This window comes from Drosophila takahashii, chromosome 3R (genome assembly GCF_030179915.1).
Source record: "Drosophila takahashii strain IR98-3 E-12201 chromosome 3R, DtakHiC1v2, whole genome shotgun sequence".
NCBI lineage: Eukaryota > Metazoa > Arthropoda > Insecta > Diptera > Drosophilidae > Drosophila > Drosophila takahashii.
The window spans coordinates 34,387,266-34,617,374 of record NC_091681.1 but is presented as its reverse complement, the minus strand read 5'-3'; the positions used below and the strand labels follow the sequence as shown (position 1 = coordinate 34,617,374).

The window sequence follows — 230,109 nt, the reverse complement described above, 5'->3', positions numbered from 1 at the left end:
ATAAAGGATGCGTTGGGGAAATTTTTAATGGGATTGCAGGTGGGCGGAGTCAACGACTGACACAATTTGCACAGAAAGTGATTTTAATTATGTTGAAAATAAAATCAAGCTGTTTTTAAAAATTGTTATGATGATGACAGACATTCGCAGTTTGTGTATTTCAACTCTGGTTTTCATTAAGTTAAGGATTTTGTTTAAAGGAAAATTCCTTACTTGCAACTCATTCGAATTTATAGCAAAACTCACAGGAGAGTTAAGTTAATATAAAAGGAATGTATGGCCAAAAAGATAGAAAAAGTTGGCCTTAAATCAGTAGCAAACTGTTTTGCCTTGAAATTCCCCTAGTGCATAATCCATGAGTCTTTCAGCCAACCTAACATCCCTTTCCCACCCAACCCACTTCATTCCATTTCCACTTTACCATTTTCGACACATAAATAAAGCTAAACATCTTTTGTGGCCTTATGGGGTTAAGCTAAGAGGATAACCCCTCGACGAAAGCCAATGAGCGGAGGTCCCTGCTCAGTCCCCGTCGTCCTGTGAATGGTGCCCAAAATCCTGCAACCCATTTAAAGCACTTTGCCGCTCCTCTAGTTCAACTTGGTGTCCTGGCTTCCGTCCTTTTTTTGTGTTTTGCCCCGCTTTTAAGCACTGCCAGAGATGTCAAGCTTCCCGGCCGTTTAAGCTTTCAATTTCGTTGCTTTCGGGCAAAGTGTGTAAAACAATGGAGATCAACAGAGTAGCAGTGAAATTCAATAAATTCTTTTGGTAGAAATGTAAAAAACGCATTAACTCCTATTTAAATATGTATTGGGCTTTTTTTATGAATATTAAGGTCGATATATTTTTTACTATGGACTTTCAGCCGTTTAAAAGACATGGCATACCGTCAAATCGCTATGCATATGGTAAATTTTTGGTGTTGCATACGCATATCCTGTTTACCGAAATCTCCCTCACCGAGATTCTCTGACTTTAAAAATGGGAGAAGGAAGCAATGTGGCGACTTAACCTACATGAGTGGAAGGGAGAAAAACAAATTCAAAATTCTAATTCATTGGTCATCTTTAAAAAGGACTTTAAAACTTTTAAGTTTTAAATTCCTGAGCTATTATTGTGTCCGCTGCTGTAGTTGGGTTAGTGAGTCACCGGGTGGCGCTGAATTATTTAAAACGCGAGTGTCACGAGGCCGGAAGAGAAAAGGCAAGGGAAGGGGGCACCTAACTCGGCTGTTTCGAGCATTTCACATTTCGCATTGTTCAAGTGCGTGTGCCAGCGAGCTTTTGGGCCTGTGTGTGTGTTTTAGCCAGTATTTATTTTTCGTCTACACGTTGTCTGCCGCCTCGACGACGCTTTCATGAATAAACATGCAAACAAATTACTATACTCGACAAACCCAAACAAAGGCAAAGCTCGCGCTTGCTAAAATTTAGCACCTGCGAACACAGCAATTTTTTTCATTTTTTTTTCTTTTGAGAGCAAACAATGAAATGTAGGCTAAGATTTTAATAGCAATTTTTGTGGTGATTTTATTTTCCCTAACTTGTCCCTGGGCTTTCATATTTTCAGGGGGAGATTGGGGGTTATTGGACAGCTCGTGACGGGGGGTAATCTCTTTCAGCACCCAAGCTGCACATGCTCCATTGCATTTCTAAGCATGTCCTAATGCTCGCTTGAATGGCTGGCTCAGTAGCTACTTCCATGGACTCAGCTTGCGTCAATGGGAAAACTCACTCAAGCATTTTCCACCAGACAAGTTACAGTGGTGATTGGGAACAAACAACTGGAATACTTGAAAAAAAAATGTGTTTGATAAATTGAAAAGAAATACGAGTTTAAACTAGGCCTGAAAAATATAGATAGTTTGCTATTTCTCGACATTTAAAAGGGTATTCCCTTGAAAACATCCATATCATAGTTTCAATATTTTGAAAATATCGAAAATATCGATGCTTTCAAGCTCTAGTTTAAACCTTTATAATTCAGATTTAATTTTTAAATTGGAATGTTAGATTGTTCGATTATATTCTTATAGAAAACCTATACCTTCTCTGTGATTTTATCTCTCACACCACTGTACTCGATGGCATCGTTAGAAAGGAGACGAAATTTCAAATTCGGAGCTGTCAAAAATATTTGAAATGTTCTTAATGCATAACTCCCGCCCACTCGAAAACTCAAAAACTCTTCGCCCCTTCCAGCGGCTAGACATCAATCAACACCTTCGACAATTTGATTGGCAGCAGCAGAACGACAGCATGAAAAATAAATCTGTCATTTGCATTTCAAGTTTCGTTTGAAATCAATATGAATATAGTACTTGAAAATCGGTTCTTGTTGCTGTTGCTGTTATTATTGTTATTATTATTGCTGCCAAAGTCAATTTGTCAAAAACATGCCACGCCCCCAACCCCGAGAGCCGCCTACAGCAGATGCTTGTCAAAGCATTTCATTTCGTTATATTTCGTTACGTTTCATTGCATTTTCTGTTTTCACTGTGGTCGCCGAATAAAGAAAAACCCTCAATGTTTTCTTTGCAGCTTAAAAACCGATTTCGCCCCTCGTCTCCCTCTGTCCACAAATGATATATGTAAATATAAATATGCTAGTGTGTGTATGATTTAAATGTATATATTAAAACCGCATATTTAATTAATATAAAATAAATGATCGGGAAATAAATTACGTTTTTCGGGGGACAAGGGCATGGGCTATGAATCGAATGCACCAGACCTGAAATGCTGGGCTGAAAAATATTTGTTCACGCTTTTTGGCTTTAATGTTAACGCATTTCCCCTGCTCCTTTTTACGGCCAGACTATTTGTTTAAATCATACGCGAGTATTGAGGCATATTTGCCGTGTCGGTTAAACGCTTTTGCAATTCTTTTATCTCTCCGCGGAGTCGGATGGTCGGAGTCTCGCCGGTTAATTATTTTAAGCTTCTTCATTACAACGAGTTGAATGGGCAGAGGTCCGCAGTAAGTTGTACATATGCTCTTGCATATTATCCGGCGGTATAATGTTGCCTCATACCTTGTGCTTTTTGTACTTTTTATCTGTAGGTGCTTGGATTCAATTATGTCCGCTGTGTCAAGTCTCGCTGGTACCGAAAATATTTCCGCTTAATTAATAAAAAAATGCAATAAAGGGAATTTCATTGAATTTTTTATAAATGCAGAAATATTTTTGTTTATTATTTGCTAAATAGAAAGATATTGGATCAAAAACTAATGCCGTATTCTTGTTTATTTGTTAATTGGATGCAATAGAAATTTAATACATATTTTCTAGTAACATCATTGATGATATTGCAGAAATAATCTAATACCCGATTTAAAGTTCTTAAAGATATTTTCAAGTGAAGATAGATTAAATAATTATTAAGGGAATTTATAATAGTTGTACTAAATATGTCTAGAAATTTCTTGAAAGTCTGCTCGAATTGATTGATTTAAATACAATTTAATTGCGGAATCGGTAGAACAAAACCCGCTTAATATTTAACATGTGGGCGTGCCAGTTTTCCTCTCTTTCATATCACAAGTAGCTGGGAAAATTGCTGTATACACGCGTACTTGCGAATACAGCAAACTCAGACTCACTGAGGTTGTAATTTTCGTTGGCGAGAATCTGTGCGAAAAATATCCTGCAGCTGATTTTTAATTACGAAAACACAAAAAGGATGTTGTTGCGACTTCGTGTGTGTAAACACCAAGCACACACACACACTGCAGGATACCCAAGCACACACACATATGCACACTCACCAACATCTGCAGACATTCCTAGGACCTCAATGAAGCCATCGTCTCCTGCCAGCAGATTTCAATTTTTGTGTGTTAATTACATTGCCTGCATAAGTTTGGGCGGCCCCTTTCAGTGGGCGTGGCTAGGAGGCGGAGGGGGCGTGGCCCAGGCCCAGTTGACTCCGCTTGTGCTTGTGTTAAGCATTTTCGGCGCTTGTGAATGTTTAATTATCAAAAATTTGCACTTGATCCTTGTTTTTCGGCTCTCTTTTCTTTTTCGCTTTATAGTCCCAGTGTGTGTGTGTGAGTGCGGCTTATGGTAATTGCATATGTGTGTGCTTAATGTTTTCGCAAAGTGTGTGCTCTATATCTATTACTGCGATTATGCGAGTGATATTTGTAGGATAACATTGTTTCGGAAAAATCTGATGCGTGAATACCACATTTTCAATAAAAAGCCCCTGCTCGGGCGCCACTTGATAACAAATAACGCAGATCTATAGCAAAAAGTTTTAATTTTTACAGGTTCCTTATTCACTACCTACAAAGTATATTGTTTATAAAGTTTAATGTGTAACAGTTAAACGTTTTATTATACTTTTTATAAAAAATCCCTGCTCGGGCGCCACCTAATAAAAGTAGTCTCTAAAATTATGGTTTTTGGTGTAAATTCTAAAAGTTTCTAAGACATATTTAACTAAGATACGTATAAACCCAACATATGCTTGATTATTTTGTGTAAGCTGCAATTTGATTTGCCCTTGTTTTGTTACCAGCTTGCATAATTCAGGCCAACGAGTGCCCTATAGTTGCTCTCTCGCCTATTTACTTATTAATGCACTTTAACAGCAAACTCTGGCAAACAAAAACCAACAACAGGCCAAATTATTTATAATTACAAGCGGAAGAACACCAAAGAGACGGGGATATACCGAAAACAAGGCTAAGTCGCCGCACATTTTTCATTTTTATTTCCTGTAGAGAATATAAATCCAAAAAAAGCAAAAAACGCAGCAATACCAAGATAATTTAATGCCTTTAAAACAGCGAAATGCCGTTAAGACCAAACAAAGGAAATCGTTTTCTGTAGGACTCTCTTCCCCTCGGTGTTGTCTGTTATTATCCCGTTGTCGCCTGACAAATAAACACATACAGCCGGTCGGTCCTCTAAAAGCGACTGCAATAACAACAACAAGAACATTAAATTAAATACATAAATCATATTTTTTTTGTGCATGCCGACAGGGCGGCGATAAGGTGAGGGAGTTTTACTTTTGGTGGATCTGCGGTTGGGGGAGGCAAAAAATAAAACTTTAAGGCGCCCCCCAAAAACGGGGAACAGGAAATAATGTATAATAGTCGTTTTTTCGTGTCATTTTGTTGTAATTAAAATTGTCTACCAGTAGCAGACACTGTTTATCATTTCCTTTTTTCGGGGACATTGGCCGTCTGGATTAACGGAGGACTTGAAGTATTTAAAATGGGGATTAATTTGGTGTGTTTTGTATACACAACAGAAAAAAAGTCGTCGCGATCAAATTGATATGCGCATGTAAATTTCTTGTGTTTCTCTCCTTTGGATATTGAAAATAGAGCGAGATAGCGCTTAAAGTCAAGTCAAAATTGATACCACATAACGTAAAATCGATCATCGTTTCATATCAAGTCTTTTTTGGGTGAATGTATAAATAAATTTAATACATATTAATTATTTCACTATTAAGACTTCACTAATGGTTAATCTGCTAACCCATTTTAATACACTGCTCCATTAATACCCACCAAATAATTAATAGGCACTAGATCATGCCACGCCCCCACTTTGAGCATTAACACTCTGCCAGACACACAATCACAGGCGCACTCTTTATCGCACAATGTATCTGCATAATTAATTGTTAATGATGATAAGATGGAATTAACCAGCTTTCATGTAGGCCTCGATAATAATTTATGTATGCGAGTAGCACAGATTTAAAATTAATTTCATATTATTTGCCAAATCAACTGTAAAAGCGATAAATTAATAGTTCAAATAAATCAGCGGGGGAAAAATCAATTGAGGTCTATATTTATCCATTTTTTTTGAAGTCTCTTTAAAATCTTTCCATGAGTTTTTTTCTTCTCCAACCAAATCTCCATGGGATCCAATATGAAAGGCCCACCCTGAGCCTATTTTGCTGGCCCTTTTCAGCCAAGGATTTATAGGTTATCCTGGGAAATCGAAGCTGTTGAGGGGCTAAGGCCAAAAGTGGTTGCCTAAATAAATTCACAAATCGGTTTAGTCCCGAAGTTTCTGCTTGGGTTTTTCATGGGCTGTTTGTCTTTTTTACGAGCTTGCTTGGTTAATGCAAAAGTTACTCCGTCAAAGGGGATGGGGGTGTTAAAAGTGCTTACCCCGCTCTAAACTCCCCTTTTCAGGTTAACTAAGCAGCTTGGCATAAATTTGTACTTGGCTTTCAAATATTTGCCTTGCATTTCATTTTGATGAACAAATTTTTTGTACTGTCACTTTTAATTGTTGCATATTTAATGTGTGGCCGCCGTAGCTCATTACTCGGCTCACTCGGTTTTACGGCCTTTTCACGACACTGGCGCCCATCAAATTTCCCTACCGACCTACCGCTTCCGTTGCATATTTTAGTTTACTGTTTGCTTGCTTAATTCCCGGGATTTCTGTACCCCTTCTGGGGTTTACCTTCTTTTTTTTAGTATTACAAACACTGCCCATTATGAACCCCCATGGCTCGCCAGGCCGGTACATAATAATTTCTATGTGCAGCGCTGTAAAAGTTGCATAAAATAAATGTGCACCGAAAACCTGCAATAATAATAAAAATAATAATTTGCGTTGCCAACGCAATGACCAAAGCTCAAGGGTCGCCAGTTGGCAGTCGCAGCTTGGAATTTTCCAGGGTCTTTCGTTCGTTTGCGCTTTTCTGCTTCATTTTAAACGATGATACTTAAATTTCCATTAAAGCACTTGCCGCGGCCATCAATAAACGTGGCCAGGAGGGAAAAAGAGGTGGGTTCGTGGACTGCGTAGTTTTTTACCCACCAAAGTCAAGCGTTCTCTGCGGTTGCCACCCAACAAAACCACCCATTTTATACGGCGAAAGTGCGGGTGGTCGGTACAAATATTTACAGTGCACAACTTTTGCAAGTATATAATAAGTTTGTATTGGCCAGAGATGCACAAATTATACTGGTCAGGGTGGGGGAGCCCTGGTTATTCTTGAATTTAAATACAAATTGCTCTTATTGTCATTTACAAAGGGCGAAACTTTAATATTTTCTTCCCCTCTGTGTTTTCTATTTATTTACTGCGTTTCTGTTATCCACAATTTTATAATCTCGGATAGTTCCATCTCTTGTCTTGAGCTTTTAATAAAAATCTACACAAGAAATATAAATATTAAAAACGATGGAAGGAGAAAAATGATTGATATTTTCGATATTTTTCACAGTATGAATTCGATAATATCGATATTTTAAAGGAAAAACACAAACAAAATATTTGGAAAATCAAAAGGGATAAACTTTAGAAATACTACTGGAATAAAAAGGGTGGTCTGTATTATTTTAATATAAAATATTATTTCATTTTTTTTATATACATTTTTTAAGAATTTATTTCCCATCCCTTTTCCTTTGTAGGCCTGCCAATGCCGAACAAATGTGTATATATTTATACAATTTATATGTAAAGCGAATGCCGCAATGACGAGTGCCACACAATTTCATTACTGGTTTCTGTGTGGGCATTCCTTTTTTCTCGCCCAGTTTTTCTCATTTAAGCAACTGGCCAGGCCGCAAATATTTGCACTTTAAAATGAAATTCACGCAAAGGCAGCAGCGCATGGATTCAGAATTTCTGGACTCTGGATTCTGGCCTAAAAACGAGAAGCAGCCAGATGAAGAGTTGCAAATGCCCGCCGGCAAAGAACTATGTATAAACTGCGAACTGCAAACGAGAAGCGAAGAGTTCAATGCAATCCATGGCAAAATAATTATATAATGTTGCCAGCTGGGAATATATTTATGAGCTTAGAGGAGCTGCTGCTGCATTGTTGACTCTCTAATTTCTAGGTTCATGGCCTCCGGGGGAAACTGGAAGATAATGATTGCTCTTGCCGACCCGTGGCAGGCTTAATAATAATGATAATGTGTCATAAGGCAATTATTCAGTTGCAAAAGGTTGCTGAAGGGAAGCGCAGCGCCATAAATAAATATCCTGCAGTTATTTGGAGTGTGTGTTGACAGCGAAATTGATTGCAATTAATGGGGCCTCTGAGGTGGGTTATATGTTGTATGTGCCTATATATACACATATCCTCCTGCTGTTCCAGTCGAAACTGCTCTCAAGACGGGTCTGAAGTGCAACAGTTTGCGCCTGAGTGGCTCGGTTCAAAAGATGTTGATGGACAAAGCAAACAGCTACAGAAACCGAAACAGAAACCCAACCATTCAGGCCAAAGTGAAGTCGAGTCAAGACATCTCGAGATGCCTTTGCATGGCTTATCAATTAGGCAAATTAGTTGTTTATGCTTGAAATGCATAACTGCAGCTAAGTAAGCCAAGGCTCTACTTACTAAGTTGTTTAGATAAAGACGACTCTGGACTTAAAGATGCTGGGAAAACATTTGAAAATCAATTAGGGACTGATTCGGTTGACCCGGAAGGCACACAGAGAAAAAGAGCAATGGAAATACCGGTTAAAAATTAAATAGCAAGTCAAGTGGCGATAGAAATATCTAATCTTTTCAAATCGATTATTTAGGTGTCGAAAAGTATGCAACATTAAATTGTAGATCATTTTCATTGCCTACTTTTAAACACCTTTAAAATGCGCATAGTGCATTGCAAGTACCTAGAAAAGTTACAGTAAAGGAAACTAATGGTGCTGTAAAATATCGTATTAAGGTGCTTAAAAGTATGCAACAAAAATTTTAAATTTTTTACTGCATACTTTTAGGTACAATTATAACACTAGTAATGACAATTATTTCTTCCCCATTTTCTAGTATCTATAAGGTTATTTAAAAATCAAGTAACCTGTTTATGTCTCTAGGATATTACATATATTTTCTTGCCGTGCAGCCAAGCCAATTTGGCTATGTCAATAAAACGAAAGGACATGAAAGAATGGCAGCCCGAGGGACTCTGCGGAACTGGGACTACGACCAGCAAGCATGTAAATATTCAAATCAAAAGCGCAATTGAATGTGCGAGTAAATGTCATCGTATCTCGCATTCAGATCTTTGATTGCCAGCCATTCAGGACGGCAAGTTTATTGCACTACACTTGGCACTCAGCCAGAGTCGGGGAATCCCATTCACCTGCTTTTTCTGCTTTTTGGATTCCCAGTTCCAGAGTTCTCCAGTTCTCCATTTCTCTCCGGTTCACCAGTTCGAATGACACTCGCCGGGAATTGACACAGAATAGCTGCCAAATGCCAGGGCACAAAGCGAAATGAGGAAGTGTTTAAATAAAAAAGAAGGAGCAAGAGAAGAACTAGGACTGTGGACTGCCCAGATATATATATATATATAAGTAGAGTGTCCATATAGGGTAGTAGTGGTTGTTGCAACAGGAAGTTGGCACTGCCAACCTGGAGTGGCATTGATCTTAGCATTGGACACGGCTGAATGCTAAATGCTAAACGCTAAAGCTGAATGCCGATGTTGAGGTTGAGTCGCCTGCAGGTCAGTCATACTTAATTCCAAGTGGGTTTCGAGTTGCCAACTTGATATTGAATCATGGAAGGGCTTTAGTTTCGAGTGCCTGGTTAGTTCGTTGAACCGTTCGAGTGGATGTGGATAGCGTTGGAGGGTCCGCGCTTAAGTATTTAATGGGCCACTGGGATTAAGCTCGAGGGTTGCGTTGCTTTGAGAACTGCATGTATGAGGAAGTTTTACTGGTTAAAAGTAAAACTTTCCAATAATTTATTTAATTTAATAGTTTAATATATAAGAATTTATAGCCGATATGAACAATTTAGACAAAACCATTAAAGTTAAAAATATTTGTTTTTACTTTGATATTTTTTTGTACCCGTAACAGTCGATTTACTGCTTTCATAACTAGTAACGGGTATCTGATAGCGTTATCTCTTGTTAAATCTCTAAGCAATATGTTTAAACCACTCTTCCGTTTGCTTTAAAGCCAACCTTCATCTCTTGATCAAGGCAATTGCATCTTACCAATGTTTGCTCAATCAATTAGCCCCACATTGCGTATGATTGATTTAGTGTTGAGTAGTATTTATGGCTGCTAAAGGTTCGTTTATCGATGATGGTCGCACATTTAGTGCGTTCGTTTGCATTTCACCATTTCACGCTGCTATTTGCGCCGCAGTGACTTGCAATAGCTAATAAATATTTGTGCAACGTTGCGTATGACTAATGCGTTTCTGCCCATGTGTGTGTGTTGTGTGTTTGTGCATAAATTAAATGCCAACCAATGCAAATAACCCAATACGAATACCGGCGGCCGACGGTTGTTTGAATTGCGTTTAAATTCATTAAAATTTAATACATTTGGAAAATTAATTAAAAAGCCACTCAAAGTGTCGGCTTGCTTTGCCCGCGGGCCGTTGATTTGTCCATTCGATTATGGCCAGTTAGGCAAAAAGGGCAATTAAAACTCGAACAATTGCCGCTGGCAATTAAAAGTGCATAATAATTTTCATTTTTTTGCTAGCTTTCAAGTGTTTTTAGTCGGGTTTTTTAGGTTGACTTTTAATCTTTTTTTTCAGATGCATAAATTCAAATATGAAACGTGAGCCACAAAAGGTTGCCAGGGCACTTTTCATTTCAATTGTCATCTAGGAGTTGCCATGGGGAAATTAAAAGGCAACTCCAGTGGCTGTGGGCTTTTTGTCTAAATGTGTGTTTTTCCAGGGAGTATTTTCTATAGTCAAACACGTGCACGTGGAGATGACTTCACCGGCATTGGCATTAAGTTGTGCCGAGATATCTGTGTGTGTTTGCCCGCCGTTCCACTTGAGGTGTCTTTAAATGCGACGAAATCTTTATGGAGTTGCCTATGCGCCGGCTTACAGAGGAGCATTTTCTTTTGGCTGAGCCATAAGTACAGGCATCTGTGCGAGGAGCATCCTATCTGCGATGCGTAACGTTGCTGGGATGCTTTTAAGGCCTCGCAAACAGAGTTTTTAGACTTTGTAAGCCTGTGTGTACCAAATGCTGGCCATAAAATGGGTTTTGTACACAGAAAAAAAATATCAGTTGAACTTCCCTAACTCGAGGTCTTTTTATGTAGAAATATATGTAAATATATTTATGTCAATATGCGCATGGTAAATTTCATATGGTTTTTATCGTGCAATACCGATTTCTCTCTCTCGGAGGTTCGAAATAGACAAGATAGCGCTTAAAACTACATGTTTGGGTGGGAGAAAGACATTTCGTTTACATTCCGATAATACCAAGTCGAAACTTTTACCACTTAACGCTAAATCGATCATCGTTTCAAAAAAATTTTTGTTCTGGGTGTATATTTCTGGGGTAGAGTATCTTAAGTTCCTCTGTCTTGACTCCATCAGCTCAGGAGTATTCCCAATTCTGTAGCCCCAAGCCTTTTCCTTTTTCCCCGCTGATGTTCTGTATGCATTTATACATTTATGCTAATCGCGTTGGTGCGTCGTAATGCCGCTACTTTAAGTCGTTTGGCTTTTAAAGCCCCAGAAAGCGGCAGAAAGGCAGCTGCCAATCCGAAACCCAATCCCGTTCTCAATTCCTCAGCCAGTTACATTTGGGACTGACTGAGTTTGGGTCTGGAGTCCCGGGATCCCCGACTTGGGGAGCTTGGGTAGCCCACCTATGTATGACTGCTGTGTTGGGGATATTGTGGTGCATTTTCTCAACATCCTTTCATAACACCAACTCACACAGACATACAGCTTCCTTGTCGGCGGATACTCACAATGCGCTTTGTGTTCGTTCGACTTGTTTGAAAAACTATTTTACATTTAAGCGCGAAATTCCACACTATGAATGAATTTTTCATGAGCCCCGTGGACAGGGGCACTTGACTTGCTTTATCCCTACATCATTATCATCATCATGGTGCTTTCGGGCGGTTCGTTCGGTCTGCTGGGATCGGGATCTGTTGCGAGAGACCGAACCCTTTGGTCAGCTCCATGGCATTTTAATTGAATTGATTATTTCAGTGGTCGGGTGTGATGTTGATGTTTGTACACCGAAGTTCGCTTGGGTTTTGGTTCTCTTTTTTCTTTACTAGACTGGCCTGGCACGTAGAAATAATAATGATTTGCTCCTAGACTCTCCAAACTCTAGACTCCCAACTCCTTTGCATGCGAATCGCTTTGGGAGCCCCCGGCTGAATTGTATTTTATCTGCTGCAATTTAACCCAAATTCCAGCGCTTGGAAATTGCATTTGGAGCAACGCTTTTAGGTTGCAAAAGTGCAGCAACAAACAATGCGGGCGTGTCCAGGTAAAGAAAGGCTAAGACTAAGGCTAAAACGAGAAAACAGGGCCCAGAACAGGAACAAGAGACCACCACAAGTCGAGAACAACCCAGTCCAAATAAGCTCCAGGCGCAGCAATGTAAATTGTTTGTAATTTGGCTCTGCTCTGCTTCGTTCTGTTCTGGTTTCTATTCTATTTTTGCTTTCTTTGGCTGGTAAGTGCTTTTGGCATTCTAACAAAATGATTATTGATCACTTAATAAGAATTTTTCATACAATGGCGCCACGGAAGAAGCAGCCAAAGAGGCCGAACCCCCTGCAAATCTGGTCTTTGTCTGCATCTTTTGCCGCCAAGGTCCTTGGTCACAAAGGCAATTTTAATGAGCTACCCACGCAACGGTGCACTTTAATGCAAAATAAATACGCCTGACAAATTGACGGGGAAATGTGAGGGGGGTCCTGAGTTTGGGTTTCGGTTTGGAGACATGTCAAAGGGAAAGTATCCATTACTTGCTGGAAAGTTGCGCACTGCCCGAAATGAAAGGCACCTACAGTTCCTTTAGTTCCTCCACCACTTCCACCTCCACGAAGTCAATTCAATTCATTCAGCGCAATTTCAGCAATTCCTCCTGCGATAAGAAAACAAGAAATCGGGAATTCGGTACACACAAAGAAAACATGTGTAGGAATTTTATCTAAGAAGGTATCTTTGTGTGTGTATAAATGTATTCTTTTGTGACTCTTTGTTTTTTAAAGTAGATATATTAATACATACTTTTAATATAAGAAGATAAGGTATAGGGAATATTCTTCTTCTTCTTTGTGTCTCTCTCCACATAAAATTCCATTGATTGGCTGTATTATAAAACAGATCAATTCCAGATCATAGAATTTCTCTCCGTGCTCTTTCGTAGTTGTTCAATCGAGAACACCGCCTCGAATGTCGAATGTATCTTGTCCTGATTTTTTCTACGTGCCCGTAATGATGCCGATGAAATGCCATGGCAATTGAAGTCAGCCTTCAGCCCGATAAAATATATATTCAAAGGCGGATAGCTAGCTAGATAGATGGATAGAGTGCATGGTATAGTTCCGCCCAGACAAAAGATGTGCTGCTGCTGACAACTTGAGACGAGATAATTTGCTACTTGAATGCAAACGATACGTAGTCGATTCCGCATCGAAATCAAAGTAAATTTGAGTAGTCTATAGATACATATATATAGCTGAAAGTGAATCATGGGCAATATTTGGCATCGATAGCTGGGCAAATTAATTAACGAGTTGGCAATTCGTTTATAATTGAAAACACTTTTGGCAGCAGCTTAGCCTCAATTTTCAATTTGCAAATCGTGACTTTGCCCGAATTGGCTTAATTTATTTGAAGATTTATCTGGCAAAAAGCATTTATGACATGGATTTACGATTTTAATTTTGTCAAAAGGCTGACAAATCAAAGCCAAAGAAGCCAATCCAAATCGAACTCGGCATGTGACGAGAGAAGGAAAGTGATTTCTCAGCTGGAGTTTTCGCTTTATGCGAAAAGTTAATTGCTTTCGCAGCGAGAGACGAGATTCGAGAGACTTTCATGAACTTAAAGACTTTTCCGCCCCCCGAGAGGAGTGACCCATTTATGGTCCGTTTCCACTTCCACTACCATTTCCACTGCACTCCAATCAAAAGTGAAAGAACTTACCTTCAAATGCACAGATAGCCATCTCGATGCAGTCGTCGTATTTGCTCGAACTGGAAAAAGTATCTCATGGCTTCGTTCTGGCTCTTTCTCCCCGCTCTTTCGTTCTGTAGATTGTAGATTGTCATTTGGCGATAAGGCGGAACCCGCAAGGCTTAATCTAAATGAAATCCAGATACATTTGTAGCCGCTGCGACCCAGTTTCATTCATGTAATTGTAATGAAAGCAAAACTATAGTGACTCATAGGCAAATTTTACTTTTTACTTTTCCCCGTGCTCTCCTTTTTTTCTCTATTTTTTATCTTTAGCTCGTGTTTTGGTTTTTATCGTTTGCCATTGAAATGGCCAATGCTTCAATTGAGGCTCATAAATTTTTACAGCCTGACAATTTGTTTATTTATCTAGGCATTCGGGCGTGTCTATTTTTAAATGGACTGACTAACTGGCTTTCGCACCTAAGAGAACCCAGAACCCATAGCCCAGAACCAAATCAGGGAACTTGCTGGCAATTAAACGACATTTGCCAGACGACAAGACAAACAATGACAATTACATTTACAATTGCTAAAATGTAATAAATTTACCCGGGAGTATTTGCAATTGTTCCGTGAACTTTGGGGGTGGGAAATTCATCGGGCCAACGCCCTTTGGTGCTCCATTAATTCCTTGGTACATTTTTATTATCCAAACAAAAGTTTATTACACACTTAGCATAACTCAAATTGAAGTTCTGCCAAATGGAAACGCCCATTCGCTCGAAATTAACATTTGATTACAAGTCAATTTCACTGGGAGTTTATTGTTGGCCATTAATCAATATAGTAAACGATATACACACTTAAATGGAATTTGTTTATCAATATTTTAATTAGGCTTTGTCGACGGCGAGTGCTCATCAAGATAATTCATTCATATATATTCAATAAATTCGAATTTATCCAAACGCCTTTTTAATGTGACAGGCATTTTGATAAATTAACCCGAATCGAATTTTAATTATTCTTGGTTTTCAAGTTGAATACCGTTTTAGTTTAATTAGATTGATATTCATTTAGATAAAAGGTTGTATATTATTTGATTTTGATAAATTAGAATATTTTCAAGTGCAACATTTAAGTTGTGCCAGACTTTAATTTATGACAGCAGTAAATAATTGTGCAATGCCAGCTTTCGAGTAATATTTTAGGCTCCTATCAATCACCTTGAAGACAACGCAACCAATTAATTAATGCTCTGATATCAGCTATCTTTCAGATAGCCCGCAAAATATTGTTGAACATTGCAGGCCATCCAACAATGCCTACTAATTGGTAGCATATTCATACCATGTTGCAGCCCAAATCAAATACATTTCGAGCACAGCAATTTATATTGAAAATTCCACATCAAAATTTATGCTCCAAAAAGTGCGCACAGCAGCAAGAAAATAAAAATGAAAAGAAAAATCACTTGCCAGGCAAGAGAGCAAAGAGCAAACAAGCTGTATATGGGAAAAATCTAAATGTTTTCCTCGCCCGGTTATTATGTACATATATCCATCTGGATATCTCGAGGAGCACAGAGCACATGCCCTCGGCTCCTTTGGGAGCAACTGGGTTGAAAATGACACACCATGAAATTACATTTATGCCTGCAGTGCAAATACTTTACAGTTATGAACATGTCGCTTTCTGCCACACAGAAAAACCAGTTTTACTAAATAAATTATATTTTCAAACAAATCGTAAATATAAAATCATATAATAATCTTTAATAATATACTAGAGTTCCTATTTTTATTTGAAGGATACATTCTTAGATATATTTTGTATTTATACCCTGACTATAATAGTAATATTTTTATATAAGAAATTTTAAAATCAATAAATGATCATAAAATAATATAAAAGAGTTGTTACTTTTATTTGGAGGTTTATATTTGAGCTAAAACTGTTAGATATAAAAATCTAAACTGAAAAACCAAAATTCGGGAATATTTTTTAGAACCAAACTATGAAGTGTTTTTATAGTACTCTCACTTTTTCTCAGTGTAGTGAATGTGATGAGGGGCCTTCTCCACGAGACTGTGTCTAATACACTTGAAACTCTCTCGCCGGGCGTCTCAATGGGTCGTCGGCGCTGTACGAGTCCATGGATTGAGGTTTCCAATGGGCGACGGCCCCAGTCAAATGTCACATTTGCCACTTGCAACTTGCAGAATGTGTTGCAAATATTTATACACTCGCACATCGCACATTGCTCATACGCAGCGCGCAGGACTATTTGATTAAATTAGTGCGAAAGTGCTGGGCATGTCAGTTACTTGCCATGTTAATAATTAAGCTGAAAAATTGCTTCCTGCGGGATTTCCATTTCCATTCCCTTCACCCTTTTCCCTGCAAAAGTTATGCAAATATTTTGCTGGCCCGGCAAATAACTGTGTCAACTTCTTGTTCTCCTCCGAATGAATATGCTGGCATTTCTGTATTTCTGGGCAGGACTTGAGTTGTCAGTGGCTTAATTAAAAGCGGACTGCAGCGTGAAATTCTATCAAATTGCAAATTGTTTCCGCCTGTAATTCGAGAGCCCAAACAGCCAGCCAGCCAGCTAAGTAAACAAGAAGACCAAAAAAAGGGGATGGGCTGGTGCAAATTGTGGCAGCCATAAGCTTGCAACACCTCATTTAAGCGCTTTGTGTTGCAAATTTTTTGCGTATTAAATTACAATTTGCCACGGCTTGTTTGTTTGTTTTTGTTGTATCCAGTAGCCAGTAGCCGTGGCAGCAGGAACAACACCCGCAAACCAAAGCAAACAGTCCGGCGTCAAAGCGCAGGAAAACAGACAGACAGACAGACAGAAGCCGATCCCTGAAACTGAAACACAATGCCAGCTAAATAAACAAACAGATGCAATAAACGAGTGCGATTCGGTGTGGCAAGGGTTCGGGGATCGGGGCTCAGATACCAGACAGCAGATTGAAATGCATCCATAAGCCATAAGAGGAACGGTAAGCCCAACCCAATGTCAATGGCGCTGCAAAGTAAGTTTTAATCTCCCGCAACCAACAAAAGAAACTGATGTAATCAATTAACTTGCTGCGAAGTCACAGACTTTATTTCCTTTGATTTAAAAATATTGCAGAAATCCCCCACTTCGTAAATAAAACTCTTTGCACTTTAAGAAATATTTGAAGCTTCCAAAAAAAATGGTAGCTTTAATAAATAGTAGTAAGAAAATTCATAGAAAAAATTCCACCGTTTTCACTAAAAAAATCCTAGTTCCTTATTTTCATCAAAAATATCAGTTTATTTATTCAAAACGAATACAAAATTGTCAAAATTTGGAGTGTGTTTTGGGTCACTTTTTTGTCTTAGGAAACTTTAATGAAATTAAATAAAAGATATATTTTCTTTACCTTTACCTTACAAATATTAATATTTCATTTCTTTAGGTGCACGTAATCAAGACAAAGGCAATTAAAAGTAATTGCATATCAATATCAATAATCTGTTCAATGAACTTGCACTTTGTGTCCGCTGATTTTTCGCGATGAATTTAAGAAAATCCCAAGGAAACCTTTAATACAGTCCCGCAGACTTAAGAGTGGGAGTGGGAAATCCACATCTATAACTATCCAACGGTTATTCTGTCCCCGCCAAAACTACTCGTTTAAAGCGGTAAGCCCGCATCATGACCAGAAAAACAAAATGCAAATTTTTAACGGCAGTGAATTTTTCTTTTGTTTTTGCGCTGCTCTGCAACTTCCGCATTGTTGACCATGAATAAAAATTTAACTTCTTATTGTTGGGGACACAAGGCACGTGGGTAGGAGGACTTCTCCATCCAGGCAAACCAACAAACAAACAAACCAGCACAATCTGGCCATGTTTCGCCATTCAACGCCCACGACAAAAAACGAAAGAACTTGCGGTTCATTGATTTTGCCATTTTCTGGGATCCCTGGGTTTTGGGTTCTGGAATCTCTGAGGTCAAGTGAAGCGCTCCTCGGGGAAGCTCTCTTCTGGCCAGTCCAGACTTTCTAAATCCAGGACGCCATTAATCTAGCAAGTGTCCAGCAGTATGACTAAATTAATTTTTGTTCTGGTAGCCGACGAACAAGGCAGCAGAACTTGTACTCCGGTCGTGATTTATAGAGCACTCATTTAGAAAGTTGCTCAACAAGGCGAGTTGCCTACACAGAAAAAAAATTGACAAAAGATCAGAATGATATGTGCTGGTCAATTTTATATTTTGTAAAGATCATTGCATATCTTTTAGATATAAATTAAGATTATGTTTATCTTATTTGTTTTATTTTTTCAAAAATACTAAAATTGGTAGTTAATATGATATGATAAAATATCAAGGTGATATGTTTGATTCATATATTTGTTATGAAATAAGGTAGAATTAACCCTATTTCATATAAACTATTTTTTTCTGTGTATGCCTGCTGCCTGTTGCACATTGTTCTTGGTCTTCTGGCCAAGTTCCTTCTTGTTACAGTTTTGTCGTGCCTTTGGTGTTGCTTTTTCTGGCGTTTTCCTGCTTTTCCATCGGTGCCCGTACCCGTCCCAGAGGCCACTTTTCGTTGCCGGCTTGTTCTGTTTGAGTTTAATGAATGACATTTGCTCGGCCAGCCGAGTTTGATTGAGTTGTTTTTGACCAGCCACGATGGGCAATTGGTTGACTTGGCGGTGGATCCACGATGGCCGATTGCAACTGTCAACTGGTTAATTGGAATCGCATTCATCGATCGGTCAGCCTCTGCAAGACCAATTAACTGGGCAGCCAGTTAGCCAGCTGGTGAATTCATTCATAAATTTCTGTTCCGTGGGCAAATCTTGATTTATAACTGGCCTCCAAAGACTTTGTGCCCCTTTATCAGCAGCCCTCATAAATAATGTGATGCGCTTAAGCGTTTTATCGCAGTTTAAAGGGAGCGCCAGTGTTTATGACAATATTTTGGCAGGGACAATATTTTTATACTTTTCATATAGACAACATATATTGGCATTGGCAAGTGGCCAAAGTGAACGGCGCTGCTGGTTTTTATTTTTTTCTCGTATTTTACGAGGCTCTTTGGCTAAAAGCGGGTTTTTATGGCTTTGTTGACGCTTCCGAGCGCCGCAACAATTTAAGGGTCAGTTTGGGGAGCATGTGACAAGCTCCATCAGCATTACAACAAGTCGCAGAAGTCGTCGTAAATGTTGTCACTTTATGTGGGATCATATTCGGTGCATCACGAAAGCTGCACTGGCTATTACATGTCTCTTATATTGGCTTACTGTAGTCATATTCATTGTCATATTCGCTTAGAGAACAATTCATATCTTTAGGGTCACGTCCGGTGCTCAAGTGCAATATACGGGCTTGTCTTACTGCAGATATGGCGTGTGACGTTGTTGCACAAAGAGTTCTTGGGAAAACGTAGAGTTTTCAGCATGTTGGATGCTCTTTGCACGCTAATTGAATCAAATAGGTAGTCATCATGGGCCTAACTCGTAGGTAAAGCTCTGACTCTGCCGCCATTCTGCCGACATACACATTGTGTAATAAATAAAACCTGACTTGATTTGCCTGAAACAACATGTTAAATATGCAAGTTCGAATTTCGAATGTGTCTTTCTCCCTCTCATTTATGTAACTTTAAGCGCTATCATGCTCTATTTCGAATTAAACAAGGCATAGTAAAAACGATATGCGTATAAATACCAGAAATTTACTATGCGCATATCGATTTAAATCCAGCTTTTTAATTCTTGGGTGTATGAATAGCTAATTTCTATCTTTTCAGCTTCAAAGTGCCATACTTTTACCATTTAATATTTTCCAGCTACCCTGCCCCAATTGTTAACAATAAGAAAAGTGCCCTCAGCCTTCTGTGATATCCTTTCATCACCTGCATTCCACTCTAAAGCAAAATTAATTGTTTTTAGCAACAGCTACCTCTTTTAAGCCCACAAAGTGCGCCTGAATGTCCTCTGAGTCCTTGGGTAAAGCAAATAAATTGAGTTTTGAGCCATGGCCAGTCGACCAATGCGGAGAGACAAAGGCTGTGTTGCAGGGGCATTGATGTGGCTTTAAGTGTCAGCAATCATAATGAAATATTGGCAGTGCTGGCAGGCTTTGTTCCCGGGCACAAAGGACGTGGGGGCGAGTCAACAGGATACGCCTGGAATATGGCCAGGATATGGCGAAAGCCCCACTCAAAGGCTCAAAGCAAACAGCAGTGGCAAGAATTCGTTTCATCAACCCGATGCAGTCAGTTTGCAGTGGCAAAAACTGTGTACGCAATTCGTGATGGTGTCTGTGGAAATTGAAATGCTCTGGAGGATGCAATAGTCCTGTGGATCCATACCCCATAGCATTTGATATGCCTTTTGTGTGACCCAGTGTGACAATAACCATATTGGCCATACACTAAACAGAAAAACAGCCAAAGGCCTCTGCGACTCTCTTGTCATTTGTGGCACGTTTGCACGCTGATTTGTTGTTACTTTCAAATTGGATAATTGCTAAATTCTTGCTTATTTTATTGTAATGGCCGGGACGATAAATGTAATAGCAGTCATTAGGAGTTTCTTGGCTTCCGTGCTACGTACGAACTGCAAACTGCAAACGGCAAACGAGTTGGCCATGGAACTCTGGGATACTTGGATACTGGTTACTACTTACCTGGCCCAAGATCTCAGCTCTGAGGTCTCTCAGCTTTGCTTTGCATGCTGCCACTCATTAATATTGCGCCCCTGGGGCGAGCAACCAAATTGCAGTTACGTGTGGATGTTGCCGATGCAGCAGCAACAGCAGCAACTTCTGTTGTCGTCGTCATCGCCATCGTCATCAAGTACATGAACACTTTTATGGCTGCGATTGCGATCTACAGCGAAATTGAAATCGAATTCAATTGGCTTGGAAGAAGGGAAGGGGTAGTGTGATTGATAAACTCCAGGGGCCATTGACACTCTTTCCACAAACGATTTGCCATCGAATTCTAATGATTGATGGCCTTCATGATTGGTCGGCCTCCTGTAAGGCAAAATTTCCGGGAAATGCCCTTATTAACTTAAAAGGTTCTTCGCATTTCCACCGGCCAGGCAAACAAACTTTGCAGCCGCAAACAAACACGAACGAGATAAAAGTGCTGGCTTATTGAAAAAGTTTTGCGACAACTTGCACTGAATGGCAGACAAGTGTAAGACAAACTCTTCGCCTCAGAAAAGCGACAGTTTCGCGTTTGCCTTTGCAAGTCATGTGCCTAAGACTCGGGAATTTTCCATTGGGGTAGGGCATTTCGTCATAAAAGACTCTTGAATTATATAAATTCCTAAGAAATTCTAGTTTAACTGAGCAATAAATTATTTGGGATTCGCAAGAATTTTACGTTTTAGTGATAGTTATATGTTTATGGCCATGCCATATTTTTATGTTCTTTAAAAGAACGTAGTATTTATTTAATAACAATAAAAAAAGCCCATTTAAAGTTTCTTAAATTTCACTTCACACAAAAAAGACACGATGCGGTCAAATGGATATGCGCATGGTAAATTTCGAGCGAGATTGCGCTTAAAGTTACATGCGTGGGAGAAAGTAAGACATATTTGAAATTTGAACGTATTAAGTGAAAATTGATACCATATCAATATTAATATCAAGTTTTTTTGGGTGTTCTTATATTCGTTTTATATCCATATTAGAGCATTCCAGTTTCGGACATCTCCCGTAGATCTCACGTTTCTGCGACTCCCTTTGAAGTTCATCACTTGAGCTGAACTTCGGAGACAAGTGGCACGCCTGGCAGCAAAGTCTGGCATTTCAATTTCCCTTCCAGTTCGCCGAAATAAATGTCCCCTCAACTTGGGCTCCATTAAACAAATGTTGGAGGCCTCAGCCGCAGCCTTACCATTCAAAAAGAAGAGAAAAAAGAGACAGCGGGTCGCATGATTAATTTTAAAGCTTTGTGTAGTGATTACAAGGCGTCGTTCCACTTAATTCGCAGCGAGTATATCACTAATGACTCGGGGCTGCTCCAGTTTCGCTTGACTTTTGTGCTCGCTCTAACGAAATTATTTAGCACGGAATTGGAATCCCCAGAATGTGGCACACTCACACAGGCGGCGCCTCATTACTTAGTTCTCGGCTCTTTCGGCTCAATTGAAACTCAGTTGCCACCAGTTTTCAGAGCCCAGAATACCGGATCCCAGAATCACCACCCACTTGGCGGCACTTGACTTCCGCTCGAATTGAAATGCAGCCTGCGAATGCAGCCAAAGAAATGCCAGGTCACACATGAACACTCGAAAAAAAAAATCTTAAATTAAATTACCTAGAAATATCTCTAACAAAATGTATTAATAAGAAGTACTAGCTAAGTATCAAAGTTAAAACCAGAAACCATCCAAGCAACGTTAAAAATTGCCTTAAACGTACGAATTTAGCTTAAAGGTTCCGAGTTCAATACCACCCATTATAATATTCAAAGTCATATTTTCTATAATTTCAGTCTATGCTTAACTAATAAATCCTCTAAACAAAAAAAGACTTTTATTGCAAACGAAGTTAGTGATAATTCATCACAAAATTATATCCAATTCTAAAAACTAAATTTTTTTGAGTGTGCCCAACCTCTTCACCCTACACACATCCACATGAGCACCACTTAATTCGCTTGATTTGCCTGAAATGCTCCCAGAGATGTCTTACATTCGGAGGAAGCTGGAGAAAAGAGCTGGAGGAGATAAGGTGCCAAATCCCCCGCCAGCGCTTCTTCATTTGATAAATTCATTATTTTTTTCGCTCTGGTTTTATTTATGCCCACATATGTCTTGCCGAATCTTGCTGCTTGTATTTTTTCGTCTCCGAAAACCCTGACAACTGTTGCCATTAACAACTCGCAACCAAAGTCGAGAACGTACCGCATTTTACACGTGCCACATGCCACGTGCTCCACGCTCCTAATGCGTCTCCATGGCCTCGTTGTGCGTGTGTTTTGTGTTTTCTGTGTTTTCCTCCGGTTTGACAAAGTTTTTCGGCCATTTACGAGTGTATATATATTCATGGGATGCGGGAAACCCCGGGTAAATCAAATGAGATCTGGCTGAGATACATTTAAATGGCTCAGCGCAGCGCAGCCGAAGGGCAAACAGGGAAAGCCACGGCAGCTACTAGTCGAAATTCAAACAGAAACCGAAAAGTGTGAGCTGGCAGACAAAAAAGTTTCGATTCGGCCCAAGTGCAAACAAACAATGCTCTCGACAGACTAATTATTTTAGCCAGGAGGAGTCCGTCTGTGTCGGAGTCTCAGTCTGAATCGCGGGATGAAGACACAAACTAATCAAAATATTTTCGCAACTTTCCATTATGAAGTGAAAAGTTGAAGGCGAACGACAGACAGACATTGCTCTTGTCTGGGGCTCCATTCGTTTGCATTTGCATTTGCCTTAGCATTTGCATGAACAATGAAAGGCAAATATTTTGCTGCTATTGACATTCATCTGGAGGGTCCGCATTCAATTAAGACAAATTATGAGCGCGTCCTCTCGCATTTCAAGATTCAAGAGTTTCCGCCGGCGGAGGCGACATCTGGCAGGAATATCAGACCAAAGCCAAGACCCTGAAAAAAACTTTAAGTCGATGGCAGATGGATGATGACGAAGCTGACGATGATGGCTGGTTGACAATTCGCAAAGTGGTCCTTGGACAATTCGGATTATATTTTTATGCTCAACTTCCCGGACACACTCGCGTATAGTTATTTTTGAAAATACACTGGGAGAAAAAATTGGATACAATAACTCGACTATTGGATCCCCGTTGCTCAGATAAAGGAAGTGCGAGGGAGATGGAGATATGCATTGATCATAGCGACTGCTTGCACTGCTTGAATTATTATTATTATTATTATTTGTTCATAACTTTTTAACAAATGGACCGATTTGAAAAATTTCTTCTGCATTTCGATAGATACAAACAGGCACAACAAAATCGTATTTATACTTTTCGGGACCTTTTACTCTACGAGTAAATCTAAAAAAAAAAATTTTTTGTAACGAACTTATATTTACCAATAATATTTACAAGTTACAATTTCACAACCAAAATGGATCTCGCTTTTTGCGAGTGCGTGAGTATTTTCCGAGGAACTCGCCCCCCATTTCTCCATGTTCGAGCTGATTTATGAATTTAATTAAAAACGCAAGACGACACAGAGCAATTTTAGTGTGTTCCGCGACCTGCGGACAAAGCTGCGTCTTTGTGCGAAACGAAGAAGGTGCTCCCTTTGGCCCGCCAAAAATGTTTCTTTATGAGTCCGCGCTTCTCGGTTTGAGTTATGTGGGCACGTGTTTGTATTTAATTAGCTACGGCCATGCATCTTTCTCGTTATTTGGCCATATTTAAAATGCGCCTTTTAAGCAATTATTTTGGCCCAGCTTCTGGCCATTGTGAGGCCTCTTGTTTGGCTAACAAGATGCGGCAACAAAGTTGCCCCGAGTCTAGAATGTGTATGCAAGTATCTTATTTTGGCTGCAGCTTCTGCTGATGCTGATACCTCGCCTGCTGTTGAACCCACATAATCAAGACAAAGCCGAAAGCAGCACGACAGAAGGCAGACTGCAGTACAGTCCCCGCCCCCTACGAGTGCCCTTGCCCATGGCCCTGCTCTTTGGCTCTGCCATGTTTATCTTTTAACTAATTTTTTTCCATGTTGCCTTTTGGCCCGCGTACTTTTGGTACTCTTGGCTTTGTAGAAGCGTGTGTGCCGTTGCACTAAGCTGATGTTGAATATCTTCTGGTGGAAGTAATGGCCAAGTCGCCGCGCCGCGCTGCAAGTTGCCAAAGTTTGTTGCCGCAAACGAAGCTGAAACGAACTGAAAGGAGCCCCAAAACTCACTGCCACAGAATGGAGGAGCTTTATCTGCGACCAGACTTGCCGGGGAGTCTGAATCATTCACAAATGAGTCACAAATTAAATAGAAATCTTATTGCGAGCAGCATTCGTATTTAATAAGAGCTTTTTAAAATCATTTGGCAGGAATATACGAAATTATTATTACGATTGCATTGAAATAATATGCTTATGAAATATGGGATAAAATATTAAATAAATAAATATATTCGTTGAAATATTATTAAATTGGTTCAGGCATATCTAAGACCTACAGAAAATATATAGGAATACATATAGGCCTGTTATAAAAGCCTAATTCAAATGGTATTCTTATTTTTTGTATAATTTATAAGCATTAAAACGCATTGCGTATATTCTAAGCAGATTTAGAGCAAATGTCACAGGAGAACACAATTTATTAGGTTATTTTCCAAAGGGATTTATAGGGTTTCTTCAGAGATATATTGTTCTAAAATTCTTAGTCATCATAGGCGTGACTGCCAAAGAAGCTGTACATGATCTGCGCCCAGACAGTCCCAGTCATGCTTGTTTGTCTCTGCGCCAACTGCTGTTTGCTGGCTGTTTAGCGCACTTGGTGCGATAACCGCGACAGGTTGATGCCTTTCTTGATTACCATTTGACAATGTGGCCAAAAGAGAACTGCGACTTTGGTGGCGCCAGGCTGAAAGGCTAAGAGGCTGCTGCTGCACTTACACCATCGATATCGTGTTTAATTAAAGCCAACCTCGAATTAGAATGCCCAGGGTCTGGGCCAATGGGCCATAAATTCAGCGGATGAGCTCAGGCCAAAGTTGGCTAACCCGCAACTCGGCCGACAACTCGCCTCCATTTAAGATAGTGTCACACGGCGAGCGAAACATTACTCGATAAGATCGGGCGACTCCGTTTACTCGCTTTATATTCGTGGGGCACTCCCGCGCCATAAAAACCCAGATACCTTTGTTTGGTACACATATCTATGACAAATGTTCGACGCGACTCGAGTGCGCCGGCGATAAGCAGATACTAATTAATAACCGCCGCCCTAGGGGAGTTTACAAAACTGGGGTCGTCACATGGCTACCTGCTGCCTGCCTGCAAAAGGTATTTGCCAAAAGAAATGGCCAGTCAAGCGATCGATCGTAATGGCTATAGGGTGTGGTAATATAGGAAAATCCAAAAACCAGTTGCATTTACAGGGAGAGAAATTTCTGAAGGATTAGGTTCTTAAAAAGGGTTTAATGGGATGGGATCTTAAAAATGGGATATAGAGATGAAGAATATTGAGATGTGAAAAAATTATGACAAAAATATTATTGGGAACATAAACGAAGCATTTTAAAATTTAATTTTATTTACTCTTAGCATACATTTTTCCTGATTTTCCATACTTTCAGTTCGTAGTTTTCCCAAGTGTCCTTGCAATTTTCATTAATTATGACCGCAGGAGGGGCGCTCCGTTTTGCGGCTTCATTGGAAAAACGTGCAAAACGTTTGCTGCCTTTGGGCGATTCAAGGCTCAAGCCAAGTGAATGATTCAAATCTGTGCTGTGTGGTGTGGTGCAGCTATGCTTTGCTTTATAGGCGCCACCGGTGGTGCAGCATTTAGTTGCAGCTGCCGTGGTTGCATGCCACCTAATCGCCCGGCGCCATCGTCATAGTCCGCCAAAAGATCATCGTGGGTCAAGGCAGCCTCGGCTTCGGCAGCTGGTAACTTCAGGAGCTTCGGGGCAAAATGATGCACTAACGCAGTGCGTTTGCATTCCATTAAATTAGCCGCAGAGGCAGCTCCTTATTAGCACCATAATTTAGAATGCACGCCCACTTCTCGGGGGGATTGGGAATGGGAATGCAGATCCTCCCGAATGGGCGGCTACTGTGCGGTCGCCAGTTTTGTTTGCAATTTGTTAATAGGTTGTGGCATGCAGCATGTAAATACTTAAGAACCTGAACCTGAGACGGAGCCTCTGGTCCAGAGAAGCACGAAGTCCCGAGCTGCATTCTCATTAGCCATGCGGTTTGTCCAGACTGGCAACTTAATCCGCTGGGCAAAGGCTTATGCTAATGCCCTGGCCATGATGTGCATTAAATTTGCACACGGCTTTGGCCAAATTAGCCGGTATTGGCCAGTTATTTAAGGCATCTATTAGTCATAAAATCGATTGGCAAGACCCCAGACTCTTGGGCTCATTCGCACGCTTTGGCTGGACGGCAATGGCTCGTACTTGACTTCTGAACCAGCGCCCACCGAGCGTGACTGGACTGGAAATGGAACTCCCTCCAAACTCCGAAAACCTGAAGTCCAAACCCCCGACATCTAGACGAAAGACAGGCTTCAAACACTACACAGAAATTGGCTAAGCTAACCAAAAACCAAAACTAACATAACAACAATGAGACTGCTCCCCTTGTTTCTGATTCTGGTGTTCAGATAGGCGAGATCTGAGTTGGGCGCTCCAAATGCGGCTCGAAATAGAATTTTTCCCACCATCTAAAAATAAACCGACTAATGCAATGAGTATTTACATGGGGGTGGTATCGCGACCACGACTACATAATGCTCTCCGAAAATGAGAAGTATTCTCGAAGACAGTTCAAGATAAATGGGATATTTGTCGTTTATTTGTAAGCAAGTTGGGAGGATATTTGTCTTCGCTTGAAGTGCCTGTAATCCATTTGGGGTAAATCTATTAAAAATAAACAAGATGCCAGAAAAGAGCAAGGAAATTTATTGAATTAAATGGACATCTTAGAAAAATAGCAGTTTAAGAAATTTATTTATTTATTAGAAAAGTTTTTTTGTTGCTTAATACTCATACAATTTTGCTTAGTATATAATAATAAATTTGTTTCTAATACTTCCATTAAAATAAAAAATATTCATTTATATTTATCTATACTATTATAACTCATAAATGTAACAACTTACAATTGCTTAATAACCATTTGTATTCTTGTCTTCAAGTCATCCCATCACTTCCCTATCCCTTTTAAAAACCCCATTGTGCGATGGAAAACCCCATCTCAAAGTCCGCATAACGCATTACAATAATTGTGTCTTTCGTGTTGGTTCTTTTGTTCGTTTGTTTATTAATTTATCCATTTATATAGGGAGTTCTCCCCGCGATTCTCTGCGGTTGAATCTAGAGTCTGGAGAGTCGGTGGCATTTACATTACAACTTCATGGTTGAGAAACGCGGGGACGACGTGTGGGAGCCTCGAGCGGTCGCAAGTGACTGCAAATTATACGGCCGGACCACATAATAATAAATGAAAATGTCTGTAATTCTCATGTGCAAAAAGGAGGGGCCTTTAGGAAAGGCAGAAGGAAAAAAAAGTAAGGAAAACAAACGGACTGAAGCACCCGCTTATTATGCAGATCATTTGCCAGTAGTTCCCGTGGATTCACTTTGGTTTTTCTCGGTCTGGGGAATCGGCAACCGGGAATCGGGAATCGGAAGTTAAGCTAAACAAATAGGCGGCGTGTAAATGAACTCCAGGCTGACCTATTATGCGCCCAATCGATAAAGAAAAGTGCTGTTGAGGGAGTTGAGCCCTGTTTCGGGTTCTTGTTTTCCTATTTTTTAGGGAGCCGATTGATAAGTACAGCTGTTCGGGGCATCTATCATATGGCGGGCTTACCGCCTGACATGGGAACATCCGGTGATCGGAACCCAGAGAACTGCCCTCGCTGTTTGAGTTCAATAAACTTGTTGAGCCTCAAAAGTTTCAGGCTGCAAACGAAAATGTTCAACTGGCCAGTGGCCACCTCCTCTACTTTAAAAATCGGAAAAAAAGGGAAAAGGCAGGAGGCATGAGGCAGGAGGCCCAGTGGTCCAGCGATACACTTAATTTTGACAGATTACATCTCATTATGTACACCTCGCGGCGTTGTGTTGGCCAAAAACGAGTTCGAGAACGGAAAAGGCCGAGATTGATGGGCAGATAGTGGGTTTGCATAGTAATGCGCTCTCTGTACCTCGGATCGATCTAAGTTATGGACACTGCAAATTAATTCCCACTCACACTGAGGAGGCGAAATTATTTGGCATCATCTAGCCGAGCTGAGTTGAGGAGATCGCAATAACACATTGTTTATTGCCCGGCGAATTGGAGTTCATTTATAAGGCAATTTAAAATCAATTTACGTGTTGCATGAGCCGTTCATTTATCACTGGAAATTCTGTGGATTCTGCGGATTCACAGACTGATTCCGGAGGAGCTACGCTTTTCAACAGTCCCATCATCATGGCCAATTAATTAAGAATCGAGCCGAACTGCAATGGGGCGTGCTGGCATTATGATTTTTTCATTGATACAAATGCAGAGGGGCTGCCGCGAGTTTTATGGGCCCCTTCCACGCAGCGCTAATAGGAACATATTTATCAGATCTGTACGTGCTCAAGTCGGGGGAGGTGTTTGTTGTTGTATCAAAACATATAATTTATTAGAAACAAATACAAACTACATAACACGTAGGACGCCCGAGAAAAGGGGGAAGCTCCATCACCTGTCGGGGTTTTTTTGTGGACCAAGGGCTTACAACACTTGCTTAAAATTCGGCTGAAAATATTATTTATTTATTGCAGTAAACGGGGATTTTACAAGACATAAATGGCTGAATTTAGTTAGTTGGCCGAATTTTAAGCAAGTTTTGTGGTACCTTCAGGATAGAACTTGAAAACATTGATATTATCGAATCAATATTGTCAAAATATCGAAAATATCGATCATTTTCAAGCTCTACTGCAAGAACTAAGGCTAATGAGGCGGGGGTGAGGATGCTCCAGGATCACAGAATGGCTCTTTAAAGTGGGATCCTCAAAGGCAGTAGACCAGGGTCCAGAACAGGGCATTGAAGACGACGAAGGCCAGCGGAAAGACGAACCGCATCTTTCGGTCGATCCACAGGGAGACCTCTTTGGGTGTCATGGTGGCAAAGGTCTGAGGGGGTTTCTCCTTCGCCGAATCACTCGATGAGGATGTGGAGGTCTCATCCTGCTCATCTAGACTTATGGCCGAATCCTCGCGACTGAGACTGCCTCCTATGATGATGGGAGTCTCTATGGTGATCACCGTGTTATTGGGACCACACGACTTGTCCATGCTGGTGGTGCTCATCGTACTCATGGTGCTATCGGTCCTCCGATAGCCATGTCGACGATGTCTCTTCAGATTGGGTACAAATGTTGACTTGACAATATACTTGGTGGTTCGCTTCTTGAGCTGCAGATCGTTGTTCCTCCGCCAAATGGTGTTGACAAAGGCAAACTCCACCAGGCTGCCGAAAATGAAGATGGTGCAGACCAGGAACCACACCTCCGACATGGTCACATAGCTCACCTTCATCAGGTCGTTCTCCTGCGATAAGGAAAGCGTTATAAAGGAGAGCAGGGTGGTGCAACCTAGGGTAGTCCTGGCAGGAGTTTGATCCGCCTGCAGCCAGAAGGACACCCACGAAATGGTCACAATCATGATAGAGGGCAGAAAGTAGTCAATCACATAGTAGCCCACTTCACGGGTCAGCAGAACAGTGAAGCTAATTATGCTGTAGTTGCCCTCCAAGGAACCATGGGTCATATAAGAACTATTCGACACTCTTATCGATTCATTGTACAAGGAGCCAATGAGGTTGTATTCCGTCAGCTGAAGTTGTTTGTCAAAGGACACCGGGAGGTTCGTCTCCCAATGAAGTTGCACTAGGGAGGTATTATACATCCAACTTTCCAGGATCGTAGTGCACTTTTGCTCATCGAAGGGGAACTTCTGGAAGTTCATCCAGCAATAGAGAGTCGCCTGCAATCTCGTGGAAGTCAAAACGGTGCCATTGGGATATATAGAGGTCAATTCATCCTTGGCACTGGTGCCCAGAACAGTGGAGTCCTCTTCGTTCCTCAGAAATATATGTGGCACCCAGAGCATTTTCTTCAGCTCCGATTCACCCATTATTGGCTGCCTTCTGTTCGGCAGATAACTGGAGAAAGCCAGTCGCGGATCCAAGTATCTCAGCTGGAGCAGACCCTGCACCATGAACTGCAGATCACTCGAGTCCAGGTTCTTCATCACGTAAATGTAGAAACGGGCATAGATGTCCATGGGCACCTGCTCTCCATCCTTGTAAACGGCGGGCGGAACCATCCTGTCATAGCGACAGCCTGCAGTTAAACGGGTGAGCAATTCCATTTGCGACATGGATTCCGCATTTTTCAGCGAAGGACAATTGTTGACCGTCGATTGGGACAAGTTGATAGACACATCAAAGGCATCCGTACTGTTTAAAGGGGTCAGAACCACCGATCCATTGGCAGCTAAAGGAACAACGAGATAAAAATTAAATTATATAAAATTGTGAAATCAACTTATTCTAATCTTATGGGGAGAATTACATTGGAGAATACTGAATTGTTATTTTTTACAGCCCTAAAGGACACAAAATTCTTAAATTTTAATATTTTCTATAGACGACACGTGTATTTCAAATGGTTATTGCAATTTGATTGATACGTTTTTTAAGTGCAGATAATTTTTCCTAGTATTCACAATAATCTAGACGAACTAATAATAAAAACTGTCTAATTGTGATAAGAAAAATTAAAGTACCAAAGAATAATTATAATTGGTTTAAAAAATATATATACATCCTGACAACATAATTATTTTTCAGAAAAAATTCTTTCTATAAAACTAAAAACTGAATCCAAATTTTTAAAGTTCAAAGTTAAAAAATGGCATCGGTGCACATAAAAATTGTGAAATCAATTTAATGCCCCATGGTGACAAAATAAAAATTTGTCACATGATTGTAAAATGGGTAATAAATGATAATGTCAACGATATTGTGATAAAATGGTTAACATTTTGATTATATTCCAGCGGTTAAAAAACTATCCTTTTTAGAGGGACAATACATATTAAGTACTTATATTTAATTTTTGTTTTGTACCTATACTTTTATAAGTTAAATATTCTTAAATTAAACATTGACCATTTTTCCATTTTCGTTGCTAAACAATCTAAAACTTAAGAAAACCTAAAATAAATGAATATTTCGTTCTATATCCTTTAAAAGAATATTCAAATATTTTTATCCAACCAAAAAAAAAACATTTTTCTTAACTACAAAAAATTAGGGAAGGTCCTTTTAACGTACCCAGGTCCTGCTGAAGATCGCTCAGATGGACTCCGAGCGCACTTGATAATCCCAAGCAGCTAATGATGAGTACGAAAATTCCCAGTATATCCATTCTCCACTTAGTCATAGTTTGCAACTCGTTCTTTCTGAATCACGGGACTCAATTAGTAACTTTCCAGGAGGGCGACGATTTCGCGACGATTTTCTATATTTTCTTTTTCGCGCGCTGCGGTTTCACGGCCATCCGCTTGGCCCTTTCTCGATCAACTATTTAACTTTTTGGCACCCAGTTGGTGCAAAACGCCTGTCCAGTTCGCCAGTAGCGGAATATCGGATGTCGGACTGTTTTTGGGTTCGTTTGGGGTTCGGGGCTTCGCGTTCTTCGTGGAGCAACGCTTCGTTCTACGTAATATCTATTACTAACTTATTTATTTTAATTGCGAGCGGCTTTTAATTCTTTGCCACTCATGACAGCTTGTTCGGGCCAATTATTGTGGGGTGGCTCCCGGTTCCCCACCTTATCGCAGCTGGCCAAAATCGCCTGTAAGTGGCCGGCTTTCGCCCCACCTGCCGTGTAATGCCGTTAATTGCGGTTATCATTCCGCCGGAGAGAGAGTGAGCACAAAAAAATGTTTGCTCATGTCTGCGGACTTTTGATTAAGTGGTCGGGCCAAAACGCCAGCGACTTGTCGGCAAACGGTCTTTATTTTTATACACCCCCGAGAGATATAGAGATAGACGCTGTCGCACTTCAGTTAACCGAACCGATCGCATAATTGATGATGACCCATTGTCAGAAGCGATTTGCTGGCCGTTTATTTTTGGCCCAAGTATTTCTGCAATTTGGCTAGATCTGATTTGATTAGCCGCGGTTATCCAACGGATGTTGACGAGTGCTTTCGGGTTCAGAGTCACCTTAAGAATTCTGGTTGGCAACGGGTATTTCATGGCATTCGACTACCTCACTAACTTAAAGCCATTAAAAAGGGTAGCTCGAAGTTATAAAAATAAAATTATAATATTAATGTTAGAGCTGCTTAAATAGGAGAATTTAAAATAACTATTTATGATATCCTAAGAAATGTTCATAATATCATTTAATTTTAAAGAAATGTTAGTCTTGAAGAATATCTATTTGTACGTTTCTCCGGGATATAATACAAAATAATCTGAAGCACTGTACAGTGCATCTTGGGCCATTTGAATCCATTCCAAGGCGTAGTTTTCCAGCCCCTCATCAGCTCTTCACTTTAATCAACCGTTCGCCTCTTTTACCCAGAACAAGACCAAAGATTCGAAGACCTAAGACATCGCCTCCCGCTGTTTGCTTCATGAGGCCCATAAAAATTTATGACTACGAAACAGAGACGCAGAAACAAAACTACGCCGGAGTGCATTACGCATGGCTGCGACTCTCGAGGCATCCACACCTCACTCGAGGCCCCCCGAACCCAACCACAACTCCATTTCCAGATCCATTCGGTCGTTAATGCAGTCGGATAATTCCTGAATCACGAGGAGGCACGTGGCACGTGCAGCAGGCCCACAACATCGTAGATAGTTGGAAAATCGCAGCAGATTGGACTGTTTAGCTGGTAAATGGATGGCTATATCAAGTGTTTACCCCTCCATTTAACGGGCGAAAATTTAATTTATAACATTTGCTATTCAATCAAGGGGCACTCCAATGCACTCCTACTGCTTGCAAATGATATATATTATCGTGTATAAATTTTACTATTATATTTCTTAGTTTTAGATTACTTTTACAATCCAAAACTTCACCCATTGAACCGCATAATAATGTAAACAATATGTATAACCTATGATTGAGCAATAAAGATTGGTTTTTATGGCAGTTGATGTCTTTTCTAATCAGAACATATTTTTCAAGAATTTATTTCGAGGATTGCAGATAGCCTAGTAAACTGTAACGACACCCATAAACCATATAACCTACTGCATGGCTGATAGTGAGGGTATTCCAGCAATCGCTTTAACAACAATCTCGGCACTAACAAGGCAAATTAAAAATGTTTACAATCTAATTTTCACAACACTTGGCTGTGATTTTGACCGAAAGTGGGCGTGAAAGTGGCGCTGATTAGATAGAGCCCGAGAACTCAATGGATGTCCAGTGTTTTATGACTCTATGGGGACTGGGTAGCAGTAGCCGACAACTTGAAATCAATTAAAATCACTCACTCAGGCCATATAAATGCAGAAAATCTATTCAACTATTTAATCACCTTTCCCCGTGTATTCTCAAACCCTCGATATTGCAGTTCCCTCATTCATATTTCATTTTAGTGTGAGCCATGCTTTTTGTTTTGTTTGAACAAAGTCCCTGCTGGCGCATTAATTTAAGCCGCCTGGAACATAAAAGCTGCTCGCAAAACTAAGCCGATTTAAGAGCACATTTGAATTCAAATGCCGCACTGCCAAATAAAAACTAAACGGATCCCTTTTCTCGCCGCCCACCTTGCTCTGAAAAAACCGAACCAAAAGGGAGTTTAAATGGCACAAAAACTGTCTGCAAAGTTTGCGTCTGAAGTTTTTAGTTTCGGCGATGCAAAAATTATAATCCTTTAAATGGCAATCGAGCGTTTCTGAACAGCCGGAAGATTAAGCCCGAGGAGTGCTCTCTAATTATGTTTGTATACCTGAAATCAAGGACAGATAAACGTTTATAAAAGGTTGGATAGGATTTTCTTATAAGCTATTAATATTTGTTTATTTGTTTAATACTTTGATTTTTTTTTATATTTTTTTAGAGTTTTAAAATTCTATACTTTATATTTTTGAAAATCGTTTAATATTTTTCTTGAATATTCTTAAAAATATACTTTTAAATTATTTTTTAGCTATCGTTTTTTAAAGATAACCCATAACTATTTTTAATATTATTATTTGAAAATTCTTTAGATCCTTAGATTTAAATATATTAAAAAACATTTTTCTGATGAATGAGTTTTAATCATCACTTTTTTGACATATTATATTTAATTTCGTGTTCATTTAATTAAGAAATCACAATTAATAGAATCGATTCCAGGTATTTAATACCTTTCCCAGAACAATATAATCGGAATTGCATTCGTGTTTCCAGGTATCACACCTTATCGCGCCCTTTGTTTTATTGCATCCAATCTTCCTCGAGAAGCCCCATATAAAGAGGTGAGTAATAGTCGTCGCCTCTGTAATTGTGGGATATGTCAGAAGGGGCGGGATTTCGGGGGCTGTGGCGTCGGAGGGGCGTGGCTGACCGCCAGAGCAATTAAGGCTGGCCAGACTTTCCGCAGACGCTTGGCCAGGTTGACATCACTGGACAATGGGACATAAATCACACGAGTCGCCGACTCACAAGGACATTTGGTCGGGATCTCGAGAGGGGGGCTTGAGTTTCAGTTTGAGTTTGAGTTTGTGTCATGCTTTTTACTACTGTTTCAGCTGGTGATTTCCCCTTTTATTTTATTTTACTTTATTATTCCTGCAGATTCTCGCTGCTTTTATCGCTTTTTGTATGTTTTGTACTGGCGGCGGATGCTGGCAGCGCTATTTTCCGCTTTTCCTTTTCGATTTTGGCTTTGCCCCTTTGTTTCTGCTGGTGCTCCATTATTGTTTCCTTTGATTTATTTTCGGTTTCAAGTGATTTCCGCCAGCACTCAACACTTTATGGTTGTTTTCGCCAGCTTGTTTTTTTTTGGTTAGCTGTTTTTCACATTTTTTTGGGCGCTTTTCTTGTTGCATTTCAAGCAAAACGCTCAGTGCAAACATTTGTCATTTGCGGGTTTGCCTTGGTTTTCCATTGGATCTCCGGCTGGGGTCTCTGGGGTTTTCCTCGTGGTTTCCTTTTGCACTTTTGCCCGGCTTTTGATTTTGATTTGCGGTGCTTAATCGTTGGCAAGCGTCTGCGGACTTTGTGTTTTTAAATTCAGATCTTGAACGGCTCTGTTCTGGCCATAAATTTGTTTGGCTCTTTTGGTAGCTTTTTTTGGTAGCCAGCACACGTAATTGAAAGCAGCAGGGCGGCATTTTGGCCATTTCAGTGAGCCAGTTTGCATTTTTTGGGCCAATTCTCAATTCGCAACTCCCGATGGTTCAATGGCATCGCCTCGCCTGCACTGAGGCCATTGATTAGGGTTCTCTCCTTCGAAAACCAAACCTCTCGGCTGGTGGCTTACCAAAGGCTAAAAATCCAAAAAGATGCCTTCGGGCCGTTTCGCTGCCTTGTAATCTGTCAAAATTGGTTGCGTTCCTGCTAAGCGGAAGTTCGTACAAAAAATGTGCCACACTAAACTGGTTATTTAATGTTGCACAGAAAAAAAAGGAATTTTAACTCAGGATGAAGTATTTCAGTTAAGATTTTTCTAATAGAAAATGAAATATATTCATCTGAAGTGTACGATATAATTTGTTATTTTAGAAAATAAAAATCTTGAAAAAATTAAAACTTAATAATTAACAGTAAATTTAAGATTTATATTAAAATTCCCTTTTTAATTGTAAGATATTTTTATAGTGCTAACAAATAACCAAATTTATTAATATTAATTTTTTTCAGTGCTCACTTTGTTACCCAGTTCAATGTCCTCAGTGGGCGTGTCGATTGACTTTGAAAACTGCCAGCTTCTTCTTCGCCTTGTATTTTTTCGCCCTGAGAATATGCATTTAATGCCTGCAATGATCGAATAACTGGCACTTGAATGAAGATAGTCAGTCAGTCACACAGTCACTCACTCGTCGTCATGAAACTGAAAGTTTTAAGCCCGGCCTGGCATACAATTATGACTGTAATTCCCATTCCCAAGCCAACTTTCACGCTGAGTCAACGACACTGTATCTGCGAGTCTGTCAACTCAGTTCAGCCAGCTGTAATTGATCACGATGTGACAAATATTTATGCATTATAACGAAAATAGAGCCCCAGTATCTGTATCTGCTAAGCTGCACAAATAAACACGAAGAGCAGAAAATTCGTATTAAGCGATCAATAATCATGGTAAATACCATGATGGCAATGTGACGCCAGAGGGGCGATAAGGCCAAGGAAATGTACAGACGCACTGGGAAAGGAAACCTAAACTAAAGCCAAAAGACTGGTTTTTGGGCCTGGCTCGCTGCAGATATAAACAATAGAAGAGCTTAGACTGGGAGGAAGGGTCAAATGCCGGGGGCTCGGGCTCGGGCTCCAGCTCCATGGAGCCCAGAAAACCGCAGAGCAGGAGGATGTGCCTTTGCCATCTGCCTTTGCCCAATGATGATGATGATGAGCATAGCAAATACAAATTATGGCTGAAAAGCGCTACGTAAATACTGCAATCATTTTAATAGACCAAAAACGGCGGCGCATAAACCATAAACCAAACGCCACAAAGCCACAAAGAGGAGGCATCTACGTATCGCTGGACCTCGCGATTCCGAACCTTTGGACAGCCGAAACTTTTTGTCTATGGGAAGTAGTTGGAGTTTCAGGGCGTTCTGCGATGCTGCAATGTTGCATTGCTGCAATGTTGCAACAAACTGGCACGCGAGCGGCTCAAATGATGCGGTTTCGTGGCCACTTGCCCAAGTTTAGCAGGGAAATTAGCGTAGATAAATATTTCCGAGGAAATTCCACAGCCGATGACCACTGATCGATAGGCAGGGGGTGTGTATTTTCGAATTCTGCTGGATTTGTTTGGGATTTCTTTGGGATTCTTCTGGAAGAATGCGAATTCCAATGTGTCTCGGTCACTTGCGGTTTGCAAATTACAAGAGAAGTCGAAGGAGGAGGAGGAGTACTCTTTTTTTTCCTGGATCGCCTGGGCTTCTTTACCCAGATCATTGGCGTTCTATGGGGTGATTTGTGCCTGATAGACAGCTACAAGCGCACTTAATGCCCGCGAGTTGAGAGGCGGAATGGGAATGTATCTTTAGCTATCACTCGGCGTGCAAGATACAAAGCAGATGCTGACTAACCCCAGTCGTAGTCTCGAAACCCCCTCCCTCTAGAGTATCTCCCCCCCGAAAGAACTCATCCAAATCCAACTGCAGCCCCTGTCAATTCCATAGCATTTATTTTCGTAGTCTTTGCCGGCGGAACTGCTCTCTGTCTCTCTCTTGTTGGCACTCCAATAATCTCTTTCTCTGGAGTGGTTTTCCCCTCTCAGTGTGCGCATGCGCTCTCCAACTCTACACACCTCTTGCCGTTTGTTTTGCTCCACTCGTTCGTAACATGTCCAATGCTAAAGGAAATTAAAGGGGGAAATGGGGAAAATAAGAAATAAATGAAAGCATTTAATTATATTTTCAGATCTTCTTATTTATTATACATCTAATAAATTATAAAATTGCCTAAAATAATATGGTTATGCTAGCGCAGATAGAAAGTATGCTAATACTATTACTAAAAGGAAATAATCAACCCTGGAACCATTAGACTATCATTCGTCATAAACTTTATCGGAAACTAAAAATTCGGATTATTTTACTTAGTTACTATCTCTAATACAAGTTTTAAGCCATTCTTAATGCCCAACTTTGAACCCACGTGCTGCTTTTCGCTCTCTCTCTCGTCTGCCGGCATTCTAAACTCTCCAAAGTTGGCGCCAAAAGCGCCGACTACTCCACTCCAAAGTGTGGCAACACCATCCACACTCGCGGTCCACCCCAAAGCGAACAGGTTCCACCCAGTAACAGGGGGCTCAGCCAGGCGGCTCCAAGTCGATTTTCGAGCAGTTGCTGTTGGACCGTCGCACGAAACGCACGCTGCAGCGGAAATACTGGATTTTGGTTCGGATCGGGATTCGCTATACGCTATAGTCTTAGTAGTCGGCTGTCGTCGGTTTTAACGGTCGGTTTTGTCGGCTCTATCGGTCGGTTTGGTCCGCTTGATCGGTTGGCCAACTGCAAACTCAGCGCTTTTTCGGTTTTGCATTCGGCAGTTGTGATTGATGATTGATGGACTGCAGTTGCTCCGCCAGCTCTGACCTCTGACCCTAAAAGACAATCAAATTCAGTGATTTCGAACTCTTTTTATGAGGGTCCGAAATAGAACATCAACTCGAGAATATATCAAATAAAAAACGTTCAATTTCGCCTTTATTTTTGTTGGCCGGTTTTTCGGTTTTCGCATTTCTCGAGCTTGTCGACAGCGTCTCGTGTGCGCGGTCTTCATAAATTATACAAGAGCGCATTTTGCGAACGACTTGCAAATAAATAAGCATTTACGCTTTTATTATTGCCCGGCGTGTGTGTTGTTTTGGTGAGAGTGTGTGTTCTTTGGAGCAGAAGCAGGAGCAGGAGTTCTGCGGAAATCGCTCCCATGTGGCGCAAGCCGGAGGAATAAAATATAATAAAACCGAGCCGAACCGTGGGTTCCCAATTCCCCACTTAAAATATCATTTTTGCATACAATCAACATCTAGCCATAAAAGTGTGTTCCAACCTATAAATATTTCGGTATCCGCTTTGATTTGTGTGTGCTGATAAGCCAGTGATTGCCAGGCATAAAACTTCAGAACCGCGAACCCCTATATACTCGTAAAAAAAGATATCTCAAGCAGGTAAGCGAAAGGGTAACGCCTATAACTCATCACATCACATTATATCACGCACATTGAACTCGAAACAGAGCCGAGCCCAAAGTGCATTGACATCCCGTCGTCGTCGTCATTATTATGCAAATGTGTAAATAGCGAAATGAGCAGCGTGTGCCCCTGCATCCTGATGCATCCTCTTCATAATGACGATTATCATTATTAGCAGCAGCTGTCAGCTTTTCCAGCCCCAACGATCTGCATAATTAGACCATGGCGAGCTGGGTGTCTCTAACTGGCTCTAATGAATAAATAAGTGCCACTAATAGTTTTCGCACTTCCTGTTCTCGGCCATCAAATTGCACGCGTTCCCAGCTGCAGGAATTGAATCATCTGCAACATCTGCGGCAGCAACATGGCAGCAGCGACAACTGCAACACAGCCTCCATGTTGACAATATTTAATTATGAAGCTGCAATGCCGATAACCTAACTGTCTACTCTTTTTCCTACTTTTTCCACCACTTGCAAGAGTTCTGTGGGCAGCGTGCACTGAAAGAATTTATACTATCGTGGAAATTTGAATATTTAGAATTAGGATTCTAGAAAAAAATATTCAAATACTAGCAACGATAATTCCCAAACACCAAAAAGTAAATCTGAATTTAAATAGTAAAGTGTAACGAACTCATTCTTTCTTAATTTATGAAAATCGTTTTATTTTTTTAAAATTAAATATAATAAAATCCTATATTAAAACAGATCGACAATATATTCCTAAATTTCTTTTTTAGACTTAAACTTATCCTAATATCAAACAGTTATAACTGTCAATCTAAAAATATGATTAACCAACATAAATATCCTACTTAAATAAAAACCTTGGATTTTAGATAGAAATTAAATAAAAACCATAGACAAACTGATTTTTCTTAGTGCGGATAAGTCAATTCCCGCAATTGTGGTTCTTGCAACAGCAACTTTAACTGCTGATGTTGCTGCTGTGTTGCCGTTGTGTTGCTGTTGGCTGTGTTGTCATTGTCAACGTCATCATCGTTGTCATAATCATTTTCGCTGCTCTTTCCCACACAAATCGGCATAAAAATGTTTTCATTTTGCGCACTTACTTTTCTCTTTTTTCCATCTTTCGAGCAGAGCAAAGCGAAATTCTTTCTATGGAAATCTTAGCAGTTGCCATAGCAAAAATGTTTGCGCAATTATTTCTGGCAATATTTTTATTGCCAACTTTTTCCGAAGCTTTAAAATTGCTTTTTTATTTCGGGGGAAATTTCTTTTATTAGTTTAGGATATGGCTGGAAATTTGATTCGATATCGGGGACTATGTCGAGTGACAACATATTACGCGAATATTTTTATTTGCACCTCTCTGGCAAAAAAACATTTCCTGTGCAGCAACAACAACTATGTTGTTGTGCAGCGGATGCCCCATCATAGTTCCCCCAGATAAACATCGGCCAGACAACCAGAACACTCGAATGACTTGCGCAAATAGCCAAAGTGGGGAAAAAAGTGAACACAAAAATAAATAGAATTTTTCAAAGAATTTCCCTCTGACTTCCTCATTTGCTTATCAGTGCCGGGGGAATTTGAAATCAGCAAGGAGATGCCTCCGCTTGATTTCACTCACGCAGACTCATCAACTTTTAATTAGTTGTAATTTGTAAATTCAACGTCAAACGCCGACCACGCAGTCAGTCAGAAGATGTCGCCGCCTTTGAAGCTGCCGCAAATGCGGATGATGATGATGATGTTTGTGCTCCGACAGACAGATTGCTGATAAAAGCCTCCCCAAAATCCCCTGGTTAACCCTTTCAGCTCCTCTAATCGCGGTCTTCTGCCAACCAAAAAGCTGCAAAACGCCCATCCATCAGCGATGAGCGGCAGCTGTCAGCAGGTTTTCGGTTTCCCCGGTTAAAAAGGATTGGCCATCGAAATTTGACAAAACTGTTTCGGTTATAAATGACTCTTTGATGGTCATAAACGGTGGCTAAAACGAGTAATTGATTGGGGCATTGAAAACAAAGGGGGTGTCACATTAGCCGAGAAGACAAGACACTTTAAAGCTCAGTTGCCCACTCCTCATATCACTAGTCGTAAATCCACTCGACTGATTCCCATCTTCAGCAATAAAATAATGCTCCACCAAATTACTTCAGGTTTTCGGTATCCGCTCTTTTAATTAGTGGCATTATAAATGTGGGCATACAACATACATATAAATATAGGGGCCGTACTAAAAACAAAACTTTACGAGCTAATTTTATGGCTCTTGCAAATTTATAGACTTTTGGCTCATGTGACACAAAACTAACAACTAACAACGGAGCAAAAGCAGCAACTTTCCTAACAACCTCTATAAATCCCCTAGTTCCCTGGCTTCCAGTCGAGGCACTTAATTAATTTCTGTAAAAACTTTAAGAACAAAGGGCTGTTCACGTTGCCGTTGCAGTTGTTGCTCAGTTTCAGTTCAGTTCGGATCCTATAGCCTAGTTGTAGCACGTTAATTTCCAATTTCAGGCGCAAAAGAAAATAGAAAAATAGGAAAAAAGTGAACAAGTAATGTCATACATAGCAGTAGCTCTATAGCAAAATCAAAGCCCAAAGAAACAACGACGACGACAACTTCGACGGCGGACAACACAACAGTAGAACTAACTGCAAATTTGCAGCCAGCGCAGAAGAACCAACAGCGAAGCTCTGAAACGCAGCAGAAAAGCTTGCACCAGTTTCCCAACTGCAACTCGAGGTTGCCGTTGTTGTTGTAGTTGGGAACAGTTACCTGGGCGCTAAACAAAAAAGACAAAAAAAACGGGGATACGGGGAAAAACAAAAAGGAAACCGGGGGGAAAAACTGCGCACAGTAACCAAGTGAACCAGGCTGAGAAGAGATGAGAAGTTGAGGCTGTACACTTGAGGAAAAAACTGGGAAACTAGATCGGGGAACTAGAATAAAAGGTTTTATAGAAGAAAGTTTTGCATAGGTTGGTTAGGAGGTTCAATCTTACAATGATGCCAAGTGCACGAAAGTAGCAAGTTTTGGCAATGCTGCCCATTGCATAACGCACTTTCAATGATGCCAATTATTCAAAAATCTGCAAAAATATACGAAAGTCTCTACAGTTATTTTTGAGGCTTGGTAAATCTTTACCAGAAAATCTTTTTCGAAAACTTTTCTCCCTGTTCATTTTTAGCTTGATGCTGGCGCGGCGAGGAAAGGCTTTAGAAAGTAGCTAAAGGAGGTGGAAGAGATAGATGGCAGCGAACGCAAACCCAAACCCGTTGGCAGCTCGGCTCACTTCTTAGCCTCGCGTGATGCAATTGCCAGCGCCGGAGCGCCAAAAGATTGAAAGCAAACGACAGCCACGTAACTAGAACACTTGACTGCTTGGTGCTTGGTGCTGCCGCGGATGACGACGGCGATGCCTCTGCTGCAACAATTTCCAATTAAAGCTGGAGTCGGAGTTGCTTTGGGATCTGGGATCTCAACTGGGATCTTCAACTGGGGAGTTGCAGTTCGCTTATGTGTCGCTTGCGCAATCATCATACACGACGGCTGCACTTCTGACAGCTCCAACTGCTCCGGCTTCTATTTGATTTTCTATTGCCGTGGCCGTGGCGAGTTTCTTGCGACAGGAAGCCATCCGTAATGGGCCTTAAAATACACATTTTATGCCCAGCTAACCATCCCCAATTAGAGCTTTGGGTTAATTGCAGTGACGCATAGTTGCGCATTACCTCGGCTGCTCCCCGAACTCGCAATCCATCCATCGTCCAGAAATTGGACGCTCCCAGTGGACAAGTTTGAAGTCGGAAGCTAACGGCAGCGCGTTTCAGAGCTAATTGATCATTAGGTCTATTTCCGCCGTGAGATGGCAGAGACTTCAAAGTTGTGAGTTTCTTACCCTTGGCCAGTTTGTTATTTTTTCCTATATTCAGTATACAGTAACACACATAAGTAAGTCATAAAGTGGCAACTTTTATGACAAGCGAGCGCATGTTGCACGCAATCCACCTGGACAGGCCGAAATTCCAGCTTGGATTTCAGTTGGGTTGGGCCCTCTCTATAAGGTAGATTTCCTTGCATCGACATCTACATCCACATTCACATCCACGGAGGCAATAGTTTTTTATGGCTAGAACCCAACAAAAACGGATGGCCATAAAAGAAAATATGTGCTGCATGTAAGAGAGTCTGAAGAAAAAAGAGCAGAGAACTGGGTGAAATCGATTTGTATACGGTATGTAGTTCTTTATTACAGTTGCGGCCGATGAAGACTTTTGTAGAACTCAGTGGAGAAGAAAAGAAGTCGATGTGGGTGGGGAAAATGCGATTTGTTTTTCCAGGCGGTAGGGGGATAATGCGAGGTGACTAGACAAAAGCCATAACTATCCAAGGAGAACGCACTAACTGCCCACCAAGGCATCAGAATCTCGGTTGACTGAAAGATAGATTTCCCGCCAGTCACTGACCCACTGCCCACATGCAAATGAGTTTGGTATGGATGGTGCGTTCGGAGATGGAAAACTGGGTCGGGGGATCTGGATCTGGGATCTGCAGCCATATATACACACAGTACGTAGTACACACATGATGCGTTGGCGTTGAGTGAAGTCTGAAGTCTAAAGTCTTCGCCTGGCCTTTCCGTTTTTGGGAGAAAAACGAGCAAAACGAGAGGAGCACATTCCCCTCCCCATTCCATGTTTTTTCTTCTCCGGCTGAATCTTTTGTTTACTTTTGGGTTATTTTTTGCCGCCGAACACATTTGGTTTTTGTTCCACGAAAGATGCTGCCTGGAAGACCGAGAAAAGCCCGAGAAGAACAGAACAAGCGATCTTAATTTACGTTAGCTCGTTAGCTGGAACTACCGTTAGAGGCTCAAGTGCAGAAAAGTGCAGCAAAGTCTGTTTTCTGTTTTTCTGTGGCCAAAAAAAATGCCGATACCTTTTTTGGGCATTCTACCAACGCCTCCAAATGCTCCATTGTGTCTACTTTTTTTCTTACACAGAGAAAAAATTGATTAATATGTGCAGGTTAATTTAATATTTTGTAAAGAACAAGTTTTTATATCATTTTGATATTAATAAAGATTATGCTTAAAATATTGTTAAAAAAATACTACATTTGGTATTTTAAAGCAGTATTTTTATACATTTTATGAAATGATAAACTATCAAGTTTATATATATAGTTCATATATCGGATTGAATTGACTCTATGTCACATCGAATTTTGTTTTCTGTGCAGTTTTGTTTGCGGTTGGAGGGCGCGTGAAAAGGCCAGTATCTCGGCCTGGTAATCAACAGTTTGTGGTCAACAAATACGAAAAAAGTAATGCTAGAGAGAAGTAATGCTATTGGTTTCGCATGCTTTATTGCCAATTGGAAAGTTGGTCGGGAGTGCTGGAGTGCCAGAAAGCCATTGAAGCCGCTCGGAGATTGGTGTTAGAATGTTTTACGGGCCATTGTCTGGAGAGCTGGCCGTAATTGGAGGAGACCGTTGTCTCTATGCAGTTCGCCGCTCTATGCAAAGTCATAAATACGGCTGAAGAAGCGGTTAAGTAATAAATTGTAAACGAAAGGCAGGTTAAAAAACAGAAAAGAAAATTGATTTAATAACTGCGCATCATTAAAGTGTCTTAATTGCATTCTTCCGCGAACTTGAGAGCTGGCAATCGTACGTCGAACGTCTTTGGGAATCCATCGAATGCCGCCTGAATGCCACTGCCATAATTTTCCCAGCCATCAGCCAGTTTTTCCCCTTGACTTCTCTGTTTTTTCTTCGTTTCTAACCAGTCAGGTGCCGCTGAGTCAAGTCAATCAATTAGGCATTTCAACACATGTTGTTTACAGTTCTAATTCTGGCAGAGGTTTCATTTAAATGCCATCGTGTCTGCGGCAGAAATGCATCCACTGATGATCAGCGGAGGTGGAGCAAAACTATTTTAAACACGCCGCTCGCTAACGATTTCCTGTTAAATTATGCTGCTGCTGGCTCGGCATTAAAGGGAAAACTTCTTCTAGTTACGAGTAAATTTCGACCACAGAGTCGTAAAGCAGAATGGCCGAAAATCAAGTCTTAAATAGCCCCAAGTCACGCTTCATCTTCGGGTAATATACTAATGATTGTTTTTAGAACAAAGGCTAATACACGAGATGAGAGATGTTTTCCGCTGCTAAATCGACCCCTTAACCCATAAATATCCCACTCTCGCCAAAAAGAAGATGAGGGCTAATCAATAAATTCTCAGCTACTCAAGAGCTCGTTATGTGGTGGGATTTTTAAGTTAGTTTGGAGTAGAAAATTCCCACTTTCGCTGGAGGCGAAATTAAAAGTGTAAAGCTCCTCTAATTTGGGCAGGAAAACCGGCAGAACGTGTCTCGCATGCAGTTGAAAAATCAATTAGTATCCAGTGATTAACGATGGGCCTCCTCGTCCCAGGGGTTTTGGCCATCGCAAACAGACATTGACAGCTCGCATCAAATGGAGTCTCGGTTCTCGGCTCCCCGTTCTGACCATTTCAGTTTGCTTAGACCAACAAGCAAGTTTCCAGTTATCTGCTAGACAGATTTGATTTATTCAAACGCCCACCCACGAACAGCAGTTCCACGGCAGCCACAGCAGCAGTTCGAACTCCAAAGTTTATAAATGTTTTACGAGCGGTATAAATTTAAATTAGCAAGCGCAAGTCTTTAAAATAAACAAGGGAGTAAGTCTGGGTGGAAGTTGAAAGTACAATACTCTTTGATGCTGGGTCAGAAATTACTGGAATTTTGTTGTGGAATTTTAACGTTTAATTTAGATTTTATGGTCTATAAAATCATAATAAAATGATTTCGAAATTATAAAGAATATAATCGACCTTTATAGGTAGGTACATACATTTCCGATTTAAGTAAAGAACTCTAAGATTTATAAGGGTACAAAGAGTTAAATAATATTCTATCTAAAAGTAGTTTTTGATAAATATCTTAGGCCTTTGAATAAATTACTAGTTAATTCCTAAATAAATTCGTGTTTCATTAATTATAATTAACTAGCGATATTCAAGCCGATATCTCTAGGTACTCAACCCACAAATGTTGAGCATGCCGAGGCATTTAAATTCTAGCTTTATGGCCCAAAGGCAGCGATTATTCAATAATTGTTATTGGTATTTTATATTTTATATTTGCAATTTCCATTTGGCCAATAAAAGTCCAAGAGGCAAACGGTTTTTCAGTCTGTCAGTCATGGCTCAAAGTATGGATAGTAAAGATTCTCTCTGATCGGCCGATCAGTTACTAATGAATATAAATTGCGCCATCATTTGCAGCAAACACGAAAATTTCATTTGTGCCTAAGATTTACGAAGACGCATTAAAGCAAATGCTTTTGACGGAGACTGTGAGGAATTCGGAGGAGAAAGAGGTTTTTTGGATATCAGTGACTGACCCGCATTTCTGGTTACAGAAGGTTAACCTTGACCCCTTGAAAAATCTGGGGTCAAAGGTCAGCCGTTAGATTTGGCGCAATAAAAAGTTTCTTCTCTCATTTTTCGCCCGTCTTCTGCTTTCAGGCCTTTTTGCGCAACTTAGCTTCACTTATTTCTTTGCTCAAACGCTGAAACGATTGCCGGGCATGACTCAAAAATACAAAAATAATCCCAACGAAATAAATTGCAAAATCTTTCGCGAAGCCAAAGGAAAAGTGCGGCATTTTTTTATGATTCTGTTTGTTTGCCTTTTGCCTCAGATATCTTGGTGTAATTTTATAGTTAGCTGTGTCTTGTGGAACGTGATGCTATTTTCTTTCGCCGCGCCTATTCTCGTTTTTATTGTCCAGTGGAGAAGGAGCGGAGGAACTAAAAGAAATCATAAATTTGCAGAAGCCAAGAGTCTGAATATTTAATAAAGTCGATGGGAATCGAGGCAGGAGGTCGAAATGAAATGGAAAAAATAAAAATTGTTTCCAATGAACGGCAATTACTTTCCTGTGCAGGCCTCTTTAAAAATGTATGTCAATTGGTCAATTTCCGCCCCTTTCGCCGTGGAGTGTGGGCCAATTAAATGTCATTTACCTTATGTGGTGGCCATATAAAATCACCCCATCCCCCTTCTATATATATCTCGGCTCCACTTCCATTAGCCATTCGCAAAGCAAAGCCTATTTAAATATTTATAACACAAGCTGTCCCAGTCTCTGTGGTCCCCTCTTAACCCATCGCTCATTTGGCCAAATTGCACTGTGGGGCATTTTAATTAGGCAAATGGCCTAATCGTTTGCCTTCATAAATGCAGACATGCACAAAATTAGCGAAACTATATCGCAATGTCCGTCGGCGATTGACAGTTCAATCAACTCCGGGCGCGCAAATTGCCAATGCATTTGCAATAGAAAATCAAATATTACGTATACGCCCCGCCAGTCGCCTCGGCAGTCGCCCCTCACCAAAAACAGCTACGACCCATTGTTGTGTCAGCGATAACCAAAAAAAGGCAAACAAACATGATGACGACGGCGGCGACAGCGACTCCAACACCTTTGGAGTGGCAATTTGTTGGCGCTGTTTGTCGGGGGATTGCAATGGGTATCGGTGGTATTGGGATTCAGATGGAAGTGGAAAAACTGCTCCGGTTTGGCGACAAGCATACTGGAACGAGTGTTTTTCGCTTGCCCAACAAATCCGAGGTATCGATACCCTCACCAAAGGGTTTCAATTCGATTTCGGGGACCGCGACTTCAAAGAAAACCGAACCGCATGGGAGTCTTTATTGCATTACAATGTGATTGATTGTCATTTATTTTCGATTTAGCACAAATTAAACAAATGCTCGCTAGACCTACTGGCGGGTTCTTGTGACACTTTCTGATTCATCGCCTTCCAAAAAAAAATACATATTTTATCAGGAAACTTACAACTCAAGGAGACAATTATTGGTCATTGACATCCATGTTACATAACCTTGCTAGCATTTTAATTTTATCATTTTGTTATTCATAAGCAAACTCACTGGAATTTTCGAAAGTATCTGGAAATGGAAAACAATCAAAAAAGACTTGAGTTTTCAAGAAAATACTGCATTTTTTTTGGTAGGAACATATGTTTTTTTCTTAGTGTTTTCTAGCTATAATTTGGTAAAAAAATCGTCCCAAATCAAAACTGTTTTAAACTAAATAATTTTTTTGCCATCATGATTTTTTACAAAAAATGGACGAAAACTACAATTTCCAGGTTTGAGTGCAAATCGATAGGGAAATTATTTACAAGCTCAACGATGTTTAACTCTCTTTACTTGGATCATTATTTCCATTGTTTCGGACAAAAAAAAACGGAATTTTGGTAATAAAATAAAATTTTTGTTAAAAAGAGTATTTCGATTGCGAACTACCTTCAATACTATTGCTACTGCTTTGGTCGGGACTTAAACCCGTTGTGGCCTAAAGTCTATGACTCAAGCAATCAATTGCCAGCGGCAACAACAATGCGGTCCATACTTGAGTGGAAAATCAGGCATCGAGTGCCGAGTATCTCAAGAATGACTTAACGGCAGGGAAAACTCTTGCAGTAGCTAGGAAAAAGAGCGAGGAAAGGCCACAATGAAAAGCTGCTAATAGCTGGCAACTTTTGAATTGAGATTGCGATTGCGTGAATGCTTTTTAGACTTTCAGACGTGTTGCACTGCAGTTCCGGCCAACTTGAGCTCGAGTCGAGGATACGATTACAAGTCGTGCTTCAAATGTGTCAAATGCATCGATGGAAATATCAGTAATTTGAATCGCTTGCAAAATTTCCATTTTTCCATTCGCATTGCGCAAAAATGGCAGCGGCGAAAAGTTGCGCACACAAACAATTATTTGGAAATTGCAGTTGTTGCATTTGCTTTTGCTCTGGCTGTTGCCAAGTTGGCCATAAATTGTAACAACTGTCGTTTGCATATAAGTATCGAAATATCAAAATATCGAGCCATGAGGCACTTGGATGGAAATGCAAATGAGCGGAGAACTAGAGCACAGGATTTTATGGGACATAAATGCCAATTTTCTCAGCATTTACTGAGTGCTCGAGTGATGATGAAATGAACAGCCTTCAGAAGAAGTGGAATAAATTGGATCTAAATTATTCTGAAACCTATCACATCTCGGTTTCTTTGTCTGTACCTTACACATTCAATTTGCCACAGTTAATAGTAAGCAAATCTTGTTCTGTTCTTGGGCAGCCGGCGGGTGAATATACTCAATTAATTATTCATTAAACACATCCTGTCACGGTCTCAACTCTTTTCGGACCCACATTCCCCCAGTCACAAATCAAACATATCCATCGACCAGTCGCCCCTTTAATTAGACACAGAAAATAAATTGAATTAACAGCGTGAGCGTGGAAAGAAGCGAGCTACATAATTGCTACCATGGCCAGAAAATGTTTAATTTGTTTATTTTCTGCCTTCTCGGCAAATGCCGCTGTGTTCGTACCGCAATTTATTAGCAAACCGAAGGGAAACAAAGAAAAAATTGATTGATCTACCAACTGGGCAGGGTTCAATCAAAATGTGTAATGAACAAGCCGGAAAAAATTGTGGCAGTGGAGAAAAAAAGTTAAACACACAAAATTCTCGGTTTTAGGGAGGGGATTTTTGGTTCAGTTTGGTTTCGGTTTTGGTTTGGTTTTCATTACGCCGCCGCCGTTCGTAGCGGGTTCTCGTTTTAATGATACAATTTAAAATCAACGCAGACTCATGATTTTGCATATTTCGAGCATTAAACTCGCCTCGTCTGCTGGGGAGAGCATAATTCAGGCATGGTTACCGCAGTTTCCCCAGATTCCCCAGCTTCCCTCCCAGTAACAACAATCAATGCCCGACGCCCGCTGTGATTTGACCAAAAAAAAAATAGTAGAAATAAAAAAATACTGACGGACCGGGTCTCTAGCTGCCAAAGCCATCAAATAAATAACCGCGGGACCCGCAGTGAAAGAATGGCAGGCCAGAATGGGTGTGTCCCACTAGCCGCCCCTTTTCCTTGTTCTTCTGGGTGAAAAAAAAATAGCAAAAGGAAAAGAAAAGCGGAGGAAAAACATTTTGCCTAAATGGCAAGGCATTACTTTTAATTAAAAGCAACGCCGAGCAGTCCACAAAAATCCACAAATTGAACTTGAACTCCGCCAGCATGTCTAATTCCCCAAGTTGGGGTCCATGGACACATGATTACCCATAAGCTGACGTCGCCTCAGAACGCTTCACAGTTTTCCGACTTTAATCAGTTGGCCACGGCAACTCGAAGCTCGAAACTCGAAACTCGGCTGACATTTGATGTTAATTTTCACTGAGCGGGGAGACATCGAGCATACGCAGCGTTGTCCGTCCGTTTGTCCGTATGTCTGTCCGCCAGTCAGTCAGTCGGTTAATTACCTCCGAGCGAACTTTACAAGCCATAAAGCACACACACGACATCTCAACATCCCGACATCTCGTAATGTATACATTTTAATCGTGAACGCATTAATTAAACTACATGTAAAACCACCTTCGGAAGGTGTAAATAAAAAACAGCTAAAGCGATAATGAAATAAACAAGTTTTGAGAGTTATTCCAAATGCGTTTTAATATTGTCTGGTTCGATATTCCCGACTACGAACAACCCACGCCCGATTTCCCAGCAAGTAATTAGCATAAAGCACGTGCGCCTGCCTCATTGGCATGCCAATGGGCTCACCTGGAGGTGGTTACTCGTGGCTACCTGTTGGTGGCTAATAGCCATGCCCACCTCCCTCGAATCGCAGGTGCGTACATGTCACGCCCCTTGAAGCCCGGCTCTCTGGGTCCCTGAACATGGCCCGAAGCATGTGGCTAGCTGGCTAAGCCCCGCTCAGCTCGGCAGACATTTGCACAATCCATTTCATTCCGTTCTGCTGCATTTCATTCCAGACTTCTCTGCCGTCTGATTTATGCCCAGCGGCCGGAGCTCGTGAATCACAGCCAAAAAGAAAACGAATGAAATTCGGTGGTCAGCGGAGTTTCGAGCGGTTTATATCCTTTACCAAGAAGTGCAAACAGCAAAGATAAATTGTGGGATGTTTTTTACGGAATCTAGATGAAATGATATGGGTGATAATATAATATTTGATTTGTTTTCATTTAGTGGTTCACTATAGCTAGCATTAAAATCTAAAAATAAAATATAAGACTATTTCTTACAATGGTTATATTGTTTTCCTACTGCCATCAGTAACATGGTTACTGCTCTAATTAGGCAGATTAATCATCTCCCGCCTCGCCAACCCAATTACAGGGTACGAATGCCGTGCCAGGCTGACATTTCTAGTGCAAAGTCTCGACACAAATAGAGTCAGCTGGAAAGAGGGGTATTATGGGTATTACGGGACTGCGGGGAGAGAGGCGGAGATCATTGCATTTATTGTCTACCTGCAGATTTATGATCATGCAACCAGCGTGCCGCTTCCACGGCACCTACATACAGTATACCTCCAAACCATTGTGGTGGGGCTTATTTTTCGTACTGAGTTTCGGCTATTGTTGCCACAGATATACAGCAGTTTTTTGCGGTCCGAGTCTGTCCATTTCACGCTTTGCCAAATTGCCAACTTGACCGGCTCGAGATGAAAAACAGATAAAGTAATGAAAATGCGGGCAGGCGTTTGCCGTCCAGCGAGTTGCGAATATCTCGGTATCTCGGCCAGTGCGCGAACATAAAATGTTATTTAAAGCGAATTTCGGGCACAATTTGTTGTTAATGAATGCACCACTACTGCCGGCTCACTCAGCTTGCCACAGATTTTTTACAGATTTTCCTAGCAAATTGCGCCCACAAATGAGGTCAGGCAGCCGCACAATGTGCGCCCGTTAGCTGCAGCCAAGCTCACGTGCTGACTTGTGAAAGTAAGTGCCCCAACTGGATCGGCTCTCTATAGCTGAAGCTATAGCCGTAGCTACGAACACCTCCCATTCAGTGGGGCAACCTGCATCGTGTGAGCCCGCCACTAACCTTCACATAAATTATTCCCATCAACAGCTGCAGATACGAAAAGTCGGCAACGGCAACGGCATCGGCGGAGGTGGATGCAAGTCGGCCATCCAGGCGGCAGTTTAATGTTTAAGACATCGTGATAAGCTGCAGATATTTATCTGGCCAGCAAATTACATGAGGCAACGCCTCGGAAAACCGAGAAGAGCATGCAACATGTGGCAGTAACTGTGGCAGTGGTAGGATGCAGTGAAATGAGGTGTCGAAACGGTTGTTAGCCGGTGCTCATACGCCTCGTGGTACGTGAGAAATGGCAATATTAACTGTGACCTTGAGGTGCCAAAATGGGCTTTCTCCAGGGCTCGTGAATATCTCCATCCATCAGTCGTGATCGATAATAAAAATGTTGGTCACGGTTTTGCCCCATAAAATGTTAAATCACTTAATGCTAAAGAATTCGCGTTTAGGTTAAATGAATGGAAATACTGCATTTCGAAAGGCAAGCTGATTTGATTTAATCTCAAATGATTTTAATGTTTCTCCCTATAAAACTTTAAATAAAAAATGCTAAAGAACTCGCGTTGTAAGTAGGCTGAAAATTGCATGAGTTATTCTGTTCTTTATTTTATCTTTATATTTTATTCGTTACAAGCCAGCAGTCACAATATTTACTTCTGATTCCGCTATCATTGATGTATGGCACTCAGAAATACTTTTAATGAGGCCCTCAAAAGCTGCTCTTTAATTGGCTGCCAAGAAACCCATATTTCCATGTACTCAAATATTTGCGTATTTATTGTTGGCAGTCCATAGGACTACAAGCCAAACCCATATTTTTTTCGTCCATAGGCCTGTGTGTCTACGTGTACTGGCAATCATTTCGATAACACTTGAATACAAAATGAGGGTCATTAATTTTATAACAAACTATGTTGGCCTGCCGTGGCAGCCAAAGGCACACTTGAAAATCCCCATTTCCAGTCGGGTACTGCGGCTTATCCGCCTGCCAATGTCGCCTGTCCGACAGTCAGTCAATCATAACCCGTTTCGGCTGCCTTGGCGAACAAATCAAAACTTGTTATCGTTCCGAAAAGATCTCTAGGACCAATAAAACATATATATATGCGGCCAGTCCACCGACGGCCTGGCATTCTGCCATTCAGTCCGTGGAGCTCGGAATTGTCAGGCCTTACGTGTTCGCCCATCAAAATGCTGCACGCCTCATCAGGCGGACAAAAAGCGGCAAGAAATCGGTGACACTGTCCGCTGGCCGGGCAGCAGTTTAATTGCAGCCACTGTAGTGCCATTTCCATTTGAACTTGGAGTCGTGGAGCCGCTGCCATTCGGCTTTTTTGGGTCATGTCAGGCTAATCAAAGACTAGCTGGGTCACGCCCACGGCCATTTATCAGCATCAGAAGACTTCAGAGTCTTAGGAGTAGCCGTCGCAGGCTCAGTAGGAGTCATCGGTGTCTTAGGCTCAGATGTTGCCTTTATTAAAAGTTACTTTTCTCCTGCACAGGGGAAAATACATACCAACCTAGAGAAGAGGTTGCATTTTAAATGAATATTTTAATATTCAAGGAAGATAAAAATTAATGATTTATATAAATTTTCCAACGATAAAAATATTGCAAATTTAATAACAAATGTACGTTGCTTTAATTTCAAGTAATTGTACATGCTTAAATGTATTATTTCTAGATTATTGAATATTTAAAACTTAAAATGTATAAATAAAATACATAAAATTGATTAAAAAGCAACCATTTTATTCTATAAACTGGTGGAAGTTATTTTGGTATTTATTTAGTTATTTCTGGTACTTTCTCCTAGTGTACCTATACACATTTTCGTATTTCGCTGCGGCCGTGGCAAACGTGAGCTTATGGTTTATGGCGACTTAATAAGGCTGTGACCGGCTATCAGCCTGTTGCCCCGGCTAGCCACGATTGCAGCCCTGTCGGCATCTCGGGCTAATGGTTAATGGTCGAATGGGGCTGATGAGGTGGAGAGGTATAGAGGCTACCCAGCACATTAGGCACAGCAGCCGCGGCCAGGAAAAATCCGGGGAAAGAAGCTATAGAAGCTCAGGGATGCCGCACGATGATAAACAACCGAAGCGTTTTAAACGGCTTCATTAATCTTATTCAGCTCTGCGCTGCGCTTGTCTATTAAAGCCTTGTAATGCCTGCAAGAGCCCAACATCCAACTCCTAGAATCCCAGTTGCAAGTTGAGAGAACTGATGATGAGCAGCTGTGGCAACCGCAATCAGCGGGCTGCGGCTGAAAATCTACTACCTGTCAGCTTTATGTCATTCCGGCATTTTATGAGCTGTTGCTGAAGAGATGAAGCTGGAAGTTGGGAGCTTGGATCTGGGATCTGGTACCTTGGCCGGGAGTAAAAGGGGGGCTCCACTTCGAATGGGAATGGCATTGACATTGGTGTAACTGTTTACCAGTTACTGTCACCGCCAGCAGTTTTCAGCTGGATTCTCCGACTGACTGGGCTTCTTGAGGATGTGCCAGCATGATGTGTTGGGTAATAACTCGCCTTTCTAACAGAAGCTGCAAATTAGCAGGGTTCTCTCGTAGCCGGGGCCATACTCTGAATTAGTTGAAAAGTGTCTGGAAATATAGTGTCCATAAATCCTAGTTAAAGTCCATAAATCATATTGTGTTTAATAACCATATATTTTTTACAATTTTCCGACTACTTGTAAAGTTAATTGGAAAAATTCACAAGATAACAAGAGTATGAGTTACCCGTTACTCAACTAAAGGGTGTGTGAGGGAGATAGAGCTATGCAGTCGTCAAAGCTACTAGCGTCATCTAGCGGCTGTTTATATTTTTGCTCAGAACTTTTTAATGGATTGCCAAATTTAAAAATTTTCTTCCACATTTCAAAAGGTTTTAGCAAACACAAAAAAATGGTATTAACACTTTTTTTAAATCTGTAAAAATGCGAGCGCCAGGCTTTTTTAAAAATCGATTTAAAGCTTCTTTATATTTTTAAGTTTTTAATTTCAAACTCCCTTTTCTTGTCCAACGTCTTGTCAAGTTGCCATAGTGGTGAATATTCTCTTTGCCAAGCTGCCGCCTCATCATCATCATTATCATCATGATCATCGTGCTAAACATGACAATTTTCATGGGCTTATCATTTCATAATGAATTTGTTTTGTCAGCCAATAAATTATTGGCAACACGCCGCTGGTCTACCTACAAGATACACGTCCTATAGGGATAGGAAAGCCCTAGCAACATCCGCAATAAGCCGAAGAACAACTATGCTACATCATAATCATCTGGGCAACATCATTGGCAGCGGCATAAAAAAAGGCCATGTCTTGTGCTTTATCGTGAGACCCGTTGATTTACTGGCCCGCAGTTTGTTTAGTTATTAGCTTTTGCCCTTTTTGGCCCAGAACAAATTGCATTTTGATTTATACGGCCGGAATGAGTTTATCTACACGCGACACAGGGAATCGGAATCTGCGGACTGGGGAATGGGCAGGAAACGAGTGTCAGGCGGTCGCCCACATCAAAAGGATGGAAAATGACTGGAAAATCGAAGGGAAAATGCCAGTCAGCAGACATTCACATCCACATCCACATCCCAAGCCACATCAAAGGGCATTAAAATTTCAAATAGGTAATTAAGTAAAACGCATAAACCGCACAACACGAAGCCAGTCGATTATTTACACTCTGGAAGAAGCGTCGTGTGGCATCGGTTGAGGTATTCCCACTCAGGTTTCGGATTTCTGTGTGTCAATCAATTTTCCTTCATCTGGCTTCACTGTACTTTGAATTTCCGTGTTCAAGTGCAGCACACGGCAAAGTGTATTAAACAAACCGCAAAACGAACGCTTAACTCAAACACATGGTGGGTGAAATACGGAAGGGCCAAACAACTTGAGTGCCGCAAACAACCGGCATGCAAATTGTAATTGAGTCGTAGCCGAAGGGAGGGAGGGGTCTGGAAACCAGGAACCGAAATCCCAATCCCCGGCTCATTATGGCCTACGAAAGCCAGAGACCATCGACCAGAAACCGAAATCCGTTACCAAAACGAAACGAAACCCAGCCGTCTGTAAATATTTGGCCATCCTTCGGCACTTGCTCTACTTTTCCCATTTGCCGCAATTAAATACATTAACGAGGGACATTTTTTACTGGTCTGTCCTGGCCTAAACTGAACTGTCTGCTGACCCGTTTTTTTCCCCAAAGGCATTTTCAACTTTGCGTGGCGTTGACCACGTTTCCCAGCCGTTTCACCATTTACAATTTTCCTGTAGGAAATCCAACTGTGTTTGCCACTGTTTGCCATCGTCCAATTTGTTGATTAAATTTATATCGCATAATGCCATAAAGGGATCTGTTTTTATGATGGCTTCACTCGAACTGTCTGCGGTTCTTCTCGACTGTCATCAATCTGAGGTTGCCCACTGGCCCCTAAAAAGCTAAACACCCCCTGCAAATGCACTTCTTCTTCCTTATTTATGGTTCTTGGACAACTGACATGTGCCCAATTAAAACGAAGACTAAGCCTTGGGGATTCCTTATCACTAGGGTTCTAAATGACTCACGAGGGGTAACTTTCTGAAAAGCATTCTAACGCAGTTTTTACTATATTTAAGTCTTGGGATTATAATATTATCTAATGGTACAACTTCTTATAGTCTAGTATCAATTTCCGAATTAAATGAAGAATCTGATTATATAGATTTTTTCTGACTACCTAATAAATGTTAATTTCCGAATTAAATAAAGAACCCCATCAATGATCATCATATCATATGAACATTTCTTCTGGCCACCTTATAAAGAATTTCGTCTCCATTTCTCGAGAGTGTAATCTAATCGGATTGCCTAATTGCGGTGATTATGTGAATGAAAGTTAGCCAACTCGTTTTTCACCTTATAAATTATGCAAATTGATTCACCATTTCTGACCCGCATTCAAGCTTTGTGTGAGTGGTGCTTCACCTTTCTCCGATTCTCTTTCTCTATTTCGACTGAGATTGGAGATTCTTCTGAGAATCCGAGAAATGGGTCAATCGAATGAAACGAAACCTGTTGTGCTATCATATTGTACGTAGTACATCGAACCGTTTTCCGCTGAGGGAGAATTTAAATAAAATTCTTATTAATGTGCAAATGAGCTTTGCCATTTGACACTTTTGATTTGGCCAAGAACGAGAGGTTTTATGGCTTGGCATAAATGTGTGCTAATGGCTGTGGGACCTTCTCCCCCCCTTTTCCCCCTGGCATAAAATTTATGACTCGACTTGACCGCCTGAAAAGACGCTGATATGACAGCAAAGCCCTTTTGCTTTGGCCCATAAATGAAGGGCAAATTCAATGCAAGATGAAGTGTCATAAAAACAAGATTTTTGGGTGCGTTTTCGTGGTTAAACATCAATTAAAGCGTGGCGGCTAATTGGAGCCATAACTTATGTACCATAGTTCCCAGGAATTTGAATTTAAGGAAGGCGAAAGGCAGCAGGTGGAAGAAAACAGTCACTCAAATAAGTAAATTGGATTTACCCCGGCCACAAGGCAACTTTGCCTGATTGCCTGGTGGATTGTGGATTGGGGCACCGCCAGTGGCACCTTCCTCCACTTTGGATCCATCTCATCCTCATCCTGGTCTCCTCGAGCTGTTCTATTACTGCTATTCCTGCTACTTTTACAGCTCAGCTGACAATGTTGCCAATGTTGTACGGTAATTTTACATAAAAGCACATAAAGTGCAATGTTTGATCGTAAAACTTTTTTACGACATTTTTCCTGTGCGCATATATAAAAATGCCTTTCAGGCGACAGCAGAAGCAGCAGCAGCTGACTCCTCAGTGGGTATTTTCCTTTATCTGTTGCGGCGCTTATATTATATTCCCTCCGCCCACTTCCGGTGCTTCTTCTGCTCCCAGAAATTGTTTGCTCATATAAAATTTGTAACACGTGTGCCGGAAGGTGGCAGTATTTGTGGATCTGGGAGGTATAAAAGTAGGACCCATGCCCACTCTTATTTTTGCATTTCTATTTCGGTGCGTAGGAAAATTTATGGTGGCCTGGTTTATTGTTTGGCAGCAAGTGAAACACTTTGGAGAATTGCCGCTACCAGTAAATCGAAAAGGAGGGGTGGAGAATAATCTTGGTAATTTACCCGGGAGCTTGGCCTCATAACTGCAATTGCGGTTTCCGTTACCTTGAGCTGCAGTCTGCAGTCTGCCGTCTGCAATCTGCAACATTTAAGCACTCATAAAGTTAATGACATGCAGCGAAACCCAAGTGAAGTCAGGGAAACTCCCCCAATTCGCCCACCTGAACTGCAGTGCCTGGGATTCCATTGTATCTCGGAGGAATGCGAGCTATGCAAATGCAACTGTCCCATTTAGTTGCCCCTCGGTGGACGGGGAGTCATTAAAAATAAAGCAATTTTCACGCATCTGCCAGACCGAATAGAAAATAAAATGCATTTTCCGCCACATGACGAATGGGTTGATTCTATTTTACAGTTTCGCCGGCAAGCCATCCTTCATTAAAGAAAAAGAAAAAGCTGGAAAAAAGTATTTTTCTTCTTTATTTATAATATTTTTTTCCGCACAAAAGAAAATACACAAGTGCTGGGGGAGAATTCTGTTGCAAGAATGATGACGTTACCTTCGGCCACAACCGCACGAAGCATACCCCTTAAATACAAATACCAAGGGTATGCCGGCTATAAATCGGTCCATGTAATCAAGTATTTACTTAACCGCATACTTCTCGAGTGCAAACACTGCTGGGTATGCAGGAACATGCCTCAACTTTTGCTTGAGGCACGCCCCCTCACAGACAGCCAGTCAAGTTGTCCCACAGAACAGACGCGGCTCGAACTAAGGCTATAAATGCACTTGAAGAAAAATATGTAAACTAAAAAACTCAGAAATATTTTTATAAATAAAGTAGATAAAAGGCAACTTAACTATTGAAGAATTCAATTCGAAATAGAAGAGATAAATTAAATATATTAATCTGGTAACTCTATAAAAAATACATTATTAACTAGTTCGAAGTATTTAATAATTCTTATATTTTTAATATATTTACAAAGTAAATAATTTGAGTTTTTTAGTAGGTAATCCTTACACTCAAAAAAACATGATTTGTTTAAGTGTACAGCTTTACCTCCAGTCTGAACCCTGTGCAGCATATCCAAGTGCAACTGCAACTGTGACTGCGACTGCGGCTGTGGCGCACTTTAAGCGAATTTCATTTGTCTGCAGCGTCAAGCACTTGACAATCACTCACGTAGCCGTGCAGCTTCCTTCCCCCGTTTTCTGGCCCCCTTTTCTACCACCATTTTAGCCACCTTCCTCTTCCTCTGAGCCCTTTTGGGTGCCACCCCCTTGGAATCCCTCGATAAGCCCGCTCCCTTGTCGCCCGTCTGGGCTTTGGCTTTGGTTTTCGTATCGTCTGGACTGGGACTGGGATTCTGGGCCTGGATATTCTGGGTCTGGGTTGCTGGCTAGATGGCTGGCTGCCTGGTGTTAACAAGTTCCCATGCAACCGCTTAAATATTAACGCACACACGGCGACACACGCTGATTCATTGGAGGCAGCTGTCGCTGTCGTTGTTGCAACTGTAAATAAATACTCATGCAGCACACGGTGCAAAAATCTTGTGTGTCATTGCACTCGACAGTCGGAAGGACTCTGAATACGAAAAAAACCGGAGACCAGGGATACGTGACTTTAAAGGGGGCAGGAATATGGCAAAATATTTGCCAGCAAACCGCTACAAATCATTAAAATCATCGAAATGCCAGCGAGGCATAATTAACTGCAACTCAATCAGCGGAGCAAGGGGCATGTGGCATATGGCACAAGCGTCAATGCAATTAGAGCCTGTCTGGATGTCTTGGACAGTCACAGTTCCAATCCCAATTGCCGTCTCCGGCTCCACAGGCTCATTACGTGCCAAATATGTAAGTGAGAAAGAAACTCAAGACTCGCAGGAGGCAGTGAATCAGGGAATCAGGGAATCTGGCCTGAAAGTGGGCGCCAAGACACGCCGTCGACCGTGTTAATTGCTGCAAATGCCTCAAGGTATTCCAAGGCCCACGCCCAGTTGCCCCACCCCCTGTACCCCTTTACCACCCCCTAGCCACCACCCTTTGGACCATATGTTATGTGGCAATTGTGTGTGAGGTGGCTGTAAAATGTATGCCCGCCTGCGGATTGCCAACTTGCCTTTGCCTTTGCTTTCGCCTTTGCCCGTTTTTTGTGGCCACGTCTGTGACTATGGCTAAGCATATGCACTGGGAAAAAATGAATCTGAAATTAAACAATTAAATGACATTAAATGAAACGATGATCAATTTTACGTCATGTGGTCTTAAATTTGACTTGATATGCTCGAAATGTAAGCAACAAACCAGGTCATGTAACTTTAATCCCTGTCTCGCTCTATTTCGAATTGAGACAGTTTGTACTTCTTGCTCCCTCTCACTTAGGTTGTCACACTGCTTGCCAGAAATTTACCATGTGCATATCGATTTGACCGCTACGTGTTTTTTCTATGTGAATACAAACCTTTCCAGAGAAAATTAAAAAATTCGCTAAATGATTTGTAAATTATATATAAGTGTTGGAGTTTTTCCTTTTCTTTAAATAGAATATTTTATATGATTTCACAGAGATGCCTTATTATTCCAGTGCACCTTTGGCCATGCATATTGCTCTGAAGAAATGAGCCGGGCTAGCAAAGTAAATTCCTGGAAATTAGCGCCAGAGTCAGAGAACTCAGAGACGCGACTAACTGGGACTAACTCGTGAACAAATATTAAGTAATTTTGCGCACGCATATCTCGAGAGGAGCATCGAGTGGTGCCCTCGAATGGGGAATGTATTTTTCCAACTAATTCTGTACGGGGGATTATGTCATTGTTGGGGAGCTAGAGTCTCGAGATGTACACATACGCATCTCCGAGAACCCTTTCTGTCAGTTTGGAATTTCCCTGAAGCCGTCGCATGCCCACCTCCCATTAACTCTCAGTCATTTGCAGACTAGCAGAGAAATAAATGCCTTTGCCCTTGGCTTCAATTTTCCAGCTCATTTGAGAGTTATTTACAACTCACTGCCCGACGCCCCCGAAACCAATAAGCCCCACTTCGTAGTCAAATCAGCCAACTAAAAAAAAGACGAGGAAATCAGTGCCCCCGAGAGGAGGCTTTTTGTGAAATACCTACGAATATTTGCCTCTAATGCCCGAAAGCCGGCGCGCATTTAATCATCATTAAAGTCAGAGAGTAGGAAAGTCTGGCACTGGTTCAGGTTCATGTTCATGTTCATGTCTGATGAGGTTGGGCAATCCTTCCGAATCCAAATCCTCAACCGAAAACCCCCCCTACATTTCTCACCTTTTTGCCATTTGCACTCTTCGATGCTTTCACGTTTTTCATCATCATTACCAGCAGCTTCTACGCACACAGCACGGCAAGTAATAAATAATTTCGTTTAGCCAGGGAATCCAGAGAACCAGAATCAGACCAAAAACCTCCACTTTTTGCCCTAACCAGATGGATGTGCTGAAAGTTTGTTTGCCTTTCGCCTTGGCTGTTTGGATGGGTGTTACTTCCGCAAACATAAAATGGCAAGAATGTCAGAAAAAGGGGGGCGAAATCGAGGGAAAATCGGGGAAAATCGGCTAAGGAAGGATAGGACCCCGTGATCCATTGAAATATGACAAAATGCTGTTTGAGACATTTTCAGTTATTGATACGCCCGTCCGTCCATCAGGCAAAGAAAAGCTGAAATGAATGAAAGTAGGGAGCCGGGTTTATGATGATGTGAGGAGTGGAAATATTATTAATATGCCAGCCAAAAAAGAAGAGGAAAAATAAAGAGCCGGCGATGGGAAAGAAAGTAGTAAAATCCCCCGGAAAATTGAAAGCAAAGTTTCGTCTGATAAATAGGGAAAAGGACGGGTGGTTTCTGCCAAATGCCACACGCACTTTATCACAAATCAAGCCAAGTTTTTTCAGGGGTGGGAAGGAGGGGGGTGTTGAAAATGGGGGTTTTGGCCAAAAGTCACGCCCACATCGCCCACCGCCCGCTGCTGCTGCTGTGATAAATTTGATGGGAAAAGAAATTATGAGGGTGTCGCTGGCTCAAGAAGGCGATGCTTCTGCCGCTGCTGATGCTGATGATGTCCTGTAAACACAGGCTCGGGCATAAAGATATGACGCTATAAATATGCCAGGCGATAAATTTCCCCAGTGTCATGAAAAAAACGCTGCGAGGGAGGAAGGGGGAAAGCAGGGAAAGCCCTGCTCAAAAATCGATCAATGGCATATTTATCATATGTGTGGTGGCGGGATTTTTCGGGGAAACCATTCGCACATGGCCTTGCGGTTGAGTTGGCCAAAGTTGTGACATTTGTTGAACATTTGTGATTTAAGTTTGGTTTTTTTAAGGGAAGAAACCTGTGCTTCTTATTAAATAAGAATTTATAAAAATGTAATATTCAAATACCAGCACAACACCAATAAGCCATTTATAGTTTCCTCTCTGTGACTCTTTAAATAGAAAATCATATTTTATAGCAGGTACAACATAAAGCTTTTAGTTATCGTTTCCCAAAGAACATGGCCTGCAGCATTTGATATTTGAGAAATTCCAAAAAGGTGTTTGCCTGGAACCTCACGAACATGGCCATGAATCAATCCTAGTTTATGGCCACGCAAATTGCTTTCCATTTAAATGTACATAATTTCTAGGCGGGAGCTTAACGAGATGAGTATTAAATTTGAAGGGAAATGTGGAAAATGCCATCGTAAAAGTGCGGCACATAAATGTAAATTGTAATTTCCGCTGTGCGTTGGGGCGCTGCCACTTGTGGGTGGTTGGGTGGGTGGTGCCGCCAAGTTGAATGAACTTGTTGTTGCATGCGTTTGGCTGCAATTAAAATTACATGCAGTGCATTCTCCATTCTGCGTTCTGCCTTCTCCATTCTCCATTCATAGTGGCTGTCATTAAGAGGAGTATGCATTTTAATTGATGTTTCTGCTGATGCTGATTCAGATTCAGATGCTCATGCTGCTGCCTCTGCTGCGTTGACAGAGTGACCAAGTTAAAGACAGATGTATGACAGATGTCAGTCAACTTGGCAGCCGACTTTCCATTAATTAGGCATAATATTTCATTAGTGTAATGAGCGCCAGGCAGTGGGAAATGTGCCAGCTACTAGCGTCTAATGAAAGCAGGGGCACAAAAAGCAGGCAGCCACTATCTGCGCTCTGCTATGCTACACAGAAAAAAAAAACCATTTACTAGGGTATTTTTTTTTGTAAAATGATTATATTATTTTAAAATCAAAATTTATTAAGCTGATTGGAGTCAATATATAGAACCATTTGATCAATTGCTAAATCGCTTAGGTGCTTTCAGCTTACACACAAAAAAAACACCTCGCGGTTAAATTGATATGCGCATGGTATCGTTTTTACCGTGTAATATTTCTTTCCTTCACGGAGATTCTCTGACTTCGAAAAATAGTGGTAGAGCGAGAAGTACAAACTCGAAATTGATACCACATAACGTGAAATCGATCATCGTTACATATCAAGTTTTTTTTTGGGGTGTACAGCGCTTTTATAACCGTGTATGCAAAACAACAGACTTGAGGTCTGGCCATGTGAAATGTGTGAAAAGTTGGCATGTTTTTCAGCTGCTCCTTTGCCTGTTTGCCGACTTGGCTGCCTTTCATTATGCGAGTGCACATTAATTATTTTGTAGTTGCAGCCGCTACAAAAGGCGTACTAGTACTCTTTTCCCTGCTTTTTTCTGTTTTTTTTTGTTTCTTTCTCCAATCCAACTGTGAGTGTCGGCGAATGTTGTGTGAAGTTGCCGAGAGATATCAGCAGCAGACTTATTTTGTTTGGGGCTCAAACTAATTTGACGGGCTCAACGATTGAAATGTTGGTCTTTAGCGTAGTCTCTTTTTTTTCGGTTACGGTTTCGATTTTGAGCAGGAACACAATCTTAACATGTTAGTCATTGCTTTACGGGGGCGTCACATGCAGTTGTCCATCATACTTAAGTGTGCTTAGAACCGGAGTGCTTTATCAGCCGCATTTCTTCTTGTGGGGGCTTCTCCGCTGTCCGCTGATTCAGGTTCCACTGTAGCGCGTATTTCGTCATGATGGCTTTAAACCGATATGATGGCAGGCTAAAGCCCGGCGCTTCCTACCTTTCTACCTCCTTTTCCCGGGGGCCCTGTTCTATGGCTCTAATGACATAATCTGCTTTTGGCCAACACACACACACACTAGAGAAACAGAAACAGAGAGCCCTTTAACTAATCCGCTTAAGTGACTTTGTTGGTGCTGTATATGTTGTGTGTGCGTTGTATGAGCTGTGTGCCGTAGGTGATTCTTCTCCGCTTCTCCAACTTCCACTTCATGCATATTAAACTTATCGCCGGCAAACAACCGCAATTATAAAATTATAATGATAATGCCCGACTAGGGAGCGGCAACCGCTGACAGTTGGACTGTCATTTCGGCTGATGATGGCGATGATGTTGCCTTTGCCGCTGATCTGTCAGCCAGATAAACGCCAGAGCCAAAAGAGTTATTAAAACAAGGCCTAGTGGCTTTAACTACGCTCAAATGCCAGAGATTTCTGCTACTTACTAAAGCGAGTAGTAAAACCAAGAAAAACCTGTTTCGCCCGTTGCAGTTGCATTCCCACTAATTGCTAGCTAATTACCTGCACGATATTAATTGCCACTTTCTATCTCTTCCATTCATTGCAGAAAATGCCAGGGGACACCGCGGCGTATACTTAATCTTGTCAACGGGCGAAGGAAGAAGCAAGGCCAAAGCAAACATGAACTGCCTTTGTCGCCCATCGCGGATTATGTCCGTGCGCATTAATTTGCTGGATGAAACCGAGTTTATACACGAGATCAAGGTGAGTTCTCCTCATATTCCTTTTACCCCTCACATAGAAAAATATCGATATGATTAAGGTCAAATTTACAATTTAAGCATATCAACTTGATATTTTATCAATTCAGAAAAGTTATACAAATACTGTTTTAAAATACCAAATGTAGCAATTTTTCATATCAAAATGATATGATTTTTTCATTCTGTGTAGGTAAACACATTCAACTCTTTTGCTTTCACCCCTGATGATGTATCATCATCATCATCATGATGAGCGTTTTGTGGCCACAAAAAGTGTTGCATACTTTGCACGTGCCTCGGATTTTTAGGGGTGCCAAAGCTACACCTCCACCATCCTCATCAATATTTAGTGCGGGGCCTTGTGACTTGGCAAACATGCAAAGTGTCATCATTCACACGTCCATCGCCACAGCTGTCTGCTGGATTTTCCATGTCTCTTGGCTTAAAACTGCTCACGTTTGCCAAATTAAATGGGTCGCTTGGGCGGCAGCGCATCCCTTTGTCTCCGTCTCGATTTTCCTCCACTCAGCTCTGCTGGGAAAAATTGTGCTGATTTTGCACGCCATCTCATAGTTGGCATCATGGTGCGGGCAAATCAAATAAATTGTTGTGATTCTTCTCCGCCACCCGGCTGACTGGCTGGCCTGGTTGTCTGCTCTTTGATTTCAGCAAACCTTTGCAAAATCTTGTCCCAATAAAATCCAAATGAAAAAGGAAACTCCCAGTCGCAGCATATTTGTATTTGTCTCTCTGGCTTTTAATTGAAAAATATTCGGATTACGATTCTGATTGCGATTCTGAGAACGAGAACGAAATCGAGGTCATAAATCAGTTATGAATGTTCGGAGGAAATTTCATTAAAATGCTATAAAATAGTTCGATGACATCAAGAACATATCGATTGTGGATAAATCACAAGCAGCAAATAGCCATAAAACTATGATCAAAAAAGTCATTTCGGGGTAATTTGGAATTGATTGAAATATTGATTGACTGACCTAAAAATATTATTGAAAATAGCAAAAATAATAAAGAAATTCCCCATGAAATTTTTAAACAATCTAGATAACACTCGTCACAAAAATAACCTCGTTGAAGGTTAAATTCAGTGTAATCGGCTGATTTTCAAGCGAGATAAGGTTCAACTACGACACGATGCCCGATCGTATTCAATGCAAATTCTTGTCATCTTTAATGCGAAGTGCATGTGAGGTCTGCGACATAATTAGCAGTGACTTGAAGGGCCGCCAGTTAATTATGCAGATATATACTATACTATATATATACCATATAGGTTGGATGTGCGTTGTGCATGTTGGGTAATTGGACCAGTTGAGCGTGAGTGGCCCACGGGCTTTTCGTGGCAGCCTGCCGCCTGATTGATCGACCGGGAATCGGGGAACCCGGGGAATCGGGAACTCAACCACGACGACAGGCGACTAGTTCAGCCTTTCCGGGAACTGACTAATGACACAAGAAACTGGTGGCGTGTGTTGCAACTGGCAACTTGTGCAGAAATTGGAGCACGTAAAACGCTAATAATCACAGCTCATCAGGGGAGATTTATAATAATTTTACAAGATCTCGGCCTAAATGGCCGGGGGCTCTGGCATTAGGGGGCGTGGCCAAGTGGCTGCAGCCATTAATGAGTTTAAAATATACAAAAAAACTGGACAGAGAGCAAGTACTTATAATAGCTGGCACAACTTATCGCTTGTCATTATTGGCGGGTCGGGGCGAGTCACCTCGAGTCACCACATGATTGATAAAAGACTCGCCGACAAATTCCGAAAACCCAGGAAAAAATCCACGACAAACAACGTCGAAAGCCCAGCCATGAATGAAAACTCAAAGAGCCGCGATGACGATGGTCTGATATGCAAAAAAGGCAGCGCAAAAAATGCGTGTGGCCGCCAGCCTCAAAACGTAATTTTATTTACACGACTAAAAAGACCAAAAGACTGGGGAGTGAGGGCAGAAAGGTAACTTGGGCCAAAGGCAGACTGTCTGTCAAATTGCCACGGCGACGTTGTCGTTTGGGCCGTGTTGATTTTGACGGCTGCCGATGGCACTAAGCGCACGCACTTAAAGCCACCAAACGGCTGCAGTCTGCCATCAAAGACAAAAGCTGGGGGAAGGTGGCTAAAGATATACACAGCGAGAAAAATATGATATCATAATGATCAGTCATAAGATTGGACATGGATTATATCAAAATAATGACACATATTCTTTATAACTAATAACATACGTATATAATTATACTATCTATCTACACGTTATCTACATAAATCAGGGGTCTCATTTTTCCGTGTACGTATAGAGATTTATATAAAGAAAAAAGGGAGATGAAGAGCAGACTATGCGGTTGACTCGTTTTGCATTTCATTTGGCGCCCAGTCAGTCAATGCTGCATCACACATCTATACATACATCATACATATGTATGTACTCACATCTCCACTCTGCAGTTGCGTAATCGATATTTCATGGCCACGACAAGAGCTGCGCCAAACGTTGCGTATGAGTGATTATTCGGAATGCGTTATCTTGCGGATTAAATTTAAGTCGACAAGCGGCAAACAAACAAATTCAAACAGATACACCCGCCAATAAAAAGCCACAAAGTTATGAATGAAATTCGTTCGGAATTAATTTAGTTGAATCATAAAGGGATTTATTAATTGCTAACTTTTTTTGCGGCTATGGAATTATTTTTATTAAGCTTAGATACATATGTAGTACATGTAAGCTAATTTAACTAACGAAAAAATTGAAAATTAATTCATAAGCAGCTTGGAAACAAAAGCCACAAAAATGACAATATAAGCTTTGTAATTAATTTAATCGGGCTTTATTATAAAAAGGAATAATCATAATGAAAAGCTAAATGTCAAAAAATTACAATTTCAAATAACAAAGACAACGTAAAGATATGTAGTTTGTGAACTCTTTCATAAAAGCAATTGTATTATATTATAGAAAGTAGGTACTACGATATGTTCGCCTATAAATAAATATATACAAAGCTCATAGTCATTACAATTAGGTAAAACACTTGCAGGTTTATAAAAATAAGATAAAATACTAAACAAAACTAAAAAAAAAACTGTATAATAAATGAAAATCTTATAATTAATATGAAGTTAATAGATTTATACAAACAGTCAGAGTTTAAAATCGAAAACCCATAAATACAAAGTTTTTGGTTTCTTAAGCATTCTTACAAAATCCCCTAGCAAAGGTCTCACACAAAAATTCCAAGAGATCTTAAAGTTCCCGAGACGTAAGTCTGAAAAATGGAGTTGAACCCGGCGAAACCGAAATCGAGACCCTGGAGACCAGTCACTTAAAGGCTGGCAAAACTGTGACAAATTATTTTGACGACTTCATGCCCAGACGACTAAAGACCGGGGGATTTGGGGAACTCTACGTGAGCATATAGACCAGGAATCTGTGAGTCTGCGGGCCATTTATCACGCTTACCATGCTAATGACATTTTGGTTAAAAAGCAAAGTCGGGGGGCTTGGACTCGGCCACTTTTCAAGTGCTCCCAAGCAGATCGGCACTCGAGGCGTTGCGGCCAAAATGGCATAAGCTTGTTATTGCTGGATAAGGTTATATAATTATTTCTTAACGGTTAAAGCCGCTCCGAAGCGGAGTGTGTGGGCATTGTTTGTCCAGCGCTTGATTCTGTCAATACAGGGTGCCATTGGAGACAGTGCTGCCATCACTCAGCTTGAAAAACAGGACAGATAAGCCAAAAAAAACAGGGAAAAAAAGGACAAAAAATTTTCAAAAAGGACAAAAAAAGGGACAAAAGTAAATGCGCCTCCATTTTTCTGTTTTACCAATGGGTTATATAATTACTTAATTTAAATGGATTTTATATTAAATTCAATTATGTAATGACCTACTGCGCCCGACTCACTTCCTTCTTTGTTTGATCATTTTACCATGGTTAATTTTTGTGCGTATACGTAATAATCTAAAATTATTAAAATAATAAAAGCATTTCAAGTAACTATATTGGTAATACAAAAAAATGCCATATCTGCGTCAAACCCGAATAAGGGCCGGTTTCTCGAGTGCCGGCTAACATTTCTCGAACAGATAAAGTCCCTGCTAAGGCATTTTGGCTTTCTCGAGCATAAATGTGAGAGCTAACTTTGACAGGGACTCGGAGTCCCTGTTAAGCGTTTTCGACTCGATAGAATGACAGCTGATTTCCCAAAGCCAACTAAGAAGAAGAAACGAAATCACAGCTGACTTTTCCTTAAAATTATACCCAAACAGCTGATAAAATAATCGAAGCATGCCATTTTTTGCGCTTCACAGCACAATTCTGTGCGTTAACAGCACTCTGTAATTGTTTCTCGTTCAGATAAATTAAAGCAGTCGAGAAAGCGGATTTGCTTTTACGAACAGTTTATCTGGTATTTAACTTTTTCGAACAGATAGCTGTCAGGGACTTTGACAGGGACTCGAGAAACCGGCCTTAAGAGTCGTTAAAATCTGAAATTTTTTTCTGACAAAAAAGCAGAGAGTAAAAATTGAGAAATTTTTAAAGTGTTTTCCCCTTTTTTTGCTACAGAAAAAATCGTACTATATAGAAAATCCATCGACTGCTTTACGTCTCATTGATAATTTGTAAAAATAATTATTTTTTTAATGCCGAACTGTTAGATTGATGGTTAAAAAGGCGTTTTAGCATATAAAAACAGGTTTACACACTTTCGACTGGCAAAAATAACACTCAAGACCTTTTTTTTGAAAAAAGGACAGATTTCCGGATAGGGGATGTTTGAAATTTTTTCCGGATAAACCCGTTAAAAAAAGGACAGATCTGTCCGGAAAGAGGACAAAATGGCAGCACTGATTGGAGAATTTATGTAAATCATTCCACGGCACTTGAGCTCAGTTCACTTCACACCGGCCACAATGACAGGCCGAAATGGAAAATGGTTAGTTCGAGTGCTTCACGAGCAAACACTTCGAAATTGCCATATACGTACGAATCTAGAGGTCTAGAGCTGAAGTTGGGGCCAGAAGTTGGCCAGGCCCCCGAGCGACATTTAATTAGAGTCCACAGCTCGCAGCTCACAGCTCGCGTCATTGCTGGCCGAAATAAACCTGCAGTTTATGGCCAACATAATTAAGTTAAAAGCTTTTTTACAGTCTCCCCCCGCAATACTGCTATTCCGCTTCATGTTCAAAAAACCGGACAGAGCTCGCTCAAATTGATAATGAAAATGAAAATAAGCAAAGCCCATGAAGCGTGTTTAATGGCTAAATAAATGCCGGCGTCTAGATTTCAGCACCCACACCTGTATCCCAATCCCCAACTGTGTATCCATGGCTATCCCAGTATCTGTGTGTGCTTAAATTTAACGTCGGCCAGGTTTAGCAGTTATAGACGGTAATTTGGGCCATTTGCCAAGGCCAGGCCATTGATTTGACCCATGAAGTTGGAATGAAAATGAAAATGGCTGCATTTCCATGGCAAATGTTTAATAACGGTAAAGATACACCGAATGGATTACACAGGCCAACAGTGTTTTTGGTGCAGCCCTATGGGCATTAAATTGTGTTAATATAGACGGATATAAGCATATCTGCATACTTAGTTTTCGAGTTTAACGGGTGGTATTTGTGCAATCGCGGTTTGAAAAAAGTAGCAACATTTTATATTTTCATTTAAGATATCTTCGAGGGTCTGTGCTCAGTTGTAATAAAACCTATGCCAAAAAATTGCTTAGATGCCCTTCTACATAATTGCATTTAAGGTTCCATCATTATTTGAGTTAATAAAAGCCTATGAGCCATTGAAGTAATTTGTTCACCTCTATTTACAACCAACTTGATGCGGTGAACAGGCTTAAAAAAATACAAGGAAAAATATGTGCCCTAAAATATTTTACATGCATCTAGAGGCGTCTTTTTCCGAATTTTTGAGATAAATCTTACTATTGTACTTCGAAAAATGGAATTTATAGAATTTTTTCCGTAAGAATGGGAAAAGTAACAAGTATTTTAGAGTCACTCTTACGTAACGAGTTTGTCGTGATTTTACACAGTAGGCTTTTTAAAGATAACAGTGGCGTCGCCTTAAAATTGTGGTGGGGATTTTTTTTAAGGCATATTAACCCCTTAAAAATATAATTTGTCTATGTTCGCCTACTGCTAACCAAATTGAAAGGCGCATTTTTACGAATGTGTCAGATATTTATGTAAAATGGGATTTAAAAATAGTTGTTACTTTTTAAGTTCTTACGGAAAAAATTCTATAAATTCCATCCTTCGACGTACAATGGTCTTATTTGTCTTAAAAATTCGGTGAAAGACGCCTCTAGATGCCTGTAAAATATTTTAGGGCATATATTTTTCCTTGTATTTTTTTAAGCGTGTTCACCGCATCAAGTTGGTTGGGAATAGAGGTGAACAAATTACTTCAATGGCTCATAGGCTGTGATTGACTCAAATTATGATGGAACCTTAAGTGCAATAATGTAGAAGGGCATCTAAGCAATTTTTTGGCAAAGGTATTATTACAACTGAGCTCAGACCCTCGAAGATATCTTAAATCAAAAAATTAAATGTTGCTATTTTTTTCAAACCGCGATTGCCCAAATACCACCCGTTAAACGCGAAAACTAAGTATGCAGAAATGCTTATATACGTCTATATTAACATGTTTTAATGCCAATAGGCCTGCACCTTTTAATAAAGTCCATTTTGTTGACCTGTGTTATGTTTGGGCAGAGAAACAAATGATTTCAGTATGATATCATCATTTACATTTTAAATGGGAACTAAATATTAATAAAATTTTCTTAGTATCTTAAAATTCAATATTTTCTACAACATTAATTATAATTTCCAATTTTAATGGGAACTAAATATTAAAATAGTTTCCTTTTAATATCTTAAAATTCAATATTTACCACAATATTAGTTACTTAGATAGGGAAATATTTTTGCTCCCTGTAGAGAAAATAGAGAAAGCCTAAGCGAAATTCAAAATTTCAAATACTCCCCTTTCAAGCGTTTTAAATGACGTAATTAATAAGAGGCAAAAGGTTAGACCCAAAAGCCCCGAATGTTTTACCTCTTTTGCCAGGCTCAGCGAAACAGTTTTCCGGCGTTGCCCTTTTTTTTGCGCCTGGCATTTTTCGGGGCAGCTGGGGTAATTACTTTATCTGTTGCTGAAGTTGCGCTTCGGTTGGATAATAGGATTAACAAAGCGCCCCTTGAAAGAAACGGAAAACAGAAATTCAGATATTCGGTAACAGAAACTCGAAAGCCAAGCCAAAACTGGCCAAGAGTTTTTTGCGTCCGCTCGTTGCCTTTCGCAGCTGTCAGAACCATAACTCAGTGTCAAGTCGACTGGCTGACTTGGCGGCTATATCTGAATATCTGAATACGAGTATCTGCGTGGCCGCAAAGCCGAAAGGCCCCCAGACAAAAAGACAAAAAGCAATTGTTCAATCGGTTGAGGCAGAGGCGGAGAATGGGGAGATAGACCGGCGAAATAGATTTGCAAACAATTTGCAACAATTCAATCAAAAAAACTTTAAACGCAAATACAGAACGGACAGACATCAGCGGGTGGCCAGCTTTCTGGTGGGTGGTTGGCAGGCGGTCCAACTTGACGGCCATCAGATAACTCACTCACCTGGTGGTCCGACGTCCAGAGACCCCCAGAAACCCCTGGAATCCCGACTTCTTTGCTGTCAGTTGGCTCCGCCGTTTGTTTGCCCAAGCGTTTGAATGGGCCAGCGAACAAAGCGCCAAAGAAATTCAAGGTGAGCGTAAACTTGTACACCTTGAATAAAAAGGGGGAATTCCCTGGAATGATTAGACAAAAAAAAAAGATTTTTATGTTTAATATTTTTATACCTTTTTTATTATTTTCCTATATTACTTGATTTATTTCTTTCCAAATTTCGGTTTTATATTTTTATGTCATTCCTTCCTTTATTGGTCCTTCTTTATACTCCTACCCCGATAGTTTTCTTGTAGTGCACAAATAGACATCCATTTCTTGGTCTCTGTACACCGTTGGATAAGCGCAGAAATATTTGCCAGCCAAACAATGATATCCAGCATTTGCACAGACGTCGTGCGATTGCGATTGCCGTGGCGGAAAACGCAAGTGATGCCTCTGCGGCGGAAGTCGTAGCTCTCGCCGGAAAAGCCGGAAAAGCGCGAGACAAGTTGAACAGTTTGAACATCTGAACAGTTGCACGTGCAATATTTCACTGGCGAGAGTAGAACGCCCAGATGCATCGATAGCAGGGCCCAGAGCTTCGAATTAGCACTGCAAAGGAAGCTATCCTCAAAGAGAATCCGAGTCCCAAAAAAAAGTTATGTGCCGGAAAGATGCGACAACCGACGACAGGCGACTGCAACCCAGAAAAAACAGCCCAAACATGCCGCAAAAAAAAGGGGAAAAAGAAAAAAAGTTGGAAAAACAGAATAAGAAGTGCCGCTATGTGACGATGACGATGATGTACCAGTGGTACTAGTGCCCACAACTCATATTGCAGCTAAGGCCAAAAGCTGATTCCGCAGCCAAAAGCGAGGCTAAAGCTGATGCTGATGCGATGCTTTGTACTGAATACTTGATGTGGATGTTGAATGCCGAATACTGAATGTTGAACCTGAGTCCAAAGTCAGAGCCAAAGTCAGAGGCTGAGTCCCAGCCATCCGCATCTAGCATTGTCAGGCTTTGTGCCGTTTGCAGTTTGCCGTTTGCTGTTTGGCGTGGCATGCGAAATAAAACTCTCGTAAACAGACAGCGACGTCTCTGAACTGCCAGCAGCTGCGGAACAAGGAGCTGAGTGAAACTAATGGGAACTTAACTAACTTCTGGATACTCTCGATGGATATCTGTCGGAAAATCTTAGAAAATAGGTGATTAGAAATCAAAAGCAGGAATGGTTTCTACGATGGAAACATTATTCTAAAAGAGATTCAATAGTAAAAAGAAGCAAAATATTTTTCCTAAAATTCTTAATTCTTCCTAACAGCATTCCTAATAAGATTGTGAAGACCTAAGAATTATAAATTAATTTTATGAAACTATGGAATTAGTATTAATATTAAAAATACATATTATTAAAATTTATCAGATCTAAAATATGCATGTATAATTCAAAAAAGGTTAATAACAGGATTAATAATTTGTAAAATGCAATGGTACTACTACATATTATTAGATGGTTTACCAGCTTATAAAGGAAATCTTTTAGAAACTTAAATTATTAAATTAACTTTAGAATACTGTTTTAGAGCACTAGTATGAATATAACATAAAAAATCCAAACACAAAGATGGTTATTATACACAATTGATGGTTATACAGTTTATAAAAGAAAAAGAAAGCACTAGAAGCAGCTGACTTCCTGAGTTATCGACCCAATCCCCACCTGGTGCAGGGTATCCAGCACACGGCACAGGAATCTCACAAGGCAGCAGCAACAACAACAACAGTCTGACAACAAACATTGCGAAGAACAAGCAACCGGCAAACAACAAAACAACAAAAACCGAAACGAGACGAGAGGAGACGAGACGAAAAACCTTCTCCTCGGCGCTGAGCTGCAGGAATTACGCAAATCTCGTTTGTTGAATGTGTTTTTCAGTTAGGTGAAGATGCGCCAATATGGGATGAGCAGGCAGGGTGGATCTGGGTCCCCGAAAAGGGGGGTTATAAATCTGCTTTAGCATTTGGAAGCGCTGCCTTCTTTTTTTTTTTTGCATAACGACGACACGATGTTGCTGGCATTGCTTTTCTTTCATTTTGTCGCCGTTTTGTCTGTGACATTGCACTCGCTCTCTGTCCTTTTCTCCATTTCCCTCTGTTTTAGCCCCGTTTGTTTGCTTTTTCTGGCTTTTATTTTTACTTCTTCCATTTTTGTGCCCTGAGCTTAAGACTCATAATGCCGTTATAAACACAAACGAATGCAGCTCTCTTCTGCATCTGTTTTTATTTTTTTATTTCAGCTTTTTCCACCGAGTGTTGTGTGTATTTTTTGTTGTCAGAGGTCAGCGCACGTTTAAGCCAAGCATCGCAATTATACGCACAATGCAATTGGAGAGGCTAAAAACACACATATATACACACACAAATCACACAACATGGAGGGCAATAAGTATACGACCCGGTGGATGGCGAAACCTTTTGGGAGCAGATGCCGAGCTTTGTTTCCAACATCTGACCTGACCCTCATTGCCGGCGACTTGAATTTGCTTTTTATTTTCCATTTCAGCCAGCTTTGTTTTTATTCCTTCTGCAAGGGCAATAAGCTGGCATTTCTTCTTAGCCGCCTTGCAGTTTAAGAGATGGCAAATGAGCTTACACAGGAAATAGGATATAATCTAGCTGGTCTGGATATTACAAGAAAAATGTTGTATTTAAAAAACTAAACCTCTATGAAAACCACAAGATTTTAAAAATCACTTAAAAGGGGGCCTAAGAGTATTGTGTGATTTTTGAAAGCCAGTTATTAATTTTCTTTGAGCTATTAAACTTTCTATTAATTTTTCTATCACAAAGTAAACTTTTTTAAAAACCACTAGATTTTAAAAATCACTTTAAAAGGTGCCCAAAAGTATGCTGTGCATTTTAAAGGTCAGCTATTTCATTTCTTTGAACTATTAAACTTGCTACTTAAAACTATTTCAAACTTTTTTGGGTCTTTGAACTCAGGTAACTCCTGTTTTAGATAAACCCAAGTTGATATCAAGTAGTTTCAGACAGGAAACCCATCCTTTGGCAACATAAAGCATGTGTGTTAATTATGTTAAAGCGGATTTCTGGGCACGCAAAAGGCCGAAATTGGGTTAGTCACGTCGTTAAAGTTTGCCAAGATTACGTTTTAGCCAAAACGCGATGCTGGGATTTTACTTTTCACCCCCAAAAAGTGTCCCCCGAGGGTGGCGAAAAAAAGGGGGAGTTATTCGGGGGTTGGCTGGTGGCCAGACATGTGTGCTATATTTTCCGGTTTACCACTTGGCGTTCTCTAATTAAGTTGCATGGCGAAAAACTTCCTCCTTATTTCTCCGGCTTTAGTGTTGCCGTCAGCTGACAAGAAAAGCAGAGGCAATTGAGGTTGAGAGGCAGGGGGTGGCGAAAAATGTAAGCTCATTAAGTGTACTTGGCCAGGATTCGATGTCCTTTGGCTACGTCGGGGGCTGGAGGTCCTTCCAGCAACATCAAAGTAAGCATAATTTGATTAAGACATTTTAGCCAAAGACCTAATCATCATTAGCATCAACATAATCATCGCAAGGCACATCCGGCGTCTCCTTAATTTTTTCCTACTCCGCTTCCATCCTGCGCTGTCAGCATCAGGATCATCGACAGCCTTCATCCTTTGATGCCCCAGACATCATCTACGTCACTGGTTTCTGGTTCTCGGGGAAAATCTAATTTATTGAACTCTGTCAGTGAGTGAGTTGTGTGGGGGAAACCTTTTGGGACCCAAAACACTTTTGTTTGCACAAGTTTTTCCGGCAAAACCCCTGTGATTAATTGCGGTCCTTACGTGTTTACGTTGATTCCTGGCCATAACTTAGGCTCTGAATGAGACTAGTTCATTAGGACGGGTGTTATTTAGGGGGCGGTCTATTAGTTGGGATTCCTAAAGAGGAAGTTCTGGAAGTGGAATCCAATATCCCTGGATCGATAGAGATGCCTCACTTTAAGGGATACTATTTCACTCGCCTCATCTGGAATTCCATTTACGTGCACATGCATTATTAGCTCCTCTTCTCGCTAAGTAAACGCTTCTTCTCACAACCAACCGACAATATGATGAACGCTCATGGTTCTTATGCATTTTTAAAATGCACTTTTCCTCGTCTCGTCTTCTCGTGTTTTGTGTTTTCTGTTTTATGGTAAAAGCATGAACAAGAGCTTTCTGGCGAAGGGAGGACAACAATAAGGACATGACTTGTCTAGGAAATTTCACAGACCATTGTTTTAATGTCCTTGCCCAAGTTCACTTCACGTATTTGTAATGCAATTTGAGCAGCAGGACTGCAGGATGTGGATGTCCTGCCCGACTGCAGCATCACGTTCACTTTGCCACTGCCGATGTCACTTCACTGTCACTGTGTCACTTCGTCCTGTTAACGACTGTCATCTAATGCAGTCACAGGCACAAATGCAATTAGTTTTTGACACACACACGCACATGAATCCCTGACTACTCGTCCTGTAGCCGAAGCTCATGCAAAAATCAACTCAACTCGACCCTTTTGATGGGAATGTGCTGTCATATGAAGATTAATACACTTATTCACCGGATTTTGGGGGAAGTTTTTAGGGGTTTAAATGAGAAATTAAAAACATTTTGAAAGGTTTTAGTTCATAAAAAAATTTATTTATTTAGAAAGGCATTTAGAGCATTTATCTTTTTAAGAAGAAAGTAAAAACGAATACAAAACAAACAAAATTCATTTAAAAAATCTGTTTCGATTACAAATTCTTCAATTCTTATTTTATGGAATCGGAAAAACATCCAAATAAATATAAGTATCTTACAAACATTTCGAAACAATGTATATCAAATACCATTTGCAATATATACATTTACACCATCCTCACTTCCACTGACTCTATCTTTTGGCATTTACAATTCCCAGACGGCGAGTTAAGCAGCTCGATTTCTGGGACTCAGTTCTCGAAACCATGAGGTCAGCAGAATGTTTAACATAAATTCAAAACGAGTTCAGCTCGAAGTTGCGAGTAAACTGGCAGTTACACCGGGTTCCCACTCCCGCCGGAATCCCAGTGTGTTCACACTTGCCAGCCATTAAGTTTATTACGCAACAACAATAAAGCAGGCCAATATGCATGCAAAGGGGGAAAGAAATGCCGTGTGCAGGATGTGGATGTGTATGATGTGTGTGTGGATATGGATGTGAATGTGCAGGCCCCAAAGGGATCCTTCGACGAGGCAGAAATACCATAAATAAAACATGGCAGCGGGTCGAACAAACAACAAAAGGCAAAAGTCAGTGTCTGCTGGTCAGTTTCCAAAATAAAACAAGAAAGGAAGCTAGCTTCGGCCAGCCGAAGCTTATATACCCTTGCAGATCATTCCTATTAATTAACAAATCGCAAAAATGTTCAATTTTCTAATATTTCTCATTATTTCATTATTTCTCATTAATTTTCCGATCGTTCCTATGGCAGCTATATGATATAGTCGTCCGATTTTGATCAAATTAAAATTGAAATTCGGAAATATTTAAAAAGAGTTATATCCTAGAGTAGAAGATAATACAATAAAAACCAAAGAAGCTAGAATTTATTTCCTATTACTTTTCCATTAATTTTCCGATCGTTCCTATGGTAGCTATATGATATAGTAGTCCGATTTTTTAAATAATTAATTCGAAATTCAGAAATATTTAAAAAATAACATCCCCAAAAGTAGAAGGTAATATTTCAAAAAACACCGAAGCTAGAATTTTTTAAAGTTTTTTTCTTCCGATCCTTCCTATGGGAGCTATAAGATATAGTTGTCCGATCCGGTCGGCTCCGACATATATACTACCTGCAATAGAAAGAAGACTTTTGCGAAAGTTTCGTCCCGATAGCTCAAAAACTGAGAGACTAGTTTGCGTAGAAACAGACAGACGGACAGACGGACAGACGGACAGACGGACAGACAGACAGACGGACAGACGGACAGACGGACAGACGGACATGGCTAGATCGACTCGTCTTGTGATGCTGATCAAGAATATATATACTTTATGGGGTCGGAGACGTCTCCTTCACTGCGTTGCAAACTTCTGACTGAAATCATAATACCCTCTGCAAGGGTATAAAAATACACAAAAAAAAAGAGGAAGACACACTGCAGACAATCGAGGAGGATTTCGGCATCATCTGCCGAAAAAAGGGGGCGGGGGTAAACAGGGGGCGTGGCAGCTGCCTTTGCGGTTAACAATAGCACGCCCCACGGCCATAGTTCGGGTGCTTTTTGCGGTTCCTGCAGCTGCGGCCACCTTTTTTGGGGGGCGATTTTGGGGGAGATTCCAGGATGCCTCGAACTCCCCGGAGAATAAACTCAATTTATTATTGCCACTACAGACAGACGGGGCGAGAAAAGAGGGAATTGGCATTTTAAAGCTTTAACAAATTAAATTAAACCAACAGCCAAATTGTTGATTGCCCGACTTTGGCCGCCTTCGATTTGCCATAAATTGTTTGCTCGGGCATTTTCTTATTTCCCTCTCCATCTCCATCGTTTTATTTTATCAGAGGAGCAGAGGCGCACAAAAAAGGCAGCAATTTTCCAATTGAATAATTGTCACTGGGAAGTTTTCACTTTTGTCGGCGGCAGAGGACTTAGCCAACCGGATGAAAAACTGGGGCCGCAGGACGAAATGGAAATGGAAGAGGAAAACGAGGACCGTGTCTGTGGCCATTCAATGGCTCAACAGTTTGCCAGTGTTTCCAGTGTTTGCCTTTGCTTTCTTCCTGCCTTTCCCCCCGTTCTTATCCCCAGGACTCTCTGTGCTCCCTCTGTTTTAACAGCAATTTTCTTGTCTATTTTCAGGATGATTTGCCCGGCCAGGCTCTGCTGGATGTCGTCTTCGCCAGGCTCAATTTAATCGAGACCTCATACTTCGGCATACGTTACATCGACGAGGAGAATCAGACGGTAAGTGTGTAGAGTGAAGCTAGAAAAAGTAGTAAAAAAATGTAGAAAAGAAAAAAAAGAGACCGCTTCCGCTGGGCAAACCTATTGGTTTTGGCAAATTCATTTTCGTTTTCATTGAAATTCATTCAGGCGCGTTGAAAAATGAAAACAAAAAGCCGAGCTGCCAGACTAAAAAGGCAACTCTTTGAGTGTCCCTTGGTTGCCGGGGGGCAAGTTATATAATTTCGCTTTCGTTGGCCCTTGCTTCATTGAAATTCACATTCACCTTTGTGCAGCCACCTGGTTGCTCATACGCCCCGTGGTGAGCCCTTGAATTTATCCCCCCTTTTCATTTATCTTCCCACAGCACTGGCTGGATCCTGCGTCGCGCATTTCGCGACAACTGAAGCCCAAGTCGGATGCCTATGACCTGTACTTCGGCGTCAAGTTCTATGCTGCGGATCCCTGCAAGCTGCTGGAAGAAATAACCAGGTGAGAAGAAACTACTACCCACAAAATAAACATACGCATGTCGTTTTTACCATGTAATACAGGTTAAAGGGATATTATATAACATCATATTAAGGTTTAAGTTACAAGAGTGGGAACGAGAAAAAACCCATTCGAAATTCGAACTGGTCTACTTAGAACTTGTTGTTTACGATTCGAGCATATCGGATTAAGATGCCGCTTATCAAGTCAAAATTGATACCACATAACATCAAATTGATCATCATTTCATATCAAGTTTTTTTTGGGTAGATAAACAGCAGTATAGAAAATTATTACATTTTTTAGTTTATGGCTAAAAACATTTTAAATAAAATTATTGAAAATTAAATCCCAAATTTGAAGAGGTAATTAAAGATCAGATTTAAACAATTTTAATTTAGATACCAATATTTCCTCCATCTGCCCATACACATTAACCATTTAAGCATTTAATTTGTGCCATCCCAACTTTTGGTCTGCCATAAATTCGGTAAATTGAATTTGGCAAATTTAATTTGTTAATTGAGGCACACACAGACGCATAATTATAATGCAATAAACAACAAATGAAGCGAATTGAGATGCACGAGTTGAAAACTGTGAACTGCGGCTGCCCACTCAACTAATGGATAATGCATCGAGCAATTAATGCATTTATGCGCGCACATCAAGCGAAATAAATTAAAACAACGCCGGTGGAAAATGGGAAATGGCCAAGGGGCCGAAGGGAAAATGCCAAATGTCGCAAATGTCAAGGGGAAAATGTGCGCGGAAAGTGTGCCGGGGAAATGGAAATGTGACCATGGCCATGGCTTTCATCGAGTGTCTGCATGTCCTGGTGTCTGGTTATCCTGGGGGCGATTGCAGCATTTATCAAGCATTTGGTGTGTGCAAATATTGGCCCTCCATACGACGACACGTTGGCCATAATCATTCGCCGGGCGATTGCGAGATGGGCGAAACCATTGGCCAAACATCATCCAAATCCTGGCCAACTGCCGCTGAATCCACTGCTAATATTAGCGCATATAAATGCATCGAAATGCACTTCTGGCCAAGTGGAAAAGGGGGCAGCTGGATAACGATGATGATGGGGGCGTGGCAATGCAATTGCCGATGCATTATTGGAAGTGCACTGGGGCCCAAAGAATATTGTGTTATTTTAGCTATACAAAGTCTGCGGCGTACAATAAACGGCAATTGACTTTGGACAGGACAAAGTTGAAAATTTCCAGGATTTTCGAACAGACAGGATAGGAAGGCTTAATCCAGCAAACTCGAAGCTCGAGCTGCTCTTGATTTTAGCAAATAATTGTGAAATATGATGCCAGCCTACCAGACTGCCCTTTATTTGTTTCGTTTCATGATTTCCATGTTACGCCCAAAGTCAACAAGTCGACAGGCTGAACTGTTTGTTCTGGACAAACATCCACATCCAAAAAAGAGGGGATCAACTAATTTTATGCCCAGATTCTGTTTGCCCACTTGTTAACTTGTTTTCGGGTTTTTGTTTCTTGTCCTTCTTGTTGGCTAATGAAATTTGTCATTTGCAGGTATCAACTTTTCCTGCAAGTCAAACAGGATGTTCTGCAGGGACGACTGCCGGTGGCCTTTGAACTGGCGGCGGAATTGGGAGCCTTTGTGGTGCAATGTAAGTATCAGAATTCCCAGTGAGTCACAGGTGTCACAAAATCCATTACGAAGAATAAACAAAAGTAATGTTTAGGTTTTTCTGTTGATTTGAGTTTCTCAAAGGATATTTGACACTTATAAGGGGGTGCTTTAGAATTATATTATATTTAACAAGGCCACAATCTTTAGTAAAGAAATTTGATTACAAAAGCTAACAACAACAAGTTTAATACAATTTTAGATTTAATACTCAAGTTTTTAGTTGATAATTTGGATTTTGGTAAAAAAATAGGTATTTTGTAGGTGTTTTTTTGCTGTAACTTGTCCGAAAAGGAACCCAAATCTTTAAGATGCAGTTTTTTGTTCATCTAAAAACCTAAAATATTGAATCCTATCACTTTCCAAATGATTTAAAAAATTTTAACTTTTTCCAATTTTTACATTTTTTATATCATGATTTTTTGCGAAAAATTATCAAAAATTTAATTGAATTACGAGCTCAACGAGATATGACATTCCATATTTGCTCCATTATATCCAATGTTTTGAGCAAAATAGTGATTATGTGATATGGATTTTAGCTTAATCTCAGTATAACTTCTATCTTATAATCCTATTTGTATCATTCTGTATCCCAGCTGAACTTGGTGACTACGATCAGCGGCGCCACTCGAAGGGCTATGTGTCCGAGTTCCGCCTGCTGCCCAACCAGAGCAACGAGCTGGAAACCCGCGTCTCCGAACTCCACCAGCAGCTGAAGGGAATGTCGCCCTCCAGTGCGGAGCTCAACTATCTGGACAAAGTCAAATGGCATGATATGTACGGCGTGGATCTGCATCCCGTTTTGGTAAGTGAAGCGATGTGCTGATGCTGCTCATGTGTCAAACTGAATCTGTTGATATGGTATATGGTATGGGGCACTCCCCCATATGACCCAAAGTTGCAAAGTTCTGAAACCGCAGATGGTTCACCAGACAGCCGGGCTTCAACGTTCAACCAGCCGGATAAAAGGGGTCAGAGGGAAATGCAAAGTTTAATTTCATTTCAAGGCAAATATTATAAATCATTTGCTCACATTTCGGTGGGGGACCCACAAATGATGGGGATGGGGAAATGAGTACCCCCAAAAAGCAAGTCTCGTGTGTCTACGCTTTTGTGCTGCGTAAGTTGGCACTTCATTTGCATTTTTTATTGCCCTTTACTTTGATATCAAACCTCAATAAATCACCAGCTGTGTTTGTATACACATATATGATGGGGGTGGGGGTTGGGGATCCCGAACCCGAACCCTTGTACTCCATGTGGTATGGTATTTGGTATGTGCCATAATAAAGCCTATATCCACCCCCTTTTCTGTTTGTTTATAGACACAAATCATTGACTATCGCGGCGCCAGAACGCCGTCTTTTATAGGCTTTGCCGGTCTCTCCTTCTTTTTAATTTAATTAACAGCTGAAATTACATTTATTTCGCCTTCCTTTTTCTGGCTGAACGAGGTATCCATAAAAATGCCGCCTGCTGCTAATGGGCGAAAACTTTCTTCTTGTTAACACATTTTTTTGCAATGGCCGAAAGGAGAACTTTTCCGCTCGCCTCCTTTGTTTGCCAAAGTTTCTCATTTTCCTCTACATTTTCCCTATATTTTCCTCATACTTTCTCTGCATTTTCCCACAGGGCGAGGACAGCGTGGAGTACTTTCTGGGCCTGACTCCTAGCGGGATTGTCGTGCTGCGCAACAAGACGACGGTGGCTCATTACTATTGGCCGCGCATTGCCAAAGTTTATTATAAAGGACGCTATTTTATGCTCAGGATAAGCGATAAAAATGTAAATTCTCAAACGCACCAAAACGCGACAATGCTGGTAACTGGTAACTGGAAACGGGAAAAGGGGAACCCGAAACGACAATGGCCACTGTGACGATGTGGATCCAGATCCCCAATCCTTGGGCCATCCCATCCCAGCCATAAATTTGTTTGCCGACAAGTGCTTTTTACAATTTGCAGTTCGTTCCGCGAGTGAATGGTCGAAAGTTAGCACTAAAGGGTAGTAGACCTATGACAAAGTTGCGAAGAAAGTATTTGGCAGCTGGGATAGTTTGGGCATAATTCTTGGAAGACTCTGAAAAATTTAGAAAAAATCAAGAATTTCATCTTTATCATTTTATTTACAAAATACATTATTTTACAGAAATTATATATATTAAAAAATAATATAATTCATTACTGCTTGGACTGCTTGAATTTCATTAATATCATTCATTACTTATAACTTTTTAATGAATGGACCGATTTGAAAAATGTCTTCTACATTTCGATATGTATTAATAACGACAAACAAATTGCAGTTATACTTTTTCGAAATTGTTGAAGATGTAGGTATAAGCTACAAAACTAGCTAGCGAATTAGTAAACTCAGTAAAATTTGGTAACCTTCCCTCAGTTAAGATCTTCTATTAATCCTTCTAGGGTATCCCATCTTCTGCACCCCCTTTCAACTGCCTTCAATTTCTTATTCCCATTTTGCAGTGTCGCCAATTTTTCTGTGTGCTCCTTATGGCGACAACTTTTGGCTGTCAGCGGCATCAAGTGGCGCCAGGAGCCGAGAGCGTAGGAGGACTCGTTAGACAACAAGTAGCTGGTAGCTTGGTAGCTTGGTAGCTTTAGTAGCAGATAGGATATAGCAGATAGAAGGCGCTGAATGACCGAAGCTGCTGAAAGTTGCACACTTTCGGGTGTTAACGCTTTGATAATCAAAAAAGTTTCCCAGCCAGTTGACGCGCACAAAAGGCGGAAACTTAAGCATTTTCGCCTTGATTTTTCCCTTTTCCTTCCTTATTTTCGGCTTCTTTTTTTTTCCTTGGCCAGCACTTTACAGTTTGTAATGGGAGGGGGCGAAACCGACAGGGGCATTCATTCAGTCAGTCAGTCCGCCTCCTTTGTCGGCATGTCCCAGTTGAGTTTCCAGTTCCCAGTTCACAGTTCTCGGTTCCCATCGTGACTCGACTCTTGTGCTTATCACACCTCTGCGATTGGATTCTGTTTTTCTCCTCCCCAGAACGAGCTGAGCACCTACGGATTCGAGACGCCTCGCAAATCGGCCTGCAAACACTTGTGGCGATGCTGCGTGGAGCATCATGCCTTCTTCAGGCAGGTGCGAGTGGCCCCCCTGCCCAGTTCGCAGTCGCATGCCGCCGATTTGTTCCAACTGGGTTCGCGCTTCAGGCACAGGTGAGTGAAACTATGGAAACTAACCAGGTGAACCAGGTACTCCTCTCCAGGAAGTTCCTGTGGGTGCAGTCGTGTGTGCCCCGCCCATCAGATGGAGTTGTAAAACCGAAACCGCAAAAAGATAAACCCCTCCGGTCTGCACTGCACTGCCTAATTTATTGGCCAAGCCCAAAAGCGCAGCCAATTAAGACGTAACAAATTCCAATGGCCCAGACACTCGAGTTCAATTCCTGGCCCCGAAAAGCACCTCATGTGATTAGCTCATTAAGGGGCAGCTCAAGTGGACGAATGGGGCTGGGCTCTAGAAACGGACGGACAAGTGAACGGACAAGCTGGTTCTGAAGAGGATAGATGGAATGTAAGGGGCATTCCAAGGGTCTATTTATCTTAAATTATGGCGGGGGATATAGGACTAGATAAAATCTTATTAAAAGGGAAAATTATTTCAATATTTTATAATTCTATTTAAAATTTTTTAAAATTTCTTAGAAATTTTTTCCTAATTGTATATAAAGAAAATTGAAAGTAAAAATGGTATAAGGACAGTTAGAGATACCTACTATTTTCTGATTTTATAAATCCTGCTCTTAAAGTCGGGACCTAATCAAGAGCCACTCCAGTTTCGTAGAAGACCTCCTGAAAACGCGAAAATGAACCCAGTTCGCATGTCAGCTCCTCGAGTTTCCCGCCGAACCAATTAGAACTCATCTCTGGCCAAAAGCGTAAGCCAAAGTCGAAGTCAAAGCCAAACAGAAGCAGGCAGCCAGATGCCAAATGCCCGATTCACCCGAAGCAGTGCAACCCAAGCAGTGTTCATAGATCAAGTTTACGCCATCGCCTGCATGGTCAACTAATTGGAAGTCCAATAAAAATGTCGGATCTGCAGAGGGAACTCGAATGGGTAGGGGGATGGGGATTAGGGGGCCTCCAGGCAGCCAGCCAAAAAGCAACTCGAGTGCAAAGCCCACTAATGACTTTCTGCGAAAAGGCGGCTCTAAGCCAACTTGGCTCACCAAATGCAGGCAATTGTGCATGACGAATGTGGCAGGGAATCGAGGGGTTTTCAGGGGGGATTCAGGGGATTCCGGGGCTCCAGGTCCTTCATGTTTATGACTGGACATTTGCGGTGACTGCGGCTGACCATTTAGTTGCTGCGGTAAACTTTCTTGCTACCCGCCATCCTATCATCCTGCCCAAAATGGAGTCCACGTGGAGTCCAACCGTAACTCAGTGAAACTATTAACTTGGCTGGCAAACCATTTCTAGTGGCCAACGAAAAAATAGAAGAAAAGTTTTTATTTTAGGGGCGTCGTCGGCTCATTTTATGACCGCCCCAAGAGCAGAACGTTTTTAATTTGAGAAACAAATGAAAGTTTGCCAGTTACTCGGGCTTTATTTTACTGTTTGTGTGTGTGTTTTACAACCTTTTTATGGTTCACTGTTCATTATTAGCGTCTTCTATGATTTTTTTTCGGCATTTCCCCCATTTGGTTGTTAATATTTTTGGACGCCTTTATGCCTACTTTTATGTTGCCCAACCAACCAAACACCGCATGTCTGCCAAACCCGAACCCGAACCCGTAACTCAACCAAAAAGTCGCCCGGACAAGCAAACGGAGAAGGATGCACTCTCCGCCGGACGATCTCCGCCAGCCTTCACCCGAACTCCCTCGAAACGCCAGCCGCGCCGCGTGATTGATGACTTTTTCAACGGCAATGGGAGTGGAAATGGGAATGGAAATGGGAATGGCCAAGGAAGTGGAGCGGGAGGATTAGGAGGCAGCCACATGGGCAACAGGCCACTGCCTCAGCCCGGCATGGGCACCATCTCCAAGTGAGTACAGCCCATCATTTGTTTTCATTCCGCGCACAAAAGTTTTGATTTACCCATGTGTAGAGTACCCCAGTCTGCACTTTGCCCATTTATATACGGCAGCTGCTTCCTTTGACGCATGTAGTTGTCCTTTTTTTGGCCCAAGTCCTTTTTGCTTTTTAGTAATCATTTTTGGTAGCCAAAGGCACACAGAAAAAAAGTTGGAAGAAGATCAAATTGATATGTGCAGGTTAATTTTATATTTCTTAAAGGTCAAAACGATATGAAAAAGTTTATTTTTATCTTATTTTATATTCTCTGTTCTAAAAATACTAAATTTGGTTTATACTTCATATCGTTTTATTATTGATATGAAATAAGATAGAATTGATCCTTTTTCATATCGAATTTTTTTTGTGTGCAGGCCATAAGAGCTCTCATGTGGCTCTTATGTGGGAGAGCAGCCGCCTTTGATCTCTTTTTAATTTTCCAAAAAATATATATATTGCTATTGCCATTCGGAATCGCCGGGTTCAATTTGAAAGGAATGCAGCCGGAGCACTTCATCAAGACCCTTCGCCCTTTTCCGCCTTTTTCCGCTTTTCCGCTTGCGTTTGACAGGACAAACAGGATGGATAGATATGCTCCTTTACTTTTGTTCCGTCTCAAGTGCCCTCGGGCACTCGATTCTCTGTTTCTGTTTCGAATTCGTGTTCAAAATCCATTTAGTTGCCATTTCGGAGGCAGTTACATTGTCTAGACGCAGCATTTATTAAATGTTTTATGGCTGCAAACATCAAATTATATGGCCAAATAAAAATCATGGATGTTTTTTGGCAGAAATTGAGTCATGCTAAAAGCAGTAGGGGAGTGCATACTTTCAGTTGTATCTAAAGAAGAAAACCACACCAAATTAGACAATTACCAGAGACCGTTTTCCCGAGACCTGTCCAGTGTAAGTGTTTGCCCACCATCCGTGCATAAATTACACGCTCAGGTGAGGCTCTAAATAAGGTAATAGAAGCCAATCGTAATCGCTGGATAGCTGGATGGCTGGATTCCTGGACAGGGACTGGCATGAGATGAGCAAATAGCCCGCGTCATTTATCATTTGCAAACAAAGAGAAGCCCAAACATCAGGCCAATCACTGCAGATCCCAGGGAGCATAAATCACCAGGCACGTTCTGGGTTTTCTGGGATCTGCTGCGATCTGTGATCTGGAATCTGGTATACCGAACTCCTGAGACTACGAAATGATTGCCCGCTGATTGCCAGTGCGGCAATTACTCAATTTTGCACACGCGCATTATTTGTCTGTGTCGATCTTGGTGGATTGCTGGATTGGTAGGAGGGAAAGGGAATCTGGGGTTCCAGCCTCCCCAGATCGAATTGGACAGCCTAAATGGCCTTCCAGGCCGCAGAGGACTTTAATCAACGTTTATGTTAAACAATTTAAATTTATGGCAAAATAATGCGAGATCGCGCTGACTGATCCCCCGCCTTTAATCTATTTCTTCGTTCGTTTTTCCCCCCTCTAAAGCAACTACGACAGTCCCTATCGCTCCACCTACAGTATACCCACTAGCTTGGGGATAAGACCTTGCCATCAGCAGCAGCAGCAGAACAACAACTCCAGCAGCTACAACAACAACAGCGGGGGCAACCTGCAGACACCGGACTCCCCGCGGAGTACAAGGAGTGCTCCTTGGCCGAGATCCCAGCAGAGGAGCCTCTTCGGCCACAATCCCTCGAGTCCGCGATCCGTGAGATCCGCCAGTACGGCGGGAGGAGGGCTGCACCACCACCACAGCCACCACAGTCACGGCCATGGAACTAGCCACCATCCGCACCACCAGTCGTCGTCGGGAGGGGCTGGGGCCACCTCCTCCTCCACGCACCACCAGCGGCAGCGGGCCAGCTCCTCATCCGCCTCCCATCAGCAGCAGCGGTACCGCTCCAGTTCCGTGGAGAGCCACTCCTCCAACGACTCGAGGTCGACTAGGAAGTAAGTAATGATGATTAAAATATTTTTAATAAATATTTTTAGAACGGGAAAACCTTAGATAAAATAATAGAAAACATTCTTAGTAATATTTTTATATCTATATTCAGATAAATCAATTACATATTTTTTAGATCTTGAAAACACACCAAACATTAGATAAAATCATAAAGAAAAGTCTTAAATTTCCTTCATAAACCTTTAAATTTAAATATAGTAGTGATATGCAAATTCCTTGCCCATCAAGAGAGATTATTTCATTTAATAGACCTTGGACCCAAGTTTGACCTTCCCAAAAGTCATCTACATATTCTAAAACTCCGATAGAAAAAAAACTAGATAAATGTGACGCGTGCATACTTTATCGTACTAGGCGAATTAAAGCCATCAACTGTTAAATAACTCTGATAGTGTCCCTGAAAAGGTTAAGATAGAGCCCAACCAGTCTAGTAAATGTGACTTTTTGAGCCCCAGTAAACCCTATCGACTTGGACATCCGTAAGCATGCGCCTAGTTTGAGTGCCGGGATTAAAGTGAATGTTTACTTATTAAATTGGATCGTTTATCTTATCGGGGAAGATCGAATTTCCCAATTTTTATACGTATCTTATCGGAAAAGATATTATTGGGTTTAAAAATGAGAAAGTCACTGTTTTCTGGCGTAAAAATATGAAATATATAATTTGCCTAATGATCTTATCGCCAGAGATCTTGGTTTTTTCTAATACTAATTCTTATTTTTTTAGGCATAAGCACCGTCATCGTCGCACCTCCGATAACGAAAGCGAGCTCTCCAGGGGATCAGGTCGCTCGGGAAGATCAGGGCGTTCGCATCATCGCAAGCACCGCAGATCGCATCGGCACCGAAGGGATTCGGCCGGAGGATCGGATCACGATAGCACAAGGGGACGCAGCTACTCTGGTCATCGCAGCTCCTCGATGAGGAGTGGCAGTGCCGAGCTGATAGATTCCACATCCCAGTGGCGGGAGGTGCAGAGGCGCCAGGCGGAGGCCAGTTTGGGCCAGAGTTCGGTGCAACAGGCGGCAGTTTCCAAGAGCAGCATGGTGGCAAGGAGTCTCCACAGCAACGATAGCCACTCGGACACCCATTCGCACCACAAGTCGAGGAGGCATCGAAAGAATAAGTGAGTAGAACAAACTAATTAATAAGATTTATCTTATAATTTTTTTTAAATTTTTTATAATTATTTCTTTAGATCACCATCGGAATCGCGCAGTCGCATGTGGAACAGTGAGCTGGCGAAGCACCTACAATTCGACTTGGTGGACACGGAGGGCATGTCGGAGCAGCAGCTGAGGGAGATCCCCTACACGGTGGTGGAGACCACTTCGAAGAGGTCCAATTCCAACCTGAAGATCCACAAGAGCAACAGCAAGAGCAGCGTGGGAGCCAAGAGCACGGGATCGGGCAACACCATCACCAATGGCAGTGGATCGGGTAATACGGGTCAGGCCAGGAATCGTGTGGATCGCATTAGGGGGTAAGTATCTTTAGATCCTTAGATTATAATTAAAAGGTGGGGGTCTCTTCTTTAGTTTTTCTTTCTCATTTATATCATCTCGTACTTAACCCATGTATATAATTGTAGACTTTACTATCAAAGCTCGCATCCACACGAAGCCAACGGAGGTCCTGGCACCGGAGGACATGCGCCCAAAAATGGTTCCATACGATCGGCCAGCACTATTTCGTCAAGGGAGTGTGAAAGGAATAATGGTTTAGTTAGGTAAGGCCTGGGAACTTTTTCTAAAAATGAGTTTATATTTATGATTCATGATGGTTTGGTCTGTAGAATGATGTCCAGCATGAGCATGGGTGACTTTATCTCACCCACTGGCTCTAATCTGAGTCCCTTGGAGAACTCAGCTCTTCGCGTTTCCCATGAGCACACTGACTCGGGACTGGGAGCTGATCAGGACTATGCATATTCATCGGAAAGGTGAGATATATGAGGTTTATTAAATTTTTTTTAATTCTAGAAATTTGGCCAATTCAAAAATAAAGCAAAGTTTTAAAAAAAAAAATGTATTACTTCGAATTTTCTAAAATATTTGATCTGAAAATATTTAATTTTAACGAACTAAAATTTTAATCCTCCTCTAACCGAAAGAAATAGATTTTTCGGATTTTCTTAACTATTTGCTCTGTGAATATTTGATTTCAACCAACTAAATACTAAATTCCCTTTTAGCCCACCTTTGAGATATTTATATAATGCCCCATTTACTTTACGTTATAAAATATTTGTTCTCTAAATATTCGATATCCACCAACTTAATACTTAATCCCCCTTTAACCCCCCTTTAACCGACAGATCCAGCGACAGCACTCGCTACGGCACCAACAAATCCTCCGGCGCCTCGAGCGGATCGCACCGGAAGTCGGGGGGCAGTGCCACGGGGGGCGGCGGCGGGACGTACAACAACCTGATGCAGCAGACCGTGAGTAACCAGCAGCAGCAGCAGCGTTCGCTGTTCGCCCAGCAGCAGCGCCAGAATCAGAAGAGCACCTACAAATACGCCACCTCCTCGCCATCATCCACTAACCCGGGCTCCCAGAGCTCCTCGGGCCTGGCTCCCGTCCACAGTTCCAGCTCGACTAACTCCAATCCGAACTCGAATTCGAATCAGAATCCAAATCCCAGTAGTGCTACTAACTCGCCGGCCAACCGGCTGCTCCACTACACGACCTTCGAGAACAACCAGTACAAGTTCAGCCTGAACAATGCGCTGGCCAGGAGCTCCAGGGGCGTGGCGGGTGGAGTGGCGGGGGGCAGCATTAGCAATCTGGTCGGGAACACGGGAATAACCTCTGGTAATGGTGGTGGTCCGGGTGGTTCCCATGGTGGTGGTGCTTTCAGCCGGCAGCGCAGCTTTGTGGAGTGGCCCAGCAATCCGGCATCGCCGTACTACTACCAGGGTCCCTCGACGCAGGTGTCGCATGTGAAGCGGCGGGATGCCAAGTCGGATATCGGGGTGCCCACCAGGAGGCTCTCGGGGCAGAGTCTCACCAAGACGCAGCTCCTCACGGGAGGTAACTCCCAGCTAACCCAGGCGGGCTGCTATCCCCTGCACTATGCCAGCAGCAGTGTTTCGGGAGCGGGCCACAATCGTCCCTTGGGTCAGAGGTCAGGTCAGGTCTCCTCCGGGGGAGGAGGAGGAGGCTTTGGCCTGCAGCCAGCCAAGTCGGATCTCTTCTTGTCCTACATACATGGCGGAGAGTACGAAAGGCCCTACATATACAACTACAAGATGCCGCAGATGCCGGGAGGAGGAGCAGCTACGGGGGGTTCCCCTTACCACATCTCTGGTTCGCAGACCGCCGATCCGCCGCCACCTCCTCCGCCGCTCTACGGAGGAACGGCGCCCGCCACCGACGTCATGTACTATCAGTTCGACAAAGGAGCCGCCGCAGGAGCTCCTTCAACTTCAGCTGCCTCCTCATCATCGCCGCCCATTGTCCAGCAGCCGCGTCAGTCGGGCGGTCCATTAGTGTATCTGCAACATGGCCAGAATGCCTCGGCATCTGTGCCCCTTCCCGTTTCCGTTCCCGTCGTCCCCGAGATTTCGCCGCCAACTGTGAGTACGAAGTGCAAACCTGTCGCATGTCGATGTTGAATGTTGAATGTTGTTGATGGGGATCCCAGCTCCTCTCTTCAGTTTGTGCAACTTGTCTTTCGTTTGCCACTCCATTGTGTTGTGTTGCATGTTTGTGTTCCGCGCCTTAATTGAATCCGTATTTCACTGGCATTATCGCATCCCCAGTTCGTAGGTTCCAAGTACTTAGTCTGTATGGCATGATACGTATACCCCATCTCCTCCCCCATTTTCGGTTTGTATTTCTAAAGAGCGCTAGAGACCCGACTCTCTAGTCTAGTATTTGCACAAGTGTAATAAGTAACCGAAGCTTTTATGTTGATTATTTCGTAAGAACGAGGGTGGGACGGGACTTGCCCGAAATGAGGAATCCTTATCGCACACATACACTCCAACTCCAACCCACCCAAAGGACTCTCCTATCGAAAACCGTAAACTTTGCTGCGGGTTACACAGAAATTTAATTAACTCAAATTTAAGGCGTGAGAAAGCCACTTTTTGAAGGAGCGAAAATAGTTCACTGAATCTTTGCCATATGTCTAGCCCATATTCCCAACTCGCAACTCAAAAGCCAGGCAAAACTTTGCCCAATTTCACGCATGCCTAATTAACAACTGAAATATTCCAACTAATTTCTGCCGGAGCACAAATAAATTACCCGAAAAATAAAAGGCCATAAAGAGCCGGGCCAAGACAATGGTTGAGTTCTGCCTTGGCCAGCAGCAATAAAAGAGAATAAATAATAAGCAACTATTTGCGCTACATTATCCAAGTTTATACAACAGACAGGACCTCCCGAGCAAATAATTTCAGCCAAAGTTGATGGCACGAGAGCAGAAATACTTACGATTCTAAAATAAATTCTGGGCCAGCTTCCAAGCGGGTCACACGCATGTGTGTGGATATCCCCCACATATATATATCCACATTTCCCAAACGGCTGGAGAAACAACAACGGGGAGTACATAGAAACATTTTCCAAATGTTTGGCATAATTTTGCTATAAAATAAATTTTGCAAAATTGTTTTTCCTAAGCTGGGAAGCTGGGTAGTAGAAGCTTAGGAGCGGGCCAAGGAACGACGACTACGCCTGAAATGGCAGCCAAAGCAACGACATCAGCAAGGACATCAAATAAAACAAGCAAATCAAAAATTATGACAGCACAGCAAGGGGCAAAGGCAAAGGCAAAAGCACAGGCAAAGGCAGCCCAAGGAATATGCCAAACACGGGGTCCTGCGGCAGGACGAATTATACTCGGAAAAATAAAGATTCCTAAATATTTGACATTTCTCTCAGATCGTTTTTTCTTTTAGTATGATCTCTTTGAAGAAATCAATTAAAATCCCTTCCTTAATTTTAATAAGAGAAAAGAAAAATTAACACGGTTTTCACTTTTAAAAGTCTTTCATAAAAGCAAAAAAAAATTTTAACAAAACGAATGGTTGTTAAAGTCTGATAATTATATTAAAAATTAAATTGTTTTTCAATTTATGGCTGTAAAGTTTTTTAGTAAGGAAAGTTAGAGATCTTCCTGTTTTAAATTATTTTTTTGCCTACTGTTAGACGCCTTTAAAAGAGTTTTAAAAAACTTAGTGATTTAAAACTTCTTTATTTCATTTGGCTAGAGTTTTCACTATTTTTTCTTTTGAGTGTACTGAGTTATAGGACTAGGGACACCATCTTGCCCAGGCCAAAGTGGCAAAGTGCGCAGCCAGCGGCCAAGAGACAAACGCCAATGCTGACAACCCCCAAAAAGGGGGCGGTCTGGGAAATCAAGAGGCGTGGCTGCTGCCGCCTCGTCCCAAAAAGCAGTTAAGTCAATAAATTTACTGATTTAATGTGGCAAAAGTTTCGATTGCTGTTGTCTCCAGTGCTGCCATCACTCAGCTTGAAAAACAGGACAGATAAGCCAAAAAAAACAGGGAAAAAAAGGACAAAAAAATTTAAAAAAGGACAAAAAAAGGGACAAAAGTAAATGCGCCTCCATTTTTCTGTTTTACCAATGGGTTATATAATTACTTAATTTAAATGGATTTTATATTAAATTCAATTATGTAATGACCTACTGCGCCCGACTCACATCCTTCTTTGTTTGAACATTTTACCATGGTAAATTTTTGTGCGTATACGTAATAATCTAAAATTATTAAAATAATAAGAGCATTTCAAGTAACTATATTGGTAATACAAAAAAATTCAATATCTGCCTCAAACCCGAATAAGAGACGTTAAAATCTGAAATTTTTTTCTGACAAAAAAGCAGAGAGTAAAAGTTGAGAAATTTTTAAAGTGTTTTCCTCTTTTTTTTGCTACAGAAAAAATCGTACTATAAAGAAAATCCATCGACTGCTTTGATAATTTGTAAAAATAATTATTTTTTAAGTGCCGAACTGTAAGATTGATGGTTAAAAAGGCGTTTTAGCATATAAAAACAGGTTTACACACTTTCGACTGGCAAAAATAACACTCAAAACCTTATTTTTGAAAAAAGGACAGATTTCCGGATAGGGGATGTTTGAAATTTTTTCCGGATAAACCCGTTAAAAAAAGGACAGATCTGTCCGGAAAAAGGACAAAATGGCAGCACTGGTTGTCTCTGCCATTTGCTGTGTTGTTTCAAGGGTTAGCAGTTTTTGCCGACGGCGAAGGACACATCGAATGATGGTTTTGTGCCTGGCAAAACGCCTGCAGTTGTTATTATATCCATTGTCCGGACTGTTTTCGTTTTAGTAGCCCCCAGGAACTCGCCACTCTCGGCCAAATCCTAACAAATGCCAGATTAACACAATTGGCAAACAATAAAGGCAGCAAACTTATAGGCCTTTAAGCGATTGCTTATTGACAGTAGCGACTTTAGTTGGACCAAATAAAACTGGGGACATATTGAGTGAGTTGTTTGGAAGTGGAAAATCAGCATTTTAATTTAAGTAAACATTATGCCTATTTGACATTTAATTTCTCCCTATTTTTTTGAAGAGCGAAGGTTAAAGGCCACATAAAGTTATGACAGCCTTGGTCAACAGCATAAAATTTTAAATTTAGAAAACAAAGACCAGCGTAAACAATGAGCGCAGCACAAAAAGCATTCAATCATAACTTTGAAAAAGTGCATATGAAAAAATGGTCGTAAAAAATATGAAATTGCCAATTGATTTATTGGCAGAAAACATTTTTCCATGTCAAATAGTGCGGAAAATGTAAAAAGCGAGAAACAAAGGGAAACTTTAAACAAATACTCTTTTATTTATGTGGCATATCCCGTGTATGATTTAATTATTCATCGTGTAGGCAATTGAAAATGTGTTTTTTCCCGCTCTAAACGCCCTTTTGTCTTTTGCCCCTCGGGCGGCATATGGCATATTTTTATGCATTTTTATTTAAAATGTTTTTTCCTGCATATTGTATGTGAGCGGAAGAGGGTGGGTAGCCCGTTCGGGGAGTAGAAAAAGAATAGATAGATCGTAGGTAGCAATTATCTTTGATGGTGACAGTTGCCAGACGAGGTGGTGACCCAACCTTGGTGACCCCGCCGTCCCTGACATTGGATGCGTCCATTTTCCATTTCCAGTTCCCTGGGAACTGGATGCCGCGTGTTAATGAACGGGGCGTTTGACACTGGGCCACATTTATGCCAGACAATTTGATGCATTAGTGTTTGTTGGCCATGGGCGTGTTTGCCCAATTAAGAGCCACATACTTATTCGCATACGAGTATGTAGTCGTGTGTATACGAATACCCACACACCCATAAACGGGGAGGAAAATTAATTAAATTCCTTGGCTTTGGCTTCGGCTTCAAGTTTGTTTATGCAATCTTGTACGTGTTTCCATTAGGCTACAATTCAAAGTTCATTATTGAATGGAAATGGTAAGTGGATGTGGAAGCAGAAGTGGGCGAGGCCTAGCAGATAAACTTCCCTGCTGGCGGCAACAAATACGATTTTCAAGTTGAATGCAATTTTAATTAATAGAAAATCAAACAAACTTTGTACATGTTTATATACAAAACAAACTTGTGTAGTTTGGCTACAAAAAGCATAAGCCGCCGGTACACAAAGGCCGTAAGCTTAAGTGAGTGAAGGATACTCAGATACTCAGAACTCAAAGCTCAAACCCCCCTAAAACCATTCAAGCATTCGAGTGTGTTTGTGCACCTTTCTGATTTCATTTACAAATGAATCTCACTGGCCGGCAGCCATTTCCCCAGCATTTCCCCCGCTTTTCCTCGGCCTGTGTGCTCCTTCCCATATGTTGACTTTTGGCAAAGAACTCGCATCATAAAGGCATCAAATGGGCTACAAGCGAACGTGTCTTGGCCAAATTGAATGAGCTTTTAAGTGTATTGAGACAGAGAAACGGAAACATAGAGGAAGTTAAGTCGCATTCAATGCGATTAGTTACCGCACATGTCTGCCACCTGAATGGCTTAATATCTGGCTTAAATGTAAATCGAAAAATGGTCGTTAATTTACTCGCTTTTTTAACTGGTCGAGCTCGAAGTTTTGCCCTTGAAAAGTTAAGTAAAACTGCTCAAAAATATTTTATTTGTTTATTTATTTTATTATTAAAAATAAACAGAGTATTTATATAACATAGTGTTGTGATATTTTTATTTATAAACTATTTTTGTATTATAATTTATTTTAAAAACCTTTTAAAAGTTCTTAGTTAGTTGTGAAACGCACTCAGCATCCCATTAAACTTTCCAATTATAAATCGAAAAAGTAAAGGGTTTAAGAACAACTTTAGTTGGTTATTTGAGGAGACCTCTTTAAAGGAAACCCCCTCAAAACACAGCTAACTAACCCCCTGGTACAGCAAGGACTCGGGGAAGGAATCGCTATCCGCTGTGCAATCAACAGAAAACCGCAGGGCGTGTGGCGCATTTCGAATGGGAATGGGTTAGGGATCGCCAGTCCTGCCCCCGAGTTTCAGGTGAAACCAATTCCCAACCGAAACCCCCATTTACCTGCCTTTTGCCGGCCACCTGTGCACGCGGTTTGAATCGAATGGTCAGCTGTTTGGCCGCCAGGGCTTTTGTTACTATACCATTACCATCACCATCGGCTTTGCACTCTGCTATTTGGCATTGTTGATTGGGGCCCTTGTTATTCGAGTATTTTGCGTGTAATTAAAATTGTGCAGGGCCCGGGGCCCTAATGATAAATTCATAAACCGCGGGGCAGGGGTGTTTTTGTTACCCTGTTTTGTAAATTAATTAAAATACTATCGTATCGCATAGATTCGGTTGATTTTGTCAATATTTTCCTAATTGAAATACTATTTACCCAGTCGAAATTGTCGATAAACAGCATGTGTTTGTGTTTTGCCTGTTTTGCCTGTTCCCTGTTATTATTATTATGTTAAATTAGTAGACCCAATATTGTGATAAACAACTAGCTGTGTAAGTTGCATGCCCCTACTATCGAACAATAGAGCGTGATTAGAGAGCCCTGCAAGAAAGCTAAACCTTGTTTGTATTTTCAAACCACCAAACCCCCCTGTATCACCCCGAAAACCCGAAACCGAAAACCAACCCCAAATTGGATTCGATTTGCGATCAAACCAGATGACTTCGAACTCCTCGTCGCACTCCTGCAGCGAGGACGAGGCCATGATGGTCCTGGAGGCGCTGCGAATGGAGAATGCCCAGACCACCAACGACGACGAGACGGAGGATACCGAAGATGACGAGGCCGCCGAGGCGGAGGACATGTTTGATGCGGATGCTCCTTTGATGTCCCCCACGGGCAGTCACAATAGTTCCAGCAACAACAACAATAGCAGCAGCAACTGCCTGGCCAATAACAACATGGGATCCCGATCCAGTACATCGACCAATATTAATTTCGATAATTGCAATGCGAATGTCTACAATGGTCAGCAGCAGCAGGCGAAACAACTAGGGCCAATTACCGGCGGCAGCCAAACGTTAAATAGTCCCACATTGAATGCAAATACAAATACGAATCTGAATCTGAATCCGAATCTGAACCCGAGTAGCCACACCTCCAATAGCCTCACGAATGCGAGTCCCCCACCCAACACAACAACTGCAACTGCAACAACAGCAACTGGCACGGCAACATCAACATCGAATGCCAACCTGCAACAAAATCAAAACCAAAATCAAAATCAAAACATTTCCTCCAGCTTAGAGATAATCCTTTCGCCAATTATCCAAAGTAGTCGACGGTAAGTTTTTATTTTCAGTTTGCTTTTCGGTTCGTCCTGTTTGATTTCTGTTTCTACTTCGAGTAGGTACAACCTATTTTCTGTTCTGTTCCGTAGCTAACAAGAAATAATACCAATACCGTTACTCTTACCGACCTTTGACCTGCATGTTTAGACAAAGAAGAAGAAACAACAGAAGTGACTCTTTACCTTTAGATGAAAATTGCAGTTTTTTTGCTACCCAGTTGGTTGAAAGTCGAGTTATTGTGTGCGTATCTGCTATTGTTAAGAATTGCATTGAAGTTCTAGCTTTGAGATGTTGGCAGACATAATAATGAGTTGAATGCCCCTTGTTCTGAAGCCCTTATCCCCGTTTTTCCAGAAATTTAAAGAAAAACCCCCAACAAATACACGAAACATCTCCTTTAAGTGTGCGAAAACAAAACGAAACGAAAACATTATAAATTATGTATTAATGTGCCCGTTAGGCCTACGCAACGCGGAAATGCGGAAAATGTCGGGACTTCGACTTCGACTCGACCTCCCAGCTGCCAATTTTCAATTGCCTCTGGGCCAAGATAACAATCGACTTGGGGGCCAAAACAATGGTGGAAAAGCCTCTCAGGCAAACATTCATTTTCATTTCAATTTCACTTGCTTCTTTCTGCTGCTCGCTTTCGTTCTGGATTTACATTTGATTTGACTGCCTTGTCTCCTTTCTCCCTTCGATTATTTTTCCTCGACATTTTTCCGCTCGGAAGGGCAACACAAATATTTATGTAAGCTAGGAAATTCGACAGCCTATTTACAAATGAATAGGTTAATGTCATCGGGGTGGAATCTGTATTTTGTTTACGAGCCAAACTTGGGGCAAATTGACTTTAAACATGTCAATTTAAATTTCGGGGGGAGGCCCACCCACCCAACAACAACCCTCATTAACCCGGGAAAGTATGCTATGGCCAGGGCACAGAAATATTACTCATACGCCGCATTGCACGCAGCCATTGAAGCAACAAAATGACAATTTCACAACAAATTAACTACCCAGCCAACCAAACAGAGAACATTCATATATCCGAATGGATGTGAAGGCCCAGGACGTTTATTGCGAGCTGGGAATTGCAAGTAAATGACCTTCAAACTCGATAAGCGAAAACAAAACAAGCGAAAGTGCTAAAAATATACATAATTTTCAGGGATACAAAGACAAAAGTCCCCCACACATGCACATGAACAGGAAAATATGATAGGACACCGAAAACACAGCCACAGTCACACATTAAAATATATGTAGGAGCCGGGTAAATGATATTTCTGCCGGCTCGATGGCAGTGTTTCTGTTTTCTGTGCCTCCGACCCGCACATAAATACAAATTTCAACAAAACAACAGGCCACAAAACAAAAATAAACCCACAAAAAAATAAGCGATGAAAGCAAAAAGGCGCAATGTTGGCAGCCAGTGAAAAGGCAAAAAAAAACCGAAAAAAGTGAAACAACAACCAGGCTAGGCAAACATTTCATATCGTAGAAATACTTTGGAGCCAAATAAACAACATTTTGTAGAAGCACAAAAAAAGGCATAACAAACAATTGAAAGGGAAAATGGTTGGCCTGCGGGGCTTTGTGGACCTCGGGCTACTCTTTATTTGATAACGATAAATATTTGAGGTCATCTAATATTTACCAGAGTTCTTTGCTCCAAGTGGTCTGATATCAAGAATTAATAGAATGGTTTACAATAATAAGGGAAATTTTGTAGAATGGCTTATAAATATTTTAATATTTGTGGGATTAATCAAACTTAAAAAATCTTAGGAAAATCCTGGAAGTAATTTTAGCATTTATAGATTTAAAAAATGTTAAGAATATTCTGGAAATATTTTTGCATTGATAGTTTTATCCATTTTATCATCTTTAATTCTAAGGATTTCAATCGTGATCCTTACATAAAACATAGACCCACTTTGAAAGGGTATTTCCACAAAGGGTCTGCGTGTTCGACCTTGGTACAACGACAGTTCTTGTTTTAGATTAGACCCCCTCGACCCTCGACCAACCCCTTGGCCCCTGGAATTCGGCCATTTCGAGCCCATCGCGACTTGTAGCTAGGCCACACGCCACCAACAACAACAACGGGAGAAACTTTACGCATTTTTGTCACAGAAAAGAAAATAGAAAACGAAAACGAGAAGGCAAGGGCAAAGGCAAAAGAAAAGTGCTGAAAATGTGGAAAGTGCCCGAGTGGCAATCGTAAATTTGACGCACATTTCTTTGCCGAGGGCGGAGAGATAAGCTTATGAATGGCTATATAAAAACTCACCCCATTGCCACACACACATTTCTGTTTCTCTACTGTTTGCAGGATTTCTTTTTGGTTTATGATTAAATTAAGTAATTATTTGTGGTGCGGCGCCAACTGAAATGATAAAAAGTATTCAATTTGTGGCAGTTGCGGCGATAAAACTGGATTTACTGCGGCCATAAACTGCGTGGCGGCACTTGAACTATATTTTTTGTAAATTTATTTCGAAATGAAGAGCACCATAACGCATACGCACTGTAGTCGCTAGAGCAAACTAACCAGCTGAACTCACACACTTGTACTTACACTCACACTACACCAACATTACCGAGCACTAGAAAACTTAAATGAGAAAATCGAATCAACAAGAAAACTTTTTCTAACATGTGCAAATATTTTCTCTCTCTTTCTCCAACCCCCCAAAATCCCTCTTTTCTCCTCTACTTTTATTTTCATGGAATGCAAATGCAACTACTACAAAACTACAATGCAAACGGCAGAGCGCAATTGTAAGCGAAATGAGCACAGAGTTGTGAGAATTAGCTAAATTTAATTTGCAATAGCCAAAGCACGCCGACCACGCCCCTTCAGTGGGAGTAGGAGTGAGCTGCGCCTCCAATCCGCCGCCCACTGCATTCTGCAAACTTTGGTTGCAGCAACAGCAGCAGCAACAGCAGCAACAGCAACAGCAGCAACATCAGCAATCCCAGCAGCAACATCAGCTCGCCCAGCAGCAACAACTCTACGAACAGCAGCAGGCTTGGCTCTAGAAAGGAATCGGAGTAAACACGCACCACGTGTAAGTGGAAAGTTAAATGGAAACTACATGTGCGGGCTCAACATCAACAATAAACAACATTTAAAAGCCGCCGGGGCAAAAGTTGGTCGGAAAGTTTTCACCAGCACAAATTAAATGCACATTATGCCAACATGTAAATAGATAATGCTGTATATAGCCAAGTTGGGGTTTGGGGGTACCGAAATCTTAGTAATCTTAAGACGCGAATAATCAAAAAGCCAAAAAAGCAAATGTATCTCACAGATAAACAACGGCAATTCGGGGGTCTGAAGTATATTCTGCAGAGAAAAACGAGGAGAAGCATAAAAGCAAAAATAAATTGTGCGTTAATGATAAGCGGGGCACATTTCAGCGGCATAAAATTTATTAAAATATGCGCACAAGCCAGACAACGCGGAAAACTTAGAAGAGGAAAAGCCAGGCCCCCAAAAAAGTAGGCAGCACAAACGGGCGCACACACACACACACACAGATACACAAAAAGGACTCTGGCCGGAAATCGTAAGCGATAAATATAAAATTTTATTGTTGTGTGTGTGTGCGCCTGGAAGTAAATTAAATATACGTTTTTATTAACTACTAAGAACCAATTTGATACGCATTTAAATAATGCCTCTTACACAAGAGCACACACAAGATTATGTAAAATTTAATTTTACTGCAGCAGCAGCAGCGCAGCAACGAGAAAAGCCAAATAAATGTAGTAGCCTATATGTGTATTTAAATTTAAATAAAATATATACTCTAGTTGTAGCCCCAACTACTTACTTACTTATGCCAACAACGTCCAACAATTTCAATAATATTTACGTAAGCGAGCCACTTTCGACCATATACGTTAAGCCCCCTTTTAGCTTAGTTTAATCATTTGCAACTAATTTAAGTCTGTCCGTCCGTTGACCTTTCGTGACTCCTGAATTGTGTAAATACCCCTTCTTCTAATAATATTACTCAACGATTTGTGTGTGGTCAGACTAGCAAACTAGAGTAGAAACGATAACGAATACGAATACGGAATGCATATGAATATTATCGATTAAACACTTTTACAATCTACTGAATATTGGTGTAAACTGTAAACGAAACGAAACGGAAACTTAAATATATACGATTAAATGTCTCTAACAAGATTTTACCATGAGTGTGTCACTTTTATATATATATATCTAATATATACAATAAAATTACCAGTAAAAAATAAACTGCAAGCGACATTTTATACAAAAACATTCAGAGAGCACATTTTTATTCGTTTTGGGGGGGATGCTATCTCGGGATATATAAAAAAATGCCACCCTGCGGGGCACTTCAACTGGAAGGAAACAGTAAAAGCAAGGTCTTTTGATAAGCCAGCGGACAGGATGGCCGAGACAAGTAGGGCCAAGTCAAGTTAGCCAGGGCGATAAGATGCCAGAAGACAAAGGCGCCAGCGAAACTTTCAAGTCGAAAGTCGAGTCCTGGACAACAATGCAAAAGGGTCCTGCGAAATTAGCCAACTTACGGAGCACAAAGGAAGGCCCTCACGAATTATGAATGGCCTTGCTTAAGTTCGGCTCAAGTGGCCAAAAACAGAGCACAGAGGGACAAAAGCTGAGAAATCTGTTTCCACTACAACCTTGAGTGACAACTACAGTTGGATCCTGTGAATTATGAGTGGGCGAGTGGCGAGCTATTAAATACTTAGTTTCTTATCCTGACAGAATGAATATCGCACTCAAAATGAAAACTGATGAAGTCGTTAAAGCCAATCTGAGAAGCTCAAGCTTAATCACTGTCATTTTTACAGATTTTGTAAAAGTGTTTCTTAAAACGTATCGAAATGTAGAAGGAAATTTTAAAATCCGAGGCACTGCAAGCAGTCGATTTAGCTTAACCTTCAGCTTTGTAACGGGAATCCAATATAGCTTTCTGTCTTGCAAAATATATAATTCAAATAGATCTCAGCCAGCCTGAATTTTGATCTGCAAAAGCTGTCAGTTTCTCAGAAGCAAACTAAAACGCCCTACTCAAAACACAAGTATTTTGTTTTTATCACGTTATTTCAGTTACAAACGCCATTTAAACACATGATCTCCTCGCTGTTGCTGTTTTTTTGACTAGAACTCGTGGATAGCTTAAGAGAAGACACTCTAGGATCGCCGATCTCCAATCAGATGGCTTCCCAGGGCAAGAGCAATGGACTGAGCAACAAGGTGACCACCGTGGTGGCCACAAATGCCTACGGGGCGGATGTGATGAGCGAGATCAGCTACACGGACGCCAAGGTGGTGGGCAACGGCAGCTTCGGCGTGGTCTTCCAGGCCAAAATGGTGCCCAGCAACGAGGCGGTGGCGATCAAGAAGGTTCTCCAGGATCGTCGCTTCAAGAACAGGGAGCTTCAGATCATGCGAAAGTTGCGCCACGACAATATCATCACTCTCAAGTGGTTCTTCTACTCGAGTGGCGAGAAACGGGATGAGGTTTACCTGAATCTGGTGATGGAATTCCTGCCGGAGACGCTCTATAAGGTGGAACGTCAGTATGCGAGGGCCAAGCAGACTCTGCCCGTCAACTTTGTGCGGCTTTACATGTACCAACTGTTGCGGAGCATGGCCTATCTTCATAGTCTAGGCTTCTGCCATCGGGATATTAAGCCACAAAATATGCTTTTGGATTCAGAGACGGGCATACTGAAGCTCTGCGACTTTGGCAGTGCCAAGCAGCTGGTCTCCGGGGAGCCGAATGTCTCGTATATCTGCTCTAGATATTATCGTGCTCCTGAATTAATTTTTGGGGCCACTGATTACTCCACCAAGATCGATATTTGGAGCGCCGGCTGTGTGATGGCCGAGCTACTCCTCGGGCAGCTCATCTTCCCCGGCGACTCGGGTGTGGATCAGATTGTGGAGATCGTGAAGGTAATGGGTACTCCCACCTCCGAGCAGCTGCACGACATGAATCCCCACTACAAGCAGTTCAAGTTGCCGCAACTGAAGCCGCATCCGTGGCCCAAGGTCTTCAGGATTCGCACCCCGGCGGAGGCCATAGATCTGGTATCCAAAATGCTCGTTTACTCACCCAATCAACGGGTCTCGCCGATGATGGGTTGTGCCCATCCGTTCTTCGACGAGCTGCGTCACGATCCCCACCAGCAGTTGCCCAATGGCCGGAGTCTCCCGCCGCTTTTCAATTTTACGGAGTATGAGAAGACCATCGAACCGGATACTATGCCACTGCTGCAACCACGGGGTCAGGGTTCCTCTGGAGCCAGGGACTCTACCACCACCGGCCACCGTAATCGCAATACAGCCGGTGAGGAGAGTCCTCGGCGGGTGGTGGAGTCCATCCAAAAACAGGGAGCTACATCTGTACCAAAGTCACCGGAAACCTCCGGCAAAACACTCGGATCTCCTCCTGCTTTTTTGCGACACGATCTGGGAAACGGCGACCACGTGGAGGTGGGCGCTGTGCCCATGGATACCCAGGATAACCTGGGCGAAAGCGATAATGAAGCCGACGCCGATGCCGAGGATAACATGGACGAGGATGCTGGGGATGAGAATGATTATGATGACGACGACAACGATGGACAGTTTAATAGCGCCGATAGCAACAACACCAGCGACGAGATGGAAGATGCATCCGATGATGAGGAACTCGAGGAACTGGAGGAGGAGGACTAGATTATATTTAAGGGCGGGTGATAAATTAAAATGTTCTATAGAACCTGCCTGTCATAAACCATAAAAACCGAAAATACAATGTAATGTAATAATGTAATAATCCCTCAGAAGATGTTAGCACACAAAATTTTAACTTAAAAAATACAACTGTAAAATTATTCGTCCTATTAAGAAATATCTTAATGACCTTTTTTTATTTAAATATTTAAAGGTATCGTTTTTAAAAGGTTATAGTTATTAAGTTCATAGCTTAAGGCGAATTTATAAAATTTAAAAAATATACTAGAAATAAATAAAAAGTTATTGCATACTTGTAAACACTTTTTTAAGTAATCCCTTCCCTATTTTAGCCCGCAAAACTCAGTTCATAGCCTAAAGCTAATTTATAAAGTAGAAAACCTATAGGATAAATAAATATAAAGTCATTGCATACTTTTAGACACCTTTATGAGTGATTTTAAAACTCTTTTAGCCCTCAAAACTCTTCAAATTCTAGGAGAACCCGGTACAACTTAACTCACACATGGCTGCTACCAAAGAAGGACTCGCAAACGGGCATTCGAATGGCTGTCTAAAAATATACTTAATTATTTAAATGCCAACGCACTAGGGTGGCGCCTCGACGCGGCTGTCCTCGTCGAGTTTCCACTTGAATATAAATTTCCGCGCTTTATGGCTGTTCAAATGGTGGCGGAGAAACCAAAAACAGGAGTCCAGCACGCACACATGTTTTTTTTCCGGAGGCGAGTCACATTTCCTGGCCTCGTCCTTTGGTGTCCTGTGTTTCCCCTCCCCTTTCCTTCTGTCTGTGTGTGTGTTTGTTAATGTGGTAAAATGAATTTTCAGTTTCATTAGTTAAATTGAATAATGGAAAACTTTGTTCGCCGCATTCGTTTCTGCCGTTGTTGTTGTTGTTGGTTTTGGCCATGTCTGGCCTGGAAGCGAAAGTTACACTTCCGTTGGCAACACAAATACACAGCCACTAACTCACCCACACACACACTAGTTCCAACACACTCCCACACACAACGACAGGGAGCCGGGCAATAAAGCAAATTTATGCAAACGATAAATTTCGTGCGAGAGAAATTGTTTGTTTTGTTTTCTGTTCTGTTCTGTTCGCCAGTTGTTGTGACGTCAAGAGGAAAATGCTGGTCGGAATTAAACGGAGGACGGGTGTAGTTAGTGCCTCTAAGTAGCAGTTACCAATTACTCACCGTTTTGGCCGTGTGCAGCAATGATATCAGAGTTTTTAAAGCGCACTTAAAGTTTTTTAATAAATTCGTAAATGTAGTTAAATATTTTGGAATGTAAAACTCAAATGTTTGTAGTTTAATTTTTTGGTTTAGAAACAGTTGGATTAGATAATTGAAATTTCAAAGCGAATTTTGAGTATTTCAAAAAGCCAATTAAATGAAAGAAAATATACCGAAGCAATTTTAATATCATAATAGAATGTAAAGGTAAAAGTACCCCACTTAAATCTCAATTTAATACCAATCGAATATATTAAGGTAATCACCCGAATAGCCAAGATGTTTACCCTTAAATTCTCAGTTGAAAACCTAGTTTCGGTTATCCTTTTCGGGATATGCAAAGTTTAAACTGTACTTTCATTAAGCGAAAAGTCAAGCACACGAACACACACACTTTGGGTGAAAATCTTTCGCAAAAGCGATTACACGGCAACACTAACAACTAACCGCAGGACCACACGGCACCAGGACTTTCGGAGGAGAGAAAGGACCATGGAGGAGAGGACCTCGACGGAAGGGACAGACACTCTGGCACGACTGAGTAATAAACACGCCGATGACTATTTACAAAGTGTTAGCTGCGGGTTGTTGTTGCTACGGTGTTCTTCGGGGTGTTGCGGGTGTTTTGGGTGTTTTTCGGGTGTCTGCAGCTAAACCTTTGACTCAAGTGAGATTACGATATGCTACATAATAGAAACTCAGGCAGCCGCGAAGAGGTGGGTGCGATGGTGGTCCAGGAGGAGGTGTCTGGAACAGCCGGGGATCTGTAGCAGAATGCAGATAAAGAAAATAAAATATACTTGATATTAAAAATTGAATTTAATGTAAAATAGATTTTGGAAATAGTTTTTTTCCATTTTATCTCTCTTTGAAAATACTAGAGCTTGAGAATTATCGATACTTTCGATATTTTGACAAAATCGATTCGATAATACCGATGGGTATGCTGAGTATCGAGAAATAGAAAACTGCCTATATTTTTTTTTAGAAAATACTTTAGTATGGAAAAGATTAATCGTATAGATAGAATATCGTTTCATTAAGGATTTTTTCCAGTGCACCTCCAATAGCAATGAAACATTTTTCGGGAACAGCAGCCAAGGGGCACATGGCCGTAACTTGCAGGCATTTTACGGCCTTTTGGGCAGCTGAATGGAGTTGAGCACAGTTCAAAGTGTTGGGGGAGCTGTTTCGGTCTGTTCTGCTCTCAATGGCTACTAACAAGCAGCCTTCTGCCCAAGGTGAATGCGGTTAAAGTGTTTTCGGTTAAAGCATTTCGTGGGCCAGAGCATTTGCATAAACAGTAAAACCTTCGCACCAACGCCAAACAGGCAAGCAAACAAACAAACAAACAGACACACAGGCAAACAGACAAACAAATACAGATGCAAACACAAATAGACAGAAGGCCAAAAACTGGCAGACACAAGTCCCTGGGATGCGAAGGATAAAAGTGGCAGCAGCACAGACTTCCTGTTGCTATTGCAACCAGAATTATTTTATTTCCGTTTCCGGACACGCACACTTGTAGCTATGAAGCTTTCGAGTCGAAAATGCGAAAATGCGCCTGCGGTTGCTACCTTTCTGCGCCCAGATAAATTTTCACTAAATGCACTTTTAATGGGCTCCACACGGCACTCTCCGGGAAACTAACCCGAATCCGAGACCCCAAACGAAACGAAACCGGAACAAGCCAAATGAGCCGACAGAGATGCGTCATTCGGAGTGATAATGGGTATTAAATTGATGAAAGGCATTCCGGAAAATCTTCTATGGGTTATAAACACACCTTAAGTTGTCTAATATAAATTGATTATAGGTTTTTATATAGTTTTTATACCCTTGCAGAGGGTATTATGATTTCAGTCAGAAGTTTGCAACGCAGTGAAGGAGACATTTCCGACCCCATAAAGTATATATATTCTTGATCAGCATCACAAGACGAGTCGATCTAGCCATGTCCGTCTGTCCGTCCGTCTGTCCGTCTGTCCGTCCGTCTGTCCGTCCGTTTCTACGCAAACTAGTCTCTCAGTTTTAAAGCTATCGGGATGAAACTTTCGTAGAAGTCGTATTTCTATTGCAGGTAGTATATATGTCGGAACCAACCGGATCGGACAACTATATCTTATAGCTCCCATAGGAAGGATCAGTGTTTTTTTAAATTTTACCTTCTACTCTTGGGAATATTTTTTTCTATATACTTCTGAATTTCGGTTTTTTTGTTTTTTAAATCGGATCACTATATCATATAGCTGCCATAGGAACGGTCGAAAAATTAAATGGAAATTAATGGGAAAAAATTATATCTTTGTTGGTTTTTATTACATTCCCTTCTTCTCTGGGATATGACTATTTTGAAATATTTCCGAATTTCGATTTTAATTTTTAAAAGATCGAACTACTATATCATATAGCTGTGATAGAAACGATCGAAAAATTAATGTGAAATAATAAGAAATTTAACATTTTTGCGATTTGTAAATTAATAGAATGATCTGCAAGGGTATATAAGCTTCGGTTTGCCGAAGCTAGCTTCCTTTCTTGTTTAAAAATACTTTTAGAACATTAACTAAAGATTTCAAAGAAAAGAATTTAATTCATTATTATTGCATACTTTTAGACACCTTAAAAGTGATTTAAATTTTATGTGATTTTAGGGTCTTTTTTAACTGCTGTGATATTTTCTAAGTCCTAATAATTCTCTCTTAATCTTCTAATAAATTAAAAATAAATGTATTAAGTGTTTGTATATTATATTTTAATTAATTCAAGATATTTTAAATTTGTTTTCTAATCTGTAATATCTTCCGATATAAAATCTCCTGATATTCCTGACCATCAAAACTGAACCTGCTCATCTCCGCGCTGCATTCGAAATTGTATATGTTGCTATTTTTCGACAGCAGGCCCATCCAGGGTGTCCTGGTGTCCTGGGATGGAAATATTTGGCAGAGGCAGAGGGAAGCTGCGGCTGCGGTTTGTCCAAATAAAGCAGTTGAGTTAGTTATGCGCAGCTTGCGGTTTCGCTTTGACTATTTTTGCGTGCAGAAATGCGAAATGCCAGCGGGAGGGAAACAAGACGAGTTTTGGCCAGCGAGCCTGTGTAAACGGCAGACGGACTAATTAGGAAATTGTACGCTTTAATGCAGTTTCAACTAAAATTGACGCATAAATTTGTTATTGAATTTACACGCAACAGCAGGAACGTCGAATTTTTGCGACTGCGAGGACGACAAGCTGTGAAAAGTTTTTCGGACACAAAAGCGGAATGTCCTGGCCACACAGCACACACATGCTGGCCATTTATGCACTTGAACTTTTGCCGCCCAAAGTTCCGGGGGATAGAAAATCGAAGTTTTAATTGGATTTGCGATTCAATTAACAGATTTGTCAGCATGTAAACAGTTTTATGATGTCCTCGCAATAGCGACAGGACCTTCTGAGCTAAACTGAGCTGAGCTGGCCATGCAATTGCGTTTCCACCTTTGAATGAAATTTATTGAAATTGATTTGCCATTTTAATGGAATCACTGTGGCAGGGGAGAGTAATGCATTCCCAGCTCGGCGTTTAATTGAAATCTTTTAATTAGTTTGATTTTCCAATCAAGTGGCATAGAAGACAAACAGGAGTGGCCATTTCCCTGCGGTTGAGGAGCTGAGCAGAGGACCAGACCTCCTCACTCAAGGAAAGCCAATTAGTTGCAATGCCTTGAAGTATGCTTTCGGGGCCTGTGGGCTACTGAGTTTGAGTTCGATATCCATTATGTTGTTCTCGTCGATTGTCTGTCGATTACGAAATCCCTCGACCCCTCTGTACTCTGTATTCCATCCCCTCAACCTCCAGAAAAGCTATGCAAAGCTTTCCCTTCTGCGAATCCACAGTCGTTGCGCAACATAATCATTATCCTTGGCTTAACTCGAGTGGCAGCAGATATACACGGAGTTCTGAGCAGAGTGGCCCTGTGCCAGGCTCTGCCAAAAGGATTTCGCCTATTGATTCCACAAAGTGAAAGCCAAATCCACATGATATCAATTTGCTTTCAACGTTATGCCGCTGGCGTAAATAACCGAGACAGTTGGAGGAGGAGGAGAAGCGAAACATTTTCCGGGTAGCCGGGGTTTTCCGGGCTTTTCGGCACTGGAAAAGCCGGCGGAACTAAGCGACTTCTAGCGCCTGACAGCGGGTGTTGAGCAGTAAGTACGTATGGGTATGTATGTACAGCCAAGTTTCATAGCCATGGGTTCAATGGATCCACATGAAAGGCATGCTAATGATGCGGCAGATGGAGATATCGAAACTGCAGCCATATCCGATTCAATTAACTAATTAAGCTGCCAACTAAAACTATTCTCGATTCAACCCAATGAGTTAGTCCTGAAATCTGTCTTTTATAAACGCAAGTAAGATGAAAATGGGCTAACCACTCAGTTACTAATAATAGCTTACATTAAATAAGATCTTCAAACTACAAATCTACTAGATAGATTTTGAGATGGTGTTGTAGATTTAAAGTTGAAGTTGTACTTTGAAAATGGAGATTTGGAGATACAGTTATAGATTTGAATTCTAGACTTGGAGTTCTAGATTTTGTAATGAAGTTGTAGATTTGAAATTGAAGTAGTTAAAAGTTTGAAGATTTGAAGTTGAAGTTTTAGACCAAGGCAGCTTTGACCATTTTTACTAATGTTTCGACCAAAATAATGTTGCTTAAGGTCTAAAAAATATCCTGTTTTGCGGTTTTTCGACTATAATTTGGTTTATTAGAGGCAGACAGAAAAAATTCAGACTGTTATAATCAGCTAATAACCTAAACTAAAAATCCCCATCACTTTCAAAAAATTTTTTTTTTACCAATTTTCACAATTTTTTTGAAAATTGGCGAGAAATTATGAAAATCGATTGCTAATTTAACTACGAGCTCAACGAGGTACACCACTCCATATTCTGACAATTTTTTGTATTGTTTCGACCAAAAGTTCCTCCAGCGACACCCACTTAAAACTATCCATAACTTACATTAGCTCATCGCAGGCACACCCAATTACGGTTGACTCTTTATCCCCGCCGCCATTAATTTCTTGCCGCAAGCCGCAAGTTCGCAAGCCAAAACTCTGCGGCGAGTGCAAAAAAAAGAAGGAAAAGAAAACGCAACAAACCCGCCAACAAATCCATTATGAGCTTATGCCGCGAGCGCAGTGTAAACTTTTCACACGAATGGCGAAAGCTTCACTTTTTCCACGCCGAGCAATTATTTTAAATGCGCCGTCAACGCCGCCAAACACAAACTAACCAGACAAACAGGGGAAGTCCCCGGTCCTGGAGAACTGGAGTCCCGAGGAGTTGGAAATCCTCCGACTCCGTGCGTGCATAATTAATTCAGCGCATAAATTCAAGACGCCGCCTCCAGAAAGGCGAAAGGGGGCGTGTCAGTCGCCAAGGAGCTGGCAAGTCTATGAAATTATAAACTTTATCCTTTCGCCAAGCGAGTGTCAAATGGCGACTGGCTTTTTGATGTCGCCAGACAGCCAGCCATCCACAATTCCCGCGCACACGACTTTAAATAAATTAAAAAACCTGAACGATTGTGCCAAATGGAAAATGCTCCCTGGTGAGTGGCGGGGAAACCCCTTTTCCAGCTCCCAGCAGATGGGAAAACTAATCCAAATGTGGCAAAAGTATTCGATACAGATCAAACAACTTTCAGATAATTAAAACTGAAAGAGAAGAGAATAAATTGTTCGACGAAGTGAGAGATATGCAAATCCCGTAAAGGACTCAGAAATGGATATGCAAATTGCTGGTGGAAAAGCAAAGGCAAGAGAATATGAAGAGCAAGTTAAGGTGAGTGCTGGAAAAAAAGTCCTGATCAAATATGGAAAAAGGATTGCAAAAGGCTGCCATTCAAGCATTTTAGGAGCCTAAATAATAACAGTTCAAGCGGAATTCAGTGTTCTAACAACTTTTGCACTTCTCCGTTCGCATAAAAAACACAACCAGAAGCTGTCGCCAGTCGGCAGCTCTCTCCCGTTTCCCATTTTCCATTTTCCCCGCACTTTTCCTCCAATATTGTACGCTTCAAGTGCTCTTGCTCTTTGCATTTTCGCATTGTCAGCAGACGGCGACTGCTCCACATCCTTTGATTTCCAGCTCCTTAGACTCTTTGGTAATTGAAAACGCAAGTTAATTTCTCACTTGCCTGTTTCTTTGTTTGTTGGCTGGCTTCGAGGATTCGGGCATTCCGGGACTCAAGATTCTGCAAGGAGAAAACCGGGCATTGTCGCACTTATTGTATTAAGAAGATTTTTCGGCAAGTTTTCGTAATTAGTAAAGTTTTGATTGTGCACGCCAGCCAATGTTCATTTGCGAAATGCCTTCGCATTCGCCTTCGCCTGCCCCGAAATTGATTTCAGTCCATGAAAATCAGCATAATCCGACAGCTGGCAGCACTTTGCATAACTACCCATCATCTGGAGTCCAGGATGCCTCTTCAAAGCTGCTTTGCACTTCATTTTCAGAGACTTCGGAGGTCTCTAAAGTCTGGGGCTCTCATGGTCAGAAAGTGCATAAATTTGCAGGTGGAAAAACGCTTGTCAAAGAACATTCATCGCCATTCGAGACAGGACTTCGGGCAGTAAGTAGCTTAGAACTTGTTCTGCCCACCGAGGCGGCAAAAAGTGCGCACTTCATTGATCAGCATTCCCATTGCCGTTGGCTGGGAAAATATTCAAAATTTGCTCAGGCACGAGGCGATAAGCAAATGCATATGGGGTTTTTGCCAACTGTAATCGAGCGTTTGAATTTGCATTTGCAAATGTGCAAATGTGCCGGGAAAACTTTGCCGCCGACGCAAGGATGACAAAAAGCGGTGGCGGCGTCCAGATAGTGGCAGGTGCACTGAAAAAAATTAACAGTCAAGTATTACATTATGACCACTTGCAGTGCCTAAAAGTATACTACAAAATACCTGTAGCCCAAATTTCCAAAGCATTTATATAAAAACAGCATGCATTGCATACTTTTTGACACCCTTTTTGGAAATCTCTCTTAGCATTTTCTAGTATTTCTAGTACTTAATTTAAATATTTACTTATTCCAATTTATTAATGTACCTTTTGTAATATTTAATTTTCTTAAGACGAAATTCCAATTTAATTTTCTTTCAATATTTTTAATGATATTTATTCGAGTGCATCTAAGTTTTCCCAGGACTCTGATGATACAGGTGCCAGCGACAATTGTCGCAGTCACGTAAGGATCAAAAGCGTTGCAAAAAAACGCAGACACTGCCATGACATAGATGCGAAAGCAAACTGTCATGTGGCAAAATATGCGCTGCTGTCCCCGATGGACAGTCCATGGTCCGGAGTCCGGAGTCCGAAGTCCGAAGTCCGATGTCCTTTCATATCCTGCCTGCTCGGCATCCTGTCCGTGGGCTAGGCACACAAATGAAGCTTTGATGCCATCAAATCGTGTTTGATGGCGGGTGATAGGCGGCCATGGCCGGGCAGAGGCAGGTGAGGCCATTGATTGATTTTACCCTCCTGCAAAACAAACTAATAAGCGAGCACACGCAGCTGGGGAGAGACAAGCCTTTATGGCGGTGCAACAGTGCGTATGCGTGTTGCACACTACTGGGTACACGATACGTATACGCAACGTGGGACGCGGTGGTAGAAGGTGGAAAGTGCATTTATATGGCAGCAGCAATCGCTTTTAAGCACCGAACAATGCAGCTTCCACGCATGAACAGTTCGCAGCTGGATCAAAGTTGCTGGCGCACACCGCACACACATGGCATCGGTTCGCACACACTCGAAACAGAAACAGAAACCTCCTCTTCCTTTTGGCCTTGTCAACACACTTTCGCAGGTGGGCGGATTGCGGGGCCGCGCCCCCTGGGGATGCATTGTGCAACTGCACACAACACACAACACATGTGCCAAATTCCAACGGATTTATTCGATATGTTACTTACAAATTGTTAAAAACCCCAAAGGGGGAAAGCATGCGAATTAAGCTGCGTGCGAAATGTGATGGCCAAACAAAAGCAAGAAAATATTTCAAAAATCCTTTGAATAATTCCCACATAGTATTTTTACAGGCGTTTAAAGGTCACTGAAACTTACGTTGTAGTAAGCTTTCGATTTTATCCTAAAAGCCTCGACTATTGAATACCCAGGGAGTCCAGGATGAGGAAGATGGCGCTGCAACCGGATCAGGAGCAGGAGGATTTAATGCTACCAGATGACAAAGACGGCCTAACCAAAGGACGACCTGCATAAGCATAAGGGGGCGATTTTGGGTTAGTTGTTTGGATGTGGGGATCACATGGTTTAAATAAATATCGTTATTTATTGATTTTCAGATTTTATCTCCGGTTTCCGGCGAAAATGGGCGTTTTGTGGAGCTGAAAATTGAAAACACTGTGTGATTTGGGCGGCTCAAAATTCAAAACGCAGGGTGATTCGATTAAATGGCCATGTAGCGAGTACTCGAACCAATGTATCTACTTGTAAAATGTATATTTCGTGTAATTTTACTATTTTTTACGTAAATTTTAAGTCAGATTTAGAACCAGACTAGTTCTTCAAAATTTGAAACCTGACCTTTTCTTCTGCACTATGGGCCAAAAATATTTGGAAGACTGGCGGCTTAAAGTAAAAAATATATTTAAAAGCTTATAAAATTAATAATATAATTTGCACACTAAAATTCCTCTTGTAAGGATAAAAGGATATTGCTCTTATATTGAAACTTGCGACACAATCTCTAGTTAAATCTTTTAGGAAAACTTAAATCATAATTAATTCCCTGGCTGTAGTATTTGAAGAATGGGGTGCTGGTGTGGAAAGTGATATATCCTCTTCCAAAGACTTTGGTTTAAATGGGCCTCCAATCATCTCCAGTGATGCCCTCAAAATAATCCCGTTCCACTTACTGATAGATGGTAACTAATGTGAAGAGGCTATTCCTATCTAAAAATCACAGTTCCTATCTCAAGGAGGCAAAAGCTTTCTTAACTTACTTTTCAAAAATCCCACGACCTCTAATGTAATCACTCGAAAGCTCATTTCAGGACATGCGCAGCAGGACGCCACTGACCTTGAGTACAACAAAAAAGCATGAGAATCCCAGAGAGCAGCAACCCAAAGAAGGTTGTGCCAAGCCGAAAATTTATGCGCAGGCAACAAAAGGCATTTGAATCGGCAATCGCCGTGAACGTGAGCAGACGTCTCGCAAAAAAATAAAAACCCAAAAAGGGCAGAGAAAAATCCCAGAACATGAGTGCCTGGCATAATTTGAAAGACCAAGCCCACGATGACCAACCTCTGAGAACCCAAAACCCTTGACGAAAGTCGGGGGTAATTTGCAGTTCGCGAAAGGTTTTCAAGAAACGTGGTCTGTCGAGGGCCACGGCCACTGCTCCTGCTCTCAAGACCCTCTTATCGGAGTGTTTTATCGGTATACCGGGGGGTAGGGCACTCTATACTCTGATGATTGCTCTCTCGCTTTCTGGCGATGCTGTAACCACGAACTGCCCGTCAGTTCGCGTTCTACTGTGGCCACGAAAACAAAACGGGTCTTGTACTTTAATATTTTCTCACATCGCACAACGTAAATTAAAGGATTACTATTATTTCCCCAGGGTTTTTAAATAAAACTTCAGCTGAAAGTGTGATTAAAATGCTAAGAACACCCCTGTTTTAACTCAAAGTGTTACAAGTTGTGCTTGAGGTCCAGGAAAAAATCAATTAAAATTTGTGTGTAAGTATGCCCACAGAATCCGTGACATTTTGTCTTTGGCTCTGCCATTTGTGCGCTATTTTTGGCCAGCACGTCACAAATGGCAATCCCTGACGTCACAAACCACCCACGCGAACAGCTTCCGAAAGCTTCGCCAGACACTTTGGCGCCGCTTTTCATGGTTAATCAACTATATTACCTATATATCGACAAGAGTCTGATGCAATGTCAACCTGCGATTTGGTCAGAAACGTCACGAAACTCGAGATAGTACTTGAAATGCCAGCCGCGTCGATAAGTAATAAGTACTTGGGCTTAGAGTCGATCTCTAAATTAATGAGCCTCAGTTTGGCTGGGGAAACATAATACCCACGGCCCACCTATTCTCGAAAGGTGTGTTTTCCTCGACTTATTGGCTATTGGCACGCCGGTAGTGTGGGTATCAAATACCCATTTTTTTTTTTGCCAGTTCTTTTTACCAGTTCAATGCCTCAAAAAGGTGGGATAAACCCTTGGCCTTGACAGAGAGCCGCGAATTTATTGGCATTGGCGAGATGCATCACGAAAATTTAATTTAATGAAAGCGCTTAAATTGTTTGCTGAGCTCCAAAACCGCAATTTGTCAAGGCAAACAGATGTCAGAGATTAACAATTAAGTACACAATTTTGTTAGGATGAAAAGCTAAAAAAAATATAAATTAATGATCGTGATTTTACAGTCTATTAATTCCTAAAATTCTTTTAAAGAATTGTATATTGATATTTTAAGGGGAAGTATAATTTTTTTGTTAGTTAAAAATGATATGAAAAACATGAAGTTTTTCTTATTTTACAATATTTGTAAATTTGACATTTTGAAATATTTTTTTTAACATTTATGAAATAATAAAATATCAAGTTGATTTGTTTGAATCATAAATTTGACATTAATCATTTCTGCTTTTTATTGGTATAAGATTTTGCCTTTTAACTTTATTATTAAACAGAAACTGGAACTCTAATTATTGTTTACCTGTAGAATGACTGTAAATAAAATATTCAAGCAGCAAGCCGATCAGCTGATCGAACTCGGAATTATAATGCCTTTGCATTCCAAGCCAGTTCCCAAAGAGCCGACTTTTTAAAAAGCGACTTTGAGGCTTAGTAAATCAATTGACTAACGAGTCGGGGAGCTCTTAAAGTGCCGCACTTCATGGCGAGATTTAATTTAATAAGATGATCGCACTGAGAAATACCTTCTAACCGGCCACCTATGACGTCGCTGGACGCAACGCCAATTGTCGTTAATTCGGGATTATACACACAAATTGCTAATAAAGGGGAGATTAAGCAATGCGATGATGGGCAGTTAGCAGTTTGGGAACCAAAAACCGGCCGCGGAACCGAATCAAATAAATATCGACAGTCGAAAGTCAGTCATCAAAAGCTGGATATCATCAGCCTTTGTGCTCGTTGGTCAATAAACTCGGATGGCCCGAAGCGAGATTTAGGTTGAAGTAACGCTGAAAGGCGGCAAACATTCTCGGTAATACAAGTTATTTAAATAAATTCTACTAGGAAATTGCAGACGCGTCGCCATTGTGCTTCAGTTGGCGACAAAATGCTTTGAATTAAGTCATTTGTGAGTTTGTGCGGGGCTGTGGATGCAGCAAAGTCGCCGGCATATTGCGGATATATTCAATTATAGATCGGGGCAAGTGGGCAGGCAGGAATAGATTTGAATATTCGCGCGAAAATCAGAGCGTCTCAGGTCCAATTTACATTTCCACGCGACGCCAGCAGCCTACGTGTGAACGCAGACAGATACACGGCGAAAGATACTTTTGTATCTCGAAAAGGGTACATGGAACTCAAGTGCCGAAAAGACTGTTACCACATGGGTAAACAAACCGTAGGCCTTCAGTTAAATTACTTTTGTTCTTGTTCTTCGACTTGTTTCTGTGTATCTGTTAGATAAAAGCCAGCGTGTACCATTTTCCGCCTGCCAAACGCGAGGCAAACACAAGAAATGAGAACCATTTTTCGGCAACCACCGAGCGTTGCTGTCGAAAGCCCAAAAAACAAAAGGTACGAGATTTTAACAGCCACGATCACGGGAACAAACAAAGCGCGGCGTCGAAAACTTGTTTCGGTGAAATTACGGATTAAAAAACACAGATTGCCGGTTAGAAACAATCAAAAAAAGCGAGCCTCTCAAACGAACATCGAACAGGTTCGAAGTAGCGCAAAGTCAGGCTTTTATGTTTAAATATATTAGTTTAGTAAGGCGTAAAATAAACTTATTATTATAGATTAAATTATTAATTTTTTTGTTATTATTATAAATTATTTAATACTATAATCTATGGGTTTAAGGCTTTAAAACAAAAATAAAAATTTCAAACTACTTGAGAGAACTCAAATACTAAATTTTTAACAAAACTGCAAGTCGATAAATATTAAAATATATATTATTTTTAAATTAAAAATATTTAAATAAATTTGAATACACTTTAAAACATTTCTCTAATCAAACTTGCTTTGAAATGGACTAAAACACTCGTAGAAAAATAATAAAAATAAATACAATTAGTTAAAAAATAATCTTCAGGAACCCAATATTTCTCTCTGTGCATAGCAGTGTAGGGGATACAGCTCTGCCGACCAGTCCCGAACACGATTAACCTCTGGCTGAGATTTCCGTAGCGAAGATGCCTCGGAGCGAATTGGAATCGCCGGTGGTTGTCAGTCTGCTTTATCCGCTGACTGCGTGCGGTTCTCGTTCTCCGGCGGAACTTGTTGGCAACTGGAAATATCAGTTAGTTAGCAAAGCCCTCTTTGCTCACGGGAAAAGTGCTCGACCCTCTTAGGCAGGTAGCAAATGCCTAATCGCCTCTTAAGTACTCAGTTCTCGGCGTTAGTCAAATAGCATACAATTTAAGTAGATAAAAGTTGTTGGCTTTGCATAAGCAACACTTGTGTTTGTGATTAAAAACGCGAAGGAAAAAACAACAAAAATATTCCATTAGAATTAAAAAAGGTGTTAATAAAATGGAAAAACAACAGCGGTGAAACACAAATTTCAATTAAAACGCATGAGGCGATTTTGGCAACTCATAAAAGCGCCATTAAAAACTGCCCGCAAGAATTTATGTGTGCAGATTTATTTATTATACTATATACTGAATACCCGAAATGTTCAATTCTTGTTTAAGGTATATTTTTAGAATTTCGGCTTTAAGTGAACGACTAACTCGGACCTGTTGATAATCCAGCCGGTTTCCTCTTATTTTGATTTTTGTGAATCAAACGGAATTCTTCGTAGACCCTGATAAGAACTACTTGGTTGAGATGTTTTTAGCGATAGGCTATATCAGCACAAGGAAAACAAAATAAATCCAGAATTAGGTATTCCAATTCAATTAATTCAGACTGGAATAATCTGGATTTGTGATCGTTCTAAAAAAAACATTAATTCACTAATGCGTTTTTTCTGTTTCACATTTAAAATAACTCCCTTTTATACTCATTATCCAATTGGGAAACAGATGGCCTGTTTATGATACTTTGTCAGGCAAAAAAATCAAATTTTTCCACAATTAGCTTCAATTAGTTGATAGCCTGGGCTAACTATGCTATAAAGCACTTGCCTCGAAACTGATAGCCCACCAGTACAGTGATTTATATGGACTACACAATAGTGAGTTCTGTTTACTATACCAAAATTAATGGATTTTGTTAGTTCTTTTGTGTTTTTCTGTTTATGCCTCAGGTGCGCACACAAATAGCACGCTTTCGATGAATCGATAGTGTGTTTTATGTCTTGATTTATGCATAAATTGGGTCAAGTAAATGGCGGCTGCGGAGTGAAAGAGCTAATTGCCCTGAGGTGAACTAAAGACAATGCCTTTCACACGAAACATAACAAAAACAGGAGACCCCCTGCTGGCAAAGTGACTAAGTCATGATGCAAACCCAGTTGCATTGTGAATTCCAAAGATGTAATTTCGTATTTTTCCCCGCTCGGATTTCACTGGAATTCCGCACTAAATAATTGCAATACCCCGAATACCGAATCCATAATCTATTCGCGGCGATATCGGGAGTAATTGTATCTTTTTTGACCGTTTTCACTCCGTTCAGCTTGGCCGGCCAAGTGTTAAGCCAAGAATATCTAAAACATCAGATGGCCAATCGGCTAATTAGCTGTCGAGGGTTATAGATCCGAGTTATAGATCTGGTGTCCATTAGTTTTTTCACCTGTTTGTTTTGCTTGTGCCATTCCACCAGTTATTCCATAACTGAATCACACATCGAATAGCTTTTTTGTTTGTTATTCTCGCCTCTGATGCTATGCTAATTTATGCAGAGCGTGGGTCCAGTACCGGCCTTTGCTTTCGCTTTGAGGAAGTCGCCTCCCCTCCCCCTATATGTGTATGATATACTAAGGTAAACAATTGGCGTGACCTAATACCATAAGTGGGCGTGTCGGGCGTCTCGGGGGAACCACTTCCTTGGCTTTGTGTCGAGTTCATAGGCCCACACGTGCCTCTTTCGGGGGCTTATCAATCAATCTTCAGGCTCCGTCAAACTTTTACACCGAAAGGAATGGCAATAATATTATTTTTGTGGGTTCAACAAACTCCAGTTTATTGCTTCCTCATCTTGTAAGAAAGTCACGACCGATTGTAGGAAAATTTCAGGCGTTGTTTATTTTATACTTATATTTAAGATTAAAAATTTAATTTTGTAAATAATAAAAACAATAGATCTTTTTCTCTCCGTGCAAATAATACATTAAAAGCTTGTGTCCAAAAAATGCGAATATAAAAGTCAAGGTAAAAGTAGAGCAAGCTTTTTACTTCTGCCAATGACCTTTAATTACCTTTCACTCTAAAAAAAAGGAGGGAAGGGAATCGTGAAGGGGAGAACTAAAAGTGCCTTCTCTTGGAATTTTTCAAGTCGGGATTACAATATTCCATTTAATGAAACATCTGATAACCTAGAATTTAATATTTAAATTAAGATTTCCTCTTTTCGCAATTAGCACGCCATTTCTCAAAGCAAATTCTCCTCCAGAGAGACAATGAATAATTAGCAGCATTAGGAAAGCAAGTTCATTAGCCAAGAGATACGTGAATTAAGGGGAAAATATTTTTTCTTGTAAGCACTGCCCTCGAATAATATACTAAGCTAAAAAGATTGACTATAAATAGACTTAAAAGCAACTAAACACGTGTAATTTATGGATCTATAAAGCCATATTGTAAACAAACTCATGTAATTAATCGATTCACAAAAGGTCAAAGATATTGAGAGATATAGGTAGTTTACTTACTATGACTGGCAAAACCAAAAAACAATGATTAATTAATATAATATTAAAATTATACTTAGTTGGTTTGTTTATTTTTTTGGGTATCCCTTGTATAATTACCAATTAAAGAACATTTTCTAACAGATTTATTAATTTTTCTGTTTGGCTCCCCATGGAGAAGAATTTGTTAAACTCTGTCCATGCCATGTTAAAGATTATTGACCTTAAACTTATGTAGCTTAGTAAAATATTTACTTTTTGTATTTTTTAAAAGAAGAATATGTTTGAATATTAGAATAAGGAGTTTTTCGGCCTTTATTAACCTTAATATTTATTGTAAAATTTATATTTATTATTTTCCTTCCAGAAAACGTATAATAACCGCAACGCAGTGCTGACAGCATGGAAACGGAGTCTCTGAATCGCAAGAACTCCTCGCGGAAGAGTTCGATTGTCAACGGGAATGGGAATGATGCCTCCGCCAAGTTGACCAACGGAGATGCGGACGGCGGCGATGGAGGCGACGCGGGTGGCGGTGGAGAGGTCACCCTGAAGGCCAAGATGAGCCTGCTCAATGGATGCACAGTGATAGTGGGCTCCATCATCGGATCGGGCATCTTTGTGTCGCCCACGGGAGTGCTGATGTACACGGGCAGCGTGAACCTGGCCCTCATCGTTTGGGTCATTTCCGGACTTTTCTCAATGGTAAGAATGTGTGTGTATAAGCTCATAAATACCAGTAACCTGATATGCAAATGGGAGTAGGGCATTCGGTAACCCCGAGACACCTGTTGGCGTATAAACTACCATCTGGATCTGGTAAATAACAGCTGGGTGGGAAAAGTGGGCAGAATGAGTGGGTGGAACTGGGGGAGGACTTTCTCATTCAATTACGAATGCTGGCAGAGTGCCACTGCGTCGCTTAATGAAATTATTGAAATTCCTGCACCCAATTCAAACGCCCTGCCACCCACACACCCTACTAACACACACCCACACCCACTGACACGCACACAAACATGACAAGTTCGTGTCAAACGCAGGAAATGCGGCTTCAGTTCAATAAAATTACGTATACGCAGCGGTGCTGCTGACAGATGACAACGATTGCGCACTCCTAAAACACTTCGAAATGGGAAAAGAAATCGGGAATAAAACCGCCCATTATTTTAAAGCCTTGAGATAGGAAATGGATAATTTCTAATTTATTTTTTTTTTTAACCCTGGGAACTACTTCCATAAATTTTATGTTTTGTTATAAGCAATATTAATTTCTTTAATAAATCTCATTATTATTTTACCTCCTAGGTGGGCGCCTATTGCTATGCGGAGTTGGGAACAATGATCACCAAATCGGGAGCTGATTACGCTTACATCATGGAGACCTTCGGACCCTTCATGGCCTTCATCCGTCTCTGGATCGAGTGCATGATCGTGCGACCCTGTTCCCAGGCCATCGTGGCCCTTACCTTTAGTACTTACGTCCTGAAGCCCTTTTTCCCGGAATGCTCTCCTCCCGAGGATTCGGCCCGCCTGCTCGCCGTCTGTTGCATACGTGAGTTTATATACATTTTATTTTGTTTATGGGCGGAAGAACCTCCCCTGGACCGCAATCTCTGCACTCGCGTACTTGACCCATAGATTAGAAACAATTTAAATGCATAACCCGAGTAGCGAGCAAATAAACACGCTGAAAGAGTTTGCCATATGCAGCGGGCTTATCAGTGTGCCAGAATGGGAGTGTTTTGTTTTGATTTCAGCTTGGAAACAAATTCAGATCGGACTAAATATAAATAGGTTTTTTTTATGAGGAAAAAGGGCGAGAAAACATAAATTATCGTGTTTATATTATTTATTTATAGCCATAAATCAAGGGGGAAAATAATAAAAATAATAATCAATTTATTTTATTTAACGAAATATATATAATTCATTATTTTATTGCTATAAAAATCTAAAGTAATTACTGAGGAATTGTAACCATTTTATTTATTCTGGAGAATCCAATAAATATCACATTTACATTTTAATTAAATTTTTAAACGATTTAATCGATTTTAGTAAAACAACTAAAAATCAATAAATCTGAAAATAAATGTATGCATTATCCTGAAGTTATCACAACATAATATTAAATTTTAATAAGCCATGGTAATCACTTCCCCACACAGTTTGCAATTTATAGTTTTCCCTGCCCAAACCCACTTGTTGATAGTCGCCGCTTCCCCCCATTGCCTATTTAATAGTATTATTACTGATTTAATTGTGCGGAATCAAGTGCGTTTGCATGAGACAATAGCGGGGGCAATAAATAACTCGTTGTCACATTGTCACATGAAAGTCCTCGCGTTATTACATCACCCACATGGGTCGTTCGCATTTGGAGTCGGAATCGGAATCTCGGGACTTATATCTTCGGCGTGACTCCAAAGTCGTGATGGTTGCTGGGGGCTCGAAAGTGGGTTAAGCGGCCTTCTCAATATATTTACTTACTTATATATTTTTCCATTTTCCCCCGTTTACTTTGCAGTTGTGCTAACCCTAATCAACTGCTGGGACGTCAAATGGGCGACTGCTGTGCAGGATATCTTTACATATGCGAAAGTAAGTCGGCTTGGATTGGATTTCCCGGGGCTAAAAGGCTAACTATTTATTTCCCAGCTGCTGGCCCTGTTTATCATCATTGCCACTGGCATATACCAACTATCCCTGGGCAATGTGCAATACTTTACATTTGAGAACACGGACACAAAAGTCACCTCCATCGCCTTGTCCTTCTACTCCGGACTCTTCGCCTACAATGGATGGTAAGCGGCTTACTATGCGACATCGAAGGACACTTGCTAATTGGATTTGTTTGCTTTTGCGGGTTGACAGGAATTACTTGAACTTCATCATTGAGGAGCTGAAGGATCCGGTGAAGAATCTGCCCCGCGCCATTGCCATCAGCTGCACCCTGGTGACCGTTGTCTATGTGATGGCGAATGTCTCGTTCTACACCATCCTGTCGCCCGACGAGGTCATGGGTTCCTCGGCCGTGGCGGTGACCTATGCGGAGCGGGCCTTTGGCATGCTGGCCTGGACCATTCCAGGTGGGTTTTATTTTAGAAACTGGAAAAAAAAAAATTTTATATGAAATACGGTCATTTCTACCTTATTGCATATCAATAAAGAAGCTATAATGTCAAATTTATGATTCAAACATATCAAATTGATGTTTTTACAGTTCATAAAAGTTATAAAAATACTTTTTTGAAATACCAAACTTTGTATTAAAAAAAAAATTGTAAAATAAGATAAACATATCAAAATGATATGAAATTAACCTGCACATGTCAATCTGATCTTTCGTTAATTTTTTTTATTATATACGAGTTATTTAAATATGTTTTTCCAGTTTTTGTGGCCCTCTCCACCTTCGGAGCTGTGAACGGCATTCTGCTAACCTCCTCGCGACTCTTTTATGCCGGAGCCAATAATGGCCAGATGCCGGAGATTCTAACCATGATCCAGATACAGAGATTCACGCCCACTCCCGCTGTTTTGGCCATGGCCCTGCTATCCATGTTGTACCTCACCGTCTCGGACATTTTTGCTTTAATAAACTATGTGGGCTTTGCCACTTGGGTAAGAGTATTGGGTTACTCTTTGGTATATCTCCAATTAACTGATATTTTCTCTCCCCCAGTTGAGTATTGGCGTGGCTGTCTTGTGCCTGCCCTGGTTGAGGTGGGCCCAACCCAACCTGCCCCGTCCCATCCGAGTGCCCCTGGTCTTCCCCATTGTTTACCTGATCGCCACAATGTTCGTGACCGTGGTGCCCATGTACGCCAGTCCCGTGGAGACTGGCTATGGTATCCTGATGATCCTGTCCAGCATTCCTGTCTATCTGGTCTTCATCGCCTGGAAGAACAAGCCCATTTGGTTCCAGAAGACCATGGGTAAGTGGTTACATCTTATCGCGGCCAATAAAATCTGCTTCCCACCTGTTGATTTTCACTTAATCACGCTGTGATCCCCACCCATTTTCGATATTCTAGGCGGACTGACACAAGTTCTACAGAAACTGATGATGGTTGTGCGTCCCAAAGCGGCGTCAAAGGTTTTTAAGTTTGCTATTTTATCCTAGTTTTACCTTGGTTATTATCATTCGACTCACCTGCCTGCCTTTTAACTCAGCACTAATTTCTAGAGAATTACTAACTCCACTAACGAACCACAAGTTTTGCAACCCCAAACTTTACTTTGCACTCCTAACTCTAGATGATATGGTAGATTAATCATATCTTCATAAATTACCAGTCTAATATGTATTCTATTTTCTTTATAATCCATTCCAGTAAGCCTCACACGATTCCTACAGAAAATGCTCATGGTACTCGGAAAGCAGACGAAACCAGCTCAGGTGTAAAAAGTAAGGGACGTTCTTCTTCGGGGAAAACAGCAAACAGAGATTAGATTTCAAGTTAGCCAAGAGCAGAGAAAAGCATTTAAAAGCACACATTTGATTGCCTGGATGCATTATATAGACAACGTAAACGCTTTTGTGTAGCCAACCAATGATATACATACAAAAAGAAACACACGAAATTTCTGCCAGCTTCTGGGCGACAATACGATATATACTATATATATTTTTATATACACATGTAAGTCTTAAGTTGAAATCGAAGCAAGGCCCAGTGTCCAGTAGGTTTACGAAGGAGGCCAAATTAGAGTTCAGCCCTGGATCCGAACATAGGACTTAGAAAGACTGTGGAACAAAAAGGAAAAATACAAGGAATTACTAGGCGTCCAGAGCTGAACTCAAACAAGGTTCTCCGATTTTGGCATTTTTAAGAGAGCAGAACGAGTCTTTTACTATCTTTGGAGTATTCTCAAAAATGTGAAGCGCCCATGAAAAGCTATTGTTTAACTCATTTAGGAACCACATGCTCTAGGCTTAGCTTTGAAGTAGAAAGGCTAGAAGAACGCTTGAACATACTCAACAGAAGGATCTACAGAGCTAATTTATAAATACCTATGAATCACAGACATTTTAGAGCACCTTTGATTATTTTTCCCCCCTTTGATTTAAGTGAATCTAGCTTAAGTGGCACTGCAATTCTATTTCATTTACTTAAGATACGAAAAACTACCTTTAGGTTGCTCAGTTTAGGTTTCATTCGTGCATCGTAGAGAGTGTTACCTGTACAAATCCCGGTCGAATCTACAAAATACAAAACCATCGCCCAATGCACATATCCAACAAGAGAAAAACGATTCAAAGTTGTTGAACGAATAACAGGAACATTGCCAACATACATATTAAATATATCGAGAATATCGAGAATAACACTATATATGCGAGTTGTTGTCTAATTACGAAGTCCAATTGATCTAGCATTGATTTAAACATTCATTAGTTGTTGTTGCTTTGGGTGTTCGGCATTAAGTGTTATTCATATAGAAATATTATTGCCTATTTAGCATTCAACTATTTAACTGTTACACACATACGACAAAAATATGGAGCCGCAGCTGGGGAATCTGTTTAACTACTATGAAACATATTGTTGACAATAATAATGTATTTATATATAAATGTATATTATATTAAATGTATACCCTAAACAACTTTATTATATATTTATTTTTCAAGGTTTTCACTTGGGAGCAGGAGTTTCACTAGACATCACAAGTGACATCACGGTGACATTTAGTTAAACTTCTAGTCCCCGGAAATGCTGGAATCCGGCGTATTGATGTACTTAATCAGACCTAGTCTTAGATTCTCAATTTCCCTTTGCTTGAGGTTTTTTTCGGCCTCTTGAAGTTCATAGTTTTTGGTGCTAATATAGACTTTTAGGGTCGAGGCGAATGGGGTTTTCTCTGCCTCAGTTTCTAGTTGCTTGAATTCTTTTTTTAAGATGGAATATATCTTCCTGGTGGAATCTGGATCTCTAATGGGCCAAGGTAACCTGGCACCATCGCCACCACTTTCGTCAATCTCCTCACTCAGATCTTGGTTGATGGACCTAATTTCACTACGCAGGTCTAGACTTTTCTTTCTATATAGATCCACAAAATGCTGCTCCATGGCCAGTTTAAGTTCCGAAAACTTGGAATCTATGCGACCATACCAGTAGGCCAGCCCATTATAGTCCTTAGCTGAGAACTTGGCAGTGCGACGCCAATGGGCTAGGGATACATCAGGCACGGATCTCACAGAACTACGGGTTCCGGAACCTCTACAAACTTTGCTTAAGTGCAGAGAACTCTGAGAGATAGATTTCGTTTCCGATTTAACTATTAATTTTCTGGCTTTCTCCAGGGATCCATAAGCTATATCCGCTAGTTTCAAGATCTTTCTCCTTGCGTCACTTTGATCGGCTGCTATGGGTAGTTCGAAAATGACCACCGCAGGACTGGGACTCCTAAAGTCAAAGGACTCTTTCAAACAATCATTTAATAGAGTGCTACCATTTTGCCTGCCCTGTGGCAAATTCTGGAAGAACTCCACCAAATCGGGTCGGTTTTCGCTGCCAAAGATGTGAAACACTGAAAGATGAATCCTGTGCTGAAGGGCCAAACTATCCCGGTACACAAACTCAAAGTCCAGATAGTCATCGCCAATTCCACGAGTCCTTAAAGAGGTGAGATCATTGATGAGCCACTGAAATAGATCTCTGGTGTTTGAGATATTTTTTCCGCATGGTGTAACCCTTCGACGATTGGGAACTGCAGTGGGTTCCACCAACATGTTGACCATGTCAAACTTTCGCACGTCAAAGTAATCTATGTTAACTGATTTCAAACGACAGCGCATTTCGACCATCTGTTTGTCCACTTCGTTGATCAAAAGGCGGGTTAAGAAGTTAGGATTATGGTTTCTTTGGGTGGCAAAACGCAGCAGACTTCCATGACGTCGGTGACGAAACATTTGACTTATAAAATCTCCTAGCTCCGTTCTAATGTGATTCTCAAAATCCTGTCCTATTGAATCGAATTCCAGGTGACGATAGTACCGAGGGGGATTTACTAGATTACCAGCTTTGGCTGAGCTATTCTGCATCCTCAACAACATTGACTTGCTGTCCAAGAGCCTGATATCATTTTCCAGATTTTGATCATCTATTTGACCACGTCGCTTGGGATCTGTGAGAACCACCATCACAAGATGATTTTTTTTGGTTGCCGGAGGGCTGTTCATTATATTTTTGATAAAACTTAAATTTTGAAAACAAGAATTTAATTTTGATAGCCTAAAAGTGGGTTGACAGCTGGCTCATTACATTCATAGTTATTTTTTTCCACCAGGCTATTGATATGATAGAAATTGGCCAAATTCTGTATGGGCAGTCTGCTTTAGTAGTTCCTCGTACTCAGCCAATTGCTCATCGAAACGCTTGCGATAGCTCTTGAGTTGCTCCGCCTTCTGGATGCACCGCATCAGACTGGCGTGGACCAGTCTAAAGCGATCCTCGATCTCCTTCTGTTGCGTCTCCAGGTGATTCAAGTGGTTAAAGCACTAAAAGTAATAATAAGTTTAAAGATTTGATAAGAAAACCCTGATGAATACTCACCAGGTTAATCGGCTGACGATTGTGACGACTGGCCAGGTGAGCCAGGCTGAGGAGCTGGGCATTCTGTTTATCCACCTGGGAATTGGTGGCCATCACATGGAAGAAAACAGGCATGTACAAGGAATTCCGGCGACCCAACTCGATCACCCTCTGCATAAAGTCAATGAGTTCGGTGGAGACCACCTCCGATTCGGTTTGCTCATCATTAAAGTAGTAACGCAATCCTAAAAGCGACTCCACACTCAGCTCCTCCGTGGCCACCAGAAGAATGGACAGGCGGACGGAGAACGGGATGCGAGTGTCCTCCGGGGAGACCATGTACTGAACCTCCAGGGCTTCGTGACCGGGTCCTGTGCTGAGTTGAGCCCGCATCCTGTACTGATTCAGGAGCCACAGCATCAGTTCGTGGAGGTCGCCGAAGGAGTGATACGTCTTCAAATGGTTTCCCACTCCGTCATCCTCCAGGAGCTTCCGGAACCACAAGGCACCCTGTTCGATGCGGAGACCCTGACTCTGCAGCTTCGATCTCACCTGGATCACCAGGGTATCGAGGAGAAACATCAGGTGGCACTCCCTTCTGACCTTCAGGTGGATCAGGAAGGCATCTCTCTTCTTGCCGAAGAGATTCTCCAGAAGAACGGGAATCTCTTGGCCGCTTTCCCGGGTGCTCAGCACATCGAAGTGGAGGTTCTGGGACATCAGCAGGTGCGGCTTGGATTTTTTATTTTGACAGCGGAGCAGTCGGAGGCTGTGGTCGTCCAGAATGCTCACCTGGCCGCCATCTTGATCCCTTCCAGGTGAACCAGCACCAGGATAGTTAGGTTTCCGATCGGTTTTACTATCACTCAACTGCACCACAGCTCGAATTTGCTCCATGATTGAGGATAATAATTGCAGCTTAGTTTAACACGAAAAACAAGGTATTTTTGGTTACAAAACGAGACAACCATTACATTGGACGAATCACCGTTACAATCGAGCTTTAATGAAGCTGCTCATTGAAGAACAAACGATCTCAAAAGATCTATCAGAGTGACAAACCCGAAATAAAAGGTATAGGGGTGTCTCAACCCTTAAAAAACAATTCTATGTATTGCACAAACAAAAAATTTACATAATTTCAGATTAATATGTTTAAGATCGAGTTATTCATATCATTTTTACATTATTTTACAATATTTTTTCGAAAAATACTACATTTGGTATTTTAATTGGTATGAAACTATCAAGTTGATATGCTTGAATCATAAGTTTGACATTATTCATATCGGATTTTTATTGATATGAACATTTCACATAGATTTTTCTTCAGTGTGGGTAGTTGAACTTTATTTGAATTAATGGTTTGAAAATACATACTTATTTCATTGAACCTTTTTCTTTAGCTTATTGTGCCTTTTCACAAATGAAAAGCTTTTACAGGCTTTAACCACACAATAACCGACAACTCCTAGGATAGCTAACAAAGCAATCAAAAAGGTGGCCAGGACATCCAGGCTGTGGTATCTGATAAAGTCCAAATCCCTTCCATCCACTCGCATGTGGGCAGCTCCCTTGTGCCGCAGGATGTAGTGGGTCCACCAGATGGCCTTTTCCATGGGCTTCATGGGTTGATCCCGATGCCTGGCTGCCGTAATCCTGGCCGTTTCCCCGAAACTCCGATCCGTCAATAGTCGTATAATGGTCGAATTGAAATCATCTCTTGTCATTTCCTTTAAATTGAGAACCAAACCCAGACCCATTCGTTGAACATGTTCCATGTTGCGGAACTGGTCAAAGAAGCAAGGCAAACCCAACATGGGCTTTCCATGATAGGTGCTCTCTACAGTGCTCAAAAGACCGCCGTGGGTTATAAAGAGTTTAACCTTGGGATGGGCTAGCAGATCCTGCTGAGGAAACCACTTGCTTATGTAAACATTTGAAGGTTTCCCCTGCAACTGATCATCCTCGAATTTCCACAGGATTCGCTGTGGTAAACCGGAGAAAGTTTCGAGCAGAACCCTTCTTCGATCCTCGGACAGAGATTTACTTTTGACATTGGTTCCCAGGGAGAAGTAGATTACTCCTGCGTCACCAGCACCCTGGATAAAGTCCTCTAGTTCGGTGGGTAACATCCTAGGATTCTGATCGACATGCAGACCACCCACCTCGATCATATTGGGAACATAGGGACGTGGCGAAGCCAATGTAAAGTGCTGATTAACGAGGATTAAAGCAAAGTTTTTGGAGGTCTCCGAGAGAGGTTTCTCCTTGGCAATGCCCGGGAAGTACTTCCTATAGAGCTCCCTTTGCTTTTCCGCATGCCGCCACTTGTAGTTGATCCAGGAAATAGATCGTTCTATAAAGTGTGACAATCTTCCTCCATAAGTATCCAAATTGTGGAGTCGAGAAGAGGGAGATTGCAGGTAGGACATTGGTGAGACATTGCCTACTAGTTCGTCAATCTTCCAGTCGGTGCCATATGGAGCCATTCCAATAATTGGGGCCCCGAAATGGGCCGCCAGACCGCAGAGAGCGTCGATCCGCCAGAGATCCATTATCACAAGATCGAAATGAGGACTTTTGGGGCCGAGAATCTCACGACGCACCCCCTCATTATTCAGCACTATGTTTGTGAGGTTGAGGGTGTATTCATTGATGAAATCACTACCGCGCCAAGTGCTCCTGGGGGAGGTGGCAGATTTAAGGATTTCTGGAAGGATATTTCATTATTTTATCGAAAAACTATAAAATACAGTACCACCTTACCATTAAAGTTGTCAAAAACCTCCAGAATAGGAACATCTTGTATATTTTTCACAGGCTCCTTGAGAGGAAACGGATTCACAGTGGTTATCTCATGACCCTCGGCGGCCAACCTCTTCAGATAGGGCAAGGCAAAAAAGTAATGCGAAGGACTCGGTATGGGAAACAGAGCCAGGATTCGAGCACCTTCCAAATAACCCGGCAGAAGAAACACCAGCAGAAAGATCCGCCACATATTTGGACTGTTCAAGATCAAATGGAAGACTAAATGGCTCAGCTCGCCAATGAAAAATCTTGTGTTCTCGAACGATAAGGCATATCAGAAATCTGGTGCGAACCAACAAAAATTTCAAAATTTGACTATAGATAAGCTAAATCAACGGAGAAAGACAATATCAGAAAAGTAGGTTATTCAAAATAGCTGCCAATCACCATTGTCATGAATCGCTCATTAAAATGTTATCTTCAAATACATTAATCCATTACACCCACTATCTTTTTATGAACGGTTTGACATCTATTTTTCAAAGATTTCGACATTTTAAATTATAGATGGGGTTTTGAAATCACTCTTATATCTCCAGAAACTCTGAAAAAGACTTTGTAAATTGCGATTTATTCAATGGTTCTTGAAAGTGGGACTCGGGTGACAATAAATAATCTGGTTATAAAATTGAAACAGATTTTCAGCAATAGAGGGGACTATTTAAACGTTGGCGCCAAAATATCGATTTTGCCGATAGAGGTAGAAACATCAACCGTTCAAAATCAGAAGGATGGCAACTCCATTGAAGGAAAAGAGTTGCCATCCTGATTTCTACGAGTAAAAGTACAAATACGCAAAAATTTTCTTATCCGGGAAAATTCACCAAAAAAGCGCAACAGGTGGACACATTTACGCAATAAAACGGAATAAACCAGCGGATAAATCGATTCGGCATTGATTCCCAGTCGAAGAACGAGGCAAAGTGATGCAGAACGCAGCTGATTGGGAAACAGCTGCCAGCGCAGAAGACCGGCTGCAAATCTTATAACCCGGTGGAAAAAGAGGAAAAGAGGGGAGAACCACCGATCCAGTATTCCAAAGCAACCCAATGTAGCCGGGATTTGACTCAAGACCCCTTCAACTGAGATTCTACGAACAAATGGCGGACGAAATGGCCACCAAGGAATCCTTCCGGGAGCGGCAAACCCAAGAACTGGAGGTCATAAAAGTGAGCAGCTGTTTTGTATTTATAAACCATCCAACTAATCTCTAATCTCTAACCAAACAGTCCATCTTTGGCGGCGATGTGGAGGACCTGCGGCCCCAGGCAAATCCCTCGCTGTGGAAGCCCACGGACATCCGGATCCAGCTGACCCCGCTGCGGGACTCCTCCAACGGACTGGAGGCCTATGTGTGCACCAAGCTGCACGTCACCTGTCCCTCCAAGTACCCGAAATTGTAGGAACCCGTTGATAAACCCCCTAAAGAACTCAACTAATCATTCTACCCCCCAGACCCCCCAAAATCTCTCTCGAGGAGTCCAAGGGCATGTCGGATCAGCTGCTGGAGGAGCTGCGCAACCAGCTGCAGGCCCAATCCCAGGAGCTGCGCGGCGAGGTTATGATTTACGAACTGGCCCAGACCGTTCAGGCCTTCCTGCTCGAGCACAACAAGCCACCGAAGGGCTCCTTCTATGACCAAATGCTCCAGGACAAGCAGAAGCGCGATCAGGAGCTGCAGGACATGCAGCGGCAGCGGGAGTCGCTGCAACGCCAGACGCTCATCGACGAGGTGGAGCGGCGCAAGGAGATGTTCAAGACGGAGGCCAAGCGGCGCGGCGAGCCCAGGCGCAGCATGAGCGAGTCCAATCCCCGGCATCCCAGCTCCTCAGAGAGTTCCGAGAACTCCTCGCCGTATTACAGGGGGCATATTTACCCCTCCAAGTGCCTGGATCACCGCAACACGGAGACGCTCTACTTCCACAAGATGGGCAGGCAAATACAGAGGGGCTGCTGCGTGGGTGAGGGTTTCCCCGCTCTCTAAAAATTTATAATTACTAAACTATATGTTATATAGGTCACTCGCAAAGGGGATGCATCGCCTACACGGGGATAGACATGCACTGCGGCCAGCTGCTGTACATCAGCGAGTGGAACATCAAGTACGGCCAGCTGGAGCAGCCCTGCGTTGGCGGGGGCAAGTGCCACTGGAGCAGCGAACCAAAGTGCTTAGGAAGCCATCGTGTGGACGACGTAATCGCCGCCATTGAGAAGCAGGTGGCCTCTCTTTCCCAACTGCAGCACAAGAACCTCGTTTCCTACGAGTGCGTGCTGTGCATCAAGCGCAAGGAAGGCCTGTTGGTCTACCTGGTCCAGGACTTCCTCCTAGGCACCAGTGTGTTTAGTATCTCCTCCTCCTTAGGCTGGTGCATGGACGGCGCCCGAATGGTGGCCCGCGGCGTCCTGGATGCCTTGGTTTTCCTGCACAACAAGGGTGTTTCGCACAGCCACCTGCTGGACAGCACCGTTTTCATGGACAACACGGGCAATGTGCGCGTCTCGGACTTTTCGCTGGTGCCTAATCTTCTGGAGCTGCTGAGTGGAACCGGGCAGAGCAGCAGTCGCGGGGATCTGCCCGCTTTGGGCGCCTTAGTAGAGAGCCTGATGCCCACGAACAGTTATGAGATGCGCGATTTTGTAGACAAGTATTATGATATAGCAAAGGAATAAATAGATTTCCTACTAATCATATAATTCCCCTATTACAGATGCAATTCAGACCGCACGCTCTCCGCCTCCGAGCTGCTGGAACATCCCTTCCTGCGCTTCTACGTGGACAACGGCCAGCAGCAGCAGGTGATGCCAGTGACACAGCAGCGCCATCCCAATCCTGTCCAGCGCACGGGACCCGCCATGCCCTACCAGATACCCACACTGGCCCTCAGTCAATCCCGCCTGCGCACCGAGTTCGAGGTGCTCATGTATTTGGGAAAGGGCGCCTTCGGGGACGTGCTAAAGGTGCGTAACATCCTGGACAACCGGGAGTATGCCATCAAGCGGATTCCACTGCCCGCGAGGAGTCGCCAGCTCTACAAGAAGATGACGCGCGAGGTGGAGCTGCTATCGCGGCTGAATCACGAGAATGTGGTGCGCTACTTCAACAGTTGGATAGAGAGTGTGGACGACGCCGATGCGGAGGAGATGGACAAGTTGCTGGGTGGCGAGTGGTCGCAGAGTCAGCAGGAGCTGAGCGTGAAGCCCGCCAAGTCGCCGCAACTGGGAGCCACTTTGGAGGAGGACGAGGAGGACAGCTCGTCCAGCATGTGGAATGGTTATATGTAAGGAAATAACTTATCTCTTCGGTTTAAATAATTATATTATGGTAAAACAGACCCACCATGGAGGATTCCGATTCAGATGGCATCGAGTTCGTAGACTCCAATGGCAAAGTGGCTGTCTACGATGACGAAGAGGAGGAGGACGACTCCACCAGGGGCAAGACCAACTCCCCAAAGCCTCTGATGCAGGTCATGTACATCCAGATGGAGTTTTGCGAGAAGTGCACACTGCGGTGAGGAAGATTTTCTCAGAGAATAACAGGGTTCGGAAATTTACACACATGTTAGAAACATGAAAAACAAACGTGTTATTAACACGACGTGTTTTTTACCACTGTGTTTTTAACATTACGTTTAATTACATTTCACTGACATTAACGGTTCGAAGGGAAAATGAAAAACCAATATGGACCATGATATCTTAAATGTTAGTTTTAACCATTTCAAAGAATGTGAATTCTTATATTCTAGAAAACCGTGAATTTTTTAGTTCAACATACAATTCAGACGCTTTAATGTCAAAAACTCATTCCTTACAGCACCGCCATCGATGATAATCTCTTTGATGATTCAGATCGCCTGTGGCGTTTGTTTAGGGAAATCGCCGAGGGTCTGGCGCACATCCATCAGCAGGGCATCATCCATCGCGACTTGAAGCCAGTGAACATCTTCTTGGACTCGCACGATCAGATCAAGATCGGCGACTTTGGCCTGGCCACCACCAGTTTTCTGGCCCTGCAGGCCCACGAATATGCGGCCCCGGCGCCTGTTAATCAAATAACCAGCACAGAGGATGGAACTGGCACGGGAAAGGTGGGAACCACGCTCTACGTGGCCCCTGAATTGACAGGGAATGCCTCGAAGTCCGTTTACAATCAAAAGGTGGACATGTATACGCTAGGGATTATTCTCTTCGAAATGTGTCAACCGCCTTTCGACACGAGCATGGAACGGGCTCAGACCATCATGTCGCTGAGGAATGTGTCCATCAACATACCAGAGGCGATGCTCAAGGATTCAAAGTACGAGAAAACTGTAAAGGTGAATATTACAATCTAGAGATTCAACGAATTATTTTGAATTTTTTGTTTTTATGAATGAAATAATTAGAATTTTGAGTTTAATAGAATTGAGTGAATTTGAATTTTGAGTTTAATAGAATTGAATGAATGAATGGCATGAATTCCGAAATAATTCCAACGACAATTTCTTTTGAAGAAAAGGGCCATAATTTTGTGAATTTTATTTTTAAGACAGTTAAAATTGATTTTTTTTAAATTTTTAATTTTTTGTTAAAAAAAAAAAAACACAACAAAAATCTGGCAAATTCATAAAAACTATTCATTTATTCATTCAATTCGAAATGAATTAGAAAAACATTTAATTAATTTCACATAGAATTGAATTAAACAAATCAAAAATTTCATGGCATACTATGATAAAACAAAAATTGAATGATTCACGCAGGGCTCTATTACAATCCTTGTTTAAGAAGTTTAGAATGACTTACTATTGTATATAACCCCCCAGATGCTTCAGTGGCTGCTCAACCACGATCCCGCCCAGCGGCCAACGGCCGAGGAGCTGCTCATCTCGGACCTGGTACCACCTGCCCAGCTGGAGGCCAACGAGCTGCAGGAGATGCTGCGCCACGCCCTCGCCAATCCGCAGAGCAAGGCCTACAAGCATCTGGTGGCCCGCTGTCTGCAGCAGGAGAGCGACGAGGTCCTGGAGCACACCTACCATTTAGGCAGCAGTCGGGCCATGAAGTCCTGGAACTCGGCCATCATAATCGACGACATAGTCTCGCTGAATCCCGTGATTGAGTTCGTCAAGGCCAAGGTGGTGAATCTCTTCCGCAAACACGGAGCCATCGAGGTGGACTCACCGCTCCTGTCGCCACTCTCCGCGAGGAACAGCGCGGCCAATGCCAGCGCCAATGCCGTCCACCTGATGACCCACTCGGGATGCGTGGTCGTCCTGCCCTGCGATCTGCGCACCCAGTTTGCCCGCCACGTGACCATGAACAGCGTGAATCTCATCCGCCGCTACTGCGTGGATCGCGTTTACCGCGAGGAGCGGGTGTTTAACTTCCATCCCAAGCAGAGCTACGACTGCTCTTTTGATATCATAGCACCTACAACTGGTAGCCATCTGGTGGATGCGGAACTCCTCTCCCTGGCGTTTGAGATCACCAGCGAGCTGCCGCGTTTGAGGGAAAAGAATCTGGCGATCCGCATGAACCACACGAATCTGCTTAGGGCCATTCTCATCTTCTGCAACGTACCAAAAGCTCAATATGGAGCTCTGTTCGAGGGCACCATGGACTTTATCGAGTCGCGCATCTCGCGCTTCCAGTTCCACTCGAGTATCACAGGGATTATGGAGAAGTCGCGCACCTCGGCGCAAACGCTGATGGACATGCTGCTGGCCAACTTTCTGCTGACCGGTTCCAGGAGCACCGTGGACGATTCGGCGCTGAAATCCCTGATGCGCGGCAAGGGCGAGGCGGCCTCGCTGGCCAGAGGAGCGCTGAGGGAGCTGGAAACGGTGGTGGGACTGGCCTACAGTCTGGGTGTAAAGGTTGGTGACTAACTTTTGAGCAGGGTTCGAAAAATAACACACACTGTAGAAAACTTGTGTTATTAACATTTAAATGTCAGAGTGTTAAGTTCAAAAAAAGTTATTTACTTGTGTGTAAACAATTGTATTCTACATATGCTAGAAACATAAATAACACACATATGTTATTTGTGTTATTTACACGACGTGTTTTTTACACAGCGTGTTTTGAACACAATGAGTTTTTGACCCATATTGATTTTTCATTTTCCCTTCGACTCGTTAATGTCAGTGAAATGTAACTTTCATTTGTGCTAAAAACACAGTGTGTAAAAAAACACGTCGTGGTAATAACACATTGTGTAAAAAACGTAAGTGAGCTGTGTGTGTTTACAATTATATTTCACATTTTAAGACTTTTGTATATGACACATATGTCAACAATTTTACTCATACTGTAAAATACAATTTTTCATGTTTTTAACATGTGTGTCAATTTCCGAACCCTGCTTTTGAGATAGTAACCTTGTGATAACCACTTCCCTTCCCTTTTTCAGTGCCCCATTCACATTTGGGCTGGTCTGCCCATCAGTTTCGATCGCGCCAGCAGCGGCGGAATCGTGTGGCAGATGACTGCCGACCTGAAACCCAATCGCTCGGGTCATCCCTCGGTTCTGGCCATTGGCGAGCGATACGATTCCATGCTGCACGAGTTCCAGAAGCAAGCGCAGAGCTTTAATCCCGCCATGACCGCTCGAGGAGTTCTCAGTGGCGCGGGATTGACCTTCTCGCTGGACAAACTGGTGGCTGCCGTGGGCGTGGAGTACGCCAAGGACTGTCGCGCCATCGATGTGGGCATCTGTGTGTGCGGCACCCGACCGCCGCTCAAGGATGTGACCTACATAATGCGGCTGCTCTGGTCGGTGGGCATCCGTTGCGGCATCGTGGAAGCGGCCAGCGAACTGGGCGACGAGGCACAGGATCTCGCCCGCCTGGGAGCTCTGCATGTCATCCTGGTGGCGGAGAATGGCTCGCTGCGGGTGAGATCCTTCGAGCGGGAGCGCTTCCAGGAGCGTCACCTGACCAGAAGCGAACTGGTGGAGTTTATCCAGAAGTTGCTGCGCACGGATGGGTTTAATGGGTCTACGGTGGAGAACTCGAGCCAGTTGAGCAGCCTGGGCGCCGGCGACAACAGGAGCAGCGGCGGAAGGGAAAGGGAGAATGGACTCAGCACCTCTGGATCGAATGCCACGATAAAGAACAGCTACAGCCAGCTGCCGAATCTCCAGGTCACGTTCCTCACCCACGACAAGCCCACGGCGAACTACAAGCGGCGCCTGGAGAACCAAGTGGCCACGCAGATGAGCTCCACTCTGTCGCAGTTCCTCAAGAAGGAGACCTTCGTGGTGCTGGTGGTGGAGCTGCCGCCTGCGGTGGTAAACGCCATTGTGGGCGCCATCAATCCCCGGGAGATACGCAAAAAAGAGACTGAACCGGAAATCAACTTTGTGATCGAGAGGTGAGCTAGTGAATCTCTCTTAGTCTAATATATCCTAATCTATAATCTATCTATTCTAGATTTCCGAAATACAAACGCTATATATCCGAGATAAACGACGAGGTTGTGGACCATCTGAGCGACGCCAAGACTCCAATCGTGGCCTTGTACAGCATTTCCGATTCCTACTACCGGGTCATCATCTAGCCAACACCAAATGCACAGATCGGGCGTTGCTACTTAGTAGTCTTACGCCATTAGTTTAAGCTTCGAATGTCACAAATTATTCTGGCCAAAAATTCTACTTCCTGCGTGCCATTTAACCTTTTTCGAATCAAAATTCGTTCATATAAGATCAGTTTAATATTGGATTGAGTGGAATTTATGAGATTCTGCCCCTTCATGTAATACTTTCTTTAATGAGAGCTCTTAGTTATAAGCAAATAGATTATATCTTACTTGGTTAGAAGTAAAAAAACGCCTAAGTCAAAGGAATAGTTGAAAACTTGCAAAAAAAAATTCCTAATGTAGAAATATATATTTTAAAGTAGAGGCTTACTATCCTGGTTTCCAATCCATAACAAAAGGACGTTAAATCTTCATCAATATTTTTTATACACGTACAAGTTTTAAACACGAAATTTTTTAGCCTACAATAAAGTTGCATGATTTGAAAGTGTGTCTTCCGGCGGGGAAGAACATAACAACCGAGAACTGTACATAGTTTATCCTGATCCTCTCACGTTCCGCTTTCCCCGGCGGATTTGTTAAGCGAACGGGGAATCGCGACGGCGGGTCCCTGGAGAACCTTTCGCGAGAGGCGCATGAAGCCGGAGACGGGATCGCGCCCGAAGTACTTGACCTGGATCTCCTGACCCACCTCCAAATTCAAAGCCGAAGGATGGGCTATCTTGCGCTGGTCCAGCTGCGAATTGTGCAGCAGGGCGGGCGGCATGCTGGGATACAGGATGACCATCACCCCGGTGTCCCGCAGCTCCGTGATTTTGGCAGTGTAGATTCCGCCGAACTCGAGGTCCGGCACTCGTTCCCTGACCATGTAGCCCTCGATCAGCTCCTTGGCCTCGTCCATGGCGGCCTGCGAAGGAGCGAACACATTGAAGTGGGTCTCGTCGGCGGCGGTGAGCGAGGTGCCCGTTTCTAAATAGATCCTTTTCATGTGCAGGCCACTGGGACCGATCAACTGCGCCCGCTGCTGTGGCTCCACCGTCAGGGTTTCGCTCACGGGCCAGCTGTCTTTGGGGTATTTCCTGTAAGATTAAAGGATGAGTAACTAAAACCAGGCTGGGAACAAGAAAGGGAGCTTATATACCCTTGCAGATCATTCCTATTAATTTACAAATTGCAAAAATGTTATATTTACTATTATTTTGACATTATTTTTTTTTGACTTTCCTATGGCAGCTATATGATATAGTAGTTCATTTTGATAAAATTAAAATCGAAATTCGTAAATATTTAAAAAGAGTCATATCCCAGAGTAGAGGAGGATACAATGAAAACCAACGAAGCAATAATTTTGTTCCTATGGCAGCTATATGATAAAGTGTTCCGATTTTTTCATAGACATTTAAAAAATAATATTCCCAAGAGTAGAGGGTAATATTTAAAAAATCATCGAAGCTATAATTTTTTAAACTTTTTTTTCCTATCTTTCCCATGGGAGCTATACTATATAGTTGTCCGATACGCCCGGTTCCGACTTATATACTACCTGCAATAGAAAGAAGACTTTTGGGAAAGTTTCATTCCGATTGCTTAAAAACTGAGAGACTAGCTTGCGTAGAAACGGACGGACAGACGGGCATGGCTAGATCGACTCGTCTAGTGATGCTGATCAAGAATATAGATACTTCCTTCACTGAAATCATAATACCCTCTGCAAGAGTATAAATATTAAGAACCCACCTTGGCTCCCTGATGGCCTCGCCCATGATGTCCAGAATCTTTGACTTTGCATCCGTGGCCTTTTGCAGCGATTCCATGACCACTTTCAGTGGGATTCCAGGAATCTTTAAGTCCGCCTGGATGGCGGTGAAGCCCTTCCTGGTGCCCGCCACCTTCATGTCCATGTCGCCCATGTAGTCCTCGATGCCCAGGATGTCGGTGAGGATGCGGTAGTCCTGCAGGTGCTTGGTGTCCTCGTTCTCGAACTTGGTGACCAGGCCGATGGCCACGCCGGCAGCAGGAGCACTCACCGGCACGCCGGCGTCCATTAAAGCAAGGGAGCCGCCACAAACGCTGGCCATGCTGCTGCTCCCGTTGGACTCCAGCACCTCGGAGGTGAGGCGCACGGTGAAGGGATAGTCGTTGGGCAGGGTGGGCAGCAGGGATCGCTCGGCCAAAGCGCCGTGGCCTAGTTCTCTCCGACCCACTGGCCCAATCCTACCCACTTCCCCGGTGGCATATGGGGGAAACTCGTAGTGCAGCATGAAGTTCTTGGCCTTCAGGCCGCCGCTTTCCAAGGCGGCCAGCGAATCCAGTTTCATCGCGCTCTCCGGCGAATCCAGGCTGACCGTGCAGAAGACCTGCGTCTGGCCGCGCTGGAACAAAGCGGATCCGTGGAGCGGCCTGTACATGTCCACCTGGCAGGAGATGTTCCTCAGCTGGTCGTAATCCCTTCCATCGCAGCGCAGTCCCCGCTCGAAGATCAGCTCCCGGAAGATGCTCCTACTGGCCTGGTTGAACAGCTCGCCGATCTGCGAGGGTTCCGTGTCCGGAAAGGAACTCCACACCTTGTCAATCACATTCGAGCGCACCTCATTCACCGCCGTGTCGCGCGAGATCTTGTCGTGCTGCGCATCCTGGAAGATCTCCCGCAGCCGCATCTCACACATGCTCCTCACAGCCTGCTCCAGTTCAGGATCGGGTTCGTCCGAGGATTCCACTTCGCGCTTTTGCCTGCCGTAGGCCTTCTGCAGCCGCTCGATCTCGTGGATGATGAACTGGGCCTCCCGGGTGCCCTGCTTGATGGCCTTGAGCAGGTCCTGCTGCAGCACCACGTTGCCCCTGCCCTCCAGCATGACCACCAGGTTCTGTTTGGTGGCCGAGACCACGAGATCGAGCTGCGAGGACTGCAGCTCGCGGCGCGTGGGGTTGATCAGCACCTCGCCGTCGCAGAGGCCAACGCTAGAGGAGATTAGGGGTTAATTAGGAGGTTTTCCCTTGGAATAAACCAGGATTCTATTCAATAAACCACTTACCGCACTGCTCCGATGGGTCCGTTCCAGGGAATATCGCTCAGGGACAGCGCCATGGAGGCGGCATTGATGGCCAGCACATCGGGGCTGTGCACCGCGTCCATGGCCAGCATGTTGCACACCAGCTGCGTCTCCGTGCGGTAGTCCTTGTGGAAGAGCGGGCGCAGCGAGCGGTCAATCAGGCGGGCCGAGAGGATCTCCTTCTCCGAGGGACCCAGTTCGCGGCGCATAAAGTTCATGGGTATCCTGCCGGAGGCGGCGTTCTTCAGCCGGTAGTCCACCACCAGCGGCATGAAGCCCTGGCCGGGGTTGGGCTTCGCCTTGGCCACCGCCGTGACCATGACGGCGGTGTCGCCCATCTGGCAGACGGCCGTTCCATTGGCGAATCTCGCCAGGCGGCCGGAACTGAAGGTCATGTTACGTCTGCGGGGGAATGAGGGGTGTTTTTACCAATGGAGCTTCCAGTGGAGGGCACATACTCACCCATTGCTGAAGTTCACCTCCACGGAGGGCGCTTCTCCATTGGAGCTGCTCTGGATACGTCTCTTTCCACCGGAACTGGCTAGAGTCAGGCATTTCAGGCGGTAATTGAGCAGCTTTAGCGTTTTCCTCGTGAAAATCATGGCCATTATCTAAAAGTGCCGGCTTTACAAGGCCAGGTCGGGAGTTTGGTACCCTACACAAATATGATATAACTCAAGTTTAGTATTTCAAAATAAAATTTAATATTTGCTTCGTACTTTCTCTTTAATTATATGATTTATTTAAAACTATTACTTTTGTTAGTTCTTATTTATTGAATCTTATAAATCGATATGCCCTTTTAAAAGAAGGTAGAGTGCGCAACATGTGTGCGATTGGAGTTGCCACCTGACGAAATTAAAAACAGCTGGCGCCATTTTTGGCGCCCATTTTCAAAAATAATCGATAAATGCCGATAAATTAGCATGGTCATACTAAAAGTGACGCAGCGACTGGTTCGTGTCTCGGCTAACGGAAATACGGTCGTACTAAAAGTGACGCAGAGAAATGGTTCGCGTCTCGGCTAAGCGGAGACACAAACCATCGCTGAATATGGTCACACTGAAAATGGCGCACGGTACGGTTCGTGTCTCGGCTAGCCCTGCGTCATTTTTAGTGAGACCATAAAAATAATCCCGAAAACTATCGACTTTATCCCATCCCACGACGAACACATTGTTGTTGTTGCGCGGACGGACGAGAAAAATTGGAAACGCGGATGAAAACAACGGTTGATTTTCGCCCGACGCTCGTGATTTTCGACCGCTTTTGAAAGTGAAGAAAAAAAACCCGCCTGTTTTTGTGGCTGCATGTGCGTGCGAGTGTGTGCGTGTGCGCGCGTGTACGTGTTCGTTTTTTAGACGCGCTTCGCGATTTCTGTGTTGTTTTGTGTGGCCCCCCTGTAACTACAGTAAATACTCGCGTGAATAACGTGTTAAAGCGTGCGAAAAACGTTGGGAAAACGCTCGCTCTCTCTGTCTCTCTTTTTCGCTGATTTTTCGCCGCCTAAGAATTTTGTTGTTGCGCATGCATGTGTATGTGTTGTCCTGCGTACGCGTATGTATGTGTGTGTGAATTCCAAAACATACGCCGCCTGCACAGTGGGCACAAAAATGTGGAGAAACCACGTAAAGTTATTCCAATTTCGATTCCCGGCTTTCGGGTTTTTCCCTTTCCCTGTGTGCGTGTGCGTCTGTTTGGGTGTGTCGCATTAATGTTAATTTTCCGCTCAAGTTTTTCACCATTCCGCCATTCCATCCAGATTCGCAGTCCAGGGGAAGCAACAAATGCGATGCGTTCTTTTTTTTTTTTTTGAAACTACGTGATGCAATGCGTTTTATGGCATTCCAACAAAGTGCCAATTAGAATTGATTATTATTCATTATTTCGCTTATTACCCACACAGGCGCGTTTTTGTGCGTCCGCCGTTTGTATGTATGTTTGTGTGTAGGCGGCTGGCTCTCTTTTCTCTCTCTTTCGCTCAAACAAAAAACTCCAGCGAGCAGCAACAACAAAATGGCAAGGCCAGGCAACAACAAAAAAAAAACTTCCTTTCTTACGTTTTCCCTTTGCCTTTTCGTAACGTAACGTAATGTGAAAATCTGGGAAAATAAATACAAATAAAATGTTTAATTTAATTGCAGTGAAAAATGTGGGCGAAACGTGTGCGATAAGTAAAAGCCCAATAGAGAAAAAAGCAAAAAAAATATAAAGTGTCCAACCAGTTAGCCAAGTTAATAGACATCCGACGATCGAAAACGAGCCAACGTTGCGATATAACATAATATAGACCACCCCCTCCAACTCCTCCTCCTTTTCCACCCCCCAATTGACCGAAAAGCCGGCAAGACGACGTCCAAAAAGCAAAAGCAGACGCAGCCGACGCGGCCGAAGACGAGCAGCATGTTCAAGTGCATTCCCATCTTCAAGGGCTGCAACCGGCAGGTGGAGTTCGTGGACAAGCGCCACTGCTCGCTGCCGCAGGTGCCCGAGGAGATCCTGCGCTACTCCCGCACCCTCGAGGAGCTCTTCCTGGACGCCAACCACATCCGGGACTTGCCCAAGGTGAGTGGATGGAGCAGAAACTCTCTAAAAGTGCAAAGGAAACAATCTTAAATAAAAAACGAAGAACAAATGTTTTGGCGACAAAATGTTTTATTGTTTTATTATTTTTTAAAATAAACTTTGGGAGAAACTTTTTACTAATTTTAAAAAAAATTAATCATATTTTTGGGTACTTTAAGGATAAATATTGTGAGATCCTTTCTTAGTTTTTTTTCTGATTTTTTATAACTAACCATATTTTACTGGCCTTTTGGAAGGAAAGACTTTTTACTAAACTATAAAATAAAAAACAAAACATATTTTGGGGAGAAATATTGTAAGATTCCTTTCTTAGTACGAATTATTCCTTATTTCATTTTTTGATTTTAAACTTTTATGTTCAAACACTCATTAACGGAATAAAATTAAAAGTAGTGTTTTTTTATAAAAATATTTATTTTGTTTGTATTGTAAATTAAATACATGGCTCCTAAAAAAACAAATATTAAAGTTTATAATTATAATATTTTTATCCATAACATTTTAGTTCCCAATGTTTTCGAAATATTTTGCATTCTTTTCCAAATAAACACTAATTTTCAAAAGATTCCTTTAAAACTACAAATAAAAAATCTAACCTCAAGCATAAAGCAATTTAAAAATGAACGCATTTGTTTGTTTCTTTACTTTTATAACAAAAAAGTTTATTGGCTTTAAAAACTTAATGATTCATAGGAGAGATAATAAAGTGTTGAATAAAAATGTGAAATTCCAAATTTTAAGGGTAATAACTCATTAAAGAAAAATTCCCCAATATGATATTCGACATAAATAAAAAAGTTAAAGAAATAATGTTTGTAAATAATGATTTAATTCTGTAAGTAACAAAGGCAACAAAACCGTATAATTATTTATTAATTTAAAAACATGCGAAAAAATGTAGTTCAGGTCAAAGAAGTTCGACTGTATACCGTGGTCCCGGGAAAATCAACCTGGGCTGACTGAATCTCAACTTTGGGCTGCTGCTGGGTGGTGCAAACCCGCAAATGTCATAGTTCAAAGTGCGTGGGATATTGAATAAATTGCGTCGAGTCAGGTTTTGTTGGAGTGAAACCTACATAAGATAGTGGGTGGTAAATGAAATTTAATATTAATAGATGCAGTGTTTGTATTAAAATATATAGAGAAAAAGCCACAGGTATTCCTTTTGTTTTTCTTTTAATTACCTGGAATATTAATGAATTTATTTATAGCTATATTTATGAAAATATATACTAAACGATCCCAGAATCATGATAAATTTCCAAGAAAAATAAAGAGCAGTTAGAAAAGATGTAGATAAATGCCAATAGACGCTTGGACATTCCGATAAGGACTGTTTGATCTGCTCGAACCCCTTGGTTTTCCCTTTTTTTTTATCTGTTTAACAACTTGGAACACAACGGCCTTGTCTGGCGGCGATTGAGGATGGCTTTGCGTTGGCAAACTTGTCCTAAGCTCAAGGGGTTGATGGCTGGGCACGTAATTCGTAATTTGCATCCCCGGGTGCGTTGACCCCGCCCAGGGCCATTCTCTGCCTTCTTTTTTCTTTATATTTTCCACCGTGGAAAAGCCCCCATTCTCCTTTGGTCAGCTATCTGCTGGGGCATCTCGCCATTTACCATTTACCAAGACAACAATTACGACAAAAGAAGAAGTTCTCCGGAAGTCTTTAATTAATGCGGGGAAATGGGGGGAAAAAATGCAAAGCCAAGTGGGCTTTTGAGTAGCCTTCTTTTTTTTCTTTGACAGTGCAGCAGCAGTCATAATGGCGAGTGGCTGCATAATTGAATCTGCAATTACGCAACCGATGATCAAAGCTCCCCGCCAAAGTGCAGCATTCTAATTAGAGTGGCCAAGTGCCCTGATAATGGCCCATAAATTGGGTGTGGTCGTGTTCGCTTTGCTTCTTTTCCAAATAATTCTCTGGTGAATAATTCTGTCGCTGTTGTTTATTTGGCTTTTGCCAGCGGTCGTCTTCCGCCACGATTGCAGCTGTTGAATAAACAAGTAAACAAGGCAGTCGGACATAAACATTAGTACTATATAGCTGTTCCCCTCGTTGACATGGCAACAAGTTGTCGGCGGGGGAGGCTAAAGATATTGGATCTCTGGTTGCAATTCATTTGCGGTCAGCTTTTTAGAGTCTTGTGCCTTAGAGTTTTCCTATTTTTCCCCCAGCTATTCTCATCGAGCTTCCTTCCCGCTTAGCCGCACTCACTAATGAACTTCTAATGCAAATTCAGACCGCTCTATAGTCACATGTTGCAACCGCAGCAGCAGCAACTACATGTTGCTGCCGGGCAGCAACAGCAGCAACATCGGAGCCACAGCAGCAACTACAATGGACAAGTCTCCCATATAATGATGATGTTCTGCTGCCGAGTTCGTTTGAATGGCGAACCAAATGACAGCGGCGGATGTGATTGTTGCTTCAGTTTAGCTTCTGCTGATGGAATCGCTCGACTCAAACTCAACCCTTTTTTTTTTGTGGATTGTTGAGAGCGGTACACAATTTCCGCGTTGTCATAGCATCGACGTGTGGGGAGGGTACACGCTAAAAAAAAGGATATTAAACTATGATTGAAAGGCTAAAAATCGATTCTAGGCAGTTCTTATAATATTCCATAGATAATTAAGTTACATTTAAAAAGGATGAACTAGTTTTAAATATTTTAAACGTTTAATTACTATTACTAATAATTTTGCTAAGTGTTTTTCCGCAATTTTTAGCTTTATATAGCAAATATTAAATAGGTCTTAAAATTTCTTCTGTAATTACCATCATATTTTTACTAATGATAAGGATCCCTTCTTCCAATAAAAATATAACCTTTATATGATGAATTTATTGTATTAATTTTTCTGTTATTCATATTTCATTATTTTCTCCATTTTAAAATCCGTGAGAATTTGTATTTTTCCAGTGTAATGGAAAACTGTCTTCCTCAATTGAATCGTTGCTAACTCGGCGACAATCTGCCTCAATCTGCGACCATTCGTTGGCTTTCATCAGATGGAGTTGGCTGGCAATTGAATGGGAAAATGCTGTTTTGAATTTAGCATTTTCCGCAATCATTTAATGGGTCTTCGTCTCCGCGTCGTTCCTTCTATGCTATTCCATATAATTGGTAATTTGCATGATGCAACTGCTCGATTTAGGGCTCTTCATCGTTCAGATACAGATACTATGTAGTATGTAGTATAACCTACCCCAAGGAAACGCTGTGGAGGCATGAAATTGGCTTCTTAAAGGTGGACGACTAACCACCCGAAAACCCATACCCATTCACAGTCACAACCGCTGCTGGCCCCATTCATTTGGGCCAATTAGTCACGCTCGGAGATAAGATACCGAGTAATCACCTTATCGCCTGGCATTGCCCCAATGGGCCTGAGGTTCAACCTGCTTAGCAGACCGACCACCTACCCACCTACACCTCCCCCTTTTGGTTATTCGCTTTTCTGGCTTTCGAAACCTGAAGCGGAGCAGGTGCCTTTTTTTTTGTTTTTTTTTAGAGGCCAGGGGACGGGGGCTCTTGTGAAAACTTAACCGGCAGTCTGGCTATTGAACACACACAAAGAAAAGAGCCAGAAGCAAGCGGCAATGACATCATTTGGTAGTAATCGCGCGTACCTGACACAGCGAACTCGACGACAACAACAGCTACGAAAACAGCCAGCAAAGAATCTAAAATGGCGGTCCGCTTTTAGTGAGTTTGGCTAAGTGAACGCTACTCACTACTCGGCGCATAACTTGGCTTTAGCACCTGCTGGTTACCCCAAAAAAATATCCAAAAAAATGATAACAAAACTCGGATTTGGCAACATGTTGAACATCAATATATCTTTAGAGCTTTTCACGGGAATTTATGTAGAACTTGAAAGATAAATAGATAAGGTATAAAATATTTCCATTTGTATACAAATATTTGTAGTAGAAGTAGTAAAAAATACATCGTAACGCCTTGGAAAGTGATAAAAGGTTAGTTTTTCCATGAAATAAATAACTATTAAAACGCATACATTTAATGTGATATATGGCTGTTCTAAAAAATACCGTAAAAAAATATGACGTTTGTGATTGCATTAAAAATTCATAATAAAATAGAAACATATCTGTCAGCCTTTAAAAAAATCCAAATAGGTAGAAAATACAAGAAATAAATCTAAAGAAACTTAAGTAGCTGTGATTTATAGTTCAATTCTTAAAAATATGAAAATAATGAATAAAGCAAACTAAAATGCCAATAAAAATCGCCAATTTGTGTTGCTCTAAACAAAACTATTATCCGTTTTATTTTTAGCACCTTTCCGTGATTAAAGCCTCATTCCGATATAACTGCACTTATCTTATAGCCTCGAGACGAACTGTACTTCACTTGTGGAATTTTTCATTCGATTTGTTTTGAGTTTTTCATTTCGTTTTCGTTACAACAACGCTCCTCTCTCGCATTCCCCATCGCTTACCACTTTTATTCTAGCCACTACTGACTGAGCTTGGAGCTTGTGCAAACCGGTTTGCTGCCTATAAATAAATAAATGTTTTCCACTTAATTGTTTGTGAAGGCTTTTGTATCAAACAATTGCGTCCAAGCGACGCGAACCACTGAGAGAGCATTTTGTTTGCAGCTGTTTAAAATGTTATTTAGCCAAAATAATGAATTTTTAGTCGAGATTCGGCCAAGATGCAACTGAGATTTATGGCGCCTGATATGGTTATTGCGTTGCAGTTTTTATTTATTTGCATCTAAAAAAGATACTAAATTTCCCAAGCAGCTGTTTGGGGAAACGAGGAGCGGTTAAGTGCTTTTCCGCTGACTAGCAGTTGGATCTTTTATTCTCTGTTTTATCCGGTGGCTGCATCGTCTGCAGGCGGCCATAAAGAAAGTCGTTGGCTGGTTTCTTGGCTTGTTGGCATTGGCATGACAAATGCATCGGGGCACAAGCACACAAACCAAACACTCACTGCACTTCGGGGGCTGCAAAATGTTGGATAGAAAAATGAAGATGTACAGATTGGAACAGGCGCCCAGATACACAAAGGCAGACACTACTGTGATTTCGATTTCGATTCCGAATCCCCGATTCCGATTCCTTCTGCGGTGCGGATGCCACTGGAGAAGCTCGCTAGCTCGTGTCTTGTTTGTTCGACGATTACACATATTTGTATATTTTTCGACTCCTATGTTGCTGTTGCCGTGGCAAAGGCACCGGCAGCCATTTGTATCCACTTACAGAGAGAGAAATTTGATAAAAATAACTATAATAATGATTTAAAAATGTCCTAACTATATTTCTTAACAATTACCTATTTTCTTAACTATATTTCTTAACAATTACCAATTTAGGTAAATTAAACATCAAAATTACTTTCAATGTAAAAAAATATATTTGTAAAAGAAAGCGGTGTGTATTGAACCCGGGACATTGGTTTTAAATCTAAGTTTTTACTCCAAACTTCACTTGAAAAAAAACTATATTTTGTATTCTTGCAGAAATGTTTTTTTACATTTTCGATACTTAAAAAATTCAAATTAATCAAAGTAATAAAAAATTAATAAAACTTAATTTTTTTTTATTTATTTTTTATTTTGTTGTTTTGATTTAATGGTTGTAGGACTGAATATTATTTATGTTTTTATATTGTTTAATAATTTTAAAATATTTAACATTTTTTTTCTCTGTGCAATTTGTATCTCCAGTGCGGCGTGAAATACTAAACGTAGTCGTAGTCTTCAGCTCCAGCTCTGCACATAATTGCCGCTGTCTGTCCGTCTCTTCCGTCCGCTTTTTTCTGTGCTGTTGGCTGTTCTAGCTCAGCTGGTTTCAGCGGCTGCTGCAGATGCGTCCGCTGAGATATATATTCGTGCCGAAAAATGTATCTAGAACCCGTTTTCATGGCGATTGTGCAGCGTTTTCTGGGCGCCTAGTCATTTGCAACATGCACACACCACTCGGCAACTGCGACTATATGGTTTTATATGGCTAGATGTCTGTACGTGCGTACACCCCGCTGTTCTGCGTTCTGTGTTCTCTGTGAGCTGTGTGAGTGGGCCAGATACATTTGGCTTTTTCAGATTACACTTGCAGATACTGGGCCACATTAAAAAATTGCTGGCGGGCAGCGAAGCGCACATTTCCATATACCAGAGGTCATGGTTCAGTGCAGTTGCACTGGATTTTTGCTGCTGGATTTCTGAAAACTGGACGATGGAATTCAGAATCCAAAATCCAGAGCCATCGGGGTCTATTAGTTTTGCTTTTAGCCAGCGCAAATTGGTTTTCCGACCAGGCTTTTAACAATGCCAAATTGAATTGTTTTTCGTTATACGTAGTCTAGTTTTCCAGTTTCGAGGCAGAAATCGAATTATGCACACGATGATGATGATGCAGCTCAAACAGCCAGCAACTTGTCGGCTGTTGTCTGTGATGCAACCTCGAACTGTGTTGGGTTTTTGGCCAGGCCAAATGCGACGACCACTGACTGCCACTTGCTGTGCGCCTGCTCCGACTAGATACAATAGTAAAAGTGTGCTGCCGAGTGAGTGAGTCTACAATATATCTATATCTGCCATATATACGAGTGCCAGACAAACTGGTAGTGCCCCTCCATAGTTACTCGTACTCATGGCTATATATGCCGGCCGGCAGACCAACCAACCAACCAACCGACCGGCCGGTAATTTATGGCCAAGATACATACAACAAGCCCGAGTTGCAGCGTGGGCTTTTGTTGCTTGGTTGGGTGGCAAAAAAAAATATGGGGAAAGAGGGTCTACCACTTGGCGAAAAGTTTACAATTCGCATTCATTTTTATTGTCGTCATGCCTTGTCCTCGTTTTTGTCTCTCGGCCATTCCATTCTGTTGCCCCTTTTTGTGGGCCATTTTCATATATGCAAGTTACGTTTTCCTGTCTTCCTGAATTTTTTCTACATTTTTTGCTGCTTTTTTTCCCGCTGACAGTTGCAACTTTTTGACGCATGATTTGTTGAAAGGCTTTTCGCTTTTAGCTTTTTCTGTGCATAAATAGCAAACGGAATCTGGCCATTGTAGGTGGCCAAAAGCAATGCAGCTGACACTGATGGAGCCTAAGCCGCTTTGTCTTTAAAATAAAAGCCCCTTTGTTCAGTGGTTTCTTTTTGTGACATTGACTTTTCTTCTGGTTTGAGGCACACACTTAAAATACCTAGCATGTTTACGCTATAATTATTATACTTTTTTAATTAGTCGAGGGTTTTACGACTTGGAAAATGATGTGTTTATCTGTATTAAAAATATAATTATTTTATATATAGATGGGGATGAAAGGGAACGCGCACAACCTTATCATTATGTTTTCAATATAGCTTATTTATCTTTCAATTAATGCGAGATTTATTTCCCCTGTCATATGCACTTTTGCAAATTAAAATATCATAGTTGTGTAAATCATTTTTTGGGGGGATATCAAAATGAATTTATGGTCTGCCCTTCCCAGAAAAAAATTCCTTTCGATTCGTATGACCGTAAATGGCCAACAGCTAGTGTTTCTTGGCCGAGGTGCGGAATTCGCTTGTTCAGAGCCCCAAAAGAACTGGGTCAACAACTCGCCAGCACTTGGCCACTTCTATTGTCATGTGGGGCAAACAAAGAACATAACAAAAAATTCAGCAGAAGAAAAAAAAACTAGAAAGAATTTAATAAACTTTACGGCCACAACTACGAATTATTTTCATTATTCTGGTGGCGACTGCTCTTTTGGGTTCCCTTGCCCCAAGTTAAGAACCCCGAACCCCAAGAGTCTCAGGCAACAATGGGCGATAAAAATCGCAGGGGCTGTTAACCTTGAGGTCTATGACTCAGCGAGTCAGTCAGTGGGGGGGCCGAAACCGAAACTTTCTTTCCAAAAAGATGAGTATTCAACTACTCCACATTGCAGGAAGGTCAGGGTATGGGTATTGGGTATTGGGTATTCCCTTCACTTTGGAAAGTCCGCGTGGAGTGCCAACATAATTTATTTCCAAGTTTCGAATCGAAGTCGTGATTTTCATAAATGAATTGTTGGCGACATGTCTATCTGTCTGGGTCGAAAGGAAAGCTCTGGAAAGCTGGCCAAAAGAAATGGCAGGATTCTAATGGTAAACTGACTGTTTGGACGACGACGGGTCACGGCACCAAACAAATGACAACCCCTCGAAGATTTATGACCACGAAAACGAACTAACTGAGTTGCAATCCCAATGGCTTTTGTCTTTTTCCCCCTTTTAAATCGTGCTGAGGTCTAAATCTTGTATCTCCTCTCTTCTCGTGCTTGCAGAATTTCTTCAGATTGCATCGCCTGAGAAAGCTGGGACTGAGTGACAATGAAATTGGCCGCCTGCCGCCGGATATACAAAACTTTGAAAATCTCGTCGAGCTAGATGTTTCACGCAATGGTAAGTTTTATGAGAAAAAAGCAAAAATAGACCCCCAATAAACATGCAACAAGTGCCCATGATGCTCTAAGTGACATTGATGGACTATGGATTTTGATATTTTTCGGTTGGCTGTTAGGATTGATTGACGGATTGAGGGAGGATTCGATATAACATCCATATCCATCGAGTGCCACACGCAATGGTAACAATTGCATATGATAATTGCATCTGTGTCATTGATTGGCCTGGGCTTTGTTCAGATACAGATATAAATACATATCTGCGGTTCGGATTGATGAGCCTGCAACTGAATCAGCATATCAAATGACGCATTCAGCTTTCTCCCATTTTGTGGCCAGATATATGAACCTAATTAGGGAAAATGCCGAGCTGTCAACCTACGTGGTTATTGAGTTTCTACTAATTGCACTTCTTGCACACAGTTTTTGGTTTACAATCAATGCTAATTAATAACCTATTGCTTATACATATTTAAATGCAATTTAAAAATAAATCATTTAAAGGAGAATCGATTCTTGAACTATTAAATTAGTCACGAACCCTAATGATAACCTATTTATTTTGAGAAACCCCTTAACTTTACTCATCTAATGCCTTGCGTTAGTCATCTTTTCACTTCCCTTCACAGCTTTGTTCTGATTTTCCATTAAAAGTGCTCTTCCTGTGCTCTTTTATCTTGGTAAATTGCTCTGTATTACAGACTTTCAACGACTTTAAACTCAATTTAAGTGCAAACAATTGCATTGTCTTATCTCTGTTGGCGCATGCAACATCCGTATTGCCGCTGCTCGCTGCTCTTTTCATGTTTTCCTACAAGTTGTCTGTTTTCCTCAGACAAAGAAGATGCAGCTGGGTTTTTAATAACTTTTACCCGGGCGAAACTTCTACATATCTACGCTACGCACAACCACCGACTCAATCAGCGGCATACCCATAACATAGCCCCCTCTCCCCACACGTATATGCATTTTCCGCTCAAGCGAGCATAAATCCGTAAACAGAAACCCGTAATTGGAGTCAAGTGCAGCAGTGTTCTTCAAGCGATGCCGCGCATACATATCATAATAAATGGAAACAAAATATATATGCTGTATATACAGAAAATAACTTGAATAAGTAAATCAACTGCAGAGGAAGTTACGGTATATACGCCCCGCTATTTAAAATCCAGAAACCCCTCCACTTGACAAAATATCCATGGCAACAAGAACGCAACTGCTTACGAATACGAATACCAAACGGCTCATTCATTCGCAGCCCCTGAAATAATATTATCGACAATGACGTCGATGTGGCGCTTCCCATTTCCGTCCAAAGGTTTCAGTTTCACTTGGTCGCAAAACGAAAATCAGCAAATTTTCGAGGCTATTGCATTAATACACTGAAAAAAAAACGATTTGATAGTTAATATGGAGTTGGAAAAAGTTATGATATTTTTAAAAATATTGTAATAACTAAAAATTAATATTTTAATATTAATAAAAAAATTAAAATTAGCACCAATAAAATTACTTGTAAACCCAAAAAAAAATTTTTTTTTAAATATTTTTTTATTTCTGTTTTACTATAAAGTGTCTAGAAATTTTAAAAGTTCCTAACTATTTTACAACTTGTACAAATCTATTTACATTTATAGTTAGTAATATTAACCAGTGTATCTGCAGTTGCATAAACATTTTGTGTAGGTTATATCTACATTTTACCTTCTGTTCATTTAAGCCAGGTTGAGTGCACTCATTACCTGCATTTTCGCTGATTTCAATATGACTTTGGCGGGTCGTGTTTGGTTTACTACTATATCGCTTGTTGTGTTGCTGATTATGCAGTTTAGTGTCGGCAGTTTGCCGTTTATACACATGACCCACAAATGACCAGAAAACTTACAGCTCATGGCTATGATGGTGGCCAAGTGAATGGGTCCGAAGTGGTTTGGCTTGGCAGCACAGTTTGCCATTTGCTGTTGAAATCTGAGCTGGATTTTCCTGGCTAGCTGGCTGGCTGGGTGAAAGGCCGCCCACGTTAGCCTCGGTCGAGATTATCCGCCTGGCAGGAATCGGTGATTAATGGTCGTTAAAGAGCGATAAGTCGATCAGCAAAATATTAAAAGATCTCCTAAGAGTGCATCATGCTTTCTATTTACCAAAGGAGGGAGTTTTATGTGTAGGTGGTTGGCTGGCTTTAACTTCTACCCTCGGGAAAAGCCTTTCACATTCAATTCCTGCAGTGCTCAAGTGCACATTTTATTGAACCCGCTGGGCAAACAACACAGGTGCTGTAAAAGTTCGCAAACCTTTCTATGTAATTTCCCATACACATTTTCTTATTGCCAACCGCAGGAAAATTGTAATTCTCCAGTGTGTGTGGGAGTTGCACTTTTTTTTATTTATTTTTTTTTCTTTCTACATTTTGTATTTTTTCTATGCTGGCTCAAATTAGCCAGCTCGATTTGGTATTCGGCTGCTTTGCCAGCTGCAGTTTGCCTTGCCACAACAATGCCACAAATTTTGCAAGTGCAACAATAACTACAACAGCTGCCACAACAACAACACTCTCGACCGACTGCACTTGACAATTGAATTTTGTACGCGACGCCAGCATCGTGCATTTGCCACCCGCGCCTGTTTTTCTTTCTGCATTTTGTATGCACTGCAAGCGGCGGCGACTATAATAACAATTCTAATAAAAACACAAATTCCCCTGGCTCTAGTGGATTGTTGTGGGTGTACGTAGTGTTTGCGCTTGTGGGTGCGTTTATATATGGACACAGGCGAGGTCGCAGCAATAGCATCTGTATATTGGAGAAAGGAAATTTAAATTAAATAAAAAATGTAAATGCTAATGTTAAATGTTTGGAGTACTTTTTAAAAATTTTAATTTCTTGGAAACCTAAATAAAAGAAATTGTTTACTTACTATCCCAAAGAAACTTTTATTTCCAAAAGGTTCCATTACAAATTTAAAACTTGTTTTGCCTTCGTTTTTCTATACGAAAATATATTTTAATATCTACTCTGAGATTATTTATTTTATTATTTCAAATATACCTATCCTTACATAAAAAATAACGTAAATTATACATAAACCTTATATTTCCTACTTTAAATACTCAATGTATGAAGCAATAAAAGTTAATCAAACTAACACGTACTACCAATCACACATTGTGAATGGAGATTTACTTTATTACTTGAATCGATTGCTATAAATTTGGCCGCCACTATGCGTTCAAGTACAGGTGTCATTGTTAGTCGTCGCTAGTTTTGCACGTAAATCATTATGACAAGTTGACCCGCTTACAAAACGTAAGCCAAAAGGGCTCTGTCGACGTCGCTGCTAGTTCATATACTGTGTTTTTTTATTTGTTGTATTTTTTCACAAACTGCTAATTGTTTGTTTATTTGCTTATTGCGTTTTCTATTTCCACACTACACTCATAAAAATAATTTTCTACATTTTAGAAAATCGCCCTAAAAAAATTTTCGCCCTTGAACTGAGAAAAATTTTCTATTTTCACGACAAATTTGCCATAAATTCAAGGCAGGTGACCATAAAAAAATATTTTTAGGGTTAATTTTTCTATTTTTCTAATATTTAGGGCGATTTTTTTCGATTTGCTTCGTTTTGACCTTTTCTAAATCCAACGGCGAATTGCCCTAATTTTTTTTCTAAAATTTGTCTAAATACAAGGGCGATTCGCCTTAAAAATCACTCCAAAAGTGTGAAATTCGGTAGCCCAGCGGTCTAATCACTTGCGCTTTCAACTTTGCTATATGAGGACTAAGGTCGTGGGGTTGTGGGTTCGAACCCTGTGTGATTCAACTTGATTTTTATGTTTTTTTTTTTTTTTTGTAAACGTTATAATACTAAGGACATTTTTTCGTCCGAATTTTAAATTAAAGTAGTCTTTAAACCTTAAAAACGTATGGGAGTTCTGAGTTAAAAGCATACTTTGTGTTTGCTGGCAAGAAAACGGGACTAATTGTCACAGTCGTCAGGAAAAAAATATTCGGTTTAGTTGCCTTTAGTCAAATTATAACGTAGACCTCAGGAAAATAAGATGTCTGCAGAGTTTGTTCGTTGTCTTGCGCGATGGGTCTGTGGTGCAGCGGTAGGACGTTAGACTCTAAACCGAGAGGTCGTGGGTTCGATTCTCGCAATGACCAAAAAAAGTAAGTTGTTTTTTCTCCTCATATTTATTTCCCTAATTCGTTTACAAACATGATTTTTCAGTTCTAACGGCTGTGTTGTATAGATCGGGCCCCCCTTCTAACGCAGCTCCCATATAAGCTACACACCAATACAATAATATGAAACGGTGTCCTCCGCCTGTGTTGTTTAATTAAAGCAGTCTCAGTTCCCAGAATATACACGATTAAAATTCATGCTTCCCAAATTCAGTTAAGCATGCTCAAACACGTTTTTTATTAATTTGCATAATTTTTTAGGGCATTTGCCTTTAAAAACAGAAAATTCGCCCTTACTTTTAGAAAAATACGCCTTAAACTTAGGGCAAATCACCCTAAAAATAGGAAAATATTTCTCAATTCAAGAAAAATCACCCTAAATTAAACCAAATTTCCATAGGGATTTTTTAGAAAATTTTTCTAAATACACGGGCGAATCGCCAGCGGATACGATTTATGGGCGATTTTCTAAATCCACGGGCGAAAAGTCAGTTTTTTAGGGCGATTTAGGGTAAAAATTTCTATGAGTATATATATATCTGCCATATATTTTCGCATTTCGCTTCCACTGCAGTTTTGCCGTTTATAGTTTTCAGGGGAGCTGTTGCTTTCATGCCTCCGTGTTTTGTTTATTAAATAACAAAAAATGTATGTTTATACCCTTGCAGAGGGTATTATGATTTCAGTCAGAAGTTTGCAACGCAGTGAAGGAGGCGTTTCCGACCCCATAAAGTATATATATTCTTGATCAGCATCACTAGACGAGTCGATCTAGCCATGTCCGTCTGTCCGTCTGTCCGTCTGTCCGTCTGTCCGTCTGTCCATCTGTCCGTCTGTCCGTCTGTCCGTCTGTCCGTCTGTCCGTCTGTCTGTTTCTACGCAAACTAGTCTCTCAGTTTTTGAGCTATCGGGATGAAACTTTCCCAAAAGTCTTCTTTCTATTGCAGGTAGTATATATGTCGGAGCCGACCGGATCGGACAACTATATCTTATAGCTCCCATAGGAACAATCGGAAAAAAAAACTTTAAAAAATTCTAGCTTCGGTTTTTTTTTGAAATATTACCTTCTACTTTTGGGGATGTTATTTTTTAAATATTTCTGAATTTCGAATTAATAATTTAAAAAATCGGACTACTATATCATATAGCTGCCATAGGAACGATCGGAAAATTAATGGAAAAGAAATAGGAAATAAATTCTAGCTTCTTTGGTTTTTATTGTATTATCTTCTACTCTAGGATATGACTCTTTTTAAATATTTCCGAATTTCAATTTTAATTTAATCAAAATCGGACGACTATATCATATAGCTGCCATAGGAACGATCGGAAAATTAATGAGAAATATTAGAAAATTGAACATTTTTGCGATTTGTTAATTAATAGGAATGATCTGCAAGGGTATATAAGCTTCGGCTGGCCGAAGCTAGCTTCCTTTCTTGTTTTTCAATGCCTTCCGCCCCCCAAAATGGGCGTTGCAGTTGCCAAGCCGAGTTTATTTTTGGTTAGCAGCAAAAGTAAACAATAGAATTGTGAGAATTTGTCGCTGGGACTCTAATTTTTGGAATGGAATGCCAACCTGATTGGATTTCAGTGTGACGAGGCGTAAAGATTGTACAATCTGAAAAAAGTAAAGGGTTGGTTGGTTGGAAAGGGGTGCTTAAATATTAGTTGTGAATTTTTCCGATTTATCCAGCTGGAATTTCACTCTAATATTTGTTTTCTACTTAGTTATTAGAGTGGAAAGACAGACTTTCTGCCCGCTTTTAATCAGCTTGTGTTGTCAACTTTGCAGCTTTTACTGGGAACTCTAGATGTAATGGCATTGCCTAAAGCTGATTGAAAACTATGGGAGAAATGTCCGAAAGCCGAGAGCCACACAAACTCAAACTCAATTAAATGCCATTTGAAAGTCATGCCCTTAGGCCCTGTATGACACTTGTTTCCCCCTTTTTTCTTTCTTTTCTGTCACAAAATGTATGTCATCTTTTCCCACTGATGTTGTTTTCTTCTCCGCTGTATGTTGCAATTGAGGCGTCAACTGGGTCAAAGTTAAAGTGCGCGAAAAAAAAGAAAACCTAACAAAAAAAAGATACAAAATAAAAAACAAATCGCGGCGCCTCCGTTCGAGTGGCGTGCTCATTTTGTTGTTCTTGGAGAATGTCGGAGCCTCGGTCCCCAGGTTCCAAGTGCAGTTCACTTTCACACACAGTATGGGCACAAGTAAGAGAAAAAATAAGCCGGAGACGACCCTCGACAAGGCATCAAAAGTACTTAGTACACTTGAAAAAAATCTAACTAATAAATAATAAAAAAGTAAAAAAAATAAACGAAAAAAAAATGTCTATTAAAAAACAATAAACTAATAAAAAAACTAAATATTTAATAAAATTTAAAATATGCAAAAAATAAATTACTTAGAAAATTAAATTAAATTAGTTACAAAACTCATCTCAAAAATTAAAAAAGTACTTTATTTTTCAATTCTAAAAGTTTTTTATATATTTTTTATATAAATATTTTTTTTTTAGATATAGAACGTTGAATTAGTGTTTTTTTTTAAATTTCAAGGGCGACTTTGTAGTAATTTTTCTTTCACTGCAGGGTGAAAGAATTAGTAACGCCGCGAGAGGAAAAGGAAGAAGAATCGGGGGCATCGGAGAACAAAGGCAAAAATCAAAGCTTTGTCGTGGTCTTTGGACCAGCAGGCCATTAGCGTCCATGACTTTGTAGGAAGTTCTCCTCCAAACGGCAATTGTTAGCCCAAAATCAAAGTCAAAGCAAACCGATGGGAACATTTCAATGTACTCTAAACAAACAAACAAATTGAAGATTGACGGACAAGAAAGAATTGTATAATTAATAGCATTAAACAAAAACTAAATCAAAATGTCAGCGGCGAAAAATCAGCGCAAATTGAAAAATCATTTATTCTCACATTGGGTAATTTTAATTCAATGCTCTCGAATACACACACATATCATTCCCATGCCGATTTTAATACATATATATATATATATATATATATTACGATCTGGAGCCGATTGACGTCACTCGAGGAGGGGATGAGCAATTAAAAACTACTCGGCCAGCAGGCAGCAAACCGACAAGCTTGTACAAACAACAAATCAAAAGTGAATCCTCTTGACTTGGCAACAGCAGCCAAAAAGAATGAAACAACAAACACAAATGCGGCAAACAAATTGGAAAAGCGTGTGCGCCTGTTAAAATTGTTTCGACTTTTGCAGAAATGCATTTTGATGTTTGCCAAACCAATAAAGCTTTTTAATGGAAGGCTTAATCTGGCCATTAGTTAAAAGTTAACTTGGCGAAAATGCATTAAAGCTTATGTATTCATGTTTAACATATGGGATTAAATTTACGCATTAATCTGACAATATTCTGTGTAATTAATATTTAAAATGCACTTAGGTAAACTACAGGGATTATCATTGCACTAATTGCACGGATTAAATCATCAATTAGTTAATTGAAATGAAATTCACCGAGTGACGCAGGTGGCCAGAGGTTATGGACTGGATTTTCGATTAAATGAGAGAAGCCGGAAAATTGATTACCAAATGACTTGTTTTTGGGAAAACGAAAACCTCTTCGGAGGAGGCTTAAAATGTCAATTGCAGATGTGTACACTGTGTTTGTGGGAGCGGAGTAAATGAATTTTCGGAGAGGACGCATCTGTGTTCGTCTTGTCGGAGGAGGAGGAGGTGGGCTTTTCCTAAACTTGTTGCCTGCCTAACGAGCGTGAAACTGTCATTAAATCTACCCAGGCAACAACGCAACACAACCATCCACCCACAGTAAAAGTGCCCGAAGCTCTTTGTTTGCCTGCTAATTGAAACTGAATTAAAAGCCTTAGTCAAATACACTTCATATGCGCTCGTTAAATCGGTTTTAATGCATTCTAAAAGCACCTGTTGCGTTTTAAAATCGCTGTCATCATCATCATTATAGTCGCATCTTTCGTTCGCCACAATTAAGAGTCATTTACTTATCACAATCTGGACGGCGGCAGCATCCCCTTACTTTTTTTTATCCCATCTCATCTGAGCTTAGCTCAGTGCAGTTCAGCTTCTGCAGCCGATGTGGCCTTCTTCCCGGGGTGCCATCAGTGCTGTACGTTAGAGAATATAAAGGTTTAGCTTAGTAGAGCCTTTAGCAGAAAATATATAGGTTGTGCTTAAAAAAAGCAGGCAATTATTTCTTTAGATATTGAGGTGATAAAGAAGTATGCATTGCATTGCAATTTTCTTATTAATTGGAATTATAAGCCTCAACAAAAAATTGTAGTAAAAGATTTGGCTAAATTTTTTTTTATCGATTTATTGGTTATCAGGTACAATTACTGGGAATAAAAAGTTAATTTTTGTGTACCGCTTTATTTTAGTAAAGATTGATAAAAATGTAATACAAGTATTATTTAATTGATACAATTGAGATCCTGAAAATTATCGATATTTTCGATATTTTCACAATATAAATTCGATAATATCGATGTTTTTAGGGAAAACACATTAGATACCGAGAAATAGCTAACTTTCGTTATTTTCTATAGCTCTAAGAAAAACGTTTATATAAAAACTTAACGATCTATAAAATGGATTCGTTATCTGATAAGTCCACCGTTTTATTGTATTTCACAAGCAATATTTTTAAAATTGACACCTTGAACTAGCCAATTGGGACTATTAAATAGCTGAAAAGGCAGCACGAGAATGGTTGTAGCTTCAACCTTGTCTGTCTCTCTGCCACTAAAGAAGACGCTTAGGTTGAACGAGCAAAATGTGGTGGCGGAAAGCCATTTTCCCTGTTGACGCTTAGGGATTTTCTCTCAACAATGGCAGCCGTAAAATTGCAGGGATGTCGTCGGGATGAAGGCAGGGATGGCAGGATGGCAGGACAACAACGACTTCGTCCTGCCAGCCTGAAACCTTTTCATCATTTTGGATGCGGCTGCAATAAGCGAAATGGCAACGTGCCATGGCAACTCATAACGGATGCCGAGTGCCGGGGATTAAAACGTAACCATTGAGCCATTGAATCGGGGATTCCACTTCCACTTTCCACTTTTTCCCAATGACGATGATGCAAGGCAAATTGAAAAGCCCTGGATGGATTTTTTCCTCCCACCTACTTCTTATTTTTTCCTTTTTGAGGCTTGTGAAATATGCATCCTCGACATCACATCTTCATTAAGTGCAGTTCGCATTGAGGAAGATGTCGTATGGCGGATGTATGACCTCGATTCTATATGCCTATATCATATATAGCTCCCCCACTTTTCTGTCTGGTTTTCTGTCCCATGTCCCCTTGATATACTGACAAATCATTTCGCATTTCACATTTAACACAGGCGTCAGAGCAGCGTGCTCTTAGCATTTTTCTTCGTTCAATGACATTGAAAAGAATTTTCATATGTGTATTTTCCATTCCCCCCTTTTCCCGCCTGCTGCCACGCCCCCTTTGCGATGTCGTCGTTGTTTGCTGACGTTTCGCTTGGCTTGTTTTATTTTTGATGGTGTATCTGTAGTCTTTTTTTTTGGCACAGTTCTTCTTCATTGATCTTGTCTGGTTGGTGAAAATTTATAAGCGCTATAAAGCGCTGAAAAGAAATGCTACCGCATTGTTCCCGATTGTGGAGCTATTTTTGGATAAAGCTAAATTATGATAAACAAATTAAATAAATTTTCTGGGGCATTTTCCGTAGCTTTGAAGGGCGCCGCGCCTTTATTGCATAATTGCACAAATTGATTACAATTCCGGGCGGTTTTTATTTTTTTTGTATTTTTTCTCTAACTGTGCACGGCACGCCCTTCATTTTCTCTAATTTCCCGTCTCCAAATGGGTTTCCAAAATATTTCGGGGGCCCAACTGCCCCAATTTTCCCTATATAGGGGAAATGTGAGTGTGTGTTAAAGGTCAACGAATTGTTTGTCACCGCCGTTCATCTAATGACCGCCAACTGTGCCGCACAGCTGAGCATCTTTTGCTGTTTTTTCTGTGTGTGGCTGCCATATGTTTCCAATTGCCGTCGTGTGGATGGATTTTTCTTTTGGGTGGGCTAGGAGGAAACGCGAAGGAAAAGCGCCTTGCTGCGTCCATTTGTCTGCAACTGGCGGGATCCAATTTTGAGTGTTTTGCTTGACGGATTGACGGATGTGCGGGGCTGCTGCTGTTCTTGGTGCTCTGCTGCAAAAGCTTTTAGGCCCTCTAAAGTTCAAAGAGCACGATGAGCAGATAGCCAAGGATCGTGATGAACAGTTCAGCTTCACTATTTTATATTTTGATTAAGTGGAATATGAAGTATTTGGTTATAATTTGGTTAAATTGTTAATTGTTGTAAATTGTTTAATGAAAATATTTTTAATTTTAAAAGGACAATTTTGGTATCTAAGTTTGGAGATGCTTTTCCTATTTAAATTACCAAGAAAATGAAAAGAAGTCTAAGACCTATCGTTAATATTGTATTTTCAATATTTAAATCTAAGAACTAAATATTATATTTCATTAAAAGCCTAGCTCACCTTTATTCTTTTAGACCCAGTTGGTGTTTCAAGTTGTTCAATTTCAACTGTACTATCTATAATTGGCCAGCACACTCAAGGCCATGAACAAGGCCTGCCTGCCACTGCACACAATGCAGCGCAATGCCGACAGGCAGCAGAAACATAAAAATAAATGTCAGCTTATATTTTTATATAATTTTTAATTAAAGGCTGCTGCAGTAGCAGTAGCAGCACTCGTTCTGTGGCAATGTGGAAATGTGAAAATGTGGCAATGTAGCAATGCAGTTGCAAATAAATAGCTTATCGGCAAGCTGCCACAACTGCTGACATTCCCAGCGAAAGGCGGGGGGTCTATGACTGGCCACATCCGGCGATTGCCACGAGGCCACAGCCTCGTTTATTGTTGTCCCGTTGTCCCGCACACACAACTCGAGCATGTCCTGTGCCTGCAGGATACATTTCCCCCCTGGCTTTCCTCCTGATGGCCATCATGTTGGCCTGTCGCGGCGGGTTCGCTCCGGTCCCACGTGTCGTATTAGTTGGATTGAATGCGGACACATGGGTCAAGTCACCCCGCGTTGACCGATGACGATGTTTCGGTTTTTCCAAGGGGTGTGGAGCAGGGGCGTACAAGTGTTTTTCCACCCCTCTCATGTATCTGGGTCAATTTAAACAGTGTGTGGAAAAGGCTTGAGGCCATTTCGGCCCCCATACTCCTTCTGCCACCTGTCGTCGTCGTTCGCTGCCAGTTTTGTGGTTTTTTATACGAGGCTCTCGTGGAAAAGCTTTTGTGGGCGTGCTGGTAAACAGCGCGCAAACACAAACACACACATTTCTCCGTTTTTCCCATTTTTCGGGGTCCTTTGCGTGCGCATTTCCGCTTTGGCAGCTCGAAATTTATTCGATCAACAAGTTTCGTTTGTCATTTTACGCTTCGTCTCGCTCTATCAGACCAAACAATAATAATAAAAATACCCTGCAAAAGTGGATAGTTTTTCCCAGCCATTTTATCGAAAATTAAAATTTAAAACTTTTAATTTCCGACTAAACTGAAATGATAGACAATGACAAGGCCATATGCCATCTAAAAATACCCTGCAAAGTATGATAGTTTTTCCGGCCATTTTATGGAATTTTAAAACTTAAAACTTTAAATCTCCGACAAAACTGAATTGATAGACAATGACAAGGCCATATGCGGAAATCTCTCGCTTAGCTGCTCCTCGTGGAATATTTATAGCAGATTTATTAATATATTAACGCGGCCCTTTGGAGCAATTCATGCGTGAGCAAGTCAATCAGCCGAGCAGATAGAAATGTGTAACCCGATAACTTTAAGAGCCCGGGGCTTTGGCTTTGGCTCATTGAAAAGCCATAGCACACAGAGAGCAATCAGTAAACAATGTGCCTTTTTTTCTCGTATTTTACAGATATACCCGACATTCCCGACGATATCAAGCATCTGCAGAGCCTGCAGGTGGCCGATTTCAGTTCGAATCCGATACCCAAGCTGCCCTCGGGCTTCTCCCAGCTGAAGAACCTGACCGTCCTGGGCCTCAACGATATGTCGCTCACCACATTGCCAGCGGATTTTGGCAGCCTCACGCAATTGGAGTCACTGGAGCTGCGCGAGAATCTGCTCAAGTACCTGCCGGAGACAATAAGCCAGCTGACGAAGCTGAAGCGTCTGGATTTGGGCGACAACGAGATCGAGGATCTGCCGCCCTATCTGGGCTATCTGCCCGGTTTGCATGAGCTCTGGCTGGATCACAACCAACTGCAGCGACTTCCGCCTGAGCTGGGTCTGCTGACCAAACTGACCTACCTCGATGTGTCCGAGAATCGGCTGGAGGAGCTGCCCAACGAGATCAGCGGCCTGGTCAGTCTCACCGACCTGGATCTCGCCCAGAATCTTCTCGAGGCTCTGCCCGACGGCATTGCCAAGCTGAGCAGGCTGACCATCCTCAAGTTGGACCAGAATCGATTGCAGCGATTGAACGATACGCTCGGAAAGTGAGTATATATAAATAAATAATAAACTCTCTATACTCTTCGGATACCCAAACAAAAATAAATATAGAAAAGAAACTATTGTTAAATCCATTCTACAATATTGAGTTTCTAAACTGCTTCAAAAATATGGTTTATACCCATATTAATAATTTTGAAAGTATGAAAATTAAATTACAAAACATAAAATGTATAATATTTTGTATAAAATTAACACTGCTGATTATATAATTTATAGCATTTAATATTACATGAATACCTATTGTTTATACTACATCTACTATATTTTATATTTTTAACACAACGCTTAAAGAGTTTACACTTTTGATTTATTTATTGGATGTCCTTTTTTAACCTATCAACCCAAAAAGCAAAAATTTACATCATTGTTTAGTTAAAATATTTTATTTATTTATTATTGGCTTATACTTTTTTTTGTCCACCATAATTTATTATAATTCAAACAATTCGAATAATCTTAAAAGCAAAATCATCTTATTCTATTTTTTTGCATTTAGTTAACCAGTTACGCTCTCGAGCTCATTTCATTTTTCTTATCTTATCTTGGTTTTACCACAATATTTGCAAACAGACAACAAAAATATTTGTTTATATGGAAAGCGCCTTTTAAAAAATTTTGAATATACAATAGAAGCAAATATTTACCAGGTTATCTATATTTAAAATTGGGTTCCTCATAAAGAATAATTTTCTGTGAAATGTTATACACCATCTAACTAAATTTCCTTTCCTCTATTTTAAAGCTGCGAGAACATGCAGGAGCTGATACTCACCGAGAACTTCCTCTCCGAGCTGCCCGCCTCCATTGGCCAGATGACCAAGCTAAGCAATCTGAACGTGGACCGCAATGCGCTGGAGTACCTGCCCCTGGAGATTGGCCAGTGTGCCAATCTCGGAGTGCTCAGTCTGCGGGACAACAAGCTGAAGAAGCTGCCGCCAGAGTTGGGCAACTGCACGGTGCTGCATGTGCTCGATGTGAGCGGGAATCAGTTGCTGTATCTACCCTATTCCCTGGTCAATCTGCAGCTGAAGGCCGTTTGGCTGTCGGAGAACCAGTCGCAGCCGCTGCTCACCTTTCAGCCGGACACGGATGCGGAGACGGGTGAGCAGGTGCTGTCCTGCTATCTGCTGCCCCAGCAGGAATACCAGCCAATTACCCCGGGTGAGTTTCGTGTGATGAGTCAGCCAGTCAGCTAGCTAGTAGAAATTCCCCAGCGGGTTTAACCCAGTGGCTAAAGGTTGCTCCACATTTGGCGCTGTCTGCTCACCGGTGGGCTACATTTTTGGCCAAGCTATGTGCCTTTATCAGCACCTGACATAGATTCCACAATAACCGCTACCCTGCCCCCATCCCCATCCCCATATCGTTGTGCAATATCTTCAATCTATGCTCGCATTTCCGCGATAAGATAAACCCCGCAAAGTGAGCAAACATCGCCAACAAAACGAGCGAGCTATCCAAAGTTTTGTATACCTACTATCTTTCGGGCTGAACAAAGAAAAATTATATACAAAACTTTGGCAAGACTTTTAAATTCAATTTTAAATGTTATCCTACCCAGCAAGTTTTCACCTTCTTTTTGTGACTAAAAAACTTAATTGTATTTCCAAAATTATTATGTTTCATACTGATTTCAATTATTTTCTTTGCTTTCCGCCACGTCACGCGCGCTCTTTTCTCTCTCTGAAAAAACATTGCACCTATTCTACTCACCCTCTATTTTATGTTCATCCAATCCAATCAAAGACTATCCACCCATGACGCTTTATAGATCAAGCGAAAAATTCGATTCGACGGAATTCTTCAGTTATCAGCAAAAAGGTTTGCGTTGAGTATTACCTTCTTTGTTAGTGTATCAATAACAATAAAACGCTATATCTGCCTTGTACAGAGTTAACAAGTCTATATAGTAGAGTTGCTTGACTTGGATTTTACGAACTAGTTCTCTCCTTTTGGTTAACTTTTGTTTGAAATTATTTTGTTATTTGAAATTAAATTTTTATTAAATTATTTTGAGTTTAAACTCTACTGTATTGGCCAGCCTGACCGCTCAACTTTTGCATGTCCGCTTTGTTATGAATTTTTAATGTGCCTAGCTATAAAATATAATTAATATTATAAAGATAAACAGATATTTACGATCCCAGAGGCTAGAACAAAGATGATCTTAAAGAAAACCACACCTTAACGACTTTTCTAACCTCTTCTGGTTGACATTTAACCAAGTGAACTCTGTTCTCTCGGGTTCTTCGTAGATGATAGCATCGTAGCTCCCCAACACTTTTGGTTTTTGGAAACGCATCTTGGCCCCGTCCGAAAGCCAGTTGGAATAAAAACACTAACCGGTTTGCTGCCCCTCTTCCAACACCAGAAAGTGACGTCATGACAACAAGTTGTTTTTGGGTGTTGGCTGGAAAACATATATTCATGTATATTCATATAGTATTCACTCAATACTCTTACACACGCAACGACGTATCTCCGATGAATGATAAAAAAATGTGTGTGTTCGATTTGGCTTGTTTGATTTGATTATGTTATTATTTTGTGTTTATATTCCATTCATTTTGACGGCCCATGCTATTTCCCATCGCAGATCAGTGGCGATTTTTCCGTTTGGTTCCCACACCCTGGAAAAAAAAACCCACTTGGAACTTGGGGAATGGCGAATGATTGGGATCTATTTGCCCCCTGAATTGAGCAGCATGCCAGATCAAAGCGGTCAAACAGACAGACGATTTGTTTGTTGTTGGCTCTGCTGCTGCAAATACCATCGAGATCCATTACCATTTAATCTGCTAAGGCATATAACGCATAAATACTGGCCGTTTTGGGGCACTTGAGTGATGTCAACGGCTGTGACGTCATCATGGAGGGAAAGGGGAGTGGCAGGCCGTTTGGTAAAACTGGGGCAAGATCGGCGAGAAATGTAATTATGTGTTGGTTAATAATATTAATCGCCTGGCTTGTTTCGATGTGGTATATGTAGTGTACTGTAGTGTACGTGTGTGTATGACACCAAAACTAACTGTTGATTAATGGCCTGTCACAGGGGATACAGTGGTACCTGGCTGGGTTGACTTCTGTTTCCAGGAAACCAGTTAAGATTCCATGTAAAAGTCATTGAACTCGGGGAAATATTTTAAATACTTCAGGTGAAAAAGGAAAAGAAAAGTTGAAATTACCTTATAAATCAGAGTTAATGTTAGGAACCCCTACTTAATTTTTAAAGTTACTAGTATTTATTTTAGGATCGGTAAAAATTAGTTTTAAACTAAAACTTTCTTAAAATATAAATATAAAATAGTAAAAAATTATTTTTAAAGTTGTTCGATCTAAAAAACTTTTTCTGAGTAATGTATTTATCTTTTTAAAGAAAATTCTTCACCAATAAGTTTTAAATAAAGAACTATACCTGTAGTAAATATGCAAATCTAGTCTTTAGCCTTCAGCCAAATTCGTTTATCACCAGACTTTACTGCGACATTCACTGATTGACGACTGCCTTATGATTCAACCTGTATTTGTTGTTACCGATGTTGCGCCATTGTGGTTTCGGTTCTGTGTGTCGTAGTAGTTGCTGCTTCCCAATCGAAATGAATGTATAAGTAGATGGATATTGTAACTGTTATTTGGCTTCCAAACGGGTTTTGGGTCTATTCGATATGCGATTGCCTATAAATAGCCTTATATCATCAGCATATATTTGGAGAACCAACTTGTCTGGTAACTTCGCAGCCACGATCAATGCTCAATGACGGATTAAGTGCACAAATAACGCACATAACTCAGCCAATTTAGAGGAATGTGTGAATGTAGTTTCAAGATCACGTCGGTATTATTGTTTTTGTAGGCCCGCATGTAAGCTCTGTGTTCAAATTATCCAATTAAAGTCATGGGGACTTTGGGGGCACCCAGAAAAACAAAGAAAAACAAGAGGAAATAATTTGGCCTCTTATTATTGTCATTGCCATTTACAAGTCGTCGTTTTCATTTGCATAAATCTTCATCTTGGCGCTTACTTAACTCGGACTCCCCACTGTTCTAGGGGCTCTAAATTTATTTGTCTATGCTAAAATCGGTAACGATTGTAAGTTACGACTGCGACGGACATCCACAATTGTGGATGCAGCTAGCCACTTGGTGGGCCACTTCCTGCGTGGAAAACACTGCGATTTGCATTTGTTTACTGCCCACATCCCCTGCACTTGCTGCGTAGATGGATTGATTGGTGGCTGAGATTCTGGGAGCCCCCTGATTGCCCCACATGTTGCAACTTTTATGCTTTGTTTACCCATGTTCTTCTCGGGGTGTGAAGAATTTACGGCGCACACACTTCTCATAAGCGCTTGATGGATTATTAGTCCAGCGCAGACCTGGCCGAAAATGTTTATGCCAGGCGAGCCAAAAATAGTGATGGTTTGCCGCCTCTCCTCTGCTCGTAGTTTTAATGGGCGGTTTATTTATTGATTTGTGCAAAACCAAAACCGAAACCGAAGCGTAGACCATTAAGCGTTTTGAATATAAATCCGTTTGTATATAATAAATATCCATTGTTTACATATATTTCATATGTATTATATGTATATATATAGTGTGTGTGCATGGGCATGCAGTTCCACTAATCTGAGACCATTTAAGAACCCCCCAAAAACCCCACCGAACCAACCATAGAACACCTCATTGCACTCTTGATTTATATGCTAATGAAATTCGTTTGATTTGCCCCTGAAAAAAAATAATATATAGCCCGTGACCTGGAATCCGATTCGGAGCCGTTCGAGGAGCGCGAACCGTCGCGCACCGTGGTCAAGTTCTCGGAGGAGGCCAGCCAGGAGAAGGACACGCCCTTCGTGCGCCAGAATACGCCGCATCCCAAGGATCTCAAGGCCAAGGCGCAGAAACTGAAGGTAGAGCGCAGTCGGAACGAGGAGCACGCCAATCTGGTCGCGCTGCCGGAGGAGGTGAGTTGTGATCCCATTCCGGGTGCTCGATTTGATCCGAGTGCCAAGCTCTCGCAGCTGTGTTTCCATCGATAGCGAGGGGATCTTTAAGTATCTTATTGCAAATATACGATTGCTTTCTTACGTTGTACTGCTTCTTTGGCTCAATACTAATACTAGAAATAAGGTCTATTGAGTAGAATTAGAAGAGATCTAACTGGGAATAATAGAAAAATTAATAATGGAGGTTTTATTTATGAAATATTCATTTGCTTAAATTTTAATTTGGTGAGTCTAATAATAAGAAATATTTATATTATTAATTTTTTATTATATTTTGTATATAGTTTCTTTAATTTAAATTTAGAGGTCACAAATAATTTTTCCAACCGAGTACGGTTGAAATTTGTGTTGATGTACGTAAAAATTATTACCAAATTTGGCTAAAAGAGATTTCACTGACGAAGTTTTACATAAAAAGTATTACAAACTAGCGACCTCTGGCGGCGCAATATAAACTTCATGTAACTTACACATATTTTACAGACACTAAGTATAATTTAGAATTTCCCCTCAATCGTTGTGGAAACTAAAAAGTACTATAAAGTAAACAAACAAATTTCCCTTATAAATGTAAAGTAAATCAAAATTTCGCTTTTCTTCCCCAGAACGGCACCAAAGTAGCCGAGACGCCAACCGAGACCCGAACCATTGCGAATAATCACCAACAACAGGCGCAGCCGGTTCAGCAACCAATCGTTGGTGTAAATTCCAAGCAGCCAGTGGGCGTAGTCACTCCAACCGCGACGACAGTCGCCCCACCAGCAGCCATACAGGGTGGCCCAGAGGGCAGCAGCACCACCGCCAACAATGTGAAGGTGGCTACTGCAGCTGTGGTCGCAGAACTAGCAGCCACTGTGGGTGGTGGGACCACCGATGAGACCCAGGATGATGACGAGCAGGAGGATGAGTTTGTAAGTTTCAAAAAATGTTGGAGTACATCGTCATATTCTAAAACCTAACTTTATTTACTCCCTAGGAATCCGATCGCCGTGTGGGCTTTCAGGTGGAGGGCGAGGATGATGACTTCTACAAAAGGCCACCGAAATTGCACAGAAGGTAAGGCAAATAAGTCCAAAGATTAATTTAAATAATAGTTTAGATTACATTTAAAATATAGTGAAAAAAATTTAAAAAAAAAATGTCATGCATATTAAATATTTATAATAATAACAATTCTAAATTTCTGTAATAATGAACTGATCAATAATAATTATTATAATAGGTTAAATTATAAGTTAATTATAAAGATTGACCAATTTAGATCCTGAGATCCTAAATCTTTATTTAGTACCTCTTTGCCACATGGTTTCTAGCCTTTCCAACTTCCTTTGTTAAGTCTTAAGCCTAGTTTTCGTAAACCTCTAATAGCAATTCCATCCATTAATACTTACCATAAATATATATATTTTTTTTCCTATCCAGGGACACTCCGCATCATCTTAAGAACAAGCGTGTGCAGCATTTAACCGACAAGCAGGCCAGCGAGATCTTGGCCAATGCACTGGCCTCCCAAGAGCGTAATGATAGCACACCGCAGCACTCGTTATCCGGCAAAGTGACTTCGCCAATCGAGGAGGAGGAGCAGCTGGAAGTTGAGCAGGAGCAGCAGCAGCAACAACACCCTTTCGACTCGTCGCTCTCGCCGATTCCAGCTGGCAAAACAGAGGCTACCACCGATTCAGGTAAATACCCGAAAATTGTTTCAATTAATTACATTTATATTGCTCCATCTCTGTGAACTGTCCCCCCGAAATGGGGTAAAGCAAAGTGCTTTTGGGTGCATCCAATCCACAGGCATTGATGGGAAATCGATATGAAAGTGGGGGCACTGGTAATTTTCACTCATTTGCCAACTGGCTGACCTGTAAGGGCACAGAGACATTGAAGTGGAAACCTAATTGGCATCCTCTCAGTCTTTCCTTGCCTTTTCTGGGATGCAAACTAAAACCGCAAAGAGACCACTAGACCACCCATGGAACCTCCTCTCTTTTAATTGCTACAAACTCTCCACACGCCATCGAGCGCTTTTTGGGGTCTAGGCCTCACAAATGAGGTTTATGTATGTACTTCCGATATATAATTATATCAACAAAAAACAGGCAGAGAGCGGGAGAGCCAAGTCGATTAAAAGCGCGTTAGGCCAGCGGAATACTACAGGTGGGCTTGCGAAATACACGCAACAATTGAGCGTTAACTTGGCCTATAAATAGGCAGGGCACGTAGTGTGTGCTTATCAGCCGAATGATATCAGCTTGCAAAAGCTGATAAAAAAAATAACTGAGCAGAGATAGGGGAAAAAACAGTGCAAACCTCACTCAAAAACGGGGTAAACAAGTCGAGTAGAGAAGAGAGCGCCCGATAAAAAATGGTGCAAATGAAACTGAAATGAGTTGCCTCATTATACGGGTACAGAAAAAAAGATCAGATTGATATGTGCGAAAAAATTTCATTTTTTAAAGATCAAGCTGTTCATATCATTTTATCATGAATAAAGATTATTTTTATCTTATTTTAGATTATTTGTTTAAAAAATACCAAATTTGGTATTTAATATGATATAATAAAATATCATCTGGATATGTTTGCATCATAAATTTGACATAAATCATGTCGGCTTTCTATTGATATTAAATAAAGTAGAATTGACCCTTTTTACTATCGATTTTTTTTTCTGTGCACATGTATGACTAGGTAGCAATACCTGGTGGAAAAAACTGAGAGTGAGAAGAGCTAGCAGAGAGCTAGGTAGAAACTGAAACTGAGACCGAGTGCAATTGCCAGACTTTGCGACCGGGTCTGGGCGTTTGGCCCACTCGCCGCCTGCTTTAGTCATTCTTCAGTTACGCTTGCGTTTTGTCAACGTCGCGAGAGACGCGCTACATTCGTCAGCAGCTCACCGTATATTTGCACTTGTTATTATACGGTTTATCTACCTCTTCTTTTTTTTTTATTGGCATTCAAAACAGAGAGTCAAGATCTTGAGCAATAACAATAGCAGAAGCTTCTCACGCAGATAAAAACATACCTTGACTTGAAAAACAAAAAACATTTCATTGTTAAATACTTCTCAAGAGGTGAAAGGGATTCCTGTAATAAGGAAAACAACCTTCACGTTTGAGTTCTGTATAAAAACTGATTTTATTTCATTAAGTCTTTGCTTACGTAGCTAACATGAAATTCTTATAATATACTTATCTATGGTCTACGCAGAGACCACATCTGTTTGCCTGAGCGGGAGCCTTATCAACGGCCTCCTGCAATGCGACCCTATTCTGCAGTGTGAGAACTATATTTATGGTCAGGCTCAAGTGGCCTGTACTTAAGATTACAAGTGTTAGCACTGCACCCTTGTAGGGTTTGAGTTACAGATCGTTATTTACGGCTCTAGATCAATTTACATATTGACATGTACTGAACTCGTAAAATATTAGATTTATTATAAAAGGTGTTCTTCTTGAACAAGAGGTGAAGTGAGAAATGTTTTCTTCGCTTCTGCTGCTGCTGCTTACGTGTTTTGTTGTTATCGATTTTTGTCTGATGTGTCTGTCATAATTCCTTCATGGCGGAGGAGGTTTAGTCAGTCGTCTGGAAAGTTTCACACATTGCGCATACGCAGCGTATGATGGCCCAGGGCCATAATTGAATTTCGACTGCACTTCTGGCTGCTATCAATCCAAGGTTGAGGAACCAGGGAACTTATATCCCCCAGGCCAAGTAGCCTTCCCTATTTGCATTTCGGCTGCATTGCACATATACCCGAAAATGAGCTACTTGAAAGTAAATTTAGCCTTGTTTATATAGCACAAGCATTGCCTGGTTTTCACTGGGATATTTGCAGTTGGCAAACATATGAAGAGTGTGTGTGCCTTAGGTTTCGGTTCAGTTCGGTTCGGTTCTTTGTGTGTGAGTGTGCATATCCGGTTTCCCGGCATTTCCTTCGCCTTTGCACAGATTTTTCTGGTTAGATATTGCAAACGCTTCGCCAATACAATCAACATTTGCACAATTCCTTTTGACATTCCTACGTTCTTGTCCTCTATTTTCTACCATTTTTTTTTTTCTGCTAGATCCTGGCAAACAATAAGCTGCATTTGCTGCACATTTCCTGCACGGGGTTCTTAAAGCCGAGAAAAACACATAACAACACAACCACCGTCCGAGTTGCGAGTCGACCAATGTTGCCCAATAAATAAACCGTTGATAAGCTCAAGGCAATGGCATTCATTATTTATGTATTGTATCGTTGATTGCATGGCATTCTTATTGAATTTTTCCCTCAGTATGTTGCGTGTATATATGATTGTTTGTTGGTTTGTTTGTTTGTTCAGTGCGCCCTTTTCATCACTGATGTAACAAAGTATGCATTATTATTTGCTGTTCTCTTGCAGCTCAGCTCTTGTGCAAACAGCAATTTAAACTATTTGCAGTTGGCATTCTTTCTATCAATGGCCATCAAACACAAACACGATTTCGATTTTGATTCTGATTCCGGCTTTTGTCGAATGTTTAAGTTTTGCAAAATGTAGAAAATACATAGCCCTGAACTCTTGGCGGAGGAGGCCTTGTGTTTTTCACAGTTGCATGCTAAGTTTATCGCTTAAACCGCCACTGGGGGAGGGGGAAAATTCTGCCACTCTGCCATCAGTTTTCGTGACAGTTTTCCCCCCCTTTTAAAAAAGAAAGGAAAAAAAACAAGGCCCACATCTTGCCATTTTCGCGCTAGAAAACAAACAAAAATGCAATAAACGCCAGTTGCAGCGGAGAAGCGGAAAAGAGAAGCGGCGTTGTTCGTTCGGGTCAAAGAATTTCACTGCGTATTTTCCAATATTTTCACCGCCATGTTGATAGCATGGAAATGTGGAAAATTCGAGTAATTGTCACAGGAGAGAGGAGGCAATAGCAAGCCAGACCAAAAACCAAACCAAACCGAGCGAACATTGGTTTGTCAACAAACATTGATGCGGCAATGTGACAACCTGAATTGTTCGCCCCAAATTGCAATCAAAATGTGGGCTTTTCATTACCAGCTAAGCGTTTTTCGCGCCCATGATATCATCACATTAATCATAGGCACCTATGCTGCCCCACTGATATGTGATAACAGGAAATAACGCATTCGACAGGTGGACCAAGGTCATTAACTACCACTTGACTTTTCGGTTTGGTTCGGTTTACCTCGTTGTAATTGGTATACACCTACGTTCCTACGTATATGTCCAAAAATTTCGTAATGATTCAGAGCTGCCTTATCGCATCCCAGTTTGTTTTACTACTACGGTTTCGTTTTTCGCCCCTTGTTTTGCTTTATCACATTGGCTTAGGCATTCCAAAGTTTGATTAGATAGCTGTGTTTTGAACACAGCACACCCCTTTTCGTTCCCCTTTATAAGGAAGACCAACAGTGGAAATCGAAAGAGAACCGAACCAAACAGAACCGTCAGTTTTGATGGAGGGAGCTTAGTGCTGCGTTATTGTTGTCGGGATATTTCAGGCTGCTGTGTTTTTATGGCGAGCATAAAAACTTTGTTCATTAATTTTTGTCGCCACATTTAAGCGGACGACCCGTCGTACGGTCCGTTTTGTTGATTTCCAAAGCTTAACACTCGCAATTTGTCAAAAGCATCGCTTTAACCTGTCCGGCAATTAATCATTGGAGTCTGTGCTCCCCATAACTCTAGAATTTTTTCATTTTCATACAAAAAAATTGGAGATCACGTGACTTTAGGTCGCCTTTAAGCCTCGCAACTCGAATACTTGATCTCTTGCCATTGATAATGTCGGGGTAATTAAAATCGATTGATTCGATGCGGTCATTGGCTCAAATTCCATCCAGAATGGAAAGCTAAATTTGCATGAATGGGAAAAGTTTTTCTGTCTTTTTTTTCTGTTTCACTTGTCACACGAATGTGGCAAGTTGAAGCAGCTTGTTGGCCACAGATTGCCATTGGGGGGTAGAGAAAAAAAAAAAGAAAAGACAGGCGAATGAAATATGATTTCTGCCTTTTGGCATGTGTCCATGCTGTTGGCTAATTTCCCAGGGACGAGAGAGAAGTCGCCACTTCTCCGTTCCACCGGGTCATTTACATATAAATGACAAAACAAAAAGAAAGAGCAGCGGACAGGAGAAACTCCTTCGGAATTTGGCATTTGTCAGGAGATAGCAGGAGATTTCGATTCTGATTCCGATTCATAAGATTCATAAAGCAGCGTGCAAATGCTAATGCATTCGGGAAATCATCATTTCTTATTGCCAGCTTCTCATTTTACGATTTGCGGTGCATTTAAATTTTTATATGTTTATGTTTATGCCATTCATTTTACGCGAGGACCTTATTTTTATACCCGTTACTCATAGAATGAAAAGGTATATTGGGTATCGCCTTAAACGACTTTTGTCGTATGTCTGGCGAAAAAGTGTAAATGCCTTTTGTTGTTTTTATTAATATTTATCGAAATGTAGAAGAAATGTTTCAAATCGCACCATTCATTTAAAAGTTATGAGTAAATAATGACATTTAATCTGTGCAAGCAGTCGCTTTACTGCATGCATGTCTCCATCTCTCTCGCACTTCCTCTAGCTAAGTAACAGGTATCTGATAGTCTAGGTACTTGATTCTAGCGTTCTCTCCTGCTTGAAGCTCACCTCATTGAGCATCACGCGTGTGATGTCATCGTAAAATGCTTAAATGCCCGCTTAAGTGGGTGCCGCAAAAAGTTCGCAGGCACTTGGGCAATCAGTAAAATAAGTCTGATAAGAAAAATATGAGGAAAACAAATGACTTTATGCGAGATCCTCCTTGTGCTGTGTGCAGTTCCTGGTTTCGTTTCGTTTCGTTCGTATTCGTATTAAAACTTCACTTTCCATTCCCCGCAACCAAAAGATTGCCTACATTCCGGGGTCTTGGGGAAAACCGGAATAAAAACCAACACACAGCACGTGTCATTTGTTCTCCTCCCCGGGAAAAATCTTATTTTGTTTTATGGCTTTTTCTCTGGTTATTGTTGTTTTCCTCTTCCCCCATGAAAAGCATGAAAAGATGGCTTTATTCTGAGCGTAAACGTATGCATGTGTGTGGGTCTGGTCGAAATATATCCATAAAAATATCTTTCGCTTACACATTTGTCCGACAATTCAGAGCATCAAATTGAGAGCGAAGGAGATGAGTTGTTGAGTTGGCATTTAAAACATTTAAACGGAATGTTTTGCTGCCATAACACCTTTTTTGCTTAAAGTTCTCCGTAGCCCATTGAAATTGTTGAGTTATGAAAACAAACTTGGGTGGGTCTCAACTGCTCTGCTGTAAGCAAACAAATACAAATTTTCTGAATACCCCACTCAACTTACCGAAACTCAATAAATGGCACATCGAGTGAATGGCAATGTCTGAACTGAAATCCAGCATAATATTAATGTTGACTTGACAGGCAGGCAGACGGGCAGGCTAAAGCTGAGTGCCTCTGTCTTTTCATTTATGCCTTGATTAACATGAAAACTCGCATACAATTACAAAGTGAAATTGTCTCGAGTGCTCTTCCACCTTCCCCGTAAACAGAGAACCAAATCATTTTGTTGGCCAAAGTGCCGACGGATTTATTGAGTGCAAATCAGCAATAGGGAAAATGAAAGCAATAAATATGTTTTTCTGAGAAGGGAAAAGTTACTGGTACTCTCATCTTCTTTACGCCACCTGTTCCTCAGCCTCTTTCTCTTACTTTCTTTCTTATTTTCACCTGAGGGACGGGACGTCTGACAGGCAAAGGCAGACTGTCTGTTTATTTATTTAATAATTATACAAAGTCGTATTCTCAGCTGGGGGAATTCTTCTGCCAAGGTCGTTGCTTTAATGTCTGTTTCTAGTTGGGGGAAATATGGTTCATTGACTGCTGTTTATGGGCAAGTAACAGATGCTGTTGGCCAACTTTCGGGTCATTCAATTTGAATATCATTAGGGAAAATTGTATGCCGAGCACAAATCCCTTTAGATACATTTGTTTAGTGGGTAGGTGTTTAAAATTTGATTAGATCAACGCCAATAAAAGTGTAATTCCGATGAGGTTTTCCATTTCATTGCACTTGAATGACTGAAAAGTTAGCTTCGCATATTAAAAAGTGCAGTCAAATATAAAATAGGTTGCTGCCTCTACAACACACAGGGTGTCTGGATGCAAGATGCTCGGCTGCTTATATTAAAAAGTGCACTCAGATAAAAAGCAAATCAAGCCATGTTCAATGTTAAAATCAAAGTCAAGGAGGGCAACAACACCCTGCCCCGAAATGGCCAGCGTAGCAATGGAAACTTTGGCTATTCGGGAGCGGGAAGTGGTCGCAATAGTCCGGCGATGAGCAGCCTGCGCAGCTCACTGGCCTCCTCCAATCGAAGTCCCAGTGGTTCGCTGCAGCGAAAGGGCAAGAGAGTGAGGATAGTGACCAGCTACGATCCGGTGGATCGGGATTGCGAGAGGCAGCGACAGCATTATGGTAAAAATTATGCATAGTCACATGTAATTTTCTTTAAATAAATATATAAATAAAAAAAAATTAAAAAAATAAATAAATAAATAAATAAATAAATAAATAAATAAATAAATAATAAAAAAATAAATACATAAATAAATAAATACATAAATAAATAAATATATAAATAAACTATAAAATAAAATATTTAATAAATTCTCCCTCTTCTTCTTTGCAGACAATCTGGATGGCGTCACGGAGCTTCGCTTGGAGCAGTACGAAATCCACATCGAACGCACTGCAGCCGGATTGGGTTTAAGCATTGCCGGTGGCAAGGGTTCCACGCCCTTCAAGGGCGACGACGATGGCATCTTCATATCCCGCGTCACCGAACAGGGACCCGCCGATCTGGCTGGCCTAAAAGTGGGCGACAAGGTGATCAAGGTCAACGGGATTGTCGTCGTGGATGCGGATCACTATCAGGCGGTTCAGGTGCTGAAGGCCTGCGGTGCCGTGCTCGTTTTGGTGGTGCAGCGTGAGGTGACGCGTCTGATTGGACACCCCGTTTTCAGCGAGGATGGCAGTGTGTCGCAGATATCGGTGGAAACGCGACCACTGGTTGCGGAGGTGGTGCCCCCGCCAGCTGCATCTATTAGCCACGAGCAGCGTTACATCCCGGCAGCCATTGAAATTGCGCCCCAACAACAGCCGATTCAGCAGGTGGTGGCCCCCGCGCATAGCTATTCGGGCAACGTGTTTGCCACACCCACACCCATAGTTCAACCCACTGCTGCTGCTGCTGTCGCCCCCAATGGATTGATACTGAATGGCAGGGTGTGTAATCCATGTGAAATCCCTCTAACCAAAATCCCACCTCTACTGCCCCTCACTATTTGTGATTGATTTCTGCTTTTCCCTTTCGATTTGTGGCCTTTTCCAGGAGGCTCCACTGAGCTACATCCAGCTGCACACGACGCTCATCCGCGATCAGATTGGCCAAGGACTGGGCTTCAGCATTGCGGGCGGCAAGGGTTCGCCGCCGTTCAAGGACGATTGCGATGGCATTTTCATATCGCGCCTCACCGAGGGCGGACTGGCGCATCGCGATGGCAAAATTATGGTGGGCGACCGGGTGATGGCGGTGAGTGGAGAAGCTGCGTAGGTTGCAATCACTGACCCACAAGCTAATGGCATTTCCCTGTAACGCAGATTAACGGCAACGATATGACGGAGGCGCATCATGATGCAGCCGTCGCCTGTTTGACGGAACCGCAGCGATTTGTGCGCTTGGTATTGCAGCGCGAGTACAGAGGTCCTCTCGAACCGCCCACGAGTCCACGCAGTCCGGCCGTGCTCAACTCGTTGAGCCCCTCCGGATATCTGGCCAACCGACCAGGTGGGTATTCTACACGGTTCAACTTCTGTAACTCAATTTTCCAGCGAATTTTCATGGCAGGATGGAAAATGCATAACGGTTGACATTTTAACTTGCCTGTTTTGAATTGTAGAAAACAATATATGAGTACTATAAAAGAAAGGGAAAAAATTCGGGCAGCAAAGACGGTTAGACATAAAAATTAAAAACAAAACCCAAAATTAGGAAATGTTTAGAAATTGCATAATAAAATTGAATTAGTACCAAATTCGTCATTTAAAAAATCGTATATTTGTATTAATCCAACTAAATCTTGCAACATTTAAAGTTTTCTTTAAAAAAGTTATGTAAATCAATTCTTTTCTGAACTATGTATCACATGACTACCTTTTTTATATATTTTTCTCAATAACCTAGGGTTCTCTCACCTCGTTTCTTTAACAGCTAACTTTAGCCGTTCGGTGGGGGAAGTTGAGCAGCCCTACAAGTACAACACCCTGGCTACGACCACGCCCACTTCCGCACCCACGCCCACTGTCCCAGCCAGCATAGGCAACAATAATAACACGCTGCCCAGCAGCAAAACCAATGGATTTGCAACAGCTGCTGCTGTCGCTGCCACGGCTGCTCCTGCCACTGGTGCTGCCACGATAGACAGTGCCACGGGGCAACCTGTGCCGGCTCCCCGACGCACCAACTCGGTGCCAATGGGGGATGGAGGAGACCTTGGAGCGGCCTCCACCACCAGCGGTGATTCTGGCGAGGCTCAGGTAAGGCCAAATCCCAGGATCTCAGTAGTTAGTCTAGTTTTTCCGTTTAGCCAGTTGCACGTCATTTTAATGTGTTACCCATAAGCTCGTTACGTTACGTTTTTTGTTTGTTACCAATCGTGATCAGTCGTTAGGATAAAAAATGTATAATCTTGCGCTGCAGTATAACACACCTTTTTTTCTAATCAGCTTTAAAGGTAAGTTACCAAAATTTAAATTGTTCAAATTAACCAACTGCAGCGCAAGTCGTCCATGCAAATTGTTGTTGATATTTGGCGCCCAACAAAAAAATTCGAAAAACATAAACATGAACACACTAAATAGTCGTAAGATACCTAATATGTGCTAATCCATATCTCCGCCAGATTATCAATTACTCATAACCCTTATATGCTAGAACTCTATATATTTGCTCATCTACTCGTATGTATAACGAAATTGTTTGTGTTTGTTTTGCATGTGCCCTGTGCGCCTTGTTTGTCCTCCCAAAATATGCTATATAGTCGATCTATATATCGACCGATTAGAGACTAAGTTTGCACCGATTTGTGTCCCAGCTTCAAAGGCACCCATCAAAAAAAATTAAGAGTCAACCAAGAAACTAGAGAGCGTTTGCAGGACTGTAAATAAATTAATGATACTCATAGTTAGGCACGTTAGCTTAGTTATAGATCTAACGATAGCTTTTCTCATAGCCTAGCCTCATCATCTAAAGTGAAACCAAAATTTACAAAAACCAACATATTTTTGTTTCTTTTTCTCCGATCCACATACCACCCCCTCTCCAAAAAAAAACCAAAAAAATCTTGCTTAAAACCGAATATTTCCGAATGCTTTGCTCAAAACCATAAAACACGAAGCCCTCCTCGTTGCGACCGCTGACCAGCGATGATTTTCAGGCGATGATACCGGCACACTTCCTCAGCGGCGGCAGTCAGCATCAGGTGCATGTGGCCCGGCCCAACGAGGTGGGCGTGAGTGCCGTCACTGTGAATGTGAATAAGCCACAGCCGGATCTGCCCATGTTCCCGGCGGCGCCCACCGAACTTGGCCGCGTCACCGAGACGATCACCAAGTCGACGTTCACGGAGACGGTGATGACGCGCATCACCGACAATCAGTTGGCGGAACCCCTGATCAGTGAGGTGACTATCTCCACATCCCGCATACACTAAAAGCCACAGTCAGTTGCTGCCAAGAGTTAAAAAAAGAATCGTTGTGTAAAAATCGCAAGCAAAGATAAACGGAAATCAGATGAACTGACAAATGTATATAGAGTATATCCACCATGGAAATCGAGCTTTTCTCGTCACCGCACAAAAAGCACGCACAACATCCTATCCGTACACTATGCACACACCAAAATTGTTTAATTTAAAGATTATGATTAATTTATAATTTCCTATAAAATTATATTTCACAATTGGCACAAGCGCGCGTCCTAAATAAATATTTGTGCGTTTTGCAAACGATTTGATTTAACTATTGGTCCAAGGCCTTGGAGGCGCCGGGAGTTCACATCTGTTTTCATGCCCAGCATTATGCAAAACATGCACATTTACAAGAGTTGTGATTGCTCCGACTAATTGAGTAGCAGTTGAGATGGAATTGGATTAAGTTGGTTAAGGCATTGGAAGCTGGAAACTGTTATTAAATGATTTATTAATTTAGTTGAAGAAGATGGCATGATTTTTCTTTTCTATACTAAGCTAACTTTCTCTCTACTAACACTGGATAAATATAATTTGTATCTTTTTAAAACAAATCTTGGTTTATGTTTCTCTTACTAAATAACTTCACAGAAGATCTGATTGATATGTGCTGGTCAATTTTGTATTTATTTAAGATCATAAAGATATGTTTATCTTATTTTACATTATTTGTTCAAAAAATACTAAATTTGGAATTTTATATGATATGATAAAATATCATTTTAATATGTTTGACTGATAAATTTGACATTAATCATATCGAATTATTTTTCTGTGCTGAAATTAAGATATAATATCTACTTATTGGCTTTGGAGATTTTTAAGGGGTTTTTCTGAAATTTGTTTCTGCTTTTCCTGGTGGTTAGCAAGTGCTCCTATGATTCGAGTGAGCCAGGCCAACACTTGAATATTTAGTGTCCCTTGGTAGTAACTGAATCTATTGAAGTGACGAGCAAAGCGCCTTCATTTTGAACGACAGAACGGTTTACTCACTCACTTCCCAGAGAGCCACTCGAGTGTCATGGCCGACGTGATGCAAATCCCGGCAAGAAATCTCCGAAATCTCTGAAACTCTGTGTGCATGTGGCAAGCTTTGTCACTTGCCACTTGCTGCTGCTGCAGCATAAATAAGTAAAAACCAGTAGCAAACTATGCAACATGCAAACAGCCTTAAATAATAAAGTGGGGCATGCCGAAAAAAGATTTAGATACTCTAAATGACGACTCACACACAGTTGGGGAAAACTGCGTACATTTTGTGTGCAGTGCAGGCCATAAGTAAACTTTAAATATTTCTGTTTGCCTTGGCAATCTCAAAATCTCCATCCGTTCGTTCGTCTGATTGCGAGTGTAAACACTCTCCGGGGCAATGTTAAATAAAATATTTAATTGTTTTTAATTTATTTTCCCCCTCCGTCTGTTTCGCAGACATTTATCCGTTCGCTTCGAACTCGAAAGAATTCAATTTCATCGAGGTAATTGGCAAAAGTTAGTAGCAGTTAGCAGTTAGCCCAGGTACATGTGTTTATTTGGCATCTTGACACGAATGAAAATGTCTGTGCGATTGTCAGAACTCTCAGGAGATAGTTTCTCTCGGCTTCCCGGCAATGAATATAAAACAGAAATATTATGCTTTGATGTTTCAATATGCCAGCACTTGAGCTCAACCACAGGAGCCGCAAGAGCTTTTGTTTAAATCTGTGTGAAAGTATTCAGCCCACTCTATCTCTTCGCCTTGCATGTTGTTTAATCTAAAATTAAGTTATTCATAAGAAAAGCACAAAAGTTATTCATTATTTATTGAATGTGAATCACCCTCGGTACTCGGATTTCGATGTTTAATGAATGCTCTGACTTAATTGCATGACTTTGTTATTTGGTGTTTGGCTTCTCTTGGTTTTGGTGTCTCACGAAAAATGTGATTTATGTAAAATTTCAATGTAAATATCACCAACAATATTGCACCCCCATTGGAAGCACTCTCCTCATCCATGATTCACCTAAAACACACGGCAGACTCTGTAGGATTCTTAGCGTTTAGGCCCATTGAATTGTGTTAATTTTGTGAATGTGCTAACACGAGATTTTTCCCTATTATTTCTATAGGAGGTTGTGCTGCCCAAGAACCAGGGCTCCCTGGGATTCAGCATCATTGGCGGCACGGATCATTCCTGTGTGCCCTTTGGCACTCGAGAGCCTGGAATTTTCATATCGCACGTAAGTAGAGGGGGGTTGGTAGGGTATATTAACTAACAATTACCTTCTGCAGCAGCAGTTGGGTAAAAACTTTTCGAATTAAAACACTCGAGTGGCCGCTGCAAGTTGCGAATGCAAATGAGCTCGAGCTGCTGCCTGCTGCACAATTGTTCAAAATCCAGTGGCTCGGAGGATGGCCAACTTAGCCAGCTGGCAGCAGCAGCTCAAAAGTTTCAAGTTTTTTCGACCATTCATATAACAATTGCCCTTGGGGTTTCCCATTCTCCTCCAACAGATTGTGCCCGGCGGGATTGCCTCCAAGTGCGGCAAGCTGCGCATGGGCGATCGCATATTGAAAGTCAACGAGGCGGATGTTTCCAAGGCCACCCATCAGGATGCCGTTCTGGAGCTGCTGAAGCCAGGTGATGATATCAAGCTGACCATTCAACACGATCCACTGCCGCCAGGTTTCCAGGTGAGTTTAAGTCTATTGTTTAGATAGTTTAGTTGGCTTTCTGTACTGTAAATATGTATATACGCTTTGTATCTACTTCTTACTCCTCCTCTATAATCAATTTTTGTACACTCTGCCACTGCTCACAAACAAAATTCAAATACGCACAGAGCATAGAAGTAGTTTATGTAAAAACAGAGGTAAGCTCTCCTCGTCGTCTTGACTTTTGAGAGGGGAAATATGTACACAGAAAAAAAAATCCTTCTGAAATAGGGTCATTTCTATATGATATGATTAATGTCACATTTATGATTCAAACATATCATCTTGATATGTTGTAAAAATATTGTTTTAAAATACCAAATGTAGTATTTTTTGAAAAATAATGTAAAGTAAGGTAAACATAACCTTTGTTCATATCAAAATGATATGTATATCATATCAATCTGACCTTTTAATTTTTTTTCTGTGTATTCCAATTAGTTAAATGCTTTTTATTATCTGGTTTTATGCTTTGTTTTTCCCCGATTGTTATTTGCCAGCATTTAAATTCCTTCTCCTTCTAACCACCAACTCCTTTTGTTAATTTGCGAATCACAGGAAGTGCTGCTCAGCAAGGCGGAGGGCGAACGCCTGGGCATGCACATCAAGGGTGGACTGAACGGGCAGCGCGGTAATCCGGCCGATCCCTCCGACGAGGGTGTCTTCGTGTCCAAAATTAACTCGGTGGGAGCGGCCAGACGGGATGGAAGGCTTAAGGTAACGTAGTGCTACCACCTTTGTTGTCTGGGGAAAAGTCGATTGAAACTTTTCGCTCCTCCTCCTGGATTTCTTTCCAACTTACAGGTGGGCATGCGTCTGCTGGAGGTTAATGGACACTCGCTGCTGGGCGCCTCGCACCAGGATGCGGTCAATGTGCTGCGCAACGCTGGCAACGAGATTCAATTGGTCGTCTGCAAGGGCTACGACAAGTCCAATTTAATTCATTCCATTGGCCAGGCCGGCGGCATGAGCACTGGCTTCAACTCGTCTGCATCCTGCAGCGGTGGCAGTCGCCAAGGTACGTAATCGTGGGCTTAACGCCCCTTGAGTTGTCTTGTTTAAATTGCTTTTACCTTTTAGGCTCTCGGGCCTCGGAAACGGGCTCGGAACTGAGCCACAGTCAGAGTGTATCAAGTCTTGACCACGAGGAGGATGAGCGTCTGCGACAGGTGGGTGGTGCTGAATTTAAGGAGCTGCCTGGTCTGAACTTTAATGCCTCTGTTTACCCACAGGACTTTGATGTTTTCGCCTCGCAGAAGCCAGATGCACAGCTGGCAGCAGCTGCCGCCATGGTGCATGGCACCACATCGCCCACACCCACAGCAACTGCTACTGCCACCACACCCACTCCTCCCGCTCCAGTTGCTGATTTAACAGCTCCGGACACGCCAGCCACCCAGACCGTGGCGCTTATTCACGCAGAACAACAGGCCCATCAGCAGCAGCAGCAGCAGCAGCTGGCGACTGTGGGTCAGGAGAAGAGCACCCAGGAGAAGGTAAATGAACTGACCTTCAGACAATCGAAAGCCAAAACTTATGTTTCGTTTGCAAATTAGGTGCTGGAAATTGTACGCGCTGCCGACGCCTTCACCACCGTGCCACCAAAGTCGCCATCGGAGCATCACGAGCAGGACAAGATACAGAAGACGACGACGGTTGTCATATCGAAGCACACGCTCGACACGAATCCAACCACCCCCACAACGCCGGCGGCACCCCTGCCCATCGCAGAGTCAGCGAACTCAGCAAATGCTGCTCCTTCTGCTGCATCCTCGCCTGTGGGTTCAGTAGCACCAGTTCTTCCTGCCGAAGAGCAGCAGTCGCAACTACAGGTATGTGAGCACCTCAAGGTGGATATGCACGTCTCTTGTCTATCTGTGTGTGTACGTCTTTCAATATCTGTGCGTGTACTTTTTGTTTTCTGTAAAATGTTAGGACTCAGATCCCCAACAGATACAAATACACCCATGTAACAGCTAACACGAACCGACAGTCAAAAACCCACCCAAAAAACAAAAAAAAAAACAACTCAACTCTAAACCCCACCAATCTCTTAACTTGATTTTTGTTTCGTATTCAGCTTGTTATGTGTTTGTGTAACTTCACTAATGCCTTTGTCCTGTCACTGACATTGCGTGCGTCTGTCTGTCTGACTGTGTGTGTGTCAAAAATTTTTAAATATACATAAAGAAAAAAAAGAAAAAAAGATAAACCTCAAAAACACCTTACTACCATCCATCTCCACAAAAACCACAGAGGTCACAAAACTGTTGTGATAAATTTGGCATGTGATGCCAGTTGAACAAAAAAAAGAGAGAAAAAAGTAAAAGCTATATTTTCAACTGAATTCACAGAGGTAACAGCATGATAGCATCAGACCATTAAACCTACTGACTGTAACTAAAACCAAAATAATCATTGCAAACACTTTCCACTCTCTCATGTAAACACACAGGCAGCATCGATTTCCATTTCCATTTCCATGCCATCGTGTGTGTTGTTCTTTTGTTGCTGCTTTAAAGCGCTTTTCCGTTGCAGTTTGAATTAAAAACGTATAGAAAATCATAGCCTATCTTTGTGGGCCTCGTGTATTGTGGGTACCACGGGGCGTATGAGTTATGTGTTCTGCATGTCGGGATGTCTCGGGTTTAGCGAAGCTCCCGGGAGCTGCTCCTTTGTGGGAGTCGATGGTCTCACATTTATTGATATGGCAGCAGACAATTTATTATTTATTAGCATATTGGCTGCTCCTGTGTTGCTCCTGGCTTTCTCAGAGGGACCTTTTCGTTTTGGTTTTTTTTTTTGTTAGCCAGGTTCACTTTGGATCATTGTTCTTGTTGAGTTTCATTGTTGTTGTTGTTCTTGGTGTTGTTGTTATTTATGCTACTTTCATATTATATTCATTTCAGCCTGTTGTTGTTACCTTTGCCCCGACTGCGTAGGCGGCATTGTTATTATTGTTAACGTTGGATGTTCTTGTTGTTGTTGGCTTTAAAGCATGCCCTGCCCCCATTTGAATTTACATTGAGAGCTGTAGTAGGGAATGAAATCAGGCATACATTACTTACATATATATATATACAAACATATACTCTATAGAATGGCGCACGTATAATAAATGTAAATGTAAATAATTCAAAAACTGCAGAAAGAAATTTCCATTAAAACGTCTCTCTTATCTTCTTCTCGTCCCTGTTCTTCTTATTCTTCTCTCATTTTCCTTGAATTTTTCTTCCCATTTTCCCTTCAATAATGTGCGCGCTATACGCGCCGCTTTTCCAACGATTTGTTGTTGATTTTCCCCCTTTATTTATAACTTTTCTTATTGTTTCTTTCTCAATCTGTGTTGCCTTGGTTTCGTTCTCGTTTTCGTACTCCCGCCTTCGATTTCATTGCAGCTTACTGCTGAGCAGCGCATTGCTTAACAAGCGGATGTTTATCACCATAAGACTGAATATTTAGTTTAAACTGACAGAATACAAATGCTAGCGAGCCGAAAAAAACAAAAAGTGAAAAGGACACAGGCGGCAACAGCTTGAATTTGTACAAAACGAGTTGCAATTTATACAGAACAAAAAAAGGAAAGGAAAGAAGTCTAGGATTTGAGGAAGCGTGTTCAAAGGGCCAAGAGTTACTACTTATAGCGCTTTCCTTCCCCCTTTCCCCCACTTGAAATTCAATCAAAATCTGAACGCTCTCAACTCTGTAAATGGTTTCAATCTCTCTCTCACAAGATACCTTTCTCCAGCTCCCAAATTGTTAAAGTGTTTCCTTATCAAAACTAAAAGAGCAACAAATTCACACTTCAACCCACACACACAATTGTTGAGATAAAAGAAGGAAAGGAACTCGAACCCACTAGCAAAAATGTGTAAATGTATTTATCAACGCGGAGAAAGCTCTCTAAAATTGTCGCCATTTTGCGGCATAAAGTATTCCACTTATACATACATATAGTCTTTCGATGTTTATACTATGTGAAACCAAAACCAAAAACACCCACACACACTGGAGATACGCCCCCTCTATATACTATACATATATATTACTAAATGTGTAATAAATGTGTGGCAAGCACACACAAAAGGTCCAATTATGCAACTGAATAATACTCAAGAAGAGAAGCTGAGCAAATTTCCGATAGACAAAAACAAAAACTAAAACAAAAACTAAAGCCATTGATACAAAAAGGGCATCCTGTTATATAACCTTTTGAAAGAGCCAAGCTATACATACCTATACACTAGGGATATTTTGTTAAAGTATCTACTACTTATAAACTGTTACCACAAAAAAAAGTTTAGAAAATACCGAACTCACACCATACTTCATTGATTACACTAGTTTACAGCCGAAATGCTCCCCAGCAATTGATGGCAAATTCTGTTAGTTTTAGACCCCTAGATCACGAAAATAGCACTAATTTTTTTTTCGATGGCACAGTTTTTTTTTTAAAGATTTTTTAAAGTTTGAAATGTTAAATTTCGGACTTTTTTCGAATTTCTTCTTATATCTCGGCAGATATCCACTTGGTTGAGCCAGTTTTAGTTTTATTTTAAAGTCAATAGATCAGAGCTTAACTTTGCCATACAGATTAATATGATTGGATGAGTAATGGCAGCGCAGAGGCTTGACAAAGATGAAAAATGTGTTTTTTGGTCGTCTGTAAGTCGGCTGTATATATCGTAAAAACTCGAAATAAATTCGTTGAAAAATCATAATGGGTACAAACTTAAAGTTTACATCCTACCGAATAGAACAAGCTGGATATGGCCCAAATCCATGGAAAACTGGATTTATGGTGGATTTTTAAAGTTCGGATTTTTCCACTTTTTTCGGTTGACAGAGTCCAAATTTAAGATTTATCATAGGCGGCGACATGTAAACAAAAATAATTGGTGTTGGCAGCCGGGTCACTAAATAGCTAAATCAGATATTTAAAAGCTAGAAAATTATTAAAGTGAATTTAATTTTTGAAATTAAGGTTACTTTTTTCATAAGAATGAACTATCCAAATGGATAGTACTTAATTAAAAATACTCACAGTCATAACGCAAGCAATTTTATATTTTTAAAGGAATTTTCAGAAATTAAATTTATTTTATAATTTTCTAGCTTTTAAATTTAGCTATTTTTTGATCCGGCTGCCGTCACCACTCATTTTTGTTTACATGACGCCGCCTATGATAAATCTTAAATTTGGACTCTGTCAACCGAAAAAAGTGGAAAAATCCGAACTTTAAAAATCCACCATAAATCCAGTTTTCCATGGATTTGGGCCATATCCAGCTTGTTCTATTCGGTAGGATGTACACTTTAAGTTTGTACCCATTATGATTTTTCAACGGATTTATTTCGAGTTTTTACGATATATACAGCCGACTTACAGACGACCAAAAAACACATTTTTCATCTTTGTCAAGCTTCTGCGCTGCCATTACTCATCCAATCATATTGATCTGTATGGCAAAGTTAAGCTCTGATCTATTGACTTTAAAATAAAACTAAAACTGGCTCAACCAAGTGGATATCTGCCGAGATATAAGAAGAAATTCGAAAAAAGTCCGAAATTTAACATTTCGAACTTTAAAAAATCTTAAAAAAAAAACTGTGCCATCGAAAAAAAAATAATTGCTATTTTTGTGATCTAGGGGTCCAACACTAACAGAATTTGCCATCAATTGCTGGGGAGCACACCAAGAATATTATTTTGTAAACTAGTGTTACCCTCGGTTAGGTTTGAGTTTTGCCCCCACACTTTCGTTGTTACCTAATGATAGTTAAATTTAAAGATAGCTAAATGGAATTCGAAGTGTGCATTTTTGATGTCAATAAATCTTAATGTATTTGTCGTATAAAAACCGCAAAAAATGGGTCAAACTTTTAATTGCATTTCGTTTTTTGGGGTTTTTCTGGGGAAAACTGAGGATTGGATTTTCGGAAGTTTCTTAGTTTTTCGGCCAAGAAGTTTTATTCTAAGAAAGTTTTTCGTTTGATTTCGTTATTTTAGCTTTACTTTTTTCTTGCTTTGTGACTTGTCCTTTGTCTCCGTATCTCTGCTATTCTGCTCTGTGTATTTTCGTATCGCTGATTTCGCCATCGTGTCGTCGTCGAGTTCATCAACCCAAAAACCATCATCCAGCAAATTGGCCAGAAGAGTCGCAGTCTCGCAGTCGCAGTCACTCACCTCATCATCAAGCAGAAAAATCACTGGTAATTGGCTAATGGACGCAAAGGTTGCAAAAGGAGAGACAGCACCCCAAACAAAACAAAATCGTACAACTTTTGTGTGTGTGTCGTTTGTACCACTACTACCTACTACCGCATCATCATGAAAAAAACTCACCCACCACCATTTTTACACCCACTCACCCACCATTAACGCTGCACACTGCAATTTGTGTTCCAAAGCTTGTGTGCGATGACGTTGCACCCCGAAAAAACCCAAATTTAAAACTAAAACCCAGACTAAATGAGCTATATACACACAACAATTCAAACTCCAATAGCAACGAGGCACCCAGACCCCCGAACGCCTGGCCCCCGGAGCACGTTACTCCTACCAGCAGATGCTGGAATCGCAGGAGGAGGACCACCAACCAAGTTCGAAGCCCAAGAAGGCGGAGCCCGTTTACATCATAGACGACGAGGACGATGACGATGAGGAGGAGGAGGATGAAGACCATCGGTTAGACGACATAGATGCCATCCTGGAAGAGGACGAGGAGGAGGAGGACAGCTCTCCGCCGCTGGAGGTGCAGTCGCCGCCTTCGTATGCCGACACCGATTCCGATACCTTCGATCGTCGACGAGGTCGCTACACCAGCGATTCGGAGAGCGATTGTCGGCCCTACAAACCCTCGAGATCGGGACGCAGTACCCCGGAGTATGGAGGTCATCGCAAGTCGGTGAGCTTTGATCTCAGCGGGGATGAGCGTTCCAAGTCGGACTACGAGCGTTCCCGCTCTCGCACACCAGATGGTTATACCCGCGCCTATGATTCGGAGCAGGATACTCGAGGATCTCGCAACCGACTGCCTCGCAAGGGCATCTTGCGGGCCACCAGTCCCTGCTCCACGCTGGAGAAATCCCAGCCCATTGTGCCGGCAGTGGCTCGCATTCGAGAAGTGGAATCACCGCAGCTGCAGCGCGTCTCCCGAGCCACCTCACCAGATCGTCCTGGCGAACTGGACCGCGAGAACCCCTTCCGGCATCCCACAGCCGAGGATGATGAGTACACGCGGATAGCCAAGGAGGTCAGCCGATCGCCGCGTTCGCCTCGCTCCACCCGCGAGCACTTCTTCTTTGGCTCCTCGCGATCCAGCGAGGATCTCCTGGAGCAATCGCAATCCCAGTCGCAGTCCAGCGGGCGCAGCACACCCAACACCGTGATCTCCAAGTCCACGGAGAACCTCTCGACGACGACGGGCACTCGACCGAAGGTGCCACCACCGACGGCCCCGAAACCGCAGCTGAAGAAGGCGAATCTGGTGAGGAATGTGGCGCTGGAAACGTTCCAGAACACCGATGTGGGCCAGGGTGACTTTACGGTCTTCGAGCACGATGCCAGCACGAATACGATCCATCCGGTGGAGGCCAAGTTGCCCGTGAGACTGGTGACCAAGACGAAACCGGGTCGCCCGAGGGAATCACCACCGCCGCCGCCTGTCAATTTTGCCACCATGCCAACCAGGGTGCCCAGTACTCCAAGTCTAAAGGAGATGGAGGCGGAATCCATCTATATGGAGGCGCTACCACCCACGCCCTCGCAACTGCGGCCGCATGAGTTCCTGCACGAGAATTCACCGGACAATATCCTGGTTTCGCCGCAGGAGCATCGCGAGTATTTGCTGCGTGAGAACGAGCTGAGGAATCAGTTGCGGGCGCCCTATGAGCCAGCTCCACCGGTTCCCATTGCCGGCGGTGGATATTCGGTAACGAATCCCTTCCTAGATAATTTCGACACCGACATTGACAGCCTGCCATTGCCACCACCGCCCACACCGCCTGCCCACCAAAGCCTCAATCAACAACAAAATACACGTCATTTGCATGAGCCGCCGCAGTTTCCGCCACCACTAACCGCTAACGCATCCACGTCTCCATCTTGTTCTTCCAATGCTGCTACTGCTGCAACTGCAACTGCCACTAACCGCTTGATGGATTCGCCGCAACGACAGCTGCTGGTCGCCGGGTCGCCCAGCCAGATCTTTCCCACGGCCCAAATACTGCCGGTGCAGTATGCCAGTTTGCCGCAACCGCAGCAGCCCAACACGCTTACCCTTAAGTCTCCTGCCTCTTCGAACCCCTCTGAACCCTCCGCCCCCCTTTTCAACCTGGTCCTCCTGCCGCCCGGCGACCAGTTCTACCTACAATCATCGGTGAGTGAATCATCGGTTAGGCGGGGGCCACCGCCTCCTCCGCCCATTGTGACCTCGGTGACCTCGCCCACGCCCTCGTATGCCGCCATGAAGTTCCCGACCTTCTCGGAAATTGTGGTCAGCCCCGACTCAAATAGCAATTACCAAAACATGACCACGGCGCGAGTCGGCATCTCGAATTCCTCGCTGGCCCACAGCACCAGTTCCTTTTCGATAGGCTCCTCCAGCTCCTCGCTTCAAATGGCCAACAAGGGTTCCTCCTTGGGAGGAGGAGTAGGTAGCATCCCCTCCAGTTATTACGAGACCGCGGAGGAGATTTACTCGACCATCGAGGAGGAGGCCATCTACAGCAACACCTCGTTCTTCGATTCACGGCGCAGCAGCGACACTTCGGTGTCCTGCAGAGTCTCCAAGTCGCCCACGCCCCCACCTCTTCCGCCCAAGCGTCCGCTGAAGCCAAGCAAGTTGCGTACCGCTCCCGCTCCGCCGCCGGTGGCCCAAAAGCCACATGGTCTGAGGAGCATAGCCAGTTTTAAGCTGCGCTCCCAGTCACAGCCCCAATTGGAGGGGGCGTGGCATCAGCCGGCGTCGCCGAGAACGCCCACCACGCCCACCGGCAAGGAGACAACGGTTTAGGGTCCTGGGGTTCCTCGATTTCGCTGAACAGACGACGTTGGGTTGGAATCATTTCTAAGAATAAATCTAAACTGTTGGCCAAAGTAATTCCAAAGAAGCAACCCAGTTTTTATTTTTAAAAAATTAATGTTAAATAAAAATAGTATTTAAATTACTTTCTCTTTAAAAACCATCAACCATTTAAAACTATAATAAAAAACATTAACAAATATTTAACCATTTCCAGGGTATTTAGTTAACTTTTACCAAAAAAAAGCTATTCGTATTAAAAATGAAAAAATTATTTTCTAATTACAAAATTTCTGTTTTCTTTATTTTTGAGAAATAACAAAGTCTTTGAACCATTTTAACTGTTATAAATTTACAATATTCTAAAATATTTATTATCAAGCTTATAATATCCCCTGCTAATTTAGTAAAAAATATTTTTAAGGGAACCAGAAACAAATACTACAAAATAATATTAAACAATTCCTTTTGCCCTAAATATTTTCACTACTTTAACTTGAAAACACCCAGTCATTACCTACCGCAACGTACAATTTTAGATTTATTCTTGTTTAAAAATCGATCCACTGAAGGTAGACCGCCATTCCAACCTCAAAAGCACTTGCCTTCGCCTTCGGTTGATGGTGTTCAGCGATGACGATGGTTTTAATTGCTCCTAAGCTGACCGCAGAACCTTCCTGTTGCTGCCGCCTGGGTTTCTCTCTCTTTATTCCTCTACCTCGTGTCACTGCTCATACATTTTAATTAAATTCTAACACCTTTTTGCCATCAATTAAATGGCCCAGCCCCTTGCCGGCTTTTTCTCTTCCTCTTACTATCTCCGATGGTAGACATCGACTGCAATTTTCAATATTTTCATTTCACTCGCTCGCAATTTAAATTGATTGATTTGTGGGTCGTGTCTGGTGTGCTGAGCTCTCTCTGGTGAACTTGCACCACACCTTTTCTGCTAATTAGATGCAACTTTTTGTTGACTTTCGAGACGCCCTCGACCCCCATTAAGCTCGAGGTCCCCAAACCCCGGCTCCTACTTTTTCCCACAAAATTGCAGTTGAAATTGAGCAGCAAGCGGTTGAAGTTTAATGGGTGCTCCTCCGCCTCCTCCTCCTGGTCGTGCTCCTCTTGTCGCCTGCCCTCACCTGCCCATTTTCCAACTCAGTCTCGGGCCAAGTTTAATTTGACGTTGATTGAAACAGTTGGCTGCTTACGGTCGCCCACCTGCAGTTACCACGCCCACTGGGCCATTAATTTTTGCTACTGCTACCGCCCGTTTTTTATTATTGCCTTTTGTTTTGCAAAAAAAACAAATAAAAAACAGAAAAACACGAAAAACCAACGAATAAATAAGTAGTATAACGAAGAAAAATAACCGAGTATAAACGAAATAATACAGATAAAAACCAGACAGAAAATACAATTCTACAATTTTACAATTTATAAAGTTAATTTCGCCGTAGCGCTGCTAAGTTGATTTTAATGCTAATTTATTTTATCAAGACAAAGCAAGCAAGCTGAACATTTTTAATTGCATACCTTAAGGCAAATAAACATTGCGTATTATTCTTATTTGCGTTTCGTGGGCTCTTTTCATTTTGTCTCGTCCGAAAAACGACCCCCCTTTTTTGTGTACTTGCCCCCAAAAAACGATTGTTTAAATGAGAGCGATATAGCAGTACCCAATGGGCCAGTGACCTTGACTTACTTAGGGCTTTTTATCTAATTGGGCCATGACTTTTATGGAGCAGCAGCTGACTGGTTAGCCAGTTGACGCTTTGGCACCTGGCCCTGCACTGATTTGGCTCTCCAATGGTTACCCCTTTTAAATGTAGCCATATCTTCTTTGTTCTAATCTTATCTTGGAGTACTCGTAATTGGCCCCCGATAAGTTATCACCGCCTTATCTTTAATGTCACTGGGAACATGTATACTATATATATACGAAAAATCTTTCACCCACTAACACTGCTCGCATGGTCTGAATAATTCAATGGCTTATTGGCTTTTAATGCGCTGGCATAGGGCTGAAATGCACACAAAAACACACTGATACTGGGTTTGGTATAGAACACACACATTCTCAACACTTTCATGGCTCAATAAATTCCTATTAGCTGGACTGCTGAGCAGGCTCCTCTGGAAATGCAGACTGATGCTGATAGACCAGCTCGTTCAGCTCCTCCATGCTGTTGCCTCTGCGCATTGACTTTAATTGAAAATCGAAAAATCCGATACGAAATTAATTTCTCTTCTAAAAATACAGCTCAGTTAAGCTGGCTAGCTGGCTGGCACTCCTGCTTCTGCTTTCACTTTTCCCCATGCAATTCCACCCTTTCTCCAGTCTTGGTTTATTTATGAGCTCTCTCTTGGACTCCGGACTGGTGTGGTCGGGATGGTTTGGATGGTCGAACCCCTGCTACTTTGGTATAAGGTTGCAATTTGTGCAGTTTAACGCTGGCCTTTGCCCTGTTTGCCTTTGTTTCGTCTGGGTTCTCTCGATCCTCTGGATTCCCTTTCCCCTCCACCATTTAATGACTTTGTCGTCGTCGTCTGCAGGCACTAACTATCCACCCCGGCTTGGCTTTATCTGCCGGGATACTAGCTACTGGCTACTGGGTGTGTGTGTTTGTGTCTCATGTTGCTGGCCAACACGAGGAATTGCATGAAAGCATAAAACCGACAGTACACACGACTTTGGGTGATAAATGGCCTGCTCCGGTTTGGCTCGGTTCGCCTCGTTCCGTTCCGTTCTAGCCCACGCAGCTGTAATTTGCGCCCTCTCCAATTCAATCCCAGAGAACCCAGATAAATACCAACCCAAAAACCCCACTGTAAATTATATGCCCCGAGTGCAGGACAGCCCCCGAAAAATGTCGGCTTGGTCACTTTATGATTGAGCCAGCCTAAAACCCAAACCCAAACCAAATCAAACAAGAGGGAACACTATAATCGAGTACCTCGACTATCAGATACCCGTTACTCAGTTAAAGGGAGAAAAACTGCTTGCACTGCTTTAATTTAATTATTTGCTCATAACTTTTAAATAAATGGTCCGATTTTAAAAATTTGTTCTACATTTTCGTAGGTAATAATAAACACAACAAAACTACAGAAAAGACTTTTCCGAAATCTTTAAAAATGTAGGCGCCAGACACATTTTAAGTTCGTTTAATAATCAATAATTTATATACTTTATATGGTCGGATACGCATCCTTCCACCTGTTACATACTTTTTCACAAATACAATATACCCTCTAACTTTACGAGTAACGGGTATTAAAACTCCCCTTTCTGCTGTCTGCTTTTTAATAAACTTGTGTAGTGCCATCCATTTTCTTTATGGTCATTTCGGATTTTTCAGCGTTTCAGCGTTTGAAAATTGCAGTTTTTGGCCAGTCATTTAATTGAAAATATGGTCTGAGGGCTGCCAGCTTTATCTGTTTATTGATTTTTTGATTTATTTTTTTTTTTTGTTCTCCTTGCTGGCGTTTAATAAATCTTTGTGCGTTGAGTTGCTAACGAAATATACTTTGGCATTTTGCAGTCAACACCTGGAGGAGCATCAGCAGAGGAGCCCACATCAACACCGACACCGAGTAAAGTGCCTAAATCGGTTTCCGATAAAAAACGCTTCTTTGAGTCAGCCATGGAGGATCAACACAAGCCCACACAAAAGACAGGTGAGTTTTGCCAGGGAAAAGTTCCTTGATTGAATGAGTGGATGGAGGGGCAGGTGGCTTTGCAAATGTCTCTTTGCACTTTGGCCCAAGTAGAACCTAGTGGTCTTGCCACTTAAATCTCACTTCTTGGCCCAACTTGTCAATCAGACCACTTATCTGCGGTTGCCAAGCCACCTCAACGGTGGTCGTCACCTTTCGTGGCCTGGTTTGTGGGCGCTAGGGGGTCGTAATTAGAAAGGGGCGGGAAAAGACAAGAAAAGCGCGGTTTCCAAACGCCATTTGCATGACAAAGTTGTTTGCAGGAGGAGAGGAGAATGCAGAATCCACTTAGGCAGCTAACTGGCTAAGCTGCATCGGATCGCTATTTATTTAATTTCCCAACTTAATAGCGGAGGGGCGATGTCCTTACCGCTCACACTGATTTTATACTATGTACTTACCCTCTGTGTTTTCCCCTGTTTTTTTTTTTTACAGACAAAGTTTTCTCATTCCTGTCAAAGGATGAAGTAGAGAAGCTGCGACAGGAGGAGGAGAGGAAAATTGCAACATTGCGCCGTGATAAGAATTCCAGATTACTGGATGTCGCCAACGACAACATTGACAAGAAGAAGGATGCCATCGAGAGCAGGAGGAGCAGAAGCCATGGTAACAGCAGCAACAGCGGCGAGGATAATGATGACAGCGACCAGGACGAGGAGGAGGAGGACCAAGAGGACCAGGACATTGCTCGCGGGGATTCCGTTGACAACGCCGCTTTGGTGGGCCACTTGGATGATGCGGAGGACATGAGGTGAGTGGCGGATGTGCAAAGCTCTCATTTCGGATTATTGGTGCTTGCATTATGCGCTTTTTATGTTACATCTGAATGCACAGACACACCCCACACGAAACCCCAACCACCCAATCAATCAATCAATCAATCAATCATCCTTCACACCATACGATTATGATAACCTTACACCCTTAAACACCCACACAAAACTCACACTCTTCACGGTGTTTGTGCATTTGCTTAGCTTTAATCTCTTATCCAAAGTTGAATTTTTTAGTTTTATTGGTCAACTTTTTCCGCTGCCTTTTGGTTTGGTTCTGCTGGTGCCGGTTCTCTTATGAAAATGCTTTAAAATACACATATGGGTTGCTCTTAAGTTTAGATCACTACAAACCACACCCACAAAACACCATCATTCTATTTACTATACACATATCCATGCAGTCAACTGACGGAGCTGCTAATCATCATTGAGACTTAGTGTGTTATTAAATAGGGATAGCGATCTATGAGGCTGAGAGGTCTTTAATAGTAAGTACACTCGCTACCACAAAAACACACACACATGCATACGATTATAAGCGAGTAAGCCCCCTAAGCAGTTTAAGTTTTATGTAGCACTTAAGCGTTGTATGGACTCGTAAATCGCAGCCAGAGACTCTCAGCCGTTAGTCTACTTAAAAAAGTAAAAAGTATAAGGAAAAAGTAAGGGGATGAGCATGGAAATCATGGAAAACATGTTATGGTTCTGGCGTTGAAATCTTTTTAGTACATAGACCACCACGCCCGGTGGGCTTCAAATCTCATCTCGTATCTCGTGAATATGATAATCTAGTCGGAGGTTCTGGCTGAACTCAAAAGTGTAAGTATTTCCGCTGCTTTCTGCTGCCGCTTTACTTAATTTTTGCGCCAGGCATTGCGTATACGCAATGTGGGCCTGAGGGCTTCACCCTTACTCTTTATTTCTGCCTCAGCTCCTTCCGTGTTCTCCAATCCACTTCACTCCACTGGAAATTCCCTGCGGCACAATGCCAGCTGTTTTTACAATTGAATAACTTCATTTGGGCATTCCGCAAATTGCGTTTTGTGCGTTTGCTCACTCAACTGGGCGGTGCCAGGTTTACGGTTTCGAGATTTGGATTCCGAATTCGCAAATGGATCGGCAAACGAGCCGCCAAGAGAGCATCGCACGCAACACGTACGCATAATTCAGTATCCGCTGGGAATCGATGATTTTATGCTAAGTATGTTGCACGGAATTAAGCGCCGCAAATGAATCTCGGCGAGGAACTCAAACACTCGGATTTCGCTGGTTCAAATAATGATATTTTAATGTCCCGCTCCTGAAATAGGCAATTATAATTAGCGCCTTTTGGGAGAGGGTGTCGGCGGAGGGTGGCGGCGTTGCCCACTTGATGACTGTCGGTGGCATGCAACACGTAGCAACCACAGCAGGCCATTGTGTCAAAAGGCAACTACTACTGTGAACAAACAAAAACTGAACAATGAAAGAAACTAAAAGCTTATGCCAGGTGGTCTTTACACGGCAAACCACCCATGACCACCCAGAAACCACCCACATGGCAGCCATTTTGTACACGGAACACTGGCGCTTATCAGCCAACTTTCACACATATGTGTGTGCCGCCTGGCTGAAGGACTCAACTCGACGTCCCCACGCGATGTTCCAGTGGCTGACTCTAACAACATTATATAATGAGCAACAACAAAGTAATTTAATACAATTTCGCCCCAAAGCTGTTGCAGGAAAACATTAAAAAGAGCACACAACAGCCATCGCAGCCTTTTTAGTCAAAGGTCGCATTGCAAATACCCTGCTTGGGTCATTAACCCAAAGAGATCAGTTGTGTTGACCAGTTGCTTGAACTTTTGTCATAAAAACCTGAAGTTAAAAAGTTCATATCAAGTTTTTGTTTCACAAATACTTTGTTGACTGATTAGAAACTGCTACCTATTTCCGGTCATAAGAGGGTATTCACTGGGTCCAAAGAGTCGCAGAAAAAAAATGAAAACAAAAGAAAAAGTGGGAAAAACAAGCAGACACGTATGACAACAGCAGATATCATATAGCTTGACAACAAGTTGCCGACATTTAAGCACTCCTCCGTGGTCCTTTGTGTTTGCGAATAAAATTTACTCTAAGAATAGAGCTATGAAAATAAACGCGAAATGTACACACAAAAGAGATGGCTAATTTCACTTGAGCGTTTATAAACATTGCATTAGAAAAAGCATTTGATGGAATTTCAAAGGAGGCGTCAAGACTTTATATAATACTAGCTGTAGATCCAGAGCAAATATTAATTTGGATTGTGTTCAAAAGGCTAGAAATTAGTTCCTAAAAAAAAAAACACTTTAGAAGAAATATTGGGTAAAATATGAACCATTCTTCCGATTTTTGACTGAGAGTTTTACCCATATAGATAAAAGAGGAATCCTGTATCTCCATTGATCACCTCCGGCATTTGTTTTTCTAACCTTGCGCCTAAATCAAGAGCCGCAAGAACTAATCATTATATTGTTAGACAATTTTGGAATAAATATCTCATGACTTCATAGTTCCCTTGGAGCGGAGAACTCGACGCAACTTCCCCTTCCAGCCGTCGTCTGGTTGTCAACTTTGGCCAAGAAAAGACCTTGAAGTGGAATTGGCTGGGGCCCAGCTGCCAAAAACTTCGGGAACGACTGGCGACCTCACCACTCTTCACCCTCTTCCCCTCCCCTCAGAAAAACCCGCCTCTGCCAGCTGGCTTTACAACTTTACATGCATAATATAATAAATTGAAATGTGTGTTATTATGTTGCTCGGGCTCCGTAGCCTTGGAATTCATAACGAGGAAAAGAAGATAAACATGTTAATAACCTTGTAATAAATTTCTAGCAAGAATTTCTACTAGTTTCGTTTGCCTTTCCTGTTCTTGTTTATATTTTTTCCATGCATAAATTGTGTAAAAATAAAAAAAAAAATAGAAAAGGAGAAGTAGAATATATGCTGAAAAACCCATATCAAATTAGCCGGCAAACTATTTGTATTTATATTCAAATTAAACTCGTCTAAATCTATAAAACGTTGTGGAACACAAAAGGCTCGCCAGATCCGTGTTTATAAATTCTTCTTTTTTTTTAACAACAAAAAAATCAAATTGGCTTCCGTGACGACAAAAAGATGTCGGCAAAACGCAATCGAATTCTTAGTCGTGCATTAATCGTCTAATTTATTGTTTGATAATTTATGAACTATTATTAGTTGGTCTGTATTTTCTGCTCCACTCCGTTGATGGCTGATCGCCGGATATCGCCGGAATATATCTACCTATATAGATATATACAAATATATACTCCCTCGCTCTCGCTTTCAATTGGTTTGCGGTTGCCGTTGACCCTGAAATATTGGCAGACGAACAAGACAATTGGTGGATTTCTGAATTTTGAATTTCTGGTGGTCAACTGTGGAGATGGCGGCGCGCTGGCGGTGGTTTGTTTTTTTTTTTTTCCGTCTCCGTCTTTTTATATTAAATTTTTTACATTTAAATGTATATGTTTGCGGCCGTTTGCTTCTTGGACGTTTTTGTGATTTTATGCAGATGAAAATATTTATGTTTTGTTGATTGCGCATAAATTAATTTATATTTTATGGCGTTGGCGCTTCGTTCGTTCCTCAAATGGATCGCTCCGCGGCGTATGCAAATCGGCGTGCCGTTGTCTGTGTCTCTTCTGCTGATATAAAAGCATAATTTGACCTTAAGCTAAAAATGAGGGCGTTAATGATGTTTTTTGTTTTCCTTTTCTCAGTCTATTTTATTAATTTTTTTTTCGTTTCGTTGGTCTGCAGTATGCTGTGCGTTTCGGTTGATTGTTTTGTTTAGATTGTTGCTTTTTTGGTCACATAAATATTAATTACAAGTCGTGGAAAACCCGGTCGCATTTCGCCATAGAAAATCCCCTCGAAGAGAACCAAACCAAAAGAGTAAGCGGTGGAAATGCCGCGACCGAACAAAAAGAAGCATTGTGTGTTTATTATTTTACAATTAGCTCGACTCTCTGCACCTTTTATAATTGTACACCACAAAAAAACAACTTTCTGTTTCTGCTTTTCCCACCCACTTTTGCAGGAATCCACTCGAAGAAATTGAAGCAGTATTTAGAAGTTAAACTAAAACTAAGCTCTCTCTGACACCCTCACTACGACTTGTGCGAATGTGACACGTTTATTAACCATAGCTTTAAGTGTAACCTATACTATATATAATACTATGTATGTAAAGTGTGTGTATTTCGAACAAGGGACTTTTTTTCCGAGCATAAGTTACTACAACTACTGAAGCGAAAGCAGTAAACGAACTAATCTGCAATATAAAGTCATTTTTATACTACGACACGAAAACTTTTTATAACCATATACTGTATACCGACCCCCGTAACATGTTAACGCTGAAATGTGAACTTTATAGAGTGACAACTACCACGATTCCATATCCTGCCACGCCCACTCACACGCCCACGCCCACTCCCACCTGATGTGGGATAAGAGCCAGGTGTTATTGCTGTTCCACTCCCCTTTGCATTTTATTAGCCTAATTATTTCTCTCTTTTCAAATTGCCCAACTTTCCGAACAACAACAACTGCAAAAACTAGTCTGTCTGAGTTGGCTACACTTGAAATTTTTCAGTACACATCCTGCACACTCACACACCTGCAGCACTTCTAAGGACCTTCACAGATACCAACCCAAAACACTAAACACCCCTTCACACAGATGAACTCCAGTGCCTTGTGTGTGTTGCCTGCATAATTTATATGCATTTTGCATTTTTGAAAATGCTTGTTATTAAAAATAATGATTTTTAGAGCAGGACAAGAGAAGTCTCATTAGTTTGCCATGTTCTTTTCGCGTACTGTCACCTTTGGCCCCTTGGCACTTTCACTCTCACTTTCCCTGTTTTAATTGCCATAGATTAATGTGTGTAGATAAAGTCACGATTTCGCAGTCAGACACGCAGGTATTGTCGGGTTAATGTCGACTTATCGCCTAGGCGATTGTAAATCCTCGGATTACGCTGCATTTACCGCGATTGTTATTCGTTAAAAATACAAAAAAAAAAAAAACTATTTTACAGGGAATCCAGGTTTTTTATTTTTAACCATTGAAAGAAGTTTAGCATTTAAAGTTCCTGACTTTAAGTTAGCCGTTTTATTCCGAAAACAAGCTTTCAGCAAAGCAAACATAATTCCTAGTTAAGTTTTACGATAGTCCAGTAACGGTGTTAAAATTTTCGATATATTTTATAAATATTTATATGTTAAAACAAACAAGAAAAAAAAAACTGTGAACAAAGGAACCACATAAATAAGAACTGCTTAACAATGTATTAATATTACTACTGACTACGGTTATGGAATCACAGGCATTATATCATTACCATCACTATTATTAATCACCCACATATGTACGTATTTGTCATCGATTTGTGCCATAAACATATTTATGTAACTTTGTTATTTTGCATACACAAAAGAAGTACAATTTATTATACTAGAAATAAAGGCGAATGATTCAAATTAGCTTTGCGGCAACTTATTTATACAATATCCACGTTTGCATAATTGTTAATTCCTTAACTTTAACCAACATTCAAGCACTCTTTGGTTGTGGTTTTTGCATCATTTACCTACTTTACCCACCACTTGACTTTATTGGGGGTGTTTTTGATTATTATTCCGACTTTCATCATTATGAGCCGAGTCGAGTCGAGCAATTAGCAATTGAAAGATGAAAAACAATCATTTAGAGCGGCGATTGGGTGGGGTTGGTTGGATAGGAAAAAAGGAAAAACTTTCATTGGGCATTGCATAAATCTGTCAATTGCAAAAGTTGAACGCGCCGGAATACTCTGGGTTTCCAGAGGCCAACTAGGGGATTATTCTAGGGGGTCGAGTGCGGGGGCAAAGTTCATTTAAAAGTCGAGAGGACAAATGAATGAATAAGAGGAGCCAAAGAAATGAGCAAGCAGAAGAAAAGAATCCCGCCGTAGAATATTATAAGTGCAATTGCCTGGGTCAGGAGGTAGCAACTCCTTAGTTGGCTCCTTCATTCCGGCGGCAGAGCTCCTCGCCGGATTCCTCAGGCATGACATTTGCGTAGGTAGCGAGAGTGTTTCCACGAAAAGTTTCTCGCTCTCTCCTTTTTTGTAGCCAAGGACCAAAGGACTAAGGAGCCCGGCGGCGTTCAAATTGAAAAACATAAATCACTCAAGCAGAAGTTGCTGCCAGTAGTAGTAGTCGTTGTAGTAGTAGAATAATTTCGTATTAAAGTTAAATTGAAAGTGTGTAGCAATTTGTTAAAGACAAAAGGACGGCAAGAAGGTGAAGGGGGAGGATAGAAAAAATCCAGCCGATGGGATAGGCCACAAAGTTCAGACAGGAGAAAGGATTCCAGTCGAAAATCCCATTGCAAATAGTTCTAAGGCGCTTTATTTTAAAATTAATTTTGCATACCATGCTGCTGCTCCTTCGCCTTCGCCATGCTTCCTGCACATGGTTATATAGTGCTAGACGGCTCTTGCCAAGTTTTACGACTCCACAGACAGCAGTTTCTCCCTGGGATCCCCCTCGCCATGCTAATCTCCAGCTGCCATGTTATTGCACTTGTTGGCAAAGTTTTTCAAAAAGTGATTTTGTCAGGGTTTCGCAGGGGGACTCTCCGCCTTTCTGGCTGCTAACTTTACAGTATGTTTCTTGGTTTTTAATTACAACAAATTCGACTTGTTATGCCAGAAAGTTTCCAGGGACAGAGAGATTCCAGGACAGCACGTACACACAAGTGTGACTAAAAGAAATTAACGTCATTATGTTTTTTGTGTAACTGCTCATATCACGTGCTAACCGCATCTCACCGAAAACTCCCCTTTGGTTTTGACAAGCAAATTATTTGATTAAACATTTATATGTAAATTCAATGTGTGTTGTGTTGTTGTTTTACTTTGCACAATTCGAACACGAAAACCAACTCTCAAAAATTATGACAGAACCGCACATGAAAGTCTGGCGACGACACACATGCCACATGCGCCCAGCAAAATACCCAAGCAGAAGTTAAGGCTTACAGAGGCGGTGACTCCTGCGCCAGTTGATCCACCCAAACCCTCACTGCTGCCCAAGCCAAAGGTCAAGGTTGTCATTCCACCGGCACTGCAGCAGCGTCTTAAGAAACAGCAGGAGCAGCAGCAGCAGCAGGAAAGGCAATCCCAGCCCGAAGAGCCCTCAATTCCGGAGGAGGAACATCATCAACAGCCGGGGCCGGAATCACCATCCTCCCCCTGCGCCAACGCAGGAGGCAGTCGCATACCCGTAAGAACCCTGAAGGCCGAAAGGCGCGCCCTTGCCTCGGCTGCCCGCCAATCCGGACTCAGTGTGGAGGAGTATCTGCGGCAGCAGCAGGATGATAAAGAGTGCCCCACTCCGCCCACAACACCAACAACACCAACTACACCAACAACGCCCACCGGCAAAAGCCGTTCCATGATTAAGTAAGTTGAATGCGTGACGGTCAACGAGTTGACATGCGTGCAGGTCCAGATCCAGAAAACACCGAAAAGGTTACAGGTCAAGTGTCGCCCAATGCGAAAATGCCAAAGACCAAAGACTAGCCCCTTGTTTAGGTAGAACACCCACACCAAATGAATATTCACCCAATGAATGCACCCACTCACGCGAGGCAATACGAACCAATCTCAATGTTTTCCGTTTATGTATAATATATATCTCTATGTATATCTTTGTTTTTAGTTAGCCGGTGTCTGTCCTAGTCACACCCACTTTCTTTCTATCTCTCTGTAAATACAATAGTATCATATCTTGTAATTAGTTTTGCTTAAGCTGGAGTTCAGATTGAGTATAGAGTTTCCTGATAAATGTTAAGTACAAAGTATATATCTACTAATCCCCGTGGTTCTCATCCATTTAGTGCTGAGAAGCGCGCTTCGTGGCGTGCAGCTCGTCTTCGATCACTGGAACAGGGAGCCGTGGAGGCCCAGGATGTGATCAAGAATATGCGCAAGATGACCGACGATCTGATTACCCACGAATCCAAGGCCAGCGAGGTAAGTCATTCAGTCGAGGTCGAAATCCTCGAAGACTAACCAACGAACCCATAGCCAAACCCAAAAACCATACTTCCATTTAACATATGCGCCCGATGAGCCGGAGGAATGGCCCGAAATCAATTGCCTGCGAACATAACCACCCAAAAAATATGAGCAAAAGAACCCACATAGCTACATGGTTTGCTTCACTAACTAACCGCAAGATATACTAATACTCGATTGTAACTAATGAAGGATCAGAATGGAAAACGAAATCGAGTTTGGGAAAAGTGTATCCGAATTGGAAGCCCCCTGAAAAAGAACCCCCCTTAAAATCTACAATCCACCTAAACCCGCATTTTCCAACTACTCTACTCTATCTGTCTTATTTATTGTCTATCCCCCCAACTAATCAGGCTCAGACGAAAATAGTCTTTCCAAAAATTGCCATAAAATCGAGCGATGGTCCAGTCATTGTGCGCGAACGCGAGAAAATCCTCGATGAGAAGATTGTGCGCCGCACTGAGGAGGTGGCATGCCCCATTACGGGGCGACCTCAACTGCGCACCGTCGAGTACATTGAGAAAATCATCGAGACGGAGGTTAGAGACCAGCAAATCAAATTCAAACCAGCAATTACTGTATTGTATATATATATATCAATTGGCACCAATTTGAGTTTCGTTCGAGCATTATTATTGGCCTATACTAGCGTTATATACCCACCTAATTATCGGTTTCTGTTAGCCGTTTGTCGTTGTGTTGTAATAGTCGTCTTCCCTCCATTTGTAGTCCGTATTTCCGGTTGCACATTCCGTACATTTTAAATGCACTCCACCACCTCACATAAAGCACACTCATTGTACAAAAGCGAAAGCATCTCTCGTCTTAATTACTTTATAGAGCTCATCATTTTTATGGTCTGTCAAGGATGTCTGTCCGGGGTTCTTGGGGTTTTCCTTCTTCTTCGGAAAGTTTGTCCTGTCCGTTGAGTAAAACAAATTTTAATATCCTCGAAGCACTCAGAGTTGCCGGGGGGATTTTGTTGACATTTGCCGGGCTTACCAGGAGGCGACCAGGTGCTTCACGCCCACGCAGACTTTTAGGATCGCAGGCTGGCAGGCTCGCGTTGCCTGCCTGAAGTGCAGCGCATAAAAAGGACAATAAGCCACTTTTGCGAGCTACCTACGCGAAAAGGTTTTGGCCAGAAATGATTTCCAGTTATTGTTTGCCATTTGAGTGTCGCGGTTTTTAAAGGTCGAAACCCTCGAAAGAGTTTCATTGTCTCTTTTTTTAGGGTTTGTTGTTGTCACGTGTCTATAAAGCTATAACGACTCAGTCGACCGTCATTTGGGGCTTGATTCTGGATACGATTTTTAGTATGCAAACGCATTATAATGACGCGCTGCTTTTTTATGGCCCAGTCCATTAAAATTAAAGCAAAAGTTTTTTGTTTTGTTTGGGCAGGAGGGGATGGGCTGTGTTTTAATGAGTTTCAAAATATCTACTTATAAAAAGAATGCAAATAAAAACAAACAAACAAACCAGGCAAACACGCAAAGCATTTTATGCGCTATTGTTATTCTGCGGGCACGTGTTTCAGCCCGGTTTTTTGGTATTTCGTATTTCTGTATTTTGTTATTTTCAATTTGCACAAACGGAAGGAAGGAAGTGTGCCATCAGAAACAAGCCGAAAGAATGTCAACGGCAAGAAAGAAGGCCTTCGGGCCTGGGGAAACTGCATCTCATCTCTGGGGACGCAACTGCAAGCGAAGCTTTGGCCGTATCTGATTCTGAAACCGAATCCGAATCTCTGGCTATGGCTCTGGTGGTTTCATTCTGGTAATTCGAGTGCAAAAAACTTGGCTGTAGGGCAGCCGAAGAGAAGGAAACTTTTCGCCTCCTGTCCGGAGGCTGTGACCCCGTTGCATTGAATTCGCCGCAGGATGTCCTCGCAGGAGCAGAGGCTCTGTTCTCGGATTGCCTGTCAGCTGCAGTTTAGTTTCGGCTTATCGTCCTGTTGGCCTCCTCTATATAACCAGGACACCCACTAGATGAAAATGCAGGCAATTTTCCTCTTTTTCCAGCCGTTTGTCAATTTGCCTCATATCACGTATACGACTAGGCTGCCCCTGTGCGTGCTAGCTGCTCAAAATTCACCCAGGTCGTGATCAGATCAAGTGGAACTTTAAGAGTTTTGCACGTCTATGTAGCTCACCCCCTTAATCATCCACCCAAGCATAATTACTAACGTTAACTAAAACATATGTAGTATATGTAGCCTTCACCATCTGTGTAGCCACACCTCCATTTCGCTGTATAAATTAGCTGTAAGCGCTTTGAGTTCTCTGGTTCTCCGGTTGCGGTGGCTGTGCCTGCTTTCTGCTTTCTGCCTTCTTGGCCTTGCCTTCATTTAGTAGTTAGTGTGCTGGCAAACCGAATGCACAACGTATCCGCCTCATCTACACTTAGGTGGAGACCTGCAAGGAGCGCATCATATCCTTGGAGCTGCAAGTGCCCGAAACGGAGGACGATGGCGGCAGGCTAGATGACACGCAACCGCCGCTGGAACTCGAGGCAGATGACTTCCAGGATGAAGACGACGATGAAGATGAAGATGATGACGAGGAAGATGACTATGAGGATGAGGAGGAGGAGGACACCGCTTCCATTGTCACCGTGCAGGCCAACAATGAGAAGCTTTTCCTACGCCACGATTCCGATACCTATGGTCCCTCGTCCATTGAAAGTGTGGCATCCGGCAAGGTGCGCATCAAGCCCACGCCGCTGTCGCTTCACCAAACGCTGGCCAAGGAGACGACCATTGTGGAGGTCCTGAATCCAGTGATTGGGGGCGACGGCAATGCCCGCACCATCCACGTGAGTGGCTCCCTGCCCTTCGACGAGGACGACGATTTCGAGGAGGGCGCCATGGCCGTGCTGCGCAGCGAAACTTTCGTCCTTCCAGGAGGCAACAACACCGGTAGGTCTGAGCTGTCGTTAAATGCTAAAATGAAAACCGTGCTCGAGGAGCTGCTGGAGAACGAGCGCGTCAAATTGAATTTGCAAAAGAGCCTCGAGGGCGAGGAGGAGGAGGAGGAGGACGAGGATGGCAGTGCCTATGGCGACGCACGGGATGAGGAGGAGAGCGCCTACGGCGATGCCATCGACGATGTGGTTGACTTTGGTCGCCCGCCTGCTAATGACCAGGATGATGCCAAGAACGGCAATCAGCAGCTGCTCGAGGAGCTGATTAAGGATAGCAACCGCAACACAATCATTGCTAAATTGGCGGGCCAATTGTCAGAGGACGATGAAGATGAAGAAGACGACGACGAGGAGGAGAGTAGTGACTCCTCGGACGAGGATAGCGATGACTCCGACGAGGAGGACAATGCCCAGGAGCAGCTGAATGTCACCTATGTGCAGGGCGCCCAGGTGATCGAGAATCTCAATACTTTGGCAGCCACCGGTGGTAAGCTGCAAAAGTCGCAGACCTACACGACCATCAAGGAGGCGGCGCCAGAGGAGGAGGAGGAGGCGGAACAGCCCAAGGATACCCTGGCTCAATTGCAGGCCGAGCAGCGTGCTCTGGCCGAGATCTCAAAGCAGTTGCGCAAGTCTGTGGAGGATTTGCTTAGCGCCGATAACAACGAAACGGTGGTGGAGACTCAAAGGACCTATACATTGCCCTCGGCCAGCGATAGTTCCGCCGTCGTCACCGTCACCGAGGTGGTCAAGAAGCAGAAGAAGAAGAAGGGCGAGTCTGGAGAGGATCTGTTCAATCGACTGCTTAGCGCTGGAGAATCGGAACGTCAGGTGTTCGACCGACAGCAGGGCGAGACCATAACGACCACCACGACAACCACAGAGGCTGTGAGCGGCGCCGAGGACAACGAGCCGAGCACCAGTGTGGTGACCACCACGAGGACCGTGTCCAATATTGTGACGAGCGGAATTCCCAGGCCAACTGAAGCATCCAGCAAGCAGGGCAACCGCAACAGCAACAATAACCGCAACAAGAACAAGCGAAAGGGCAAAAAGAAGTAGAGGATATCGAGGATATCCGAGTAGCAGCTGGAAGGAAGTTGCGTGTACGCCCTGTGGTGGGTATGTGGGATATGTGATCCAAGCGACTCCCTAAAACACGCACAACCTCCCGCACAAAACACTTACTCATACATATCAGAGGTCTCGCTGTCATCATTATCTATATATATATATATAATTATATATACTAATTGTATACATATGTATATTATGTATGTACGATATTACCGATATTCGCATATGTATTGATAATTTTAATTAATTGTGCAAATAACGTGTCCCCTGCATTTACAAAAACCCATTTGTTACTAATCATTGAAAGTGTGCATGTATACTGTACAGTGTACTTGCATTAAAACAAAATATTTTCATTGCAAATTAAAAACAAATCGAATCGCAAGAATTAAACTGTAAGCTGTAAAATTTAATGTTGTGCAGCAACCACAAAGAAACGACAACAACACATCGCCCATCAGAATTGAATTAATACGAAAACAGCATCCGAAAAAAAGAGAGAGAGAAAAAAAATAACAAAAATCTTATTTAATTGAATTAAATAATTTCACTTTGTTTGCATTTAACTATCATTTGCATACACAGCATCTGGTTTTTCTCCCTCCATTTTATTATTTCAAATGGGCTTTGCTTATTTTCCGCAAATTAAATTTACGTTTTATGTTCTAGCACAAAAAGTAGGAGCAATCGCAGCCGAAGGCCGAAGTATTCACGATGATCCTTCACGAGAACCATCTATAAACTTTAAGCATTCCCGACTGCCCGCATTTTTTGGGCCTTACTCTTCTTAGTTTTTAGCCATAAGCAGAAACTAACCATAAACTAAAATTTGAAACGAGCGAACGTAAATCAAATAAACATAAATAATAATAAATAATAGTTAGCAGTGTGTAAGTGCGTCCAGTTGTAATCCGTAGTTTGTAACACAAGGCATAAGCACAACTATGACAAATGTCCTATGGCGATTTCAGTTTCCACTTTTATACAAATGTAAAAATGTTTACAAGCAATTTTATGTAATACCTATATGATATTTAGTGTGTAAATTCGTCTTTTTATCGAAAAAAAGGAAAACGCAAAACGCAGAACGAAATACGAATGAAAATAAATAAATGGTATGCATTTTTATTTAAAAAGAAAACAACAACAAATTGTGTGGTAATTTAAGGGTATCTTTTTTTTCTTGTTTTTTGCCCATTTGAGACCTATTGTGTGTGGGCGAGGGATTTTGCTTTATGCCATTTGAATGGGGGATTTTTCTGTCATCATTTTCGCCGAGGGCGTGCGTAATTACGTCAACTGGCTTTGCTGCAAATAATCCATATCTATAAACAGACCCAGTGTCTGCTATTTTTGTGCGGCTTAAAATCGAGGGAAAATGCTGCTTAGTCTATAAATATGCACGTCAGGTAAGTTACTTCCATTGCCCAGTACACTTGGAAAAAGGAAAGCTAAGCTTGATAGGGGAATTTAAGAAAGATTTTTAAAGATGAAATACAAATAGTAAGATAGGAAAAGTTAAATAATTTTAATGGTTTTGTTTTTTTTTCATTTATTTGATATTTCAGAATTTTAAGTTTATTTCTTTTTTAGGCCTTTTTTTCTAAAATGCTATATCATTGATATTTATCTGTAAACAGGAATATTTTTGATGGATAAAAGAGGCTGTTACATTTTAATTTATTTCCAACTTTTTCCTAGTGTATAAAGGTAATTGACATTTTGATTGCGTTGGGTAAAAAATTCAAAAATATTGTTAAAGCCTTGGGCTTTCAGGGAAGTCCCTATATTTATTTATGCGCCACACAACTCTCCATTGAACACGGGGGCACACATGTTCCGCCTGTGAGGGAGCGGAAGGAGCTGCCACGCCGTGATGAAGAAGAAGATACTGGGAGAGATATGGGACTATATGGTTCTGCAACTAGGACGCGGATGTACAACAAACGCCTTCCGACATTTCGCCTGTTGAGGCAGTCAAATGGATAGACAGCTGTCCGATGGGCGTGGCAGTGGGGAGGCAGTTGCTAATGTGAAAATCGTTAGAATTCGCTCAGTACGTAGAAAGTAGAAGAACTTTCCACCGGAATCGTCGGGGATCTCACGTTTCCCTGTTTGCTGCAGTGTGCATAATACGATTTAGAGTGCGCAGCATATGAGATGGATACTTAGACGCTTACATCGGTATGCACTTGCGTCAGCATCTTAAATATTTCATGCCCACCAATTGAATTAAGCCCTATACGTTGCTGCTGACGTAGATGTTGCATGTTGCAAGTGCTATGTTGCTGCTGCTGCTGCTGCTGCCGCTTCTGTTGCTGTTGTGCCTGAAGAAGACAAATGAATGCGGCGCCCTTGACCGCCCGCCGCCTTTTTCCACGGATGCATCCATTTGCATTTGCATTTCACTGGCCAGCATTGCGAGCCTTCAGGAGCAGAATGGAAATCCACTGCAGCAATGCAGACGATGACGCTAATGCAGATGCGGATGCAACAGCATAGTAGCAACACCATGCCCACCAGCAATGTGCATTAATCAAAATCTCATCTTCGTGGGTGGTGGCAGCCACAAACACAGCCACCCACTCATGTTGTTTACGTGTCCGCCGAGGGACGGAAAACAAAAACAGTTTGTCATATTTTAATACACTCCAGTGGTCCGGCAATGCAGCAAAAGTAGCAACAACAGCAGCATGGCTGTCGTGGCCAAAAATCCAGCCAATTGTCGTCCCCTGTCACATTTAATAGGATTATGCTTGGTTAAACACAAATATCCTTGGACAAACACACACACAGGGTGCCACATAAATTTACAGCGTTGGCTGCTTGGAAATTTTTCACATTACACACATAAATCCAGCAAAGATGGTCGTCGAAACCTCTTGAAAAATTGTCCACTGTTTGTTTACACAAGCAGGCACATATGCTACATACATACGGTATACCAGCAGGAAAGCAGGTAACCAGGTAAGCTCGTGTGGCCAGGTGAGAATCGGAGGAGAAAGAGGTCCTTGCTTTTTGGTCCTTGGTCCTTGGACGCGTGCTCGCCGAGCTATTTGCCGCCGCCCGTAGCTGAGTTATCTGGCAAATAATGGAACGTGCTGTGCAGATGATGCGTTTTCATAAATTTTAAATAAGCACAGCAGCTGGCAAACGGTTCTGGGATTCCGCAGGAGCAGCAGCAGCCAATCTGGAGGAGCAACCAAAGGAGCAGCACTGACACTCTGTGCTGCTGCATAATATCCCATTTTATTCGAAAGTTTAGCTGCGTTTGCTCAACGCCCAGGCTCTCTCTTAAGTTGGCTGATTCATTTATCAAGCACTTTATCAGCGGCAATCGGTAAGAACGCAGGCTCCGACGGACAATAAAATATCCACAGTGGGCGTTAATATAATCCTAAAGCCCCCGGAGTAGCACTCGGAAAAAAATCATTTTAAATCGTCTCATCGATTAAATAGTTTTGCTATCATAAAAGCTCTTTTGGGCATTCAATCTTACAAACAAAAAACCAATCAGGTGGTAGAGAAATTTCTTGAACGCTGTAAATGGCTTTAATATTTAATCCCCTAAAGATTCTCTGCATATCAATCCAAATAAAGCCTAAATCTGAACGAATATTTCTAGGAATGCAAATTGTGAAAATTGTAAAGTCTGAAAGAAACAGCAAAAATAATATTTGCTTGGGAAAGGTTATTGCAAACATTTTCCAGAAAATATTAAAATGCTTACAATTTGTATTTTTATTGCTCACTGAGCTGATCTTTTGAAACTGTTGCATTAAAATATTTAACTTTTTTAATAGCTAGATTTTTTTAACCATGATTTTAGTTTGACCTATAAAAAAGTACATAATCTTACAAGCACAACCCAGTTTAAGTAGGGGAGAGGTCTGTAGGTTGAGACACCTTTTGTTTTTAGTCTCCCATTTGGACATTCGCTTTTGAAACTTCACGTGTTAGGTACCGATCGAAAGCTTAGTCTTTTAGCTGTAAAATAAAGCAAAAAAAAAAATTTTTTCCCCTTGGGAAAACTAAAAAATAATTTTTTTTGAAAAGTGCCAAAAAATGACAATTTGAAAAAGAGGTCTGTAGGTTGAGACACTTTTTAAAGTCAATAATACTCACACAAAAAGTACTCCAAACTATAAGGAACTATTTATTTATGTTAATTTAATCAATTTTAGCTAGTCCTAAATCATTTCCCATCCATTTTTTAAGAACTTAGACCAAATAACAATTAAAATCAAAAGGCTCTTTGAAAATTCACTTTTCCCCTAATATCAAAGAAATGTACTAGGCAGAAAGCGACCTCTGTTGGCCTCAGGCCTTTTTGTATGAAAAACGGGTGTCTCAACTTACACGCTCAAAGTGTCTCAACTTACACAAAATGGGATGTTTCGGGAAAAAATTAATAACTTTTGTTCTGACTGTCACATTAAGCTGATTCTTTTTTTAATTAGTTAACAGTTAATATACTAATGCTTTAAATCTCTTACCAAGTTAATTTAAGGACGTTATTAATTTTAAATGGAATTTTGAAAAAAGTAGACAAAAACTTTTTAGGTGCAAAATGGTACACGACTCTCACAGCTTAAATCTGGCTAGAGCCTGGCTTATAATGTTTTCCCCAAAAGTTTTGTCACTAAAAAGGACTACAAAAAAAAAATAAAAAAAATTTTTTAGTGGAAAAGTTTTGAGAAAATTGAGTGTCTCAACTTACAGACTGTCTCAACCTACAGACCTCTCCCCTATTCTTTGTCAAAATTTAAAGAAAAGGTACATTTAAACAGAAAGAAAAAAATTATTTTTTAATAAAAGTTTTTATATCTTTTTAAAATAAAATAATTTAAAACCTTTTAGGGTTTTTGCGAATGCTATCATTTTTAATACCTAAATAAGTATTACAATTTAATTAACTTGATATTTTAAAAGATAGGTAAGGTGCTTACATAAGACTAACATTATTATGCTTTTTTGTCCGAGTGTGTCAAGTTGATCCAGCAGTGAGTTACTCTCCTCCTCGGTCGTGGAATCTCATGAAAGGGCCATTGGAGCGGGGACAATGAGTGGATAGCTTGCAGACGGCCTGATGGGTTGATGGGTTGATGGCTCTGATGGGCTTTGTCTGGCCCATAAAAATGCATAGCCCGCATTGCAATTTTGATTGCGCCGCCCCCTCGGCAATAGGAACTTGTTGTTGCTGTTGTTGTTGTTTGGTAAAGCCTGTGCTCCTTTCAGCCTGTTGCTGTTCGGAAAAGCGGGAAATGGAAATGCGGGGAAAATGCGCATGCGTTGGAAGGAGGACACAAACTGTTGCAGTTGCGAGCACGAAAACATTGCCCCTTCGAGGGCCATTTTATCCGTTGTCGTTGCTTTTGCTGCCTTATCCAGAGGAAGTCTAAGCCATATAATAGTTGTTTGCGTGGGGCAGGTCCCCAAAGGGACATTCGACATTCGGGCGGTCGGGTGGCTCGTCTTCGTCGAAGCCTGGAAGCCTATGCAAAGTTCGCTTTTTGTTTCTTGTGGCCGCCTGGAATGTAGGTATTTGTGCTGGCTTTAGCTAACTCCACCACCCCCTTAAAAAAAAAACCCTAAGGCCTTACCATCTCTTCGTTTTTTTTTTTTTTGCCTGTCCTGTTCCGTTGTTCCTCTTATTCGCACCACTGCGGCAGCGGCTGCTTTGCAATTGCAATTTTCAAGGATATGCTTGAAACAGATTTATATGGCGGGCTCAGTACGTGCGGAATTTATTAATGCTGCCCTGGAGGAGCTTTCCTCTTCTCTTCTCTTATTTTTTTTATTCTGTTACCATCATTAGCTGAAGCAACAATACCTGAAATGTTACGTAAGTTGAGTGAACGGGCGCGCACATCGAAGTTCGCACATTAATAATGAGCTGTGTGTGAAATTTGAATCGTGTGTTTGTGTGCTGCATTTTCTATTACAAGATTTTCGACATTTGCCGCGCCAGGGAAGGCAAATGGAAACAGACACCACCCGTGTTTGTTTGTTTGCTATTCCTGCCCTGCGAACTTGGGCTCCCAACTCCGCACTACACGAAAGGAAAATCTTAAAGATATCTTTGAAATTTCCAAGGTAAATTATAGTTTAATATGGAAAAAAAACCATTCCTTTGACTTTTTCTTTGTCCATTTTTTTAAGAATCCTATTTTCATATTTCGGACCTTAACAGCCCACTTTTTACATCGAATGATACAAAACATGCTCAGAAAAAGGATTGTCATACCTTGTTGTGTTCGTAACTTCTCTATCAATTAGCATTTAAACCTAAAAAATCATTTTAATAAAAATAGGCGAAAAGCTTATGAGCTTATATTACCTGCTTAGTCGGTATTTTAGCTGGGCGCCTTGACTTGACCAAGTAACGATGGAAACACGTCTATAAAGATGGTATTTCGTAACCCTTTTTTGCGCCCTAAAAATTTTTGTATTTTTGTGTTTAACTATTTTTGTTTAGCAGTGTAGAAACTAGATGGGATGGAAGTTGATGGGCCCGTTTTTCTGGGGAATCTGAACGGCGCTCACGTACGCGCATTAACGAACTTCGGTGCTTAAAGTGCAGTCGAAAGGCAAACACAAAAGCAGAGCTCTTCGCGCCCGTAAAAGTTTATCCGTGTTTGTGCAGTTGGCAAGGGAACCCAAAACACCAAAAGCCCGTGATAATGAGGTCCTGTTCCACGAAGAAAATGCGGAGGAGCGGAAATGTCAGGTGAGAAAGCTAGTGACCATGGCTAAGCATAATTTATTCCCCAGAGGTTAACGATTTCAATTGGGCAAGCAGCCTTTACTCAAAGGTATTTTACTGCGAATGCTACCCATTAAGTTCGCTCAATTAATTTTCCATCCAGCTCAACTGCCGTTAATTAATTTCCATACATACATGCATGCATATATGTGGCATATGGATAAGATAGTCGCAGGAAGTATCCTTGCCATCCTGGCACTTCATCAACGACGGGAAAAATCTGTTAAATTGGATGGTTTCGAGCTTTACGGCCAGGACACTACCACTCCAGCCATCCCCTCAATTTGCATACATTTTGATTGTGATTATCCCGGGCCACTGATTTAAATGCGAACGGATAAGGACGCGGCTCGTTGGAGGCGACAGAGTAGACAAAGAGGATGAGGACGACTTGCTGCATGTGGCAGATGGACCGCTGCACCAGCTCATTAATAAACACGGTGTCCTGGGCAACAGTAACAACTGCATATATGCCGGCAAACGCAATTCCGCGGCCACCGCTTTTCCTCCCCATTCTCCTCTCGATGATGATGAGCTTGTGGTCAGTGGGCCTTTTCAGGCTCATTGTTTTCCCAGCCGGTTTTTAAATCGTGTGAATAAAGCCTATATGTATCGGTGTTCAGATATACGTACATATTTTTAAATTCCATTTTAATTAAAATAACATTAACCGAGTGTGAATCGAACACATGTACTGGGGGGCTGCATGTGAAATTCACTCACTTCCTTGATGGCGCAATGCAATTATTGTGCGCTTTTAAACATTCAGTTATGCGGACTATTTGGCAACTGCGTTTAATCGAATAATTCATTACTGCTTCAAAAATTAATTTAAATGGTGTAGAACAGCATAAAAGTTAAAGATTAATCGATATATTAAATGTTTGTTATGAAATAATAGAATTTTTAATACAATTATTAAATAAAAAATTAAAAATCCTTTTAATGTTCGAAAGGTGCATCAAAGTTAAAGATTAAAAAATATTTAAACGGTTTTTGTTATTTATATTATTTTCGCACTTTAGATTGTTTTTAGAATAAGTTCACAATAAGTTGAACTAAATTCAAATTAACTTCCCAAGAAATTATATTAAAATTAATTCCTTGGAAACCTAGAGTAAGTTTACGGTACGTTCTTGACTACTGATAACTTTTCGTTATTTTTCCTAGGAAAACCTAACTTTTCCTCTTTGTGTATTCTAGAATTCTAGTGGAAATGGAAATTCGCTGATTGCTATTTCATCGGTAGAGCCCTCCTTGCGAGTCCTTGTACTCAGAGCCAGAAAAATGAACCCGCGATGGCGGTCCGATAGCCCGCTGCTTTCATTTCTCATCAGACTAGTCAGCTCAGCAACTCAGCGGCTTTCAGCTGAGTTGGCTGTCTGTTTCAGCCACAGCAGCAGCGGCAGCAGCAACTTAACTGCACTCAACATTAGTTTGTTATCAACGCTCGATTGCTGCGGAAAATTGAAAAATATTGTCGCTGCAGGAAGGAGGTGGCAGGATGTGCAGGATGCAGTATCTGGGGTGAGGCCACAGCTGCTGTTTTATCATCATCCTTGCCTCCTGCGGCCCCTGAATCCTCCATCCTAATGATGGATTGCGCTGAAAGTGTCTTAAGCTCACACGCGCTCGCACTCTTCAAATAAAAGTTTCCAAATGTCGCCTATGCAGGCGCAAAAAGAGCATATTCTCTAAACCGAAAAACCCCGAAAAGCGAAGCTCCCCCATAAAAACTTTGCTTTTGATTTTGCATGAGAAGCGTCGTCGTTGTCGTCGTCGTTCTTCCTCTAAAACTATTTGAGTTTTTAGCTGCTGGCTGATAAAGAGCAGCCATTTTTGCCTTTAACTGCACTTTAGTTGCGGAATTTTTGCGTTACAAAATAAATCATCTTGATCGAGAGCTTGCATATTAAAGCGAGTGTTTTAAAATCGAATTTAAGCGATGAATTTCCGTTGCAGCAGCAGCAGCAGTAGCAACAGCGGCAGCAGCTGTTGCAGACAGATAAAAGAGCCAATGTGAAAAATCGTTCAATATTTTCTGCCGGGAAAACCCTTTGGCGAAAAATGCGCCAGCTTGAAAGCACTTTATATATATATATATATGTGTATTTTATTTACCCTCCAGTGATGGTTGTGGTAATTGAAGTTGTCAAATATATACGTAAATGGCTGCCCGAAGAAAGCTGGCTGACAAAACAAGACATTCAAATTTGTTAATTAATTTCATCGTTATGCCAGGTGAATTGAATGCACAACTTGTTGCACTTTTATGCTCTTCAGACAGCAGACGACAGACGGCAGGCTAATGTGGTCAATGCCAACTGTTGCAGCTGCCACTTGGCATCAGAGGATGCAGCCGGAATGACTCTATAAATGCATCTCCTTCAACCCCTCTCTCCCCTCTTTCTGGCCCAATAAAAGTCAAGTGCATGCTTTTGGCTGGCAGTGTTCCAAAATGGCAATGGCGAACGGAAACGGAAGCGCGCAAAAAAATTACGACTGCAGAATGGCGATGGGAAATGGCAAATGGGAGGGGGAACAGGTGGGGGAAGGGGTAGGAGCAAAAGTAAAAGACGAAGAACGACTAAGTGGCAAAACATGAACAAAAACTTTGTCCGTTGTGCGGCCGCCGTTGCCGCCGACAAGTTGAAACTAATGACAATTTTGTTGTAATTAGTTGCGGCTTTGCCGTAAAACCAGCAAATGCGACAACGGCCAACAAATAAGTTGTCAGCGGAGCTTAAGTTAAGCAATTTTGCTTGGCAAATCTTTTAGCTCAAATTTGTCGGAAATGAGATTCATTTGTTTTCCTTGTTTGAAGAGGAGGAATGATTGTAGATTACCCACACTCACCCACACAAGGCCCTGATATTTCAAGGCAGCTTGGCTTTTAATTATTTAAAATTGCAGGACTGCAGCTGCTGCTGCTGCTGACGTGTCCTGCGGGAGGACGCCAGGTATCAACACACACACGTGGCATTTTTGCACCACAAAATATTCGCAACACCATACGAGCTGACTTAGCACTTTTGGGTGGTGGTGGTGGTCTAAAAATTGCATTTCATAAATTCTGGCAATTAGGAGCTGTCCAAAAAGTGGGGATTTCACTGTTGGGGGCCATGGCTGCAGCTACTGTTACGCAAGGACATACGATCCTGCTGGCATCCTGCCTTAAATGACCCACTCTGAATTGTAAATTCAATATCTGAATGTGCCAGCATTTTCATTTTCGCACCGTAAATACGCACATTGTAAATTTTATCGAGCGAATTGTGAGGGTGGATTGCGTTTGGCTGGGTTGTAAAACAATTGAATTGCCGGCTGGGTGGTTGGTGGGTGAAAATCTTTATGTGCCGCGCAGCAGCGTCTTTATTTTATGCACCGCAAGGATCAAGGAGTGCGAATTGTGCGGGTGGCAAACGAACGAAGCACTCCTGATTTCATTTATTTGCTCTGGAGCCCACAGAGGAAGGATATATGTGCAGAGGTCCTTTTGGGCGGGCCAACTGTCATCGCAAATTGATGATGAAATGAAATATTGGGCCAAGTACTTCAAGCTGACATTCGAAGGGGCGTGGCGTCAGTCCAATTCCACTGCGGTCACTCACACGGTGTCTAATCAACATTTAATTGTTGTTGTTCCCCCGGCATTTCTGACTTTTATGCTCTTGCTCACATATAAAATATATATGCATGTATTTGCCGGAGTGAATATATTTCACAGTGGGTGTGGTCAAGCGGGAAGGGGCGGGGGAACCATTTGCATATCATAAAAATTCATCCCGTAGCTTTTTTGTTTACTTTTTAAATTGAGCAACCGCAAAGTTTTGCATTGCATTAAGAGCAGCAAGTGGCATTCATACTCTCCGTCTACGGGTCTTCAGTCCTCATGCCACATCCACGTATCCGTGCTCGAACCCGCATAGGGATTTCGCATTCGGACTCAGATTCGCTGTGGCAGTGCACAGGAAAAATAGTCTATTGCCATATATTTGATATCAAAGATTCTAAGATTTTATTTAATTTCAATTCATAGCTTTCAAAGCTTTATTTATATTTAATTTTCTTCAAAAAGATAAAGATAAATAGGTAAATAGGTTCTGTTAACTAGATTTATAGATTAAATTGATTTTTTTAGATTGTAGATATTATATTTCGTAAAATAGGTAAATTATGTAATGAAATATACTGTTTAGAAGGACAAGCTAAAAATTAAAATATTTAGTAACAAAGATAACACTGTGCAGCATTTTTAGTGCTTTTTAAATTTACCTCGATGGATGCTATATTTTTGGATTCGTTACGAATTCCCAAGTTAAACTGCGTTTACCAAAAAGTTCCCCGACACAAGGATTCTTAGCAAAAGGACCTCAAAGTTCGAAAAATGCTGAAATTGGCCAACTTTGCGGAGCTCTCAGAGGCAAATGGATGCATGGTTTGATTCGATGTTAAATTTTTTTAAAAGATACACCCTTTATCTTTCAAACCCCATACTTAAAAAATTTTTAAGATTTTTTTTAAGGCAGAAACAAATTCTAGATAACATAGTCAAAAAACATAAAAGTATACAGCTGCGGTCAAAATGGTAGTAGTGTTGCCGCCCTGTGTATTTAAAAGTTTGTTGTTGTAATTGATCTTTTCCTGGTAGGGGAGAGTGGGGGAATTTCGTCAGCATTTTTTCAAAGCTATTTTTTGTCCATCTTGAGACACGTTATCATATTTCTATTTTTATTGTTGAATGCGGTTAGCACCAAGCTTTAAAATGTGACATTCCCCTATTTTTTTAATTAGCTTGGTGATTTATAAAAAAATAAAATGTAAAACCAATATACTGGGGCAATCTCACCACACAGGGGGGTAAAATCACCACACAACTGGGGAAATTTCGTCACCTGAAAAATGTAGGGAGTTTAACGCCTGAAAATATGCTACACTGATCAAGCGTACCATTTTTGTTGACGTCCTATATTTGTTGCTGCTGCTGGTAGTCTGTTCGTTAGCCAGCTCGTCAAATATAAAAATATGTATTTAAAATAGGTGCGAATTTACCCTTAGCGTAGGGTGGCGAAATTTCCCCAGACCGAACTTTTTTAGAAATAATTATTTTTCTTGCGAAATTAGGCGCGAAGTTAAAAATCACTGTCGCAGAAATGCACATTATAGCACTGTGTATTATATAAAAAATCGTGTATCTTATTCCTTTTGAATTGTGGCATACAGAAAAAATTTCGTCGAGAACTAAATGTAGCTTTTGAACTGTTAAAACACATTTAATATTATAGCTTAATTATCTTGGCCTTCTGTGCAAAACAAATGCATTGGTTGTGTCTGGCCGTCTTGAAGGACTAAAACAAAAAAATTATATATTTTTACGACTTATGGATTCCGAGATATTGCAGGTGACGAAATTGCCCCTGTGACGAAATTCCCCCACTCTCCCCTAATATTGTATTGATTATAATTTTACTATTAGACTAATTGGATAAGAAAAAATTACAACATGAAACTTTTAAAAACACAAGGCGGCAACACTGCTACTATTTTGACCGCAGCTGTATGTTTTTCAGTTTTATTTCTGCCTTAAAAAAAATCCTAAAATTATTTTACGTATGGGGTTTGAAAGATAAAGGGTGTATCTTTTAAAAAACTTTAACTTCGAACCAAGCCATGCATCCATGTGTCTCTGAGAGCTCCGCAAAGTTGGTCAATTTCAGCATTTTTCGAACTTTGAGGTCCTTTTGCTAAGAATCCTTGCGTCGGGGAACTCTTTGGAAAACGCAGTTTAACTTGGGAATTCGTAACGAATCCAAAAATATAGCATTCATCGAGGTTAATTTTTGATGCTGCATAGTGTAATTTTATAAATAATTAAAAATCATCAAGTTCACAGCGAACTTAGTTATTTTTTCCATAACAATTAAAGTGTGTTTTTAATACCCGCATAGGTATAAATTTAAACAAGTTTTCAAATGACAAATTTTTATTAACATCACAATGCTACTTTTTTATGTTTACGACCATTTCGTATTGATCAAATATCAATATGACATTTATGCACTGCCAATGGAGAGGCGAAGTTCGTGAATATTCACGAAATCGCAAAAACGGCATGCAAATTTGTGTTGATGTTTTAAGCTCCTCTTTTCTCCTCTCCCCTTTTTTTTTGCTGTGTGGCATTTTCGCTACAATATTTTTGAGAGCACTTTGCTTCGATTTTCTGTACTATATAGTCCTTGCTGGGAAGAGTCCTTCTGCTTCTGCCGCTGTGTCTCACAATGTGCTGGCCATGTCTGCATATAAATTACGCCGGCTTGTAGTTGTAATTTCTCTTCACGTCTCAGTTTGTCTTGTTCGGCCCGGCACGCACATAAAATACATCAATGTGTCTGTGTAACTCGAGTGGAGCAGTGGAGAAGAGTGAAGAAGTGAAGCAGTGGAGTCGGGACATTTCGAGTCCTTCAGTTTGGCTTGGCCCACTGTGCAGTCTCCACTTGCAGTTTTGATTTAGTGCCTCTTACGTAGTTGGCTTTTTCACTTTTTCACTTTTGCCGGCTGCGCAACTTTAAGCCACTGAGGACTTGAATTTCACGTCACACTGAACTTAATGATACCTTCCGTGTTTTTGTTTTTCGTTTCCGCCCTTTTTTGCCTGGGCAGGCCACAGGATACAGGACATAGGACTCAGCCCACTGGACACAAGACCCAAGACACAGGACAATGACATCCACTCACCCGAGTGCCCTTTCACTAGGTACGTTGAAATATTGTTTATTTACCCAATTAACGATAATTGCTTGGATCAATAAATTTATATTTGCCGAACGCGAGCGCCATCAAGGCGAAAACCACACACATAGACTGTTAAAGTGAAGTGAATTGTTGTCTCCGAGTCTGAATCCCGGCAATGTGTCATTATTTCTCCCCGAGGCACCAGAGCTACTGCGACATTAATCATGTTTATGTCGCTAGAATGCTCTAGATGGTCGTCGTCGCCTGTCTGCGCATTAATAAAGTCATTACCATGTGCCAATCTCGGGCAGACTTTGCTTATCGGGTCCCTAGAATGCCACAACCTGCAGAAGAGACCCATCAAAGCCAAATGACATCCATTTCGGTACAATCACAGCTGCAATTCGGGCGATTCGGCGAAGAGTTGGTAATAAATTTTGGTGCGTTTATCAGGCTGTTGACAAGCGGAAGCGCCTACAAGCGGGCAACACTTTTTTTAACTGCTTATTAAACTCGCGCGACTGTCGTTAGAGTCACGTAAATGTAGAATGTGAAGAGCTCGAATCCACTCCACACCCACAGCCAATCCTCCACCCGCTTTAAGCTTAAGTGGCAATTTTACAAAATAGCAGAGCGTAAAACAAATTTCTTTTATGTACTCGCAAATTGCTAGCCAAACTTTTCATATAAATAAATATAAAGGCGAACAAAGCACTGTGCGCGAACAAAATACAAAATGCGGAATACAGAATACAGAAAACAAAATACAAAATACAGAATGCCATCCAGGAGGCAATACTCTCCACTCATAACAAGTGTCAATGGTGGGGCGGACACTATAAACATAAAAACGTCTTGCCGCACAAAAATTTTCTTTAAAAACTTTGCGAGGCGTGGCGAAATCGTGGGGCGTGTTTTTAGGAGCCTGCTCATTGTTGTTATTATTGTTGCCACCGCCGTTGTTACTGTGGTTGCACCGAGAAAAATACAATCTTAAGTCTAGAGGTATTTTTGGAAAATTCTACAGAATTGGCTGGAGGTTAGAAACCAATTAAAGCGTCGCCAAAAAGTATGCTGTAAAAATATAAGGCCACATTTCAAGCTTTCTAACAGAAAAGTAAAACCTCTACGGATTTTGGTAGATATATTTTCTATTTTAAGTTGGGATAAATTTAAATTTAAGGCCTTTACGGATATTTCAGGAAGTCCCGAAAATATATTGGTTATTCCTCAAACCACTTGAATAAATTTTACCCCAAAATTATAGTGAATAAAGATTTTTCTCTATTAATTATAAATTTTCTGTACAGAATTTTATGTAAAGTATTGATTTTTCCCCTCAGTGTAGTGCTGCTGGGTCGCTTAACGGCAATTGAATGCCGGGCTAAGTGGCAATGTGTGCGAAGGCGTTTTGCTTTTGCAATTTGCAATAACCAAAGCATGGCCATAAAAATATAGTTGCCATCCCAAAAATCGACAGGCAAAAAAAGTTGGGAAAGAGGGAGAGGGAGACAGCTGGAGTGGACCTAGAGCGAGATGGCAGAACAATGAGTTTTTGATTACTTTGAAATTTCTTATTTGCCTTTCCAGTAAGCCGCTCGCAACGCCGAAAAAAAATTCTCGCCTCGTTACTGTGCAAATATTGATAAGCGTCAGTCACCACCGCCTGCTGTTGGCCAATCCCGAATCCGAGTCCCCGAAAAATACCGACACCTTCCCATCATCATCATCCTGGCACTTTTATTTGTTTCGCAATCAGACTGCCAAGTGACATTCGGCGGTTGTTTGCTCAACGCGGCTTAATGCTGGCCAGATTAGGCCTAGCCAGGAATCTAGATCCGGCAAATGGAACGAAAACAGAGTTGATTTCCCCGATATACAGGAGGGATAATTAAATAGTTCCGCTTCGCCCTCCTAGAAATCCTTCCGCCAAAAACAGCCCAACCAGCGAAATTGACAGGCGTTGGCCAAATTGAAGAATTTCTGTGTGTAATAAATTTGAAACGTGACGCGCGGCAGGAGCCAAAACAACTGCTACCTTTTCACCCGGGCTTATTGATAGGATAGGTTGCGAATGTATCCCCCATTGGAATTCCCATCCGTAGTATGCATGTCAGCGGGTCTGATAGATCTGTCACCTGCTCACGTACGCGACATCGCAATGTTTGTCAAACATGATAACCTCGGCTAATAATTTATGAAATTTCCAATAATAAGCCTGACCAAGTTCATAAATTACGGCGACGCTCGTTCCTTTATTCCTTTAAGGATGTTCGACGCATCCAGCGAGCACGTGCAACTAGTTTGCTGATTGATTAAACCACGCAAAACCATCGTCTTGAAGGGCCAGCTATATGTATATGTATTACATATACAAACGTCAGGATGTTTCAGGAATTGTTATTAGATCGTTTGCTAGTTCCCCCGTTGGCTTTCGTACTTTTGCCAAGTCGGTTTGATGCCAGAAAGCTGATTCTGATGCTGATCTGACGTGGACGGTACACGTGCTAAAGTCACTTTTAACGGAACAACACGGCATCACTTAACGCTTTAACCCCCGACCCCAGACTCCCTAATCCCCCCCAGACCCATGACCATTCACTGGGACGTGACAAGTGCGGCCAATGGGCTATCGCCCGGCATGGGCCCACGATTCCCTCTCATTGTCATGTGCAGCGCATAAATAGGGCGGTTCCCAGCAAAGAATACCCAATATTCCCGGCTCCAGGCTCTGCTCTTCTTAAAGCATATCAAGTATACGCACTCGCCGCCCTTCGTTAAAGTCAAGCATGCCATAAAATCAAATTCCCAACGAGCTGATGGAATTACTTGCAAAAATATTTAACAACTCGAGAGAGTGCGAGGCAGCATGCCAAAAATCCAAATTATTGTCAACAGGCAAGCACTTCTGGAAACATTAGACACTTGCCCCGAAAATGTACTTGGAATGTAACAACGAGCAAACATTAAGCCCTTGCTCGAAAATATTTGCCTCAATTAGGCAAGAGTTTCGGGCATATTTCACACAACACCACCTACTGGGTATTACGTAAATATGTTAATTCTACGCTCGACCCAAAGACAAAAGCTCCCCGAAGTCCGAGTTCTGGTGACGTTTTCATTAGAAATGCAAATGGGCATGGCGACATCTTCAAGTTCAAGTTGCCGATAAATTTCGAGGGGAAAGAGGTAAGGGAAATATCGAATTGGACTGGGAAATACCGGGTCAGCCAGGTGATAGTCGGGTCAACCAGTTTTTCGGTTGGCCTCGCTCCACAGTTGATTTTCTTCTACAGATTCCGATTCCGATTCCATAGGCCTGGGCTTTCATTACGTATACGCAGCGTTGCGCCAAATTTATGTCAACCCAGCGAGACGCGAACTGGCGCAATATTTACGCCTATGTGTTCTTATTTTCTAATTACTATATACATATACTATATGGGGGGAGGGGTGGTGTGTATCTGTAATTAGTGTTTTGCACACACATATTCATATTAAAAGCCGGCATAGTCGGCTGCTTAATAAATTAAACGACAATTTGCACTGGGACCGTGTGCTGTTGCTGTGTTGGTCGTAAAGAGAGCCGGGTATGCTGAAAACTGGGACATTAAGCTGGCATTAGGCAAAAAAGGCAGGCCTGCAATTAAAATAAAATGGAGAGCTCAAGCGTCGACGACAATGTGCACTATATGTTTATGTACAAAAGCAGACAAATTCGTGTTTTTAGTCAGGGGTTCCAAGTACCAAGGAGGCCTCGAAAATAATTTATTGCCTTCTTGCGGGCGCCAAGGATCACACAATAAGCTAAGAATTTATATGCTTGTTTTTTTTTCCGCCTTAACTCTCTAGATAGATAGCGGGATTTTCTAGCAGCCAGCGAAGTTTGCCTTCTGGCTTTTCTAGTGTCAATTTCCCGGGGCTTTTTCGCCTGATTAACGCGCATAAACAGAGAAATCTCTTTTATGCTCGTTTTTTTAATAAATAATCTCGGCCACTTAGCTGGTTGCGCAAAAAAATCAACATACATATATAAATACGCAAAATAATAATCAGCATCTGTCGTCGTTGCCGTTTGATTGTCAATACAAAATGTTTTTATCGCTAACACAATTTGCTAAACAAATTGGCCAGCTCGGCGAAATTTGATTTGATTTATTCCTTTCAGCACTCTCGGCCAGGTTTTTTTTAAATATCACTCTGTGTTTTTTAGCATAAGCTTTAGTTTAGTTTCAGTTCGGTTCGCTTTGGTTCGGGGCTTTTGCGCTTGCAATAATTGATATCGGCTATTTGCATATCAAATTTAATAAATTTGCATATATCTTGTTTTTTTATTTTTTTTGCAGTCAGAAACGGTTTTGTGGCTAGCCAGTCAGCTTTTTTGGTAAAACATATATTTCTTCTCGATTTTGTCGCCCAGGTATGCGGAAACAATTTTTGAATCAAAAAGCAAAAAATCGAATCAAGAAAATAATAATAGAATAGAACCAAAAGCGGTTCGCTCATAAAAGAGTTCTCAAAAACAGCCGGCAGCTCCAAACATTTCTGCAAAAGAAAGGCAAGAAGCAAACAAACTCGTTTAACTGGGCTTTAACTTGGAAATTTCATATAAAGCTTATGATTTAAGGAAATTACTAATGCTCCAATTTATGGTGAGGCGACAGATTCGATTGGGTTTTTGCACCTGAAAGGCACCGCCCGGTTTTGACACCCGGCCGAATAAATTAAATG

At 41.5% G+C, this 230,109-nt stretch overlaps 10 protein-coding genes and 1 long non-coding RNA gene across 28 annotated transcripts; 5 read left to right on the top strand and 6 right to left on the bottom strand.

Annotated features, from left to right (window-relative positions):
* Positions 1-29,479: 29,479 nt before the first annotated feature.
* On the bottom strand, positions 29,480-32,145 carry pHCl-2 (pH-sensitive chloride channel 2). The gene is made up of 2 exons (XM_017142844.3): positions 31,911-32,145; positions 29,480-31,068 (listed from the first exon to the last, which is right to left on the bottom strand). The coding sequence occupies exons 1-2, from the start codon at positions 32,017-32,019 to the stop codon at positions 29,582-29,584; spliced, it is 1,596 nt and encodes a 531-aa protein (XP_016998333.2). The 5' UTR covers positions 32,020-32,145; the 3' UTR covers positions 29,480-29,581.
* A 6,482-nt stretch (positions 32,146-38,627) lies between these two features.
* LOC108058261 (band 4.1-like protein 4) lies at positions 38,628-101,996 on the top strand. Of its 2 annotated transcripts, XM_070216513.1 has the most exons (17): positions 38,628-39,439; positions 65,202-65,359; positions 79,942-80,046; positions 80,393-80,517; positions 82,071-82,168; positions 82,788-82,996; positions 83,824-83,976; positions 85,207-85,379; positions 86,977-87,213; positions 88,734-89,198; positions 89,942-90,340; positions 90,413-90,697; positions 90,806-90,943; positions 91,010-91,156; positions 91,532-92,795; positions 98,384-99,009; positions 101,795-101,996. In XM_070216513.1, the coding sequence occupies exons 2-17, from the start codon at positions 65,276-65,278 to the stop codon at positions 101,805-101,807; spliced, it is 4,521 nt and encodes a 1,506-aa protein (XP_070072614.1). In that variant the 5' UTR covers positions 38,628-39,439; positions 65,202-65,275; the 3' UTR covers positions 101,808-101,996. The 2 variants fall into 2 exon arrangements, with proteins under 2 accessions (XP_070072614.1, XP_070072615.1); XM_070216514.1 differs by lacking the exon at positions 98,384-99,009 and having other exon boundaries at positions 91,532-91,658.
* A 2,064-nt stretch (positions 101,997-104,060) lies between these two features.
* gskt (gasket) lies at positions 104,061-105,930 on the top strand. The gene has a single exon (XM_017142842.3). It carries the CDS (start codon positions 104,247-104,249, stop codon positions 105,753-105,755), a length of 1,509 nt encoding a protein of 502 aa, XP_016998331.2. The 5' UTR covers positions 104,061-104,246; the 3' UTR covers positions 105,756-105,930.
* Positions 105,931-116,699: 10,769 nt separating this feature from the next.
* Positions 116,700-127,668, top strand: LOC108058294 (Y+L amino acid transporter 2). Of its 4 annotated transcripts, XM_070216691.1 has the most exons (10): positions 116,700-116,777; positions 122,420-122,757; positions 123,361-123,607; positions 124,583-124,656; positions 124,714-124,859; positions 124,930-125,144; positions 125,450-125,679; positions 125,741-125,993; positions 126,093-126,154; positions 126,393-127,668. In XM_070216691.1, exons 2-10 carry the CDS (start codon positions 122,455-122,457, stop codon positions 126,393-126,395), a joined length of 1,533 nt encoding a protein of 510 aa, XP_070072792.1. In that variant the 5' UTR covers positions 116,700-116,777; positions 122,420-122,454; the 3' UTR covers positions 126,396-127,668. The 4 variants fall into 4 exon arrangements, with proteins under 4 accessions (XP_070072792.1, XP_070072789.1, XP_070072791.1 ...); XM_070216688.1 differs by lacking the exon at positions 126,093-126,154; XM_070216690.1 differs by lacking the exons at positions 116,700-116,777; positions 126,093-126,154 and adding an exon at positions 119,495-119,605.
* LOC108058302 (uncharacterized) lies at positions 127,626-129,327 on the bottom strand. Its single transcript, XM_017142956.3, has one exon. The coding sequence runs from the start codon at positions 129,242-129,244 to the stop codon at positions 127,763-127,765; it is 1,482 nt and encodes a 493-aa protein (XP_016998445.2). The 5' UTR covers positions 129,245-129,327; the 3' UTR covers positions 127,626-127,762.
* LOC138913337 (uncharacterized) lies at positions 129,240-130,622 on the bottom strand. The gene is made up of 2 exons (XM_070216692.1): positions 129,618-130,622; positions 129,240-129,562 (listed from the first exon to the last, which is right to left on the bottom strand). The coding sequence occupies exons 1-2, from the start codon at positions 130,491-130,493 to the stop codon at positions 129,353-129,355; spliced, it is 1,086 nt and encodes a 361-aa protein (XP_070072793.1). The 5' UTR covers positions 130,494-130,622; the 3' UTR covers positions 129,240-129,352.
* A 359-nt stretch (positions 130,623-130,981) lies between these two features.
* Ugt35D1 (UDP-glycosyltransferase family 35 member D1) lies at positions 130,982-132,640 on the bottom strand. Its single transcript, XM_017142901.3, has 2 exons — positions 132,366-132,640; positions 130,982-132,309 (listed from the first exon to the last, which is right to left on the bottom strand). Exons 1-2 carry the CDS (start codon positions 132,595-132,597, stop codon positions 130,982-130,984), a joined length of 1,560 nt encoding a protein of 519 aa, XP_016998390.2. The 5' UTR covers positions 132,598-132,640.
* Positions 132,641-133,156: 516 nt separating this feature from the next.
* On the top strand, positions 133,157-140,098 carry Gcn2 (eukaryotic translation initiation factor 2 alpha kinase Gcn2). The gene is made up of 10 exons (XM_017142898.3): positions 133,157-133,576; positions 133,637-133,806; positions 133,863-134,368; positions 134,425-135,052; positions 135,116-135,685; positions 135,739-135,918; positions 136,225-136,726; positions 137,216-138,268; positions 138,805-139,766; positions 139,826-140,098. The coding sequence occupies exons 1-10, from the start codon at positions 133,508-133,510 to the stop codon at positions 139,950-139,952; spliced, it is 4,767 nt and encodes a 1,588-aa protein (XP_016998387.2). The 5' UTR covers positions 133,157-133,507; the 3' UTR covers positions 139,953-140,098.
* A 243-nt stretch (positions 140,099-140,341) lies between these two features.
* PNPase (polyribonucleotide nucleotidyltransferase 1) lies at positions 140,342-143,833 on the bottom strand. 2 transcript variants are annotated; one of them, XM_017142899.3, is made up of 5 exons: positions 143,704-143,833; positions 143,447-143,639; positions 142,967-143,386; positions 141,672-142,892; positions 140,342-141,013 (listed from the first exon to the last, which is right to left on the bottom strand). In XM_017142899.3, exons 2-5 carry the CDS (start codon positions 143,590-143,592, stop codon positions 140,485-140,487), a joined length of 2,316 nt encoding a protein of 771 aa, XP_016998388.2. In that variant the 5' UTR covers positions 143,593-143,639; positions 143,704-143,833; the 3' UTR covers positions 140,342-140,484. The 2 variants fall into 2 exon arrangements, with proteins under 2 accessions (XP_016998388.2, XP_070073166.1); XM_070217065.1 differs by having other exon boundaries at positions 143,741-143,827.
* A 321-nt stretch (positions 143,834-144,154) lies between these two features.
* On the top strand, positions 144,155-212,154 carry scrib (scribble planar cell polarity protein). 13 transcript variants are annotated; one of them, XM_070217051.1, is made up of 29 exons: positions 144,155-144,395; positions 145,129-145,549; positions 153,868-153,985; positions 166,126-166,708; positions 167,470-167,888; positions 168,474-168,548; positions 171,477-171,691; positions 172,339-172,644; positions 172,710-172,789; positions 173,156-173,415; positions 180,427-181,022; positions 181,129-181,329; positions 181,398-181,584; positions 182,008-182,333; positions 183,194-183,478; positions 185,651-185,761; positions 186,036-186,215; positions 186,795-186,953; positions 187,041-187,254; positions 187,317-187,405; positions 187,469-187,732; positions 187,793-188,068; positions 192,746-194,617; positions 198,805-198,940; positions 199,415-199,730; positions 206,760-207,260; positions 207,698-207,833; positions 208,232-208,417; positions 210,288-212,154. In XM_070217051.1, exons 2-29 carry the CDS (start codon positions 145,388-145,390, stop codon positions 211,863-211,865), a joined length of 9,831 nt encoding a protein of 3,276 aa, XP_070073152.1. In that variant the 5' UTR covers positions 144,155-144,395; positions 145,129-145,387; the 3' UTR covers positions 211,866-212,154. The 13 variants fall into 13 exon arrangements, with proteins under 13 accessions (XP_070073152.1, XP_070073153.1, XP_070073154.1 ...); XM_070217052.1 differs by lacking the exon at positions 168,474-168,548; XM_070217053.1 differs by lacking the exons at positions 168,474-168,548; positions 183,194-183,478.
* On the bottom strand, positions 206,418-206,737 carry LOC138913398 (uncharacterized). Its single transcript, XR_011419118.1, has 2 exons — positions 206,618-206,737; positions 206,418-206,560 (listed from the first exon to the last, which is right to left on the bottom strand). It is a non-coding gene; the product is annotated as an uncharacterized lncRNA (long non-coding RNA).
* Positions 212,155-230,109: the final 17,955 nt, after the last annotated feature.

What these genes read in the sequence shown, in the direction of transcription:
- pHCl-2 (XM_017142844.3), bottom strand. Translation starts at nt 32,019, where the DNA reads ATGACTAAGTGGAGAATGGATATACTGGGAATTTTCGTACTCATCATT. An exon ending in CGATCTTCAGCAGGACCTGG is followed by an intron (nt 31,069 to 31,910) that starts GTACGTTAAAAG and finishes TTGTTCCTTTAG; the next exon opens with CTGCCAATGGATCGGTGGTT.
- LOC108058261 (XM_070216513.1), top strand. Translation starts at nt 65,276, where the DNA reads ATGAACTGCCTTTGTCGCCCATCGCGGATTATGTCCGTGCGCATTAAT. An exon ending in TCAGGATAAGCGATAAAAAT is followed by an intron (nt 83,977 to 85,206) that starts GTAAATTCTCAA and finishes TCTCCTCCCCAG; the next exon opens with AACGAGCTGAGCACCTACGG. An exon ending in GGTTCGCGCTTCAGGCACAG is followed by an intron (nt 85,380 to 86,976) that starts GTGAGTGAAACT and finishes TCAACCAAAAAG; the next exon opens with TCGCCCGGACAAGCAAACGG.
- gskt (XM_017142842.3), top strand. Translation starts at nt 104,247, where the DNA reads ATGGCTTCCCAGGGCAAGAGCAATGGACTGAGCAACAAGGTGACCACC.
- LOC108058294 (XM_070216688.1), top strand. Translation starts at nt 122,455, where the DNA reads ATGGAAACGGAGTCTCTGAATCGCAAGAACTCCTCGCGGAAGAGTTCG. An exon ending in TTTCCGGACTTTTCTCAATG is followed by an intron (nt 122,758 to 123,360) that starts GTAAGAATGTGT and finishes TTTACCTCCTAG; the next exon opens with GTGGGCGCCTATTGCTATGC. An exon ending in ATATCTTTACATATGCGAAA is followed by an intron (nt 124,657 to 124,713) that starts GTAAGTCGGCTT and finishes TTTATTTCCCAG; the next exon opens with CTGCTGGCCCTGTTTATCAT.
- LOC108058302 (XM_017142956.3), bottom strand. Translation starts at nt 129,244, where the DNA reads ATGAACAGCCCTCCGGCAACCAAAAAAAATCATCTTGTGATGGTGGTT.
- LOC138913337 (XM_070216692.1), bottom strand. Translation starts at nt 130,493, where the DNA reads ATGGAGCAAATTCGAGCTGTGGTGCAGTTGAGTGATAGTAAAACCGAT. An exon ending in ATCGTCAGCCGATTAACCTG is followed by an intron (nt 129,563 to 129,617) that starts GTGAGTATTCAT and finishes TATTACTTTTAG; the next exon opens with TGCTTTAACCACTTGAATCA.
- Ugt35D1 (XM_017142901.3), bottom strand. Translation starts at nt 132,597, where the DNA reads ATGTGGCGGATCTTTCTGCTGGTGTTTCTTCTGCCGGGTTATTTGGAA. An exon ending in GGTTTTTGACAACTTTAATG is followed by an intron (nt 132,310 to 132,365) that starts GTAAGGTGGTAC and finishes ATATCCTTCCAG; the next exon opens with AAATCCTTAAATCTGCCACC.
- Gcn2 (XM_017142898.3), top strand. Translation starts at nt 133,508, where the DNA reads ATGGCGGACGAAATGGCCACCAAGGAATCCTTCCGGGAGCGGCAAACC. An exon ending in ACAGAGGGGCTGCTGCGTGG is followed by an intron (nt 134,369 to 134,424) that starts GTGAGGGTTTCC and finishes TATGTTATATAG; the next exon opens with GTCACTCGCAAAGGGGATGC. An exon ending in ATCAACTTTGTGATCGAGAG is followed by an intron (nt 139,767 to 139,825) that starts GTGAGCTAGTGA and finishes TATCTATTCTAG; the next exon opens with ATTTCCGAAATACAAACGCT.
- PNPase (XM_017142899.3), bottom strand. Translation starts at nt 143,592, where the DNA reads ATGGCCATGATTTTCACGAGGAAAACGCTAAAGCTGCTCAATTACCGC. An exon ending in GAGGTGAACTTCAGCAATGG is followed by an intron (nt 143,387 to 143,446) that starts GTGAGTATGTGC and finishes ATTCCCCCGCAG; the next exon opens with ACGTAACATGACCTTCAGTT. An exon ending in GAGGCCATCAGGGAGCCAAG is followed by an intron (nt 141,014 to 141,671) that starts GTGGGTTCTTAA and finishes TTAATCTTACAG; the next exon opens with GAAATACCCCAAAGACAGCT.
- scrib (XM_070217051.1), top strand. Translation starts at nt 145,388, where the DNA reads ATGTTCAAGTGCATTCCCATCTTCAAGGGCTGCAACCGGCAGGTGGAG. An exon ending in CTTCAGTTATCAGCAAAAAG is followed by an intron (nt 168,549 to 171,476) that starts GTTTGCGTTGAG and finishes AATAATATATAG; the next exon opens with CCCGTGACCTGGAATCCGAT. An exon ending in CTGGAATTTTCATATCGCAC is followed by an intron (nt 185,762 to 186,035) that starts GTAAGTAGAGGG and finishes CTCCTCCAACAG; the next exon opens with ATTGTGCCCGGCGGGATTGC.